The following is a 257,629-nucleotide window of genomic DNA, read 5'->3' as shown; positions in this document are numbered from 1 at the left end:
TGCGCCTTTTTACTGCAGCCTTTCACTCCGCTGAGAATGTGCTCTGCAGTGGTCGGGTGGTTTTCTGGCCGGGAGTGAGAAAGGGATTGTGGAGCGTGCAGGGGTCTCGTCTCCTGCAGGTGCCTGAGCGGGACAGTCTCTGGGGCCTCAGCAGCCTCCCGCCGTTCCCCGAACCGGCCTCGTGTCTCCCGTGCGTTCGCTCCTGCCCCGCCCCGGCACGGAATCCTCCGTGGAAAGCAGAGGATGCGTGTCCAGAGGGCGCAGGTGTTGAGGGGCTGCAGAGAAAACGCAGTGCCCGCCTCGGGAACCCATTACCGAACCAGGACGTCTGACACTGGATTCAGAGCAATCTCACTGGGTGCAGGAGAGACGAGTAGGGGTTAAGTGGCCGTGATTTGAGTCTTCTTTCAAATTGAAGATGGTTTGAATAAACAGGACGGGAGGATGCCAATGAAAACCAACTAAGACAAACACCATTAATGCCAGCTCTCTAATCACTGACAGTCAGTGATTAGAGACAGAGGGGGGGGGGCTCTCCCAAGTTCTCCTGCAGAGCGCACGCCCAGCTGGGCCTTACACCCCTCACAGCTTTTTGCTAGTAGGTTAAAGTGAAGAGTCACCAAACTCCACAAGTTGAAATGCTGGCCTCTGGGGGGAAGAGGCTGGCAAAATCAGTGCTTCTCTACTTGTTCTTGGCAAAGCACACCTGCAAATTCCTGAAATTGATGACCCCTGCCTGTTAAGAAGACAGGCAAAGGGCAGCTCAAAGATACTGGGGACAGGAAATCTTATTTTAGTCTTAGCCTGGCTGCCGGCTCACCAGGTAATAGTAAATAAACTTCTGGGCCTCTGTTTCTTCATCTGTAGAACAGGATGTATGGATTCAGTAGGTCCTTTCTAAAATCTCCCCCTCACTCCTCCCCAGATGTCTATGAAAAACACACAGAGAGAAACTTCTTCACAAGGTGAGGAGTGGGGAGGGGAAAATCGGGCGGGGGGGGGGGGGGGGGCGGAGAGGAGACTCCTGCATATATAAAGTGCCTGCACCCTGTATTTCTTCTTCCTTACAGTCAGTAAGCATTTATTTCATAGGCCTTCAAATGTTGGCAACTCTAATCCATCAAAAGTAGGGCAGATCCAGAGTTTTTAGTGGATTTATATTTGAAAAATCTTCATTTTTCAGTCATTTTTCTATTGAGATACAATTCACATAAATTTACTCTTATAAGGTATAACTCCATGATTTTCAATTATTCACAAAGTTACGCAACCATCACCACTTATCAGATAGAAGTAAGGATCTCTTACAACTCGATAATTCCAGAACACTGTCAGCACTCCAATATAAAGAAATCCATTACAGTCATTCCCCAGTCCCTCCACCCTCACCTTTAGTCCCAGATAACCAGTAATCTACTTTCTCTCTCTATGGATTTGCCTGTTCTCACATTTCATACAATAGACATCCTTTGGGTCTGGCTTCTTAAATTTAACACAATATTTGCCAGGTTCGCTCATGCTGTAGCATTGGTACTTCATTCCTTTTTATATCTGAATAATGTTCCCTTGTATGGACAATACCATTATTTACCCATGCATGCATTGATGGACATTTTAGATTGTCCCTACTTTTTGACTCTTAGGAATAATGCTGCTGTGAAATTTCATGTACAAGTTTTGTATAAACGTTTGTTTTCATTTCTCTTGAGTGTATATCTAGGAGTAGAATGTCTTGGCTAAATGGTAACTCTATAATTAACTTTTTGAGGAAGTAAAATTTTTTCAAAGTGGCTATACTATTTTACATTCTCATTATGAGGGTTTTAATTTCTCCAAATTCTTGACAGCAGTTGTTACAGTCATCATTTTGATTATTTATATCCTACTAGGTATGAAGTGGTATCTTCTGGTTTCGATTTGCATTTCCCTAATGACTAATGATGTTGAGCATCTTTTCATAATCTTACTGGCCATTTGTATATCTTTGGAAAAATGTCTATTCAATCCTTTACCCATTTTTATTTTATTTTATTTTTTATTTTTTTTCAAGTGCATATAATATTCAATCAACATTATGAGGGAAAAAGTGTCCCAGAAACATTTATTCCTAAGCTGCTTCAACACTGAACTGTTCCTTAGGCCCTGCTCTATCTTAAAGTACCTTTAAAATGGCTCCAGTAATGGGTGTTCCAGGTCAGCCCAGTTTGACATCCCAAGGCACAGAAGGGGTTGTTCCCTCCCCACCCCACCCATTAGCCCACCCACCTGCCCCAAAAGGGTGTTTTTCTAGAAAAGCACAACTAGATGAGCTGAATTCTTTACCCATTTTTAAATGTTTATTGTTGAGTTGTGAGAGGTCTTTACTTATATCTGATAAGTGATACTAGTCCTTTATCTGATATATGATTTGTAAATTTTTCTCCCATTCTGTGGATTGTCTTTTCAATTTCTTTATAGTATCCTTTGAAACACATATTTTTTATCTGATAGTCACTAACACTTATGTTATAAGTTAACACAATAGTTTTTCAGACCATAATAGTAATACATACCCATTATAAGAAAAAAAAACTTTGGAAAAAGATAAAACAGGATAAAGAAGAAATAACAATCACTTATGGCTCTATCACCTAGGTATAGCCACTGTTAAGATTATAGAAGATTTCCTTCAGCCCCTTCCCTTTTTTAAACTTTTATTGTTGACACTATTACAGATGTCCCCATTCCTCTCCCCCTTTGCCCACCTACACCCAGCCCTCGCCCCCCCCCCCCCATTCCCTCTAGCCACAGGCCCTTTTTTCACACACATTATTTATTTATTTGCTATCTCTCTATGCGTGGGGTCATAATGAGGACTGTCTTTTCTGGCAGCATCCCCCGTGTTCAGAACCTTCTCCTCTCCCTCTTTTCCCATCAAACCTAATTTGGCCAGTGTTCATTCCCTCTGGATTGAGTTAAGCTAATCTGGTACATTAAGAATACATCTAACCACAATTATACAAGATTTGCAGTTAAAGAGCATCTGCTCCAGTTCTTTGATATACACTGTCAGACTACTTGCATGGTGGACCTTCATATAAAGCACTTAGGTATCTGCTGCACACTAGGAATTGTGTGCAAATAGCAGTAGCCAGCTCCTTGTCTATGAAGTGGGAATAATACCACTGTGCCTGCTTAGCCAAATTGCAGTGAGGATCAAGCCTTGCAGAGAGAGTGGGCCCGGAATGGGCCTTGGGTATGTTGCAGATAGGAATCTAGACGCCCCCAGTGTCCTGTATACCAGGCCCCTAAGGTCCATGGCAGCCAGGAGATCAATCAGGAGAGAGTGAGGAAGACGCCCAGGCAAGAAGCCACCAAAGTCCTACCAGGCCTTCAGGGCAGGCTCTGAAAGTAACTTCTTTCCTCATACTCTTCATTTCTCCTTTTTTTTTTTTTAATAGTGGATTCCACAGTTATCATTGACATTTTTTAAAAGTTTTTGTCATCCTCAAATATGTTAGAGATGTAAGGGTAGGGGTTTTATCTGGCTTCATGAAAGAGAAACTGTGATAGCAAGAATATGAGTGTGTGTGTGTGTGTGTGTGTGTGTGTGCACGTGTGCTCCTACCGGAGCAAACCTGGGTCACAAGTGAGTCTCAAAGAAAAAGTAAACTGGGGAGCAGGGAGGACTGTGCAGTTGCCACAGCAGGACTCACCACCTGCGATCCTTTTCCGATGTCGACCTTGGGGTTCTAGATTTTACTATGGAAAGCTCTGTGTTCCCTCACTCTCGCCATAGTCTTACTGCCACTAAGGAGTCTTCTTTTTAAGAACATATATTAATATTACAAAATGCTAGTCGGTAACTCACAACCTGGAAGACTTGCCTCCTGCCAGTGGCTCTTGGTTTCCTCTTCCAAAACAGTGCTGTCACCTGCCTGGTTGGAGAAAGCTAGAATGGGAAGCAGAAGGGAAGGGCCCCTATGGCGGGCTCTGCTCCTATAGTTCTATATCCCAGAGCTCAGACCTCAGATTTCACTAGTTGGTTTTCCACTTTATAAGCATTATGAAGCTTAGGGAATGTCAAAGCCAGTTGCTGCCTGTATCAGAAAACACATAAGGTAATTCATCTAAATCTAGAAAGAAAAGAGGACCTAATTTATTTCAATCTATAACAGATAGCCGCACACTTGTGGTTCCTGGAAATAACCACTGGAAAGGTAAAGGACTGGTTGATTCATTTGCTTTCGGTATTTTGCAAGTAAGTTGCTGTTCAGTGTGCATTAAGCTAAAGCCCTGTTTGAGCACATTTTATATGCTGCTGAAGGACAGAACCCTAGTTCAGGAAATTTGAGCTAAGAATAGTCTTTATTCATAATTATAATCTTCATTATTTCATTGTTACTATTATAAAATATTTATAGAGGATTCAAAAGGTATATGACATTCTCCTAGGACACTGAGTGGAGGGATTATGTGTATTAGCCTGTCCCTGCAGAACCACTATCTTTAGAACATTTATTTATTTAACAAGTATTTATTGAGGGCCTACTGTGCCCAAAGCACTGAGTTCAGCTTGATAAAGGACACAAACAACCCCAAGAAACTACCTGTCTTAATGTCCCTTGATAAGTTAAGTGTAGCTCCCTTTGACCATGAATTATTTTTGAATGTTAAAGATGGCTTGCTTACCTGGCTGTCCTCAAAACCTTGTCAGGAAGGTGGGTAAAGTCAAAGATTGAGCACCAGGACTGACCAAGGTGGAGAAATGATGGCTCCCTACTTGGAGGTTCCGGTTACAGACAGAGCCGTTCACTGAACACTGTATTCAAAGGAGACCTGGTGCGTATAAGCTAGTGTTGAATTTCAACAAAGAAGGGCTTAGTCAACTTTTCTCTTCCGGGCACAATTGTACAACCTGACAAAGCACAGCCGGCTGTGGGGAGGATAATGCTGGAAGGGGAGGAGGCAGACACAGGGTCTGGGGACAATGGCTTTGGTTCAGGGGTAGAACCCTCTTTGAAATTCAGCTTTGAGACTTGGAGCCAAGACAGGTACTTATATGATTTTTCCAAGGTTTTATTTTCTACTGTCATTCCTAGGTAAGACAGGAAATATACAGAGTTCTAAAAAGCTGTTATCATTATTATTTTACTATTATTTTAACAAATAAGTTCACCCAGCTCCTTTGCAGTCACCTTAGGTTGGCCTAATGGGCAGTTCACTTATCTAACCAATGCGCATATTGTACGTATTCGCTACCCGTACCATCTGTGTACCTTAGGAGCGCGGTCCTCTCTCTGTTGTCCAACTTTTATGTATCTAAGAACTCTCAGTATGTTGCCTGGCTAATTGGAGCTATTTTTTTATTGTGCCGGTTATTATTTTGTTATATTTTGCAAACTGAAAATAACACAAATGTTCTACAATAGGGAATGTTTGGGATCATATGACATAGGGAAGAATGCTAGATAGCCAGTAAAAATGCTAAGAATGTTGAATCTGTTGGTACTTGCGAAGTAATTCTAAGGGGGAAAATCAAATACCAGGTAGAGTGTAAACACTGATAACAACTATGTCAAAAAATAAATGCTTGTGAACTACCAAGGATCAGCAGTGATCTTCAAAGATCAAAAGTGATTGAAATAGGTTAAGGTCTAATTAATTCTTTATCTTCAAAAGCTCATTAAAACATATATATCATTGTATTAGTTATTTTATTGCTGTATAAACCAATAACCCCAAGACTTAGAAGCTTGAGACCATAAACATTTATCATCTCACACAGTTGCTAAGGGTCAGATTCTGGGAGCTGCTTAGCTGAACGGCTCTGGCTCAGGGTCCCCCATGAAGTTGCAGTCAAAATGTCAGTGCGGGCTGCTGTCACCTGAAGGCTTGTCCACGGCTGTGGGTCCACTTCCAATAAGGCGCTGACTGTCCCTTATCATGGGAACCTCTCCTCTCCACAGAGGGCCTCTCCATAGGGCCGTTCATGACAGGCAGCTGCTCCTCCCAATGCAAGTGATGAGAGAGAGAGAGAGAGAGAGAGAGAGAGAGAGAGAGAGAGAGAGAGAGAATAGCCATGATAGCTGCAATATCTTTTGTAACCTAATCTCAAAAGTGACCTACCATCACTTCTGCCATATTGTATGGTCACATAGACCCACCCTGGGACGATGTGGCAGGAGACTAAACAAAGGACAGGGGTGAATACTCAGAGACAGAGATCACTGGGGATCATCTTGGAGGCTGGCTACCACAATTATTGATAACAACTAGAGGCCCAGCACATGAAATCATGCGCATGTGGGGTCCCTAGGCCTAGCCTGCAATCAGAGCCATGTCTGCCACTCTGCAAAGCTGCTCACCGCTGCCCCAGGATGCTCCACGACGCTGCCACCACCCTGCGACCCTCCGTGACGCTGCTCGCCACCGCCCTGGGACGCTCCTCCGCAATGCTTCTGCTGCCCCAGGACACTCTGTGACACTGCTGTCACCCTCGACCCTCTGCGATGCTGCTGCTGCCCCAGGACACTCTGTGACACTGCTGTCACCCTCGACCCTCCGCGATGCTGCTGCAGCCCCAGGACACTCTGTGACACTGCTGTCACCCTCGGCCCTCTGATGCTGCTGCTGCCCCAGGACACTCTGCAACACTGCTGTCACCCTCGACCCTCCGCGATGCTGCTGCTGCCCCAGGACACTCTGTGACACTGCTGTCACCCTCGACCCTCTGATGCTGCTGCTGCCCCAGGACACTCTGTGACACTGCTGTCACCCTCGACCCTCCGATGCTGCTACTGCCCCAGGACACTCTGCGACACTGCTGTCACCCTCGACCCTCTGATGCTGCTGCTGCCCCAGGACACTCTGTGACACTGCTGTCACCCTCGACCCTCCGCGATGCTGCTGCTGCCCCAGGACACTCTGTGACACTGCTGTCACCCTTGACCCTCCGAGATGCTGCTGCTGCCCCAGGACACTCTGCGACACTGCTGTCACCCTTGACCCTCCGATGCTGCTACTGCTCCAGGACACTCTGCAACACTGCTGTCACCCTCGACCCTCCGCGATGCTGCTACTGCCCCAGGACACTGTGACACTGCTGTCACCCTTGACCCTCCGAGATGCTGCTGCTGCCCCAGGACACTCTGCAACACTGCTGTCACCCTTGACCCTCTGATGCTGCTGCAGCCCCAGGACACTCTGTGACACTGCTGTCACCCTTGACCCTCCGAGATGCTGCTGCTGCCCCAGGACACTCTGCAACACTGCTGTCACCCTTGACCCTCTGATGCTGCTGCAGCCCCAGGACACTCTGTGACACTGCTGTCACCCTCGACCCTCCGCGATGCTGCTGCTGCCCCAGGACACTCTGTGACACTGCTGTCACCCTCGACCCTCCGCGATGCTGCTGCTGCCCCAGGACACTCTGTGACACTGCTGTCACCCTCGACCCTCTGATGCTGCTGCTGCCCCAGGACACTCTGTGACACTGCTGTCACCCTTGACCCTCTGATGCTGCTGCTGCCCCAGGACACTCTGTGACACTGCTGTCACCCTCGACCCTCTGATGCTGCTGCAGCCCCAGGACACTCTGTGACACTGCTGTCACCCTCGACCCTCCGCGATGCTGCTGCTGCCCCAGGACACTCTGTGACACTGCTGTCACCCTCGACCCTCTGATGCTGCTGCAGCCCCAGGACACTCTGTGACACTGCTGTCACCCTCGACCCTCCGCGATGCTGCTGCTGCCCCAGGACACTCTGTGACACTGCTGTCACCCTCGACCCTCCGCGATGCTGCTGCTGCCCCAGGACACTCTGTGACACTGCTGTCACCCTCGACCCTCTGATGCTGCTGCTGCCCCAGGACACTCTGTGACACTGCTGTCACCCTCGACCCTCTGATGCTGCTGCTGCCCCAGGACACTCTGTGACACTGCTGTCACCCTCGACCCTCTGATGCTGCTGCTGCCCCAGGACACTCTGTGACACTGCTGTCACCCTTGACCCTCCGCGATGCTGCTGCTGCCCCAGGACACTCTGTGACACTGCTGTCACCCTTTACCCTCGGCGATGCTGCTACTGCCCCAGGACACTCTGTGACACTGCTGTCACCCTCGACCCTCCGCGATGCTGCTGCTGCCCCAGGACACTCTGTGACACTGCTGTCACCCTCGACCCTCTGATGCTGCTGCTGCCCCAGGACACTCTGTGACACTGCTGTCACCCTTGACCCTCCGCGATGCTGCCGCTGCCCCAGGACACTCTGTGACACTGCTGTCACCCTTGACCCTCCGCGATGCTGCTACTGCCCCAGGACACTCTGTGACACTGCTGTCACCCTTGACCCTCCGCGATGCTGCCGCTGCCCCAGGACACTCTGTGACACTGCTGTCACCCTCGACCCTCCGCGATGCTGCTGCTGCCCCAGGACACTCTGTGACACTGCTGTCACCCTCGACCCTCCGCGATGCTGCTGCTGCCCCAGGACACTCTGTGACACTGCTGTCACCCTCGACCCTCTGATGCTGCTGCTGCCCCAGGACACTCTGTGACACTGCTGTCACCCTCGACCCTCTGATGCTGCTGCTGCCCCAGGACACTCTGTGACACTGCTGTCACCCTTGACCCTCCGCGATGCTGCCGCTGCCCCAGGACACTCTGTGACACTGCTGTCACCCTTGACCCTCCGCGATGCTGCTACTGCCCCAGGACAGTCTGTGACACTGCTGTCACCCTCGACCCTCCGCGATGCTGCTGCAGCCCCAGGACACTCTGTGACACTGCTGTCACCCTCGACCCTCCGCGATGCTGCTGCTGCCCCAGGACACTCTGTGACACTGCTGTCACCCTTGACCCTCCGAGATGCTGCTGCTGCCCCAGGACACTCTGCAACACTGCTGTCACCCTTGACCCTCCGATGCTGCTACTGCTCCAGGACACTCTGCAACACTGCTGTCACCCTCGACCCTCCGCGATGCTGCTACTGCCCCAGGACACTCTGTGACACTGCTGTCACCCTTGACCCTCCGAGATGCTGCTGCTGCCCCAGGACACTCTGCAACACTGCTGTCACCCTTGACCCTCTGATGCTGCTGCAGCCCCAGGACACTCTGTGACACTGCTGTCACCCTTGACCCTCCGAGATGCTGCTGCTGCCCCAGGACACTCTGCAACACTGCTGTCACCCTTGACCCTCTGATGCTGCTGCTGCCCCAGGACACTCTGTGACACTGCTGTCACCCTCGACCCTCCGCAATGCTGCTGCAGCCCCGCAAGTCCAGTCCCCCGTCCTGCTCCGCTGCCACCCAGCCGGTTCCTGTGGTTCCCCATTGGCCATCCAGTGATGGGAGCCTGCGGGCTGCGGGGAGGGACTGAGAAGTGGTCAATGCACCTTATAGCGACTGGTTGTTCTGGTCGTGATGCCATATAGATAATATGGCATTTTTGCTCAAAAGCATGTTTCTGTTATTAAATATACATTTCAGGTATACACTGGAATATTTTTTCAAAAATACCTAATTCTCCTAATTATATTTTTCAAAAAATAATCATAGTAGTTATTTAGTACTTTCTATGTGCCAAGCACTATGCTAAGCATTTTCCACGGACCCTCTCCTCCAACTCTCACAACTCCAGAGGAGGCACTGTTAGTTGCCCATTTCACAGAGATGGGACTTGAAGCACAGAGAGGTTCAGTAACTGGCTCAAGGGCACAGTAAGGAAATCAGAATATGAACTCTGATCAGTGAAAACACAGACAGCATCACTAAGCTACATGGATTCCCTCTAGTCATAGTTTTGTGAAAGAAATCCCTAACCTATCCATGCTTTACAGGCACACAACCATCATTCTAGGTAAGTGGTTCAGGATTTCCTTGCAGCTACAGAGTAAATAAATAAAGACTAAAAATTGGAGGTTAGGTTCATGAGGTCCTTTATCATGATTAAGACAATATGAGTTACCTGTCTTTTTTTTTTTTAATCTTGTAGGAAATACTCTGGTAAAATGCAACATATAGTTTTTAATATCATTTTATTGATCTCAGAGAGAGGAAGGGATAGGGAGAGATAGAAACATCAATGATGAAAATCATTGATTGGCTGCCTCCTGCACGCGCCCCATCAGGGATCCCGGGCATGTGCCCTGACTGGGAATCAAACCCCTGGTTCATAGGTCGATGCTCAACCACTGAGCTACACCAGCCGGACAATTTTTTTTTTTTAATGAACAGTCTACATTTGTTGCCATGTATGTTTATTTTTTAACCTTAGAAGATGTATTAGAAATTTCTAGAAACCACAAAAATGCTAAAAACAAAAGATGCTTTTATCCTAGAAGAGAAATAAGCGAGGTCAGGACTGAAGTATTTCCATTGCCCACGTAATAGCCTGTCGCTCTGTGAAGTGACCCTATAAAACTTGGACAAATATTTACCTTTAACATTAGAAAAGGACAGGGCAGCAAATGACATTTCATAAGGCATGAAATGAAAGAACTTCCTTCCTTTATTCCTTTAGTTGTATGTTTTTTTTTCCCCAGACACAGAGGTATTGTTTGATGAAAGGTCAGCATTCAATCTAACTTGCCCAGGTCTACCTAGAACTATTAACGGTACGCTTGGTCATTTCAGAAGGCCGGTTTACTAGTTGACAAGTGCATTCAATAAAGGTCTCATTGATATTGAGTTTTTTCCTTAAACCAACTAAATATATCAACTATAGTTATAACCACTAAGTTCTATTAGGTTAAGTGCTAACCACCATGACTATATTATCTCTGATACTTCCAGCAATTGTACAGGATAGATACTGCAGTTACAAAGCCCAACGAAGGTAAGCAATTTGTTAAGCACACACAAGCGGGGCAGAGACTCAAACCAAGATTATCTGTCTGATTCCCAAATCTGGGCCAGTTTCAAGGTGCCATCAGCCTAAGCAGTAGCCTTACCTACTTAGCTCCATATAAGTTGCAACAGCCAAATATCATGTGGTCCATATTTACACTAAAATGTACATTGTTTATCTGAAATTCAAATGTCTTGTGTTTTTATTTGCTAATTCTGGCCTCTCCATGTGGAAGGAAACTTGGGGCTTCTTGAATGTAGTGGCTTTCAGCCAGGGGTGCTTGGCAAAACGTACACAGGTTCTACCCCATATGCATGAAGCTTCTGAAGTGGATCCAGGCCTGTGAATTTTCAAAAATACATATGTAATGAGTACCTGCCCTGTATCAAGTGTTTTTCTATGCTTTGGAAACAGAGCGAGAAACAAAATAAAATTCTACTTTTGGGAATCTTCCACAGTGACTCCACAACGTCAACCCGGTTTAGAAACAATGGGTCCAGCACCCTCATTTTACAGATTGGGGGAACAGAGCCCCAGAATGGTGTCATGATGGCTCAGGATCACTGATAGAGGAGGGACTAGAGATCAAGTCTCCTAACTCCTAGACCAGTATTTAAAAAACAACAACATGCCCAAACGGTGTGGCTCAGTGGTTGAGCGTCGACCTATGAACCAGGAGATCACGGTTCAATTCCCTGTTAGGGCACATGCCCGGGTTGCGAGCTCAATCCCCAGTGTGGGGCATGCAGGAGGCAGCCAATCAGTGATTCTCTCTCATCATTGATGTTTCTACCTCTCCATCTCCTTTCCTCTCTGAAATCAATAAAAATATATATTTTAAAACAACAACAACAAAACCTCTCTGCCTTCAATTCTCCAGAATACATCCCTTTTAGTATTTGATTTTCTTTAAAATTACCATCTTTGGTTTGCAAAATATGGTGTCAGACGCTAGGTCATTCTTAAAATAATACACTTAATATTGCTTGAGGCTCTCATTTGTAACCATAGCACCAAGATTATAGTTGTCAATAGAAAACCGTAACAGAGAATCCTGACCCCAAAGCACAGTGGCAGTCATTATTGGCGCTCCATTCTTTACCCAGCAAGTAAGCAGCATTTTTCACATGCGTCAACTCATGCATTCTCCCTACAACCCTGTCTCCTATAAAGGAGACAGAAAAGATGGTATTATAACTGCCCTTTACAATTGAGGTAACTGAGATGAGCTCACACATCAAGTTCAATCAACTCATAAATGGCAGAAACAGGGCTCAAGTCCAGAATTTCTCTCTCCAAGTTGGAATAAAATAATCTAAGGGTGAATACCAGTTCTAGCTTCTTTCTTTTCTTCCTCCTTCATCAGGAAAGGACAGCAAAGGTGGGAGAAACCTGTTGCCAGTGCAGCTCTAACCTGCCCGCCTGCCGCAAAGCCTGTCCCTCCCCTGCAGCTCTGTCCTCTCCTCTCCAGCTTCACATCCCAGCCCATGGGGACGGTGTGAGGGCATACTACTGATGGCAGGAAAACCTCCATCCAAATGCACACAAGGCACCCAGGAACTGTGCCCACTCTGCCCCCATATTTAGGGATTGACAGAGCATATTAACTAGTTAGTACTTCATTTGTAGGAAGTTAGCGGGCACACTGGGACTGTTTTTGTTTTTTATTTTACGAGATGGATATGAAATCATGCAGGGCCACGGAAGAAGGAAACGGGAAATGAGAGCTGGGGAAAATGGGGCCTAGGTTTGCTGGGGAAGAGGCTGACTTCTTGTCCATTTTCCTGAATTCCCAATGCAGGCACACCCTTTCCACATGAATTTAAAAAATAAAACTGCCACAAAACCAAAAGCAAAACAAACAAAAAGAAGAATAAAAAATAAAACTGCCCAAGTCCGTGCCGCTACCTCTTTTGGGTACAGGCGCCTTCAGCAGTGAGGGGTTGCTGGGGAGAGTTTGGAAGCCAGACTCCAGCCCACCCCCATCATTTGAAGACTGAACAGACCTGCCCAGAATAATTTGCCCATCAGTTCCACCATCCTGTTCCTCCAATCCACACTCTAGCACACTCATCCCATTGATTTCCAGTTCACTCCCTTCTGCTTCAGGCTTTCAGTGTCCTGTTGAGGACCCATTCATTTTAACAATGGCTTAGAACTTGGAACAAAGTTCTGTTGCCCTCAGTATATAAGTCAGTCTCAAGTACTAGTGCAGAACTCAGTGTAGTTATTTATTTGTTTTTCAAAGTCTGTTAGCCCCGCTGGGCATGGCTCAATGGTTGAGCTTTGACCTATGAACCCGGAGGACACAGTTCTATTCCCAATCAGGGCACATGCCCTCAGGGCATGCAGGAGGCAGCAGATCAATGATTCTCTCTCATCACTGATGTTTCTATCTCTCCCTCTCCCTTCCTCTCTAGAAATCAATAAAAATATATCTTAAAAAATATTTTAAAATTGATTTTTAGAGAGGAAGGGAGAGAGCAAGAAACATCAATGTGAGTGAAACATGGATCAGCTGCCTCCAGCATGCCCCCTACCAGGGATGGAGCCTGCAACCCAGGCATGAGCCTTGACCTGGAATCAAACCAGCAACCTTTCAGTGCATGGGATGATGCCCAACTAACTAAGCCACACCAGTCAGGGCTCAACATATTTATAAACCACACATACCTGAGGTATTTGCAAGAGCAGCCTTCTAAATGGCTCTTATTTCCCCCAACCCTCTCCCCCAACAATCCTATAGACATCTATCCCCTGAATTTTCTAGATGACCAACTCACTCTCCTACATAAAAATAATTTCACTCCCCTTTTATATAAATGAAAGCCTTCCAGTCCTGCCGTTGAAAAACATCCGTGTTTATTCACCTGATAATCCCTGCCCAACCACACAGTTTAGGTAAGGATCAACGGAGACAATGTATGTGAAAATGCTGAAGACTATAGTGAGTGACGTTCACATGGCATTTCAGAGCTTCTGAAGCATTTACATCTCATTTCAAGATATGAGAGAAGCCAGATTTGAGTTACTTTCAATATGTGTATATTTTGTTTCTGTGAGTTGTTAAATTCCAGGTCTCACTTTTTTGTCAGTTGATTGATATGAAATGTAAACTTTCATATAAAATTATATTAAATATCACACACTATTTCATTATATATCAATTAAAATGAACAAGGCAGAGCACTCACGTAGTTTTTCATCACAAAGAAGGCATAAAAATAAGACGTTGGTCAGATTAGTCCTTATTTGCAATATGTATTGAGGAGGGCAAAATAAAGCTGTAAAAAGCATGAGCTTATGACTCCTTGAAACTAGCGAGATGAAAACTGTTTTATGTAATTGAAGAGCCTATAGAATATGGAAAATATTTGGGGTTCTTGCTTGCTTTCTATTTGTATCATGAATTAAAGTTCGGAAAAAAGTAGTGCCTCTGAATAAAAGACCAACGAAACTGTGATTAAAAACTGCTATTGGTTAATGAGATTTAGGAGAGGCGCTAAGAGGTGGCCTCTGCAGCTGGTGTGCCTGCATCCCAAATCCTGCCTCTGCTGCTCCTAGGCTGTACGACCTTAGACAAGTTACTTAATCTCTTTAGACCTCAGTTTCCTCATCTGGAAAAGGGGAATAATAATAGTACCCTATAGGGTGGTTGTAAAGATTAAGTGAGTTAATGTTTGCAAATTACTAGAATAGGTTTGTCTCATATTAAACACCTTATAAGAGGTAATGGCAATGATGATGATTATTACCGTAAAAAGGACTTGGCCCTGAGTGGGTCTGCCTAGGGCCAGCCGGTAGAGTGTGGGTTCTTGACTTAGTGCAGGGAAAGTTTCACAACAGGAGTCCAAGTGAGTTTTAGGGGATGTTTATTAAAGCTGGGGACATGAAACAAGGCAGGGCTGGGGAAATGAACCTAGGCTGGTCTGCTTTGGTTCGCTAAGAATTCAGAGAAAAGGGGCCTTGGGGAAAAATGCAGGGCGGGGCGGGGGGGGGGGGGGGGTGGGGCGGGCTTGCCTGGGATAAACTGACACTGCCCATTGCTGCCCTGATTGCAAGCCCCATGGGGTCCCTTAGAGTTTAGGAGATGCATGTCTGTGGGGAAAGGGGGTGAGGGAGGCCAGGGTGTGCTCTTGGGAGGGAGTGGTCCTGCCAGGAAGATTTGTTTTGAGGGGTTTTAAAGGATGGGCATTTAGGGAAGGTCTCAGGGGAGTGTCTCAATAGAATATTCAACAACTTTATGTTAATGTGCCAAAATGAGGGTTATTCTCTTAACTTCATCTGGCCTTGGGTGTGGTTGGCAAATGGCACTAATTGGATTTCTGTTACCTGTCATCCTGAGTAGGGTGATTTCAGCTATTTGCCTTCTGATTGGGGAAGAAGTGCAAACCATTTACTCTTAAATGTTCCTGGTTTAGAGAGGATGGGATTTACTAAGTGCCTGCAAATTGCTATTTAACTATCTATCTCAGTTTCCCTATTCTGCTTGTCCTAGCTCACTGGCCTGTCTGAATGATAATGATGATGATGATAATGATGATGGGGATGATGATTTGAGGGAGAAAAACAGTATCAAATTCTGGGTTACACAGAGCAGAGGACTTCTTCAGAGTCTGCTGTGTATCCTGGGAAAGCAGTTTACCTAGCAGGACTGAACCCTCATCTGTGAAATGGCTCTATGGTCATGTGTAAAACAATTCTATAATTACTACAGACCTGGAGATGGGCCCTCCTATCTGAATATCCAATTGATAAAGGTTTCAGCTAGTCATCAGAGTCACTAGAGTTTGAATTGATTCCTGTTGCAAGAGATGGAAAACGCCAGGTCAAACTGGCTTAAGGTAAAAGGGAACTTCTTGGCTCCTGTTACTGAAAATTCCAGGAGACAGCACTGGCTTCAGGTTGGGCTCGATCAGAGTCTCAACCAGTGACGTCAGGACGCAGTGTTTCTCCACCTCTTAGATCTTCCTTCTGAGGTTACTGCTTCATTCTCAGGTTCTACGTGAAGATCCCTAGTAGCTCCAGACGCTTGTCATCTTTACTGAAAACAGACCCGGTCAGAAGGCATGTGGGAATCTCTCCCAACTTCTCAGCTCAAGTCTCCTAGTCTCCACAAATGGGCATGAGAGATCTTTTAGGGATTGTGGAAATGTTCTAAAACCAGATTTTTGGGATGATTACTCTGTAAATATACTAAAAAAAAAAAAAGAAAGAAAGAAATCACTGAATTGTATACTTCAAAAGGGTGCTTTTATGGTATATAAGTTATACCCCAATAAAGCCATTAAAAACAGATTTTCCTTGTATCTCTTTGGCTGATAGGGTCACATGCCCATTTTTGAACCCCTCACTGGGTCAGAGAAATGTGCTGCTCAGATTGGCCAGGCCACGTGCACACCCTGGGCAAAGTCAGTTTCATCCAAAGCACCGGAACTGAGAGTGGGAGATGGTGGTTTGCTGGTTGAAAATTGGGTTAATGGATTTTGCTTCCTAAATACCCAAAGACCAAAGTTGATCCAGAACTAGTCCAGGCTTCCAGGGCCTCTCTGAGCTAAAACTCAGACCTGCCAGGGCCAAAACACTCACATACCTGCCTCGTGAGGCCTACCTTTTGTTTTTCTTGACTTCTCCATGGCAAATGCCAAGTAGAATGAATCACGTGCAGGATTCTGATTCTCGGAAACATTGCCAGTAGCCGTCTACAGATAAATCAGAGAGTCCTCTCCTGGCTCAACACTTATTATTTTCTGTGGTGTTGACTGGGCTTGGGCGCTGCCCAGGGCTCACCGGGGCCGCTATGGGATAGAGCGAGGGGAGGAGTCCTGTGTCACCTCTCGGTGCCCCGCTCAGCAAGCCAGCAGCCCCGTGGTCCCTGAGAACGAGCCAGAAACAAATCCTCCGCCTTTATTTTTTTGTCATTTTACACCCTTTATCTCACCTCTCACTATCTCTTGCAAACTTGATTCTCAATGCTTGTGACTGTGGGGCCAAAGGAGGGATGAGGTAATGGATTAGAATGAGCTGTAGAGCTCGCATTTTAACTGATTTTCCAGGGCACAGGGAGAGACAGTGCTGGAGGCTCCTCTTACTTGACTGAAGAATGGCAAAATCAAACAAAAGCGGACGCATCCGGAGTGCGGAGAGTAGAGGCACTGTGCTGAGCGCTCTATATCCTTTGTTCTTTCAGTCCTTACAGCAATCTCCAGGCGGGTCCTCTCACCCACATTTCCTATGTGAGCAAACTGGCTCAGGGTGTAAATGAAGGCAGCGCAGCTAGTCTGGGGTGCAGCTGGGCTTGGAGTGGGGGCTGTCTGTCCGTGAGGCGGACCTTTTCCCCGCTAGCTGCCCTTCTGCTTCTAACAAGTCTGGTGTGGTCTGCAGGCCCCTTCACTGTCAAGGCCCGGGTCCTGGGAACCCTTGGCTCCTCTCAGAGCTCACCTGGGGCAGAAGTGATGAGGAGCCACCGACCTGGTTCTGCGAGGCTGATGCTGTGGCTCCTGGGACCACAGACAGACCCCGGCCTGCAGCAGGTGGGCACAGATGGGTCTGCTTGGTCAGCACCATACTGTTAGGGGGAGCTGCTCTCATTTGTAATAAACTTGAGAGCCCTTCATGGGCATCTTCTCTCCACTTCACTCCTGATTCCCGCACTCCTTAGAGCATGTGCCCGGTTATTTCACACCGTCTGCTAGCTGTCTGACACTCAAAAGCGTGTGCCTTTCCATCTCTCAAAGAGCTAGCAAGTTCCCAGGAGGGCCTGCCCAGCCCCCTTTTCTGCCCCGTGGTGTCAGAAGGCCTGAGTGGAAAGCAGGAAGAATGCATGTTCTCCTGTAACCAATGGTGTATCTGCAGGAGAAACTATAAACTTCAGGCGCATTATGGATCAATGAGGCTGTTAGGGGCAGGACCACTCCCCCTCCCTCTACCCTAATCCTCATATCAGCCCTATAAAGCGCTCACGTCTGCGATTCCTATTTGACAGGTGAGAAAGCGGAGGCTCGCCCAGGTGCTGTAACTGGCCTCGACCGAAATCAGGGCCCAAGCCCTGGCTCTCCACCACTACTCACCGCCTGTGCTCTCCACCCTGCCCTGCCCGACAGGATCGCCTGGGGAGATGTTAGAGGGTACAGGGTCCGATTCAAATCCAAACCAAGTCCATCTGAGGCTCTAGTGGCTGGAGGCGAGGCATCCATGGTGGCTGAATATTTTTCAAGTGCCCAAGTGACTCTAGTGTCCTCAGAATGTGGCACTCTTTGAAGAGCAGGTGTTACAAATTTACATGCATATATATGGGTATTTTGGGGGAGGAGGTAGAGGATGCTTACATCCAGTGATAGGCCAGCAGACACCCTGAGCCCTGGAGGGTGTGTTTACACACTCACAGGAATGGTGCAGTAACAGGAGGTGGTATTGTGTCATGGTCAATGGTTGACGAAGTCTTGGGTTTGAATCTGTACCCCTCACTGATGTATGACTTTGGGCACCTCTGAGCCTCTGTTTATTCATCACTAAAGAGGGAATAATAATGGGCCCCACCTCAGAGGCTGTTGTGAGGAGGCAAGCGAGGGCATGCAAGTGCTGAGCTCAGTACAGAGTCTGGCACCTTGTGAGCCGTGAGTCACTGTTAGCTGCTGATGGCAATTACCACACCACTAAGTGCACGCTACAGACACCAGGTAGTTTCAAAGACAAGTTCAAATTCCGAAAATGGTTTCTGCCTCCTCACTTCTGCTCATCAAAATTTTAGAATGACTCTCTTCCCTTGAAAATGGAATCCATTTGCGTGGTGGTTTAGCATCAGGATAAATGTCCTGGAGGCGGCCGAGGTGCAGCCTGTTGATGAGCCTGCAAACAGGTAGTAGTGTTGGGTGTGGAGCAGGCAATGTAAGGGGAGCTCTAAGGCTCTGACTGCAGGGGTGGGGCCCAGCTCGGGGACCTGGGGCTCTGGGGAAAAGTAAGGGGAAGGCTGGAGGCTGAGGAGGAGCAGTACCCAGGTTCAGAACAGAACGGGGGATGGGAAGCCAGCGTTAGGGTCTGGGGGAAAGTTGGGAGGTCTTTCACAAGGATCCAAGGAGCTCCCCTCTTCCCACCTACCTTTTGGCCTTTTTTTTTTTTTTTTTTTTAACTGTTCTCACCACCTCATACCTCTACTCTCCATTTATCTTAATGTTGTTAATCCTTTTAAGCCTAAATCAATGTTAACTTTTCTGTGGCTCTTTGTGGACCAATCGAAATGTAAGTTCCAAGTGTTTCCTCAGGCCTTGATGGGATTTTGCCTAGAATTGTTCGTTGTAAGAGCATATCTTGTTTAAAAATACTTTTGAGTTCCTAGACTCTAGGATCTACCTAGAGGATAGAGATCACATTTTATACTTCTGGGCCAGCCCGCCTCTCCTACCACAAAGGTTAACACAAGTGTTTGGCTCTTCATAGATAAAACTGCATCATTTCCACATGCAAGTCAAAGAAATGGCAAACCGTCTTCCTGATCCACAGGCCACATCCTGCAGAGATGTTTTATTTGGCCAGGCCAGTCCTTTTCTTTTTCTTTTTCTTTTTCATATTAAGTTTGCATGCCTGCACACAGGTGGGGTGTGCCTGTGCAGTCCTCCGCCATTTAATCCATTTCATAATGCCTTAACATTTCACACAATTTATCTGCCTGACCTTAAAGGCATTTGAGTCTGTAAATCCTACTTTTTTAAAAATATGTATTTTTATTGATTTCAGATAGGAAGGGAGAGGGAGAGTGAGACAGAAATATCAATGATGAGAGAGAATCATTAATAAGCTGCCTCTTGCTTGCCCCCTACTGGGGATCGAGCCCACAACCCTGGGCATGTGCCCTTTACTGGAATCGAACCTGAGACCCTTCAGTCCGCAGGCTGAAGCTCTATCCACTGAGCCAAACCAGCTAGGGCTGTAAATCCTAATTTGATTCTTTTTTGTTTGTTTGTTTTTTGTTTATTTGTTAGTTAATCCTCACCCAAGGATATTTTTCCATTGGTTTCTAGAGAGAATGGAAGGGAGGGGGATAGACACAGAGAGAGAAACATCTATGTGAGAGAGACACCTCGATTGGTTGCCTCCTGCTCAAGCCCCAACCAAGGCCAGGGATTGAGCCTGCAACCGAGTACTGTGCCCTGGACTAGAATAGAACTCGGGACCCTTTAGTGTGAGGGCCAAAGCTCAATTCACTGAGCTAAACCAGCTAGGGCAGTGAGCCCTAATTTGAGTCCAGCTCCCCCAAGTTCTTGGATCTTCCCCACAACATCTCTAATACATGGCTCTCTTGCCTATGCTTCCAGAGGCAGGAATAAAGAATGAATGAAGAAATAAAACAGAGTCACTATAGTTAAGCTGCTAAATTACTAAACTTAGTTGGCTGAGGCATGAGGAAGTGATCCTATTCTTTCTTAAATAGCTTGGGAATATATGTATACACACATTCTATAGATAACCCTCTGATTACTCCCTGAAGGAGTCTTAGGAAAGAATGTTCATGTGTCCAGACCGCCTGACATCCATTAGCCAAGCCCCTGCACATCTGGAAGACTATCATCTGAGACCAATCCAGAGGCTACGCATGATCTGTCTCAAGAATGTACTTTTTACTCTGAGAACTCTTCGCTTTTCTCTCTGGTTTGGAACACTCTGGGTATTGCTTAGCTATGCTTATGATTTGCAAACCCCAACGCCCCTTAATAAATCTGTGCTATTTATTTCTAGCCAAAGCCTCCTGACTCTTTGTGTCAGTTGGTAGGAAGTTTGTTCCATTGGTGAAAAGTTTCGACTAAAAAGAGTTCTTCCTGAATGAAATCGTAACTGAGAGCCAGCAGCTGAAATTAACCTATTACAAATTAACTGCTTTAAATCTTTTTGGTAGCTCACTATTTCCTGCTGAGGACTTTTCCTATTCCCAAGCATTCCAACACGAGATGGATTCAGCCTATTGTGTACACTTTCCAACCTGTTCTTTAGGAAGAAGACAGGAAACTTAGAACCACATTTGACTTTGTCCTGCAACTTCGGTCATCTGAAAATGACCTTAGCAAAGATTCTTCACTCTTGTAGAATACTGCCTGCATTTATCTACCCAATCTTTTGTACTTAACACTGAACTTTCTCAGTCATCTTGGAATAATCTTATGTCTGTCTAGCTCATCGGATTCTGGGTGAGCTGAGAGTGCTAGGCTGCCAGGACCCCAGAAGGCTGCAATTTGAGGCTATGATAGATCTAAGTAGATGTTATCTTATATCGCCCCATTAAGCCTCGACATTTTCACAGGTTTATGCTGTACAGAAGTTAGCTTGTGCCTGAATGCACAGGAATGCAAGCCCAGCAATTATTTACCAGATGGAATGTGTTTTTTGTGTTCCTCTCTGTCTTAAGGGAACTCTTTCAAAGCTTTTGGTCCTAGTTTTGACAGAATGGATTGTAGACCTGTTATAACCTGATGGGGGGGGGGGGGTGTCCATATTTTTCTGTTTTCAGGAAAAATAATCTCTATGTGAAGAGCCATCTGGAGAACTGGGTGTATTATAAATCATTGTTAACACCAACTATACTCACTGGGAGCCCAGTTATTTTCTTGCAAGTGGAGACAGGAGGATACAGTATTGGCTTCTGAAAACAATGTTGTTGTGAACTTCCTTGTGGGAGAGCCAAAGGTCAGAAAGACCCCAGGCAGTTCCTTCTGAGAAGAAAGGAGCTGCTATTGCGGGGGGAAATGAAAAACTATTTGGGGTTTTCTCTCCTCCTTCATCTGAAGCCCCCACAAAAATCTAATGTTTTTATCCTATGCGGCTTTCCTTATATACTTTTAGAACTATTTGTAGTAATCTACTGATCTTAATGAAGATGCACATTTTCAAGTCAATGTCACTGAATCAGCTTAAGTGGCCCATCTAACTCCCTTAGCCTCGCCCGTCCCATCTTGGCAATATGGCTAATGGAAATGTACCTAATGTGACTAACCTGACACAGATGTAATCAATACACATAAATTCCCTCCTCTTGTAAGCAAGAAATCCCAAAGAAAGTAAGTCGACGTGCAAGTAATTTAAAATAGCATAATTTCAACTAGCAAAATAACCAGATACAATCTAAATGGTAAACAATAAGCTGTTTAAATCAGATATGTGTTGTAGATATTACCCTTCTTCTACTAACACATCCCTGTTTCCCCCTTCTCCCCACTAAATGAGTGGAAAATCAACTCAGAAAGAGCCACTGTATCTCTTCTTTGTCATCACAGTGATTGGTCCAGGATGGACACATGATCCAATCCAGGTCCAAGGCCTTTCCCTAGATTTTCTGTTTGAAAATCCATTGTCTTCCCTTTTTGGTGGAGAGTTGCATAATTGACCCCACATTTGCAGGTGGCACAGCCCCCGCTGTGTGGAGAAGTCTAGGAGAATGAGTAATGAAGAACTCTGGTGACATCAAGCCCCTGGCTCCCAATACTTAGGACCCCAGGGAAGCCTGGTTCTGATAGTTCAGTGAGCAATCCCAGCATTTTCCCATTAAATTCCTCTTTCCCTAAGGTAGTTGGAGTTGGCTTTATGTTAGTTGCAGCTGCAAGAGTTTAGACTGACAACTTATGCAGCCATTAACATTGATACTTAGGAAAATTACATAGCAGCAAGAAAAAGGGATTTTGATGAATTTTACAAATAGCATCATATAAAATTATGCAGCTATGCATATGCAAAACAAGTGGACAAGACATACCTTAAAGGTGTAATGGATATTTAGCATCGTAGAGTTACAGGTGATCCCCCCACCTTCATATAATGGGGTCAAAAACTTACCAAAGTACATTCACTGTGCAAGGTAAATATGGTTTATTTGTTTCCTGCAAATGACCCAATCCTCATTGGCTTCTACTGCATTGACCATTATTAACTGTATCTTACTCTCTTTTGTTAGAAAAGAGCTTTGGTTTAAAGAGTTGTTTTGGTTTTTGTTTTAAGGCAACTGGCTAGTCTTGCATTGCTTCCTGCCCTTTTTCCAAGATGATGCCTTGGTGTATTGTGGTGACAGGTGTGTGACCTTGTGGTAATAGGAGAGACTGAGTTTTAGATTTGCACATATGATCGGGGTTGGTGTCATAGACTGAATTTCTGTGTCCCCACAACTCACACGTTGAAGCCTGAACTCCCAATGTGATGGTGTTTTGAGATGGGGTCTTTGGGAGGTAATTAGGGTAGATGAGGTCATGAGGGTGGATTAATCCCACTAACAATGGGATTAGTGGCTTTATAAGAAGGTGTGCCATAGCAGGTTTGGTTCAGTGGATAGAGCATTGGTCCACAGACTGAAGTGTCCACGGGTTTCATCTGGTCAAGGACATACCTCAGTTGCAGGCTCGGTACCTGGCCCTGGTCAGGGGGCAGTGCGGGAAGCAACCAATCGATGTGTCTCGCTCATATTGATGTTTCTCTCTGTGTGTCTTTCCTTTTCCCTTCCACTTTCTCTAGAAATCAATGGAAAAACATCCTCAGGTGAGGATTAAAAGAAAAAAGAAGAAGAGAGGTGCTACTCTTTCTCTGCACGCACACACCCAGGAAAGGCCATGGGAGCACACAAGAAGTTGGCCATCTACAAGCCAGAAACAGAGCTCTCACCAGGAACTGCATCATCTGGTACCTTGATAGACTTCCCAGCCTCCAGAACTGTGAGAAAGTCATGTCTGTTGTGTAAGCCACCCAGTCTATGGCATTTTGTCCATCTCCTCTGTGCTGTGGAATGTCACTATTTTGCTTAAGGCTGACTTAGCATTTAACCTTGATCTCATGGCTGACCTGGTGTGATGAGTTCATGACCCACAGGCAGACAGACAGGCACCTTCCTACACACTCACTCACCCGTTGATGACACTCAAGAAGGCTCAGTAAAAAAAAATTCTAATATAAATAGAAAGTCTTTTTCTGTTAGATGCCCTCACATAGGGACAGCTGTTTCAGCTTCTTAATTAACTCCGGCTTACTCTGATGTTGAAATCAACTCTTGTTCCTTCTGGGGGCAAGATCATTGCCTGGACACATTCCCAGGTGACCACGGATGCCGGAGGTTTGTTGGAGGATTATACACATATAAATAAGTGGTGACTACCCCTCGCTAAACATGTCACATTTTCTTAATATTATCCCTGCCAGAAGACCAGAGAATGCCTCATTTTAGGGCACTTCTAGGTCACCCAGGATCACAGGAATGATGGGAGAGAATGACGGAACTGTGCTGAGATGGTCCCCCATCAGGGGTCTTTCCCGTGGTGATCACTGCCCTGTCTGACATTTCAGCTGTGGGATTTGTGAGGAAACTAGAGAAAAGATTGCATCAGATCCCCACCCAATGAGTGTGGGGTCCATGCCCCTTCCCTGGATCTTTCTCTGTCTCATTGTAGGGATATTATACGGGTCTTGGAATCAGTCAGACTCAAGTGTAAATTCTGCCTCTGCCTCTTACTATCTATCCGTGGAGCACTGGGGCCAGTCTCTTGCCCACAGAACTGCAGTGGCCTCTCCCGTAAGGGGAAACCACAGCCAGGTTGTGGTGAGGATCAGGTGAACTGGCACAGGCAGAGCACCAGCAGGGGTCTGGAGCACAGTGGGTGTTCAGCCTCTGAATTCTGTCCTCCTGCTCCAGTCAGCTATGGCTGGATACAACCTATTCTGAGTAAGTACCCTAAGGACTATTCCATTGGCCATGAGGGCCTTAGTGAGCTTTACCTGAGTAACAACCAGGTATTTGCTCACGGTTCTGCACCTGGGTAGGGCTCAGCTGAGTGGTGTTTCTGCTGGCCTCACCTGGACCCATTCCTGCACTCATGCCTCTCACGAGGGGGCTTAGTTGGGGTAAGAAATTCAGGATGCCTTTACTCCCATGCCAAGCACCTAGACCGGGATGGCTGGAAAGCAGAACCTGGCCTGGATCCCTCTCTTTCCACCAGGCACTCCATCAGGGTGGCCAGCAGGGCCAGCTTCACAGCTGTGCAACATGTGCAATCACACAGGGCCCTGCACTCAGAACAGCCCTACTTGGTTGAATATTCTGTGGCCACTGCCTTGAAATCCTTAATAAGTTTGAAACAAGGCATCCTGCATTTTCATTAAACACTGGGTCCTGCAAATTATAGAGCCAGTCCTTGTAGTCAGATCTCTTTCCACAATGGCTCAGAGCTCCAAGAAGGTGAAAAAAGAAGTTGGCAAGCTTCTTAAGACCTAGACAAGAACTCTCACAGTATCACTTCACTGCACTCTGTGGGCCAAAGCAACTCACAGGGCCATTCAGATCCAAGAAAAGTCTGTGTGGAGATCTACCTTGCTTCCATTCCCTGTTTTCTGCATTCCCACGAGCAATCAGGTCCCCGTGAGGTACTAAGAAGCAGAAACCCACCCAAGCTACCTCATAAAAAGAGGGGTCTATGGTAGATCCTCACAGAAAGGAAGGTAACCACACCTCAAGAAAGTGGAAATAAGAATGAGAAACGCAGGGCCTGAGGCTGTGCCTCTCACGATCACACTGGTTTCCTTGGTCAGTCAGCCCTGGGCCAGGGGGAGCAGCAGGAACTTAGTCACTCAGAACAGACAATTGTACCTTCCAGAAACTGTGGCCAGGACAGGCCCTCAACAAGGGGCTGTGGATAAAGACGACTATATAATCTGACAGAAAGGCCTGTCTTTATTTATGAAGTGCCAATAATTAAGTTCAAGACCAGGTCTGGACCTACAGGGATATAACTTGGCCCTAGCGGAGAAGGGCCCCTTCTTTTCAGTCACCTAAGGGCATTTCTTGCTACTCTGATTGAAGCAAAGGGGGAGGATATGGCCATCAGATTTCTTTTTATTGTTCCTTATGCCCAGTGAGTTAGTCCTGGTCCTTGCTGGCTGGCTCACAAGTCCTCATGTGGCAACACCCACCTACCATGGAGGTTTAGGAGAATGAATTGGAATGTCAATTAACCTCATAGAACAGTGGAGTGAAGAAGGAACAGAAATTGTGATTTCATATCACTTGATTCTGTCCCACTCCAGGGAAGGTGGCAGAGCTGGGCTCTAAGAAGGAAGGATTCTTACATGAATAGCCCCATCTCTTGCTCTCTCTCCACAGTCTCTCCTGTCCTACCCCTTACAGTTCCTTCCTTCACACCCTCAATCCAGTGCCCTTACCTCTCTCTTGGGAAACCTCGTCTCTTTGCCCCAGTACATAACATCCCTTCTTGATTCTTTCGTGGTGCCTTCTTGCAAACTCCAATGTTTACAGCCTCCATTGGTGCTGGGGTTTTCCCCGTGCCCAACTCTGTCAGCTCTGAAAGACAAAGTTCAGTGTAGGAGGCGAAGAACATGTTGGTGGAAAGTCTGTGTGGCCATCCCTCTCACCTCCATTATCGTAGAACAATAATCTTGGCATTGTGTAGGTGAAGGAGAATTTTAAATTTTCCATTGTCTAGTTTACACGACAAGAATCACCACGTGAGTTTTGTCAACGAGTGTCACCCCAGTACATTCAACAAAATAAAGAAAAAAATAATCACCACATGAACTACTAAAGGTTCTGTCTTACCTACCCAGGATGCTGGTGTCTACTGAGATAAATCTCTTCGATAAAAACAGGGATCGTTCCTGGCCTCAAGGAACTTCTAATCAAGTGAAGAGAGGACAGTCCTATACACAGATAGGACTGAGGAATAACAGGCCAGTGAGGGGTGGGTGGAAAAGAGAAGAAATTTTCAACTAAGCGTGGAGTGAGGGATTAGCCTGGGGCTGGGCTCCAAGTTGGAGCCCAGGGAGGAGAGGAGTCTTTCAAACCTCACAGCCCTGTGCACATATGTGGTCCGCCTGCTGTGGGGTGCTCTCTCGGGGCACAGACTGGCGCTTACTTCCTCATCTCTGCAGGAAGGGCATCCCGCTGCCCACTCAACGTGCTGGCTTGCGGGAAAGTGAGCCTTCAGGCAGGCGCAGGTGGAGGTTCCTCTCAGGGGACTTCACCACACCCCTCTCCCCGCTGCTTCTTCTCACCTTTTCATTCCAAGTGCACATTTAGCTGCGACCTCCGGGTTCATCCAGTTGGAGGGGCCCAGGAAGGAGATGTTAGGACTATGCCCATTTGCCATGATGTTACTCTACTTGATTCTCACTTCAATTCCTTTTTCTGCAGCTTTGCAACTCCTGAGGAAAAAGGCCCCGAGGCTCCGTGAAATCCTCAGCTGATGCCGCATAGCATCTCCCTTTCCCAATTTCCAGCCACTCGGGTGTCCCATAGGTGGACGTCTGCGCCCAAGCCGAAAACACTACGTGCGCATGCGCATTGAGCCCCACGCCCGGGTGGGGGTGGGGTGGGGAGTGGAGAGGCGGGTGGAGGGTGTGAGGCGTGGTTTCCTAAACTCCATCTAAACCAGTGGTTCTCAACCTTGGCTGCACATTAGAATCACCTGGGAATCTTGTTAAAATCCTGATTTCTGGGCCTCATCCTCCGGAAATTCTGTTTGTTACTAATGTTGAGGCCCAGAAATCAGGATTTTAACAAGATTCCCAGGCGATTCCAATGTGCAGCCAAGGTTGAGAACCGCTGATCTAAACCGCTGCACTTGCTGGAGCACCCTTCGCTCAATCATCGGTGGATTAGGGCCAATGAGTCTCTTAATGGTTGGGCTCTGCACAATCCTTTTTTAGAAACTTTTTGCTTAATAGGCACCTAGAGACATTCTCCTCCTGGCTGCAAAGTTGGAGCCAATGGAGTGGGGCCTGGGAGGCCCCAGACAAACTCCAGGCTTCCAAAGGAGCAATGTCAGCTTATTGTTGCAAATCCGTCATGGCTGTAAGTCCTTGCTTCCTTGTGCTGCGGGAAACTTGCAGCTCAGTGCTTTGTTTCAGGTGGAAGTCAGTCGGCTCTGATCTCCTCAGAGAGCACCAGCAGCCTGGGGACGCAGCGGGGCTGGTGGAACCAGTGTATTGACTTCCCAGAGGAATGCACTGGGAACGTGGGCCGGTGAGAAGGGAAGCCGGGTCGGATTGGGTTTCCAGGCGCCTTGCGTACCCAGTCAGTTCCACTGATAGCCTTTCTTCCTTCCTGAAGGCCCTTGCTGTTGGCCCTTGCCAGGCACACAGTGTATACACTGCCGCGGCAAGGTGAATAGACCAGGCTCTTGTTTTCTGGCACCTCAGGCCTCTGTCCTGCCTGCACCTTTGGCCTGCTTTTACTTAAACATTGCCCGCGGCGGCTGCAACTGTGTGGGGCCTCGCGAAACTTTCTGGAGGCATCCGTTGTACACAGTGCTGCCTGACATTTGGGACAGCACTTTTGATTTACAAAACACGTTCCCAGGAATTCACCATCTCACGGGATTTCCACAGCAGGTTGGAAGAAGACAGAGACACACTTATCCCTATTTCACAGGGAAAAGTCCTGAAGCTCAGACAGGTATAGGGAATTGGCCAGAGTTCTTGGTCCAGAGGCTTTTGGAAGTCACCATCTTTTTCTTATCTTTTCTTTTCTTTTTTTCATCTCACTAATAACCTGTTGGATGACAGAAAAATTTGCTCACCCATGCCTTGTTCTCTCGTTGCATAAAGGAACTGATAAGAGGCAGGGGAGCTGGTTTCTCACCTGTATCCTTTAGGGCTATACCACCTTGAAAATCACACCCTTATCCTTGCTACCGGTGATTTGCTGTCTTCCAATGTGTGGGGGGAAAAGTGAAGGTGGGAGCCATTCTGCTGTCAAGCTAATGTCACAAAGATCGTCATCAAACAGGAACTGGGTTGGCTTCAGTAGCATCATTCCAGGGACAGCCATGCTCCCCAGGATGTGTTCCAGCATCAAGGCCTTAGGGCTCAGGAATGTGATCATCCCACCTGAGGCTGTGCTGCATTCCCTCCAGTAATTCCAAGGCTGAAGACGTTAGTGACCGGCAGAGATTTGGCTTTTGAATCAGGCTCTGTGCAGTTGGGTTTAAGGTTATTAAGGATAAGGTCTAGGATGATTCAAGGGAAAGCACCAGAAAAAAGGGGCGGGGGGAATCCTCTTAATTCTTGTTCATGCATTGATAATAGGTAAAGTCAACAGGAACTGGAAGGCTATTCCTCTGTGGCCAGTTGACCATCCTCCTCCTCTTTAAAGAGCAGCTTTTAACCCAGAACTACAGAAAAGCAACAGCCTTGCTGAAATCATCCCTGAGGGCCACCTCCATTCAATACCTTGATCTTTTGCACGCATTCATTGCGTGTCCACTATGGGCCAGGTACTGGGGATACAATGAAGAGCAAAAGACAATTTTGATATTTGACTCTCCCCACTCAGATCTAATCTTATTCCATTCCCCTAGTCCCCTCATTTGCCTCCCAGTCCCCCCCTTTTCTCCCCCTCACCTCTATAGTTCTGATTCCTGAACCATTTGCACTGTTTTGGCAAAACACTCCAGAGTATGAATTACTGGTTTGGGAAAACACCCTGCTCCATCTCTCCCAGTCCACACTCTTCTTCAGGATATGATAAGCCCTAGGGTTCTCCTTCATATACTTCAGATCCCCTTTACTCCCCTTCCAGGGGATGGTCCTACCAGGCCGGAGTTTGTGAACATGATATGAAATGAACTGTAATCCTTATGTCCACACAAGCTCCTTCTTCTGGATGCGTTTTCTTTAAAGCAAAATGTCCTTCAGAGAGCTCTCGTGGTTTGTTTTCCATCCTTTAGCCCAGTGGTTCTCAACCTTCCCAATGCAGCGACCCTTTAATACAGTTCCTCATGTTGTGGTGACCCCCAACCATAAAGTTATTTTCGTTGCTACTTCATAACTGTAATTTTGCTACTGTTATGAATTGTAATGTAAATATCTGATATGCAGGATGTATTTTCATTGTTACAAATTGAACATAATTAAAGCATAGTGATTAATCACAAAAACAATATGTAATTATATATGTGTTTTCCGATGGTCTTAGGCGACCCCTGTGAAAGAGTCATTCGGCCCCCAAAGGGGTCACGACCCACAGGTTGAGAACCGCTGCTTTAGCCACTCTTCCTCATTCCCTGCGGAACTGCCAGTTCCTTAGCCCTGTGGATTGAGTTGTTATTGATCCCACTTCTAGTGCAAGGAGAGAAGCTTGCTTATCATGAACCACTCCAATTAGAGTGAACCCAAGGAATTTTACTGGGAATTCTGGAATACAGAACTTTTCCTCTTTGTGGAAGTTGGTGGTATGAGGTTGTGAGGCTCAGGACTGCATTTGTTATGATGAATGAGCCTGGAATTTCCAGGGACCTCTGCTGAAAGCCTGGGGATGAAGCCAACCAAGAGGAAGCAGAGATGAAATGGATCAGGAGTTGATGCGTGGGTCCCGAATCAAACTGGGTCTGAACCATTGCTACTTCTGGATTATTCAACTAAGTGAGCCAATGAACTCAACCACCCATTTAAAATACTGATTTAAGTTTGATTTTCTGTCTCTTATAAAAGATCACTGTCCTTAGGGTAGGGCTTGCCAAGGGTGTAGCAGTGGTCTGGGTTGTAGATGTTTCTTGAGGGTGATCACCCAGCCTTCTGGGAGGGACTCAGAGTAGCCAGAGCTCCAAGGCTGGTCATCTCTAGCGGCAAGTCGTTTTGTCCATTTATCCCAGTGAGACAACAAATGCAGAATTTTAATGTACACTATTATGGTGATTTTAAAATATGTTAAAGTTATTTAACAGTCCTCTGTTCAAAATTTAGAGCCTAATTCTCCTCCTCTGGGATGTGGACTGATCTTGGTGGTTTGCTTCTGGCAGACATGAGGGACTGTGATTTCTGAGGCTAGGCCATAAAAGATATTGCCACTTTTGTTTTGCTTCTCTTGAAGGACTCACCCTGAGGGAAGTAAGTGGTCATGTCATGAAGGCTCCCTGTCTTTGACTACTGACTTGCAATCATAAGGACCAATGCCAGCCCTAAAAGGTTTTTGTTAAAATAAATCTGTTGTCATGGATAGGACTGAATAGAATTATAGACTTTAAGACAATGTATGTCAGGAAAGTCCAATCAGGTCTATGCAGTATATTCATGTTTCATTTTTCCGAGATTCTTAAGAGATAGTGACAACTGCACCCTTTACCTTGCTGAAGGACAGGAGGCATGAAATTAAAGCTTTGAAAATTGGACTGTCCAGGATAGCAGCCACCTGCCACATGTGGCTCTTAAGCACTTGAAATGTGGCTAGCCTTAATTGATATTAAGCGTTAGATGTAAAATCTGTAAGTGTAAAATATATACATACATATTTCAAAGACTTGGTATGAAAGAATGTAAAATACTTCATCAATAATTTTTATATTGATTGCATTTTGAAATGACAATATTTTGCATAGATGAGATTAAATAGAACATAGTATTAACACTCATTTCACTTATTTCTTTTTATGATTATTTTTCATGTGGCTTGCACTATGTTTCATTGGACAGTGCTGTTCTAGAAGCAGGCCTCCTTACACTCACTTATTCACTTAGTCATTCAACCAATATTTATTGAGGATCTTCTGTGTGATGAGCACTGGGCCAGGGAACAGCAATGCAGCAGTGAACACAGTTCCTGCACTTGGGCAGCTTGTGGCACCAACTGTGTGAAAAAAGATACCAACAGGTATCTTAAAGCAGGGACATTTAGTCAGGAATATCCTAGGTTATTAGGATTATTAGGGCCTGCAGCATTAAAAGCCAGCCCCCTATAACTTAGCACCTAACCCTGTTGTTTGAGAGCAGAATAGAATAGGTGCTGATAATGATGGCCATCCCGAATCCCCCAGGAAACGTTATATTCCATAGGCCTGTTGTAGACTGCTGTGTGTTACGGCTATGCGCATACAGAGCCTCTTCCTCACTAAACGGAGACACTTTGGAGGGTAGTGACAATGGTATTTAACCTTCATCTCACTCAGCAGTTCCCACACAGAAGATACTAAACAACATATGTAATGATATGAAATATACATCATGTATACTCATTTAAGAAAGCAATTAAGTATATAATATAGTTTAAAAAGAGTTCTGCCCTGAATGCTTAAAAAACAAAGTTTGTCACTTAAACTTAAGCTTTAGTAATTAAAAACAAAAAAAAGTCCCTCTCCCGATATAAATTCATGCAGACCTGATGATATAAACAAAAAGTTCTGGCATATCCAAATTAAATTCTGTCTCAGGAGCACCAAGAATAAATATTGCAGAAGAGGTCCGACCCTGGACAGCACTGATTGGCCAAGGCCACAGTCACCCATGTTTCTTCTTCTCTGAAGTGCTGTGCAAAGCATTACGCGTTGTCAGTACAAAAAGCACAAGTTGCAAGGGGAAACTTTTTGTTTACAACTCTTAGTACATTTTTAATACCAGTCAAGGTAATCAGTCATATTAAAAATATATAATTTAATTCTCAAATAATAATTTTGTTCATCTTTCTCCTAAAGTACATTGTCACAAGAAGTCAAAGAAGACTGTATGTGATATGCATATGCTAGCGTACAGCACAGTGTGCTGATATGAAAGCAGAGATATTTCCCTTTTATAAAGATAAACTTGGTCCCACTGAGGAGGAGAAGAAAAAATGCAAAGCACCGGGAAAATGGTTTCAATTTAAGGGAATGCCGCTCAGAGTACCATGTATCTCCTAAATCAGTGCAAGTGTGTTCCTCTAGAAACACAGGTTAAATTAACTTACCAGTAACAATAAAGCAAAAACAACTGTATAACAATAGTTCACCGCTACCAAAAGGGTAACGAGGTCACAAATAATTAATCTGTCCCCAAGTTTCCAACCATCATGATTCTTAGATCCTTAAGGCCCTCACAGATTTGTTGAACATGGTTTGCACCCCTGCACGCTCACCCTCTTTTCCCATAAAGAGGGGATGCATGAGGTTCACTTTGAATAGGCTGGTGGGCAACTTTTCCATTTTCCCTTGGGAAATTTGGATTGATCCTCTAAATCCTAATACGGGCCAGAGGAAAGTCACCTTCCAGGTAGACAGTAACTGACCACTCAGCAGGAGACGTGTTTATGACTTGTTTTGTTCAACACTGTGGAAAACGATTCTTTAATAAATACACAGGCATTCTGATTAACCACCCTCAGCTACCCTCACCGCCCCCTCCCAAATGGAAAAAATACCCCATGGGGTCACTTGGACCCCAAATCTTCTAGATTGCTGTCTGGCCAGGGAACATGAGTCTGTCCTGCATGGCCAACGTCCAGTGGTTTCAGTACCGGTGAGTCCTTCTCTGGGGTCGCAGAGCCTCAGTCTCTGTGGGTGTAGACAGCCTTTCTTAGCTGCCTTGTGACAACTGGGTTTCACATTTCCTGAAACTCGATCTGTGGAAGGAGTCTCTGAAATTAAGGAGAGAGAGAGAGAGAAAGAAAACAGAGGTAAGAAAGATCAATTCGCTTTTGAAAGAGAGGGAAGGGGAAATCACCCACTAGAAAAGGACATCAATCACGGGGTACTCAGTAACTAATAAGAGAAGGTGTGAGATCCCTTCACACTGTGCCAGAAAATACACGGGCGGGCGGTAAGTCAGCCTGGGAAGATGGCTGGCCAATGGCCAGCAGGAGGGGTCCCAGTGAGGTTAGGAGAAGGGACAGGGGGCATCAGGATGGAAGCAGAACAGACTGAGCTCAGGCAGCTCCCCTGACTCTAGCCCATTCCCAGCCCTCCCTCTGAGCCCGTGTGCAGTGGAGCGTGCCCTGTTGCTGGGCCCCAGGCCCTTATCCTTTACCCCAGGAAGAGGCCTTCTCCGCCAGCTCTTACCTCTTTTGACTTTCAACTCTGAATATCGGCTTGTAGAGATCTGGAATTTTCCGCTCGATCATGGGCCTGAGGTTCTCTTTCAGCTTGTTGTAGTTCTTTTTGAGTTCCTGCTGATATTCCCTCTGGTCAGCTGTGATGAGACGCTTGTTTTTCTCCACGGCCTCACCACATCTGAGATACACATATCAGGGTGGGGAGAAAATGAGGTTTCATTTCATAGGTGTTTGAAGCATTTAGAAATAAGGGATGACGATATGATTAACTTTTTTGTTGTTGTCGCTGTTAATTCTCACCTGAGGATATTTTCCCACTGATCTTTAGAGAGAGTGGAAGGGAGAGAGACAGAGAGAGAAACATCGATGTAAGAGAGACACATCGATTCGTTGCCTCCCATACATGTCCTGACCAGGGCCAGGGATCCAGTCTGCAACCAAGGTATGTGCCCTTGACTGGAATCAAACCCAGGACTCTTCAGTCCGCAGGCCGATGCTCTATCCACTGAGCCAAACCTGCTAGGGCTCAATTAACATTTCTTGAGTAACCCTCGGAGTGTTTGCAAACTTGACAGCCTATCAGGATCATCTGGGTAGCTTTTAAAAATGCAGATTTCTGGCCCCACCTCAGACTTGATGAATCAGAATCTCTCAGGGGCAGCACCCAGGAATCTGTATTTTTGAAACGTTGCCCAGGTGATACTGATGCTCTGATTCACTATGTGCTAGGCGCTATTCAAGGAACTTCACATCCATTATCTGGTTAATTTTTTCAGCAAACCTGGGAAGTCTATGTTTATCTCTATGTTGTCCCTGAAGCTCAAAAATGTTAGGTTCTTGCCGAAGATAACACTGTGAGGAAGTGGTGGATTCAAGATTCAAACTCAGGTCACTGAAGAATGGAACCTCTTATGCTCACAAAAAGGTCCCCGTGATTTATGGTGACAGGGCAGACACAGCAGGTGCCATTCAGGCCCCCCCTGCTACCTACACATGGAAATGCTGAGAAAGCACAGCAAACATTTGTTGAAAGAGAAGGGGAAACCCCAGGTGCCAGAAAGGAAGAGAAAAAGCAAAATCAAAGAGACAGCAGAAGCTGGTACCATGGCAGACGCAAGGAGGACCGCCTGTTAGGATGCTAAAATTGCCTATAGGGCATGGAGGCTGGAGCAGGGGGTGGATTTCAGAGTCCACACAAGGTAAGTGAGGAAGCCTTGGCCAGGGCAAAGTGGGATTCTGCATATGCCGCATGCTTATAGTTCAGAGCCCTGAAAAGCTACCCCATCTGTGAAAAAGGGTCTAGAAAAAGGCTGCAAACTGTCCAGAGAGGTGGAATGAAAGTTTATTATCAGTTTGGGGCCATTAATAGGAAAGAAAGTCACCTAAAGAATCTGAAATTCTAGGCTTGCACCACATGTGGGTATGAGTTACTAATTTACATTCCTCTCTTGTGGGTGCTCCCATTAACTATAAAACCAGACCAAGATTATTAAAATACCTAAGGCTCAGATGGGAATAGATGTAAGGCTGCTTTGGAGGAACAGTTTCTCAATCAGGGCCCATGGGCTACCCTCGATAGAACAACCCTTACCAAAGATGAACTCGCAATAAAAAATTACAAACCACCCGAGGAAACCAACTACCATGAGGGAGAACCAACAGCTGCAACAAGGAGGAGAATTACCCCAATAAGAACCAGAGACAATGGAATAATGTAGAAAAACCAAAGTTAATATAGATGTCTAAGCAGAGGTATAAAATCCATGATTTAAAAAGTGGAAGATGCCGAAACCGGTTTGGCTCAGTGGATAGAGTGTTGGCCTGTGGACTGAAAGGTCCCAGGTTCGATTCCGGTCAAGGGCATGTACCTGGGTTGCGGGCACATCTCCAGTAGGAGATGTGCAGGAGACGGCTGATCGATGTTTCTCTCTCATCGATGTTTCTAACTCTCTATCTCTCTTCCTTCCTATCTGTAAAAAATCAATAAAATATATTTAAAAATAAAAAAATAAAAAGTGGACGAGTATGAAAAAAGAGACCAGGAAAATTTCAGAAAAGAACCAAATAGAACTTCTAGAAATAAAAATGTAGTCACTAAAATAAAGAGAAAAATCTCAATGGACAGGTTAAACAATAAACTAGACACAACTGGAGAACTCATGAACTATGTGACAGATCTAAGGAAACCATAAAAGAGATAAAAAAAAATTTTAAATGTGAAAAAAATGGTTGAAAAATCTGGAGATACCATGGAGATGCCCGATCCACATCTAAAAGAATGTTTAAAAGAATGCAAAACGAGTAAGAGGCAATATTCCAAGATAACAGCTGATAATTTTCCAGAATTAAAAAGAGACAGAAATTCTCTAATCAACAAAAGCAGACCGATACCTAGCCCCACCATGGTGAACCTGCAGAGCATTAAAGAAAAAATATTAAAAACTTGGGTTTATTGCCTGGCCAGTATGGCTCAGTGGATTGAGCATCAAACCCATTGCATCAAGAAGTCACCAGTTTGATTCCCAGTGAGGGCACATGCCCGAGTTGCCGGAGGTGTGTGCAGGAGGGGGTGTGCAGGAGGCAGCTGATCGATTTTTCTGTCTCATTGATGTTTCTAGCTCTCTCTCCTTCTCCCTCTCTCTCTAAAAAAAATCAATAAAACATAAAAAACACAAACTTGTGTTTATCGAACTTGTGGATAGTCAAGCCTAGTTTTTTCATGGTTCCCACAGTATGGTATATACCAAGGAAGAAACTCATATTATTTAAACATAATAAATCTTGCCCTTTATACTGTTCTACTCGAGGGAATTTACAAATCGACAAACCTTGAAGGGACAACATAATGGGTGAAATTTAGTCATCCTTCAGATGACTAGGATTCCGGTGATCAACGTGGTTTAAACTGTTTTCCTAACAGTGTTGCTAAATTTCACTTAAGTTATGGGGATACTCAGACCTGATTATCAAATTCTTCCTGTTACCACTGCACACATTTTCAGGATGACAGTGGGGCAGGGGAAAGCTACCTGGCTTAGGCAAAAATAAGTCTATGGCCGTAGCTTCATCACAGAATTAGCCTACTGTGGAACATGAAGTTGATTTAACTCAGCCAGGAGCTAAAAGAACTTCCTTAACTGGATTTTCATTCATCTTTTAAGTTTGACATTAATTGAAGCAAATTGTAGGATATCTAAGGTTATAGATCAAAGATTTCAAGGAAGGGGAAGGAAGGGCATATAGTCTTTGAATCCTGAGAAATCGACATCGCCCTTGTTATTTTTTATGGCTTCTTACCGGACAGTTAGGAGCTACTACATATGTAAAATACAGTCAGTTTCAGGGTGACTCTGAGGCCCAGGTTTGTAGCACAGGAGGACTACAAGAGGCCGGCGGGAGCTGACTGCTAACTTGAGGATATCTACTCTAACACAAAGGTAGAATTAACTAAATCCTCTGTAGTCTGTGTTACCAAAAGGAACAATAGCTAGCTAACATATACTATGTACTCTCTGCCCTAGCCTGGGCTAAATGCTTTACATGCCGTCAGAGATGGGGTTGAAACCCAGTCGCTACTCCTCAGCGCAATGACAGCCATTGGAATCCTGTTTTCTCATCTTTAAATGCTTAGTTTAAATCCTTAAACTAAGATATTGTATTTCCCAAAGTGCCAAAATCTCCTGTTTGATGAACTGTCTATAAATACATGGACAATAACTTCTCTCAGGCTGTTCACAGATCAAAAAAATTAATTTGTTATGGAAGAGCAAATCAAGGGAGGATTTAATGTGTGGAAAAATTAGCATTCACTTTAGGCTAAAGGTGAAATACATTAAATGCATCAGAAAGGGTACATTTTGAAACTTAAAATTTAGCTCTTAGTAATTATGGAAGTTTATTTACCATATCCTCTTTTTACTGTAGGTATTGAGGAACAGACTTTTAAAAAAATTCTTTATTGTTTAAAGTATTACATAAATCTCTTTTTCCCCCCATTGACCTTCCCCAGCCACTCCCACCCTCCAGCACATGCCCTCACCCCCCTACTGTCTGTGCCCATTGATTATGCTCATATGCATGCATACAAGTCCTTTGGTTGATCTCTTACCTCCCTCCCTGCCCCCCACCCCCACCCTGCCTTCCCTCTTAGATTGGACAGTCTGTTCGATGCTTCTATGACTCTGGCTCTATTTTTTTTCATCAATTTATTTTGTTCATTATATTCCACAAATGAGTGAGATCATGTGATATTTGTCTTTCTGCAACTGGCTTATTTCGCTTAGCATAATGCTCTCCAGGTCCATCCATACTGTTCCAAATGGTAAGAGTTCCTTCTTTTTTGCAGCAGCAGCATAGTATTCCATTGTGTAGATGTACCACAGTTTTCTAATCCACTCATCTGCTGATGGGCACTTAAACTGTTTCCAAATCTTAGCTATTGTAAATTGTGCTGCTATGAACATAGGGGTGCATATATCCTTTCTGATTGGTGTTTCTGATTTCTTGGGATATATTCCTAGAAGTGGGATTACTGGGTCAAATGGGAGTTCCATTTTTAATTTTTTGAGGAAACTCCATACTGTTCTCCACAGTGGCTGCACCAGTCTGCATTCCCACCAGCAGTGCAAGAGGGGTCCTTTTTCTTCACACCCTCACATTTTCAGAACTTTTCTTTTGGGTTTGAAAACTGCTAAAATCTAGTCAGGATGGTTAAGTAACATTGCCAGTCAATTGTATGCTGTAAATTACAAGCCTTAGGGATGGGATGTTCTTTTTTCTAACTGGAAAAGGAAATGATGTAGTACAACATGTTATTCTACTACTGAAAATCTTTAATGATTTGCTGGTTTCTAGAATAGTGTAAGTTTATATATATACTAGAGGCCCAATGCACAAAATTTGTACATGGGGTGGGGGGAGTCCCTCAGCCCAGCCTGCACCCTCTCGCAATCCGGGACCCCTTGGGGAATGTCCGACTGCCAGTTTAGGCCCGATCCCATGGGCAGTCGGAAATCCCTCTCGAAATCCGGGACCTGCTGGCTCCTAACTGCTTGCCTGCCTGCCTGCCTGATCACCCCTAGCTGCTTGCCTGCCTGCCTGATCACCCCTAACCACTCTGCCTGCCTGCCTGATCGCCCCTAACTGCTTGCCTGCCTGCCTGATCGCCCCTAACTGCCTCTGCCTCGGCCCTGCTGCCACAGCTTCATCTGGAAGGATGTCTGGAAGGTCGTTCGGCTGTCTGGACTAATTAGCATATTATGCTTTTATTATTATAGATGCGAGAAGAATAAGCCATGAGGGTGAGATCCACATGATGGATGAATGGCCTTAGGAGAAGAAATGCCAGAGAGCTTTTTCCCTCTTCCTGTCTCCACCACGTGAGGATGCAGGGAGAAGGTGGCCATTTATAAGACGGCAAGAGGGTCCCCACCAGGTACTGAATCTGCCGACACCTTCATCCTGGCCTCCCAGCCTCCAGCACTGTGAGAAATCAATGGCTATTGTTCAAGTCACTCGATCTATGGCATTTTGTCAGACCAGCCGGAGCTGACCAAGACAGAAATATAAGAAGAAAATTTAAACACAGATTGGCACCAATTGCAGTGTCTAAAAGGGTTCTGGTGCTTTGGGGAGCAGAAAGGGCGGAAACAGAATGTTGTATCTCTCCATCTTGGGTCCTGAAACCCTGAGGTGTTTTTTTCTTATCGTAGGAAAAGGTAGGAGGGAATCGAAGTCCCAACTTGGCAGCCATCTGAAGAGCTGCAGAGTGGGCTGCAGCAGTGGGCCTGCCAGCTTCTTTATGGCTGAGTCAGAAAGGCCAGGACCTGCTGCAGTGCGCCTGGCCCGAGTACATTTCCGCTATTAGTAGTCAGTGTCGGAAGGTGCACTTATATTCACCCTGCATATCTGGGCTCATCGACCTGCAGCCCAAGTCTGCGGAGAAGCTGGGGCTCACTCGAGGGAAAACCCGAGTGCTGTTCACTGCCCCAGACATTTTCCACTCCTGCTCACCTCTGCTGCCTGAAAGCAGGTGGGGGGGGGGGGGGGGGGGCGGAGAGAGAAATAACAAGATCCAAACCACTGGACAAAATCGTTACTCTATTCATTAAAAAGCTGTCACCCGCAGATTGGACCTGAGAAGCAATTAAGCAATGAGGGGAAAGGAAGGCTCCACACCTACCACTAGTATTGAGGTTGCAACTGACAGATCATAACATTTAACAATTGTAAATGTACATGTTGATGAGTTTTACTGAATTGGGTGAGTTTTACTGGAGATTCTGATTCAGTAGGTCTGACTGGTGCCTGAGAATTTGCCTTTGCTGCAAGTTCTCAGGTGCTGCTGACACTGCTGGCCGGGGGACCACGCTTTGGGAACCTCTGCTCTACTGAACTCCTGGCCATTTCCCTTCTTACCGCATGATGAATTCCTTAAAGCATAATCTCAACTTGTTGTGATGTCGATAGAGTTTTGGGTCAGCTGGAATTTCGGCCAAAAACACTTGGGCTACTTCCAGTGGTCCCTGAAGGAGAAAGTAGGAAAATAATACTCACATTGGAAATAAAACGACATTACTTGGAAGAAAATCTTGGCACGATTTCTTAATTTGAACATTTAATTTTGTAGTTGGTTTGATCAAAACAAATAAAAATATAAAGGGAGGTCTTAAACTCTTCAGGGATCTTTGATCCTCAAGGAGGAGTCTGGAGTTTTCAGAGAATACTCAGAAGCATAAATGTATTTTCTTAATCAAATGCTACTAATAATAGGTTTCTTTGAACATATAAAGATAACGATACTACATCGAAGGGTATGTGCTTTGAGTTGCTTTTATAAAAATGGAGATTGTCTTGCTCCTTCCATTCAGATTCATTTGCTCAGTTGCCCTAGAGGGGAATGTAGAATACATATGTAGTCCACGGTTGTGGGCTGATACAGTCTTCTATTTTCATCAAAGGATTGGGACTTACAAAAGCAAAAGCTTCCTAATATTTTCTGATCTTGGAAATATAATAGTCATTTCTCTTCTCTGCTAGTTTTGTTCCCTTGACGTTATGTGGACACAGAATTTTGCAGGGGAGTCCAATTGTGCTGAGTGAGGAAAGAGTCACAGTGCTCAAGAGTTTCTGAGTGTGGAGGTGTGGACAAGAGCGGATTTAGGTCTGAAATTAAACTGGTCCAGTGGACAGAGTACTAAGCTGGCATCTTCCTCCATCTGAGACTGGGTTAATTAATCCATGCTGAATTTGGGAGTCAGGATTCTAATGGGTCTGAGAAGATCCAGTCTGATCTAACGTGGCCCAAGAAGCCTGGTCCCAGGTCACTCCTGGTTAGCAAGGTTCCTGGCATGCTGGCTTCATCTGATGACTGACCCAGAAGTTGCATGTTCCAGACCCTTTCCTCATTCTCCTATAGGTTTCTTAGATTAGCCTCAAGCCCTGCAACAACTCTGGCTAAATTGGTCACGACTAAGCATTCTTCAATAGGACCCCAGGTCTCAATCATATTGCTGAGTCTGGTCCCAAGTCAGAAAATGCTACTCCTTAGATAAGCAGTTCTCAACCTGTGGGTCACGACCCCTTTGGGTGTTGAACGACCCTTTCACAGGGGTCACCTAAGATCATCGGAAAACACATATATAATTACATGTTGTTTTTGTGATTAATCACTATGCTTTAATTATGTTCAATTTGTAACAATGAAATTGGGGGTCACTACAACATGAGGAACTGTATTAAAGGGTCGCGGCATTAGGAAGGTTGAGATTAGGAAGGTTGAGAACCACTGCCTTAGATGGTCCACTCAATCTCCAGGATTTCTTTTCTACCTTGGATTGTTGCATAAGCAGAAGAGGTCACTCAAAGTGTTCTGAACCTCACAAGTCTTCAGCCCAAATTGAGGAACATTATTTGTGTGCTGATCAGACTCCCCATGAACCTCAAGGAAGGAAGGTGCAAACATATGAAAATCAAAATAATAAGAACCAGAGGAGCTGTCACTAGCTCATTTTGCTGACCTGATTCACGGTAGCTCCAACGGAGCCCTGCAGCACCATCTGAAGCATCTTGGCGTCAGGGGGCTCTTGGTGAATGGCAACTGCCAGCTGCAGGGTCTTCTTCTTCATATCTTCAATGGCAACTTCGATTGGTGTCAAAACAAACTGAACATAAGACAGAAATGTAGGAAAGTCACTTTCAGATCTTATAAGCCATGGAAAACCTGGAGCTATGACAGAGGGCACCTGGGTTTGAAGAGAAACTAAAGAGGCTTTCAGAGTAATTTAAAATAATCTGGAAAGGTTAAAAGGAAGGAAGGGCCTAACATTTTTTGAGTGCTTATTATGTTCCAAGAACTTTGCATACGCTTATTATTTACTCCTTTAAACAACCTCCTTATTTTCTCCATTTTATAGTCCAAGAGGGAGTTGTAAGGTGAAGACAGTGCCATAAAAATGACACAGGTAGTAAGTGAGAAGGCCAGAATCTGATCGTAATAATGTCTACATTTAAAATCCATGCTATTAAAAATAGAGCACTCAAGATTTTCTTTCCCACTATAACTCAAGATTTTGGCATCAGGTGTGCCTTCCCCAACTACCCTGAAGGTGCATTCCTAGTAAACAGAATTCTCTTAAGGGTCAATCTGCTGGCTGCTAAGCTCTGCTGGTTAAGGATATGATCCTTCCTGAATGTTATGAGTGAATTCATGTCCCCCTAAGTTCCTATATCAAAGTCTTAAGCCCTAGTACTTCAGAATGTGGCCTTATTTGAGATAAGGTCTTTACAGAGGTAACCAAGTTAAAGGTGGTCATTAAAAAGGGCCCTAATCCAGTATGACCTATGTCCCTATAAGAAGAGGACATCAGGACCCAGAGACATGCATAGAGGGAAGATAATATGAAGACACAGGGAGAAGGTGGCCATCTACAAGTCAAGGAGAGAGGCCTCAAACAGATCCTTCCCTCACAGCCCTCACAAGGAACCAACCCTGCCAATACTTTGAATTTTGACTTCTGGCCTTCAGAACTAGGAGGCAATAAATACAGCAGATGCCTTCTGTTATTTGAGCCACGCAATGTGGGACTTTGTTAAAACAGCCCTAACAAATGAATATATTAAAGTTCTCAGAGAACAACAGATGGCCAAGAAAAATTATAAAGGCTCCTCTTGGGACCATGGGTTTATTTTTGTGCTATGCCTTTATGTCCTAGTGTTCCAAAGTCCAAAACAATAAGAAATACAGCAGATGCCTTTGAACCCATCCTCCTCTTAACGGAGTCACTAGTTCAGGCTTTCCTTGCCCTTGTGAAACCCACTATCTGACGCGCTTGCTGAACACCTGAGCATGTGGGCCACTCTCCAGTGAGCTCAGTCACTTCTGCTTCTGCCCAGTGAGGTGTGTAGTCATCACAATTCACCTGTGTTTATTAACCAACTTGATTATGCCTGTTATACTTGTTATTTGAATGACCTAATCTAATAATGCTCAAACTATGGGTGTGGAAAGGGCAAGAGTTGTTTCTATGAAAACCAAGCTGATTGCTTGGGCAAAGCATTATGAAAAGTAGTTGCTATAAAAATTCCTGCCATATTAGGTGTGCACAAGACAACTATAAAAGGCTAGGGTTAAAAAAAAATTCATAAAAATCCAGGAGGATTCTGCCAGCAAGTATCTTTAAACTCTCACTCTGCTTTATGTAAATAAAAACTGAAAGTTATAGACAGTGCATTATGGGTGGGGTTTACATAAGACAATGCTGAATTGTGATAGCCCAACCCCAAATCACAGAGAAGGTTTGGCCCTGTATAAAATAAATGACAAATAAGTGTACATGGATGTGTTTCAAAGTAAAACTAAAATGTTTAAAATACGGTTAATTTTGAACAATCTGTGGCCTGAGATACTTTCTTGATCAGTCCCATGGATGAGACGTCTCCCGTACACAGAACCCCAGAAGAGAGAGGGGTCCTTCCTGTCAGTGTGCAGATGAGGAAACTGAATGAAGACAGGGGGCTGAGCAATGTCGCAGGAGGAAGCTGGGCCTGGGAGGCCGTGGGCCTCCTTATCCACTTTGCGTGGAGCCCTTCCTCCAGCTTCACCCCTTGGCCCTGGGGCTGCTTGCCTGCCGTTCCTGTCTCTAATAACTAACCACCCGACTGCGCCTAACTCACCTGTAAGCCTTTACAGATATAAAGACTTAACACAAAGTGTTTAAAATGTAAATATATACAGTTCATACAAATGTATCATTAAAATACATATTTAAATTATAATTCTGTAAACATTTATATTAAAGATAGAACTTTAAAATAGAAACTACTTAAATATAAAGTAGTGCTATGAAATACGTAGCTGCCTCAATGGAATTCCCTGGCACCACAAGAATGAGAACAGCCACTAAAATGGTATTTCCAGTGTGTCCCTTTTTAGACTTTACTCCAGTCTGCCATGAAGGAGGGTTGTGTTGCCCACTCATTCAGTGACAGCTTCAGTCCAGAGCCCATCCCCAGCGGGGACCATTACCTCCTCCTTCTGGATGACGCTGATGCGGGTCTTGATGTAGGGGAAGGCGTGCATGGTGGTCAGCACGGTATTCCGCCGGTACTGCTCATGCAGCTCTCCCCGCGGCCGCCCCTCCAGGGTGAAGGGGGTGGTGTACATGAACCTCCGCAGATTGAAATTCTTCTCAAAGTAGGTTACCCTGTCTTTCATCTCATACTCATCAAAGTAAGGCTCCACAAAAGTGATTTGTATGTAGGCCTGAGGGAGAAAAGGTAGGGGAAGGAGGAGATGAGCGATTCTGCAAACAGCCAGCCAGGACGCACTGGAGAGGCATGCTGGAACCAGCGCCGAGGCACCACCCTCTGAGTTCCCTACGGCCACAGAAGCTGAGTGCATCAGGGAAACTTCAGCAATCAGCCAGGCCTCCTCTCCACCCCAGGGAGAGAGAGCACAGCGAGAAGGAGAGGGCAGTGTGTCTCTGTAAAGTCACACCCACAAGCCACCCCTCGTGACTGATCCAACTGGAACTTGGTATGAGAGTTTGCAAACTGCTAGTCCAAAGAGACAAACTTTCCTTCCCAGAACAACCATGACTGCTGCACATTTGGTAGCATGGCCAAACGAAATGAAATTGACAACACCAAGTGCTGACAAAGATGGGGAGCAGCTGAAACTTTCATACACTGACAGTGGGTCTGCAGAACGGTACAGTCACTTTACCAAACAGTTAGATTACACTGACCACACGACCCAGCAATCCCACTGCACGTGCATCCCCAAGAGAAATGGAAACATATGTTCAAGTGAAAACCTGTACACAAATGTCTGCAGCAGCATTATTCAGAATAGACAAAACTAAAAACAACCCAAATGTTCCTCAAGTGGGGAATGGATAATCAAATGGTGGCACATCCAGGCAATGGGATACTACTCGGCAATACAAAGAATCAAACTACCACAGCATGGATGAGTCTCAAGTGCACTGTGCTAAGTGAAAGAAACCAGACTCAAAAGGCTATCGTGGGATTCCATGGATTTCCTGTAGAATGTCATTGACATGACGTTCTGGAAAAGGAACAACTGCAGAGACAGAATACAGATCAGTGACTGGCAGGGGCTTAAAGCAAAGGGAGGAAATGGCCACAGAGGTGCAGAGGGAAATACTTTGGGGTGATGCAACTTTTACATATCTTGATCATGGTGGTGGTTACATGTGTTTGTCAAAACTCATAGAACACCAAAAGAGCCAATTTTTATTGCATGTACCCCATTAAAACACACACACACACACACACACACACACACACACACACACACACGCAGAGTGAATGAGGGCACTTAACTAAGAAAGAAGGTCTCTTTAAAAAACTACAACAATGACGATGACCATAGCGTTTACAACATCCGCTCACTGAAATGGATGGGTGAGGTCACTGATCTCAGAGCATAAATCACTATTTAGTGTGATGAAATCTGGTCATAATTCTGGGTTCAGTTTCTTATTTAAACTCTCACAACCTACTCAGGGCATTTTAAAAGAGGGAAGAAGAGCACCTTGTGTCAGGGGTGTCACCAGTGACTCTCCAGAGCATGTGCTGTGCACAGATCATTGTGGGCACTTTCCCACTTTCAAAGACCTCAAACATTTCTGTCTGAAGCTTAGCTCAGGTCTGACCAGTTAATGCTTCAAACCTAGACTAGGGGGTGTGTCTAAAATGAGCAAGTCTTCTGAAATATGCAGAAAAACAAACTATTACATTTGGCCCATTCCTCCCTACTTGCATCATCTTCTTAATATCCTGGAGGACAGTGCTGGGAGAAGAGTATGGACTCTTCATCGTGTAGCCCTGCCAGATTGCAACTACTCCTCTGTCCCCAACCCTTAATAATTCCTTGGCCTTGCATTATTTCCAACAGTTTAGAACACTCTCTCATTAACATATGTCTATGGGCTGGGCAGAAGGCAACCTTCTGTGGTGTAACCTTATATAATAAAAGCCCAATATGCAAATTGACCGAATGGCAGAACGACCAGTGGATCAACCGGTTGTTGTGATGCTGACTGACCACCAGGGGGCAGACGCTTAATGCAGGAACTGCCCCCAGCCCACAGGCCCCAGGCCAGCCAAGGTGGGTGCCAGCCCCCTCCTCCCCAATTGTCCTGCTGGTCGCCCCACAGATCAGCCCTGATTGCCGGCCTGGCCTAGGGACCCTACCTGTGCATGAATTTTGTGCACCGGGCCTCTAGTAAAGAATATATCTGATCTTTGCATTTCTAGGCACAGTGTCAGTATACTGTGGGGCCTTGACTTACAAGTGTCCCAACTAACGAGTTTTTTGAGATACCAGTTGTCTCTTGGCCAAATTTTTTGCATTGAGTTGATAGAGTAATTTGAGTTAACGAGCTCCTTAAACTCGTAAGTCAAGGGCCCACTGTAGTACTTTTCAGAGTTTTGTGCCATTCTAGTGAATTATCTAATCTGAGGGGTGAACAGGAATGTCCAGGTTTGTACCCATCTAGATAGAAGTGAGGGTAGCTCAGGGGCCCTATTTGAGGCTGGTATCTCAAGTGAGAGCAGTCCTATGGAGGACTGAGCCTGTCACTGGTGGTGTGTGATGCGAACTCCTGTGGTGAGTGTCAGAGTGTACTGTAGTCCACCTAGTTAGGGGTGAGACAGGACACACCCTCACATGAGAAGTGAGGAAACTGAACGCCAAGCCCTTTGCATCATTCCCCAATAGCACATTCGCCTGCACTTGCCTGGAAGGACTACCTGCAGCCTGAAAAAGTTGTCAGTGAGAAGGTTGCATCATTTTTTAAAAATCCTTACCTGAGGACATGTTTATTGATTTTAGAGACGAGAAGGGAGAGAGAAGGGGGGGTGTAAGAGGGAGGAGAAAAGAAGGGAAGAAGAAAGGGAAGGAGGAAGGGAAGATAGAAAAGGGGTGAGGGAGAGAGGGAGGGACAGAGATAGAGAAACATCAATGTGAGAGAGAAATATTGATTGGTTGACTCCCGTACATGCCCAGACCAGAAATTGAACCTGCAACCCATGTATGTGACCTGACCGGGAATCCAACCTGCAACCTTTTGGTATCCAGGATGATGCTCAAACCAACTGAGCCACCCAGCCAGAATGGGTGCACCTTCTTAACATGTTTTAAATTGAGGGTTTTATTAATAGTACGGTTTTGAGAATGAAGGGCTCTAAGTTTGAGTACTGGCTTCGGCACTCGAGTGACCATGGAGAGTTGCTTAACCACTTCACACCTCAGTTCTCTTGCCTGTACAATAGGAATAACTACACCTACTTCAAAGGGTCATCGGAGAATGCAATGATGTATGTAAAGGGCCTAATGCAGTCCCAGGTACAGAGCTGGTGTTTAATGAGCAGTAGCTTTTATTGTGATTCCTACCTTTGAGTGTCGTTTCTCTTAAAATCTAAACAAATAGTAGTTGAACCCTAGACAGAAAGACTTGGCTGCACTGAAATGACTTGGAGAGCCCACCAGAGAAGGTCATTTTATGTTCTTGGGGTAGAGCAAAGGGAATCAGAGCCTGGTGGCTATATTTTGCAAACATCCCCATACCTTGTTAGGATCCAGCTTGGTTTTGTCTACAGGAGCAGAGTCTTTTATCACTTCCACAGATTCTGCACCAAAGCATTGACTATAAAATCCCTAGGTAAGAGAAACGGACAGATTAGAAAGGTTATTTTAATGTAATGCAAGTCTTCATCTCTCAGAAGTAGAATAAGGTTGGAACAAGTGTAAGGAACAACTTGCTTACTGATCACTGAAAGTCCCTCTGATCTAATGAGGCAAGTTCAGCCTTTCCTGAGACAAAAGTAAAAACACAAGGAAGTGCAGCATTGCAAACCGATACATGCTTCCGTACAGTATGCATGCTTCACCTCAAATGCAACCAGCGCCATCCTATTTCCTGAAGCGGCTCCAGGGGTATGGCACTATTCACTTCTTGCCTGTTGTGCCCTAGGAACTTGGAGGTCACTAGCCTTTCCATAATGTGACAAACTACAGCGCACAAGAAGACCAAATATATACCTCTAGCCCTAAGTTGGGGAAATATTAAGAAGCCAAGTATCCTGGGGTCAACTGCTAGTTCTCCTCATGAGCTCAATGACTGGGTAAGTCACCTGACTACTCTGGGCCGTTGCTTCTTTGAGCCACGTAAGGATTAAAGTCCCTTGCCTTAGTTGGCATGAATAGATAGAGTGAGAAGAAACTTGGCAACAAAGGTGTTTTAAGTTTTATAGTCATAGTGGGACCTAAATGCAAAGCAATAGCGAGGAGTGAATCTCTGGTTAATGGCTGTCAGCATTTCAGGGGACCCCAGTTATTCACCCTGAGAGAGTTTTGTTTTGGGGGGCACTCCTTGACTCTCCTCCTAAGTTCTTGGTGCTTGGCTCTTTCAATGTTTGCTTCCTTTTTCTCCCTCACTTTTCTTTATGCTGTTTCCCTTTTTCTTCAGCCTTTCCTCCAGGAACATGTTGCTCCCTTCTGCTACATGCTGGGTCATATGTAGTACCAGCTGGTTGAACTTGGGGCTGCCAGCCCATAGGTTGTGATACTGACTCTTATTTTCCTTGGATCAGCAGGAAGAGCTCGTTATGCCACAGTCCATGGTGTGGCTACTATGAGCATCTCTGTGTCAGAAGTGGGATGTGTTGTCCAGTGACACCAAAAGGATGGCCATAGCATTTTCAAAGGGTAATTTAGTCATTTGGCCGGATTACTTCAAAGTCAAGGTAATAATCTTCAATCTGAAAATCTCTTACTAAAATTTGGCAAGGGTTACAAGAAAGTACATGACTTTGAGTTTTGGGTAGTCTGGAAAATAAATATTCACCCTATAAATATACAAACATTGACAAGCATACACAGAATCTTAGGAGAAAAGTATCCAAATCTTGCTTTACCTCATGATCTCACCTAATACCTTCATATTATAAATGCAATGTGGGAAAATGTATATAGAGATCAAAGATAAATCCATGACTGTCTTTTTTCATAATGACCAACTCTAACTTTTTTGGTAAAGTATACAAGGCCATGCACACAGAGTCACTTTTCTTACCTCTAGTCTATGAGAGATCTCAGGAAGCTTGGTAATCGCAGGCTCTTTGTAAACAAATTCTTGCTCATCCAAATCCCCAAATTTGGATCCATAGAAACCAACTCGGAAGTAGGTTCCAAACATTCTCTTATGACCCTAATGAGCAAAATAAGAAAACCTCTCCTAAGTTATGTACTTCAAGAGGATTCATTGCATTGCAAAGGATGGGAGTCTTTCACTGTTGTGTTATAAAGCAGTTCATTCCTATGGAAAGTATAAACACAAATCATGCCTTAAAAATTTTAATGTTTATAAAATGAATTTTGGAAATAATAACAAAAGAAATCCCATGAAAAATTTCTAGGACTTCTTTTAAGTGAATCTAAAAGATTCTCACATTGCCGGCTTGTGAAGTAATTTGAGCAGCTTTCTTTCATACTTTGAATTGGGGTCAGTGCTCTTGTTTGTTCCCAGCCCTTTTCTGTTTGGAAGGTGAGAACTAGAGTCATGATGTGCTCAAGGTAGATCACTCCCTAGAGAGGAAGGAGGACTAAACATCTCTAGGTCAGGGTCACCTGCTGCTAGGGAACTGTGTTGGCCAGGATCCCCAGCTACCTTGCTAATGATGCTGTCAAAGGCCTTCTGCAGCTTGTCATGAGTGCAGGTCAGCTTCCGGAAGTCTCGATGCGCTTCCAGGATAGGGATGACCAGTTTGTACACCTCATTCACTGTTTCATACAATCCTCCCTTGGAAAGAGAAGAAAATCAAAGAGAGTTTAATCCTTGGAAACTTAAGAAGAGAAACCAGAATTCATTATGTACTGGAGAATTTTTTTCTTTGTTTTTCTTAATCCTCATCTGAAGATATTTTTTCCATTGATTTTTAGAGAAAGTAGAAGTGGGGGGGGGGGGGGGGGGAGAGAAACATTGATGTGAGAGAGACACATCGATTGGTTGCCTCCTGCATGTGCCCCTACTGGGACAGGGTTGGAGCCTGCAACTCAGGTACGTGCCCTTGACCCGGAATTGAACCCATGACCCTTTGGTGTGTGGGCCAATGCTCTAACCACTGAGTGACACCTGCCAGTGCTGAAGAATGGGTTTATTATGGGCACCAGGGTATTTTACAGAGCAGAAGTGATGTCTGAGCATCTTTGGCATGGCTATATAGCACTCAAACTGAACTAGACACATGCTAAATAGTTCTTTACGCTGATGTTAAGCAAGGAAAGGGGTTTTCACTGAAAAAAAGAACAGGAGATTTGGAGCAGAAAATAAGAGCAATTTAGGAAGGCAGATTTAGCATACTTAAATGTCATCAGGGGCCCCCTCATGACCAGATGTTCAATGTATGCCTGAAAGGAGTTAGTAGGAGTCTAATAGTTTATTTTCTTAAATTTCAGAAAAAATAGGAGTACATTGGACTTTTTTTCTGAATCCTGAAAAAGAAGTCAGGAAAAAAGAAATAAGAATATAGTTAAAACAATAATTAAAACACATAGAAGTTGTTGGTTGGAAACTTGGAATTGAAAAGTAGAAAAGAAAAAAACATAAGTATGAAATAAAAATTAATCACCTAGATATAGTGGAGTATTAAATATTTAAGGAAGAGGAAGATTATTACAATGAAAATGGGAAAGAGACTTTCTCCCCTGCCCTGAATCTCAGTGACTTAATCCCCTGAGACTTTCAACTGGTAGGACACAAGAATTTTTAAAACATGCAGTACATGACTATCTGGTCAGGGGCATTGACCTCTTTTTCCTTAGATTGTCAAAAAATAAAACCAAAACAACAACACAAAAAAACAGTCAACACAACAATAGCTGTCTGGTGTAAATGAATCAGAATTACATTTTTTGTCAGATCAGCAAAAAATATATTTTTTGGTGTGCTGCAGAACTTTAGTAATTAGTTTATGTGCCATGAGAGATGAAAAAGGTTGAAAATCGCTGACTTAATCTACATATATTTCCTTTGTTAGGAGTGTTTAGACCCAGATTAGGTCAATGAAGGGAGCCGTAGTGGTTTCCGCTCCCACATTCTGCGAGCTGGACCTGGCCGTGAAGATCCTGAGGGCGATCCTCAGTTATTAGGAAGGAAGACACTGCCTATTTATTCCTTCCCTCTCCCCCAATATTCTCCTCTCTGAGAGGGAAAATGAGGCAGGGAGAACATGCCTCATCATTTATTGTGTAGCCCTGGGCAAGCCATTCCACCTCTCTGTGGCTTCGCTTCCAGCCCTATTAAAAGGAAATAATGCTGTGAAACTGCTGCCCAGCCAATGAGCATGCGGTGAAAGCAGACTGTTGCAGTGGTGAAAGGCTTTCTCACCTCCCTGGAGAGCTGGTGCAATTTGCAGCCATCAAAGTTGTCCTGGCCATCCCTTGTCCTGCACACCCCTGCATATGTCCTCACAAAGTGGGACTGGCTTGGCCATTAAGGCCACATTCACAGCACCCGGAATTCAACACAGCGTGAGGCCAGGCTCCCGTGTGCACTCACCGTGCTGAACAGCTCGGCCGCCTGCTCCAGGAGGCCCACCAGGCCGCTCTCCGTGAAGTAGCGGCCTGAGCACACGCCATCCTCATCCGGCGACAGGGTATCTTCAGAGACTGCAGATTCCTCCAGCACATTGGAAGAAATATTCTGAAAGAAATGAAAGTATAAGCTTGGAGAACAGGGAAACCCTGCTAACAAAAGGCACCACGGGGACCCAAATGTCGCGATGAGAGCCACACTCAAAGATCTGCAGCAAGCCTGTAATTGTCCCGTCCAGGCCTGTGATTCCCCCGGGAAGAGGCCCTGGCGATTCATCATTCTGAGAGAACATATGAGCAACAGGCCTTCAAAACTCACAATTTTCTTTTTTTTTTAATAACCATTAGGAGCTATAGGAAGGATACCTACCTCAATATAACAACAGTTGAACAACATTTAGGGAAATAACCATAAGGGACATCCAGCTGGGGTCATGGTTTTTAAAAGGCAAAGGCCAAATAACAGGTGACCAGACTTCTCGTTTCACCAGCTGAATGAACCTCTTACTTTTTTGGGGTGTTTTTCTGAACATTGCTCCTCCTAACTTGACTTTCAGATGAAGAACCACAATATTATATGACAGTAGCAAATTAGAATGTCTTCTCCATGGAAAATTTTATGGTACTGTAGCAGTTATCCTTTTTACTCCAAACATTTTGTTACTTTCTACATGCCTTTCCTTTACTTAAACTGTAGAGTTTGAAGTCTCTGGCAAAGAATGCAGTGGCTGAGGCCAGGTTTAGGGTGAACCCCCGAGAAACACAGGGCGGCACTTACTCTCGGGGCTGTGGAAGTGCTAACCCTGAAATTGCTTGACCCTCAGAGTACTTCCTTAAATCTCTGCCTTACTGCCTCAAATGCCTCTTCCCAGCTCTGGACCTGAGAGGTCAAGAATCATTTTCTTCAACCTGTCTTCCAGCTGTGGAAGAAATGCATATGGAGCATGAAAGAAATGGGAAATCTTTCTAGCTTAAGGAATTGCAAACAGCATACATGCCCCTTCCTATTCCTGCACTCATGGCAGGCATAACTAATCAATCATAGCACTCTTTCCCCTGAAGCTTAGATATAGTCTCAAAAGTCTTCTCAGCATAGTACTCTATCAGCCACTTCCAATGGATCAGAGTTGGCTTTTGGAGTAATATAAGTCTGCCTCCTGGCTTGGCTAGCAGGATCAAGTGAATCTACCTTAGCAATCTAGGAAAAGAGAGTTGTTACGGTCCTATGTCTTCACCTCCAATATTGTAATGTGGTTTTAGGAATATAGGAGGCTTTCAGAATCTTTTGTAGCCAATCTTTCTTCCAAACCTGGTCTATTATGATGTTTCTGGATTGGAGATAACAGAAGGTCCAAAAGATTCATTTGAAAGAATCTAATAACCCCCAAAGCAAATACTATTAGAACTGTATGCAATTTCCTACATGCAGAGGAACAGATTTGAAGTTATATAGCTTTATTAACTGTAGTCATAGGAAAAAGATTCTGGGCAGACTTTCCTGGCTTCAGAATTAGGAGGTAACAGTAACAGCAGTATCTGAGACTGCATCCATATCTACATTTGTGGAGTAAATATTGTACTCTGGGGCATAGCATTTCAATGATCTCAGTTTTATAGAATTCAGTGGTGTCAAAGTTATTTCTCTTTCACAGATTTATTTATCTCTAGTTTACAATTCTTTTCCAAAAATTCAATTTTTTAAATTTTTTTTTATTGCCTAAAGTTTTACATGTGTCTTTTTTTCCCGATCGTCCCCCCTCAGCCATTCCCACCCCCGAGGGCAAGCACCCACCGCCCCAGTGTCTGTGTCCATTCGTTATGCTAATATGCATGCATACAAGTCCTTTGGTTGATCTCTAACTGCCCCCACCTCCCCCCAAATTCAATTTTATTGGAGCATAACAAGGTTGAAAACTAAAGCACAAAGCATCTAAGAACTCAACACTGAACATCTGTTGTTAATGCTGCCAGAATTCCTTCATCCTTCTACACAGTAAAGCCTCCTGGAGAACCATCCATAACTTCAGGTGTGGACCTCAACTCTGGCCCAGCCAATTCCACTTCTCATTCCATTCCTCTGGCCATTCTGATTGGTTCAGGCATGAGAACACGACCCCGTCAGAACCAATAAGATGCACTGAGGCTTTCTCAGCAACTGCTAGAAATGAGGCATCTGTCTATTCTCCTGGACTTGAACCTGGGAAGATGTAAGCCTAAGTGTTTCTCAATGAGTGTGGGAAGCCTGTGAAGAATGAAGATGACATAATAGAAAGCAGAGACAGGAAATGGTTTTGACACTGAGTTCTGATGACATTGTTTGGGTCCTTAGGTTCAGTTTGGCAGGTGCTACAGCCTCATGCTAGCTGATAAATTCCATTTTTTCCTTCTGTCACTGTGGGTTAGGTGTTCCATCCCCTGCAAGCATATATTTCCAAATGGATGTGGTATGTCTCATTTGAGAGAAAATTGGCTCAAAAGCATCAACATAATTTGGCTTCTCTTCTGTAGCTGAGAACACCTAATTCACCGTGTTCTGTGTATCACGAAGACCTCGCACTTCTCAGTTCCTTCTGCCCTCCCCTTTGCCTTCCTTGTTCTTCTGAGTTTTTCCTTTACCTCCAGGCTGGGTCACATTATAAACATTCATAGCAACTTTATTATTGCATTAACTATGATTATAAGTAAGTAAGGAATGAAATAGTTATATGATGTCACTTTCCCTGGTGAGAATGTAAAGTTCATGGGGACAAAACAGGTGCTTAATAAATATCATCTAAGTGAATGAATGGATAAAGAATATTAAAAAATACAGCTATATACACCCCTCAATGCAGGAACAATGTGAAGTTTTCTGTTGGTTCTAGAATAACTATTCTATCTCACCTTGGCCTGACTTATTATAAGCAAATCAACCAAATTCTTGGTGAAATTAAAATGGTAAGGATTACCAATTATTAAAGTGATAAACATAAAATAGAACAACTGAGAAAAAGTATAAAAGAATAATAGTTCAGCTAATGAAACAAGAAAAGAGGACAATACAATTCAAAACTAAGTGATAGATCTAAAGATTTCGGGGCACTGAAAGCCTATCACTGATAATTATTTACCCTTGATAATAACAAGTGGCCAAAATAAATTGGACGAAAGAAGTAGATACATCTAAAATGATTTTTATAACTTTCTTTACTTTTCTGTGATTCAAAAACCTAATGTGATTTTTTTATGGGATGAGAATTAAATGTTTGACTTTTATAAGAAGTATTTCTGAATTGAGAATGTAATTTACTTGCAGAGAATGAAAAAAATAGAATATTTCTGTTATTGAAGACCATAAGAAAAGAGGAGTTACTAATATGAGGCAATACCCAGCTTAGCAGGTGGACAGTATTCTGGGAAACAGAAACTCCTGGCTCCACCAGCAACAGACTCAGTGACTTATTTTCTCTGCCTGTGAAAGCTACTCTCAATTGCCCCCTCTTTCTGGTTCACATGGCATCACAAAATTACGTTGAAAAACAATAATGAGAACAAAGCCTTTTATAAAACCAATCATGTAAGTTCAAACAAGAATAATGCAAACACTTGTAAATGACTTTGTGAGTCTGGCTTGCAAAGGGCTCAATTACTGTACTCGTTATATTGTTCATGGTTTTAGGGTTGGTCAATCCTACAGATTATGTTTCTTAAAAGAAAAGTACTCATAACACTTTTGTTTCCTCTAAATACTGTGTTAAACCATTTAGCAAAAGCAGTCCCAGTGGCCTCTTAGCATCCTACCCTGAACCAATCTTCAGCCTGGCAGACAAGCTCCCTTTTCTGACTATGGGCAATATTCAGCCTATCATGAGAAAATATTAATTCAGCCCCCCTTTTCCCTTATCATGTCAGTTTGGTTCTTCCTTGATTTTTGGGTTAGGGAGTGGAATACTACAGAGTTGGGGAGTGTAATCCAAGGAATGGGCCATGAGGGAAATCGTTTCTACAATGTTTGGAAAATTCTCTCATGGTTGTCAGTATACCGTGCCAACTATGAGTCTCTGAGAAAGCGTTTAAATAACCTTAGAAAAAATGCTCTCTCAGTTTCTTTATCTGTCTGCCTGCTTCACTGGTTGGTGGGGAGGTCAAATGAAGTCACAGATGTGAAAGTGTTTGGTAATGTCTAAAGTGCCTCTGCACTTATTGTAATCAATAATTTAATAAACCAAACAAACCAAGATGGCACAGCAATGAGAAGAGGCAAATAGAATACACTAAAGAAGGTTTTTCAGCTTTGGCACTATTGATATTTGGAGCAAGATACTTCTTTGTCGGGGGAGCTATCCTAAGCATTGTAGCGTGTTTAGCAGCATCCCTCCCTAATACCTATTAGATGCTAGTAGCACCTTCCCTCCTCTCCCCAATGGTAATATCAAAAAGTGTCTCCAGACATTGTCAAATGCCTCTGGACTGGGGTGGGGCGGGTGAGAGGGGGGATTGCCCCCAGTTGAGAAGCACTACCCTGCAGGAAAAGCTGAACGTGCCCCACACCTGAAAGCTGACGCTGCCCACGGGGAGGTAGCTGTGGTCCTCTAGCATGCTCAGATATTCCGCCACCAAGGCAGCCGCGTGCACCAGGCACATGGCGGCCTCCGTGTAGCACTTCTTCTTGGAGTGTTTCTCTGCCATGTTCTGGAGCCAGGTCAGCCGCAGGTCGGGAGATGTCTGGTAACTCTTGGCAATTCTGAGGACAGAGTGAGAACGTTTCAAGGACAACTGGTTAATGACACTGTTTTTCTACTGTGTGTGGCCACTTTCTTTTTCTCCCCAAGAAATTCCCCTCCCAGAGTTTACCTACACATTCAGAATATGAGAGAAAAGGCCAACATTTAGCAGTCCAGCTGGTTTCACTCCATGTCTAAGATGTTTTGGACCCCAAGGAACAGCATTTAATTAAAGCTTTATGGGAAAAAAGAGACCTGATAAAATGATATTTATGTTAATGAATCTCTAGCAGTTTTCTTCCTTTTCTTTCCTTTCTCTCAAAAAAACAGAAGAGAAAAGTACTACCATTCTTTTTTAAAAAAATATATTTTATTGATTTTCTACAGAGAGAAAGGAAGAGGGCTAGAGAGCCAGAAACATCGATGAGAGAGAAACATCGATCAGCTGCCTCCTGCACACCCCTCACTGGGGATATGCCCGCAACGCAACCAAGGTACATGCCCTTGACCGGAATCGAACCCAGGACCCTTCAGTCCCCAGGCCGATGCTCTATCCACTGAGCCAAACAGGTCAGGGCAGTACTACCATTCTTATTTCATCATAGCAGAATGATTTTGTCTTTGTAAGTAGTTTCTCCCGAGGCAGTGCTGCGAAGCAAAATTTTAAGCTACAGAGTAAAATATGATTTTTTAAAATAAAACTGTACCTGTATGTCTGAATATAATAGTAAAAACACATAAGAAATAATTCATATAACAGTTGATCTAGTTCTTTTCTCTCACTCTATACTAAGTGGAAGATAGTGTTATAAAATGGGCATCTTACTTTAAATTAGGGAGATCTTCCTGATAACTTGTACATGAATCAATTCTCTCTGAATAATTAATTTCTACCAGTGTCTATAAACAGTTTTGGATGTATCATCCAAAACAGTGTGCCCACATGGCCTGTGATAATAACATTAATAAGAACTCCACCGTGACAAACCTTAGACCAGTGGTTCTCAACCTTCCTAATGCCGCGACCCTTTAATACAGTTCCTCATGTTGTGGTGACCCCCAACCATAAAATTATTTTCATTGCTACTTCAAAACTGTAATTTTGTTACTGTTATGAATCGTAATGTAAGTATCTGATATGCAGATGTATTTTCATTGTTACAAACTGAACATAATTAAAGCATAGTGATTAATCACAAAAACAATATGTAATTATATATGTGTTTTCCGATGGTCTTAGGCGACCCCTGTGAAAGGGTCATTCAACCCCAAAGGGGTCCCGACCCACAGGTTGAGAACCGCTGCCTTAGACCCTCAAGTGACACCCTTTTGATTTCATCAGAGAAGGTTACCTGTACATGAGATCCATAAGCATCTCAGGATCTTCCTGAAATTCCCTCATTTTCACTGTGTCATATAGGATGCTATTCAGATTGCAGAGAAGTTCCTCGACCTGCAAAAAAGTGTAGAAAAAGTAATCTTCGCTTTGTAGCCCAGGGTAATGAGTTAGAATTGCACTGAAAGTGCAAGGGTAGCAGGAGCAGGCTTCTCTAGGAGAGGAGAGGTTGCGAGTGGAGGGGAGTCTAGACTGGATCCTCTGTGGCCTTCAACTTTGTAGGTGAAAAAGAATTTAGTGTGAACTAGTTCCAGTTATTTGCAACCTGAAGAGTCCTAAAGTATAATCCAGAACATCAGGGCTGTTTATACCAAGTAGGAGACAGCTTAGGACATCAACTTAGGTTCTACATTATATATCTCTATATCTCTATATCTCTATATCTCTATCTATCTATCTATCTATCTATCTATAACATACAGCAACACTGTCATTAATCAGCATGCTTTATTCCAGAAACTTCCTTAGCAGAGGAAGACAGACTGGCAACTGTGATCCTTAATGTTCACTACCCACATAAATGAGACTGAGGCTACCTGAGCACTTCATATATATATACATACATATTCTATATAATAAAAGGCAAATTGTCCCCTCAAGCAGGAATTTGACCAGGAGTTCAACCTGGAGTTCGACCAGGGTGTTGGGCCAGCCCCTGCCCCCTGATCGGCATCCCCCAACCCCGATGGGGCGGGCTGGCCGAACCCCACCTGTGCACGAATTTGTGCACTGGGCCTCTAGTATATATATATATATATATATAGATATATATAGATATTATATAACATTTATATATTACATATATAAGTATATAATGTATAACTGTATACTTATATATAATATATTGCAGTGTATGTATATATGCATATACACACAGACATACACATATATATGAATTTATTATTATTGGCTGATCGCCAATTCATGTATGAGACAAGGCATGCTCTTCAGCCTACCTGGGTGGGGAAAAGAGTGGTCTGCATGGCTTTGTCCTCTTCTGCATAGGCCAAAATTGTCCTCAAGGATTTTCTCAGGTGCTCCTCGTTAAAGTCTTGTGCTTTGCCCACCAAAGATGCCAGAGACATGGTTACCTGCATCTTTACTCTTGCAAAGTTCTGCGTCAGTTAAAAGAAAAGATGGAACAGTAAGAGGCACTCAGCTAGTAGATCATTGAAGGCAGTAGAGCCAGGCACCAATAACTCTCATCATTGAAACTATCATCTCCTTTTCTCTCAATAAAATGTGAGGTGTACTCTGCACAAGATTCATATTATTGTTTAAATGGCTTAATAGGATTTCTCTGACATTAAATTTTCATGGAGGCCTGAGCAGCCTCCCTGTTGCCAGGCTGGCAGATTCCTGCAAAGTGGGTCACAGGATGTCTCCTTTCATGCCAAGATTCTTCTTGGAACTTTATTTAAACTGCACAGAAGAACACGATCTCCAGGGTCAGGATTTCTGAGATTCTGGACCCTGGGTAGGCCGCCACTTTCTGTTTCTCCTTCCCTTCTAGGCCCATGGGGGAAATATGACTATTCTAAGGGCCCCCGAGGAATGTTCTAATGGTTTTTTAATAGTTATGCCTAACATAGTCTGAGGATCCTGCCTTTCTTCCATGAGCCAATTTATCTTTTAATATCACTTGAGCATGCTCATGAACATGACCACAAATGTAAATTCCAAAAGAACATATCAATATCTAGACCAGCTAAAGCAAAAGTTGACTCTTTTGCAATAAAATAGCACCAAAGGCTGCTAAGCTTCAATGAAAACTCAGGTGTAGTTTCAAATTCTCTTCCACAGGTCATTATGGAACCAGTCAATCAGAATTTATAAATAAAACAACCTCTTCAGAATCTCTATTCTGCCTGTTGTATTTCCCCCAACCCCCACAGAGGACAGCTTTGAATCTACATCTATTCATTCATTTTTTATTGAAACACCCATGTAGAAAACACTGCATTCATCGGTCTTGATGTTCATTTTTGGATGCAAATTTAAACAAAGGCTGCTCTCCCTCTGCATAGTCAATTGTTTTCTTTGCATAGGAAGAAGTAAATTGCAATCCTGCAAACATTTCCTCAACCAATGTCTTGCACTGACTTTCTCTATTGATTCTGGGTCACCCAGCTGGTCTGAGCTCTTACACTGATGGCTCCAAAACTGAATCTCATGAGGAGGTAGAGGGTGGCACAGGCTTGGCTCCGGGTGACGTCCATGCTGCTGCTGCAGTGATGCAGCACTCGCTGACACAGGTCCGCACACTGCTCCACCTCCTCCTCAAACAGCAGGTCACCGAACTAGGAGAGACACAGGGGCTATTAGGCACTTTCATATACTTTCTGGACTGGATGCTTGTTGAAATATGCAAATATCTGCTTGGACAAGCAAAAAGCCCGGAAGAGTTCATGCATCGCTCCATAAAGATAATGAGCTACTTGAGTCAGAAGATGAAATGAAATGATGGAGTTGAGATTTAATTATGAACCGTACCACAAGGAATAGGGCTGCGTAATTAATTGCATTGCTAGCCAGGTTGCATTCACTGGCAAAGTCACAACTCTGAAGGGATGATCCTGACTTACTGGGTTCCCTAAAAATTACTGGTGACTAAGAAAGAGAAAATGACCCTGCTAGGGAGAGCAGAGTTTCACTTTCTAAATGGAAAAGATCCCATGTGGAAGGCACCAACTGAGACTCGCAGTAAAGCCGGAGAACGCCAACTGCCTTAGACCATCGTAAGGAACATCTATAGTCTTCAGGCTGCGAGAAAGAGAAATCTATTTCTAAACTTTCTGTTATTTTTTAAAATTATTGTTTAAAGTATTACATGTGTCTTCTTTTTCCCCCAGTGACCTCTCCCTGGATGAAACTTTCTCTTGTTTTATGGCATGACATTTTGAAAGGCTTACTGCTGGGTGTCATACACAGGACTTCAATCTCAGTCAGAGGCACTATTAAAGAAAAGGGGTGAAAGGCAACGTTGCTTAATGGACTTTTCCTCTGATGTCTCCAGTGAGTGGCCATTCCATATTTCTACAGTTCAGCCCACGTTTCAAGTTTGAGAGCCCATTCTTTTCCTCGCCATGGTGCATCTGCTCTCTTCCTGGGGAGACTTAAGACCTTGACTGCAGCGTCACTTAAGACAGGACGCTGTGGGGTTTGTGTACCTGAAGGGAGAAGTCTGACGCTAGACGAGAATCTTAACTCTTAATTAGGAGTAAGAAAACAAGCATTCTGCGTTTACCTTGGCAATGAGAGCACGGAGTGTTGCAAAGCAGTGAGTCAGGTAGGTGGTGCTCTGATCACAGCTCAGAGAATTCACCAGAACCCTTAGAACACCTCCCAGCAGGCTGTCTTTGCAGTCCAGAGCCGAGCTTGCCTGGGGGAACAGAACAGTATCACTGAATCCCTGAGTTGTGAACTGAGGGGTGAAGACACAAGTAGATGCTTCTGACAAGCAGCACGGGGACCCGAAGTTCCATTCCTCTTGATCTAAGAGCTTATGGGTTTGGTAAAGCACCACACATATCATCTAAATAACTATCCCCAAACTCCCCATTGATTTGGGGTTTATATCTGGGTTGTTAAACTAAGTTATAATCCCGGGCAATAGCTTTTGCAATGTTCTTGCTTTGTATACAAGGTACAGCCTTCCTTTGAGCTTCAAAACACAGTTGTGGGCTTCCCAGAACAATAGGGGCTGAAGGAACTTGTTTATCAGCTACAGTAAGATCAAAACCACCAAAGATAATGACAAGTTTCAGCTTTCTTTGAAAATTGCAAATACATTGTGAGGACTGGCGTTAAGTATATAGCACTCAAAGTTGTGTTATGTAAGGATATAATCAATGTGATGCCAAGCACTTAAGTTATCAAAGATGCCATATACTTTTTATTTTTGTACAATGATTGCCTTGATTTTAGACAACTTAAGAGTTGGATATTTAATGCCAAAACCGGTTTGGCTCAGTGGATAGAGCGTCGGCCTGTGGACTGAAAGGTCCCAGGTTCGATTCCGGTCAAGGGCATGTACCTGGGTTGCGGGCACATCCCCAGTAGGAGGTGTGCAGGAGGCAGCTGATCGATGTTTCTAACTCTCTATCTCTCTTCTTTCCTCTCTGTAAAAAATCAATAAAATATATTTTTTTAAAAAAGAGTTGGATATTTAAAGTGCCACTGTATTTCAACAAGTTTTCTTCTTCTGGCCTCCAAAAGGCAATACTAGTTCTACTCTAATGACTTCTCACTGGAAACATGTCAGGACTCATTTTTCAGGTTAACTAAAAACCCACTGTCACCTAGATGTCTTGGTAATTTGGGGAAACATTCACTTAGAAGATGAAGTGAGTGTGATGAATTATATTACTGTTCACAGTGATGCTACACTTTTCTACAGCAGAAACGGCAAGTTTATGGCACAAATAAATTACTTTCCAATTTGTATGCAAAACAGACACACTCTTTTTTACATCTAACCCAGTCATAATCTTAGCTTCTCTACCAGATATCAATAACTCAAGTGGATTTGACCCACCAAAAAACACCCCTAGCTACCATCCTTATTCTGGATACTGGATGATAAACCCAGCATTCACATTATAAATTTGATACATTCCGGCAGATTTAACTACAAGGGTCAGCTTATAAAGCATCTAACTCCTCCAGGTGAATAGCAAGTTCAAAGAAGCCTGAAGAATTTTCATTATCTCTGGAATTTGTAAGTCGGACACTATTGTAAACTGCCTAACTTCATTTTTTCAAAAAAGGCATTTAGGGATCATGTTTATTGCTCTTACAAGTTTCTATAAAGAATTCTTTATTAAATTTCAGTATGTTCATGCTGAATAGAGCAAGTGTTTGTTGTCCTCACCTGGATAATGTTTTCCTGCATGTCCAAGATGATTAAATTTGCTTCTGTCGCTAGATTGCCACTGATCAAAGCTTCTTGATCTAACTCTGCCTTTGTTCTAAGAAATAAAAAAGAGGTCAAATTCGAGCACATGTCAAACCTGGCTGTATCACAGCGATAGCAATCTATGCAACGAGTCGGATTGGAGTGAATACAGAGCAACGGCAACACGGGTAACGAAGGAGTGCAGGATGCCTTTTGTGGTTGGTGTCTGGTTAAAAAGGTTTTCTAGGTGGAGTCTCCAGGCCATCCTCATCCCCATTATTATAAGTAATGATGGCAATTACAGAAATAACAAGATGGGTAGAAAGGCAATTATTGGTTGCTACTAGCAATGAGGCTAGCCAATCAGACTGCTGCGTAAGGCCTTGGGGGCCATTCCTACATTTCACACAGAATAACCATCTCCAGATCTGAGCCAAGGGCAGCCTCTGCAAGGAATTGGAGGGAGGGAGGAGACTGGGTGTGATGTGAATCTGGCAATGATGCTGCTGGATTAGGAAAGGGGTCAGGGAAGAGGCTGTCTCTTGACCTCCCTGAGACTGCCTTGGGGTTGCATAGTCAAGTGCGGGCCTTTTGTCCTTTTCCAATGGGAAGCAGGATTGCATTCCTGTGGGGCGGGCCATCTAACATCCTCCCAGATGTTCGTTACTGGTTATTATCCATGAGGGGAGTGGTTCTCGACCTTGGCTGCACATTAGAATCACCTGGGAATCTTTTTAAAATCCTGATTTCTGGGCCTCATCTCGGAGGATTTTAAAAAGATTCCCAGGTGAGTCTAATGTACAGCCAAGGTTGAGAACCACTGCACTAGGGAATGGGAAATTGCCTAGTGCTCCTTCTCTACTAGGTTTCATTTAAAGGACTCTGAGCATTGTACGCATTAGTTCATCCATTTTCATAAAATCCAAGTGAAGCTGGGAAAGGAGATTTTGCCTCATCTAAATTTAATTGCCAGGAAAGGGAAGTGTAAAGAATGGATTTTCCCAAGGTGTCCCAGGGGCCAAAATGTTAGCACAGGGGTGGGGGGTGGGGAGGCGGGTCATGATGTGAACCCAAAAGTCTTGCCCTGGATCCACAGCTGCTCATGAGTCCCCATCACTCAATAGGGGCAGCGCCGTTGTTCACATGCCATCAGGCCTCAGAATAAATATTTTCCTTGTTTTTCACATTTAGGAGAGGCTCTTTGGTCCCAAGCTGCCCTACGTTGTTTTGTTTTTCTCATTCTCTGAGTGATAATATTTGTGTAAAATAAGTGAAATAGAAATACCACTTTTTACAAATTTACTCATAGGTTTAGATTTAGAGCAACGCTATCCAACAGAAACATAACGGGGACCACATATGTCATTTTCTACTTTGCAGTAGCCACACACACAAAAAAGCAAGGTGAAATTAATTATAATATATTTTGTTTAACTCAATATATCAAATAATATTGTCAATGTATAATCACTAGAAATATTACTGATGAGATAGTTTACATCTTTTTGTACTGTCTTCAAAATCTAATATCAAGTTTACTAATGAGATATTTTACATTATTTTACTTGTACCAAATCTTCAAAATCTGGTACTTTTCCCTTACACTACTACTGTGGCTACTATATTGGACCTGCAGGTCTAGAGTATCCTAGTCCTTCTTCCCCAATTTTTTATTGTGGTAAAATACACATAACATAAAATTTATCATCTTAACCATTTTTAAGTGTACTGTTTGGTGGTATTAAATACATTCATATTGCTATGCAACCATCACCACCACACATCTGTTTTTTTTAAGCCTATTAACTATTCCTTTAAAATGGTGTTTCTCAAATTTGACTGCACAAGGGAATCACCTGGGAGTTTTACCAAATACTTATTTCTGGGCCCCACCACTGTAGATTCCGAATTAATTGGCCGTGGGTACATCTGGGCACTGGAAGCTTTAAAAGCTCCCTGGTGGTTCCAACATACAGCCCTGGCTGAAAATCACTGCTCTAAAAGGAACAGAGCCAAATAACTGAAAAGTGATCTGAAAGAAAATGGTGCGAGACACCACTATTCATAATTACAAAAAGTTTTCCAAAAAAGTTTTCTATATCGAGCTGCTCAATTTTACTATGGTTTCTTAAAAGAAAAGAAAAAAAGATCCCACCCCAATCTGCAGAGGTGAATCGTTCGCTCTGACAGTGAGCAAGCAGCCCACCAGGGAGCTCAGGGCTGAGAACCGACCTAGAGAAAATTGGAGGGCCCTGCACGGGAAGGCTCCATATGGTGTTGTTTCTGCAAGCAAAAGGGGAAGTTGCCCAAAACATCGATTTACACAGCCCAAGCAAAACATGCCTCATTAAGCTCTTCTTTTAATTGCATACAGTAGATGCCTTAACCACCTGTGCAGTCTGTATTGCATGCATGTTTAAAAAACTATTTTTTGGTTTGTTCATTGCCTGAGCTAGAACTTATGGACTCTCAGAACCAAATATCTTATAAACCAGTTCAGGGGACACAGAGCAAGAATAAAAATCCTAGAACAAATAGATGTCATTAATAAGACCAAATAACTGGGCTTTCCAAGTAACATCTATAACAAAAATGTGTTCAATGTTTTAAAATAAATTAGGTCCCCAGAAGTCCTATAAGTGGACCAGAATGATGCATTCTTGTGGCAGCAATAAAGCTAGTAACTTATATTTGCTTACAAAATAACCTTGCTACTCAAGTCTGCCCCACCCTCCACTCCCTTATGTTGGGGGCTTCACACATCATGGGGTTACCCTTCCTAGGCCTTGTCAAGTGAGGGGTGTCTTTAGCTGTGCAATGTTTTGCTGAGTGAACCCTCATCAAACCCAGGGGTTCATTGGGCTACCTGCTGCTAAGAGGAATAGCAGACATGTGCTATATATTCAACATATTTACTTTAATGTCCTCATATATCCAGATTATTGCGCATATATATATATATATATATATTGCAATCTAAGCAGGATTTTTCTTCTTTCATTACTTTGTATTTTTTTTCGATAATATACACCATAATACATCCATTGTAGGAAATACAGCAAAGCATAAAGAAGAAAACATCAATTATTTCTAAAAGAAAATCACCTGAAGAAAATCACTGTTAATATTTTGATAAATTTCCCCCCCTCAGATGTGTCTCATGTGGTTGAATATTGACTCATGAACCAAGAGGTCACTGGTTTGATTCCTGGTCAGAGCACATGCCCAGGTTGCGGGCTCGATCCCCAGAAGGGGGCATGCAGGAGGCAGCCGATTGATGATGTTTCTCTCTCATCAATGTTTCTATCTCTCTATCCCTATCCTTTCCTCTCTCTCTAAAAATCAATAAAAACATATTTAAAAATATTTTGATAAATTTTTTTCCAATATTTCAAAAATGTATTTACAATATGTAATTAGAGATTTAAGATTCTACTCTAAAATCAAGTGTCTATCCTTCTTTTGTTTACTGAACTATATCATAAGCATTTCCTGTATCATTAAAATGATTTCAAAACATTTTAATGCCAACCTAATATTTCCCTATTCTTGAGCATTTAGAGTGTTTCTCATTAAAAAATAAATTTATGTAATGCTGATATAAATATCCCTGAATAGACATTTTTGTGCACATTTCTGGAGAGGAAATATAAATTGAAATTATGTGGTCTTGGTACCTTGTGCTATCCCCATCAGCAGCTGTTGTTAAGCTAAATAGTTGTTTTCTTTAAATGCTTATCAATGTGATAAATGTTTAAGACCTGGAAATCATAACTCCTTATACCTTTGATTATACCGAGTCCCTGGATGAACTGAATTTACACAGATCATAACGATTTATTTTCTTACCCTTCAAAGGATGTAGTAATACAAGTAGCCTGGGAAAAACAGTTTGGAACTTTAGGTAAAAGTAGCACAAAGTTGCTGAGTGACTCACTTATCTAGCTTCTCATTAGCTTGCCGCCAATTTGTCTGCTCCTTCTTCCATCTCAAATTTTCATTTAGGCATGAAAATCGGTCATTCCCTAGGAGTTAAATGCATGACAGGAATGTGATTAGCACGAAACCCTCCAAGATAACCAGAAGTTCTGTAACAAGGTCAACTAAGAGGACTCAGCGCCGCTTCTCGGTTAGAGTCTATGCTGAATACTGGTAAGAGACAAAGGCCATGTTCCTGTCTGGGCTGGCTTGCTCTTTGATTGACAAGCTAGAGCTATAGTAGAACCCCTGCCTTTCTGGAGTGTCGGTGAGCATGTTTCCAGGAACACAGGTTTCCAGTGAAACTCTAGGTCTTCTCACTAAGTTATTGAAAGGACAGGATGGGTGTCAAATGAAGGTAACCAATTACACATGTAAATGCTGAGCTCCCTTCAAGTTCCTGACCACTGTGTCCCGTCGTCGCATCGGATGAGCGGTTGCTCTGTTTTACTTTGAGCTCAGTAAAGCAGATGGAGGCTACCGGAGCACTTCGCTCTATTCTACAGCGATGAGCTCAGCCACTTTGAGATCATTCCTGGTATTGTGGGGTCTCTGGAGGACTAGGACACTCAGAGGCCCCTGAGAGGATTTGTTCCATTCTAACAGTGGCCTGAGTGACTTGGCCAGATGATCTTGAAACCAGAACTACCCCGTGTATTGACCACGCTCCGAGGAGACAAGTCAAGCATCCCGTGGAGAGGCTTCAGCCTTGAGAGAGACACCATTTGTCTCATACGATGACTCACATTCTTGAAGGTGATCTTTTACCACAGACACGTTTTAGGCTGAAGATGCCATTTGGGGACATTTCTGGGGTTCCTGTGATCGAAGGAAAGCAACATTCCCTCGAGAGACACAGGGCTGACATGACACACATCAGGCACAGAATCCCAGAACCTGCTTGTCTTTACTATCATAGTGTCTTACTAAAGTGATGGTGTCTACTCATGGAGGGAGGGCATTCCTCCCATAAAGGGTGCAGAAGTCTCTGAGAGAAAACAGGGAAGGGCGGATCCAACACACCTGGGACCCGGCGCCGCATCATCTCCCCTCTGGCCCCTTCTCCACGGAGCAAAGCCTCTTCCAGCCTTGCCTTGACATCCCTCGACTTCTGCAGGACTTGGGTACTGACTTTGTCAGAACTCGGCTTTCCCTGGACAGGACAGAGGAAGAAGGACGTTTTGTTTGGTGAGATCTCTGTCTACGGGGACACTCTTCACAACAGAACACTCCGAGGTGAGGTCGGCCAGTACAGACATGTGCTCTACAGCGACACTGTTCTGGGGGATCCCGTGGCTGAAAGCCTGTTAACAGGAATGGAGTTCTCTCTGCAGAAGGCAAGGGCCCTTTCCCTGAGGAATTACCATATCCAGATAGGTGTTGCATATGCAAATAGGTTATGGATTTTAATACAGAAATAAGAAAAAGTACTGATGCCTCCATTGCCCAAACAAAGGGGAACAGTGACAAGACAGGATGGACCTTGAGAGATGAGAACTAGTTTAAAACGGAGCCACCCCACACCTACCTTGTACTCAAAACATGAGACACAGATGAAAAGGAGATCCAAAATCCTGCTGAGCTGCATGGAGGGCAGGTCAGCAATCCACTTCCTGATGAGGCTCTGGTCTGCATTTTTCATGATCCAGAGGAAGCAGATCATGAGGTTTCGGGTAGTGTCGGCATTCAGCACGTTGTACTGCTTGTAGGGCTGGAAGCAGGCAGATGGGGAGACAAATGCAGAGGAAGAAGTTAAGCAGCAGAAACACTGAAAGTCTTAAGGGACATTAATCTCTTAGAACACAGTAACTGTACTTCTAACTTGGCTGGGGTCTGTCTCCAGGAACTCGGCCTTTCACCGCCAGGTTCATCGGCCAACGGGCTCACCTGGGGCTGTATCTGAGCCAGGCTTTTAGCCACATAACTTTGGGCACTCTCTGTCTCAGGAGCATTGTGGTCTGGTGGTCTGCCCTGGACCTTGACCACCCCTCCCCAATCTCAGTGATAACAAGGGACTCCCATGCTAAGATATCCAAGTATTTCTCCTTCAATCTGGACACTAGGCAACTTAAAGCAGTCTTATAGCAGAGAACTAAAGCATAATATGCTCAACCAATTAATCAAAGCCATAATTTAGTGGAGTCCTCTAATGTGACTTTAACCACAATTTATGTTTTTCTGGGTATGGGTGTGGGAACTCAGGCTACTTGCTTGAGTATACGGGCCATAAGAGTTCATTTTAGAGTGCTGAGCATACTTTCTGTTACTCATCAGATCAACAGAGAGAACAATATGTGGCTGCACCCTTGGTTCATGTGACGTAGCTAATATCCAATGGACTGTAGTGGTGAATTTGCAATGAGCTATTTGTAAGTACCAGAAGGAAATGTTGGTTTTGGATGGGAATGATAGGGCTTATGAAGTTACTTTAACTTTAGTTTTTCTGAGTACAGTGAAAAGAAGACATGAAGTCTTTAGATATAACCTCACAGGGAATATCTTCTAATAGATGAGCTTTGGGCATTTGAACTTTTGCCCTTAGATCAAATAACAATGTAAAAGGCATACACCACCTCATGCATCTCACTTTGCTAAATGGCTATTAGAAAGGTGGAGGAGGTCATAAAACACAATATTTATCAAACTGTAGGATGAGTAATGTCAACTCTCAAATGTCTATTCTCTTTCTTATCTCCGTCTTCCAAACCTCATGGAGGTTTACTGGGGATGGGGGTGGGGTTGGGGAGGGGAAATGTGAGATTAAAAATGCTGGAGGGATGAGAAGAAAGTCATCTAGCATGGATGAGTTAGGTCTCAATACTGCCTTTCCAGGAGAGAACCTAGTTGAGTCCTTTACAGATACACTCTACTCTGAAATGAAAGGCTCAGCTCCATTAGCAGGATGATATAGAGTCCACTTGACATAGGGATATTCAGAGCTCATCAAGAAACAGAGAGGGATCACACCTCCATGAGTCAGAGGTTTTATTCCAGGGAGAGCCCCTCTTTAAACCCAAGTCTGTGCATAGGGACTGAGCCAGATAACTCTGCTTAGGCTCTCCGGGGACCTTGAAAAGCTGAAGTCTTTTGCTTAATAAGCACTCTATCAAGTGACCTTCAATCTTTTTTCAGAGGCAGACACAGTATGAATAATAAATATACAGAATAAACATAGCTCAAGCCTCCCACTGAGAGAGCCTTGGTTTGATCCTCTGCAATAATCTCAGGTTTCCCAAGTTTCATCTCTTTCCTGGTTTTCTGAGTCTTGAACTTGAGATGGTCTGAACTGGACTTGGGATTCTCTTGCTGTTGCCAGCACCCCGTCTGACTGTGTGTAGCCTCATCTGCACCATTTCCCTCCACAGCTGCCAGCCTCACAGTGACTCGTTCCAGCATCGAGCAAAGAGGCAGAAATCTCACTGCCTACTCTAGGGAGGGTTCTGGTAGGTGAATATAAGAATGAACCCATCAGAAGATGGGAAAAGACTCAAAACAAAAAACAAACTAGAAAAATGTGCAACATACCAAGGAAGACAGCATGGGTCCATTTGTCTTCAAATTAAAGTGATTCCCAGCTATGGCCAGGGCCACATTCTGGTTAATTCCACTGGTCCCATCTTGTTCTTCATCCGAACCACTTGCACGGTTTTTTCCACTACGGGCATCTGCAGCTGCAAGTCAAACATTATTGGTCTTATCAATGCAATTGTGCTCCTGGGTATTTACCCAAAGGAGTTGAAAACATGTCCACATCAAAACCTGCATGTAGGTGTTTTAGCAGCTTCATTAATAATTACCCAAACCTGAAAGTAGCCAAGATGTCCTTCAGTAGGTGAATGGGTGAAAAAACTGGTACATCCATACAATGGAAAATTATTCAGTGCTAAAAAGAAATGAGCTAGCAAGCCATGAAAATATATGAAGGAACCTTAAATGCATATTGTTAAGGGAATGAAGCTGATTTTTTTTTTTTTTTTTTTTTAAATTAAATCTTTATTGTTCAGATTATTACATTTGTTCCTCTTTTTTCCCCCCATAACTCCCCTCCTTCCAGCTCCCACCCCACCCTCCACCCTCACTCCCCACCCACTGTGTTCATCCATAGGTGCATGATTTTTGTCCAGTCACTTCCCGCATCTCCCACACCCCTTTTTCCCCCAAGAATAGTCAGTCTATTCCCTTTCTATGTCCCTGATTCTATTATAATCACCAGTTCATTCTGTACATCAGGTTATTTATTCACTTGATTCTTAGATTCATTTGTTGATAGATGCATGTTTGTTGTTCATAATTTGTATCTTTACCTTTTTCTTCTTCTTCCTCTTCTTAAAGGATACCTTTCAGCATTTCATATAATACTGGTTTGGCGGTGATGAACTCCTTTAGCTTTTCCTTATCTGTGAAGCTCTTTATCTGACCTTCAATTCTGAATGATAGCTTTGCTGGATAAAGTAATCTTGGTTGTAGGTTCTTGGTATTCAGCACTTTGAATATTTCTTGCCATTCCCTTCTGGCCTGCAAAGTTTCTGTTGAGAAATCAGCTGACAGTCGTATGGGTATTCCCTTGTAGGTAATTGAGCCTCTTTCTCTTGCTGCTTTTAAGATTTTCTCTTTGTCTTTTGCTCTTGGCATTTTAATGATGATGTGTCTTGGTGTGGTCCTCTTTGGATTCCTTTTGTTTGGGGTTCTCTGCGCTTCTTGGACCTGTAAGTCCATTTCTTTCACCAGGTGGGGGAAGTTTTCTGCCATTATTTCTTGAAATAGGTTTTCAATATCTTGCTGTCTCTCATCTTCTGGCACTCCAATGACTCTGATATTAGACCGCTTAAAGCTGTCCCAGAGGCTCCTTACACTATCTTCACACTTTCGGATTCTTTTTTCATTTTGCTTTTCCAATTGGGTGTTTTTTGTCGAATCTTTGGTTTGATTATTGTACTCCTCTGGTCTGCTATTGGGTATAATATTCTTTATTTCAGTCCGTGTATGCTTACTTTCTAATTTCTTTATCGTAGCATCGAGGGTCTCATTAGTTTTCGTGAGGTTCTGCACAAATTTATGGCAAGCCCTCAAAATTGCGATTCTTAGCTCCATATCCTCCATTTCTGTCATGTTTTTTTGTCTCCGCATCTTTTATGCTTTCTTGGTGCACCCCCTTGTGGTCTCTGTGCGCAGTCTTGTTCTAGCCAAGCCTTAATTGTTGTAGTTAACACTAGAGGGATTTGACCCTCAGGCCGACTGGCTATAGGAATCAGCTGTGCGGAAAACGTCTGTCTTCTGGGGAGGCGCTAATCCAGCCTTTGCCTGAGGCGATCGGCAAATGGCTGTGCGCAGGCTTTGGGCGGGGCGGGATCAGCAGGGCGGGCGGAGGGAGCAGTTATGGCCACGCTCAGTCCCGTTCCCAGAGGCTCTGCTTCTCAGAACCCCGGCAGCCGCTGCAAACCTCGGAGAGAAAGCTGCCCTCAGGTTCCAACTGATGCCGGGTAATCCCGGGGAATGAAGCTGATTTATAAAGGCTACATACTATATGATTTTAACTACATGACATTCTGAAAAAGGCAAAACTACAGAGACAGTAAAAAGTTCAATGGTTGTCAGGGACTGGGAGAAGGGAGGGATGAACAGGTAGAGTACAGAGGAGTTTTAGGGCAGAGAAACTCCTTATAATACTACAGTAATGAATAAATATTACACATTTATCCAAACCCTTAGAATGTGCAACACCAAGAGGGAACCCCAATGTGAACTATGAACTTTAGGCGATAATGATGTGTTGATGTAGTTCACCAATTGTAAGATATGTACCATTCTAGTGGGGGATGCTGCTAATGGGGAGGCTATGTATGTGTTGGGGCAGAAGGTATATGGGAAATCTCTATACCCGTCTCTCAATTGTGCTGTAAACTGAAAACTGCTCTAATAATTTGTCTTAAAAAAATCTTTGGTACAATAGCTAGATTTGGAAACAGCCTAAGTGCCCATTAGTAGATGAGTGGATTAAAAACTGTGGTACATCTACACAATGGAATACTACACTGCTATAAAAAAAAGAAAGAACTTTTACCATTCGCAACAGCATAGATGGAACTGGAGAGCATTATGCTAAGCGAAATAAGCCAGTCAGAGAAAGATAAATATCACATAATCTCACTCATTTGTAGAATACAATGAACAACAGAAACTGATGAACAAAAATAGATCCAGAGACACAGAAGCATTGAACAGACTCTCAAACCTCAGAGGGAAGGCAGGGGAGGGTAAGAGGGGGGTTACTTGTATGCATCCATATAAGCATAACCAAAGGACACAGATAGTGGGGGGGGTGGGGGTGAGGGCATGTGCTGGGGGGTGGGAGTGGCCGGGGAGAGGTCAATGGGGGAAAAAGGAGGCGTATGTAATATTTTAAACAATAAAGGATTTAAATTTAAAAAAAACAACCCAAAACACTAATTTAAAAAATATCTTTGGTAATGTCAAGTCAAAGATGGTGATTTCTTATGTCCTAAACCCAATATCCAATGTGTACCTGATCCTTATCAGTCACTAAGGTCATCACAGTAATTTTAAACCTGATGTTTACATTATTTATCTGCTACTGTCTATAGGGGAAAGGGGGGAGGCTTATAATAAAAAAGACAGAACATCCAGTTCAAGATTATGCTAGAAATTATTTTTTCTAGTTGTTAAAATAAAAATTTTCAGAACTTTCATAACACTTTTCTATAACATTTAAAAATGTATTCATATATTTTAAATAATAACTAAATAGAAAGGAGCCTATAATTACAGAATTAATTAATACCTTATAGAATAACAAGCTATTACCACAAATTCAGCAATACTTTATTTTTAAATGTTTTGAAATGAATGTTAATTTATTGTATCTATGTAATATAGACATATCTATATTTATACATAGGTCTAGATATAGGCAAGTAAAAAAAGGTTGGTTTTTAAAAACACTACCAATCACACATAAAGTATTTAGAAAATTCTTAGAAAAGTGTATTAAAACACTTGCACCTGATTGATCCATTAAAAACTCATTTTATTAGACCAGTCAACATTATCAGTATTGGACCTTCAATTTTTTTTAAAGTACAGTGAGAACAGTATTTTCATCTGCTAACATTCTGAAAAAAGGATGCAGATTAAGAACTCAATTTTTAAAAATAATAATTCACTATTGTATTTTAAGGCAATTGGGTCTTTAAACAAATGGTAAAATGAATAGCACATGGAAATGATACAAGATCTGGTAATATAGGGATATTTGAGGATACATTCTTTCTCCCTCTAAATATGCACAGTTTCATAGTTATAAGACAAGGAAGGAAGGATCTAAACACTTGCTATACAAAATGTTCTCTCACTCCATCCGTGTTGTGGGCACCATTATAGTTTTTACATCTGAGAAAAGGTTGAGGATCTCATCAAAGATCACATATAGTAATAAATGGGCTGCAGCCTGAATTCAGCTGTATCTCTTTCTAAAGACTATATTCTTATTAGTTTATCAATTTAAAGATTACATATACAATAGATACTATACCATATTAATAATAGAATACTTTTTATTGTTTTCCCACTTGTCAGCTCATTATGACCATAAAGTTCAATGCATATGTAAAGAAATAGTCAAGACATAAAAGATTCAAAAGCGAATTGCTAAAAAGTTTTGATTCCAAATAACTAATTTGGAAAATTCTAATCAACAAGGAATCTCTGGAGAATGTGTGATAAAGTGGTTCCCTGCTTTGGAAACAAACCAATCATGGGTCTTCAAATGAAACTTTCTAGAAACTTTCACACAAAATTCTAGAAATGGTCTGCAAGACACCTGCCCTGCTCTGAGCCACATCTTCAAATTTTGAAGATGACTCTGTTCTCTATCTGCCCTCCAGTCAGGCACACCCAGAGGAAGCTCTACGTCCTCCTGCCGCCCACTCACCCTGTGTGCCAAGCTTGCTTCTGTAATTTCCTTGCCCGTTATTCTTTTGCTCATTTTCTGAGCTAAATAATTATCACCATAATGATCTTAGAAATAATTAAATCACACACGACACTTTGCATTTAGAGGAAGCAAGAACTTTGGTGGTTCTAAGATTCCAAGGATGATTGCCCACAAGAATGCCGGGCTGATTTAAGCATTCCTCAGACCCCAGGATCCTTCATCAGTCAAGAGAGCAGCATGGTCATTTCTAAGAACTTCCCTTGAATTTGGGGAAAAGCAAGCACCACTCTGAAGTGATCAGAAATATGTGTGTGTGTGTGTTGTGGGGAGGGTAGGCAATGGGATTGCTTTTCTCAGGTATAGGGTAGTTTTGTTCACCTACATTCCAAATCCACACTATAATATGCTCCAACCTTTGAGATAATTTATCCTTTCTCCCCTTCCTATGTGAGAGATACTGACTTTTGACCTCAGAATCAACTTCTTAGTGCCAAAGGCAAAATTCCTCCCCCATAGCAGACTTTCCTAATCCTGATAGACACCAGGATATTGTTTGCATGTAACAATTGTTTAGGTTCATTTGAGGCTGCTTCTTTGCTCAGAAGGTAAGGAACACCTTTATTTCAAGGCATTAAAGCAGGAATCTCCAAAGTTGGGTGATCTTGTTATTATCTCGTCCTTTGTGGTGTATGGTCTATAAAGGTTATTATACACCATCAGACCAATGAATGAAGGAATGAATGAACAAATAAATAATATTTAAATAAAAACATAGACAGGGTTATGTACCTTAAGAAAATAAAACTTATTGGGGCCTTAAGAAGGTCTGGAGAGCACGGTGTGGAGAGCATGGTGTGGAGACCTGTTCCCTTAAGCATATCCGCCCTGGAGCCAATGACAGAAACCTCATTCTAGTGGAGCACTGGGCAGGGTCCCCGTCAATCCAGAGGAGGAAACAGAAGGAATTGTTACCTGTAAAGTCGTAGAGCTGCGGCAAAGCATCCAAGATGATGCCAACCAAAGGCAAGTAAAGGGCAGCGACTTTGACCTTCACTTCCGGTTTGACACAGCGCGGGTCAAGGTCGTGAGAACTTAACAGGCTGTGAATGGCACTGACAGCTTTCCTTTGCACTTTGCTGATCCTGTTGGCACAACACAGAAGGCTAGAGGTTATGATGAAGGGAGATGGACCGAAATGCTCTTAAACAATAAGGAGTGACCAGCATGTTCCTAAACAATGGGGTGACAATGTGAAAATCAAGAAAAATTGGGTAGAAGTATTTATGGCTCAGACACAGACTACCTGTGTTCTAGTCCTGGGTCACTGTTAGCATGATATTTTAAAATTCATCATAGTGTAGCATCAAGTCTTTCATTCCTTTTTATTGTTGGATAATATTGTATGAGTATATCACACTTTATTTTATTTATTTTAAAATATATTTTTATTGATTTCAGAGAGGAAGGGAGAAGGAGAGAGATAAAAACACCAATGATGAGAGAGAATTATTGATTGGCTGCCTCTTGCATGGCCCACACTGGGGATTGAGCCCACAACTTGGGCATGTGCCCTGACCAAGAATTGAACTATGACCTATTGGTTCATAGATCGATGCTTACCTACTGAGCCATAATGGCCAGGATGAATATATTACATTTTATTCATCCAGTCATCAACTGGTGGACATTTGGACTCTTTCCACTTTTTGACTATTATAAATTGTGAATGCTGCTATGAATATTTCTGTTTATGTTTTTGTGTGGTATAAGTTTTACTTCTCTTGAGTATATACCACAGAGTAGAATTACTGGGTCATATGGTAACTCTATGTTTAACGTTTAGGGGAACTGCCAAACTGTTTTCAACAGTGGCTACACCACTTTACATTCCTAGCAGGAGAGCATGAAGTTTCCGTATTCCATTTGCCAACACTTGCTATTATCAGTCTTTTTTATTATTGCCATCCTAGTGGGTATAAAGGTGCTAGGGACTGAATGTTGAACTGCAAACAGTAGCAGGTAGCATTTTTGTGTGTGCTTCATATCCCATTATTAATGTCAGAAACATACCCTTCCCCTTCCGCATCCAGGGCAGCAGCCAGTTCCGTGAAGAGAAGGCCGGTGAGGAAGTGCTGCTGGCGGAACTCAGGAGTCAGGTCGAACATGTTGGCGATCTTCTGGTCCTGGAAACTGGAGCAGGAGCTCGAGTTCTACAGAAATGCAAGGAGCAGCTGTCTGAGTAACAAGAACTGGGACTAAGACCACAAGAGCTGGTATTTATTGAGCATGAGTATGGCCAAGCTTGGTAAGCACGACCCAGTGAGGCAGGATCATCACTACTCTCCCTATGGGACAGATGAGACTAGAGTAGTCCCTTAGCTTTCCCATCTCCACAGATGGAAAACTGCCCATGGGGAAAGATGAAAATAAAGCACTCAGGTTCTGTCACATTTCGTGGAACACTCCCTTCCTCACAAGCAATCAAAAGTTGAAGACGAAAATCCCAGGACAACACTTGGACAGGGAAATGGGAACGGGACCCAACGCTGTAGCTGTGAGCAGGCAATTCCTCTCTAACAAACTGCCCCCTTTATAGTGAACAGGGCTTGTATACTGAGCTGCACTTCTAAACATGGTTTACACACAGTGTCTGAATGTTGCTGGCCGGGAAACTAAAAGCGGTGTCAAGGCAGGGAAGTGTCAGATGGACCAGTCCCAGGTAATTCCTGTGCTCTTATCCTGCGGCACACTTTATATTTCACTAAGAGAATCTAAAATGGAATCCTTGATGTTTGGTGGGACTCGGCTGGCCCCTGGGTTTGCTGACTCCCTGGGGTAGTCAGAGGGAATGTGGGCAAGGACCTGGGGCAAAGTGAGCACATTTGGAATTGCAGCTTGTAAGACACCGTTCCCAGTTCTCACTCAGATGGTCGCATAGCCAATATCTAGATCATGTCTTTGGGCATGAATGGCCAAGATTATTACTTTTTAATTAATAAGACAGACCTTCACCTTTGTGCTACTATCAAGAAATATGCAACAAAAATAGAACCCAATATTGAGAAATCATACCTGCTTCTCTGAGCTACTGATTTGTTCCCTGTAAATGAAATGTGACTATAAAAATAGCATTTCCTTAAAGCTTTTCTAGAGGACACTAGCCCCTTGAGAAATCCATGGAGGAAAAACAAAAGTTTCTGGAGTCAGATCATTTTGGGAATCACTGCTCATCATACACCTCCTTCCCATTGCCTCCTCCGCCCCTGGGGCATTTACAATTTACACCAAGTCAGAGACTCTTAGTTGGCCTTCTGCAAAGAAACCTGCTAACACAGGGTTTCCAAACTGATTAGACCAGGGTACCTCAAACTTTTTAAACAAGGGGCCAGTTCACTGTCCCTCAGACCGTTGGAGGGCCGGACTATAGTTTAAAAAAAACTATGAACAAATTCCTATGCACGCTGCACATATCTTATTTTGAAGTAAAAAAACAAAACGGGAACAAATACAATATTTGTATTTGCATATGGCCCGCGGGCCGTAGTTTGAGAACCGCTGGATTAGACTTTGGAATCCTGTATTTGCATAATACCTCTCCACATCCTATAGAATCCGGGGCCCACTGAGCCTAACTTGAAAAATACTGTTCTACAAAAAATGATTGGTGGAACTCCCGTGTATAAATATTAATACAAGTTTTCCTCTTTCTAACTGATCATGAACAAAACTTGTTAGAAATATATTCCCTATACAACAGGCCATTTGCTTAGTTTATGGTGCCATCTTTTCAGTGTTTCATGAGCCAAATGATCTGGAATGTGATTCAAGGTGGACTCATCTTGTGCTGAATTCCATTCTATAACAGTACCAGCAAAAAGTTCTGAGAAAGATCAAGGATATAATATCCACATTAAAAACCACTATTAGAGGCAGCTGATTGATGATTCTCTCTCGTCATTGATGTTTCTCTCTCTCTCTCCCTCTCTGAAATCAATAAAAATATATTTAAAAAAACACTATTAGATCATTTTGGAATCAATATAAAGGAACCTGCAACTTCATAAATTTCATGGTGCTGGGTTTCAGAAAAGTGAAGTGAGTAGAGGAGACTGTCAAGCTGAAGTAGAAAGATGATTAATGTGAGACAAAAGAAGACGTGACTTTTCTACAAATTTCTGATTTTTCATAGTATATATGGGTTTCTTGTTCTAGAGCCTAGAGCAGCTGTGGGCAAACTACGGCCCGAGGGCCGGATCCGGCCCGTTTGAAATGAATAAAACTAAAAAAAAAAAAGACCGTACCCTTTTATGTAATGATGTTTACTTTGAATTTATATTAGTTCACACAAATACTCCATCCATGCTTTTGTTCCGGCCCTCCGGTCCAGTTTAAGAACCCATTGTGGCCCTCGAGTCAAAAAGTTTGCCCACCCCTGGCCTAGAGCCTAGAGAGAAATCAATCACTCAGTATGTAAATGATTAGTTAGGTGGTACAACTTTGGGAAGCATATTTATATGTATCTGAATCAATTGATCTGTTTCAATAGCTTGATTTTTCTTTCTTAAAATATATTTTTATTGATTTAAGAGAGGAAGGGAGAAGAAGAGAAAGATAGAAACATCAATGATGAGAGAGAATCATTGATCAGCTGTCTCCTGCACACCCCCTACTGGGGATCCAGCTCAAAACCCAGACATATGCCCTGACCAGAAATTGAACTGTGACCTCCTGGTTCAACTACTGAGCCACACCAACCAAGCTTGATTCTTTAAAAATTAATAATGCCAACCTTTAGAGAACAAATTACTAAATTAAGCTAATTAAATGAAATCGTGTGTATAACTCTTTCAGGTAACGGGTTACCTGGGAAGATATGGAGGGGCAGGGAGATGCTGGAGCAGTGTCCGCGCTCATAAAGAAGAGGTTCAGGTTGAGGTAATGTTCATGGCTGCAGAGGATTCTCAGGAACTCTAGCCTCATGGAGATGAGCGTCGCGAGGTTGTTCAGCTTGGCTGACAGCTGGGGAGAACAATGGGGAAAGGAAAGAAGCATTTATTAGAAGGTGAATGGAGTTGAGGTTGACAGACACAAAAATATCCTTTCACCCCAGATTAATAAAAATGAATGGGGCAGTACCACAGATGGCAAACTGTATTACAAGGAGGCCCAAAAGGTTTTCATCCACTACCTGTGTACTCTCATGATTCCTAGCCTAAAAACTGCCCAAAGCGAGGACTCTTGCCCCAAACCCCAGTCTTGTCAAATCTGTAATACCAAGGCAAGCCTCTGTTCATAATCTGGAAGTATGTCTTCAGTGTAACAGAATAAAATTAATTCTACAAAACCCTACTGTGTCCAAGAAACTAAATGAAAGGAGTTGCCCCCACATGGGGCCACACAAAACTAATGGAATATGACTGGGTGGCTTTAATGCCACAAGTGTTCTTTTGTAGTTTCTAATTAAAGACCCCAACGCGAAGTTCTCAAGCCAGTTCCCTGGATGAGAGCATCAAATTACTTTGAAAAAAAAAAAAAAGCCAAAGAGTTTGCTTCAAAGAGGGAGAAGAGAAAGAAACAGAAAACTGGAAGAGTTTTCAGAAAAAAAAATCTTCCCTTGAACAAACCAACCATGAAATTAGCAACGAAAAGCTGACACAGGTGACAGTCTGGAAGAGATCTCGTGCTTCTCTTGGGGAAAGTGACAACTGAAGGATCCAGACTCCATAGGCTGCCAATGAGAGGCAGCTTCTCTTAAGGCAAAGCACAGAAAGAAGGGTTTTGATGGACCTTTAAAGGCTCAATATATCATCATAAACACCCTCTCGCCTTGGCACAGGAAACCAATGTCTCATCCTTGCCAATGGACGTGCCTCCTCCTCATGCACTTTAATGAATTATCCTAATATGTGAAAAGAGACCTCATACTTTGAATTCTATGCCTGGTCAAAGATAAAATGCTACGGTCATGTAATTTCTGTTAAATGTAAATTGAAGAAAGCTGACCATATCCGTAACAAATTTCAGTTTCCTTAGATTAACCCTTCTGTATTGGGTTGGTAAATGCTTTAGGACTCCATGCAAACCAGTGTGTCTAGAGATATCTACGGCATAAGACTCCGAATGTACAAGAGCCAAGCTGTCTAACTTGGCAGTGGATAAGACAGCTCACCATGACAACGAGCATCATACAGACCAGAAGGAACCAGGGACAACACGGCTGTGTCCGAGGGAACACTCACCTGGTTGCAATAGTGTTTGATGAGGTTAAACACAAAGCTACGGTCCATAAGTGAGAGAAGGTCATACAAGAAGAAAGCCAGGCTGATGTTGATCTTCTCCGCCTGTTCGGTTTCCTTAAAAACAAACATATAAACACTCAAGTCACTTTGTGGTAAACCCTGGTCATGAACCCCCTGGTCCCTGGTGGGAAAGCTGGGAGAGGCAGGTCCTATTTTTATAATCAGTGTTCCTTCCTCTAGGAGACACTGGGCTAAGCAAGTAACCCTGCACAATTAGAGCAAATATAGTTTAAAACTTAACTGATGCCATGAGGTTGAATCAAGTAATTCTTTATCTACTGCTGATATTAAGGTACATTTCCTTCTTATTTTTCCCCCTATGTGTATATTTATATGTATATAAGTGAGCTTATTCTCTATATACAATGCTGGGTCTTGAATTTTTTCATTCAACATCCTATATAATAAAAACGTAATATGCAAATTGACCAAACAGAGGAAAAACCAGTCGCTATGATGCACACTGACCACCAAGGGACAGATGCTCAATGTAGGAGCTGCCCCCGGTGGTCAGTGCACTCCCACAGGGGGAGCACTGCTCAGCCAGAAGCTGGGCTCAAGGCTGGCAAGCGCAGTGGCAGTGGTGGGAGCCTCTCCTGCCTCCACTGCAGACAGGCGGTAAGGAGCAAGGGGTCCCAGACTGCGAGAGGGCTGTCTGACTGCCGGGAGGCAGACATCCCCTGAGGGGTCCTGGACTATGAGAAGGCACAGGCCAGGCTGAGGGACCCACCTTGCCCCCTTCCCTCCCCCTCCAGTGCACGAATCTTATGCACTGGGCCTCTAGTTATATAATAAACATTTTCCTACATCCTAGTCTCTCATATTTCTTCAGATGGCTTTATCATAATTTATTTGATTCTGGTAAGTACTGTTTTGGCAAAAGTAACTTGAAATGTATTCACTATCTTCAATGAGACAGATTCTTATAAGTATTGTTGCAGAAAATCAAATCAGGATAAAAGAATCCATTTTTACCTAAGGATTTTTTTCTCTCCAATCAGGCAGCAGGCCCACCCTAAAAGAATCCATAGTCACTCATGGTAGGGTGAATTATTGCATAAAGTGAGACCGGGGTTTTTTATTACTTCACAGGGCTCATGTGCATGAGGGGTTTTACAGGATTTCAGAGCAATCGAGATGCACTTGTGCATGGTCATGCCTTCTAGTCCCAGAATGATGAATCAGTTTTCTCTGACACTATTGAAAATATATCTTGAAAATATTTTCCTCTTGTTATGTTATGTTCCTCTTGTTATTCAGGCCAAGCTGACCAGCCACTGGCATGGATGTAGACCTGATAAAGAAGTTTCCACAATCTCACGGAGCACCAAGTCATCACACTCTCAGCATCCTTATGGGTCACCCCTGGGTAGTATACATATTCTGGCATGGAATTGTCAGTCCTGGTTTTGCTGCTAGCTGTGTGACTTTTAAAAATCTCAACCTCACTGTGCCTCATTTTTCATGCCTGCCAAAATGGAGATATCATTGCCATTCTCAGAAAGTTTGCCATGAGAAAAAGTGGTTATTTCTCCTGAGCACTTGGTGCTATACACGTTCTTTATAATGATAAAGGTATTAATAATGATCACTGCTGCTTCAAATTTTATAGTTGCCTTTAAAATTTTTGTTTCATTGCATTTTATATATTTAACTTTCTATTTTAAAGTAATTTTAAGCTTACTGAAAAGGTGCAAAAATAGTACAAAAACTCCTGTATACCCTTCAACCAGGTTCGTAAATATTTGACATTTTGCTACATTAATCGTTCTCTTTATACAATTTTTTTTTTCTGAACCATTAAAAAAGGAGGTCACAAATATCATGCCCATTTACCCCATAATACTTCAGGGTATTTTTCCTAAGAACAAGAATATTCTCTCTCATTTCTACATTGATATAATAATTCAAAACTATTGTAATTAGATGTTGCAATTTCTTTAGAGCAAACCTCCTGTCCCACTCTAAGGTCCAAATTCAGTATAAAAAAAACCCAGCATTTGCTTGTCAGGTATAGTTAGTTACATTCAAATTATTGCTTTAAGGTGATGCTTATTTTTCTCTGATTATGAAAATAACATGTTCAAGGTAAAAAATTTAGAACATAAAGAGTCACACGACACAGTTACCTTCTGAGGCTTTACTAAAAGGGCTGCAATCTCCGAGGTGACCACATTAACAATGGTAGTTATGTCATCTTTGAAACGGTCGGAAAAACGAGTCCTCCGAAAATTGTCCTGTTTGTCCATGTTGTGTACATACTGGGCCATGCTTTTCACCTATAGAGGGATGGGGGAAATGTCAACATGGAAACTGGTGACCTGCATGTACACTGTGGAAAAGGGGAAAAGGCTGGAAGAAAAGCTCATTAACAATAGACTTTCTAACACTTGATCTGTGCTGGTAGTTGCCCGAGCAGGCTGGGGACTAAAAATGCTCCTGATACACGGATGGTTACCATGGTGGCAGGAGGTGGGAGGGTGTCCTCTTTTTGACCCCAAGTCAGGGGGCTTCCTCCTTGCTGCTGACAAAGCCAGGGAGCTTAATTTTTAGCCACCGTGTCATGAGACTCCCCTTCACTCAACTGCCTGTGTCCAGGAAGGCAGAACCGTGCGGCTCCCAGAGCCACTTAGCCACCAGTCTTCCATAGCACACAGCACACCACCGGAAGGGGGACTGTTTATGAAACTGCTTGTGATGTGAACTGAAGTCCCTGCTATCCCTGAAACTACAGTAAGGAGAAATGGAAAGAAACGTTCCTCCTATTGGGATCTCAAGTTGAAATGAAGAGCACAGTTTTCCCCAGAAGCAGTTCTGTAGCAGGCTAGCTGGAATCTTGACCACTACTTTAAACATTGCTTCTAAGAGAAATTATGTTTTGAGTTCTATAAGAATGATCTCTTTTTATCTATATTTTAAATATTTAAACATATACTTAAATTAAAAATATATATACATATATGTATATATTCTATATAATAAAAGGCTAATATGCAAATCGACTGAATGGTGGAATGACCAGTCGCACACTGACCACCAGGGGGCAGATGTTCTCCCGCAGGAGGAGCACCACTCAGCCAGAAGCTGGCTCACAGCTGGTGAGCACAGTGGCGGTAGCAGGAACCTCTCTCGCCTCTGCCGCAGCACTAAGGACCCCTTGGGGATGTCTGACTGCTGGCTTAGGCCCAGGGGAGCGGGCCAAAGTTGGCAGTCGGACATCCCCCAAGGGGTCCCGGACTGCAAGAGGGTGCAGGCTGGGTTGAGGTACTCCCCCACCCCCAGTGTACCAATGTCATGCACCGGGCCTCTAGTATAAAAATAAAAACCTTTGTGTCAATTGGTGATTGTATTGTAACTATCCACCACCAGCTCAATGCCTACCACAATTTTAAATCTAGATCATCCTTATCTGGGGAACTTTTTCTTGGGGCCAGGAGATTTGTGGGTCCATACACCTCCCTTTGATACAGTCTGAGGTTGCACTTTGTCCTTGTTGGAAGTTGCTTGGAGCAATTAGGAATAGACTGATGGGGAAAGACTGGGGATTCTGGTGGTTGGGTGTCTATCCTCTGAGGTCATTTTCATGAATGTGTCCAGGCTAGTCAGAGAATTGTGGCAAAAATAAATGGCCCTGGAAGTTAGACTGCCGACATTTGCCTGAAGATGACTGCATAGGTCAGGGCTGGAAGAAGAGGAAATACAGTTGTATGGGGAAAATGACCCCTCCCCCCAAGAGCTATATGGGAGAACTGCTTTGCACTAAGGGCAATTTTCAGTGTCTAAGAATGCAGGATTGGCAATTTTCATCAGCACTGAGACAAACAGATAAAACAATAAGGAGAAGGTGAATTAAGAAGAGAAAAACAGCAGACAGGCTTTCTGTGTTTCATGTTTTATGATAATGCAATGGCCCTAGCCTGTTTGGCTCAGTGGGTAGAGCATTGGCCTGCAGACTGAAGGGTCCTGGGTTTGATTCCAGTCAAGGGCATGTACCTCGGTTGCAGGCTCAATCCCCGGCCCCAGTTGGGGCTTGTGCAGAAGGCAACCAATCAATGTGTCTCTCTCATATCAGTGTTTCTCTCTTTCTGTCTCTCCTGCTCCCTTCCACTCTCTCTCTAAAAAAATAAAAATAAATAAAAGAAAATCACCCTAACCAGTTTGGCTCAATGGATAGAGCGTCGACCTGCGGACTAAAGGATCCCAGGTTCAATTCCAGTCAAGGGCATGTACCTTGGTTGCGGGCACATACACAGTAGGAGGTGTGCAGGAGGCAGCTGATCGATGTTTCTCTCTCATCGATGTTTCTCTCTATCCATCTCCCTTCCTCTCTGTAAAAAAATCAATAAAATATATATTTTTAAAAAATCAATGGAAAAATATCCTCAGTTAAGGATTTACAAAAAAAAAAAAAAAAAGATAATGCCATGGCCAGCTTGGGGAAGACCTAAGAACACAGAATCTGAAAGCCCAGTGCAAGAACCATAGTTTTTCTTCACTGTCAAGTCCTTTGTGGTTCAGGGCCCACAGACAGATCTGCACCCCACAGAGTTTCACACTCTTGGTGAGAGGACCTGGAGGAGGGGTGGGAACTGGACCCCATTTTTGTCTGGCAGAGTGTCTCTCAATGTGCTAACCAAGGACCTGGGAACACAAGGCCTCTTTGTTCTGGGCTACCCTAGTCCTGATTCTCTGCTGGCTCCCTACCCCGCACCCGGCTTTTGGAGCTCATTGCGGTGTTAGGCTACTGCCTGCTGCGTCTGGCCATCCTACAACCAAATAAATAATTCTCACAATACCACACTTCCAGCTGATGGCCTCTTTCCAGGCGGTCAGCAACTTGCCAGCTACTGTGTCCTCTGTATGGCTAGAGAGGAGCACCCCGTAGAAATATTAGTGGGTGCTTGGCCCATTATTTGTGTGTCGGGTAAGGCAGGAAAATATTTTTCCTCCTATAGCCTTTGTGACCCATTCAGAACAAGTGTACCTCTAAAGAACGCCTTGGTGCAGACGTTCCTGTCCTGAGCAAACTAGGTCACCCATTTACCTCTGGGTCCCCAAAGTCTGGCTCAGCGGCTTACAGAGGCACGGGGATTTGTTCATCAGCAAGTGTGCAATTCCCAAAAGGAGGGTGTTCGGCAGCTCTCATGCCAAAGTGGTTGTTCATTACTGCTTGGGCATTAACACAACCGAAAGGTGTTAAATCTCCCAGGTTGTTGGCTAAGTTCAAGAAGGCTGCGCTTTCTTTCTCATCAAGCTTCTTGGGCAAAAAACTGTCTTGGCTTTGAAATAACTTCCTGGGCATCTTAAAAGCAAATGCACAAACAATGCACGGAGGACTGGGCACCCTGTCTGAGTCTGAGGCCAGTTTCCTTGCAAAGTTCTAGCTGGGGCTGATAGTTTCCATTTGTTTCCACCCAGCCCTGACTTAGATCCATCCCTTCCCCCTTTCTGTCTATCTCCGAACCTTGGGAAGCTGATCTCTGTGGACTACACCTCTCCTTGGCTTCTGGTTGGAAGTGGCCAAGGGAGGCACCAGCAAGGGACCAGTGGACGGGAGAATGGAGAGGTCCTGGTATTTATCCTCTCCATGCCCTCATTCCTGCCACAGCATGGTTCTGGCAGTGGCAACATTTCCCTAAGACTCCAGCTGCTGTCTGGAGACCTTCTCCTCTGCCTTAGTGTTCTCTAGGCACTGTTATAGTGCTCCCCACCCTGGTTTCTTTAGAGTGAAAATCTACCTCCAACACCTCCAGCATTTGCAGCTCCCTGGGTGCCTCACCAACCCTTATCTGCTTCTGTAACTTGGGTACACCCTGGGCAGAGTCCCTCCGATAAATGCTTTTCAGTTGACCCCTTTGAGTAATGCCAACGCTGTCCTGCTAGGACCTTGACAGACTTATTAGGTTATAACATGTAGAGCCCTGGGTAACCGTGTCTTGGATGACCTGCATGTTGACCAACCTCCTCCATGTGCTGGGATCACCAAGAGCTTTCTTTCCAGCATCTGTTTAGCATAAGGGATAGTCCTCCTTCCCTCCCTCCCAGCGCTTTAGTTTTTGCTTTCTCTCCTGGGCCCACCAAGTCCCAGTAAATAAATGGGCAAGATCAAAAGCAACTTGTACCTTTCCCATGGTTTTTAGCTCCCTGCAGTGAGGGACAGCAAAGAGGGACTGAGGAAGCCTTGGTGGACCTGGAGACTCCTCCTCGTGACTGCCACCCTCCCTGGACCCCACAGAAAACTCCCGTCTCAAGGCTGTTTGAGGATTAAATGAGATAGTGCTTAAAACTGTGCCCGGCACAAACATAGTAAGATGTACAACCCATTTTTAATGCTATTATTTTTCCTTTCTCAGGGGTGCCAGCCGTTAGTAGAATTACATGAAGGACAGAACCACTGTTATATGCAGAGAAGCCAACACGCCTGCAAAGAGAGCTCCAGGATGCCATGTGGAGCCACTCAGGAGATGAGTCGGTTAGAGATGGAGGCAAATAGAATTACGAGGGCTTTGGGGGCCATGACAAAGATGTGTGCTTTATTTCTGATACTCCGAAAATCATTGAAGGTTTTTAAAGAGGAGAATGATGTTATCTGTTTAATATTGGGGGGCCCTGTGCAGAATGGATGGGCTCAGGCAAAAATGAATGCAGGCAGCCAAAGAGGAAGTTATTGCAAGAGGCACCAGAGAGATGATGGTGGCTTGGCCTGGTGGTGGGTGGTGAAGATGGTGAGAACCAAGGTGTTGGAGGTAGATTTTCAAAACAGAAAAAAAACAAGATTTGGTGGAGGTTGGGTGGAGGGGTGAAGGAGAGTAAGATTTTAAGGAATGATCTCAGGTTTTCAGCGGGAGCAACTTGGTGCATAAAATGTCAGTTCCTGTTATGGGACACATCACTGCCTTTCTGTCATGTGCTTTTCATGCCCTACTGAGCACAGACAGAAACATGCGAGAATCTCACCAGGAGCTCGAAGAAGAACCAGGCGTACTTGAAGACTGTTTCTCTCACCATTCCAGTGCTGACCACCATCTGCAGGGCAAGCTCCTCATGGAAATGCTAGACGATAAACACCCAAAGAAACATTACATTCATGTAATGACTGTCTGTGAGGACAAATGCTTCGTATTCCAACACCTCTTTTCTTTCTTACCAATTGTAATAGCTTGTTAGTTACTGACACATGTGTCCTACATGTCCTAGACCAGCGGTCGCCAACCTTTCAGACCTCACGAACCAATCGTGGTCCGCGGACCACCGGTTGACAACCGCTGCTCCAAAGGTTTCCTTAAACCAGTGGCAGTAAAAGGCATAGTGGCATCAGCCTGAACTCACAACTTCTAAATTCTGACGTTCCAGGGTCAGATGCTTGAAAAGTCCTCAGCTCCACTTTATGTCCACACTTCCCTTCAAGTCACCTGACTGCTCGAGAGCAAATGGTAATTTTTATACCTTTTGTGCCTTTCCCATTCCCTCATTTATCTGGCTACTTGTTAATGCTTTTGACAAGTTTTGATGGAACGAAGTTCAAAAGTAAAGGTAGGTGACCAATTCACCTCAGTTTGCCTGAGCCTGTCACGGTCTTAAAATGAAAGTCCCAGGGACCCCCCTCAGTCCTGGGCAAACTGGGATGGTTGGTCAACCTAACTAATGACAAAAATAGGCATTTTCTATGGATTTCATTTATCTAATGACCATAAAACCTAGAAGAAAGGCAGATGAAGTTACTGTTTATCATTTTGTGGGTAAGAAAGATAAAATTTGAATACCCTAATACCACACCCTAGAGCACTGGCTTATGTCGAAGGTAAGTTTTAAGTTCAACACCTAAAGTAAAAAGCTGATTATAGCAAAGATCGCCCTTGACTAAGCCTTAAATTACCCACAAAGTACAGAATGCATGTAACCCAATTTATTAATTCTCATGGACACTGAAATCTGAGAGTTACTCAGCTATACTAAAAGGAGACAAATGGAAAATCCATGTGCAGATGTCTGGGGATTCTAACTATTTACATCCCTGGCTGGTTCTGGTGATGAATGGAGAATGCTGAATGAAGCTAGTCAGTGGGTTCCTCTCATTCTGCCAGGCGAGTCAAACCTTTACAATTTTAATACACGTTAATACATTTGTTTGCTGTTGGGAGTGTTAAGGGAAGCTTTCCCACCTGGAGAGGCATGAGGTGAGTGTTAGTCTGGCAGGTGGTCTAAGTGCGCACACGATGTAACGTGGTTACACACGATCTTCCCACTGTAGGAGAGAGAACACTCTACCGGCTTTAAAGGGAACCTCCAGAAAGTAGGTCAGCTTGACTGGCTGAGTCTTATGGCAAGAACATATTAAGAGGGATTACTGCTTCTTAAAGAACTGATGCTGCTCACCGGGCAACAGTATTGCAAGGACACCTTGCTCAAGAGGTTACAGGAAGTAGCCAAGCAGCTGGACCCTGTTTGCTCAGCTCCTAAGGAAACACACCGGCTAAACTTCCCTCGGAAATGAAATTATCTCATTGACCAGGAGCCAAGTTAAAACGAAGCAAGTACAAAACCAGATAATGACTGCGCCTGGGAGAAACCAGCCCTGCCTTGAGGTTGTCAGGCTGTAGGAAAATCATGGTTTCAAGGAGGAAAATGGTCCCTGTCACCAGTCACTGCAAAGCTCAAAGCTAAGTTTTAGAGTAAGTGAAAAGTTTATTTTCAGTACCTACCCATATCTCCTTTCACTTCTTTTACCATGAACTCTGGTACCTCTCCCCAGATTTATGGGGCCTGGGTTAGTGTCGCATGAGCCCTGCAGGGCTCCCGCTTGCTTCATATTTCCCTCACCTAGTCCCAAGTGAGTTACGCTGAGTTCATTTCCTCCTCGCCTGTTTAATAGACATTTCCCTGAGGTGTCAGCTGTTGCGAATGGCTTCCCTTTTACTAGAGGTCTTAACAAACACTCAAGACCTTAACGCAGCGGTTCGCAACCTGTGGGTCGCGACCCCTTTGGGGGTCGAACGACCCTTTCACAGGAGTCGCCTAAATACATCCTGCATATCAGATATTTACATTACGATTCATAACAGTAGCAACATTACAGTTATGAAGTAGCAACGAAAATAATTTTATGGTTGGGGGTCACCACAACATGAGGAACTGTATTAAAGGATCGCGGCATTAGGAAGGTTGAGAACCACTGCCTTAACATAAGTAGCTACTATAAACATGAGAATCCTGGGTGCATGGCAGAGGAGGAAAGCTGGGACAGACAGTTTTCCCCCTCCACCTCTGGGCCACAGTCAGGGACTACGATCAGAGAATTTGGTTAATATAAGGAGCTCTGGTGAGCAGTTTAACTGCTTGTAAAGTCTCTGAACTCACAGGAAAGGCTGATTAGAAAGAATTATGAGAAAGCATTTCATAGTTCCTTAATATAAGTACTGTTAAAATAACTGATGCCACATTATTGCCATGCACTTTGGTCAAGGATGAACTGTCCCCATTTCTCCTTCTCTTAAAAAAAATTAAAAAAGCTAATGCAGTGGTTCTCAAAGTGTGGTCCCTGGACCAGCATCAGCTAGGAGCTTATTAGAAATGCAAATTCTTGGGCCCCACTTCAGATCTACCCAATCAGAAGCTCTGGGGAGAGGGCCCAGCTATCAGTTTTAACAGGTCTCCCAGGCATATCTGATGCATGGTAAGTTGGAGAACCATTGAGTTAGTAGGTAATTACCTGGTCAAAAAATGGGGGATAGCGACAGGGCCCCAAACATCTGTGTGTGTGTGCGTGTGTGTGTGTGTGTGTGTGTGTGTGTGTGAAGGGTGGGAAATATTGTCCTCACACTGCCCTGCTCAGTACCTTTTTGCTGGTTGGCCTTGGGGCTCCAGTTGCACTCGGAACATCATTATTGCCAGAGCTATAGCAAGACATCCGGTTGCAGTTGCGATCAGCAATCTGAAATACACAAACCACCACTCAACAGGCAACCAACAGTGGTTCACTGGCAAGATGAGCCAGGGGCCGGGAAGTCACCACCTCCAAATTCCTTTTTAATGTATTTTCTACTTTTATCCTGGTTACAAAGGTAAAACGATTGTTTACATAAATAGAAAACAAAGCAAAAGAAGGTAAAGTTACACCTAGTTCAACTTGCGCCTGAGACAACCACTGACCACAGTTTGGTGTGTAGTTACTTACAGTGAAACCTAGTTAAGTACCAGGGGTGCTTACTAGTAACAGTCCCTTCAACAGTCTCAGTCTGTGACTTTGTTGGGAGAGCAGGAAAAAAAAATGTATGGGAACAGTGCCTCTCTGTGGGTTAGGATGGTACTGTAACTAACCTCCTCAGCACTGTAAGAAATTGTCAAAAACCACTTCGGACAAACTTTTCTCCCCTTACTACAAAAAATTAGAAAAGTCATAACCTACTCTACATAGAATTTAATATTTTCACTTTTATTACAGAAAACCGTTATGAGTAAGGCTGTCAGTGATAACTATAGATCACATCTCCAGTGGGCAATCAGAGGGACCTTAAATATGAGGTTGAACCATGGTGTGCTGGCAAATGTTTAGCCACCAGCTCTCAGGTGTGGAGAAGGGGGGCCTGAATTATAGTATTTGCCAATTTCTGTGCTGTAACTTCTTCCATTGTGGCTGATTTCAAGTTAACACAATGGCTTTGAGCATAACATTGAGAAGAGGTGTGCAGTAGCAAACCATTATATAGTATTTCCACCAAACAGATACAATAGTCATAACCTCAAGAACACAGATAATAGTAAAATGCAGTAGAATAATCAGGAAGGGATAAGGTTGAGTACTACATTTGTAAAGTGGAATAATTTTAGATTTATGGACAAGTTGCAAGCGTGGTACAGAGTTCTAGTACACCCTTCGCCAGGTTCCATTAATGTTAATATCTTACATAACTATGGTACGTTTGTCAAAACTAAGAAATTAACCTTGGCACATTACTATTAACTAACCCACAGATTTTATTTGGATTTCTTCAGCTTTTTTACTAATGTCCTGTTTCTATTCCAAGATACAATCCAGGATACCACACTGTATTTAGGTTACCTCTGTTTTTACTATAACTTATTTAATTGTTATTTTATATAATTTAATTTTTAAAAAAATATATTTTATTGATTTTTTACAGAGAGGAAGGGAGAGGGATAGAGAGTTAGAAACATGGATGAGAGAGAAACATCAATCAGTTGCCTCCTGCATACCCTCCACTGGGGATGTGCCCGCAACCAAGGTACATGCCCTTGACTGGAATCGAACCCGGGACCCTTGAGTCCACAGGCCAACGTTCTATCCACTGAGCCAAACCGGTCAGGGCTATAATTTAATTTTTAATAATGTCTGTGTTTAATAACACGTTTTAAAAAATCCTAAAAATTTGCCCTGACCGGTTTGGCTCAGTGGATAGAGCGTCAGCCTAGGGACTAAAGGGTCCCAGGTTCAATTCTGGTCAAGGGCATGTACCTTGGTTGTGGGCACATCCCCAGTGGGGGGTGTGCAGGAGGCAGCTGATCGATGTTTCTCTCTCATCCATGTTTCTAAATCTCTATCCCTCTCCCTTCCTCTCTGCAAAAAATCAATAAAATATATATTTTTTTAAATCCTAAAAATTTAACAATCAGCTCTTAAAAACTGGTATGAGCCAGCTTCAATACCTCTTTGGGGTTTTTTTGTAAGTAATAAAAGGGTAGAATATCATCTATGGTACACTTATATCTTATCAGAAACTCTGGGGGTGGATCCAGTGTTTTTTATTTTATTTTAAGATTTTTTTGAGAGAGAGAGGAAGGAAGAGGGACAGAGATAAACAACTATGAGAGAGCTGAACATCAATTGGCTTGGTTACTGCCAGCACACCTCTACCAAGGATCAAGCCCGAAACCTGGGCATGTGCCCTGACCAGTAATCGTACCAGCAAACTTTTGGTGCATGGGCGACGCCCAACCAACTGAGCCACACCAACCAGGGCGGATCCAGTGTTTTTAAAAGATGCATAGAGGATTCTTAAGTTCAGCCAGGGTTCAAAACCTCCACAGAGATGAGGACAATAAGGCCCAGGGCAGGCACTGACTTGCCTATCACCACAAGGCTAGCTGGTGTCAGAGTCGACCCAACCCTGGCGTCCAGATTCCCTTTATCAAAACATACTGTCTCAAATGGGTGGATTTTGTAAGGAAAATTGTGCCAAAACCTAGAGAGTTTGATTTATCGTCCTTAGGGGAAACGATCCTACTCTAAAAGCTTAGCCACTTTGAGGCCACAGATAACTGGAAATAAAATTCAGACTAAGAATTCATGCTTGCTTTGTGAAAACAAACAAATTAAAAAAACACACCCACTGAATTATATACTTTAAAAGCGTGAATTTTATGGTATGTAAATTATATCACAACTTTTAAAAATTTCAAATGAGAGACATTCTACAAAATACCTCAAGGAAAGCCTAAGAAACTGTCACAGCCAGTGGGAGCCTAAAGAGACACGAGTACAAAATATAATGTGGTGCCCTGGACGGGACCCTGGACAGAGAAAGGACATTAGGGAAAATCTGAGAAAATATGAACTTTAGTTACTAACAATAACATATCAATGTTGGTTCAGTAATTGTGACAAATGTACCATTATAATGTGCAGGGAAACTGGGTATGTGGTATACAAAAACTTTCTGTACTGTACTCACAATAATTCTATAAATCTAAAACTGTTCTGAAATAATAAAAAACGTTATCAAGAAAAAGCAACAGGGCAGGTCACCAAACCTCTCAGTTTTTATTTCTCTATAAAATGCGGCTTTGCTCTTTGGGATTAGAATATGGGATAATGAAGCTATAGATGTTAATGAATGCAAAAGGTAAATATAAAAGAACAAAACAAAATAAAAAACAACCTTACTAGGTATCAAAAATAGTTAGAGCTAATTTTTTTTCCCTTGAAAATAAGATTCATGATATTCTTGGCTCCTTGTGGCTAAACCAGCAATGCCCTAAAAACGTCCCGCCAGAGTGAACTGAGCAGATGCTCAAATGCCCCTGCACCTTTCTGAATGGCCGCAATCACTTCCAAAGAAAAGACAATTCCTACTCTGAGCAGGAAAGCATTTGACCAACACCATGGGCAGCTGTCGTGGCTGATGTTGTGTTGTTTCCCCAAGTGTTAGTTAAAAATAGAAAGCCCGCATCACTCTCCAGGGTTTGGCCTCTCCCCTACCTTTGAGGACATGATGTTCTTCACTTCCTCGTCAGCGGCAGAGTGTGTCCCGGTGAGGTCCGGGTTACTGCTGCTCATCACCCGGGCCTGCAGCAGCTTCGAGCTCACGGCAGCCGCAGAGGTGCGTCCATATGTGTGGTAGCGAGGGTCCGGGAGAGCAGTGGGGCCGCCTGCATCCCATCAGGTACAGACATGTCAATAGAAAGTGGGTCAGAGTCACTTCCTGGACTTGAGAAGGAACTGAAGAGGGATGGGGTAGATAGTGGAATGAAAACCTTCTAGACTAGGCCTTAGAATTAGGGTCTTATTATCAAATGCCTTAGGGAAGACAATGATTTGGGGGGAAGTAGATAGGATGTAAGGCAGTAGGGAGTGGTGAGAACTGTGGTAGACTGGAAACACGGGCCTCATCCCAAGGCAGGGGCTGCTACTCAGCTCCTGCCTGTTATTGTCACGGAGAGCCTGCCCTCTGGGTTGATGGAGCTTCTGATTTCTCAATATAAGCTGGAAACATGGATGTATGTATTTGTTTATTAATATTTAAACGATGACAACTTTGTAAGTAAAGTTTTCTGAGATTTCAGGATCCCAGGAATCATCTGAACCTTAGGAGGATAAGTGTATACTATATTTCGATGTTTTTCACCTGTCAGTATTTACTTGTCTTCAAAAGTGATTATGTGAGTCTATGACAGTGATGGAGAACCTATCATACCTCTGACACGCGAACTCATTTTTTTGGTTGATTTTTCTTTGTTAAATGGCATTTAAATATATAAAATAAATATTAAAAATGTAAGTCTTTGTTTTACTATGGTTGCAAATATCAAAAAAATTTCTATATGTGACACGGCACCAGAGTTAAGTTAGGGTTTTTCAAAATGCTGGCATGCCAAGCTCAAAAGGTTCGCCATCACTGGTCCATGACATAGACCAGTATTTAAAAAAACTCAATTGAAATGGCAGGTTTACTTGAAATAAGGCTGGGTGGACTAATGAGAAGGCGCAGTTTCTTTGCTGGGGCCTAGGACTCTGTGAACTTGTTGGTTATCATGCTGACCAGTAGGTCTGTTTGAGTATTACCTATGTAAATAATAAAGAATGGAGAAATGAAATATTATTATTTCAAAAGGCTAAAGAGAGAAATGAGAAAAGGGATTTAATTTTCCATAATGACAAATCTAGGAAACACTGCTTATCATGACTATCAAATATATATTATTCTCCTTATCATTAATTTTCTAGACTCCTAGGTGTCTGTTGTCATTTCTCCATATTTTACAAAAGAGATCCTAACTGAATCCAAAGTTACCCCCGGGTAAAGACCAGTGAGGGATTATCAAACAGGCAGAGAAAGTAATTGCTTAGAGTATATAAAGAAGGATGGAGGCAGGAAGAAAGCAAGAGGAAAATCTAGAAATAAACTCTTAATTTTAGTATTCATGTCATATTTGTGTCATTCTGTAAAATAAAATGTAATGGTCACGCTTTTTATTTTATTTGAATGACGTGGCAGTGGAGTGGGGGTGAGGGTCCCCGGCCACCAGACTCCACCCTCGACGCCATGCTACCTGACTTGGGCAGGTCCTTCTGCAGCTCGGGCAGGCGGAAGACGTAGTGCACGTAGGAGGCCAGCAGGCAGTTCCTCCCGTGCTGGTCTTTGCTCAGGTCCTTGCTGTTGTGCAGACTGTTGGCGATGGCCACCACGGACTCAAAGGCAAACTGGGAGAAGTTGGCTGAGGAACCAAGATAAAAATGGGAAGCCTCACAGTCGGTCCTTAATGAACCCAAAGTAAAGTGTTCTCCAGGGCAGTGACAGGGAGCCTGACCACCAGCCTAGAGAGCTAGGCGGTCAGGATGATGGCCTGCTGGCTCTGCATGCTGTCAACAGCGTCAGGCTTCCTCCCTCATTCTCGCCCTCCCACCAGCACTGCGCTTTTTCATGACAAAACCATGAGACTATCCAGACAACCTCCCTTTCTAAACCATGATGTGAACTGGGGCTACTCAGTGGGATCTGCACTGACATGGTTAGCGTCACCCAGGAGCCTGCTAGAAATGCAGAATCTCAGGCCCCGCCACAGACTAGCTAAGTCAGAATCTGCATTTTCACAGGATGCCCCGGGATTCTCATGCACCCTGTGGTCTGAGATGCACTGTTGCATCTTGGTGTACAGATTGCTCTAAAAATGTGTGTATTGAGGTGATTCCCTACAATGGACCTTTACAAAGGATTGATTTAGCACATCCACTATCTTGTTCTGGAGCTCCAGCCTCCACAGTTCGGCTCCACCTTACTTACCCAACTTTGGACCCTTTTCTGCTCAACCTCCACTTCTCTTAAAACGAGGCACTGCTTGTATTATCCCCATCACATGTCTGCTCTTTCTCATCTCTGCGACTTTGCTGATACTGTTGTCCTCACCTAGAAAGCCCTCTTCCCACTCACAAAATCACACCAACCTTTCAATGCTCAACACAATCCTATCTCTTCCACAAAGCCTTTGGTTCCACTCAGTACAGGGCTTAAGTGACACCAAGTCCCAACATGCGTTGGCTATTTCTGGTGGTAAGTCCTGTCCTTCTAAGCAGGCTGGAAGCCCTTCCAGGGCAAAGTGCATTTCTCATACTTTCTTGTCTCTCAAGTGCCTTTCATTGTGTCTGACAACAACAGGTCTGAATAAAGGCTTGTTGTCTAAACACCTCTACTTATTCTGCCTGTCCCAACACCCTGCTGTCCCCATGACAAGGCAGCAACTTGCTAAGGAGAAGACGTGTGAATGAATATTTTTGTCTAACACACAAGTCTATATTAAATAGCTGAAACATGGAAAGCAGTGTGCCACATAGGTGGGGGCATAGAAAGAAATCCAGGGAGGGGAGAGGTCACTGCTCTGCAGGAATCTTGCTGGAGAGGTGTCAGCTGCACGTCTGAAATGTAGCCTATAACACAGGATGTCTTATCTGTGGAACCACAAAAGACACACCACCAGGATACAGTGCAAACAAGGGGTTAAGAAAACATGCTCTTCCCTGGTCTACGAGTTAAGCAAGTATCCCCACTCCCCCCAATCAATTTACTCAGATTCCATAGCCCAACTGTGCTATTTCCTTCTTTCCTCGCACTCCCGTGCTTTTCTGAGTCTCTGCTTTTGCCACTCTCTTTCACTGTCTCCATTTGGGCTGCTTTCTCTCTCCACCTCCCTCAAGGTCATCGCAAACACCTTCTTCCTAGAGCCTCCAACATCCTCCCAGGTGGATGTTCTAGCGCCTCCTCTCCCCCCTGTATTTTTGGCTGTGTCCTTTCGAGGATTCTTGTTCTATGCTGCTGCTCTTCACTGTATTTATGGTAAATCCTCTCCAGTCAGCTATGCTTTCGATTATTGCGAAGCCTACAACTGCTAGCACTGATGATGCCTAAAAGACATCCGCTGGACTCGCTAGCATGGGATAACATAAGCCCAGCCAAAAACAGTGTCAGACAAAAATGCCCTACACCAGCCAATCTGCCCCAGCAGGAGTCAGGAGAACCACGGGACCCACGTCTTACATGACATTATTTCCAACGGAAGTTTTACACATTGTATTTAATGTTCACTTGTTAAAAGCAAACATTTAAAATACACTATCAGTCAGCCAATAGATGAGTGGTTGCCAGGGGCTAAGAGGATCAATATAAAACATGATCACATTGCATTTCAATTTAGAATTCCTTTCCCTCTACTTAATATGAATTGTCTTATTCTTTTGAGATATTTTATTTCCCTGTTGGTCCAGAAAACAAAAATATCTTAGTAGTACAAGAATTCTATCCACCACAAGGAATGGAGTTTGAAAGACTGCTTCTAATAGTTTTAAAACTTTATTTTAAAAACTATGATTTTAAGCACCCAATCTTAATTTCTTTTTTAACATCCAGGGAGAGTAAGAAATAGCAATGGACCTGGCCTGCCTTGGACTCACATCATCAACAGAAAAGAAGATCACACTTTCCCTGCTCCCAGGATTTCTGGAAAATCATGTCTCCTAACACAAGGCACTGCCTGCCTCTTCCCACCTCCTCCCAGCCTCCTACCTGTCTGGCCGGCGATGACCATGGGCTGCACGGACAGCTGGAAGAGCTTGTCCAGCACCAGGTGCAGGAAGAGCACGAGGGGCTCCAGGCGGGAGGAGTTGAGCCAGATGATGCTGAGTTTCAGCTCATGCTCCAGCGTCGTCTCACTGATCTTCTGGTCCAGCACGCGGATGGGGAAGGTCACCTGGCTCTCCAAGGAGTGGCAGAGAGTGAAGAACTTCTCCAGGTGGTTGTCCTGGGAAGGCAGACAGCAGGCCTCAGGGTCTTATCCCATCCAGGCTCACCAGTGAATTCATCAACACAATCAAATGGCTCCTCGTAGGCAGAGCCCTTTATCCCAGGTCTTAGACCACAAGTTCTAAGACATGGATGTTTCAGACCAAGGTTATGAACCGCTTTGTAGAGGGGTGTGCACAAAATAGATCCTCTCCATTAACTATTAACTGACGAAGAAAATAATTTGGACTCTGACATATTCTGTAAGCAGAGGCAAGCACACCAGGTGAGCATACACAGCCCAAAATGGGTCTACAGGGTGCAAAACTCTAACAGGCACGAAAAGGAGGGAATGTAGAAGTGGGAGAAAGGCTGGTGAAGTGGCAGAATCGCAGAGGGGAATGAGATAGAGACTTCAAATGAAGTCTCTCCACATAATTTCTCAGCCAACTGTGCAGGGACTGGGTTCCTTCATTTAGGTGCTCAACCTTTTGATAAGGTCTTTCTATTCAAATGAAAATTAAACCTGAACAGGCTTGGAAAGTCCCCATAAAGAATTAAAGGTTATTTTTGTTTTATTTGTGCACAATGATTTTCATTGGTCGGTTACTGGGCTGTCCTTAGAAGGTTCTCTGCTGCGCCCCATCGTCACTATTGGCCTCCTGGCTGAGGTGAAGCGGACATCACCTGATAAAGTGTTCCTTACCTGGGTGTGAACGGAGGAAACAGCTTGCACTTCAATATTAAATACTCCCTTATGTCCTTCAGCCCACTTAATAGGAGGATTCTGTAAAGGGACTTTCTGTGTTAAAGAAAAAAAAGAGATTAGCAATTCAATCCCTTTTTCTGAATACTAGCAAGCAGCACGAAGCAACTTGACTGTAAATGTCAGGGTTATCTATAATAATAAAACTGTAATTGCTAATTAGACCAGACAGCTGAACGACCTTCCGGATGTCATTCTGGACATCCTTCTGGATGAAGCTGTGGTAGCGGGGGCCGAGGCAGAGGCAGTTAGGGGTGATCAGGCAGGCAGGCAGGTGAATGGTTAGGGGTGATCAGGCAGGCAGGCAGGCAAGTGGTTAGGTGCCAACAGTCCCAGATTGCGGTGTTGGGCCTAAACTAGCAGTCGGACATCCCCTGAGGGGTCCCAGATTGTGAGAGGGTGCAGGCCGGGCTGAAGGGACCCCCCCCCCCCTGCACAAATTTTGTGCACCGGGCCTCTAGTTCAAATATAAAATTCCCCAGAAAACGAATAGAATTGGCCTTGGAGTTAGAAGCTCTGGGTTCAAGTTCTGTTCTGTCCCGAACTAGTTACTTTTACTTTGCCAACTCAATTAAACTCTTTGGGCCTTTGTTTTCTTTGCTGAAATGATGGGTTTGAACTGAGTGATCTGTCTTTAAGCTCCCACCCAGCATTGATAAATCCTTGATTCTAGGAATTGAAATAGAGTAATATGTTGGTGATTTCCCCATTAATCAGGAATATCAAGACAAAGCCTAGAGTATCTTTACACAACATAAAATTTTAATGCTTTTGAGCACCTACAATTACTTTCCCTTTTAACAAAACATTTCCAAGTAGTAGTCCTGCTAGGCTCCTGCTTTAATTACTTTAAGTGACTCTCTTATGTCATTTATGTATTAATAGCTCTGTAATCCTAAGAGGCAATTTTTTGCCTTAAATTCCCATGGAATTATCTTCCTCAGGAGACATCATACAGCATGGGGTGAGGAGGGCCTAGTCTGACACAGCCACATGTGTGTGGATTTTGCATCTCTTGCATTATTTTTTTTTGTTAATTCTCACCCGAGGATATTTTTTCCATTGATTTTTAGAGAGAATGGAAGGGAGGGAGGGAGGTAGAGAGACAGACAGAGAGACACAGAGAAAGAGAGAGACAGAGAGAGACACACAGAGAAAGAGAGAGAGACATACATAGATTGGTTGCCTCCTGCAACCCAGGTATGTGCCCTTGACCAGGAATCAAACCTTTGACCCTTAGGTGAGCAGGCCGACACTCTAACCACTGAGCAATGTGGCCAGGGCATCTCTTGCATTTTAACGGCAGGAATGCTGTATTTACAAGGGCAGATTGTGTGGATGGGGTGAGTACTTTTGGAAATATCTAAGATAGAGTCACAAACGGGTCAAAGCTGAACCCAGCCCACGGACAAATTCCGGTTGGCTCAGTGTTGGAAACTTTTTCGAATTTGTTGCCAACATTTAAAAGTCAGAAAATTTCACATGAAAGCCTATTTTTCTAACTTCTTTTGAGAACCAGAAGATATGAAGACACTGGGCGTGCGTCCCAGAATGCCACTGATCTGTGGGGCGGAGGAGCAGCTGTGACCTTCAGTGGGCAATCTCCAGAGGGAACAAGTCCACCAGGACCCGCACTCACTGTCAGTGAGTCCAACTCCTGGGGACACTGGAGTCTGCCTCCTACGACCTTAAGCAGCACTGTCCACTAAAAAATATATTGTGAGCCACATGTCACTTAAAATATTCTAGTAGCCATATTTAAAAAATTTAAAGGAACATATGATAGTAATTTTAATATAGATAGCTTAAATATATAGCCTAAATATAGCCTAAAGAGTATTGATTATTATATCTAATCATGTATTATTAAATATATAGCCTAAATATTGTTTCAATATGTAATCACTATAAAAATTATGAATGATATATTTTACATACTTTTTTTTCTACTAAGCCTTTGAAACTGGGTTTGTATTTTATACTTACATTACATTCCAGTTTAGACAAGCCCTATTTTTAAAAATGTATACATATTTATTGATTTCAGAGAGGAAGGGAGAGGGAGAGAGAGGTAAAAACATCAATGATGGGAGAGAATCATTGATCGGCTGCCTCCTACATGCCCCCCCACCGCCCCCACTGGGGATCAAGCCCGCAACCTGGGCCTGTGGCCTGACTAGGAATAGAACTGTCACCTCCTGATTCACAGGTTGATTCTGAACCACTGAGCCACACCAGCTGAGCTGGACAAGCCACATTTTAATAGCCACACATGACTAGTGGCAACTGTATTGGACAATATTAAGTCTTCAGGCTGAGGGTATATCTATAAAGATAGTTTGGGGCAAGAAGAAAAAAAATAATATTTACTTCAGCATAGAGTTTGTTTCTTGATATGCATTATTTCATTTAATGTTCACAGCAACCTTATGGACAGGTATGGGTGAGGTTTCATTGCTAAGACACAGAGAGGGTAAGCAATTCACCCATGTATGTTCACACGGCTAGGGAGTGGCAGAGTCTGGATTTTGGATCCAAATTTGTTTGTTCCTAAAACCCAGGTTTGCTCTGCAGCATTAAGAAGATAATTAAGGGTTCCAAGAAATTAGAATGTGCATGATGAAAAGGCGGCGGTGAGGGCATCAGAAGAGCCTGTGTATCCAAATCATAAGAGAAATCAGGGCATGTCTGTGAACACACTCAGGGTGATCTCAGGTGGTTCTGAGGAGAGCAGTTTTGGTCTAAAGCCGGGCACACGACTGTGGCCCAGGGCAAAGAAAGATTCTCTCTCCAGAGAAAAAGAGAAATAAGAGAAAAACGGAATAGCCTGAGAATGATAGATGGGTAGTCAGAGTAGGAAAGAAAGTTGACTATTAAGGTTGGAACTAAATTAAAATTCCTGGGAAATTCTTCAACCTGAAAATTATTATAATAAATAACCCAAGCCGAAACCGGTTTGGCTCAGTGGATAGAGCGTCGGCCTGCGGACTGAAAGGTCCCAGGTTCGATTCCGGTCAAGGGCATGTACGTGGGTTGCGGGCACATCCCCAGTGGGAGATGTGCAGGAGGCAGCTGATCGATGTTTCTCTCTCATCGATGTTTCTAACTCTCTATCTCTCTCCCTTCCACTCTGTGAAAAATCAATAAAATATATTAAAAAAATAAATAAATAAATAAATAACCCAAAAGAGATGAAGGGGGATCCGTAGATTAAGAGTCTTAAAGACAAGTCAACCAATAGTAATGTATGGACCTTATTTGGATCCTGATTCAAACAAACAACTGTAAATAAAAATATGGCATTAATGAGATCATTGAAAATTTGATTACTAACTGGATATTTGAAGATATTAAGGCATTATTAATTTTAAAATACAACAATGGTTAAAAAAAGAGCCCTTATCTTTGAAGATACATACTAGAATATGTATAAACTAGAGGACTGGTGCACAACATTTGTGCACTGTGGGGGTGGGGAGGGGCGTCCCTCAGCCCAGCCTGCGCCTTCTTGCAGTCTGGGACCCCTTGGGGGATGTCCAACTGCTGGCTTAGGCCTGCTCCCGTGAACATCCCCCGAGGGGTCCTTAGCACTGCCGCTGCTGCACTCACCAGTCATGATCCCAGCTTCTGGCTGAGCAGTGCTCCCCCTGTGGGAGCGCACTGACCACCGGGGGGCAGCTCCTGGAGTGTCTGGCCCCTGAGGGTCAGTGCATGTCATAGCGACCAGTCATTCTGCTGTTCGGTCGATTTGCATATTAGGGTTTTATTATATAGGATGAAATGCTATGATGTCTGGGATTTTCTTTAAAATACTACTATTGAAATAAACCTCCACCAACCAGACTGAGAATATGAGAGCAGTGCTGGTGTGGTCAGAATGGCGAGTCCACTGGGCTCCCTTCTAATGGGGCAAGAGGCAGTGCAGGAAACAGGAGGAGGGGAAGGCTACTGGCATTGGCAAAGGAATAAAAACCCCACTATCCATCTGGGGACAGTGACAATTGGCCCATAGGAGAAACTGATGGAATCTCGCCCAGGAACCTTTTATAAGGATCCCTGCTGAGAGCAGCTGTTATCCGAAGTGGGCTCCATTTGCCTCCCCTTTCACATTACATTATTTGTGAATCCCTTTTTGCAAGGCAATACTGCCTCTGGCGCAGGCTGCATTTACTAAACGTTCTGAATTGGTGATGTCTAAATGAATGTTTTTTCATGGCTAGTTGTTTTTCCCATCCTATCAGACCCATGTGTTCCCAGAAAACACTGTATGCTGACAGATGACTGTTCGCAACACATGCTGAACATCCTCAGTCCTGTTGAAGACACTGGGAAGTGGATCTGGGAAGGTGGTCTAAGATCATGGCTGGACAAGAAACAGCTGATGGCCAGCTTGCTGGTTACCTCTGCAGAATGCATGGAGTAGTTGGGTGGCAGCTTTTCCAAGGCAACTGGGAGACAGTAGGATCCAGTTTGAAGACGTTCATTTAAGAGAATTGGCAGCCACTGAAATAGATGATGTAGAGAATAAAGTGGAATTTATTACTACATATAACTCTGGCAATTTATCTAGCTCACAATAATCAAATGCAACTAAACGATGATTAGATATTGACCAGGACTCTTTTTGGCAGTAATTTCTGTCAAGTTCTTTGCATTTTAAATTCTGTGAGAGCTCCTGAGGTGGTAATATCAATGATTTACTGCTTTCAGAGCCAAAGTAGTAGCATTTTTCTTTAAAGGTAATGTTTGTGTGTCCCTGAACAACATCAATGCTTATGTTAACTTTTATATTTTTTAAAGAAACAACTTTTTTCTCCTTGGAGAAAAAAAGAGCTAGTTTTATACCAGGTGGAGCAAAAGTAGGTTTATAGTCGTGAGTGTGCGAACCAGAGTTTATTTTTGTATTATTACTTATTAATTATTGTATAATTTTCCATATGAACAACTGTAAGCCTATTTTTGCCCACCCTCCATATAAAGCATATATATAAAATTTAGAAATAATAGATATTGCAATGCTTTAAAATGTTTTTACTTACTATTGTTTATTCTAAACGCATGGTAAACAAGTATACAGTCATAATATATATATTATATATATACATATATATATTTCCCAATGATACATTTTGGTATTAAAATACCCTCTGTAATTTAAAAAATAATAATATCTTCAAATAATATATTTAGAGACATACAAAACTTGCAAATGGATACTAAAACTATAAATACAACAATACAACATACCCAGTACTTCAATGGCCAATTTTAACAGATTTTGAAATATCACTGAATTAATAGGTTTTATTTCTTTAACTTAAAATTTTTTAATATAAATTATTTTTTATTTTTCAATTACAGTTTGCATACAATATTATCTTAGATTCAGTGTACACCCCAGTGATTAGGTATTATATAACTTACTAAATGATCATCCTGATAAATCTCATACCCATCTGACATCATGCATAGTTATTAGAATATTATTGACTATATTCCATATGCTTTCCTTTACATCTCATGACTATTTTGTAACAACCAATTTGTGCTTCTTAATCCCTTCATTTTTTTCACCCATTTCCCTACCTACTTCCCATCTGTCAACTATCAAAATGTTCTCTGTATCTATGAGCCTGTTTCTGTTTTACTTCTTCTTTTATTTTGTTTTTAGATTCAATTGTTGATAGATATGTCTTTATGGCCATTTTTAATATTCATATTTTTATCTTTTTCTTCTTCTTAAAAAAAAACCCTTTCACATTTCATGTTATACTGGTTTGGTGATGATGAACTCCTTTAGCTTTTTCTTGTCTGAGAAGCTTTATCTGTCCTTTGATTCTAAATGATAGCTTTGCTGGGTAGAGTAATCTTGGCTGTAGGTCCTTGCTTTTCATCACTTTGACTATTTCTGGCCTGCAAAGTTTCTATTGAGAAATCAGCAGACAGTTTTATGGGAGCTCCCTTGTAGGTAACTAACTGCTTTTCTCTTGCTGCTTTTAAGATTCTTTCTTTGTCTTTAAACTTTTGCATTTTAATTATGCTGTGTCTTGGTGTGGGCCTCTGTGTCATCTTGTTTGGGACTCTCTGTGCTTCCTGGGCTTATATGTCTATTTATTTCACCAGGTTAGGGAAGTTTTCTGTCATTTTTTTCAAATAGGTTTTCAATTTCTTACTCTCTCTCTTCTCCTTCTAGCACCGCCATGATGTGAATGTCAGTACAACTGAAGTTGTCCTGGAGGCTCCTTACACTATCCTCAATTTTTAAAATCCTTTTTTCTTTTTGCTGTTCTGATTAGGTGTTATTTTGCTTCCTTATATTTCAAATTTCTGTTTTGATTTTCAGCTTCATATACTCTACTGTTGATTCTCTATGAATTATTCTTCATATCAGTTAGTGTATCTTTCATTTCTGACTGGTCCTTTTTTATGCAGTTGAGGTTCTCACTAAGTTCATTATGCATCCTTATAACCAGTGTTTTGAACTCTGCATCTAGTAGATTACTTATTTCCATTTTGTTTAGTTCTTTTTCTGGAGTTTTATTCTGTTCTTTCATTTGGGACGTGTTTCTTTGTCTTTTCATTTTGGCAATCTCCCTGTTTTTGTTTCTATGTATTAGGTAGAGCTGCTATGGCTCCCAGGCTTGATAGAGTGGCCTTATGTATTAGATGTCTGTTGGATCCAGTGGCACACCCTCCTCGATCACCCAAGCTGGGCATTTGAGGTACACCCCCAATGTATGGGCTGTGTACACCCTTCTGTTGTATTTGAACCTTGATTGCTATTGGCATGTCATTGAGAGGGATTTATGTCTAGGGCAGTCAGGAGGATCAGCTGTGTAAGGGCCCACCCTATAGAGGAGGACTTACTTCAGCAGGTCTCTGGTACCTGCTGACTTCTTTAGTGTGTAGCCTGTGGAAGTGGTTAGGGGATACTTCGATGTGGCCAGAAGCTGTCTACTAAGTTCGCTGGTTTTTTACAGAGAGGAAGGGAGAGGGATAGAGAGTTAGAAACATCGATGAGAGAGAAACATCAATAAGCTGCCTCCTGCACACCTCCCACTGAGGATGTGCCCGCAACCAAGGTACATGCCCTTGACCAGAATCGAACCCGGGACCTGGGAGTTGCAGACCAAGGTCAACTACCACCTGTGTTCTGCCCAGGACCATCTATCATGAGTCACAAAGTGATCTTCAGATGGCTGCTACTTGGACTAGGTTTGGAGGTGCCCAGTAAGGCCAAGCTGTGAACCAAGGCCAACTGCTGCTAATGCTGGGCCTGGGGCCAATTTACTAGAGATACAAGGCACACTTTGGCCAGATGATGCTTGTTTGAGAGATTTTGGGAAAATATAAAGCATGAGCCAAGACAGGCCATTTGTATGGAAAAGCAATTGGAAACAGCTTGGATGAATCCACAAGTTGGGTGGGTTGGGGTCTTCAGGGGAACCACTGGGGTGCAGTAAACAGTGATAGCAAGGTTGATATGGAGCCAGCCTGCTGGCTCTGTGTGGGGAGGGCTCAGAAAAGGAACAATGGCTTCTTCCAGCACTTCTGTCTTGGAGAGAGCTGCCCCTCCAGCTCTCACCCTGATGCCAGACAATTCAGTTCCTCCCTGGTGTTCCTGGTGCCTTTTGAGCTGCTTCCCAATTGCATGAGCTCAGAGGGACTAAGTCCAAGTAAGACATGCATGGGCCGCCCTAACCAGTTTGGCTCAGTGGATAGAGCGTCGGCCTGCGGACCGAAGGGTCCCGGGTTCGATTCCGGTCAAGGGCATGTACCTTGGTTGCGGGCACATCCTCAGTGGGAGGTGTGCAGGAGGCAGCTGATCGATGTTTCTCTCTCATCGATGTTTCTAACTCTCTATCCCTCTCCCTTCCTCTCTGTAAAAAATCAATAAAAAATATATATATATATTTAAAAAAAAAGACATGCATGGGCCGTTTAAGAGGAATGCCTAGGACCCTATGAGCCCTCAGTCTTACTCAGCCACAATCCTGTTGGCTTTTACAACCAGAAGTCATGGGAACTTCTCTTGCTGGCACTGGAACCCTGGGCTTGGAGGGGCCTCCTTTGGGGCTGGGACCTCTCACTCCTCAGGAGGGAACTTTCCCAGCCAAGATATTCCTCCTGATTTTTACCTGCCACATATGGGTGTGGGAACAGCCCATTTTGCATCTCCACCCACCCCCCCCCCCTTTTAATCTCAATGTGGCTTCTTCTTTAAATCCCTAGTTGTATTCATTCAGCTAGACTTTAGGCAATTCTGAATGATGACTGTTCTGTAGTTTAGTTGTAATTTTGATGTCGCAATGCTTTTTATTTTATTTTATTTTTTAGATAAATGTGTGTTCTTTCATATCTATCTCCCACTAGCTTTCCGTTCCTGAAATTTGTCATTTGCTAAGTCGAGTCATCTCTGCTCTTTACTATAATCTGTTTTGGTACATTCTGTTACTTGTGACAGGAAAAAAGCAATTGAATAGAATTTAGTTGTTTATCTCTGCAGGGACCTTGGATGCACCAAGGACTGCAGTGTGAATTGGCAAGTTGAAAACGACTCACTGAATATCCCAGGAGACTTTCTATGGAGGCTCCTTGCTTCTGCTGACAGCTGATATGATAGAAGGTGAACAGGAGGTGGTGATTTACTGTAAGCTTAGCAGGGAGCTTAATTTTCACTTCTTCATAGAAGTCTGGAGACCTGTTTCAAAAGCACATTATACACACATAACTTTTAGCAAGAATGACGACTTCTCTGACTATAAATTATAATGCAACAGACGCTTTACTTCTCAGAATTTGTCTGCTTGGTGTTTTGCTTTTCATTTTACAGCATTCTGCTCCTTGGCTGGAAGTCCTTGAGACCAAGCTTATGTCACTAGATACACTTCACTTACATAAGGGCACTTAGAAACTGAAGACTTCGGAGGTGGGGGATTTCCACACACAATGGAAAAATCCAACAACTTATTTTGAAAAGGGGATGAGGTTCAATGCCCTGTTGTGACCTCATTTTCTGTCTATACCCTAAGAACAGAGACAGGCACATCAAAGGATTTTGGAGAAATAAATGAATGAAGCAGGAGGAAAAGGAACCTGATTTTGCTGAATTACAATGTCCCAGATACTTTACCAAGAGCTTCGTGTACCTTACTCACTTACTCCTCATCCCAACCCAGCAATGAGGGTTTAGAGGAAGACTTAAATGGGTCAAGTCCGTTTGACCCTGTACAGATTTCCCTCTCCTACCTGTAAAATGGAATAATTTACACACTATTTTGGAACTCAATTTACCCAGATAATAATGAGTGCTCCATTTCCCCTTTCGTCAACTTAATTTTTCTTAAACTAGGTAGTGGAGTAGCTGTGGAGTGGTGTAGACAAGGAGACAAGAGCTTGATTTTGTTTCTGGCCTCCTCCAGTATTTCAAAGCAAGTTAAGAAATGTATTTATTTAACACCATGAAACTTCTCTGTATCATACAAGATAGAAGGCTCCAGAAAATCAAAACGCTATGAAGTTCTTGAGCATATGTTCTTCTCTCAATCTTAGTTAATGGCAAAAATTGTGTATCTGCAACACAGAACCATGTAACTAGCATGATTTCCTCTGTCCCTGAATTATAAGAACCATCGGAAGGAATCGCCTTGGGGATTCAGAAAAGCCACCAAATAATGAAACAATCTTGACGTATGTTTAGAACTCTGCAATACACTTACTTATTGTGGTATGTGACAGCTGTGTACACTTCCTGCAGAAATTCAGGCCCACTGGATTTTCCAAAGATGACCTATTGACCAATATAAAAAGGACCAAATTAACTGTGATATTTGGGTATATGAAACCAACCATCATCAGCCCAATAGGAAGTTCTGTTCTCATACAGCTATACTGTGTAAGTTAAGAGTGCCGAGTTCTAAGACCAGCCCAACCACACGGATGCAAAATAACTGGCTATGAAGGATAAAGTGAGGCCCCAAGGCCACAGGTTTGTGAGACTGGGAAACCAGTGCCCTGTCCACTCTGCCTGACTTGCCTAGAGGTCTACATTTTTGGGCAAAGTCACATCAGTTAAAGATCCCTGCTCTTTTCCCTCCAAAGACATGGGCCTGGTCACTGGGGTGATCAGGACCTTCCCTGTTCACATGTTTGGGCTATTTAGAAAGAGACACCTTTTGAGCTTCATTCAGCCTTAACGGTACATGATTTGTCAAGTGGATTCACTTCCGGACAAAGAAAAAAGGGCCCTTTTTATTAGATGCAATAATCCCTTGGTGATTAGAGAACAGGCTGGAGTTTGGCCCCCACTCATCTCTGGCTGGGCATTTGGTTCCATTCAGGATTTGCATAGCCATAACCAGCAGCTCTGGTGGACCTGCCATGAGCCAGAGCAGAGAGAATCAGGGGAGTCCTCCTCTAGGATTTCTCTCCTACCACCATTGCAAGAGAAGGCCTTGCATTGGGAAGGTAGGTGAGGCATTAGGAGGATGGTTAAAAAATAAAGAAGAAAATATTTGGAGAATGGAAGCCCTGAAAAAAATTATTTCAGTAGAAAGGTTTAGTAATTGAATTCTATGACTTATAGAAAATAGAAACATCTAACAGCACTCGCAGCAGATGATTAAAAAAATACAAATTCTGGCATTTTAGTTTTCTTAGAGAACACTGCATTATATATTTATTACTGGATTTATATTTTGCCTCAAAATGAAGATCCAGACCCAGAAGGTGTTGAGGTGGCATGTGTTTATTATTCGTAGGCATGCTTCACATCTCTCTCGAGGTGGATTGGATGTGCGCAGCTGCATGCTGCAGTGCACATCTGGAAGTGTAGCAAACACGGCACACACACTGGGCCCATCTGTCTACTTCTCATGCTGTGAGGGTAGCATGGACTTTATGGTATTTTTCAGTCCTCTAATATAATCTGCATGCCCAACTTTCATAGCTCCTTATGGAATAAGTTACGAAAGAGACTTGCAATGTAGACTGACCTTGTTTCCCCAACAGCGTGCTGGGACCAATAATGGACTAGCCACTAAGGCCTCTGCACATGCTGAGTAGCGCTGTCCTGAACAGACAGAGATACTCGGCATGTTCATGAGCCCTGGGTTCTGTCCGCGTGAATGGACAAGGGAAGTTCAGCACACCCTGGTTTGAGGCAAATGTTTACTTCTGTCTTTACCGGCATAGCGTTGCTCGGATCCTCTCCACACATGAACTGGATCTTGATTGTAATGTTCCGGGCAGATGTTAGCTTGTTAGTGAAGTTCAGCCTCTGTGGGTAGACATAGAGAAGGTTTCTGGAAAAAAGAAGACCGAGAACCAGTGAATAAGATCTAGAGCTTGTTTTAACCAATCAAGAGGAGACGTTTCTGAAGGAGGTTTTCCTTTCAGAAGTGAATTATTTTTGGAGGAGTGAGTGAGATACTGCTGCTTCTTCCTCCTCAGCTACAGTCATCTGCTAATAACCAACAGTGTTCTTCTTTGGTTACCTATAAAGATGTGTCTGCTGCAGCTGAGAGAGTCTTAAGGTCCTGGGTGTATTTCAGGTTTCTTCGGATATATTCCCAGAAGTGGAAACTCTGGGTCCTCAATCAGCTCTTTTTTGGGAAAGACCATCTCCATGTGGCAGGGAGAGCTGGTGTGTGGGTTAATCTGCCCTTGAGCTCTGAGTTCTGTGCCACATCCTGGGAGCTTTGTTCACTTGGATGTGCTCAATGACCAGAGAATTGACATCTAAACCCTGAAGTTCAGCACTACATTCTGCATTTTTAAGCATGCGAAGCAAAAATTCAGCACTCTTTCTGGGTCACTGACCCTGCATCCACCCCCACAGTTTGGACTGGGCACCCCTCCCCAACCCCAGCTCCACCATCGTAACAATGGAATGGCACACATTGCTTCTGTAAAGTGACAGCCTTCACATACTTGGTGGCTTTTCAGAGATGCGTACCCTTGATGGCCTGGGAAGTTTCATGAGTGTTCTTAAAATGAACACGAAGATCTGAATCGCCTGATTTGCATAATTTTGTGGGGTTTTCCAGGTCAAGTGAATAGAGAACCATTTTCAGAGATCACCTCAGGCCGCTTATGGGAAGAGCAAATACTCTTAATAAACCTGATTTTAATGGATACATGATATACCTTATTATGAATGTGCCATAACTTATATTAGTCTCCAAGAATAATCATTTAGATGATTTCCTTTTTTTAATATTATAAAGCGATGATAAACCCTTTATATATGTATGTATGTATGTATGTATGTATACATATATGTATTGCCCTTCTGCAATGTAGTGTACTTTGAGAAGAATCCCTTTTAGTTCTATATAGTTCTTCATCTTTGAATTAATTAGAGAGACACCGATCAACCTTTCTTTATGCTGTGCTTGAAGAAATAATGAGCCCAAGTTTGTAAAATGCTTTGAAGAAGCTAGATGAAAGGGTCTGTGTAAATCACAACAGTAATAACCCTGCCAGACTGGTTAAGCAAGTTAGCTGTCACTACACTCCTCTCCTACATTCCAATATAGGGCCACCACCCACCTGTCTCACACATCCCCCAACACTGGTCAACAATTTTGCACGTTGCTTTCAAAGGGGTTGCTGACCCCTATGTGTAAACAACATCACCATGGGCATTCAGTGTCCTGCCTGGTACTGAATACACTTCCCACAGAGTACAGAGCTAAGGGAAACTGAGAGAATTTAGTCCAACATCCCTTTCTGCAAGGCTAGACTCTCAGGGAGGTTAAATAACTTTGTCTAAACATTTTTTTAAGAAGATGCATTTTCCAACGTTCGTCCTATTTCTTAATGGCAAATATATCAAGTGACATGTTCTGTTAAATCTGCATGCTTTTAAAGAAATGAATATTAAAAAATAAATGTTTTCTATTGGGAAGGAAGATCTGCCTGCATGGTCAATAACCCACAGAGCCTAAACCAGATAAGAGTAATTATTAACAAACTGATAAACAGGTGCATATAATATATATGTGGTAAATTGTCTCAGATTACCTAGAGAAAATCCTGAGAATTATATAATGATTTTTGAGAGGATAGCCCATAACCAAAATAGGAATCACTTCGTATAGCAAAATTATCTTGAAAACTCCTTTAGTACCTATAGGCCCAGTGTAGGTGCAAGGCATTTAGTTTAATCTCATCGTTCCCCAAAAGGAATGGTTTTCTTCAGTCATATGCGTCACAACAAAGAACAGGACATTTGGTATTCCTCAAGGACGTTCTTCCAGAGCTCCTTCAGATGGCTTCTCTCGATTACAAACTGTTTTGGAAACTCCAAATTCTTTCCACTGATTCAGCATAGCCTCTTAACTAATTTATAAACCGCTGTGATTTAGCAGCTCCAGGAAGTTAGAGGATAATGTTGTGGAATTTGCTCATTCTTAGAGCAAACTCTTTCTGCTCTTTACTGTCTTGGGACCGTCTTCTACTTTCTTTGCTGAAAACAGGTTCCCCCAAGGGACCTTGAAATCTTTCAAAGCCACAATGCAAAAAACATCAGTGTGGCTTCTCCTCAGTTTAGCCTGTTCTTTATCCAGTGCAAGGAGACAAGGAGAAAGACACGCCCCTGTTCCCTATTTCCAAGATGACATCAATGTCCTCTCTCAGGGGCTTCTACAGCTTGGAGTGGAGCTCAAGATGCAAGTGAGCTACAGCAAAAATCACATTGGCCACCTGTTTAAACAACTGGACTCTCTGAATACTTCTTTAGTTGAGCTTCTAACTCAAGTCAGCCAGCAGGAGAGAAAGAAAGAGGACCTGGAGAGGAGAGCTGAGCAGCTCGACAAGAGGAATGAAGACCTCCATCAGCTGGTTGCTGAGCTCCAGCAGCAGATGGTTGCCGGGATAAAGGACAGAGAGAATTTCAATGAGAGGCTAAACTTGCTGGAGCAGAAGATGGAGGATGCTGTGTTCTTCAAGGCAGGTGGGCTTCCTCTGACAGAAGTGATGGACGACATTATGGTGAGTAGATCATTGTTGGTCATTTTAATTGACCATTATTTTACTGGAAATAAAATATGATTTTAACACTATTATTATTATTTTAAGTAGAAATATTATTCTATTGGAAAATAGACCCCCAAAGTAAGACTCATAAAGTTGGAATAATTTTGCTGTGAGAAAGCCTGGGTAAGAAGAATGATGGTGCAGATTAACTCTATTGATGTAAATGCTAATGTATCTGCCATTGCTGGCAATGGCAACCTAAACCATGTTTAGAATTAAAAAAAATATATATTTGTGTCACTTGCTCCCAAGGAGTGGGTGGTGGAACACTCAATCATGTAATAAAGCAAAAAGCTAGCTTCCTATTCTCTGAGAACATTTTATGTACACGGCCTTGGGATTCCCAGAGAGCCAAAGGAGTAACAGTAGTTGTTCAAAGTCACACAATCCTTGGTGCTTCTTATATATCTTTTTGAAAGTGAGACTGAAGTGAATCAAATGGCTTGTACTCAGAATGTTGAGTGAAAATTCAGGATATAAAATGTTATCTATGACAGGGCTGCAAATATTCAAAAATTAAATATGCATGAAAGGGTTAGAGCTAGAAGATGATATGGAGAAATGAAAAAAGTAAATATGATTTTTGAATGAAGTTGGTGTCAATTTTGGTTTTCTTTCTTTTATTTCAATACAAAAGCTGTAATAGGGTACTAATACCAAATATGTACTTTTTAAAAGACAAAACAAAAAATTGCTGATTCTGCAGCTTAGGGTATCTCTACAGTCCTTTGAATGACAGTAATGCCCGTAATTTAAGCTACTGTTATCCCAGGGAAGATGGGCTTATATGGAGACCTGTGATTAGCGGCCCTTACCAAATAAATTAATAAGTGGAACAGACCTTTAAAAAAATCACAAAATTCTCTACAAATGTGGTGGACAAATCAATTTCCTCACCTATAATAAAAAGATTGGAGTTAAGTTTCAATTCAATGATACCTGATAAGTGCTTTGCTGTAAACTGCAAAAATATGACACCCATGAAGATTATCTACTTATCAGGATTGTGTGAAACAGCTGAGTGAACTTCAAAATACAACTCTAAACAGTCTACAGGACTATGAGATCTCAATATATGTCACTTAGGGAACCCATCAGTCTCTCTGGGTTTCTCTCTCCATCTTTCAGGCTCTTTCTGTCTCTGTCTCTCTATGTCTGCCTGCCTTTAATCTGTGCGTGTGTGTGTCTCTCTCTTTCTGTCTCCCTCCAGTCTCTCTTTTTCTCTGATACACCCTCTCCCCCTCCTCACAGCCCCTCAGAAAAATGACAAAATGCTCTTTTTCACCAGTCTTTTTTGACTAGTTCCATCTAATCACTAAAATCCGTTTCCTTACAAGCGTGTGAGTGTTTGATGATTTCCTGCTGTGATCTGGGGCTGGGTTGTGAGCAGGGCCTTAGTTCTCTCAGGATGATAAGCACAGAGCCTAATATCTATGAACATTTTAGGGTTCCACAAAAATGTCTGTGCATTGAAAAGTAATCAGCTCCAAAATACAGAAAGTAAAAGCTCAAAACCAAAACTAATGCATTTTACATTAAATGCTTACCAGCTGCAACATTTTCTCACTTAGTCAACAACAACTCTACTGAATTTAACCTACAGGTGAAAATTACTTCCTCCTACTTTGCAGACTGCTATAAAGTTATATTAAAGTATACTGTATATAACAAATGAGAAGGTGGGTGCATCCTAATGTTTTAAATGATGTGGTCAGGTGCTTTTGCGGGGGGGGGTCTTAAAAAGGTTCTTGGGTATAGATATCAGGAAGGGAAAGGATAAAATACCAAGAAATCGGTTTTTATATTTTATTAGTTTTCTTCTAGTTTGATGGTTTTATAGCGACCACTAGCAATATGCACTGGGGTGAAGTAGACTAGCTAGGCAATTAGCACCTGGCTCTCTGCTGGAACTGCTGAAACAGCTTTATATAGAAAAAGCTCGCCAACCTCTTCTGGCAATTTCAAAGTAATTTCTTTTCCTTTCCTTGTGCTTTAAAACTCTCCCTCTCTAGCCCTTTTTGCAAAGACAGAGCCAAAGAATTGATGAGCTATTTGCGGAAGTGGAAATGCAGCAAAACCAACTGCACAAACGAGATACCCTCATTAAAAGGCTACGGGAAAAGGTTGGTACCTCTTTTTTCTTTTAAAATATATTTTATTGATTTTTTTACAGAGAGGAAGGGAGAGGGATAGAGAGTTAGAAACATCGATGAGAGAAACATCTATCAGCTGCCTCTTGCACACTCCCTACTGGGTATGTCCTGCAACCAAGGTACATGCCCTTGACGGGAATCGAACCTTCAGTCTGCAGGCTGACGCTCTATCCACTGAGCAAAACCGGTTAGGGCAGGTTGGTGCCTCTTACTCCCTTTAGTGATTTGTTAACAGCAGGCTTTGAGTCCAACCGGACAAAATTCAAATGCCTATTAATATCAACAATATCTTACCTTTATCTGGTGTCTTTTATTCAAGCATTCCAAAGAAAATTGCAGATCTCGATATATTATTTTATGGTACTTATGCAAGGTGAGCAACTGAGGAGGTGTTTTTTACTTATCATTCACACTCACTGCCAGGAAAATTTATTTTATTTCTTAAGGAAAATTTATTTTAAATGTAATAAAAATGGCTAAGGTTTTTTAATTCTTACTATGTGAAGACACTATTCTACTAGTAGCTAATAGTACCTTTGACAGGTACTACAATGAGCCTCATTAGGTAGATGATAAAACTGAAGCACAGAGAGGATGCATAACTCGCAGGAGGTAACACAGCTAGCACGATGCAATTCAGATCTGGTTGCTCTGAAGCTAATATTAGATCTGTTGCCCATAATCATTGCTATTTCTAAGAACAACCGTAAACAGTATCTTTGGTCAACAATCAGACTCACAAGAACATTATAATGTGGCCTTTTATTGTATTATTTACAAGGGCTAAAGAATGTTTCCTCAAACAAATATTTTTTTAAAAAAGGTTTAAATAACATAGTTAACTTAGAAGATGAGAATAACTACTGTCCCTTGGTGGTAGAGGTTTTGATATTTTCAATACATCAAGAGCAAGTGAAGTTAGAAATATTAGAGCTCAATATTTGGTACATTCTGGAATTACCTGGGAAACCTGCAAGCCAAACATGGCTATATGTATTAGGTGGGAGCAGGCGTTGTAAATGCACACTTACGCAGAGCTGAGACTTTGGTACTCTAAGAATGGCCCAGGGAGGAGCAGTGTCAGCATCAGAACCACCTGGGCCAGTTAGGACTCACCAGTGACTTGCTGAATCAGAACCTGCATTTTAACAACACCCCAGGTGATTTCAAATGCACAGTCAAGTTTGAGACCTGGTCTCTTCGATGGACACATGAATCTTGTCATTTATTGTGTTTCCTTTTGTTTGCTTGGCTGCTAGGAAGCTCAAAGGCAAATTTGCAACCGACTTCTTAAAAAATATATTTTTTATTAATTTCAGAGAGGAAGGGAAAGGGAGAGAGAAAGAGAAACATCAATGATGAGAGAGAATCATTGATTGGCTGCCTCTTGCATGCTCCCTACTGAGGATCGAGCCTGTAACCTGGACATGTGCTCTTGACCAGAATTGAACCTGGGACCCTTCAGTCTGCAGGCCGATGTTGTATCCACTGAGCCAAACCAGCTAGGGCACAACCACTTTTTAAGGAACTGTCAAGAGCAGGGGTCCTCAAACTACGGCCCGCGGGCCACATGCAAACACAAATATTGTATTTGTTCCTGTTTTGTTTTTTTACTTCAAAATAAGATATGTGCAGTGTGCATAGGAATTTGCTCATAGTTTTTTTAAAACTATAGTCTGGCCCTCCAACGGTCTGAGGGACAGTGAACTGGCCCCCTGTTTAAAAAGTTTGAGGACCCCTGGTCAAGAACCTTAAGATATATTCTGCGTATTAACCTTATCCAGGTTTAGATTGATTTCCCTCTCCTTATTTTCTTTTCACCCAGAAATCTTATGCCTTGTTTTACAATCTCCATAAGCTGCCTCAGATACCTTTTAGAATGGGAAAGTTTATAAATAAATGCACAAACATAAAACATTTGCCATATCCTGTCTTGTTATTCCATGGTCTAATGCCATGTCTTGTGTTTATTCCTATTTCTAATACTTTAGGTTAAATCGAAGCACAAACTCACAAAGGAAACAGTGAAAAATGGAAAGAAAACCCCTGATGTGTAGGGTGAAGAGAATGTTCCGTCTTCAGGAATCAGCAAGGAAAACGGAGCATGAATCCTGTTCTAGGGCACAAGTCAGAGTCCACACAAGGCCGCCTGCCCGGGGAAATGGCACAAGATTAGAAGGAGGCGCTGGGGTGTTGTCCCGAGCAGCAGCTTGCCCATTAGTAACCTCTGCTCTGTGGGCCAGGCTGCAATGTTTTGTGTAAATGCTGGCACTGTATTCTGAACATCGGGGACCTCTAACCCCGCCCCCGCAACAAGCAAATGCAGTTAAGTAGCTAGAGACAAAATGTTACCCAAATTGTTTAGAAACACTACAATAAATGACCCAATATTCTCTCTCTCTAGTCATGTTATGTTTTTAAAAATGCACTCTAAAACAGAAATCAAATGAGAGCAAGAGAAACAAATAGAAAGCCAGCAAACTCTTATACTTGTTATTACACCACTTTTTAAAGATTTTGAAGGGAAAAATAATCCATTCTTTCCCAATTGATGAACTACAATTTGAACATCGGATACGGTGTCTTGAACAACTATGGATATTGAACTATTATTACTAATAATAATTTGTCTTTGAACATGGACTACATGCTCACATATCCTATATTTTCAGAGTACCTCTTCTATTACCTCAATTCCCACCCCTTCTTCTTATGAGAAAGGTAACAATTCCTCCTAAGAAAGGGCTTGGAAAATCAGCATTCCTCCTGTTAACTAAAGCAGGACCTCAAGCTGGGGCAAAGAGAATGTTCCCTTTTAGAAACAGGTAAAAGTACCTGAACTCTCCTTAAAAATCCACTCACTTGTTTAAGAAAAGTCCAACTACTTTTCAATAGCAAAAGACCCAACAGGAAAGTTGGGATGTTTTTAGGTCTTATCTGGATCAGACTCACAGTGAAAAGAATCACAAATACATAAACATTTGAAACCTGCTGTGGAAAACTGACTACTTTAAGAAAAAGTAAATCTCTAGGCCCTGCCGGTGTAGCTCAGTTGGTTAGTGCATCGTCCAGATACACCAAGGTTGCAGGTTCAACCCCCAGTTAGGGCACATGCAAGAAACCAGTAAATGTATAAATAAGTGGAACAACAAGTTGATGTCGATCTGTCTGCCTCTCTCTCTAAAATCAATGAAATGACATTCTTTAAAAATCTAATTTTGCTTGAAATTTTTTAAAAACAATACTTTGTTGACCACTATGCTGTACACCTGGAACTAATACAAAATAATATTGAATGTAAACTGTAATTAAAAAAAGAAATTAAACCATACTTTGTGGAACTGACATTTTATGAAATAAGGTATCCATATTACTAAATATTCTTTTGAAACACTGCTTACCAGATTTAATGTATTAAGTGGTTTACATATCATTCCCTCCCATCTTTGTATGAATTAGTTTACTCAGTTCCTGTTCTTCTTACAAAGAGGATGGGTTATGGACTGCAGGTATGAGTGAAGAAAGGGTGATTATTAATCACGAAGCACTGATCCGGGGAAGATCTGGATGCTTAAGGTGACAAGGAGAGTGACAAAGCAAGGGCAGATGGGAAGGTACCAAAACCCAAAGTTTTTATTCCACAATTTTTTTTCTAAAGCTTTTAAAAACTTGGCATTGACAAAATAGTCAAAAGGCTCACTGGATAATTGCCTTTCTTCCAACTCTCAGCTCTCCCCATGGAACCCATGGTATGGGTTGTCTGGATATTCCTTGTGATTCCCACATGGGGAAGGCTCCGAATTTGTTAAACACGTCGAGCTTGGTTTATTAGAACCCTATTTTCAGTGTCCTTTTTTTAAAAAAATAAAAAATTACTTTATTTTTTAAAAACACGTTTTTCTTGATTTTTAGAGAAAGAGGAAAGGAGAGAGATAGAGAGATAGAAACATTGATGACAGAGAAACATCATCAATTGGCTGCTCCTACAGGCCCTCTAATCAGGATCGAGCCTGCAACCGAGGCATGTGCCCTGACTGGGAGTCGAACCAGTGATCTCTTGGTTCCTGGGCTGAAGTTCAACCACTGAACCAAGCTAGCTGGACTAAAACAACAAATTTTTAATGAAAATCTACTCCAAGTAAAAACAACACATACGTTTCAATATTTGGTTTTATAAAAAAGCAAAAATTCAAGTTTGGAGATATCATTTCAATGCCAAATCTAGATGGGGTTGCATATTTTAAAAGACCACCAGTCAGAATTGTCACGTGAATGACTAACATGAACCAACCTGCATGCTCTTTTAAGGGACGGAGGGAGCACATTTTTTCCAGGCTTTGCAAATAGTTTCCTAAAACAAATCTGCCAGCTAATGAAAGCACATACACATACCAGAAAATTTCCCATTTCTGCTGTTGCTGAAGCTGACCTTTGTTTTTCTTTTGGTTTGGGGCAGAGCCTTCATTGGTCCTCTATCCATTAAAAACAAACAACGAATAAATCAGTATTATTCATTAAAATGCTTGCCTGATCATTCCTGATGTTTTTAATATTGTTAGTTGCCTCAGTTTGGGTTGGAGGAGAAAGTATTGGAATTGGAGGAAACAGCTGCATTATTTGAATAAATAAGAATAAATTGTCCAGATGCCCCCACTACCTCCATCTAGAAACATATACTTGCTTTGGATACTGGGTGGGAGAGAAGGCTTGCTTGGGTTTTGCAGGTGGTTTCAAACTATTGTAGGGAGGGGGTTTGGGGATAATTGTTATCATTTTGCTTTTTTACAAAGTAAGGACAGACCACTAACTTGATGTTTGTTCTCTCCAAAAAAGGAAGCAGCCATTGATCAATCTCTTCATTCGGGTTGGGTGACCATTAGAGTGAAAGAAAACCTGCCCGAGGAAAATGAATCATCCCCCCTCTCTTCTCCTCTCCCCAGTAAGAATATCTCATTCATGGTATGAAAGAATCACGGTAGCCTCTAAATGTCCTGGATGGTGTGTTCATTGGTAGCATTTGGCTCGACATCTGTGACATAAAAAGTTTTTCAACCAGGAAACATAAAGGCCAATGATGCAAGAACTGGACAGAACCCTGAGCTTGAGATGAGTCTAGCCTGAGGAGCACAGGGAGCTTTCTGCAAAGATGCACTGAGGGATGCCAAGTTCTCACCTTGACAATCATGGGAGCGAAGGGAAGGACAAGCAAGCTCAGAAGATCTGTATCAGGGGGGAAAGGGATAGGATACAATTAACTGGAGAAGAATTCCCCTGTTCCTGCTCTGGGCGGCAAATTCACCCAATCCTCAGCTGGAAAATGAGTCAGAATTCTAAGGTGTCTAAGTGTGACTCCTTTCTTATTTTCTCAAAAGTGAGACATAGTCCATGGTGTATTTGTGTATGTCATCTTTGAGGACATCAACTGGTGCCTTGGCATTAACAGAAATGGAAATCTATTAATAAGATAAAGAAACTGGTCTGCTTCCTATCTGTGAACTCATGGAGGAAATTTTGACAGGAGAGAAAACACCGCCCATGTCACTCACCCCCATCAAGCAAGTGGATCGATACAAAAGCAACCACAGGCTTGGTTTTACTAGTAAAAACTATAAGTCTAGGAAATGCTGAGAAATGATATTCTTGTTGCTAAATGCATAATTTTTAGCTTAGGCATGGAGATCGGGTAAAAAAAATCATTAAAATTAGCCACTAAGTTGAGTTTCTCTACTTTTATCTTTATTAAAACCATAATATTTATATTCCCACCCTGTTGCATGGATCTCAGCTTACATTTTGAAGGTTGTCAAACAAAGAAGATAAAACAAATGAGTTGGCACCGCACAGTTTTGGAAGTTTTATTACCTTTCTGGGGTTTAGGCCAGTGGATAAATGAAATTCATTTTTAATGATAAAAAATTCATGACATACAACTGGTTAGCCATGGTGTCTAAAAAATGATCTTGTTACATTGTCAAAACTCAGTCCTTCCCTACTCATAGTTCTATTTTGCTTTGCGCTGCGGGGCTAGCCAGCATTGCCTCCACCCAAACCCACTCTTTCCCTGGGAAGCTGGTGGCGGTGACACAGCATGTAATATTTCACCCAGAGCATTCTGACTTCTGCTGAAAGGGGTCAAGGGCAAGCTTGTCTGAGGCCTTGAAACCACAGGACATCCATTAACAGAGAGCTGTTAAAATGCCTCTGCTTTAGAGATGGCCAAACACTTCTTGGGAGGAGTGGGTGGATGCTGATCTTTGGGCCACCAATAGAGTACACAGGAAAGACAAAACTAAGGATGAAAAAGCTAAAAAAGTAGAAAAGATATTTACCCTCCCCACCCCCAATAACGAAAGAAATAAGAGAGAACAATTCCCTGAAGGCTATCTCACCAGAAGACAAGCCACTTCAAAGAACTAATTTTAAAATAATAATTAAAAAACTAACAAAACCATAGAAATCAAAGAAAGAAGGCTTTTTTTGGACTTTAGGAGGCTCCTTATAATCTAGGCAAACTATGCCTCATCGCAATCAAATGCAAGCCCAGATTTGCCTTACGTTCATCACCATTTCTATTGCGTCTGCCCCCAACCTCATACTCCAAACACATGAAAAAAAAATAAGATGTTTCGTGAACCTTCATGCTGAATTCTCTGTAAAGGCTCTGTGAAGAACGTATTTGCCATCATTAAATAGACAGAGCAGGATTTTTTGTTAGGACAGTTGTTAATAGGCAGTAACACAAAAGCATGGTCGACTCAAAATGAATGAGTATAATGTGGAGTTGTGACTTGTGGAGTCAGTGACATTAATGTACATGGAACCTCCTTAACATGATTTCATTACTGCCTCAACCACATTCTTTTAGTTCTCTGTATGTGAGTTAGGATCGGTCAATGTGTAAATATGTATAGTGAACGACACCTCTCACAGATGAGGTTTCACTCTCTCTCTAACCACAGGATACAGATCTCAATGTGTATCCCTACTATATCTTCCAAAAATTTCCAGATTTCTAAGGTCATGACTTACTAATGAATGAAGGCAGAAGCTGACAGGTCAACATAAAATGCTTTGCAAAAAATGACAACAGCAATCTCTTGGAACACCGGAACACTTTCCCGTGATTTTGTTTGTTTGTTTGTTTTGTTTTGTTTTTGCTCCTACACTTCAAAGGCAAAAAGTAAAATGTGTGTTTTCCTTTAATAAAATCATAATAATTCCCTTTGTAATAGGAAAGATAGCAAATTGCAGCTGAATCTAGAAAGTGAGCGAATTGTGCCCTCAAGTGGCTGAAAAGATAGCTTTGCAAAACCTGCAATTGTTGCTAAGTAATTTTAGGTAACCGGCTTCTCCCGAATTTTTTCATTTTTTCAGGAAAAAAAAGGAGGTTGGCCAAGTTTTGGAGCGGACATTAGGTACGTGGGGATTGCGCTCCTGATTTATTGAGACAAGCTTGCCACAGCAAAGTTAAGTACAGGGACTTAATTATCTGGATAATTCAGGCAACAGGAATCACTTTGCCTTTGTCTCCACTACTTGGCTAATTCAAATGGTTGTATTTTGCCTGGGCTGCACTGCTGTTCTTAAATTAAGTGTTTGTTCACAATAAGCTTTGTGTCCCACAAGCATTTGCTTGCTAAGTTTAGTAAAACCAACGAGTGGGCTTCAGAGCAGTGTTTCCAGCAGCTGATGTCACTGTGGACCTTTGCGTGACTCCATAGACCAGGGGTCCTCAAACTACGGCCTGCGGGCCACATGCAAATACAAATATTGTATTTGTTCCCGTTTTGTTTTTTTTACTTCAAAATAAAATATGTGCAGTGTGCATAGGAATTTGTTCATAGTTTCTTTTTAAACTACAGTCCGGCCCTCCAACGGTCTGAGGGACAATGAACTGGCCCCCTGTTTAAAAAGTTTGAGGACCCCTGCCATAGACTGAAGAACTCATTGAGAGGAACTCCATAAAAGGGAGGGGGAACTTTGATTCTTAAAGGAGGCCCAAGGCCCCGCCCCAGACCTCCTGAATGGGAGTCTCCAGGCAGGTAAGATGGACAAGTGGACACTTGTGTTATTATAAAGCTCCACAATAGACTGAGGCACAACCACCTTCTCCCCACCCCGTCACCCACGGCAGGGAGAAGCTCCACTGGGCTCAGCTTGGGAATCCATTTCCTTGGACAAAATAAAATCCCTCTCAAGGACAGCTTCTATTCTCTATGCCCCAAGTCCTTCATAGCCACCTCATCCAGAATTATTTCTGGTTCATTCCTTTCCTTAGAAGTCCTATTCTCTCAATTACAACTTCCAGGCATGCATGCGAGATGGGCTTGCACAATTATCCCACGCCATTCCTTCTGGCCCTGTGGGGTACGAGGCTGGTAGTATTCCTCAAAACTCCACTGTGACATGGAGACACCTCCCTTTCAGACCAGTTATCAGGCAAGCTTTGGGAATGTAGGCTTCTGGTCGCAGAACATTCGGCTGAATAGGAGGAGGCCTGGAAACAGCTAATTACCCACCAAAGAAATCGTGTTCTAACTGATAGGCTTGTTCTCGGCCAGCACAGTCCTCCGCAGCAGCCTGATAATTGGATAAAATGACCTCAGAGGCTCTCGGGGGCCGGGATGAGAAATGAAAACGCACTTTATGTGACTTCCCTAATGTAATCACCAGTTAAAGGGATGGCAAGGAGCTTAACAAGCTCATTACAACTTCAGCGCCTGTGATCTCTGTACATGCCCCCGTGGCCACAGGATAAAATACCCTTCAAGGTCGCACTAGGCCTTGGCCCCAGCCCATGCTGTTTTCATTCCGCTCCCACCAGAAGGCAGCTGGCATCTCTATTACCAGCTGCTGGGCCACATGGAAAATAAGCCAGGAGTTGGTCCAAATGTGTTTCTGGGCTAAGAAGTAGTGTTTTCTTAATCTGGGCGTGAAGAAAGGAATGCTAAATTCAGATTTGGGTAATCCTATTTATCAACCTAATTTTTCCAGCTGTTCGCCACTTTCAGAATGGCTGTCCTCTGTGATTTTGCAAAAGATCTTGCCTGGGTCTGTTTCAGGGAACACTTGTTGGGCTCCATGCCTCTAACCCAGGGGTGGGCAAACTTTTTGACTCGAGGGCCACAATGGGTTCTTAAACTGGACCGGAGGGCCGGAACAAAAGCATGGATGGAGTGTTTGTGTGAACTAATATAAATTCAAAGTAAACATCATTACATAAAAGGGTATGGTCTTTTTTTTTAGTTTTATTCATTTCAAACGGGCCGGATCCGGCCTGCAGGCCGTAGTTTGCCCACGGCTGCTAACCCATAGAGGTGGCACACGGCACTGGTCTAGGAGACGCTGACTATTCCTGGGATCAGCACTCTGGCTCTAGAAGTTCACCTCTTTCCTTAGAGAAGGTGTTCATTTTATCAGTGGCCAACCCTGGCGGGCTCATGGGATGTTTCTGAGTCCAGCATAGTTCTCCTATGACTGCTCCTTTAAGCAATAAGAATAAGGTGGAGGCACCAGGGACAGCATCCACAGAGAATACGATATGAATGGTGCCCTCTGTGGTACAACACAGTGACCCTGACTGAGTGCATCAGAAGGGGGAGGGCAATCAGAGGAGGTACCTGAAGAGGTAGGAGAATGGGGAGACCGAGGGCCGGAAGGCAACTTCAGGCTATCCTAAGCCAGTTTTTTTTAAAATATATTTTTTATTGACTTTTTAAAGAGAGGAAGGGAGAGGGACAGAGAGTTAAAAACATCGATGAGAGAGAAACATTGATCAGCTGCCTCCTGCACACCCCCTACTGGGGATGTGCCCACAACCAAGTACATGCCCCTGACCGGAATCGACCCTTCAGTCCGCAGGCCGACGCTCTATCCACTGAGCCAAACCTGTTAGGCCTAAGCCAGTTTTATGTGAAGTTCCATGGCAGCTGCTCCTTTAAGAGAGATACGAGTAACCTGAGTTCTACTCAATTGGTGTTCAATGGAAACTACACCCATATTAGAATCCTGTAATGTGTGACTCTGGCCACCACTCACACTCAAGGCCAGACAACATCTGCCATTAGAGCCATGTAATAGTTCCCTCCACCCAAGGGAGTTCTGCCATTTATGTTAAAAGGACACAAATTTGAAATTTGAATCCTTCGCCCAATAGATATATTCTTTTTTTAAATAAATATATATTAAAAATATTTTTATTGATTTCAGAGAGGAAGGGAGAGAGAGATAGAAACATAATGATGAGAAAGAATCATTGATGGGCTGCCTACTGCACGCCCCCTACTGGGGATCAAGCCTGCAATCTGGGCATGTGCCCTGAGAGGAATTGAACCTATCCACTGAGCCAAATCTGGCTAGGGCACTAACAGACATATTCTTCATAAGTTCTGGATAGATCAAAATTTTTATGTCAGATCATATTTTATATTCATTAGGAGAATCCTCTATAAAGAATTATCCCTGAATTTATCTGCTCTGTAAATCTTAATTTTTGTTTCATTTTCTTAAAGGGACATAGCTGTAACCAGGATTAGTCATGGAAATAGCAATGTCAACATGGAAAGTTACCCTATTTAACAAATTCTTAGAAAGATATCCAGGATTCAACTAAGTCGAGGGAAAACATTTTTAACTGAAATAGGAACTGTTGTCTCTACTGAAAAAATAGTCTTGGGAGAGATAAGACATTGGGCCATACTTCTTACTGATACCATAATGTACATAAATTAGGAGACCTTTGCTTGAATACAGACTTTGATTTTCAGGCAGGAGGGGGTAGAAAAGCTATGAGGTTCTAAATTTTTTGAGGTACAGGGAGATGACAAGAAACAAAAAGAAGGGATAAATGACAGAAATGAGAAAATTAGGTCACCAACAGCAAAATTAGTCACCCCACCAATTTGACCTGGCATTCAGTCCTGACTTGAGTCTTCCATTCCATTTTGTGACATGGCAGTGGAAGTGAAGGGAAGGGGAGAATTAGTCCAGGACTGGTTACTGTCGAGACCAAACTAAACAAAACCACTATAAAGCATGTGAGGACTGGAGAAGAACTATTAACAATTTAACAGCAGCCCGGGAGATCAGACAAGATGATCTCTAAATTCCTTGATGTTTTCACGTAGTAAAATTCTTAAACAAGTTTATTACATCTCTTGTTTCTTAAACAAGCTAGAAACAGTGGTGGGCTAGGAGCCAAGAAAAGGCACTATGAGCAAAATGGAGGGAAGTGTTTTCTTCTATCATTCCCAAGGGTAGCGACCTGGTTTTAATGGCGTGGCCTTGCATTTCCAGAGTGTATAGAACAGCTTAAAGAATATTCACTTTGCACTCAAGGTCCGTTTCTCATGAAGCCAAGTTGGGTCCATAGTAGTCCTCCAGACTTGTTCTCCTTCGCACGCCTACATTTCTGAGTCATCAGCACACTAATGCATTCTGAGTCCCGCTGTGATGTAATTAAGGGTAATGTTTGCAGCAGGGAGTACAGAGAGTTGTAAGTGCTTCCCATGGGTAATTAAATGCTGAGGGGAAGTTGAATAACTATAGAATTCATTTGGTGCACGTTTATTTCAATTCCACAATCATTTTTTTCCAATCATAGGATAGGGTTTCTAAAGATACAAACACGGCATCCATAAGCAAACATTTTCATGCCTTCATTTCCCTAACAGAACGGAGAACTGAAACTACTTCATCTTAGGAATGCTCATTTATCTAGGAGGGGGACTTGGGTTGAGTTTATATGGAAGGAATGAAGTTAGAAAACAAAGAGCTGCTTCAGAAAGGATTAAATGGGGAAAGACGTGTGTACCACACCAACATTAAAAGGAAGAGGTCCATTTCTAATTGTGTGGATGGTTGCTTGATTTTTTCACTGTAGTTTTTGACTTCAGTGAACGGCTCATTTATCCTGTCTGGGTCTCACTTTTGTACATCTGGAAATGTGGGGTGGGTGTGTTTGGGTTAGGTGAGTTCTGAAGTTCTTGGCATTCAGTCCCACATATACATGTCATATTGGACAGTATAGGTGAGGGTCTGGGGGAATCAGAATTCTCTTACTCTATGGAAAGGATTGCAAACTGGTACAATTTTGGGGGGAAAAAGTGGCAGTATAGATAGAACTTAAAATGTATATCACTTGTGACCCAGTGATTTCACTTTTAGGCATATTCCTTAGGAAAACATTCACACATGTGCACAGAGAGACCAAGACAAACTTCTCATTGCACAGTATAAGAACCCCAAATTGGAAAAAAAAAACATAAATGTCTATTAATTAAAAAAAAAAGAAATGGAAAAATAATCCCTCTTTATACAAAGGAATACTATACAGCAGTTAAAAATGATGACAAAGTGCTATGTAAATCAATATTAATATTTCTAAAATACAAGCTGTCAAGTAATTCTCCTTCATTAAATTTGTGAAAATCTAATTAATTAAAATATCCTTTGAGTGTAACACACTGAATCAATAAAATCCACAGTAATAGTTAAACAAAAAAGAAAAAAATCATACTGTTGGATGAAAAGTACAGTATAATACATAGAGTGTGCAGCCACTTATGGACATTTAAAATGAATGTAAAAATACTACTACTTGTTGTTCACAGATACATACATACATATATATGTGTGTGCACACGCACACACATACACATGTGTGTGAAACAGGAGAGAATGGAAGAAAAGACACACATAAGTTCATCATTGATGCTTGGGCAGCAAGGCAGAAGTCTATGACTAGAGGAGACTTCAACTTAATCGGTATGATTTCACACACACACACACACACTCACAATGTCATTTCCAGATGGTGGAGAAAAGGTGCTTGTTACAGCATTCTTCTCCGCATTAAAAACATCTTCTCAAAATAAAAACTAAAAATGTGAGCAGCAATGGCTTTGGCAAATGTGTGTTGACAAGTTCCCGCCCAGTCCCGAGTCAAGCCTCCAAGAAACCGAGGCAGCCTAACCTTTAGGCCCTCACTGTCTAGCTCCATGCTGTTCAATATGGTGGCCACCAACCACTTACAGATACAAATTTAAATTCAAATTAATTAAAGTTAAATAAAATGAAAATTTCAGTTCATCCACTGCCCTAGCCACATTTCAAATGCTGAATAGCCACATGTGGTTAGTATCGATTGTACTGGGCAGCACACATGTAGAACATTTCTGTCATTGCTGTAAATTCCATGGGACAGAGCTGGTTTCAAGGTAAAAACCTGTCTAGTAAACACTGAGAACATTTTTTGGTCACACTGCTCTTTCCCTACTACATCCTTCTGCACATAGGAAAACCAAGGTAATGATGGTGAGGAATTTTTCATTTCTGGAAATACTATGCCGCTGAAACCGGTTTGGCTCAGTGGATAGAGCGTCGGCCTGCAGACTGAAAGGTCCCAGGTTCGATTCCGGTCAAGGGCATGTACCTGGGTTGCGGGCACATCCCCAGTGGGAGATGTGCAGGAGGCAGCTGGTCGATGTTTCTCTCTCATCGATGTTTCTAACTCTCTATCTCTCTCCCTTCCTCTCTGTAAAAAATCAATAAAATATATTAAAAAAAAGAATATGCCCACTACAATTATGACTGAAAAAATTAGATAATAATTTTTAGAACATAATCTAGCAATTATCTATAGTTTTGTAAACATATTTCATTTTTTCCAAAACTTAGTAACTAGGAAGGTAGATCAAAGGACGATGAAGGCATTGTCCAAACAAAACTGTAAATGTGGGCTCAATGGTTTACCAAGAGCCTTTGTTTCTCACCTGTACACAGTATGAGGGACATACACTTCCCGGATTGGAAATTCCAAAATCTCTTTGTGTGGACGTGTCCGGTTTTCAGAAAAGGGTTTCACTGGCAGTAGTTCAGGAGTCAGACAACAATTGATTATCTCTGGAGCCAGAGAAATCTCCAGTCTGAGCAAGCCTAAAGAAAGAAAACGAGTGTTTTAAGAAAGATACTGTCATGTTAAGAGGAATCGAGAAAAATTGTTGTAGCATATTTCTTTTATGAAAATAAGAAGTTGTGGGAGTGTGAGAGTTCTGAAATTCCCAGCTAATTTCCTGTAGCTGGAGAAAAAAGCATGTCATGACAACTCTTGAGATTCCATTTCTAGAAATTAAAAAGCAAGAAATTGTAGAATGAGTAGAAATAGATAGGAGGATTTTTAAAGTCCCTTCCAGAACTACCACACTATAATAGTATATATTTAAGTAAACACTGGTGGTTCTTGAACTGGGTTCTCTGGTACTTTAGGGTGCTGCAGAAGTGCCTCAGAAGCGATTAAGCTGAGGATAAGGAAGATGTTCTCGCCTTCTATCAAAGCATCTTACTTTCATTTTTCTTTGTATACTAAAAGTTCCAAATACTATTGTATATGATGAAAAAGACTCTTCTATTCCAACAATGATCTGATTGTCTAAGAAACCAGATCTAAAAGCATGTTTATTTAAAGAATCAATTATTTAATAGAATAGAAAATACTAATAGAGTTTCAAAAAAAGTAGACCAATTCAGACTCAACTCCTGGTGTAAAATCCCACACATCTCATTTGGTACACATAATTTTATAAATTGCCGCAGTAGACAAATAATGTGTCTAATCACAAATGGCTTTGGCACAGCTTAAGAGGATAAAGACAAGCCATCCACACCTGGAATGGACTTGACTCTTCTCTGTAAGGAAGAAGATCTTTTGTAGTCCGCTAAAAACTTGAATAAGTCTTCATCACTAAGGCGATCTCCCTCCTGCCAAGAGAGAAGTCAGGGTTAGTACAGATGCACCATTGACTCCTGGGGTAGGGACCGATGATTTATGGGAAGATTTTTATCTTTAAATTTTATTTAATTCTTAGAAATTAAGATTATAGGCAATGGTGAAGTCATTTCGTTCAGCCCCTTATCAAATACTAGTATTTCTTCTCTACTACTCTTGGACTTATTGTCATTCAGCCTCTCATTAACCCTTCTGGGGATGGGGCTTCTATGCATTCTAAGGAAGTCTATTTGACCATTAGAAATCTAGGCCAACAGCATCTCCACCCTATAACTTAAGGCCACTGATGCTTGTTTTACTCCTGGAATAATACAGAATAAGTGTACTTCCTTCTTCAAAGATTTGAAGATGGCGACAGCATCTTTCCATTTTTTCCCTGTCCTCACTTTTTTCATATTTGTCTTGACTAAGCAGGCTAAGCATCAATACGGTTCTCTATGTGCCTACATGGGACACGTACTTTACCAAGGGAGTCACAGGCAAGAGCTCTAATCCTTGCAAGGTAAGGTAGCCTGGTAAGGTAGGTAGGTGTAACTTATTCCCAAGTACAGACGAGAAAACTCAGACTTAGTTAAGTACTTTGCCCCCCAAGTTAATACAATTGGAAGTACATCTGGAATAGAAACCCCTTCAGCCCCATGCTATTATGGGTACAGTGCACAGACCCTTCAATATCCCTTCTGCATTTCAGATTATTAACATAACACCTTGAAATGCCCCCATGAAGATTGAGCTCTGGAAATTTTCTAAAACAAAGTCAAACCAAGCCTAAGGTTTTCTTTGTGTGGTAAAAATACACATAATATAACATTTGCCATCTTAGCCATTCTGAGTGTTCAGTTCCCTAGTGTTAAGTACATTTACATTGTTGTGCAACTGATCTCCAGGGCTCTTTCATATTGCAAAACTGAAACTCTGTGCCCTTTAAACAACTCTCTTCACCCTGGCAACCATCATTCTACTCTAGGAAATTTTTTGTTTTTTAAAGAAATGTTCACTGAGCCAACGCAGAGCGCCATGTGCAATGGTCACCTTCTCTGAGCAAGTAGGGCAGCCCTGCAGTGTGCACATGGAACAATGGTGAGAAGGACAACAGCCCGGTCAGGAAACCCCTAGACCAAGGGGGACAATGCTTCAGCCAGACAGCTCTCATAGCCTGCTAATGAACTGACCATGAGTGTTCCAACAGGACAGTTTGTATTGGGACAGTTAGCCCTCAATGGAAAGAGCTAACACTCAATGAGCACTTGCTCTATCCCAGGCACTCTGAGCACAGTTTTACCTGCCTCATGTCATCTAATCTCCCCAAAAGCCACATGAAGCAAGCACCATCATCCTTGTTCTGTGGATAATGAGATTTAGGCTTGGCAAGGTTAACTAACTTGTTCCCTTATTCATTACATATACTACCACTTTGGGCTCCAAAACCCATAACGTTATGAGACAAACCCAAACACACTAACATGGAGAGATACCTGCTTGAAGAAGCTATTAATGGTCATGCTGGTGGTCTTGAAGTTGGATCCGACCCCATTTTCCTCCAAGGAGAGGGCTCTTTCAGAAAGCCTTCTAGATTGGGATAAGGTTCTCCGCTCACCTACAGAGCTTCTTCCTTTATGGAAAACAATTGTCATTCTAAAGCTTGCCTTTCTGTTTGAAGACACAGCAGTTATTAACTTTACCGTATATAAGCTATGTGGAAAGTCACTGAACAAGAACACTGAATGTGGCCATTCTAGTCTTGAATAAAAATGTCCCTCCACTGACCCCTACCTTTCTTAGCCCCCCTCTTGGAGCCCCTAATCCTCCTCTGACCAGAGCTGAGAGGCCGTGAGCAGCTGCCCTCCCACGTGGAGGGTAGGCCAGATGCCACCCTGCGGAGTCCAGAACTGCAGCCAGAACGGGGTCTGCAGATAAGCTTTATTTAGCCAACAGTGTTTGTTTTTGTTTTATTTTTACATTTTCATTCCATTGGGAGAGGCATGTACTCAAATGCCCTTGAAGGCATTTGGGAATGTGACCCAAATATGCTAGGGTCAGCCTGAGTATATTCTGAATCCCATTTTTCTTGTGCTCTCTGCTGACCTGCCTAATGGGGATTAGAACCGAGTCACACCCTGCCCTGGGCTGGGACCCTAATACTCTGCTTTGTTGTTTCTTATCCCCGTTTGACATTTAGGTGAAAATTTTATTGCTTTTCTGCTGCAACACTCAGGGGTTCTGTCGTGAATAGTCAAATTGCTTAGAACTCTAAAATGGCCAACCCTGTCTTTGAAGATTCCCTTACCCTTAATTCTTGCCGTGATGCTGAATTGGAACTTCTTGCTACCACTGCCCATCTACACTTGCCACACTGCCTCTTCTGGTTGCTTCTCAAGAATCAGCCTCTGTGGTCAGGTTAATTTATCCTTGACCTAGAGACTATGAAAGCCTCGGCAAGCCCTATGCCCGAATTTATGGGTTCACCTCACTTAGGGTGTCCTCTAGGTTCTATGCATAACTCTTTCAAATAAGGCTGCCTAGGTCTACATAGAGGTTGGCATTTAAAAAAGAATTGTGGCCTCCCCAGTGTTGCTAAGTGGTTAGAGGGTCAGCCTGAATATTAAAGGGTCTTGGATTCGATTCCCAGTCAAAAGGCATGTACCTGGGTTGCAGGTTTGATCCCTGGCTTAGCATGTGGGAGGCAACCAATAAATGTGTCTCTCTCACATAAATGTTTCTCCCTCCCTCCCTCCCTTCCACTCTCTCTAAAAATCAATGAAAAAAAATATCCTCAGGTGAGGATTAACAAAAACAAAAACAAAAACATTGTGGTGTGAAGATCAAGATGCACTAAAGTGAGGTTTGTTACTGATAAATCAGAAATAATCCAGGAATTCTGACCAGAAATTATGCAACCATAACTCCAGAATAGCAGCAGTAATAACAAAGTACCCTTTCCTCCACTCCTCTGCTAAAGGCAACATTTCAGAAGTGGCAGAGCTAAGGAATGCAAGAGAAAAGTCACGAGAAATGTGACTCTAGACTTAAATATTTGCTGGATCCAAAGACATTTAGGAAAACAGAAACTCTGCCACAAGTAGGGGTGGGTCTACTTGAAAATTCTATAGCCTCTTGAACAGTTTCATATCCAACCTGCTTTAAAAATTAATGATTCAGACCAAGGGTGAGGCGATGAAAAAGAAACACGCTAAATAAATTGAACAGTAACTAGATATTCTATTGGCATCCACTTTTTCATTGCTCTTGGCAAAAGAAACTTTCAGGGGCTGGAAATTTTGCTGAGAAACCTGAGTTTTGCTTTTCAAAACCTCCATGACTTTACCCCTTGTGTTTTGGAACCAATCATGGTGCCTTTATTTTAACACGCTATAGATAGTTATTATATTTTCTTGTTATTTTCAATAATTTAAAGAGGAAGTAGCTTCTTAAAATTAAGTTTTTAATGTGTCAAACTGTCCAGAAAATTCTAACAAAAAATCTTACTATAAGAGTATATTTAAATTCCACAAACATTCATGATAATTTTGGGGAATCGTTCTCTATTATAATCATGCATTTGTAATCAAGCCATAAGAGTGTTTCAATCTATTAATCTCCTTCTTCTTTCCCATTTCCCACGCCTTACTGTACCCCAAGCCCCCACTAATAAGTAGTTGACCTCAGAGTTGGTGCACTGGGGAGCCCACCTCTTCCCACGGCAGCTGAAAATCTTACCAACCACGGACTCTGCATCGGTTACCTCCCTCTCCAGGGTGGAGACATTGAAGAAGCTTGCTAAGCTTATAGGAGCCCAGGCAAAGGGCATCCGGTATTTCCCCAAACGCTGGCAGAAAGATTCAGCTTGAAGTTTCAGTTTTTCAATCTTGTCTTTACTCTAGAGAAAAATGGAAAGAGACAAGCAGGGACAAACAATAGGGCACCAGCACCCAGTCAGCTGTCCTGCCATGGATAGGACAGGCATCTCCAAATCCCTACCCTACTGATTAAAACGAGTGAGTAGGCAAAAAAAGGGACGCACTCAACGAAGGCCAGAAGTCTAGGAAAATACAGATTAGAAAAGGAGAAGTTTACAAAAAGGCTACATTCAACTATTAAATACACCAGCTTAAAAAAAAAAAAAAAACGGTCCAAGTCTTCCTATACAAGCTAATCCACAAGTGTCAGTTTTAGGGGCTAGTAACTTGACTTGAATTCGCATGAGAGCATCTTGGGATAAAAAGTTTTATTCATCATCTACCAAGCTCTCAAGAGAGCCTGTTTCTTCAAAAGTTGCCTTAGAAAACTCCAGAAAGATCTATAAAGGTTCTTAATAATTTCCTTATTAGGTTGACAATACTTCCAAGGAGTTCTTTCTAAATTCAGAATAAAAGGTAGATTTTTTTAATGTCTTTTTAAAAAATATGTATTTTATTGATTTTTTACAGAGAGGAAGGGAGAGGGATAGAGAGTTAGAAACATCAATGAGAGAGAAACATCGATCAGCTGCCTCCTGCACACCCCCTACTGGGGATGTGCCCGCAACCAAGGTACATGCCCTTGACCGGAATCGAACCTGGGACCTTTCAGTCCGCAGGTCGACGCTCTATCCACTGAGCCAAACCGGTTACGGCTAAAAATGTCTTGAAGTGGAAAGATTTTTTTAAAAAGAGAAAAAAGGAGAGAGACATGGACATGGACAACAGTGTGATGATTGCAGGGGGTAAGGGTAGGTAGAGGTGGAAGAGGGCATAGGGGGGATAAATGGCGATGGGGAAAATAAAATAAAATAAATGTCTTGAGTTCAATACATCTTATTTGAAATTTTTAAGTGATGCTGATTAGGCAAGTGTTAGTCCAGAAAGGCCATGCTTTCAAAATCTTGCTGGGTGCTGAGGAAAGATGTCCTCTCCATGGGCTCAGTACCGGGGTTGTGCTAGTGAATTTATGATGTGCAGCAACCTCAGCCAATTTCCAAACATCCACGCCTGAAAGGCTGGCGCCCTTGCTGTGGAGATAAGCCAGGGCGCTCTAGCTCTGCTTGGTTCCATGGGGTCTGTGGCCCTCCCCCCACAGCTGGGTCAGAGCCTCAGAACCAAGGCAACAGGCCGCGGCTTTGCACTAGTTTCATTTTAGAATTAGACATTCATGTACATATCATCATTTGTTGAGTTTAATAGTTTACTTCTTTCAAAAGTTATCATCAATGACCAATTTCTCGTCCTTCTTTGGTTTATATATAATTTATTAGGATCTCATATGAAAACATATGAAGGACTAAACCCTATTAACTATATTGTGGAACACTTCTATAGAAATATTTCCTTATTCTAAGATGTTACCATTTAGCAGTATTCAAAATATCATACCTTTCCACCATCACTTTCTTTGATAACCATGTAGGGTTCCGCACAGTCTCCAATCTCTCCCTGCTGAAGGACTTTTTCAATCTACCAGCAAAAATAACAGGAAAACAAAGCACATAAATCACATCCACATAACGGAATCTATGCAACCATCAAAATTAGATTTTGTGACAATATTTAATGATATGGGAATATGTCTGGGATTATATTTTTTGATTTAAAAATGAGTGTCAAAAGTACTGTATAGTTTTTGTAAAAACATCATAAAGGCATATTAAAAAAATGATAGCAGATACACAGCAAATGGTAATAGTTATCTTTGTATGATGGGATTATGTGCTGTGTTGATTTTATTCCTATTGCTTACGTGTATTTGCTACTTTTAAACAATAAACATGTATTATGCCTACAATAAAAAAATGCAATAAAAGTTATTTTATAAAACAAAACCCATGAGACATATGTAGGAAGTGAAAAGCTCATTTTCTTTATTATTGCTTACAATGTAAAAAGGAGATATGACCTCTGTAAAAGTCAGGTTGGGGACTCAAACCTTCCACAAAATGAATAAATGAACAGAATAAATTATCTGTAATTGTCTCCCTTGTATTGCCTATTAGGGCTGCTTCTCTGGCTTTAACGGACTTGGACAGGAACCAAAAACAGCGAGATAGTGCAGCTTTCCACTTTGCTAACTGGTTGGTAATATGGGAATGCCGCCACTGGTAATATGGGAATGCCGCTACTGTCCAATATCTTCTTCAGTTTTGCTTCAGGTAAAGGATCTGGCTGACCATAAATTTGAGCAGAATATTTAGGAGACAGAAAAGGAGAAAACTATAACTTCCTAACCCTCTGTTCAGAGAAAATTTAATTTAACTCGGATGTTGAGAAGAAAAACAAATGATTTAGTCCCATTCGTCTGTATCATTAGTTGAGAGGATTCTTAAAGATATGCAGGTTAACATATTCCAATAGGCACACATTCTTAATAGGTATTATCAGTGAGGTGCAGAAATACCCTCGTTTAAACCAGAAAGACCCTAGTGATGGAGGGTGTTTGACGGAGTTCAAGGGAAGTGACATGGGACTGCTCAATGGACATCCATCTCAGGGACACTGCAAGCAAGAAGCCTGTCTTCTCACAAAAGAAGTCTCAAATCCCTCCCCATTGCCAGAGGATGAAGACAGGCTGATCCCCACGATACCCCAGGTTGAGAACACAGACACATAACACTCGAGCTGGAGGCTGGCATTCCTGTTAGTCAGCCAACATTCGCTTATTCATTAACTCTAAAAGCATTTGTTGGGTACCTTCCCTGTGGTGGCTGCTGGGGAGGTAAGGGGGTGAATACAATACATCTGGTCGCCAGGCTCCTGAAGCTCATGGGAGCTTGCAGAGAAAACTGGAAGGAAGCTAGTTTTTCCATGAAGTCAATGGATAAAAATAGACTTTGAACAGAAATAAAGAACTCTTTCATGAGGACTCTTGAGGTGAGGAATGGGATCCATGGGTTCACGCATTAGTACCGCGTGGAACCCACGGGAGAGGGAGCTCCAGAATCTGGACATGGAAACATTCAGATTCAACCAGACCAGCAGATACTACTCCCTTCACCGAGCTGGACAGGGCAACTCCAGCTACTTGGTAAGAAGATGCTGCAGGCTGATATGCGAGCCCACTATATGGTCCTTCGTGATTTATGGGTGAAAGAAATGAGTGAGTCCTCATAACTATGGTAGGTAGGGGAAAGGCACATACCAGCATTACCTGGGACATTTTTGAAGGTAAAAGGCTACCCTCTGCTCTACTCAGGAGGGGCTGGTGCAATGCCTTCCATGTGTATTTTAAAATTTTTATACCAGATTCACTCATCCTTACTCTCCAACCTCCAGTTGAGAAACAAAACCTTTAAGCCTGAAATAACCCCTTACAACAATATCCTATACAATACTAAACTAGGTAACTCTAAATACAGCTAATATCCTGTTAAAATACAGTTAATATCCTGATGCTCAGCCTGACAATAAAAGTAAGAAAAAAGGTTCTCTTTATTGAATGGCAACTGGGTGGATAGATGTGATCAATGTTACAACACCATTCACTATATATGTAGAGAGGAGGAAGCTACAGGATGGCATTCAGAAAAGAAAAACAGGTCAGAAGCAAACCAGGGACTATATGAATAGATTTAAGTTCTTTAACTAAATCCAGACATTTAAGAGAAAGTTTGTTATTGCCAAATGAATGCATTAATACATTTGAAGACTTTTGGATATATTTAGTAGTAGTAGTCCATAGGTAACTGCTGATATTTAGCACATGATTATGGATTAACCAAAATAAAGTCATCCTCTGAGAAGTGAAGTAAAATTTGGCTTTACAGAACTAGCGTTGGTTTCCCAGGCTGGGAGAGAATTCTGAATTTAACTACAGGGCTTCTAGAGTGAGCTGTAAGCTAATTTTCCTATGTGTCTAAGTATTACTGCAAGATAAAGGACACACACTAAAGTTTGACAACAAAAGATATGTCTTTGTAGTGACAGAATTTTAATTATAGTTTCCATGAACTTAAATAAGTTCCCTTCAAGCTATAGAAGCCTTCAGAGTCTGGTGAAATGGAGGAAAGAAAGCTAGAATGGAAAGACATATGCCACTTGTTAAGTGTCTTTCAAGCCACCTAAATTCTTTGAAATCTTTATCCTACTCCCATGGGATCATGGGGAACTCATGAGATTACAAACATCAAACTTGGACTTCTGGGTGTACATGAAATCAAATCATCTAATTCTTTTATTTTTTAATACAATTTTGCAGTAAAGAATCAATTAAATGAATTATTTTACTTAAGGTAGGTAAAATACTCAATGTTTGTTGCTAATTTCCAACCAGTCATTTGGGTGTGTAGAGAAAGTCTCTGGTTTTCTTATACCAGCAAAGAGTACAGCCTAGAATGAAAGGTTCTTTTACATATAATTGCCCCACCAGACATAGTACTTATGCTGTGAGATGGTGATAAAAAGAGAGAATTAAACTTGCAAAATATAGCCTATACCTCAAACTGTCAGAGCCTGCACTTGTGGTCATTTAACTACGGGCCTCTAGAAAAACATGAACATCATTAGGAAACTCTGAGATAGCGGCAGCCTCCCAGATGGAATAGCTGAGGGTGCTTTCCTTGATTAGGAGGAAAGGTGTCTTTAATGTGCCAGACTTTATTTTGTAATCACAACTACCCATTGAAAGTGGTGTTATTAGCCCCATTTTACAGATGAGCAAATTAAGTCTCAGAAAGGTTAGGCAATTGCCCCAAAAGTCATGTAATAACTAGGATGCAAAGCCAGGATTCAAAACGAGGACGGTATGACTCTCAAACCCATAGTTGTTCTAGCATTCAACACAGAATTTGCTTGTCAAGGAAAAGGGATCAGTTGAGAAGGAAACAAAGTGAATCTCACAGAAGACATAGAGATACGTTCTGACACCTCTCTTACCTGACACATGCACTGAGTCTAATGCAAAAATGGGAACATCAGAATGAGCAAATCAGATTGTGTTTAACTACCTTGACTACTAGGTAGATGTCTGAGGATGGATAGGTGACGGAGAACACTGCAGATCTCGCCTGACTCGATGGGGCAACAGAGGGCGTGTGGGCACGGAGAAATCCTTTGAACTGGTCAGAGTTCAGGTCACAGTGAAAATTTTCTGAGATCTGTAAATGAGTAGAAAAATGGAAAATAAGTTAGACTTGTTGCTCTCATGGTCTAAGCATGCTAAAAAGGAATGAAAAACCACAAAGAAATTTCTCCAGAGGAGTAAATATAATTATAGACATAGTTCATAACTAGTGGCTGTTGGGAAATCTGCTACATACAGGGTGTCCCCCAAAAATGTATACACACTTTAACAGCTGATAGCTCAATTTTTTAAATGAAATACATTTTATTTGTTTGTTTGTTTATGTATTTATTTTTAATCCTCACCCAAGGATATTTTTCCATTCATTTTTAGAGTGGAAGAGAGGGAAAGACAGAGAGAAATATCAATGTGAGAGAAACACGTCGATTGGTTGCCTCTTGCACGAGCCCTGATCAGGGGCCAGGTCGGGGAGGAGCCTGCAACTGAAGTACGTTCCCTTGACTAGAATCGAACCCGGGACCCTGCAGGCCGATGCTCTATCCACTGAGCCAAACCAGATAAGGCAAAAATGAAGTGTATTTTAATAAACACTGCCTTCATATTATTCAAAGCGTGTGTATACATTTTTGGGGGGATACCCTATATTTTGTCACAATCTCTAGGTATTTTGGAGTCGTTTGAGAGATGTTCCAGGAGACATTTAAATTTTTCTTAAACCACCAATAATTTCTGAATAGTAGTGATGTGATGTGCTCTGTACTGCCCTGAATAAGAGCAGGACACTGCCTCTGCCCTCAATTAGCTTAAATTAAAAAATGAGGGATAAGTTAAATATGTAACTAATACAGGAAGAGCAAAATATTAAGTGACCACGTTCAGACAAAGAGCACTGTTGGAGTTATAAGGGTGAGGGACCCCATTCACTGGGGTGAACAGGATGCTTCCATTAGAGTGAGACAGATGGGCCTTGGAAGAAGATCCTGCCAGCAGAGCTGGAGGGTGACCGAGTGCCAGGGGAGAGTACAGCACAGGAATCGCTCAGAGGCCAGAAAACCTGGAGTGAATTCACTTCACAGAGAGTAGTCCAGCTTGACTGCATAGGCAGGCTAAGAGGGGAAGAATAAATGAGAGCCATATGGAGAAAGCCAGGCATGGAAGCTAAAGAGTTTTATAATTTTTTAAAAATTATTTTTTATTTATTATCATTTTTTAATCCTCATCTGAAGACATGCTTAGAGAAAGAAAGAGAGCGAGCGAGAGAGAAACATTGATTGGCTGCCTACTGTAAGCTCCCTCCCTGATCAGGGATCAAACCCATAACCTTTCTGTTCACAGGACAACTCTTTTTTTAAAAAAAATATTTTATTGATTTTTTTACAGAGAGGAAGGGAAAGGGATAGAGAGTTAGAAACATCGATGAGGGATAAACATCGATCAGCTGCCTCCTGCACACCCCCGACTAGGGATGTGCCCACAACCAAGGTACATGCCCTTGACTGGAATCGAACCTGGGACCTTTCAGTCCATAGGCTGACGCTCTATCCACTGAGCCAAACTGGTTAGGGCTCACAGGACAACTCTTAATCAACTGTGCCACTCCGGCCAGCCTATAAAATTTGTTTTTTAATGTTACAGGTAGTGAGGATCCATTAAAGATTTTGAGCAAGAGCATGACTCCTTGGCTCACAGTGTAGTGTTACTTAGGACCACTGTGTGGCTGGGTCTCCCCTTCGTCACTAATAGAGTGATAGCTGAGAACTGGCTGCCCAGGCAAAGACTACATTTACCCTCTTCCATGGCAGTTAGTAGTGAATTGTGTGCACAAGTGATGCGTCAAACCTCCAGGCCACTTTCACCCATCTTTCCCCTTTTTCGGGAGGTGCAATGGCAGTGACAAAAATGACTTTGGGAGAACACATATTGAAGATGGAGGAGCCACAGACAGCTTAGGGTCGTGAATGGCTGAGGGGCTCAGACCACTGCTGACCCAGCACCCGCTACCCAGCCAGGCCTCCAGCCATCCTCTGGCCAACCTCCAGCAGGCTTTTCCTTAAATATTCTTCAAAGAATATAAATGACTAACATTCCCTGATCACCCCTTCACAAACTGCAAAGGCAACAGAACTGGGTGTATCAAAGGTCGTTTGCTTCCAAATCTGATGTGTGTTTGCTGAATAGAAGTGAGATTTAAACATGTGAGCCCAAAGACCCATCAACAGTATGTGTGCCCTCAGGGATGGGCTATTATTTTCAATTCCTTACCTTCTTCCTTTCTTTAACATCGTAGAGAGCAATGCTGGCAAACAGAGGCTCAATTTCTATCTCAAACCTGTGAGAGCAAGAGAGAAAATCTGTATGGATTTAACTTAGATAATTGCAAATTTTCTGAAAGTGCCTGAAGCTGAAAATCCAGATTTTTCTGCATAACTTTCTGACTTCTTAAGATTTTTCTCATTTCCTTTTTAAATGCCACACAATTCAAACAAAGCATGTCTGCAGTCTGGATTCATCATGTGGGCATCTATTTGCTGCATCTACTATAAAGCAACTGTCTCCAAGTTACTTCATTGTTTACTTTTATAGTAAAAAAATAAATCACTTATCCTCTATATATGTGTATTAATTTTGTACTTGCATATTAAAATATTAAATACATTATAAAACATACATAATCCAGACATTTTAAAGGCTGAACTAAATAATTCAAAATAAATCACAGTATTAGAGCATTTGCTTTCCGCACTCCAGTGGATTGTCTTGGGAGCCCCCTGGGGTGCTCGTGCACCTCTCTTTCCTCTTTGCAAGCTGCTACTTTAGAGAATTAGATCATCAATTTCTTCAAATCACAGACCCTTTTGAAAAAATGCTCTACCTAGGCAAAAGTACATGAGCATATTCTATTATATCCTATTAGGAGGGTCATCCATCTCTTAAAATCAGTTCATGGACCCCTTAAGCAGCACCAAGTTTGCAACTAGGGCATCTGGATACTGGATGCAAGGCTTTGTTTCAGCCTTGAGAACTTCTCTGGGACTTTGAAAATGAAGTTGTTAGACCAGATAGTCTTAAAGTTCCCACCTGTCACAAACTCCTAACTCTAATGCATAGTCTCCCAGTTCCCCTCCTTGAACCCAGTCAGCATGACTGCTCACCCTCTTGGGCATGTCTCCTTGATGTTGTAGCCCCCTCCCCACCCTAGCCAATTCCACCAGGGAAGGGGTCCAGAAAGGCACGCTCTAGCCCTGACAGGCGGACCGGAGGGGGGAGTCTCCTAGTCTTTCAGCGGGAGGACAGAGTGGAAGTAGCTGTTCCGTTCCCCTCTGCATCATCGTTCAGGAAGTCCGCCCTATTGTCTGAGGCTCTCGCCCACCCCCACAGGATGCCAGGATGCACTTCAGATGCAGTGACTTTGCCGTTTAGGACGGAAGGAATTCTCTCCTATGATGCTTATCACCAAGCCGCCTAGAACTTTCCAATAAACGACAGCTGTTCTCACAGGTGGGAAAACATGGCCACTAAGATAGACGTGCATTATTAAACAAACAAACAAACAAACAAAAACCAAACTGAGTCACTTGGATTTCTCTTGATGAAAACTGTGAAGTGTAGTTTCTAATGACTTTTCCCCCCAACTGTCAAAACAGAAATTAAGTTGCATTGAGCTGTTTGTTCAGTGCACTGAAACTGGGTTTTAGTTGCATTTATCATTGTGTTTCAACAGTGGTATGCTGGCAAATGTTTAAAAAACATGTCTCTGAAAAAAAAAAAGGTTTTAATTTGTAGCATTTCCTGGTTTTGATGTCAATATTTCCACCAAGGCCAATATCAAGCCATCAATGTGACTTCACTGAGTAAAGAGTTGGGAAGAGAAGAGCATGATCCACTGTCATGAGTCAGAGCTGAGCCCAGCACACCAGTGGCTCTCGCTGTTGTTTAATGTAGGCCATCTCACTCCATCTCCCTACGTGCCTAACCCTCGTGTGTGCCTTCCCCGTTGTAGAAGAAAGACTGGCAAAGGCTTGGTAGGAATAGAATTAAAATCCAGCTGACTTCAGACTCTGCTCTTTCCATGACCTCAGAGCTGCCCACTGTTATATATGTTGGGAGATGCTCCCTAATTCAAGCTCTGAGGTTAAAGACACAGTTTGCCTCTAAGAGGCAATATAAACCTCAGTGTAGTTACTCATTGCTCATACTTACTTTAGGGTCAGCAACTTGACCCATATTCTGTTGCCCAGATGTTCCTTAGGGCATTCTGGCACCGGACGTATTTCCACAGCATCCTCCTGTTATTAATCACATGGTAAAGAAATCTTTAGTGAATTTCCACCAGAGGAGTTCCAGCTGGAGTTAACCCAGGGAAGGGAAGGCTGCCATCCACTGCTCAATTCAACTTGCATTTGCTTTATTTCCAATAGCAAGCAGAATAACACTGACATTTACAAGAGTTTGTTATCCAACCCCTAAGCTTCTGAGTCAGCATTTACAGCAAATATCTTCTCCTTGCAGAAAGCCAAGCATTGAAGACAAAGAGACTGAGGGAGGAAGGAAGGAAATGTGAACATGGATATGACTTAGTAACATCCACCAGATGGCATTGCAAAATCTTGTGCCTATTGTTGGGTTTTTTGTTTTTTGTTTTTTGTTTTTGGCTGCTCTAAGTACACATTCAGAATATTTCTCCTGCCTAGGACTTTACTAGTAAATATGTGTGCTTCAGACTTGAGATCTGAGTCAGAATAGCTCACTGAAGGCTGAAAACCATACTATAATACAGCATCTTTCTCAGTTCATAACCAGATGATTGAGATTTGGGGATGAATTTATACATTCTACAAAAAAAGGTCCAGCTAAAAGTTGCTAAAGTTTTATGTACAGAAAGGCTTAGTGATGACAAATTAAGATACATACCTATATTTTACCACACTGGGACTCAAGACTTAGAGAGAGATATCAAATCCCTATTGCAACTTTTAGCGTTTAAATCCAAACTATTATAGTATCCTAATTACATTCATGTAGGCAACCATAAAGAGTGCAAATCCCTGAAAACTTTAATTTCTGCTCTTACGCTTGGCTATCCAAACCCTGGTCAGTGGTCTGCAGCTCACACGGGTCTAAGAATAGAGTCATATCTAATGGCATTTTGCTGGGCTATAAAGGATGGGCGCTCCCCACCAAATACCCAACAGCAACCATAGCATTCTTACAAATAGCAGAAAAGTCACCTTCTTGGCAAAGCTGTGCCTAGTTTGGTGGAATAGTCAAAGTCGTAAACTCACATCCACTCTAACCTTTGCTCTCCTTTAAAGCCCAATCCTGGGTTTACCAGTTGGCCGTCTTGTGGGGTGGAGCTGCTGAGTTTCTTTCAGAAAGATGCTGTTCTGATGTCTACACGGAGTGGAACTCCCTCAGAACAAGCTGGAACTTTTAGGGTGCTCAGAACAGACACATCCAAGAGGGAAGATCCCCCTTATTGGAAAACAACCTCAACATAAAGACACTCATGGGTTTCTAAGACTATATTTGGCCTGGATTCAATCTTTTTAAAAAAGCTTTTCATTTGGGAAATTATAAACATACTAGAGGCTCGGTGCACAAAAATTTGTGCACTCGGGGGCGGGAGGGTCCCTCAGCCCGGCCTGTGCCCTCTCACAGTCTGGGACCCCTCGGGGGATGACCACCTGCTGGCTTAGGCCCGCTCCCTGGGGGATTGGGCCTAAGCTGGCAATCAGACATACCTCTGGCAGCCTGGGAGCCCTTGGGGGATGTCTACTTGCCAGCGGGGAGCAGGCTTAAGCTGCAGTTGGACATCCTTAGTGCTGCTGAGGAGGCAGGAGAGGCTCCCGCCACCACCGCTGTACTGGCAGCCTTCAGCCTGGCTTGTGGCTGAGCAGAGCTCCCCTTGTGGGAGCACAATGACCACCAGGGGGCATTGAGCGTCTGCCCCCTGGTGGTCAGTGTGTGTCATAGTGACCAGTCATTCTCAGTCTTTCTGCTGTTAGGGCCAGTTTGCATATTACCCTTTTATTATATAGGATACAAGTAGAGAGTATAACATACTGAACCACTTTTACCCATCATCTAGCTTCAACAATTTCAACTCATGGGCAACTTGAGTTTAATGCCACTTACTACCTTCCCCTATTCAATATTGGATTACTTAGAAGAAAAGCTCCAAACATCATATCATCTCATCTGTAAATATTTCTGTACAACTCTTAAAAGGTAAGGACTTATAAAAGCACATAACTGTAATACCATTATGACTCTTAAAAATTTAACAAAAATTTCTTGTTGTCACTAAATATGTAATCAGTTACAAATTTTCCCAACCGTCTTAATTTTTTAATAGTTAGTTTTAAAAATTAGAATCCAAACAGGGTCTACATATTAATGTATTTCCTAAGTTTCTTCTAATCTGTATGAGTTTCTTGAGCCTTTATAGTTATCTGAAATCAGAATGAATTCCCAAAGAAGCAGAAGAGGAAATATAAAATTTTAGTGGATGAGAGAGAGAAAGAGAGAAAGAAAATAGAAAATGAGAGAGATTACATGCTTCCATCAGTTGACCCAATGGATCTTAAGGCCAACTCTACAACTGCCTACCTGTAATTTCATTATGTGAGCCAATAAATCCCATTTTTCTTAATTATTTTTTGTTGGGTTCTGTCACTTGCAACCAAAATGCAAATTCTTCACATATTTGGAGTACAGAGGCAACTTTCTCATGGATCAACACACAGAACACCTTTTATAGACTCAGTGAATCAGGGAAAGAACTCATCTTTGTCTATGTTGGTGGTTGAATTCTACTTTTACCTCTCCTATGGACTCAGTCATAATTTGAATGTAATGGTTCACCTCTTTTCTAACTGTCCTCACTAGGAAATAAATTAATGATAGTATAAAACAATTTCATTAATGTATTATCAAAAAAAACAGCATTTGTAATCATTTCATGGTAGGCCAAAAATTTACCTTTCTTCCACAGGGCTTTATTTAAAGCAAGTACAAATTACAAATATAAATGCAATTTCTGTGTGTCCACCTACAACACATTAAAGGGCTGGTGTAGGAGCACTCAAGCATTTTATACATACCAATTTACAAATAACTAGTACCCTAATTACAAAGCATTCCAATAAAGTGGGTCCCATTAGGACCTCTGCTAGATTATAACTTTCAATCTCAACTGAGTTTCAGCATTGTTCAAAGACCATAAAACAAAGTTCCTTTAAAATAGTCTATGATTCACTCTTTTAATCAGTTCATACGGGATATTCTCCATTGAGGGAAACTTTAATGAGTTGGTGTCTCACTGGAAGTATTCTCCTCATCCTTTAATTGTTTTCTCTCTTCTGGTGCCCACTCTGGGTCTCCTTATTACATACTGGCACCTCCATCATGTAACTGGGAGGAAGAAGAATGCAAGTGAAGGTCAAATCAGCCAAACTTAATGTTTCTTGGACAAATTTGGTACAAAATTTTAAAGTTGTAGATGGGAAATTAAAAAGTTATGAGATAAAATATGGTGCATCATCTTTGAATTTCAATTATGTGTGCCAATTTACCTGGTAGTCATATGTAAATAAATAAACAAGCAAACATAAAATTTAGAATTAATGGTTTAGGATCTCCATCCTATAATTTAATTTACCTGTAGAACCTTGAACAAGTTATTTAACCTCTCTGATTCTTACTTTGCAATGTGAAAGATGGAGATGATAACACTGTCCACATTATTCATATTTATTTTTAATCTGCCCCATTCAGAAAAGGATTTGAGTCCACTGACAAGTCTACAAATAGATGAGAAAACCAAGGTAGTTGGAAACTAAGAATAAGGAAAAAAAGGAAGTTGAAGTAAATTCAGACCACCAATAAATAAGCTGCTAGACTTAGTAGAGGTGAACTAAGTAAAGAATGTAGAAGAGGAGATTACAAGATATGCACAATCTCTAAGTATATAAGTTTTCTCAGTGGAAGCACAATTCTTCTTTGTCTGAGGGTTTGAGGGACAATTTCCCTGTGGATCCCTATTGAGGTGGGTGCTGGGTGAGATGTAGGTCAATGTCCTCTATCGTATTTGCATAGAGGACACAATATCACATCTCATGACTACTATTTCCCTTATTGTCCTTTTTTGCTGACCTGTGGTGAACTCATCGAAAGGCCAGTCAGCTAACACAATTCTCAGCGATGGGGGTGCCACAAGGTGCAAGAATCAGGCTCCCTGATGGTCTTGCTTGATCCAAAAATCAAATTGCAGATAGAGAGTAGATGGAAGACATATCTTTTATGCAAAATTGCCCCAAATCATATTCCTTGCAACTGAACTTTTTATATATATATGTATATTTTATTGATTTTTTACAGAGAGGAAGGGAGAGAGATAGTCAGAAACATCGATGAGAGAGAAACACCGATCAGCTGCCTCCTGCACATCCCCCACTGGAGATGTGCCCGCAACCCAGGTACATGCCCTTGACCTGAATCAAACCTGGGGCCTTTCAGTCCGCAGGCCGACGCTCTATCCACTGAGCCAAACCGGTTTCGGCGCAACTGAACTTTTAATAAAATATGGACAGCAGAGAGATTATGGTAAGCTGACCTGGCAAGACCCAGAGTGCAGGTATTCTAACATGCAGAAGGGAAGCTTGGGAGCCTAATATGAAGAATAAGGAGCTGAAACAGTCTTGAACAATGGTCACCCCTCGTCCCATCTGAAGTGCCCTGGGGAATGACCAAAGCCTAAATTATCAAATTGTTGTTGGCCTGGTCCAATATAGAGAGACGTGAACAAACAAGATCCTAACGGTCTATGCCTTGGGAGCATGGCTGTGACATTTCAGGCTTGAATGCTTTCAGAGATTTAAAAAGAAAAATCTGAACCAAGCACTAAGGAACATCAAGGTTTAAGTAATACATCTTGATGGATTAACTGCAAAACATACCCCCATGTAACTGAATGGTTTGACTGGCTGAGTGGGATTACTGCATGTGGATCCTCAAAATGTGGGTTTTTTTATAAATATATTTTTATCGATTTCAGAGAGTAAGGGAGAGGGAGAGAGATAGAAACATCAATGATGAGAGAGAACACCCCCCCCCCCCCCAATGGGGATTATGCCTACAACCTGGGCATGTGCTCTGACTGGGAATCAAACCATGACCTCCTGGTTCATAGGTGGACACTCAACCACTGAGCCATGCTGATCAGGCTCAGAATGTTTTGAAGACTAAATGAGATAATACCAGTGAAAATATTTTGTAGAGCGCTTATGAAAATCCTAGCTATTATTGGAATCTCATTTGTGTAATTGATCAATAATGGGTTCTGCTATTATACAAGCTTGCCTTAGTAAAATAAACAGCCCCAGCCAAGCTGGTGTGTATATGTATTATTATACACACACACAGACACACACACACACACACACACACATATATATATATACACTGAGTGGCCAGATTATTATGGCCACCGGACATTTGTAGGCAAATTAGCTATAATTTCGCACTGAAGTTGCTAGAGGGCCAGATCATTATAAATGTCTGAACAGCACAACATACCTAAGTATCGTTGCTGATCAAGTTCATTCTATCATGTTGATGGCGTATCCCAATGGAAATGGCTTCTTCCAAGACAATGTGCCATGCCACGGTGCTCGTATTGTGCAGGAGTGGTTTCAAGAACATGAGGGAGACTTTACCTTGCTTAGGTGGCCCCCACAATCACCAGATCTCAATCCAATTGAGCATTTGTGGGATGAAGTTAAAGGAGCCATCAGGCAGCTGGTTCCACAACCATCCAATCTCATAGAACTGGACAGTGCTATTCATCAGTCATAGTTGCAGATTCCTCGCATCACCTTTCAACATCTCGTAGAGTCAATGCCAAGAAGAATCGCCGCAGTATTGAAGGCAAAGGGTGGCCCAACGAAGTACTGATAGGGTGGTCATAATAATCTGTCCACTCAGTGTATATATATATATATATATATGCATACACATACATATATATATATTAATTGTTATATGTAACAATTAATATATATATATGTAATTTTTAAACTGGAAAATAAGATTATATCTATATAAAAAGCCCTTGAAATCATATGATTAAACATCCTGACGCTGCTACACAGTAATAATGAACAATAATATTATCCCGGAGCCTCCCTGTGTCTTCACTGAAATTCTCCCGCATGGGGATGGTCGCACCCACCTCGTCCACTGATGGGTAGAGGGCAAAGAGCTCAGCCTGCCGGTTGGTCCTCCGGGCCTCCTCGTTCTGCTTCTCAAAGTCCTCGGCACTCACGTGCTCCAGGAGGTTTTCCAGCCGCTGGTCAGGCTGCAGGCTGCGCAGGTTGAAGTCGAAAGCAGTGAGGGGGCCTTTCCCAGACACATCACACAGCACCTTTAAGGGGCGGGGGCCTGCCTGTGAGAAGAGACACATCCTTGTGAGAGAGACTGTGGATCTAAAATGAGAACGAAACCATCTGGGACGTCTCAGCACTGCTCCCAGGTGCGATTACAGCATCAGGCCTCAAGGAGTTTCTGAGCCAACTGGGGGCTTGACAAGAATCACATCTTCGCTTCCTACCCTGAGCATCCTAAAATGAAATCTCTCCTCCCCACCTGGAAATAGGTAATTACTCATTAGGTAGGTAAACCTGAACTTGCGGAAAGGTTTGAAAACAGCACGGTGTTCCTATCGGTTTTTGGTGTGTTCTTTTCTGGAGATTGGAAGCCCACGCCTCTTATGAACCATGCTCACGTCTCATGTTCAAGCAGAACAGACGGGAACAAGGTGTAACAGAAAGGAGACTGGCCTAGGGAAGAGAGAGACCTCATCCTAATCTCAACTCCAGAACCTGGCTTTTGAAACTGGCAAATAAGATGACCTGTGAAGAGCCTTCAACATTAAACCTTATCTAAACTCCAAAGCTGAATCTATGTTTCTGGAGACAGAGCTGTGGGCATGGGAACAGATTTTAGTAACAGTTACAGGAATAAGCACCAGAAAAAAAGAAAAAGTGTTTGCTATTCAAGTAGTATCCACGTTTAGCTGCAGTGTGTTTGAAAAAACTCTTAAATCAATCATGAAGTGAATGCTTTATTCCACTAGAAATGTCTTGGAAATTTGGAATGCATATCTAACCAAAGACTTGGCAAGGACTATATAACCATAATCAATAATATGTTGTAAGAATATAGATGGATCTGTTATAAACATCTATAAAATTGATGGTAAAATGTTATCCTAAAGTTCTACTAAATGGATTACACCCTTTACAATTTATCTATAAGGTACACTTTTTGTGACATCTATCTACCTCATAAAAAAAATGCTACTTTGCTAGATCTTAAATTTTACCTAAAATGAATGTGCTAGCAATAATCAATATTAACACTTTAATTATTAATATTTTTGTTTGTTTTAGAATTTATAAAAGCCTTGGGAAAATGAAGTGGATTTTCAATTTCTTCAAAAGGATATCAAGAGATATATATATCTCTCCAGAATTTAGCCTAAGAGTACCACTGGACAAGTAAGCAAAGATAAAAACACAAGAGCATATCTGAAACATCGTTTTTAATAACAAAATGACAGAAATAATCTAAATGCCCCCTAAAAGAGGAAGCATTAAGAAATTTTAGAACTTTTATATAATGAAATGTTGTGCAGCCAATAAAAAAGAAAGGACATATATTCATTATATTGTATTGTTAATATGAAAAAGAAAGTTATATAATATTATGAATAATATGACCCAATTTTATGAAATATCTGAGTACCATGAAGTCATATCACATAGGTATTTAACTTACATAAATTCAGGCATCTGGCCTCACCATTCTACTTAATAAGGTAAATAAGAATGAGAATGAAAGGGAAGATGTTGCTGGTCATTTCATGGTGTATCACTCCATAATGAGTATTAGTCCAACACTTAAAAACATAGTTAGTTAATAACTTGCCTCTGAAACCCAGCCAATGACTTCATTGAACATTCTGTTAGCCTGCTGGAGGAATGAGTGTGCTTTATGGGGGTGCTGGTCATTCACCTACTGTCTCTCAGTTCCAAATTCACCCTTTTATACAATCTGTGATGCTAGGTCTGCATTCGGTAAATCACATTTCTGCTTTACCTGCTGCTCCTTTTAAGTTATGCCAATAGGGGGCGCTACAAGGGGCTGGGAGAAGAGACTGGCCCCTTCCGCTTTGCTTACAGTTCTTGCCATGGTAGTGGCAGTTATTCTAGCCTTGGCTTCTTTTGGCGCTTCCAGAACCATCCTCATCTTACCTCCTTGGAGGTACCAGAACCAGCTGAGCAATTCCGCCTCCTAGGAAATCTGAATCCAGACTTCTGGCCTCTATAAGGTCTTTCTTCTGAGATCCTGAGGTACCAGCACTGGCTAGACCACACCCCCTCCTCAGAGATTTGAATCCTAGCTCTGCGGCCCCTCTTCTGAGCTCCTAGGTTCCGATCTCCAGGCTCTTCCCATTCGACCCATGGTTCCTGAGACCAGCAGCATCAGCATCTCCTGGGAAATGCTAATTAGGAATGAAAATTCTCAAGCCCCGCTCCAGACTTAGTGAGTCAGAAACTCTGGAATGGGGCCCAGCAATCTGTATTTGAACAGGCCCTTCAGGCCATTCTGAGGAAGCTAAAGTTTGGGAGGCGCTGCCCTAGACCCCAGTCCCAGGTGGTGTGCTGTGGTTTGCAGTAATGACTCCCACATAACTTCAATGTTCCCTTTTGGCGCTCTCAGCCATCCAAAATCTCTTTAACCAATTCCCTACGTTAAATTTCTTCTGTGGAAATACCTAGTGTGGCTGCCATCTGACTGATACAAGGAATGATTCACTTTGTCATCGTGTATGGTAAAAACTGAATTTAGTCAAAATTACCAATGAAAAAGTCCCTTCAATCTCCCACAGAGTACAGCACACAGATGTTCTAGGCCTCAGGAAGCCCACCACATTCAGCACTAGAATTGATGGCTGATTCCTCTGCAGAGCTCAGAGTAGGTAGCTGGCAGGACTGGAGAGACTGTGTTGTTAGAAAAATGGGCACTATTTAAAAACCCTCCAGTACTATTCAGCAGGGTGAGATGCTTGGGCTAGGACAGCACCTGAAAGCTAAAAATTATACTGGTTGAAGAAGAAGTCCTATGCAAGCTTGGACAAATCCCTTCCTATTTGTTTTATTTTTCTTAATTATAAAATGAGCATGTTGGACTAGAGCACTGGTTCAAAGTTTATTTTTAATTGTGGTAAAATATACATGACAAAATTTAGTGTTCAGTCAGTAGTGCTAAGTATAGTCACACTGTTGTGCAACCAATCTCCAGAACTCTTTTCATCTTGCAAAACTCAAGCACTTTACCCATGAAACAGTAACTGCCCATTACCCCTTCTCCCAGTCCCTGGCAACCACCATTCTACTTTTGTCTCTATGGATTTGACTACTCCAGGTACCTCGTATAAGTGAAAGTATAGTGTCGGTAGTTTTGTGACTGGCTTATTTCACTTATAATGGCTTCGAGGTTTATACATGTTGTGGTGTTTGTCAGAATTCCCCTCCTTTTTAAGATTGAACAATTCGTTGTATGTGTATGCCACATTTGTTCATCCATTTATCTGACCATGGATACATGGCTGTTCCCACCTCTGGGCTAGTGTGAATACTGCTGTTATATAAACATAGATGTACAGAGCTGACTTTTAAACTGTAACTACTCTGTAATAATAATAATAGTAACAACAATAATAACAGTAGCCAATATTTATTGGGACTAAGTGTCAGAAGAGACATGGTTCTAAATGCTTTACATATATTAACTCATTTAATACTCAAACAACTTCATGAGTTAGTTACTATTACCACTCTTGTTTTCCAGGGAAGGAAACGGAAGCCCAGAGAGTTTAGTTATCCTATCTGAGGTTGCAGAGTTAGATGTGGTAGAATCACAGGGGACCCAGGCAGTGTGCTTCAGTGTGGAGCTTTTAATCCAGTGGTTCTCAATCTTCTGGCCCTTTAAATACAGTTCCTCATGTTGTGACCCAACCATAAAATTATTTTCGTTGCTACTTCCTAACTGTAATGTTGCTACTGTTATGAATCGTAATATAAATATCTGATATGCAGGATGGTCTTAGGCGACCCCTGTGAAAGGGTCGTTTGACCGCCAAAGGGGTCGCCACCCACAGGTTGAGAACCGCTGTTTTAATCAGTCTGCAGCCTGCCTTAGGGGCACCTCTAGTCTCCACAGGAATGTTATAGGCATAGGGCCCAGTGGCCTCCCCCAGCAAGTAGAGCCCCCCGCCACTTTCATCTATTTTAATTACTGAGCATCTGGGTTTTCATTTGCACACTAATGTCTGTGGCTACAAACAAGTCTGGAAAAAAATCACTGACTCAGATGGTAGAGTTCCTCCTATTCTAACATTCTACGAATTTCGCCTTTTTAGTTGTTACTAAAACCCCACAGCCTGCCGTGGGCAGAGCAGCCAGTAACCTGGTAACCGTGTTTGTTGATAGGAAATACCTGAACTCTGGGTTCACTGCACTCCAAGATTTCTGACTCAAACGTCTGTTTCTGAAGCGTCTTGTGAAAATCTTTTCGGGATCCAATCTTTTTAAAACGGCAAATCTCCGAATTTCCTTGGTGTCTTTATTGTTGTTATTATGGGGGGCGAGAGGAGATAGAGGGAGAGAGAGAGAGAGAGAGAGGCAAAATCATTAGATTAAAAATAAAAGTAATGGATTAAGCATAGACTTGGTGCTGAAAGGTCTTGCAAAGAGAGGACCAATTGTAATTCCTCACGTCTAATTATGCGCCAGGCCTAAAACAAGGCTCTCTTGTAATGAGACACAAACTTGCCTCCTGGCTGGCTCCTTATTAAAGGCAGGGTTGGCCTGGGAAAATGCCACCTTGGAGGTGCGGTCATTTCAGCTGTGGGGCATTTGGCTCCAAGTTGAAGCTAAACTATGACTCTAGTGTAAGCAGCTGGAATAAATCTAGCAAAGTGCAGAAGCAGCAAATAAAGGTCATTTGAAGATAAAAATAGAGGAAAACATTTAATCTCCATATCAATGTTCTTAAGAATTAAAAAGGCAGGGCATGATTTTGAAAAAATAGAAATAAATGACTTATATACTGAAAATCTTTGCTAGCATTCTCAATCTCCATTAAAATGGTGTCTTAAGAAATGTGTATCCGTGGACAGGGCTTAAAATATAATGTCTAGGACAGTGATGGCGAACCTTTTGAGCTCGGCGTGTCAGCATTTTGAAAAACCCTAACTTAACTCTGGTGCCGTGTCACATATAGAAATTTTTTGATATTTGCAACCATAGTAAAACAAAGACTTACATTTTTGATATTTATTTTATATATTTAAATGCCATTTAACAAAGAAAAATCAACCAAAAAAATGAATTCGCGTGTCACCTCTGACACGCGTGCCATAGGTTCGCCATCACTGGTCTAGGACTATCCCTGGGGAAAGAAATCAGACCATAATTTCATAACAAGAAAATCAACAGGTATAAATTGTCAAATAATAACCATAGAAACCAATGTGTATATTCCCCAGTTTTATGACTCAAAGACTTCCTGGAAAACATGCTGCCAAGTCAACAGCGCGAGCACGCACCCATGTTGTTTGATTTCCCACACTATTAGAAAAACCACCGAGTAAGTTGGCAGAGGAGCACGAACTGAGTTAGTGGCAGATCAAATGGCAGGCAGATAAAGCAGGGGGTGTAGGAGGGCTACTAGCAATGACCCAAATACAGAGTTTATAACTCTTTGGGAGGGGCGAAGTGTTGGGTTATGCGCAGTGGCATACACAGAACAAGTATTCCGTGCATTCTAGTTGAGTTAATTAAAGAAAAATGAGACGTCCCAGTGTCATCTGCAGGGAGAATGGAGAATATGACTCTCATTGGATTGTATTATGCTCTAAAGATGAGCTATTTGTTTTGAGTAAAAGGAGATAAGAAATAGCCTAAAAGAGAGCCATGATGAGCTTGGTGACTAGTTCAGGTCATGGTTTACTGTAAACGGCCACCCATTGTCAGTGTCTACTGGCCACTTACATCGCCGTGACCCAACCTGCACCGACCGGGCTGGGTGAACAACAGGCCAAAATGGGGAACCGAAGACAAACAAACAAGGAAATGAAAAAGGTGTACTCTGAAAAAGGAAATGAGGCTAAATATTTAGAAAGGATTTTAAGAGAAATAGCCAGCATAACTTTTGGTTTGAGATCCCTAAACACCAACACAATAAAGAAACTTTAAAATGTTAATCATATTGCTCATAATCATCAATTAACAAACAGCTTTTTGAAGATCCTGTGCAAACAACTCCTCAGAAGTAGTAACTAATTGAAATATTTAAGAAAATGATTTTGGTTCCAGTTGCTCTAGGTAGTAGAAGGTAGTAGTAAAAAAGGAGTAGATACAATTGGGACCAAGCTCTATTTTATACTATAATATTGATCTTCTATTTTCTAACACAGATCCTTTGAAAAGAGAGAGTTTCCCAGGGAATTTCATAAACACGCTAGCTTCTCAAAAGTTATTCTCGCCAATATAAATTTTGGCAGCAATATGTACGTGGGTGCTGGATGGCTGGGCTTTTCTAGTACAGAAAATGAATTTTTGGGACTTTCCCTAAGGGTGAAAAGAAATAGTATCATATGACCTAATGTCCTGAGGGCAAAAGCCACCCAACTCAGAGAGTGACAAATACAGGAAAGTTTCAAGTTGTATCCTGCTTATACTACCCCAAGTGACAACATGCTGAACCAGTGGAAAAGCCAATTTTAAGTGAAAACCTTCCCCAAAGAACTAACTAATATTAATTCATTCTAAGATGGAAGCAAACTGAATTAAATTCAAATGTCTCACTGTAGTACCTGCCGTTTGCCTTTCTCAGGACTTGTACACTGCAAAGGGAATTGATGTCAGAGCTCAGTCACATGCCTCTTCCAGGGAAACCTGTGTGGGCCACCAAAACGAAAGCCAGGAAGCAGCCTCGTTTAAGACCGTAGGTTAAGCCTTGGTAACCAGAACAATATCTGTTTTAGCTTTGTCTCTTGTCTCCAAGAGTGTTTACTTACATGTGTGCAACACACACAGACACACACAGACGCAGACTCACACAATTACAGACTGTGCCTCCATCCATCATCCTCAAGTCGCCTCTCTGTTGCTTCATAAGGTGAGGCATGGGCATAACATGAATTCTAGGATATTTCTCCCAGCTTGAAGATTTTGTGACAGTTCCTACACTATAACTAAAAAATTCAAATCCAATTTTCTTCTCAAAGTATGCTCAAGTCTGGGGAAAATGAAATTGATTTGCCAATTGTTCTTTTGCTCTTTTATGCAAATAGAGGCTTTCTTTTTGTCCTTGGTTTTGATAGAATGTTTTCTGGAGTTCTTTGCATGGACCCCAAAGACACCAACAAATGAGCATTTAAGACAACAAGTTACAGAATAGTGCTAGACGTTCATTTCACAATATATACACTCTAATCCTATGTCTATGCCAGCCCTCAGGATTTGGGTATGAAGAGCATTAAGGCTAGTGCATTCTGTAGCTGTGTGTGCGGAACCAGAGCAAACTTTTTCCCTTCCTCATTCTGGATTTAGCATTTATTTCCCCATTTAAAATTTCAGAAAGTTGCGAAGCTCCCTTGTGGCAGTAAGGGCGAGGCCAGCTGGGGAGGAGAGGATTAGGGTTGGCAAGCATGTAAAGATGACTCATTTCAGAAGTGCCCACCACAGAAGGCAGACACCACCACTGGGTAGGTAGTGAGACTTCTGGCCGAGTGCCACTGGCAACCAGAGTCCCAGCCTCATGGCTCCACCCAGACAACAAAGCCAAATAAAGCCATGTTCCTGTTGAGTCTAACTGTAGTTGAGACAGGGAAGTAGGCCAAGTGGTGGCAAGATTGTCTTCATGCAATGAACACAACCTATTGCTTCTCAAGAGAACTGCATCCCTTTTCTTCAAACACCATGTTACACATTTGAGGACCATCCAAAGACCAAACACATTTTGAGAGCATTCTCTTTAGAGCCAGTGTGGTGGGATAGACGGAACCTGAGGACCTTGTTCAGATGCTGGCTCCTTACCTACTACTGGCTCTGAGACCTTGGGCAAGTGGCTTCATCTCTCAGAACTATAGTCCCCTCAAGTGTAAACTAGGGGGAAACACTGCTTTTTGGAAGGCTTACTGTGAGGACTGGAAAATAATTATGTGCCTCTTCATCTTTCTCTCTTCCCTTTCCCATACCTTTTCCCTTTCTCTTCCCTCCCTTCTTGTACAATGTGGCACTAAAAGCCATCAGAACAAGGTAGCCATCCATACTGGGGGTGCTGAGGAAGCACAGAGTGGGAAGCTGAAGACTATACATTTAAAAGATTTAAAAGGGCTGCCTGGCATGGAGAATCAGAACCCATATGGTGTGGGGAGGGCATCCAAACCTGGGGCAGCCTGGCACAGGATAATAGAGCCTGAGTGGAATGAGGAGGGCATGTACCTGGAGGAGAGACCTGCCACAGGTGTCAGGGCCAAGGCAAGGTGCCAAGGGTGTCCCTGTAGAGGAATGGCCTGGCACTCAGTGTCAGGAAAGGCTGAAGAGGGCAAGCCTGGGGTAGGGGTGTCAGATTATGAGGAAGAGGGCAACTGTATGGGGATGGAGGGGTGTTGGCAATGGTTACAGATTGGAAAATTAATCAAGTAAGTAAAGATCTATATATACCTATATATATAAAAAGCCAGCCACCAGAACACCATAACGACCATAATGACTGGGTGCTATGACACCCACTGTGGTCAGCAAACCGGCCAGATCGGGGGGTGGGCCCCCACCACCCTGATCGGCCTGCAGCCCCTCCCCTGGCTGGACCCACCCCTGATCACCCCCACAACCCCAAGAGGGGATGGGGCCATTTGGCCAACCTCCCACGGCCCCTCCCCCAGCCGCTGACCCCCAATCATTCCCCCATTTGGGGGCGGGGCCAACCAGCCCACTGCCCACAGCCCCTCCCCATGCCGCCCCCACCCCCAATCAGCCTCCCCATCCCAATCAGGGGCAGGGCCCACTAGCCAATTGCCCATGGCCTCTCCCCACAGCTGGCCCAGCCCTGATTGGGCTGGATCAGGGCGGGCCAGCTGGCCAACATCACGCTGTCTCCTCCTCCGACAGGCCTGGCCCTGATCTGCCGACTGGGGCTGGGCTGGCCAGACCCTACCTGTGCACAAATTCGTGCACTGGGCCTCTAGTATAAGGATAATCAGAGTCAGACTGTTCACTGTCTGAGAAGCAAGTTAAAACTATAGAGTAAAAGAAAACCAGAATGAATGAATATTGTGATGTTGGATTGGGGTAGCACATATTGACATGAACTCATAGCTTTCAGCTCACACAGCTCTATCCACTAAGAAGACATAGAAAGAGCAACACCTTAATAGCAATGAGCACAGCCAACATCTACATCTTGCCTTCTAAGTACCCTTTCCCACTAAAAGGAATAAGAGCTTTTGGAGAAATGATCCGGGGTGAGGAAAAGGAAAGCGTGAGATCAGCCTGGAATATCTTGTGGCAGAAAGCAAGAATGTGATCAGCGACTGCGGGGACATGGAGAAAGGACCTAAGAACCAGCTGAAGAGATTCACACAGGTCACTTTGAGGACAATTCGAGCACGAAAAGAAATAATAGAAATTGATTAAAACATAGGAAACTATAACTCCATTTTGATACAAATAAAATGAAAGCTAGTTAAGGAATGGGGCATTTATAATAAACCCCAAAATGGAAGGACTTTCTAAAAAATAACTGGCATGTCATGTCAAGATCATGGAAAGTCAAGGAACTACTGAGAAACTATCTGTCCCTGAGTAAACAGGACTAAAGACGTGCAAAACCTAATGCAATTCATGACTTTAAACTGGATCCTTTTGCTCTAATGGGCCTTCGATTGTAATAATGTATCAATACTGATTTTTTTGAATGTGATGGTTTTATAGTAATTATGAAGGAAAATGTCCTTGTTTGTAAGAATTACACACTGAAGTATTCAGGGGTAATGAATGGAGAATTAGGTCAGCAATTTACTCTCCAGTGGTTTGGGGGAAGAGAGGCGAAGGTCTTTGTACTATACTTGCAAGTTTTCTGTAAATTTGAGATCATCTCAAAATAAAAGGAAAACAATATATGCTAGGTGTCAGGCATTGAAATGAAAACTGGTAGTCGGTCCTATTTACCAACCATGCGTTGATTGTGCAGCTCCTATGAGTGTAGGAGAGACCTCTGAACAATCCACTCTACCGCCCAGTCCCCTAATCTCATCTTTGGCTTGGTTGGTGGCTTCCAATGCCCGACTGGTTTAGGGTACAACAGCCCCACCCCTTGACTCAGAGTGGGACAGTTGGGCAACTTTGGTGTGTGATCCTTCCAGAGCACCCTGTGGATCAGGCTGAGAATTTACTGCACTACCATCTTAGTTGGTACTTCTCTATCTTGCTTCCCCCACTCCCTTACAGGCTTCTTCTAAGGAGCATGCTCTTGAAAATCACATGCACCCGAAACCCTGTCTCTGGCTTAGCGTCTCAGAAATCTCACCAGCTCAATAAATGAGATTATTTTTAAAATAAAAATCAATACAATCACATGCGATACCACTGCATGTATTATAGGTCTAAAGACTCACATTTTATGGATATCCTGAATTTAAAGCCTTCTAACACCTTATTGCTGCTGGACTGTATTATTTTTATACTAGAGGCCCAGTGCACAATATTCGTGCACTGGTAGAGTCCCTAGCGGCTGCTGGCCTTGCCACGGGTGGGGGGGGGGGGGTGAGGGGGGTGCAGGCTGTTGGCCAGCCCCACCCCCTCGTTGAATTCCCAGACAAACTCCCGGTCGAGGGGACACTTTGCATACTATGCTTTTATATAGGATGGGATATTTAATTTCATATCAAAAAACAAAAGTAGAACTCTGAAAAGTGCTCATTTTAAGACTCCACTTGTAGACTTCTCTGCGCTCCCCACCCCCCAAACAACACCACCACCAGAATGAAACTATTGTCCTGATTAAACCTATTCCATTCCACCCCTTCCAGGGAGTCTTTGTGGATTAATGTACTGCTAAAACCACAGATTTTGGGATTCCAATTTTCTGACGTCTTAGTAGCAATGGTTCCCAATGAGGGTAAATAGTATTTCTTTCCCCTTTTGATTGTCGCAATGACTGGGTTGTGTTACTATATTTCATATTCTGCATGCATGGGGCATCATACGTTATGAAGGATCACTCCAAATTCAGCATCCAACACATCTATCAAATGTCCTGTTGGACATTTATGGAGGTGGGAAAACCAGTCTGTAAATATCTGAGCCAAGGCCCTCTAGCATCTTGCAAATAAATATAAAGTATTTTTGTACTTTGTTTTCCAGGAAAACCACTACCATGTAAATGAAGGGGAGATTAAACTTTGTGTTGATTCGAGTTCTGCCACGAGTTTTCCCCCATTTTAGAAAACCACATTTCTGACAGCAGCAATGCTGTTTGTGGTAGTTGAATCACCCATACAACACACTTGCTGCAGTCTGTTTTTGTAGGTGTTATTTTTTACAATGATTCTTCCTGCAAGTGCCAACAGCTATGTTATTTGTGTTCTCTGGTGCAGTTGTGCCCAAGCATCTATGTATTTGCATGCATGCTATTTTAGATATTATGTTCCTTTTATCTGCCCTCTATATAACAGTTGGGACATTTTATTGACCTCTGAAAACAAGAAAGCTTGTGGGTTACAAAGGTAGTATTATAAAATACTTGTTACAGAAAGATGGTGTTAGGTCTGATAGATCTGAGAACACTTGCCTTAGAGCACCACAATATGGATACTTGGTTGTTAAAGTTTCATTCATTCTTCCATTCAACAAATGTTTATTAAAGTATCTCCTGAGAATAAGGCACCAAAGAGGATGCAGAGAGGAAGACACAAGAAGACCTGCTCTAAAGGAGTCCCTGTGCTCAGTGAAGTGATAGTTTGGTGAGAAAGATCACATATTTAGCAGGGGAGATAAAATTTTAGTCAAGTAACTAGAATGTAATGCTGAGTATGACAAAAGCTTCTAAGACAGCGATTCTCAACCTGTGGGTCTCGACCTCTTTGGGGGTTGAACGACCCTTTCACCGGGGTCGCCTAAGACCATCAGAAAACACATATATAATTACATATTGTTTTTGTGATTAATCACTATGCTTTAATTATGTTCAATTTGTAACAATGAAAATACATCCTGCATATCAGATATTTACATTACGATTCATAACAGTAGCAAAATTATAGTTATGAAGTAGCAACGAAAATAATTTTATGGTTGGGGGGTCACCACAACATGAGGAACTGTATTAAAGGGTCGCAGCATTAGGAAGGTTGAGAACCACTGTTCCAAGAGAAATACAAGCAACATGCTTTGAAATTGCAGAGAAGGGAAGGCTTTGTGAAAGCCATGGCCTTTGAAGTGGGCTTTAGCGGGTGTAGCTTTGAGGGTCAAGGTGTCTGCACATACTAGTAACGGGTCAAGAGAGTGGCTCCGTGATACCTGCACCTGGACTGCTCTTTGTAACTGCATGGGCTGACAAGCCTGGCTTGCTTTCCACACATTTAGAAAGCTAATAGCTAAACACCTTGACAGCCAGCACAACAAATGCATGTCATAATAAGCAATTGTTGATCGGGGAGACATTCTGATGGTGTTTGGGGAGTAACTGAATTATATGCACTGATGTGTTTGAATTTTAATTGTTTACCAGTTCACTGGGAGTAAAATATGGCATAATAAAACAGATGATACCCCATTCCTTGATATCCCAACTCTCCTTGAGTATGACCTTCCTCCCAAACAACCTTAATCACCTAAGATGAAAGGCAAAGTATAAGGACTTTTATGATGCTGCTCATAGCACTCATGCAATGTTTCACTGTCGCTATGGATAATACACCAAGAATAAACAGCATGCGAATAAGTTTAATTACTTAAGAGTTTGACTCTCCTCCATCAAACACATTCTTCAGTTAATCACTTTAGCTCATTTAGAGAAAATGGCACAGGATATAATGCTTAAAGTGTTTAATGTCACCCAAAGGATGCCAGCAAACATTAATCCATACAAAATTATCAAAATATCTGAAAGTAAGATGGGATAAACAAGTAACCAGGGCACCGTTCTAATCATTCGATCAACGATCATTTTCAAAAATCCTAAAGAGAAAAACTTTTTTTTTTGAGCAAGGACACCAAACTTGCTCTATCCATGAAAGATAGAGTGGAATTCATTCAAGGCATCTTCCAGTGTAAGAAACACAAACATTTCAAGTAGAAAAATATATTTACCCCACCCCCAAGAGATTATGTATTTGATGTTTCCGTATAGTTTAATCTTTCTCTATTAAGTTAAAAAGAAAATCTGAAATGTCCTCTACCCTTCATGGGCAGTACTATTTGTCTGATTTAAGGGTCTCAATTATAGAACTTGAGTGGCAAACGCTCTATAGAATTATGAGAGTGGGAGGGAACAGAAGTGGCCATAACTCCACTCCTTTGCCCCCTAAGTGGGATTCAAAGCCATTATCACAGACAGCAAGAACATAAAAGACTAACCCCAGATATCACAGAGAAATGTAATATCAGCAAGGAGATAATTGGGGAATAAAGGCGCTAACTAAACCAGTGTTTGACTGCATGGTAATGGATGACAAAGATATATCGATAGAAGGCGAACCGGCTTCATTAAGCATGGCTCTTTAGAGGAAGGGAGTTTCTCCCTCTGTGGTGCATTAAAATACATGGGATAGAGTTTTGGGTTCATTCCTTTGAAATGCTAATATAAGTGCTTTTTCTGAAGTCTTCAGAAAATCTTATTTTACTTGAGAGGAATATTTTAGATGAGTTGAATTGGAACTAGGTAAGCTCTAAAGTATAAACCTTATGATATTCCGAATCTTATCTTTATTCCATTTTATTACATCCTATATAATAAAAGGTTAATACGCAAATTGTCCCCTCGACCCAGAGTTTGTCCAGGAGTTTGACCAGGGGGCATGGTTGGCCAACCGCCCGAGGCTCCTCCCCCTAGCCAGGTCTGCCCCCAATTGATCAGGGGCAGGCTGGCCGGCCAACCTCCTGCATCCCCTCCCCCAGGCCAGCCCAGCCGGCCCTGATCGGGGCAGGCTGGCATGAATTCTTGCACTGGACCTCTAGTGAATATTTAAACTATAGTGCCTATGATGTGACATCTACCTTGGATCACTGAATTAAGCTTTAACAACATTGAGTTGTCCCTTGTTTTTTCCTTTTCATATAACATCTTACTAATTGGTCTAATATACATAATTTGTCAATTGGGCAAAAACAAATAAATCTTATTCTGTAAGGCTCTTTAGTAAGTATCATAAATAGTAACTAATATTTATGGAATAATTGCCATATGCCAAAAATCTTCTAAGTGCTTTACATGTTACTTTATTTTTTGCATACAACAAAAGTTTATGAGGCAGGTACTATTCTAATGTCTATTTCCTAATGAGAAGATTGAGGTACAAAGAAATAATTTGTCTTAGTCACTCAGCTAGCAAGAGGTGGAACCATGACTTGAGTTCATTTACTCTTGCTCCAGAGAAGCCACCATTCTAACAAATCATATTATAATTTGATTTAATTTTTATAGACGATTATCTGTCTATAGTGAAATTGAGTGATTTCTGTTTTCTCCTTTTATTTCCTTGTGCAGCAATCTCTAAAATTTCTACAATGAGCACTCTAAAGAGTCATTTTTTCTTTTAAGTTTGTACAAGATAGAGAAAAGAAATATTCCAATGGGAATTACCATGAAATTCAACTTCATGAATAAAATGAGCAGGAATGAAAAAGTGCAATGTCCTAAACAGCAAATAAAACCCAAATGAAGTGAAATGGACTTTTCCATTTATCATTTCTTAGATTTTTTTTCAGGACCTTAATATTGGAAAGTATCTCTGATTATAACATAAAAACTTGAGAACAACTTGTCCTGAAATCTTTTATTTATTACCAGCAAAGCATAATCTTATTTTATTGCCTGGCAAACTTGGTTTTCAATTCGCATTAGAACAGATGATGGATTAACATCTAACTTTCTCTTAATTACTTTATAGAAGCAAAGCTTTCTCTTTTTCAGCTATTAAAAATACTATGCATACTGACATGACTTCAAAAAAACACCAGCACAAATTCAATGGCACACTTCCAGGAACTAGATAAAACCCAACCCCCAAAGTCTTTCATCATTTATCCCATAGAGCAGTAATTCTTACTGAAGTATAGGCAATGGAGGGTATCAGAACTTAAAGTTAGTCATCCCCCCTTATCCGAGGGGCATACTTTCTAAGAACCCCAATGGATGCCTGAAACCTCAGACAGTACCAAACCCTATATATACTATGTTCTTTCCTATACATACATACTTATGATACAGTTTAATTTATAAATTAAATTAACGATAACGAATAATAAAATAGAACAATTATAACAATATACTACAATAAAAGTTCTGTGAGTGTGCTGCCTCTCTCTCCTAACATTGTACTATACTCACCCTTCTTGTGATGATGTGAGATGACATAATGCCTGCATGATGAGATGAAGGGGGGTGAATGATGTAGGCATTGTGACGGAGCATTAGGCTACTCGGAGGGTATCACAAGCATTTCCATGAGTTGATCTGATAACCAAGATGGTGGCTACTAAGTGACTAACGTATGGGGAGCGTATACAGCGTGGAGATGCTGGACAAAGGATGGTTCACATCCAGGCCTGGAGCAGGGCATTGCAAAGTGGTGAGCCACTTAAAACTTATGAATTACTTCTGCAATTTGTCACTTAATATTTGTGGACAAGTGGTTCACTGCTGGTGACTGAAACTGCAGAAAGCACAAGTGCAGAAGGCAAAACTGCAGGTGAAAAAGGACTGTTGCCACAGGTTCTCTGATGTTTCTCTAGTAGGGCACCCCCCACCCCCCCCAATCTGCAGAATGCTGTCCAGGTCGGTGGCATGGAGACATAAAGCTCAGGACAATGTCACAAAATACTTGCTTAACCCAGGAGAGAGCTTAGCCTTTCTGACTAAAAGGCTAGCAACAGTTTATTTCTTGGTCACTGTTTAAATGTTATCTCTGAATCTCAGGCCAAGTTTCAGTTCATTTATTTACCCCCCTCCCCCACCCCAGGAATTCATCAGAATGGAAACAAAACAGAGAGACTCTATTCTCCTTCAGTAGGTGAATAGAAAAGCTGTTGTAAATCCACGTAGTGCAATATTAGTCAGCAAAAAAAGAAATTGGCTATCAAGCCGCAAAAAAAGATGGAGAAACAAGGCCAGACTATGGAGACAATAAAAAGATAAGTGGTTGCTAGGGAGGGCTGACTAAGTGGAGCACAGGGGATTTTTAGACTATTCTGTACGAGTCTATAATGGCAGATACATGTCATTATTCACTTGTCAACACCATAAAATATACAACACACACACAAAAATGAGCCCTTATGTAAACTATGGACTTTAGTTATTATTCATTTATCAATATTGGCTCATCAATTGCACGAAATGTACCACACTTAAGATCCATCCAAGAAAGGATAAATCTATCAGAGATAGCTACAAAAAGTAAAAGAGATTTTATCTGACCTTTAATCCTTAGGAAGGATCTAGTACAGTGGTTCTCAACCTTCCTAATGCCGAGACCCTTTAATACGGTTCCTCATATTGTGGTGACCCCCAATTTCATTGTTACAAATTGAACAGAATTAAAGCATAGTGATTAATCACAAAAATAATATGTAATTATATATGTGTTTTCCGATGGTCTTAGGCGACCCCTGTGAAAGGGTCATTTGACCCCCAAAGGGGTCGTGACCCACAGGTTGAGAACCGCTGATCTAGTAGGCAGGTGAGGGGAGGGAGGGCATGCCCAGAGGGGAAACAAGAGCAAGGGGGTAGAGGTGGACTAGTGAGGAAGAGAGACAGGCCCAGAGAAAGGAAATGACCCCAGGACTTAAGGAAAGTGAGTTTTAATAGACAGAATGAGACTAGGTTATCAAAGCCCCTGAGAAGCAAGCAGATGAAGTTTATATCTGACTTAGTAGGCAGTAGGGAGCCTTAGCAGGTGTCTGAGCAGGGGAGTAATACAAGATACAGTCATCCTCATTACTCATGAATTTTGTATTTGCAAATTTGCATATTCATTAAAATGTATTGAAACCCCCAAATCAATATTCATGATCATTTTAGGACATGTGCAAAAAATTTTATTTATTTATTTTTTTTTTTAATTTTTTTTTTTTTAAATATATTTTATTGATTTTTTACAGAGAGGAAGGGAGAGAGATAGAGAGCCAGAAACATCGATGAGAGAGAAACATCGATCAGCCGCCTCCTGCACATCTCCTACTGGGGATGTGCCCGCAACCCAGGTACATGCCCTTGACCAGAATCAAACCTGGGACCTTTCAGTCCGCAGGCCGATGCTCTATCCACTGAGCCAAACCGGTTTCGGCGGTGTGCAAAAAATTTTAAAAAATAAAATGTAAACCCAAGATGCTAATAATAGGAGAAACTATTGGGAGATCGGGGCCAGGGGATACATGAGAACTGTCAGTACTTTCTACCCAATTTTTCTGTAAACCTAAAAGTGCTCTTGAAAGAAATCTATGAGTTTAAAAAACAATTAAAAAGCTAAAAATAGAAAACAAATAAATATGTAAAGAGAGAGAGAGAGAGAAAAAAAGAACTTACTTCTGGTTTAAAATTAGCCACTCCCGAACATAGGTCTGAACACAGTCCTTGACATGAGGGTCCAGTTCAACCCTAATGAGATGGGTAATGAAATAAAAACATGTTGTTACTGTGCAAAAACAACAAAGCAAGGCCTTATCATAACTACGGAGAGAGCAGCACGGTTTCAAATCCATGTCAAATGAGAATGCTTGGGGCAGTCCTTACCCAGTCATTCCAAGTGAATTCCTCAAGCTATAACATTTTTACTTTGATGAAAGATATGTTGGCATTTTATGCTTTGTGGGTTTTCTTTGTTACAGAGAATTGTGTTCAACCATACTTATCCCTAAAGGCATTCTGACACAAGACAGGTAGAACTAGCTGTGATCACATACAAAACAGGAAAAATAAGTATAAGTACCATTTTTTCAGAGGGCATAGTTTTTGCTCACGTGTAACCTTGTTAGAACATGCATGTCTTTCTTTTTGAAAGCCATGGAGAACAGTGTTCTTACGCTTTGAGAAGTTGACAGGAAAAAGGAGACATATATACTATGTACTATTTGTAATACTTTAAACAATAAAATAAAATTTAAAAATAAAAAGTGAAAAAAGAAGTTGACAGACACTGGCTTTGGTTGGTGATCATTGATTGGGGTGGGTCTTGCACGTCACGAGAGAGACTCTTCAAATGCTCCAGAGTCTTGAAATCAGAAATAATCGATTTCCCACAGCAACAAAGTTGTTTTGCTATTTCCCCCAATGTTTTGGTATTAGAGATAAGTAAGTCCAAGTACTGCAAGTTTTAATTTTCTTGTTTGTAAAAAGGAGATAGAAACAGTACTTACTGTGTAGGCTTGCTGTTAGTATCAGATGAAGTATTCTAAATATTAGCCACGTGGTACCTGGGTTCTGCGTGTCTATATCTAAGCCCCACCCCTTATCAGCTATGTGACCTTGGGCCAGTCACTCAACCCTTCTGTGCCTCAGTTTCTTCACCTTAAATTGGTGCTATTAATAGTGGAGCGTGTCCTTTAGAGAGCTGTGATGAAGTTTAAATAAGTTGGCATGTGAAGTGCTTAGAAGAGTGTCTAGCACATAAGACCTACAGATGATAGTTCATACTTAAGTACCATTTACTATGCATTAGGCACTGATGTAATCACCGTAAAGGTAGTAATTCAGTTAATTTTCTATCAGCCCCCACAGGACAGGTGCTATCATTATTCTCATTTTGCAAAAAAATGAGGTGAGAAGGATCTGGCTTAAAGTCACCCAGGAGGTGGTAGAGCAGGGGCCAGAACCCAGACAGCTCACCTTTGGAGTGCAGGCTTATAATGACCACCGATCACTGCTCAGCACAAAGTTTCTGGGCTAGGCACAGGGGGCTCAACAGGATCAGCTGTTGACTCTGATGATGACCATGGTACCTTGTTGGGCTTTAATGACACAGAAGTCTTTGGGGCAAAGATTGAAATAGTACCGGTTGTTTTCAAGTCATCAGACAGACAGTGTTAGCTATAAATTTCAGTAACAAGGTAGTATTACACTAAAAAATAAGGCTAAGAAAAATATTACCTCCTCTATCAAATCTCAAGAAATAAAAATCCTCCTACCCCTAAAATATTTTAAACAGGTTCTTCCAAGATCCTAACTCACTTGAAGATAATTAACCATAAATTTTACACAAAGAAATCAAATTAAATGATTCTCCTAAGAGTAAAAATAATAGACACTACCTACGTTAAAGTCAAACCTGAATAGATGGACTGATCCTTAGGGGAAAATGTTTCCAAAGGATCACGGAGTTTTTATTTTGTGGGAAGTATTTTCAAAACATTAAGAACTGAGCATGTGGTCAGCTCTATGCGAATGAGAACTAGCTAAACAACAGAGCAAAGGGTAAAAAATACCATGTCACTGTTCACTGTCATCCAACTTCCTTAAACTGTAATAAAATGAAATCCAAACTAGAATCAGAATAGCCCAGAGTAATGAGGGCAGGGGCCATGTTTCATGATCTTTTTTCTGGGACTTTTTGGGGAAGAGGAGGAGGTTGAAAATGTCCAGGAGGATGTGAATGTTAACTTTGTTTTGAAAATGAATGCAAATCAAAGTTCATCCAAAATCTCCAAAGAGACATTGCTTTTTACACTACAGAAGTAACGAGTTTCATTTAGATATAATTCCATTGTTTGATAACAAGAGCTAACGCCCATACCTATAAACACATAGACTAACCCACTGTGGAAACGCAAGCCCTAAACAGCTATTCACATATTCACTCAACAGAGCTTTCTCCATTGCTTTTCCACTTGGCAAAAGTTTCTTCAAGGGAAGGGAAATTTGCCTTATTCATCTTTTTATCCCACTGCCCAACACATAGTAGATGCTCAACAAATGTGGGTCCAACTTATGTTTATAACTTGATTCAGTGATTAACCAATTAAAATGCTTCTTAATGGAAGTTGAAAAAAATTTATGAAAAATCTTGACATATTTACAAATGGAGAAACTGAGGCTTCCTGAGCTCACATGACCCGCCCAAGGTCACTGAGCTGACACCCAGGCAGTCTGACTCCAGATCCTGCACTCTTCACCTCTGATGGAGCATTCTGTTTTGTCCCATGCACCACTTTAACTGGCTTAGCTCTTACATGACTTTTCAAAGCCTCTGTTCAAACCAACTCAAAACCTGTCTACATGTAGGTCTTTGGGTTATCGTAGTCATCCTGCACATCTCAACAGAGCTGAGTAATTTAGTTTATTTTTAAAAGAAGTCCAAAATTAGAGCACCTTTCCCCTTACCAAGAACAGGCCAGACAGTCACAATCCCATGTACAGTTTAAGAAAACGATTTACCCTTCCTCCGGCAAAGAGGGCTGCAAAGTCCGACATTCCTTTGGCGTGAACACCACGTCCAAGTTGTCTTCCGTGAAGTCTCCCAGCTCCTGGGCCAGCTCCACATCCAGGTTGTTCAGGTGTGTCATCAGAAGTCCTTCGAAGTCCACCGGCTCCACTGGGTCATAAAACTGAGGCTGCAGAGGCAGGAAAAAGGAAAAGGAGGTTCCCTCTCGGTTTTCAGATAGAAGCACTAAGGCGACAGTAGGTGTTGGTCCCCCTACCCCTTTCCACTCAGTACAAGTGCTTTACTCTTAGCTCAGAGGAGCTGTCACACACAGAGGCAGCGATATGGAAAAGAAACGCAGCTCGGAAAGTCGAGTCAGAACACGGTGAGTAATTAAAATCATACCCCAAGGCAGAATTTTTCTCTGCTTAATTGCACCTTGATGAGAAATCCTGAGGAGATCCAAAATGAGATCATAAGGCTTTGCTGCATTTTTACAATTTCTCCTGCAAACACTCTCTGAGGCCATACAGTGAAGTAGAAAAGAGGCAATTTTCCAGAAATGCAGGCAAACTCAACAACATTCCTTTGACTATTTCAGCATTGGTGTTTCCTTTGGCCTGGGTTATCCTCTACATGGGTCCTTGAAACTCTGCACTCGCAATCACAGCCCATAGGGAACCAGACTTGGGGGCTGAAACATCCCCAAGGCAGTGACTTCCAGACGCTGCTGGGCTGACTGTGCTGGTCGGCGAGACATTTTCACTGCCTGCTGTTGAATGAGCAAAACTACGGGCAATGGGCTGAGGTTTCATATAGCTACTGTACTTGCTTTAAAATGATGGCGTTTTTGCTCTTCACTCATGTCTTTCCACAGGGGAGAGGATAAAAGAAGTGATAGAAGTGGTGGTAATAAAAAAAATAACTTTCTTTAGTTGATAAAATAAAAAGTTGGCAATTCAACAAATATATATTCTTGTCTGTGAAGTCCAAAGACTTAGGAACCACTGCCTTAAGGGAGTAAAAGAATCACTTAGATCAGTAGATTTGTGTAATAATAATAATAATAATAATAATACAATAGCAGCTCTATGGTGTTCATTTATGGCAGACTATCTGGAGTCATCTGCCCAAGGAAGTACTGTTCTCTACCTCTGACCCCCTCTCTGTAGATGAACAAAACAAACATCCCAGATTCTTGACTTGTACTACCTCGATATGAAACAGGGACAGATCCAAAGGAAGTGCTAATAAAACCGGTTTTTCATCGCCCTGAAACTGTCCATCAGACTAGATGTATGGGTTCCAAGCTGGAGAGGAGGAACAGAGTGTTATTGAAGAGGCAAAAAGAAACAAGGTCAGAGAAAGTAAATGGGCCTTGCCCTGTCCCTCCCCACCCCTGTTGTCCCTGCTGGTGGGGGAGACATGGATGACATGCTGGGGAGTGAGGACAAAGCTGAAAATTGAGCAGCTTTTTTGCCCTCCTTTTTGTCTGAGATGCTTCAAGGTGGAGGACTTACACAATGCCAGAAGGGGCAGAAGGGGCAGCAGAGAAGGCAACAGACATCCTTCAATAGAACACAGAGCGAAGACTCTCTCCCTAGCTCCCCCTGGCTCTCACGTGGTGTGAGAGAGGACAAGGAAGTTTCTCTTGCTTCTAATTGGAAGGGACTTTGGAGGTCAGCGAAGGAGACAACCATAGTCCTTATAGGCTGCCTCTCAAAATGAAGCGACAGGGACCAGCAGGGCGCAGGGAGCCAATCATCAGCCTATGCAGGAGCCAGGTGGGGACAGTGTTTGCAGAAAAACATTGTTGACCTCAGCCAGAGGGAACCACAGGCATCATCTATGCACGCAACAAAAAAGCCTACTGCAAACCTGCGTAAGACCAACCTCAATAGGGAAAGTGAACTTTCCCACTCCTCACCACAACCAGCAGACTTATATTTGAAGTGAAGAAAACTGCATTTATTGCACACCCAACCTTATTAGTGTAAAGTTTATACCTATTCAACTAACAATTATTGAGTGCTAACTATGTGTCGAAAAATAGGGCTAGGTCATTATTTACATTATCCCATTTAATTCTCATTAGAACTCTATAAGGTACACACTTTTATTATTCCCATTTTACAGATGAGGACAGTAAAGGCTAGAGATATAATAATTTGCACACAGCTGGGAAGTAGCCCATCTGCAATTCAAACCTAGGCAGGTTCATGTTCTTAACCACTATTATTTTATTTTCTCTTGTGGGCTTTTCAGGAAATGTGTATTTCCAGAAATAATTAAAACACAAGACAAGAGTAAGTGTGTTTGGGAGTAAAAAATATACATTTACTACTACCCACAAGTCCATTCAGAGTTTCTCATGAGATTGGCTGCTTAAAATGAACAACAGTAAGTTAATTAATTAAAGAAGTAATAAATGTAAATTTAATATAAAGAATATCAATTACTCAAGCAGAGGCACTGTAAATATATACTTGGAATTATAGTGAGGCACAATTAGAAGCAATGTGATTCTAGCACTAATACCTAGTAAGCAGAAGCTTCCATAGAGAATGGCATTTGTGTGCAATCATCAAAGAGAAAAAAATTCAGTGTCATATCCCTGAAATTCAAAGCCACATCTGATGAAAACCTGGCTGAGAGCAGCTCCTATTATCTCTAAGAACCAAGGAGAAAGGGTGGCTGAGTCCCTTATTCAGCAATTATCTGCTGAGCATCTACTGAACACAAGCCACTGGGTTGGGCATCAGGGACACAGAAGAAGAGTACAGGGAGATCCTCTCATGCATGTTTCCATCACTCTTTAGTCAACAACCATGAGGTGGTACCGTTTGTCACATTTGCACGTATAAATCACTATCTTTGAAGGGAAAAGCTATGATAAAAAGAAAAGTATCACCATTGAGCACTACTTGTGTGACAATGTGCCCAGTGCTATATGCACAACTGATCATAAAGTCATAACCTCCTGAGGTCTGAATAGGTTTCACGACTAAATAGACTGTGAACACAAACCACAATGTTAGCACTATTGAGTATGGTTCCAGTACTGCATACAAGCTGGTATTTAAGTCTCCTCTACCCTTTCCATACTAAAACTAACAAGGAAGGAAGTTGTTCATTGTAAATGTGATGTAAACTAGTCTTGCCATTGGCAAGTGGGTGGAGAGCCCGATTAAGGTTAACAAGGCCTCCATGCAAGTTGTTCCTCTTGCAAATTCAAATAATAACTGGGAACCAAAATAGATTTTTCTTTCTAAACTATTTGAGATCTTAATCTCAATAGTAGGATTTATTGTGAGGCAATCAACACATACGTACAAATACATACAGTATGCCTATTTAGCGGTAAGCAAAGGGAGAAAATAAATACTGGAGAGTGTTACAACGGTACTGCATTTTATTGGGGGCTGAAGTTTGGGGATGGGGTGGGGAGTTGATCTAAGGTCAATCCCTAGGGCAGGACTTGGGCTCTTGGGGGCTTAAAAGCCAAACATGAAAACTGCCATATTTTTCCATGTATAAGACACCCCCCATGTTCAAGATGGGCTCCCCCCTCCCACTTTTCCAGCCCAAAATTAAGAAATCAATATTCTAAACATTTTGCTGGTTTTCCTCTTAAGGCCTTCTTCTTTTTTGGCATCTTAAGGAGTTGTTCTTCCTGTTTTCTCCACTGTCTGATCATACACTCAGTGGGAGGAGGTCCAAACTATCTCTCTGCACCTCTATTTCCATGCTCTTTTTCATAGCTGATTACATTCAGTTTGAACTTTTCAGAGTAAGACAATCACTTACCAGTATTTATATTTTTATTTTTTGACATCTTTATGGGCTCAGAATGCTCTGTTCCCTCTCTACTTCCACTTCCAATTGTGGCATCAGCTGACGTCAGTAACAATAAGGCTAGTGGTTAGAGGAAGCCTGATTGACAAGGTATGGGCAGCTACGCACCCATGCAGCTCCCTCCTTGGCTGACCTCTGTATTTAATAAGATGCCCCTCGATTTCCAGTCTAACAATGTCAGAAAAAAATAGCATCTTATACACGGAAAAATGTGATAACTATTTTGTTTTTTCTGCTTATTGAGCTATGTATGGCCTCCTAAGTCAGTGGACACCCAAGACTAGTTTAAATGTTAGAATCCAAAGTAATTTCAAAGTCATCTTATACCATGCATGATCATATTGTGTCTATCACTTGTTAAAATGATATAAGAAAAAAACCCAAATAATCATAATAAAAACAAAACACCCTCTAAAAATGAAAATAATTAAGAATACAAATGATCCTAAATCAGGCTTTATCTATAGCGATGGCTTTCTGCTGTGTCAACTTGGCTAGGCTGAACTACATTCCCCAAATTCCCTTCCTAGTATGTTGCCAGACAGGGTGAGCTACAAGAGTTTCCTCTTGCCAGGGATGGAGGACGGAAGGGAGGCTGCAGCTATTTGTAGCATACACATACCTTCTACTGATACAATCAACCTGTGCTGCTGTGAAAGAATATTACCAAAGTAATTACAGTCCCTAATCAGTTGACCCTAAGTTAATCAAAATGGAGATTATCCTGGGTGGTCTAAATACATTGGATACTTTTTCAATGTGCGTGGGGGCCCTCTCAAAGTTCGGCTCATGCCCTGCAGTTTCAGCTTTCTGGTGATCTTGCCTTCCTGACAATCCTGGGAAATTAGCCAGTCACCACCAGTGTAACCAATTCCCCATAATCAATTCTTTAATATACATACATATGCAACTCCTACTGGGTCCGCTGCTCTGGCCAAACCTGGATTAATATACCTACTTCCATTCCTTCAACAAATACTCACTGGGATCCTACAGCAGTCCTGCACTAGCCTGAGAGGACAAAGTCACTGCCCTGAAGCAATTTTCAATACTTCTCTTGTGCCGACTTTCTTTCTAGCTACTTTTTTCAGAGGCCTGGTCATCAGAATACAAGATATACACAGAAAGATTTTAAATACCTTAAAAGTTTAAATTATTCACAGCTATTTAAGGAAGTTTGAGCTTTTCCTTGCCCCCTAATGCACATCAAAGGCTAGCTGGCCTTCTTTATGTCCTCTTTTGAAAAGTATCTTTTTAGATCCATTGCCCATTTTTTGATTGGGTTGTTTATCTTCCTTTTGTTAAGTTGTATGCGTTCCCTGTAAATGTTGGAGATTTAACCCTTATTGGTGATAACATTCGCAAATATGTTCTCCCATGCAGTGGGCTTTCTTGTTGTTTTGCTGATGGTTTCTTTTGCTGTGCAGAAGCCTTTTATTTTGCTGTAGTCCCATTTGTTTATTTTCTCTTTAATTTCCATTGGCAAACTGCGGCTCGCGAGCCACATGTGGCTTTTTGGCCCCTTGAGTGTGGCTTTTCCTAAGCCTTAGGAGGACCCTAATTAAGTTAATAACAATGTACCTACCTATATAGTTTAAGTTTAAAAAATTTGGCTCTCAAAAGAAATTTCAATCGTTGTACTGTTGATACTTGGCTCTGCTGACTAATGAGTTTGCCGACCACTGCCCTAGGAGCTATATCAGTGAAGATATTGCTTTGGCATATGTCTGAGATTTTGCTGTCTGTGGATTCCTCTAATATTTTTATGGTTTCCCATCTTATGTTTAAGTCCTTTATCCATTTTGAGTTTATTTTTGTGTATGGTATAAACTGGTGGTCTAGTTTCATTGTTTTGCATGTATCTGTCCAATTTTCCCAACACCATTTATTGAAGAGACTGTCTTGACTCCATTGTATGTTCTTGCCTCCTTTGTCAAATGTTATTTGAGCATAGTGGTTTGGGTCGATTTCTGGGTTCTCTATTCTATTCCATTGGTCTATATGTCTGTTCTTGTGCCAGTACCAGGCAGTTTTGAGAACAGTGGCTTTGTAATACAGCCTGTATTTGGTTTTGAGATCCCTCTTACTTTGTTCTTCTTTCTCAGGATTGCTGCAGCTATTCGGAGTCTTTTTATTTTTATTTTATCAAAACGACAATGTGGTACCATCTCACACCTCTCAGAATGGCTATCATCAACAAATCAACAAATGACAAGTGCTGGCAAGGATGTGGAGAAAAAGGAACCCTCGTGCACTGCTGGTGGGAATGCAGACTGGTACAGCCACTGTGGAGAACAGTATGGAGTTTCCTCAAAAAACTAAAAATGGAAATCCCATTTGACCCAGTAATCCCACTTCTAGGAATATATCCCAAGAAACCAGAAACACCAATCAGAAAGGATATATGCATCCCTATGTTCATAGCAGCACAATTCACCATAGCTAAGATTTGGAAACAGCCTAAGTGCTCATCAGCAGATGAGTGGATTAAAAAACAGTGGTACATCTACACAATGGAATTCTACGCTTTGGTAAACAAGATGGAATTCTTACCATTTGCAACAGCTTGGATGGAACTGGAGAGCATCATGCTAAGCGAAATAAGCCAGGCAGAGAAAGATAAATATCACATGATCTCACTCATTTGTGGAATATAATGAACAACATAAACTGATGAACAAAAACAAATATATAGACAGAGAAGCATCAATCAGACCGTCAAACCTCAGAGGGAAGGCAGGGGAGGGTGGGGGTAAGAGGGAGAGATGAACCAAAGGATTTGCATGCATGTATATAAGCCTAACCAATGGATACAGACACCAGGCAGGGTGAGGGCATGAGTTGGGGGGTGGGGGGCAATGGGGGGATAAGGACACATATGTAATACCTTAATCAATAAAGAGAGAAACAAAAAGAAAGAAAAACAGAGGCTAAATGGCTTGACTCAAATCACAGGAGTAATCACAGAGGACCTGGCTGGGTCCCTTGTTTTAGCACTGGGGAGGCTTCTGGTGCTCTGTGTGGGCTGGAGGAGAAATGATGTCTTCAGGTACACTGGTGTCATACCCTCATGAATGTTTATCTTCATGGAGGGTGTTCTCAAATCAGGCTATTCATGAGAGACAAGTTGTGTCCGTTACCTGAGCCCTAGCCCGTTTGACTAAGTGGATAAAGTGTTGGCTCATGTGCTGAAGGGTCACAGGTTTGATTCCGGTCAAGGGCATGTATCTTGGTTGCAGGCTTGATCCTCAACCTTCTCTCTTTCTCTGTCTCTCCCCATCCCTTCCACTATCTCTAAAAATCAATGGAAAAATACCTTCGGGTGAGGATTAACAATAACAAAAAGTCACTGGAGACCTCCATATTGCCAAATTTAAAGATCCTGGTTTAGCTACACTACTGGATACAGTTAATCAGTCCCTCTTTCTTGAAATACTTGTCCTAGTGTGTCTCAGCTTCTAAAAGTCCATATACCAAGAAACCACTTGGTCCCAAGCAAATTGAGACAATTAGTCACTCTCCCTTTGAGACACTTTTTCTAGGTTCTCCTCCCCATACACAGGTTCAGTTCTAAAAACATCTTCTCTTCTCAATCTTTATTCATGCCCAGATGATCTCATCTAATCCCATGGCTCTAAATACCTTTTTTGGTTTTTATATTACAAATCTATATCTGCAGCTTCAACCTTTGGCTTGAAATCCAGGTTGACTTTTCTGATTATATCTCAACATCACCACTTGGTGATCTAATAGGCCTATCAAACATAACAAATTTAAAACAAACTTTTAATTTCCCTGCCAGTCTGCTTTCCTATATCTTCCAAGTCTTCTCATCTCAGCAAATGGCAATTCCATTCCATGGGCTGTTGAGGGCAAAAGCTTTGGAGTCAATGTTGATTTTTCTCTTTCTCTTACAACTTATGTATTATCCATCAGAAAATCCTGTCCACTTTACTTCTGATATATATATCTAGGATCCAACCACTTCTCACCTTCTCTACTCCCACCACCCTATTCCAAAGCACCACCATTACTTTCCTGAGTTATTGTAACAATTTCACCCAGCCCAGTCTATTCTCCCTGTGACAGCCAGAATGATCCTCATATAAAGAACCCTATAAGCAATCTTTATAAAAATTATGATTGTGCCTGGCTGATGCTCAATGCTTTCAGCGACTTCATTTTTTTAAAATTTATCTTTACTGTTGACAATATTACAGATGTCCTCTTCCCCCCCCCCCCCCGCCATTGACTCCCACCACCCCCTCCCCAAGCCTTCCCTTCACTGTTATCTGTCCATGGGCTATGAATATATGCATATAAATTCATTGGTTAATCTCTTCCCACTTGCCCCTTCCCTCTGAAATACATCAGTCTGTTGCATGCTTCACTGTCTCTGGATCTATTTTGTTCATCAGTTTACTTTGTTCATTAGATTTCACATATAAGTGAGATCATGTGATACTTGTCTTTCTTTGATTGGCTTATTTTGCTTAGCTTAATACTCTCCAGGTCCCTCCACGCTGTCTCAAACAGTGACTTCATCTTAACCAAGGGAAGAACCCAAGTTCTTCCATGGTCTCTGAGGCCTATGGCCCAGCCCTGCTTTCTTTATGATCTCATCTCCTACTGCCTACTCTGTTCATCTCGCTCTCTGCTTCCTTGCTGTTTCTGGAGTAGGCCACATACTCTTGCCTCGGGGACTTTGCTCTTGCTGTTCCTTCTGACTAGAAGACTTTTCCTCCAGATATCTGTCAAGTTCATTCAGAATCCTTCCCAAGTGTCTCCTTTCTAGACAGAGGCCTTCACAGACCACCAAATAGGCTCTCTTCTGTGTCACTCTCTATTCCCTTTTCCTGTTTCATTCTTCAAATCATTAAAACCCCCTTGATTTGGTCTACATTCATTTTTTTTTTGTCTATGTCTCCCATTCTAGAATGTAAGTTCCAAGAGGCTAGACCTTTTGCTATATTCACCAGTGTATCCCCAGCTCCTAGACCAGCTCCTGCCACAGAGTGAGAGTGAAAACATATTTCTTAAATGAATGAATGAATGAATGAGTGAATGCTTAAGACAATCCTTTCAGCTCTCTACCATATTTAAGTAAATAGATCTGAAGACAGGTTCTTTTGGCTTCAGTAATTTCAAAGTACAACGTCTTAAACTAACTACTTCCCTGCTTCCACCAATGACAATCTTCCCCTGATGCCACCAAGTGGAAGGTGCTGACATGCCATGGTAGGCAACCATCTATTTTTACCAAGGTGGATTTGATTCCCCTGCTTTAAACAGTGACAGTAATGAAACTCTTGCTCTGCATGCAGGGCCTCACTCTTTCATTCCATCTTCCATGTGAATTTGCATGAACACTATACACCATACTGAGATCTTCATTTTCTATCATGTCCCCTCCGTGAAATCAATGAAACCCAAGAACAGCCCAACTGCTTGAAAAATGAAGCACACATGAGCAATGGCACAAGAAAAATAATAAAGGGCCATATTTATTAAGCGTTCAGCCTTAGTAGTAAAAGAAAAAGGTTGCTTTATTGTTCAGAAGCTTAAACACATAATAAAAATGAATGCTTTTTCAGGTATGAGACTTTTTTTCCCTACATAAGTGTTATACAGGTGTTGGCAAAAGTAGGTTTATAGTTGTATTAGAAACAGAGTTAATAAAGCTACTGCAATAATAACCTGCATGTCTTTTTTTATATGAACAACTTTACGCCAACTTTTGCCCACCCCTGTGTACAAACATGTCACGTAACCATGGTGTTTGGTACATATCCAGGATGTGGCTTTTTACATACTTTTCTTCACCCAAGGACATTATGGTTCAGCTGGTTCATTCCATTTCACTTCAAAATTTTCTCTTCTCATTTTTTAAAAATAGGATTTTCTCTCTATAAAAATGTAGGTGAAGATCATTAACACCATGATAGTGTCTCTCATCCTTCTTTATACCTTAGGGCATAGATCCAACCTTTTCCTCTCTTGCATATTTTACTCCCCTTTCTACTTTGAATAACTAAAAAATAATTTTGGTATTTTACAGTTTCAATTTAATAAATATATCAAATATAGAGTTGTTGACATCAGAGAGTGTCTGGCCAACCTGTTCACATGGCTGTGGCAATGCAGAATGCCACGGCCAATGAGCGATGCTACACTAAGTGGCACAAAGGACTCTGACAGGAGTGTCAGATAGGCCCAGAACAACTCTATCATCATGTCTAAGAAACCAACTCCAACTGGTGGTTCCTCTTCATATTCAAATATAAAATTTTTAAAAATATTTTATTGACTTTGAAATTCTTGTATTCAAAATTATCACAGCTAACACCGACAATTAGAGTTTAAAAAACACAAACCTGACTAAACAGAAAAAGAAATCAAACACACCCTTCCTCTCACTTGACTTATCAGATTTATGACAGAAGCCACTATCTTTTTTTTCTTTCTAGATTTTTTTTTCGGCGAGACCGCGCCATCTTGAGTAGCTGTTACCGGCATCCAGAGATCGGCTACTAACCCAGAGGCAACGGCTCTCAAGCAGCACGACTACATGAACTCAAACAAGCCCTGCTTCCCCCCACGGAAAGCAGATCCAAGCAACAGCGGCCTCCTGATCACCACACGCTCTGTCTGGGGAACAGTTACTGTGTGTGAAGCCTCCCTCCACCAGCTAGGAGAACCACCACAGCTGTGAACAGCACCCACCAGAGGACCTGCAACCAACGGAGGAACAGCTGCTACCACAACCGCCCAAGAAGCAACCACAGCCCGAGGAGCCACTGCCACCCAGGGAGCAGCCATTGCCACCCAGGGAGCAGCCACTGAACGACTCAACAACTAGATATGTCAGTGAGATCAAACATGGGTAGGCAAAGAAACCCCCAAAGGAAAGAAAAGGAGGACTTGCCAGAAAAGCAGCTAAGTGAGACAGAGGCATGCAACATGACAGAAAAAGAATTCAGAATAAGGGTCCTAGAGTGCATACACCAGACGGAGGAAAAAATCAATACCATATGCAAGAAGCTAGAAGAAACAGATGAAAAAATCAACAACTTAAGTAAGACCCAAGAAGAAATGAAGAGCGACATAGCTGCAATAAAAAACACCATTGAAAGCATCAACAGTAGACTAGGAGAAGCGGAGGACCGAATTAGTGAATTAGAAGACAAGGAAGCAAAACACACCCAAACTGTACTGCAATTGGACAAAAAAATTAAAAGACAGGAGGAGAGCCTAAGGGAGGTTTGGGACAACATGAAACGAAACAACATACGAATAATAGGGGTGCCAGAACAACAGAAAGATGAACAAGGATTAGAAAACCTATTCGAAGAAATAATATCAGAAAACTTCCCTGAGGTGGGGAAGAAAAAAGTCACACAAGCCCAGAGAGTCCCAAACAAGGTGAACCTGAAAAGACCCACATCAAGACACATCATAATTACCATGGCAAATGTTCAGGACAAAGAGAGAATCTTACAGGCTGCAAGAGAGAGACAGAAAGTTACATACAAGGGATCTCCCATTAGATTATCAAATGATTTCTCAACAGAAACACATCAGGCCAGAAAAGAATGGACGGAAATTTACAGTGATGCAAAGCAAAGGACTGAATCCAAGAATACTCTATCCAGCAAGGCAATCATTCAAAATTGAAGGGGAAATAAGAAGCTTCACAGACAAAAAAAGGCTAAGGGAGTTTATCACCACCAAGCCAGCCATGCAAGAAATGCTAAAGGGACTGGTGTAGATTTTTTTTTCATTGATCCTCAGACAGAGAGAAAGCGAGAGGGAGAGAGAGAAACTTTGATGCTGGAGCGAAACATCAATCAGCTGACTCCTGCCTCCCAACTCCCACCAGGGATAAAGCCAGGCATGTGCTCCGACAGAGAATTGAACAGCAAACCCTCATGGCAAGGGACGACACTCAACCAACTATCTTTATATAAGGATATATCCATAGGGATAGTATGTGTTCTTGCTGACCATACTCTCTGAAACTCAGAACTAGGGCAACAAAAGAAACTTCACTTTCTTTATGTTCTTCCTCCTGTTTGGAATACTCCCACTATGTAGTTCTTTAAACTAGACCACATGTTAAAGTCCCAGGGAACTTTAAAATACCTAGGCCCATCCCTTGGATTTTTATTTACTCATTCTATGGTGGGCCTGGCCACAGGTGTTTCTAAAGGTCCCTGGGATTCTGATGGGCAGCCAGGGCTGAGAACCTTCCTCTAAATCTCCTCACCTTCCCCATCAAGCCTTTACCTCCCTATTATGTCATGGATTTGTCTCTCTTCTGAGCACCTACCACACTCAAAGCCAGTATGGATTTCCTATATTATCTCAAATAGATCATAAGGCCCTTTAGAGGCAAAACAATCTCCTATTGATCTTCTTCTTTTAATCTCCTAGTGTCTCCACAGTGCCAAACACATTGACAGTAATAGCCACTATTTACACAGCATCTATTATGTCATTTATGTTAACCCTAATGGGGTAGCATTATTATGCCAATATTGCAAATGAGGAAACTGAAGCCTTCACAGAGGTTCACTTACCTCAAATTATATACCAATTACATGACAGTTATACTTCACCCCAGATCCATGCGACTCCAAGTTATTTCCTCTTGCAAAACAACAAACTAATAATTGATTGAGTTTTAAATAACCTTGTCCAGTTAAATACTTTAAAAACTTAAACAACCATTTGTTTTGGCACGCGGAGTTGTTGAAATGGTGGTTTATATAAACAAAGGTAAGAGAAACAAAGGTCAGAATGCACTCATTCTTACTTTTCAATTGTCTAAAATTATACAATGGACAGTCTATGGCTTCTCGCTTAGGAGCAGCTTGTTAAAGCTACTTCCGGTTGAGAGTCTGTAGATGACAAACTACTTCTCTGCCTCCCCAGAAATGAATCTTGCTGAAATGTCCCAGTATCTTGCCGTGAAATGAAATCATTCTTGAAGGGAAAGGGAAATCACCGTGTGTGCTGACTTCTGTTGGAGGAACCTTCATTTGGGAAGATGACTCAAGGGGAAGAACAGTCACCTCATTCTGACATTACAACGGGACAAGCAGGTAAACATCAGGGTGCTTTCCTAAGCAGGCCATGCTTTTTATTTTTTTAATGGATATCAAATTGGGGCCGGTGGCTCCCTCATACCTCCTGCTTTGCTGTCAGTTAACAGGAGGCGCAGGGGTAACAGACTGTGCAGAAGCAGAAGCAGGAGCAGAGATCTGGGAAAAGATCATTAGAAAACTAAACTGGAGTAACCCGAACTAGTGTATTTTAAAGGCTATTCATTTGCAAATGGAAAAAGGAATAAATTGAGGCACACATGATTCTTGTATAGTTAAAGATGTGTGCTACTTCTTTGGTATCTTCTCTTAGGAAATGGATCGTTAAGCCACGTGTTAGCTCGGCTGCCCAGCTAATGAAGTAATTCATCAGCATTTACTTCCATAAAACCAAAAAGCACCTGCAGTCATGAAGCAATTGTTTCCTTTGAGACTTTATATTTATAAACGACTTCTCCTGAAGAAATGTGAGTCAAAGCTGGCCTGCAGAGAAAGGGTTAAAGCCCGCTGGCTAAACTTCCTCAAAGCCTCTTCGCAGTGATGTCCACATTTTCTCAAGACAGCCGCTGCAGAGCGCTGAGGTCTTAATTTACAAAGAAGCAAAGCACCCAACCCCACCTCCGCACCTAGTTTAAAATAGAAAAGTGTATCCAGTCACTTTTTAACCAAATGTTTAATATTTTGGAGTAAGATTTTAATCAGAAATTGCATAATAATTTTCAGGGGTTTTCAATAAAATATATATTAGCACCAAATTAATTTGTCTTGGTTCACAGTTCACCTGATATATCTGAAAGCATGACCATTATGCACCCGACGTGCTTTTATTATAATCCGCGATTTTGAAACAGATAGGAAAAGTACAAATAAAAACAGCAGTCTCGCAAGACACCCAAGTCCTAAGTAGTTTTTTGGAAGACATGCCCTCACAAATGACCTTTTGCAGTCTATTTTTCAGTAGGACTATTTCATCAGTGACACAACACACAAGTTACCCCTCTGAAATAACCACCAATCACTCCAGTAAACATACCTTTAAGGACACACAGTGAGTCGCGTGTAAATTGTTACAGGAGACAAGATGGCAGCCACAGGAAACTGAGTGGAAGGTTACAAAATTTCTAAGAGCAGAAGTGGTTTTGAAGTAATAAGTGAGAAACAAAAAATAAACCTAACCTCCGCAGGCTAACCACCAGAAGCAAAGAAGTGCAGCGCGCTGTGCCGCAACGCGCCTGAGGAAGTGAGGCCAGGGGAGGCTGCCGCTCTCACAGAGGAAGTGAAGGCTCCTTCGGGTTTGACAAACCATCTCACTTAAGCCAGATGCATCCTACTTAGCACACGTCTGCCATTTAGTCCTCAAATAAGAGAACACACATAGGCACGCTCAACCCTTGGTGTGAAACATGCAGGCAACCTTCAACTTAGAAGGGGGAGTGTTTGGTTTTTTAAAAAATATATTTTTTAGGTGTTTTCCAATTACAGTTAACTTTCAATTTATGTTGCATTGGTTTCAGGTGTATAGCATAGTGGTTAGACAATCATATACTTTTTCAAAGTGTCCCCCCTGAGATTTCTAGTACCCACCAGGCACCATATGTAGGGAGAGTGTGTGTGTTTAAAATGGGGGTTTGAATTGATTCCAATTATATGAAGTTCCAGATAAAGCAACATTATGAAGACGGAAGTGGATCAGTGATGGCCTAAGGGCTAGGACTGAGGTCTGGGGGAGGTGACAGACCAAAAAGGGGCCATGATGGGGACTCTTGATTGAGTAGAGGTTAAATAACAATAAATTGGCCAAATTCATCAAGCTGTACATTAAAAATGAGTGGATTCTATTGTATGTAAATTACACTTCCAAGAAAACGATTTTAAAAAACTAAGGTTTGTAACTTGGCTTTTCAGGTTTTGGAATACATTTTCCCCCAATAAAAGCATGTAACGAACAGCAAGCTTCCAAGGCTAATCCTCTGCCTCCCTACAATATGAATTATAATGCGGGTGAAATCACATAGCCTGGAAGGCCACTAAGTCCAGGGATGTCAGAACCACAACCCATTTTGCACCCTAAGCCCTATTTGAGGGAGGAAGAGAGGGAAATTGTCAGATGTTAAAAATTAGGGCCAGGCCAGGCACTGGTGGCTGGAAGTGGAAGGTAGCAGTGGGGAGACCTAAGGAGAGAGGCAGAAAGCCTTCGCTGGGCGCTTCTGCGCGAGACTGTTCTCTAAGCAAAGCTGTAGCTCATACTTACTAGTTGAAGAGAAGGGAAGCCAGCGGAGGTGCTTATGCTTTGTCGATGGTACTGGCCAAGGTTTGGTGGGAGAGTAAACTGTTTCCTTATTTCCGCTGAAGAATACCTTGGGTTAAAATAGAAAAATCTAAATGAAGTGATTATTTTTTTAAAAATCATCACAGTTATAGATACAATCTTTGATGGCATGCTATAAAATTTCTGCGTTGGCAGGGCAACCGGCAGGACTGACTACAATGTCCACAGTGGCCCGTGGGTGGACTTCTGTGTGACAATATATACCCTTGAGAAGTTCACCGAGGCCAGGATGCCCACCATCGTGGCTTCTGCCCAGGACTGGAAGGATGACAGCAGGAGGAGGAAGATGAGCTTGAAGCCCGAGGAAAGGGTCCAGGGCACGCGGCTGCTTCCCAGGCCATTTGGAGGCATCGACTCCCTGTGAGGACATCTGTCTCTGACCAGAGTCCCTTAAACTCCCAGCTGTCGTTTTGATCCAGTCATTCTCCTTTATAGCAGTGAAACCCTTCTGGTCGCCTTCTGTTGTAGCAGAAAACGAAAGAGAACTGTGATATGAACATTTCTACCTCCCGAGGCACCTGAGGTGGTAGCTAAAATCCCAAGGCCTGCCTATTTTCCACACTGTACCTAGTGCAAGATCCTTCCAGTCACCCATCCTGACATTGCTGAGCACTCAGTCAGCATCCCTGGTGGCCGGATGGAGCACATGAGAATTGTTCTCTATTGTCCACGCAACCTGCTGGCATGAGCCTGCCGAGCAGTGAGATGCTGGCTTAGGGGCAGGTGGACATTTGAGCATTGGTTCGTCATTTGTTTGGAGCTCAGAACACATGTTCTCAGGAAATCAGTTGGTGGTGGTTGGATTCTGAGGCTCGTTCACAAGCATGTACTTAAACCACGAGGCCACCACAGACTATAACTAGAAACTAACAGACTATTGAGGATCGATGAGATCATGTATTTGAAAATGCTGTGTTTCAAATAGGAATATGTACATTTAAAATGGTATCATTTTGAAATATTATGAATAAAGCTTAGTATATGTTCTTCACTATGATATGTGGTAGGGCATAGCACAGGTTTCTGACATCATTAGTGAGGTTTCTGACAAGGTCTCTGTGGCTCCCAACCTTGGCAATGCAGTTCACCCAGAGAAATAGGAAACGTGTTCTGGTCCCACCCGTGGCACCCAGTCTCCCACCTCAAAAGCACTTCAATTTCCTTTCAGGATTTGCACACTCCTGGTGTACATTGTCTAGTCCTAGTCATAACTACAAACCCAAGGGGTGGGCACATTACCCAACACAGGACATTACCCAACATAGGACAATGGTCTCTGCTTCCCCATGCTCTGAATGATGAATGGATACAAGAAGGAAGAGAATGGCTGGAGCACACTCATGTTGGTGGAGGTCCCTTCCATTCTGATGGGATGATGTGTGAAACCCAAGAGGAAGTTATTGCTGCTCGTATTCCTTGCCCTTTTTAATTTCTTGAAGCATATCATTTATTTTTATAAAAGAATAAGAAGAATACTAAGATAAGGAGTAAGTATTCTATTAGCCATCAAGGACGTGCAAGTCAAAACCACAAGGAGATGCCACTTCACAACCACTAGGATGGCTATGACAAAAGGGATGGGCAAGAACAAGTGTTGGTGAGGATATGGAGAAACTGAAGCCCTCGTACATGTGGGCGAGGATGTAAAATGGGGAAGCTGCTTTGGAAACCAGTTGGGCAGTTGCTCAAAAAGTTAAACAGTTCTCCTACATCTCAGCACTCCTAGGCATATATCCAAGAAACCTGAAAACATTCTTCCACACGGAAACATATACATGTTTTATTATTCATTCATAGTAGCCCAAAGTGGAAACAACCCATCATCTTATGAATGGACAAACAAAATGTGGTCTATCAGACAATGAAGTATTATTCAGCAATAAAAAACGGGGGGAAACCTGATATATACGACAACACGGATGAACCCCGAAAAAATTATGTGAAGTGAAAGAAGCTAAACCAAAAGATCACATATTATATGATTCTTTATATGAAATGTCCAGAATAAGCCCTAGTTGCCTAGGGCTGGGAGGGTTGGAGGCAAAAAGAGATTGGCTTCTAACGGAACTGAGGTTTCTTTGGGGGGGGGGGGGGGGGGTATAGAATGTTCTAAAATTGACTGTGGTTATGGATGCCAACTCTGTGAATATAATAAAATCCACTGAATTATACATGTTAAATGGGTGAATTGTGTGGTGTGTGAATTATTTCCAAATAAAGCAGAAAGATAGGTAGGCACAGATTGATAAAGATAGAGACATACATGTGTCTGTGTGTGTAAGCATTCTATGGAGACAAGAGTGAAAGCAAAGAAGTGCCAATTTAGCATGACAGCCGGGAATGGAGGAAAAGGACAGGTTTTGATCCCAAGTGCTCAAGAGGTTGACTTTCATTACAAGTTGGACAGTCACCAATTTCTAAAAAGATCAACAGATTAGACCACTGTCCAAAACAAAAGGCCCGTCTTACATAAATAACATTGTATCTTGTGTTTGGCACCACAGGAACCCACACCGGCATAGCAAGCATTTATTTGCTTACACAGAAGATGACCACAGTCACAGAATGTGAGACAATGGGCAAAGGCACTATTTTATATCTGAGCTGACTTTCCACAGACGGGACTGACTGCTCCTGCGACTTGTCTCCAAGTCCTCCCCACAAGACCTCTCAAATAGCCCAGGTGAGTGTCCTGGCCATTCTAAAGTCCTCCCTGTCATAGACCAGGGGGTCTCCTTGAAATGTTCAGGAAAGGAAGTGGCATTGTGTGAGGATATCATAGAATGGCAGGAGGGATAGGTTTTTGCATTCATTTTGAAGTGAAATCTGTTATCCTATGCCAAAGCCCCAGTGCTTTTTTCATCATGAAATTATAATGTTCCTGCTCTCCAATCTTCCTTGCCAGAGTGAGCTGGCACTTCTTCGGCAGCCCTTCAGATACGTTTTCTAATTCAGGTCTATACAATTGCTCCTCCCTAACAGACGGAGCCTGGCCAGCACCTAAGGGTCCTATTTCTACAGAATCAATTCTACAAAAGGTTGTTACGCCGGTCCCTCCAAAACTGTCAATAGGAGGTGAATTGTTTGTCCTTAAAATGAAAACAGTTAATTATCCCCCATGGAAAAGAATTGCCTCGCATCACTTAAAGAACTTCAAAATAAAATATTTCTGGAGAGGCCCTATGCTCACATTAAACTAGCAAAAATAGGCTGGAATGATGAAATTACAGATTGGTCAGGCTGTGGGAAAAGCAGCATGGCCCACACGCCTGTGGGTTGTATATGGGTTCAGTGTCTCCAGAAAGCAATACTATAATATGCAATAAGAACTATAAAACTGTCATTACTCTTCCTTCTAATTCTTTCACTTTGGAGAATATGCACAATGGAATTCATACAAACAAAAACATAATTTGAGCAGAAATGAGCATAAGAACTCTCTATATGATAGCAAATCTTTGAAAATAACCAAAACAGCCAACCCTTGGCAGAACACTAAGTAAATAATAGAATAAAATAGATGAGATATTATTTTACCATTTAAAATAACAAAAAATATGAATTAGGTTGACCCGTGGACATGTGCATACAAAATAAATTACAAGTAAAAAGTAATATGTGGAACTGCATAGATATACTTTTTAATATATGTGTAAATATTCCACAAGGATGAGAAATCCTTTTGGATAGTTATATAAAGGCAGTTTAATAACTACCCATTCAGTTCTTTTTCCTGCAAAGTTGCTTAAGTTCATAATTTTAAAAAATGCATACATATAGTTAGGTGCAGGCACACATGTACCAGTTGAGATTTTTAAAAATATGTAAACATCAGCCATTAAGTTTACTAATATGGAGCTTCATTCTCAAAAGAGCACCTAGCACCTCAGTGTCTAAAGCAACCCTCTTCTCTAGGCCAGCCCCGGTGAAGGGGAAAGCCTGCCTACACAAACAAGAGAACCCAGCCAGGGCAAGTGCTCATGCAGGCTGTCCACGCAGGCATTGCATGTGGGTTTTATTTCCTTTGCATTTAAGTCTCAAACCGAATCCAACATATCTAATGTAATTTTCATGATGCTAGATTATATTATGATAATATTTCCCTGATGAACTAAGATACTCTTCTTCTAATTACTCAAAATGCTGTACACATATTATCTTTATTTTTACAAATTTAATTGGGAAGATGCCTTGGAGTTTGTTTAAAATGTTGACACAGTAAAACCTCGATATAATGGACTAATTCAGGTGAGGGGGTGTCTGTTAAAGCCAAAAATCCGTTACATAATAAAGTAGGTTTTCCAAATGCATTTGTTAAAAAATTGACAAATTAGTTTACCTGTTTTTACTTATGTAGACACATTTGTGTATTAAAATTGAGTATGTATGAAAAGTTTAATTTCACAGAAAAGTCTTCTATATGTATTACTGTGACTTGAAATTTATACTGAATAGGTCTGGTAAATGCGTGCATTCACCAGTCATTTAGAGTAAACAAATACACATGGCTGGGGCGTGGCTTAGCGCACGTGGGAACATCCCAGGCAGGCATTACAATGGCTACAGAAACCAATTACCACACAATGCGGTGTGATCAGCATTCCCCGAACACTGTTTATGAACAGTGACTCTTGGCTTTAAATATGTCGACTATACTTGTAGACATGTGATATTTATGTCAGTGAAATTACTACAGTGTTTTTTTCCCAACATATGGCCCATTCACTAAAATTTATTAAAAATAACAGTGAGTGCAAAACAAAACAAAAAAAACCTGTTAATTTAATTATAAGCAAATCTTGGTTAAAAGCATTTTAAAATTAACAGAGTGTTATTGTTCACATATGAAATATGGACTGGAAATTCTGTCTGCTAAATCTGAAGTTCGTTAAATCGACGTCTGCAAAATTGAGGGTTTACTGTACCTCTATTCAGGAGTCAAAATGGTGGAAGGGGGTGGATAGTGAAGCTCTATGGGTTTATTTAGATGACAGATAATCGGGATATATAAGTACCAGCGGAACTAATGAGAGAGCAGAGCTTGTCAAGTGTGGCCTATGGACCATTTGCATCAAAGTCATCAGCTTCTTAATAAAAATGCAGATTCTTAACATTACCCCAATCCTGAATCAGCATCTCTGTGGTGTGGTCTGGAAACTCTGGGTGACTTGTATGTCCAATAAAGTATAACATTCACTGATAGTGCAAGACTATGAGAGTGTGGTTGGTTCATTCATTCATTCATAAAACATGGAGGGCACACAAAACGCCGGCTCTTTGCCAAGTGCTAGGGATTGAAGTTCAAGAAGATACTATTGCTGCTCCTGGAAGCTCAGTCCAGTGGATGAGAAGGAGGAAGACAGATGGTGAATTGAATACAGTTATAACACAATATAATAAGTATTATAATGTAGGGATGTGCAGTGCCTTTTAAGTTATGAGGAGGAAGTTACTAATTCAGCCTAGGAATGCTTAGGAGGCTTCTGGGATAAGAAGACTTTTGAACCATATTTTGAAGGGAAAAAAAATGAGAAGGAGCCAACCTGATGGAAAAGAAGACAATGCATTTCAAGCATTAAAAAAACAAAAAACATTTCTTAACATCTAGACATTAGGTTTCCATACTCCTTCTTTAAGTATTTTAACCACCTGGCTGCCCCAATTCTTTACAACAGAGATAGGGGAAAGAGCAAAGAAAAAGGAGAATTAGTCCGGAGCTCTGACAGTTGCCAGCTATTTGAGTCCAGTACATTCGTTAACCAGGCTGCATCTTAGTTTCATTACATGTAACTGGGCTACATGACCTCCTGGATGGGCACCCTTCCAGCTCTAACTGGCAAAGATGCTCAAGAATCTCCAGGCGGAACTATCAGCAGCATGATCTACACCAGCAGCTGTGCTAGGAAACCAAGCACCGGAAGGCTTCGCTATGGCTTTCATCTCTGAGAGAAAATTCTCTCACTATGCTGGTATGGTCAGCAGCCAGTGTGGCTGGAAGGATTATAAAGCTGATTGAAGCGCCGAGACCGGTTTGGCTCAGTGGATAGAGCGTCGGCCTGCGGACTGAGGGGTCCCAGGTTCGATTCCGGTCGGGGGCATGTACCTGGCTTGCGGGCACATCCCCAGTGGGGGGTGTGCAGGAGGCAGCTGATCGATGTTTCTCTCCCATCGATGTTTCTGACTATCTATCTCTCTCCCTTCCTCTCTGTGAAAAATCAATAAAATATATATTAAAAAAAAAAAAACAGCTATCTTTGGGTAGATTGGACACAATTTAAAAAAAAAAAAAAAGCTGATTGAAGAGAAAACCTTTGTCTATAAGTATTTAAACAAGTTTAGGGTTTTCCTGAATCTGACATATATTAAATAACAGTGAAAGGGGTAGAATAAAGAAAAGCAAACATATAATTTACTCTTAGTAACTAATGCCTGACTGTAAAACACTCAACAAATACGAAGTATAAAGTACATAGCTAGTAATAAATAATAATTATGGACATTTGTGGGTGGCATATGTAGCCACAAACACATGGTATAATTGAACCTTACAAAATAGCCATTGTTCAAGACTAGAAATGATTCAGACCAAGTAAGCAGTGAAAGAATATTACCCCCAAACTTCCTGAATTATAGTTAGGGCAGTGTAGTATTAAAAAAAATAATAATGATTTTAAAATTTGTTGTATGTAGCTCTGAATGATGTAAATAGCACTGGGTTGGGTCACAGTGTATGGCATGTATAAGGTCCAGAAACACAGGTGAGTAGTTCCTGGAGATGACCACACAGAAAGGATCTAAGGCTTTGTCTGAGGTGTATCCTCAGATACTTATAGTAAAGTACACCTTTACATTTAAAAGGCTATGAAATGAATTTCCAAAGCAAATTTTATATATGTATTATATCTACACTAATAAAAGAGAAACATGGTAATTAGCATACGACCGCTACCCTTCCCATTGGCTAATCAGCATATCCTTATGCAAATTAACTGTCAGCCAAGATGGCGGCCAGCAGCCATGCACTGAAGCAAACAGGGAGGCTTGCTTGCTCCAGTGATGGCGAACTCCAACGTTCCCCGCCTGACCTGCCGGCCTCTCAGCTACAACTCTAAGCAACTATGTTGCAAATATAGAAGCTAAACAAAACCCCAGAAACCGGCTTTCAGTCAGCCGGGCTTCAGCCAGCCGGACCGCAACATTGTATCAAATACAGAAGGCAAAGGCCAGAAACCTGCTTTCAGCAGCGAGGCCTCAGAGCTAAAGCTGGCCCAGAATAGAAAAAAAAGAAAAGAAAAAAAGGAGCAGTTGGGAGCTTCAGTCACCTGCCAGCCTGAAAACGGCCCTCAGCCCCTCAGGCAGACTGGCCAGGCACCCCAGTGAGGACCCCCACCCTGATCCAGGACACCCTTCAGGGCAAACCAGCCGGCCCCCACCTGTGCACTAGGCCTCTATTTCATATAATAAAAGGGCAATATGCCTCCCAGCACCAGGATCAGCGGAGCAGCGAGGCTCCCGGCACCAGGATCAGCGTGACAGGGGGCAGCGCCCAAACCCCCTGATCTCCCTGTGGCTCTGTGTGTGACAGGAGGCGGGGCCACAACCTCCCTATCCGCCCTGCTCTGTTCGTGACAGGGGAAGGTGCCCCAAACCCCTGATCAGCCCTGCTCTGTGCTTGATACGGGGGAGCTCCCGAATTCCCTGATCGCCCTACAGCTCTGTGTGTGTCAGGGGGAGCTCCCCAACCCCCTGATCGCCCTGTGGCTCTGTGTGTGACAGGGGGTGGGGCCACAACCTCCCTATCCACCCTGCTCTGTTCGTGACAGGGGAAGGCACCCCAACCCCCTGATCAGCCCTGCTCTATGCCTGATAGGGGGGAGCTCCCCAATCCCCTGATCGCCCTGCGGCTCTGTGAGTGACAGGGGGCGGGGCCACAACCTCCCTATCTGCCCTGTTCTGTTCGTGACAGGGGAAGGCGCCCCAACCCCCTGATCAGCCCTGCTCTGTGCCTGATAGGGGGGAGCTCCACAATCCCCTGATCGCCCTGCGGCTCTGTGTGTGACAGGGTGCGGTGCCCCAACCCCCTCCCCACCACAGGCCCTGCTCTGTGTGTGACAGTGGCGGCGCCCCAACCCCCTGATCGGCCCTGCTCTGTGGGTGATAGAGGGTGATGCCCCAACCCCCCCTCCACAAGCCTTGCTCTGTGTGTGACAGGGTAGAGCCATAACCTCCCCATTGGCCCTGCCCTGAGTGTGACAGGGTGCAGCGCCCCAACCCCCTGATCCGCCCTGCTCTGTGTGTGACAGGGGGCGGTGCCCCAACTCCCCTATCGGCCCTACTCTGTGAGTGACAGGGGGGAGCTCCTCAACCCCCTGATGGGCCCTGCTCTGCGCATGACAGGGGGGATCTCCCCAACCCCCTGATGGGCCCTGCTCTGTGCGTGTAAGGGGGGAGCTCCCCAACCCCTGATCGACCCTGCCTTGAGTGTGTTAGGGGGGAGCGCCCCAACTCTCCAATCGGCCCTGCTCTGAGCCTGACCAGGGGCTGCACCTAGGGATTGGGCGTGCCCTCTGCCACCCGGGAGTAGGCCTAAGCCAGCAGGTCGTTATCGCCCGAGGGGTCCCAGACTGCAAGAGGGCACAGGCCGGGCTGGGGGACCCCCCCCCGCCCCCCGAGTGCACAAATTTTTGTGCACCGGGCCTCTAGTATCTATATAAAACTCTAATATGCAAATTGACTGAACAGTGGAACGACTGGAGGAATGACCTGTCACTGTGATGTGCAATGACCACCAGGGGGCATACGCTCAATGCAGGAGCTGCCCCCAGCCCACAGGCCCCGAACAGCGGTGGTGGGAGGGTGGGGCTGGCCAGCAGGTGGCACCAGGCCAGCCAAGGCGGGTGTGAGTGGGGGCCCCGATCACCCCTCTGGTAGCCCTACAGATAAGCCCTGATCGCCGGCCAGGCCTAGGGACCCTATCTGTGCACGAATTTTGTGCACCAGGCCCCTAGTATATAATATTATATGATGCATATTATATCTATTCACATATATATCTCTATCCTTGCATATACATACATGCATACATGTTTTGAGCAATGAGGTCTCTCTTTTAAATCCTCACCTGAAGACATGCTGAGAGAGAGAGAGAGAGAGAGAGGGAGGGAGGGAGGAGGGAGAGAGAGAAACACTTATGTGAGAGAAACATCAATCAATTGCCTTCAATGCCCCAACCGGGCACTGAACCAGAAATCCAGGTACATACACTGATCGGGAATCCAACCTGCAGCCTTTCTGTGCATGGGAAGACACTCCAACCAACTAAGCCACTCCAATAAGGGGAGCAATGAAGTTTTGAATGAATTCCTCAGAAGTTTGCCAGCCTGAGGCTTCATAATAGATATTTCAGGTTGAGATTGTCTTATATTTTCCATCCCTTCTCGTAAAGAGACATGCCATACATGTACAACTTCTATAAAGATCATTTGACAGGTGGAAACATGATTACAAAGAGACATGTGCTCCTTATAAACAAGCTGGAGAATTTACGTTTCTTCCTCATGTGGGAGGAATCCTAAATCTCTTTCACTTGGAAAATTCCTCTGAACACAGAAGCGTGTTTATTAGATGACTTAAGTGTTGGCGGTTCCCACAGCAAGCCTAGAGGAGGATTACTCAATGTCTTCATGCCTCTGTAAGGCACCCCCTCTTCCTGGTCCTTACTTATCGTGATGTAAGTTAGTTTCTTTCCTGACATCATCACCATCCACTGATGTGGCAGCATAATCACTTAAAACAGTGGTTCTCAACCTTGGCTGCACATTAGAATCACCTGGGAATCTTTTTAAAGTCCTGATTTCTGGGTCTCATCCTCTGGAAATTCTGTTTCTTTATTACTAATGTTGTGGCCCCACCCCATAACAAAGAAACAGAATTTCCGGAGGTTGAGGCCCAGAAATCAGGATTTTAAAAAGATTCCCAGGTGATTCAAATGTGCAGTCAAGGTTGAGAACCACTGACCTAAAAGAACACCTGTAAATGTTAAGGGCTTTTTGTTTTAACTGTTTAAAGAAAAAAGGGTTTATTCAGAAAAGTGTGTTGAGAATAAAGAAATGGCACTAACATATGTAAACTGAAGTCCCAAACGAGAAGAGACAAAACAGGAACAGAAGGAATACTTAAAGAAATATTGTTGACAAAAAAATACCAAAGATGCAGATTCATAAAGCTCTACAAATGCCCTTCAGAATCAATATAGAAAATCAACCTAGACACATCACAGTAAAACGGAAAGAGAAAATTTAAATGTTCTTAAAAATATCTGCGGGAAAGACATATTACCTTCAAAGACATATTAAAGATATATTACTTCAAAGTGTAGTAATAAGACTAATAAGTGATTTCACATTTAAAAAGGTGAAATCCAAAAACCAATACAATGAGATCTTTAAACTGCTGAAAGAAAACTACCAATCTAGACTTTTCCACCCAGAAATTCCCTTCATTAGTAAAGGATAAATGCTTCATCAGATAAACAAAGGTGAGAGAATTTATTACAAGCAGAGCCATACTAAAAGAATAGTAAAGAGACTTTTTCAGGCAGGAGACAATGATCCCAGAAGGAAGCACAGAGTGCTGAAAACAATGAAATATGCCAACAGGGTAAATACATAAGTAAATCTCAGTGACAGTGACTATACAAAGTAATAATAATAATGCAGAGTTTAAAATATACATAGAATTAAAATATACATCAACAACACAAAAGGTGAGAGGGGTAAACAGAGTTCAGATGTTCTAAATTTCTTACACTGTTTTGGAAATGGTAAAAGTACCAATTAATATTACAACTCTAATAAGTTGATTATGTATTGTTGTAATCTCTATAGAAACAATAGACAGATTGAAAAAAAACATGGTAAGATTATATGTTTAAATTGAAATTTAACAGTGATTATATTAAAGTGCACTAGGCCCCTAGTATTAAATATAAACACATAAGTTCTCCAATAAGGGAAAAATCACCAAATTACATTAAAAAATTTTGCTATTTACAGGAGACATACTTTACTTAATAACAGATTGTCCATGTTTTTGGCTATTACAAATAAAGCTGCTATAAAACAATCCTGTGCAAGTCTTTATATGGACATATTCTCTCATTTCTCTTGGATAAATGCCTAGATAAACTGTTTACGAAGTGGTGAAAAAAGTTATGCAAAAACGACCAAAAGAAAGATGGTGAGCTCTAGTAACACCAGGCAAAAAGAACTTTGTGACATTGAAGGTTGGTTAGACATACTGAGTTTGTGGGCCCAACGAGTACTCTGAGGGGAGGTCAAGTTGGCACTGGGTAAACAGATCTGGAGCAGCAATGAGAGTTTCAGGCTGCAGATGTAAATGTGGCCAGGCTTGAGCTTGAGGCTGTTTTTCTAGTAGGGGTGAGAGATCGCCACTTCTTCTCCACCTGTGGTTTCTCACCCATCTCCCTAGCAACCCACCATGTAGATGGCTGCACAATGGTGCGGTTAGAACCTGTGGTCTTGGAGCAAAACCACACAACCTAGCTAAAGAGCAAATAAACCAGCCTCTCACAACAAATGATCATCCACATGTTTTGGCTTTGACTCCTCTTTGACGAGTTCAATCTCCGAGGAAAACGCGGGTCATAAGAGCTCTCAACATGCTGGCCAACGATCTTGAAAGCAGCATCTGAACCACAGAAGAATTTGTGGAATGAAACTTACCAAACTCATGAAATGAAAATAGGTGTGCCTCCAGATGTCGAGGAAAACCTTCCCAATGATTAGGATTGTGGAAGATTCGAATAGCGTTTCAGTGGGAACAGAAAACCATGCTAGTATTCACTGAGAGGTTACACTGCTCCGGCCCCGTGCTGAGCATCTGATGTGCACCATCTCACTGAATCCTCACAGCATCACGATGGACCAAGTCTATCTTCCCCATTCGACAAAGGCAAAACTCAGGGCTAGAAGTGTCCGGAGTCAGGATTTGAACCCAAGCTATCTGACTCCAAAGACCATGTTCTTAGTCACTATGATCATATAAACTTAAAAAATTGTATTTAAATCTAAGCACACTATTAAAAATCTATAGAAGGGAAACCACTAGAACAGTGGCTCTCAACCTTCCTAATGCCGCGACCCTATAATACAGTTCATCATGTTGTGGTGACCCCCAATTTCATTGTTACAAATTGAACATAATTAAAGCATAGTGATTAATCACAAAAACAATATGTAATTATATATGTGTTTTCCGATGGTCTTAGGCAACCCCTGTGAAAGGGTCGTTCGACCTCCAAAGGGGTTGCGACCCACAAGTTGAGAACCACTGCACTAGAAGGAAATACTATTCACAGTTATGTTAGAGAGGCAGGATAAGTGTGTGTGTGTGTGTGTGTGTGTGTGTGTGTGTGTGTTTCCTATTCTCTTTTCTTTCTCCAAATGGTGCTGTTGTTGCCATAATTTTATGACAGAAATCATGTACACACACACACACACACACACACACACACACACATTTTAACCTACAATGCTGTCCGCTTTCTGAGTAATGTAAATTCTTCTGTTGAGACACAGGAATGAGCTTGAACATCCTAAGAGTCACTTGAGGACTCCTTTCAACATTACTATTTTGTTTCCAAGTCTCTTCCTGGGATTTCTAAATAAAATTGTGTTCTCAGCATACTTTGAGCTCTTATACCCACTTCCTGATCTACCTGGGCTCAATTAAACTCAACAAACATTGCTGGGTGCTACTGATGAAGAGCACCTTGTTTCTCTACTCTGGTTTGTGATTTATCTGAGTTTTTTGTCCTGGGCATGGCCAGCTCCTTGGCCACTTAGAGGCCACAAGCTATATTTTCATTGAGGGCCACAGAATGGGACTACTTGTTTTCAGATGCGCTGACCATAGCAGCGAGTCAGCAGCATTTACGTGTCTTGGTGAGGTGGCTTCAGTAAGACTCCGACAGCCTTCTGCTCCCCAAGGTGACTGCAGCTCTGGATTAAAAATGCCTTTTACTCTTAGGTAAAATGGGGAGAATATAAAACTCCCTCCCTTTTTGTGAGTGTCCTCTGTCAAACTGTGGAACTTACTGAGGCGACTGAGAGAGGTTTCTTGCCCTTGAACCTGTCTCGGACAACTGAAACTATGTTGAGGACTGTAAGGTTGGCTGTATCTTTGTGAGCGCCCTTTACAGCCATGGTTCTCAAAGTGTGGGTCCCCAGACCAACATCAACGTCCCTGTTAGAAATGCAATTTCTTGGGCCTCACCCCAGACCTCTTGAATCTTACACTTTGGGTGTGGGGCCCAGCAATTTGTGTTTTAACAAGCCCTTCAGGGAATTCTGATACATTCTCGTCTGAGAGCTACTGCTCTGTTTTGACCAAACAAATTCCAGCTCTACTGGCCAGCCTTCCCTTTTTCTCATCCTTGCTCAGAGACTTCGGACCCTTCCTCAGCTTGGCTAACCCTGCCCAGCTAGTTAATTGGAAAAATCAAGATTCTAACAGACATTCTTTCAGTGACGCTTATATTTCCTACTTAGTGTGCCACTTTATACAAATAGTTATTTCACCTAGAAGTAACCACTTCCCCCATTCCCTTCTCCCCCAGTCCCAAACCATTTCCATCTTTTAACATTTATTTTAGATTGAAGAGTGAAAACAATGCTTCTTAAACCAGAGAAACGGCACTGTTCCTACATTATTAAGCGATAAATGGTTAACTATTATTTCCTTTTAAAAAAGCTCTAAAGTGAGGGGGAGTAGAGACTAGAAGGGGGAATGTTTTGGGGAAAAGAGCAAGGTTAGGAATGCTGGAGAATGAAGAGAATCTCTTAGTTAAGAAGAATAGGAAGGAAAGATGAGACATAAACCTAGAAGTCTGACATTGATTTATTCTTTCAACAAATATGTATTGAGCATCACCCATTCGATTTACAGTGAGGAAAGCAAACAAAGTCCTGAGCTTAAGAAGCTTATATTTGAACTAGAGGCCCGTTGCACAAAATTCGTGCAAGGGGCTTGGCCCTCACAGCCCTGGCTTCATCCAGAAGGTCATCCGGACAGTCGTCCAGACGGTCGTTCTGCTGTTCAGTCTAATTAGCATATTAGCTCTTTATTATATAGGGCATGCTTTGATGCCTAAGCTTCTGCCATCATTATTTTGTATCAAGCATTTGTATCTGCAAATAACTTTTCCTGCTGGCATCAGATAGAAAGAGGTTTATTTTGTGTTCTACTTACCACTTGCCAGAAAAATTCTAATGCTGCATCCTTAATACAATTTCTATCTAGTTACAATAATAAGATCCTTTACTCATCACGTACTGTTGGTCATATTAGTATGATATACGCAGAAGTAAAAAAAAAATATCTTAAATCACTTCCTAATATAAATGGGAGTACACTCCGGTTACTAAACAGTTATTCAAGTTGACAGTTTTTAGCGTAGTATTTGCTTTGGTGAAATTGTGAGGCCTGAGTTATGAACCAAGGAGGTATTTTAAGTCAAGAATACTGGCTAAAAACATCAGCTCATCTAATTGGAAGGAAAGAGATTTTTTTATGCAGTACTTTTTTCATAACATTACAATGACAGTATTAGATAACACTATACTTATTGTATAAAAATATTATAACACTATACTTATTGAAAAATTTATACTAGTGGGTATAAATTATTCTTTTTTAAAAAATAATTTTATTAACTTCAGAGAGGAAGGTAGAGGGAGGGAGAGAAAGCTAGAAACATCAATTATGAAAGAGAATCATTGAGCAGCTGCCTCCTGCACACCCCCACTAGAGACTGGGCCACAACCTGGGCATGTGCCCTGACCAGGAATCAAACCATGACCTCCTTGTTCATAGGTCGATGCTCAACCACTGAGCCATGAGGGCTGGGTGGTATAAATTATTCTTAATACTGAGAAATTATAAGAGATAGAGGGCATGAATGATAAAGTTATAGGAACTTTTTCAAAGATATATGGCAAGTGTGAAGATTGTATATAAAGAAATTAATTTTTCTCTATTAATTGATGATTTCTCCCTTATTATTCATCTTAAAATCAAAACTGTCAAGAGCCTCAAAATAATTATAAGGATGACCTAAAGACATTGTCTTTAGCCTCCTAGAAAATTATGCAAAATACCTATAATTGGGAACATATATGACAATCTTTCCTTTTATGTACTGAGGCTGTTTCTTTTTTAAAATCTTTCTTTTAAAGAAAACTTTAATATGAAACATCTAGATTTTCAAGTGAATACATAATAACAAGGCTAGCTAACTCAGCCAAACTTTGAACACCACCTTTGCCATCCTTGTCCTGGAATCCTTTTCCTTCTGGCCGTGAGCCTCAGACTTGAGCATCCATAAGATTAGCTAGGGAACTGGTCAGTGATGTAGATTCTGGGCCCCATCTCCAGAAATTCTGATTCATGAGACTGAGCACGGCCAGCATCTGTATTTTTAACAACCCCAGGGGGTTCAGGTGTAGCCCTCCTAAGCACATCTTGAGAACAGGCAACAACTGCCTTATGAACTCAAAGCCATTGAAAAATCTGACTAAGAAACCTAGCTCACTGCTAAGCCAACCTGGAAATCTCAGGTAATAATACATACTTGGGGCTCACTCAGGTGGAACCTGGAAAAACTGTGTCTGTGTGGTTCTGTCTGTGCTTTCCCACTTCCTCAGCAGAGGGATGACTTATTCATAAGGCAGTATGGTCAAGGTTCCTAGAATAACCTCAGTAAACATTTTCCTCCTCACCACTATGTAAACAAGATAAAGGCACTTTAGATTACAGAAGTTAAGAAAGAAGAAAGAGAAAGGAGGAAAGAAGGAAGAGAGTGAATTTTTTCAGGGAAAAAAATAAAAGAAAGGTAGTATTTGCTCACGTAAGTAGGGTGAACTGCACAGTAAATTTGGAATAACTACCGGGTCTGCTTCAGAAGGCATGTCCTCAGCTAAGCCAGCAAACTGGCCAGTAACCAAATAGTAAGAGTTGGGAATTATTCCTTTTCTGGCCTCATATTTTCTACAGAGTCCATGAAGGTTTAGTAGGATGGTCTCATTCACAAACCTTAATCTGTAACAAATTGTGGAATGGAACGGCAACCCTCAGTGAGATCTTGCTGACCAAATCTTCTTTAGTAGCCACCCACACACCACAGAGGATATGCAAATCCTGCCATAAGACTGGCTATTACATTAAGAATGTGTCTGACTGTTGATATCATGGTTCCTACTGAAATGCTCTCCTATGCAGTTTCCAGTATTAAACTCACAAGGAAAAACACTTCCCTAAAATATAGCTTTCATTTGACCTTCAACAGGAGAATAACAACTTTAACTTCCTATAGTTTTAGAATACTTTGTGCTTTAAAAGCCTCTTGCATTTGAACACAATTCAAAATCTCGGCCTCACCTTCTTCCCTCAATGCATGAATGTATAGTTATAATCCTGAGGGTGATCAAGTGCCTGTGCATCAAATGATTGCGCTAAACACTCTAAGGCAACGGTTCTCAGCCTGTGGGTCGCGACCCCATTGGGGGTCGAACGACCCTTTCACAGGGGTCGCCTAAGACCATCGGAAAACACATATATAATTACATATTGTTTTTGTGATTAATCACTATGCTTTAATTATGTTCAATTTGTAACAATGAAATGGGGGTCACCACAACATGAGGAACTGTATTAAAGGGTGGTGGCATTAGGAAGGTTGAGAACCACTGCTCTAAGGTGAAGTTAATACATGGAAATCAACATGAATGAGATTGTAGAAATGAAAGGCCTAAAACTGGTTTCTGAAATGAAATGGTGGAGAGGATATGTGGTGGGCACAAAGCCAACATCCACACAGTTCTTCCTGTGGCATCCCTTTTGGTCAAGAACAAGGTGTGCCCCACAAGAAGGCAGCTGAACATAGCTCCAGCTTTGCTAGTCTCTTATTTTAGCATAACTTCCAGAGCCTTACAAAGGCTCCCCTCCCCCACCCAGAGCCTCACTGCTATGAAGTAGACAAGCCAACTATTACTTGCCATGCTTGTAATTCCCACCACTCTAAAGCTTATAGGAAGTGTTTCATTGGATTGAATGACTAGTGACTTTAGAGAATCCTACGTAATAAAAGCCTAATATGCTAAGTGTCCAGTCGTCTGTTCGTCTGTTCAACCAACCAAAGCGTAATATGCTAATGATATGCTAAGGCTGCTCAACCAGTCACTATGATGTGCACTGACCATCAGGGGGCAGATGCTCCGACTGGTAGGTTAACTTGCTGCTAGGGTCTGGCCAAGATTGGGACTGAGCAAGACAAGCCAGACACGCTCTGGAGCCCTCCTGCGGTTCCTCTCTGGCTGGCCAACCTCCTGCATCCCTCCCCGGCCCCGCTTGTGCACAGGTGGGGTCCCTCGGCCTGGCTTGCACCCTCTCACAATCCAGGACCCCTTGAGATATGTCGGAGAGCTGGTTTCGGCCCAATCCCGCAGGCCAGGCCAAGGGACCCCACTAGTGCACAAATTCATGCACCGGGCCTCTAATAATATATAAACTAAACCTACTATGGTGTCAGACCATTATATCAGCTTAATCTACTATTATTTCCACTAATCTTATGCAGGAACATTAAGGAAATGAAGTCCAGACCATCACATGGTGGTATAGGGGGCTGAAGAAGATAATGAGTCCCCAAAGCAATTGTGGGAATGGGGATCCAGTCTTTTCTCAGGAGGAATGGAGAGTAAAGAAGGTAAAATCAGGCTTTCAAGGCTAATCTCTGACAAATGCATTTTGAATCAAACCCTTGTTCCAAGGACAGAACAATGCACTCTGTGCCTTAGGACATCCTAGGGCCAACTTTGCTCATTTCCCAGTTTTCCTTAGATTAGAAAATTAGTTTAAATGCATGTTGGCTATAAATAAAAGTTAACAATAAAAGCCTGCCCTAACAGATGCAAGGAAGTCTTCACAGGAAATTTTTTACAATAAGCAAATCTATTAAGATATACAAATTCCAGTTATAAAACAGTCATAGGGATATAAAGTACAGCATAAGGAATATAGTCAGTAATCTATACTAATAAAAGGGTAATATGCAAATTGGTCAGGATACCCTCACAGTAACACCCAAACAGCAAGCTGCGTGGGGCGACCAGGCCAGCAGGGGGGTTAGTGAGGGACGACCAAACGACTAAACAGCAGGCTGTGTGGGGCAACCAGGCCAGCAGGGGGTTAGTGAGGGGTGATCAGGCTGACAGAGGGGGGCAGTGAGGGGTGACCAGACCAGCGGGGGGGCGGAAGTTGGGGGCAACCAGGCTGGCAGGCAGAGGTGGTTAAGGGTGATTAGGCTGGCGGGGGGGGGGGGGGGGGGCAGTTAGGGGCAATCAGGCAGGCAAGCAGGTGAGTAGTTAGGAGCCAGTGGTCCCGGATTGTGAGAGGGAAGTCCGACTGCCGGTTTAGGCCCGATCCCAAGGGGTCCCGGATTGGAGAGGGTGCAGGCTGGGCTGGGGGGACCCCCACCACCCCCTCTGTGCACAAATTTCATGCACTAGGCCTCTAGTATTGCAATAATTATGCATGATGTCAAATGGGTACTAGATTTATCTGGGTGATCACTTTATAAGTTATATAAATGTCTAACCACTATGCTAATATAATATTGTATATCAACTGTAATTAAAAGTAAATTTTTTTTAAAATAAGCAAATCTAACAAGAAATTATCTTTAATATCCTCATGCTAACTTATATAATCATTTTCCAAGAATGATAACCTTAGTTCAAATCCTGCTTCATCCCATACTAACTGTCTGATCTTAGGCAAATTAGTTGATCCTGTTAAACATGATGGGGTGGGCCCAAGCATGGAGACACACAGAGAGGAGGCTATAAGCAGATGTTGTAAAGCAATAGAAGTCACGAGTGAGCAGAAGCCATAAGGGGAAGATGTCAACAGGACTAGCAGAGGAGGCAGAGGAGCAGGTAGAGAAAAGAGGGAAAAAGGAAGACTTGGACTCTCAGGCCTGTCAAGCTATATAAGAGTTGCCTTTGCCAGACTGTAGGAATTCAGTCCACATTTGACCTCATAGCTAGGTGTCTTATGCAGTGAGCAACCTACACAGCCTTACATGGAAGGCCTGGGCCCATGCCTAGCAGCAGAGATTGGCACTAACGTAGGCATAGCTAAGATCACAGACCCATTTGGAAATGTGAGGGACTACTCAACTCCAGACCATCATTGCCATGTAGGAGTACACGCCTCATGTTACTGGAAATCTGGATTTGCATGTGAAATCAGCAGTTTGCAAATGTTGGCAGGGGAGAAAGAAAAAAAGGAAGAAAGAATTACTCTTGGATCTGCAGACCCAATTCTGGCTAAGTAGCTTCTTGTTCTCCTTACTTTGTGTTGTCTCCTTACAATAATTAACCATTAATTGAGTTAACCTAAGAGTATCTATAATCATTATAGCCTAGAAAAGCTTACTACCATGTATAGCTACTGTTACTACAATTAACAATGCCAGGTCACACAATGAGTGCTTCCTCTCTGACAGGAACTGTCTTAATTAGCCCATTTAATCCTCGCAACAATCCTTTGAGGTAGGCATTATTATCTCCACTTTACAAATTAGGAAACGTAGGCCAGGAAAGGCCAACTAACCTGCCAAAAAAATGTTCCAGTAGGAGTTAAACTTCTGACATGTTCCTTTTCCAGCAGCTTAGCAACGGAAAGCTTACTGTGTAAAAGCTTTCCCAAGAAGGCATATTAAACTTTACCTTGACTACTGAGAACAGGTTTTGGCTTGTCGCTGAGACTCTAAACCCAGCTCCAATATCATTAATCCTTCCATGGGTGAGTAGTCTTAGAATATGTTCCAAGTGAAATTCAAATACCCATATTAGCAGTGGGAAAAAGATTTAAGAGCAATTATTGAAGGTTGCTTTTTCATCAACCTCAACTCTCTTTTTGTGTGTGTATCATCAAAAACCAAATCTCAAGCTCAATAAAAGCAAAGTCCTTTGAAGTCCCAAATCTGTTAATGCCCCAAGTATTTTTCCGGGATATGGGATGGAGAAGGCAGAGGAAGTACCTGGAACAGTGCATGAGGGTTCCTTTTTCTCCACATCCTCACTAACACTTATTGTTTGATTTACTGATGATAGCCATTTCTGACAGGTGTGAGGTGATATCTCATTGTGTTTTTAATTTGCCTCTCTCTGATGATTAGTGACATTGAACATACTTTCATGTATCTATTGGCCATCTATCTGTATGTCCTCTTTGGAGAAGTGTCTATTCAGGTCCTTTGCCCATTTTTAAATGAGATTGTGTGTCTTCCTGGTGTTGAGTTGTATAAGTTCTTTATATATTTTGAAAATTAAGCCCTTAGCAGATGTATCATTGGCTAATATATTCTCCCATACAGTGAGTTCCCTTTTCATTTTGTTGATGGTTTCCTCTGCTGTGCAGAAGCTGTTTAGTGTGACGTAGTTCCATTTGTTTATTTATTTTTTTTATCATTTGCTTCCCTCACCCTAGGAGACATATGGACAAGAATATTGCTTTGAGAGAGGACTGAGATTTTACTGCCCATGTTTTCCATAAAAATCCTAGAATAAAAGGGGTAAAAGGAGGGAAAATGGGAGATATCTGTAATACTATCAATAATAAAAATATATTAAAAACAGAAGCATTAAAATAAAACATAAGCAGTAAAACCATATACTATCTTGAATAGCTCTCTCCATCCCCAGGCTCCTCGCTTCTTCCTAGAAACTGGGTCAACTCAGTTTCATCAGCAAAGAAAACCTTCATCCTCCAGCTTCCTATCTCTCCCCTTTCCCTGCCAGCCGGCCTCCACTTCCTCCACTCCCTCACACTCCCTAATCCAGTGTTTTCGGCTTCCATCCTCCACAAAAACTGTCCTTGACACAGCCAAGGATGACCTCTTTCCAGTCCTGTTTTAAATGCACCTTTCTGTTGCGTCAGACCCTGATACAACTCCATCCTCCATACAACCCCACTCCGGGATTATACACATACTATCAACTCTACTAGTCAACTGTCCTCAGTTTCTTGAATTGTTCTTCCTCCCATTATGCCCCTTAGATGTTGTTCATTGCTAAATGATAGCACTTGGATGCATTTGGGATTGCACCAGCAGCTGCACCAGGTAAGCAAATCTTGTTCCTAAAACATGGGAAGCATTAAAGAAAAAAAATGGGAGATTCTCAGCAATGAAAAACCCAGTATATTACATCAGTGTTTTTAGGAGTCTACTGTGAGTATCTTCTGTAGAGTAGATAGGTTATTATAAATAGCCTTTTCTCACAGGAAATCAGTTGCTTTAATGGTTTCCTTCCTTTGGGGGACAATGTCAAAGCTATTGAGCCCCAAACTGCCCATTTTGATCATTTAGCTCATATGGAAAAATTCTCCCTCAAGAATGCAGAAAGGAATTTCTACAAAGCAATTAATTTATCCTCTTTTGCCCAACTGAAAGCAGTAGTGCCTGAGCCTTGGCTGTTTCCTGTCAGTTTAATAACAAACAACCCAACCCTTCTTGCCCTCACATCTTGAACCCTATGTGCTCTGAGAGATCTGGTAAATGCTTGTGCCAGGACCTAATGACAACCTAAAGGATCCTTAGTTGGGGGGATACGGTCAACAAGTTCAGAGGGTCACAAGACATGTCTCCTCCTTACAAAGTCTGTCTTCTAAAATAAGAGAGGGCCTTTGGGCCAATAGCAACTTTATAGAGTTTTCTGGATGTTATGAATTTTCTTGATGCTATAATTAAAAGTAATAGGATAATCTTTGAAAGGCCAAAAGTGGCATGGCAGATGAGATACACTTTAACCAACCAGGAATAGAGAAAAAAGGTTTGATATATTCAAGGTCAAAGGCAAATTTATTGAGGCTGTCAGATTGGTACTGGAAGTAAATGGAATGTCACTGCCCTTTTTCATTTACCTTTGTGGAGGAACAGGCTGCAGTCTGAGCTGACTGAGCCTTGGGTGGTGACTAGTCTTTGCACTGTTTACAGAGTCTGCTCTCAGAGATGACTCTGGGGTGATGCGAATACTAGGGTGAAGGCAGTTCTCTCCCCAGAAGTCATGCCATAGGACCATCTCTGGTCTTGAAAGCTTGCCATTTTGGCCCAAGATCCAGGGCAACTTCCCAGCAGTCCTTTGCCTCCATCTTTACCCCATCCTGTGAGGTGCCAAGTAAAGGAAGGATTTACAGCAACGATGATGGTTACAAAGACAAGTGGGGTCAAGGAGAGAAATGAGGAGGTGCATTGGGTTCAACTTGGGAGAGTGTGTTCTCCCTGCTCTAGTACAATCCTCCTTCCATTCAATTTTGCACTCACCTCACTCAGTCTCCTAGAATGAAGTAACAACAGCAGGCCACAAGTGCCCATCCATGAGATTATTATGGTTCTGGGAAGTCCCCCTTTTCCAGAGTCAGGTTTGTTTCCTTACGCAGCAATCCTACATTTGGTAACAGCATTGTCTCAGTAAAAATGCAAGTAACTGTGTGAGCAATAATCCACTAAATGCTTAACAGCCACAAACCAATTCATGCCGAAAGGTGGATCAGCTGAAGGCTGGGTTTGAAGGTGGCTTGGGGAAAAAGAAGACAGACAGGTACAGATAGAGCCCTTGGAGACCATGTGTGGATGAGAACCTCAGAACACACTGAAGTGGGTGGAGCTATTCAGGCAGGGAAGGGACTAGGAAGGTGGAGAATCTACAGGCAACATCACTTATGTCCCAATTTTAATCAGGCTCTGATAGTGGAATTGGGGGCGGGGGGGGGGGGGGGAGAAAAGAGCACTTGACATAGATAAATGGTGTTTGTTTGAAAAGAAAAAAACGTAAAATGGACCAAATAAATCTAGGCATGAATCAGGCCATATGATGATAGATAATTCAGAGCTGGAGGCTAAGAACAGGACAATGTTAATCTGTTTTTATCAAAAAGGCACAGGCCAAGGAGAGTATAGTGGAAAATTGCCAAAGCAAGAGAACTGAGGGGTCCTTCTGGAGTTTGAGGGACACACCCAGGGTGAAGAGTGAGCGAGGCGGTATGTAATACCTCCGTGTTGTTGCTCCACCGAAAAGTCACCTCAAATGAGGCCCTCCACCCCACCAGCTTACTGGAATCTGTATTGTACAAAATATAAGATTCTTTTCCTTGAAGGTATTAAAGTTTCAACACAAAGTTTGCATAGCTTGTTTAATCTTCTGTTTCTTCTTCTTTTCCTTTAATTTACAGAGGATCATAAAAGAACTTTTAAACACAACTTACATGGAGACAATGGAATTGGAAATATTTTAGCTTATTTATAAATGATAATATTATCAACAGAACTTAAACTGGAAATATTCATTTTTCCAGAGGCTGTCAAGCTTTTGAAACAAAGATTTCTTTGCCATAAAACTAGCCCTTCCATCATCTCCCTTGGAGGGAGGCACCTGTCCCCAAGAACTTGGTCAACAGCAACCAGCCTTCTTCAAAATGCACTGGCCCACCTGTCATGATCGACCAACAGGTGGATGAGGAAGAAAACATCAGTGGAGCTAAACTTCAGGGGCTATGATGGGGGAGCACCTGCAGTAATTTTGAGCTTCAAATCTCCACAGCTGCGGAGCACACATTAGACTTAAGAAGTGTGGTGGAATTCCAGGGAGGAACCATGCAGACCTGGGGAAGTCTGTCCACATTAATTAATTAATAAATTATCTAATAAATATTTATTAAACATCTACTATATGCGAGGTGTATGCTAGGCTCTAAAGATTTGAAGGGGAACAAAACTTACCCTCCTGAAGCTTCCAGTCTACGAGGGGTAGGTGGGGAGACACTAAATAAACAATCGCATAAATTTAGTTTTTCAAAATGTGATAAGTGCAAATAAGGAGGAATAGAGAGTGCTCTGTGTGCATAAAAGGGGAGTATAACTTATTAGAATTTGATCTAAGATCAATTTAGTGGGTTGTGACCAGCATTTAAAAAAATACAATGGAACCGAAAAGAATAGAAAACGTCAATGTGCACTGGAAACAGTACAAGTGGAATATCGTTTCTTGAAATTTTCATTTCTGTGTGTGTGCGCCCATATGCACTAGAAAGAGAGAGAGAGAGGGAGAGAGAGAGAGAACTAAATTATAACATAAAGTGTATTGCCTTCGTAGATTGTGGCAAAGAAACTTTGAAAGCTAATATTGAAGACCCAGTTAAGATTGTGAGTAGCAGGTACCACAGACTGTCTTTAAGGGTGGATGACAGAGCTGCGGAGTGAAAGGGCGATTGTGGGCCCAAGGGTCCCTTTCATTGACATATTCTTCCAGAGGGTGGGGTGGGAAACACATTTGATGTCAGAGTCATCTAGATTTGGGCAATGAGATATACAGAACAACCCCACCTCACCCCCACCCACTCCATTTCATCTGGAGCCACCTGAGGCCTCAGGGGAAAGTGTAGGGAAGAAGGACACAGCGCTTGCCCAAATTGGGGAACCCTGGGAATCTTAACATGAAAAAAAAAGTGCCAACCAATAAATATTAAACTGCCAGGGGGCCAATCAGATCTTTCTTGTTTGTTTCTGAAACTCTAATTTCATTGGTAGTAGAGACTAGAACCCAAGTCTAATCACCAGGCGGAGCCTCTTTCTTTACACTGTGATGTCTTCCCACAGTGACTTTCCATCGTGGGTTTGCAGTGTGGTTCATAACGTCAGTAGCACTCAGGGGTGGAAAGGTACAGTGGTTTGAAGGGGCCAGATGTGAATGGAAATGTATGTTACACCGAAGCATAGAGAGATCACCTCCCAACATCCCAAACATTCTCTCCTCCATCGGAAAATCAAGTTTCATGCATTTTACCATTGAGTTACTTAAGCCCCTGAAAGCTGGGCAGTGTTTTTAGCGGATTGTTTCTAGTTTTGACAATGTGGTGGGGGAATAAAAGTTACAATTGTTAGTTTGAAAATGCATCTTTGTTCCTAGCTAATTTCAGAGAAAAATCAAGTCAGTTTTGGCCCACTCTCATGAAAAGATAGAAAAAAACACACCCATAAAATCATATTTGAGCTGTGAAGAGATACCACCACAGGATTTTCAGGTGCTGTAAGGCTACCTCTGGTTGTGTTTAAAATGGACACGGGCCATCTCTCTTGAAAATGAATCCTCTGACTTGTCTGAGGCAAAACTAAACATATTACGGCATATGGAAAAAACAAGCTCAACAAATTCCATGGCAAGGCCATGATAAAAACTTATTTCAGCAAGAGAGTTGGCATACAGGCAGCTATAGTTGGCAATAACAGGTGGTTAAGAGCTTGAGTTGGTCTCTGCTAGACCTGGTTTCCACCACAGCTCTACCATTCACACATCTTTGGGTAAACTGCATAGCCTCGGTCAGCGTCGGTTTCCAAACCCACACCCTTGGGATAATAAGACCACCCTCAATCTTTTAGGCTGTTATGAGACTTATACGAAATAATGCATCTGAAGGACATAGTAAGTGCTCAATAAATGCAAGAATTAATTTTTAAAAATAATTATTAGTGATCACATTGTGGTCACTTTTCTCCTGACATGACAAGAAATATACCACTGGTTTTTCAGTTTCTCCTTATTTGTATTAGTCTTCCCTTGTCAATGAAGACAAGTTATACAGTTGATCTTTCCACTTCTCAATAAAACAGAATTTTGAAAAAGGTCATAGTCAACTTGCTGTCATTTTGATAGGCTGAGGTCCCAAATTGCTTGTCAAGGATAGTCTGGCGCCTGGCAGTCATCCCTTTGAGTGGCTCTAGTAGGCGAAGGATTTAGAAAAGGACAGACCAAGTGATGTTAGCAAATAAGCCTGTTTCAAAGAAACTGAGACCCAGAGAGATGAAATGTATGATTCTTCTAAGGTTCTCCAGGTTGTATGTGGCAACCCAAGATAGCTGTGTTTGAGGAGAGGCAAAGGAAAACCTGAATCATCACAACTACTTGATGGGAAGGCTCAAGCTGTGCTTCTCTGAGAGCAGCAGCTGCTATTCAACAAAATAAAACACTTTTTTAAAAATTTACCTACTCCTTCCTTTACTGCGGAATAAAAATTTACTAATTTCTTAATCTCAAATGAAAATTAAGTGAGTTATCGGCTGTTAAAGTGTGTATACTTTTGGGGGGAACATCCTGATTAACTTTAGGTCAAAGAACCAAAAATAATTTTTATTTAAAAATTTTTTGCTATGTGCACTTCTGACTTTCTGTAATTCCCTATATAGCTTTTGTAATAAGAAGTCATTTTTTATTTTAGGAAATACATCTGTAGGTCTTCAATCTATAACTCTAGTTGCTATTCTTTAGGATGAATTGCTTATTTTCCTCAATGGTTCCACTTCTTCAACATTTCATTTCATTTCCTTCCCATCTCTCATATAAACATTGCCGAGATCACCTGGCATGCATTACCTAAGTGGCTTTACCAAGTTTCCTCTGTAGTCTTTCAGAACTGCCAGAAGTTTCCATAAAAGTTATTTTTTGGAAAAGGTAATGGTGTGTCTGTCATCTCTTTCAGTAAAAGAAAATGTGAGGTCATGGGGAAATTTAAAGTCCAAAAATCCCTTTTCCTTTACATCTCCTTCCTTACAAGTTTACCATTAAGTGTGTGCAGTGTGCATGTGTGTGTGGGTGCATGTATATGTGTGCTGTATGGAGACTGGCTTTGCAAATGAGTTACAACCTTATTTTATGTTGTTGTGGTGGCTGTTTTTTTTAAAAAAAATTTTAAATATTTTTATTGATTTCAGAGAGGAAGGGAGAGGGAGAGAGAGAGAGACTGAAACATCAATGATGAGAGAATATTATTGATTGGCTGCCCCCTGCACACCCCTTACTGGATCGAGTTTGCAACCTGTGCATGTGCCTTTGACCAGAATCAAACCTAAGACCCTTCAGTCTGCAGGTGGACGCTCTGTCCACTGAGCCAAACCGGTTAGGGCTGTTTGTTGTTGTTTTAACATTTCTTCATCTCTAATTTCAGGTGGATTCATCTTGCCCTTTTTTAGTTTTACTTTTCTGAGCATCTACCAAGAGTGAGACCCTGTGCCAGGTGTATGACATGTCACCTCATTGACTAATTGCACATTAAATATGGCACTAATTTCCATTTTATAGTCGTTTCCTTAATATGTGTGTGATGCTCTTTGGTTTATGTAGCATTTTCAGAGATAATATTTAATATGACCCTGTGATGTTGGTATTATTATTTCTGGTTTACAGATGAGAAAGGGAAATTAAAGAATTTGCGTAAGATGCTCCCACTGAGAATCAGTGAGTGGAGTTGGGACAGGAGTCTGACTTGTTTGCCTCCTCAAACTCCAACTGGAATGTCTACACGGTTTCCTCTCTGCAGGGAGGGCTTTGTGAGTTGTTATTATCACTGCACCTGTTAACATGAATAAGGCTGACTGATTTCACAGATTATTAAAATGATTAAAAGGCAAATAAAACAGGAGGATTCAACAGACCCAAAGTGAAGCAGTCGCAAAAAGGAAAGTGACTCAACTGCTCATCAAAACTGTCCTGTCATGGAGAGGAGGTTGGGCTGGACACCATTACTCCGCAAGTGGGAGTTTTAGAATGCTTCTTTCTTTTACACCAGAAATATCTTATTTCCTGCCAAATAAAATATGAATTCTAAGTTAATCATTCAAACTCAGTTTAAAAATATCTTAATCTTGTGGTTTTTCCTGAAATATTTTAAAGCTGATTGATCTAAAAAAAAATAAAAAATAAATGGCTGAGCACTCTGGCTCCGTATCCATCTATCGGATTTCTAGAAAGTGTTCAGTTGCACATGACACTTCTGGTATCCTTGACTGTGATTTTAAATTGTTTTTCTACTATAAGCCATCTGCCTTACAGGTTAATTATTCTCACTGTCTCCTCCTCAAATCTCAGGTGCTTTAGCCATATGATTTGGGATTTGCTTCCTTTGTAGCCTCCACACCCATCTCCCTGGGACTTAGACCACAGGGTTGTTATCTGTCTGCCAAGAGCACAGCAGACCAGGCCGACACATATGTTTATTGGCTCCTCCTGTGGGACTGGGATCCTGTGGCACTGATGGCTCGCTGACTCCCAAAGGTTCACGCTCCCCTTTCACAGTGAGGAGTTGTCGATGTAAAGTGGCTGCCAGACTAGAACTATATTCCCCAGCCCTCCTTGTGTGTTACTAGACCTTGTAAGTGATCCTCGTCGATGGAATGTGACTGGAAGTGATGTGTACCAATTTTGAGTTGAAGTGTTTAAAAACTGGATGCACAATCTTTAACTCTCCTTTCTTCGTGGTCACTAGCTGAATGATGCCAGAATAACCTGAAACTCACAAGATGGCACAGCCATAAGGTGGAAGCAACCTGGGTCCCTTAGTCACTGCTTGAGGGAGAGCTACCTGACATGCATCAGACTGTAACATGACTATGAAATAAATTTTATGGGGGGGGGGGGGGGAATGTTAATCCACTGAGATTTGAGTATTGCTTGTTATAGTAGATAGTTTACTTGATGAATATTGGACCTATAAGCCCAGATATCCATCCTCATTAGGCCAGGGTCCTGGAATTAGATGAGCTTGAATCTGCTATAATTATTAATGGGGTGGAGGTGCCATGATGCCACAATGGAAGTTCTGTCACTAATTCACATCCACAGTAATTGTCGGGAATCACAGCAGAGACCATTAGTTGCCTATCAATAACCATTATCTCCTTCCTTCTAACTCAACCCTTGTTTTGTTGGGGATAGCAATGTGCTGGTCTACTAAAACTGCACTTGCCAACCTCCCTTGTAGGTAGAGTTAACACAGATATGACCAATGAGATCTCTCTAGCAAATGCCATGTGTGAGTTTCTAGAAAATTTCCTAAAGGGGAGCCAAGTTGGCTGTCATACCTCTTTTGCCTTCCCTCTTCCTTCTGTCTTCAATGTTCTTGCAATGCATAGAGGTTCAGTAGCCCTCTTGTGACCATGAGGATGAGAGCCACATGCGAAGGATGGTAGAATACAAAGACACAAGGTATCTGGGTCTCCAGTAGTATCTTGGGCTATCATACCAAGCCTGGATGGCCAACCACTAGAATTCTTGTTATCTAAGAAAATAAATAAGCCCTACTTTGTTTATTTATGCCACTGTTTACAAAGTGGTCTGTTCCTCACAGCAGCTAAAGGCCATCCTGACAGATCCAAAGGTGATCCTTCTAAGACAGCCCAGAGTACATATCTTCCTGATGGGTTGGTGTTTCTGCCTCTCTCTTCCTCTCTCTTCTACTCACTCTAATTCTTCCCAACCCAAACTTAAACTGGACCACAGCAGTCACTGAATTTCTAAGCCTGTTTGGTAATTCTTGAGGATAAAAAGCTCACTGGCTTTTTTTCCTAGTCATTGAATTTAGCCTCAAATCCTGCTCCTGTGAGTGACAGACACAGCAATTTTCAAGCACTTTCTCTCGCTGGTCTTCTCAAACTGCTGCTTCGCCTCTGGACTAGACGGCTCTGCAATCTGGGCTCCATCAAGGTAATTATGGGATTTAAGAGAAACCCAAGGAGTTATTAAGATCATTCACCTGCCTCCAGGCAGGACTGTGTTTAGCTCTTCCAGACAGATAGCTGTCTTCCATGGGCCAAAAAGAGTCTCTCACAAAGTATGACTCACTGGTAACTTTGAAGATGTCAATTTAATCTGTTCTCAGTTTCTCTGCCAATAAAATGGGTATTTTGTCTTTAGCTAGGAATGACAAGACCTTCTGCTTAAACATGGGAGGTTTGAAATGGGATATGATTACTTTCTCTGTTGGGTATTGTAACCGATTAAAATGGCCCGATATTTTGCAGCTCCTCCCATCAAGAGTCTGAGGCTATCTCCCTACCCTGTGAAGCTAGGCTGCCTTGTGACTTGCTTTGACTAATGAATGTGGCAGCAGTTATGTTGTATGAGTTCTAGACTCGGCCTCATGCAGCCCTGCAGCGTCCACCTTCATTCTCTTAGAATGTTGCCTCCACCATGTAAGGAATACCGAGCTACACTACTGAGGGACAAGAGACCACGTGAAGAGGGACAGCCAACACCAAGGCTGGGACATGTGAGTGAGGCCATCTGAGCCTCTCCAGCTTTAGTCGAGCCACCAGGTAATTGCAGCTACACGAATGACCACACACAGCAAGACCAGTAAAAATACCTCAGTGAGCCCAACCCTAATTGCCACAGAATCAGGAGGAATAATTAATAAGTTACTGTTGTTTTAAGTCACTAAACTGTGTCAGCAGGGCCTTGCTTCCTCCGAAGCCCCTAGCGAAAAATCTTTCCTTGCCTCTTCTACCTTCTGGTGGTTCTTGGTAGGCTGTGGTGTTCCCTGGCTTGTGGTGGTACAACATCAACCATGGCCTCCATCTTCACTGGCCTCTCCTCTGAGTGTCTCTGTGCCTCTTCTTATTTGGACATCAGAGATTGCCTTAAGGGCCCACCCTCATCCAGTACGATCTCATTTTACTGTAATTACATCAGCAGAACCCTATCTCCAAGATAAGATGACATTCACAGGTACCAGGGCTTAGGAATCTCTTGGAGGGACACAAATCGACCCACAACAGGTAGTTTGTTAAAGAGCAAAATGTTGGTACTCTTTCCTATAATTTTTTGTACTTCAAACTTAAGGAGATAGATATACAGATAATAAAATAGAAAGGGTTATCATGTTCTTAAAGATAACAATGCAAGAGAGAGTCCAAATATCCTAGGAAGAAAAGATCTAAATAGGATATTTTACTTATTGTTAGGAGTCTTAATGCTAATGCAAAGCAAAAGGTGTTATACATTAAACAGTATTGGTCATTCTGATGATCTTTATCCACATGTAAGATTTATTTTATGAGAATAATGAATAGGTTTTTCTCTAAGATCAGAGCATACTGTGTCCAGCACTGCATATTATATCTGTGTAAAAAGTCAAAGTCTGTCAGAACCTCCTGGTTACCGCTGTCCCACTTCTTTTCTGCCTCATCCAAACTTTTTAAAGGAGTGGCCTCTACCAGCTTCCTCCGTTTCCTCCAAATTGACTCCCTCTGTAACCCTGTGAAATCTGACTTCCTTCCCCACAACTTCACAAAACTGCTGTTTCAGAGGTTCACACCGACCACCGTCAAGGCAAATCCAATGGCTCTTTATTTGTCCTCATAATTTGGCATCTGACCTTTTTAACTGCTTTGTTAGCTTCCTTTTATAATACTACCTCAGTCAGCCATCTCTTGGCCAAAATCTTCTTGTTTTTGTAGCTCTTTCTTCTTGTACCCACTGGCGATGACCCTTCACCTACGTCCAATCCTTTTTTCTTCCACTATACTTTCCCACTTAGGAAATGTGTTCATTCTTCATTCTCACTCCCAACTCCCTGATGACTCCCTAATTAATATATATTTTCCATTTTGATTTTATCATTCAACCCCTAAGCCTATAGCTCAAGCTGCCCAATGAAAATGTTGCATATTTTATGCTCATCTATATTAGTTAGGGTAGACTAGACTCAGTGACGCTGTGTTAACAAATAGTCCCAAAGTCTTAGTGACTTGTGAAAACGAGCCACTCCAGAAGGCAGGCTGACAGGTTAGCCTCTGTCTGGAGTACTGCTGGTTGTGTAGAATAGGGAAAAGGTGACATGACAAAGGTCAGGCTAGATCTTAAAGCTTCACCTTGAAGTGACCACATCACTTTCAACAAGGTAAAAGAAATATCCACTCTCAAAGAGGGACAACAAATATATGTAAATGTGCAGTCTACTATATTCTCTTAAATAAAAACTCTACAAGAGAAATACAAAATTATCCTCCCAAAACTAACTCTAATTCCTAATTTTTCACAATTTCTCATTGGCACCATCTTTATCCAATTTCCTCAGAATGGCAATTTTGGTGTTATCTCTTTTATAAATATTAGTTTGTTACAAAAACAGTCTTTGAAGAAAATCTGGAAAACTACACACATACTAGTACATATACTTAGTACTTCAAATATACTTAGAAATAGAAATCTAAATCAATACTATTATCCAGGTATAACACTTATAAACATGTGGGCATATGTCCTTATGGTTCCCTCCCAATTATATGTATTATCTCTATAGTGAGATGTATGCATATTCATTTTTTAATTAAAATATCATACTACACATATAGCTGTGGCTGTTTAAAAAAATCAAGATAAGTTTTTCAATATTTTCTTTACCTTCCTTATTTAAATGTATCAGATGATAATGACTTGCAAATTTAAATAGTCAGCTATGACCTCTCCGCTGAGTCTCAAATTCCTAAACAAAACTACATAGTAGATAATCCCATTTGAATTTCTAACATGCATCTTAGACTTAATATGTCCCCAATTATATTCTTGGTTCACCCAAAAAGCCTGCTCATCCTCCAGTCTTTTCCATCTCTGTTAAAAGCATCAGATCCACCCATCACTCCATCATTGAAGACATCTTGATTTCTCTTTTTCTCTCACTCTTACCCCACACCCAATCCATCAGTCCAATCTCTAAAATACACTTAGGGCTGACTGCTTCTCTGTTCTCAGCTGGTGTCCTGCCACCATAACCTTTCCCCAGGACACTGCACCACCTCCCAACTTCGCTCCTTACTTCTACTCTTTGTTTCTCTACATAGTAACCAGAGAGATCTTTCAAGCACAAAAGTCAATCACACCATGCCTCTGCTCCAAAACCTTCCCAGGGCACTTAGAAGAACATTTCAACTTTCCCCATGATTTACACAGCCTTTCCATGGTTTGGTTTCTGCCTATTTTTCTCCTCATCTCTACTGCTCTCTCCCTCATTCACTCTACTTCAGACATACTCATTGGCTCTTTCTTTTCTCCCAACACACCAGACTTTTCCCAGCAGCCCCAGCACTTACTAATTCCCCTGCCTGTCTTGGCCAGAGTTCTCTTCTCAGGAATGTGTTCCTTGACCATTCTCTCTAAGGTATCCACACAGCCCCTTGAGGCCCTTTTACATTCTCTGCATAGCACTTATTGTATCTGATATTTCCTTGTTTATTTCTTTATTGTGTTCCCACTGGAAAATTACTTCCTTTAGAAAAATAACTTTGTCTGCCTTACAGCTCTATCCTCTGCACTTAGAACACTGCCCTCGATATTCACGAAATGAGCACATGAATAAATATTTAGTTGCTTTTCCGGCCCAGCAGATTCCCTTGGAAGCGCCTGTAGGTGCAGTCTCCTTTCTTTCCATTCTCCTTACCCCAGCCTAATCCCAGACCTCATCATCTCATATCGGAATGACTGAAGCTCCCTCCTTATCCCTCTTATTCAACCCCCTCCAATCCATCTGCATACTAATAGTTATTCTCCCCATTAGTTCAGTGTCTGTCACTCACCTCCTTGCCCTTCAGGACCTGGCTGAAGTCTCACCTCCTCACCCTCCAGGGCTGCTGCAATGTCTCTTCCCCTCTGAGTTCTGTCAACATTCCTGTTATTAACCCTTACCCAGCCAGAAAACACCATCTCCTGTGTTCTACATCTTTTGCATTTATGTTAACTTGCTTACTCCAGGGCATATACTGAGGGCATATACTGGTTTGTTTATGGTTTTGTTTGCCTCTCATAATGCCTAGAGAAAGCCATAGGCAATCAAAAAAGCTACTGCTGAGTTGAATGAAATCATTGGATAGGCAACAAAATACAATAGGTAAACTGGCTACTCCTTCTAAAGGGATACCATCAAAATAGATGGTGAGTCGGAATGAAGAGTAAAATACTAGGGAGGTGAAGCAAACCAGCCAGACTGTCCTCAGGGAGGTGACAATCTTTTTTTGGGGGGGGGGGGGGGGGGCGGGGGCGGAGTTAATCCTCCCTAGAGGATATTTTTTCTACTGATTTTAGTGGAGGGGAGGAGGGAAGAGGAGAGAGGAGACAGGAAGAGAAACATCGATGTGAGAAAACCACCTCAACTGGTTGATTCCCCCACGTGCCCCAACTGGCGTGGGGAACATGCAACCCAGGTATATGCCGTTGACCGGAATGGAACCCGCTACACGCCGTCCAGGATGGGAGGTGACAATCTTGTTCCCATAGAGAAGAGGTGTTCACTATTGCCTTGAAACAACATTTAGTTTAAATAGTAGAATAAAGTGCATTTTAGTGGACTTTGAACCTGACTTTTTCTACTAACATAAAGGAGAGTGGACTGTCATTGTAGTGTAAATTACTGCATGAGGACTAGCACCCCTTAAGCAACTCTAGTTTGCCTCCTTAATGAACCCTGAGCCCCAGGTAGGTAACTTTGATGAGAACACAATTTCTCCTGAGTGTTCTCAGTCCACAGCAGAAAGCTGAGTACAGAGAACCTAGTAGTACCACCAAAGAACATGTTGGCTGTGTGCTGGGTGTTGCCCTGTGTGGCAGCCAGGGGAAGCAGAAACTGGGGGAAAGCATTTCTCGCTATGGGCATTCCCCCAGTTTGCCTAATTTGAGGTATGGTGCAGCAGAGGCACCATATCTCCATGAACAGAGGAAAATCAAGCCTGCCCATTCAGTCATGCTAAGCCAAAATAACAACATAAAGACTTTTGAACAAATACCACACTCTCTTTTGCTAATCACATATTTTCCTCATTCAAATGTTCTGGCAATACGACAAAATCTTTATCTTTTTATTTATTTTAAATAAACTTAAAACCATATTACCTAAAAATAAACATGTTATCAACTCAAAAGCTTATCTCAGGCCAAATGAAAATCATGGACACATTTATCTGATGGAGAAAATAATGTTTTTTAAGAATTTCCTGGCCATTCCAGGAAGTGAGTAATGTGACTATAATGCAAAGAGTGAATGAAAAACATTCCCAGAATGTACACATCTAAATAACTGTTGTTCCTATAATTCCACACAAGAAGTGCCAGTTTATTCTGATAGAGCTGCCTTCCTGAAGTCACTTTTGGAACACTTCTTTCTTTCCAATTGATTGCAGAGCTACTTAAAGAGACATGTAAAATATAACTTCATTATTTTATAGTCCCATCTTATCTTTAACTCAAACTGATATTACCTAATTTAACTGGCTTGCTTGAATACTAGTCACTATGGCTTATTCCAGAAACCATACAATATTGTTTATAGATAGGTACACACACACACACACACACACACACACACACACACACACTAAAAGTGCAACTTGGAGGTAGCACTGGCCTCTGAAGATGAAAAGAGAGAATAGGAGTAGTGGGAAAAACAAAGGGTGAATTCAAATTTATCTGTGTTAAAACAAACAAACAAACAAAAACAGCCAAAATGGAGTCACTTTTGCTAAGCCACATCACCAAACCAAAAGTTAATAACCAACCTAACTGCAGTTTCAGCCTCTTCCAGGACTGGAATTTTAAACCAACCAGCCTGAAATCTGCTGAGCAATAATAGTGAGGTATTTCACTGATAAGACTCTGTGCCTTCCCCTATGAAAAAATGTCCTTGCCTGAAATAATACACTCTTTAACATCTTAGTCCCACCCTCTTTCCGCCTATAAAAACCTTCCATTTTGTTTATTTTTTAAAATATATATTTATTGATTTCAGAGAGGAAGGGAGAGGGAGAAAGAGATAGAAACATCAATGATGAGACAGAATCATCAATCAGCTGCCTCCTGCACGCCTAGGGACCCAGCCTGCAACCCAGGCATGTGCCCATGACCAGAATCGAACCTGGGACCCTACAGTTCGCAGGCTGATGCTCCATCCACTGAACCAAACTAGTCAGGGCAAACCTTCCATTTTGTACAGCCCCTAAGAGTGCCCTTCTGTTGCTAGATGGAATGCTGCCTGACTCATAAATCGCATAAGAAAGCCAATTATATTTTCAAATTAACTCGCTTGAATTTTGGTTTTGAACATCTGTAGTGTTCTCTTTATAAATAAGAATATCTAAATCAAAAGTGACCAAATGTTAACATTTGTTAACTCTGGTCACTAGGCCCTCAGCTACTTGCCACATCATTCTCTATATTTTTTACACTTTTCAAGACAAAAAAATTCTCCCCCAAAGGAAAAATATTTTATACCATAAAATTTATTTTTAAAGTAACTGTACTCTAGTGGAAGGAGACTTGACCTGAGGTGGTGAACACAGAATACAATATACAGATGATGCATTATAGAACTGTACATCTGAAACCTACATAATTTTATTAACCAACGTCACCCTAATAAACTCAATAAAAAGGAATAAAATAAAATAAGTGTACTCCAGTCTCTGAAAGCAATTCTAAATAGGTTTCCAAAATTGTAATATTTTTTGGATAATGCCTTAGAATAAGTGGTAGGACCCCTCAAGATGAGAATTTTGAAGGCACAACATCCAGTAAAGAGGGCTAGGAAGCAAGGGAAGGTTCTCTCCTTTTTCAGTTAGGTTTGCAGACAAGGCTATGACTTTTTAAAATTTATTTCCTGGGCCTACCACAGTACTTAGAATATAGTAACCCTCACTAGCTGGAGTGAATGAATGAATGAATGAACGAACGGACTATCAAACTAACCAGACTAGGATTTACAAGCCTACTAACTCATCCATGTGCCAGAAAGTCAAGAGATGGGAGAAAGCAGAAGGGTCAGTTATTTTACAGTTCTGCATTTCTTAATCTATTTCAGTTTAGCCTAAATATCATTAGGTAATCTGTCTGCTATTTTCATGTTTGGACTTTCAAAGGGAAGAACAATGAATTTTATCCATTGTATGATGGAAATGATAGGAAAACTTCATGAAGCCTTTGAGATTCCTGAATAGACTTGATACTAACATGTTGTGTTAACCCCAAAGCCAATCCCAAAGGAAGAGGAACCCAAAGAAATGTGAAAAAAGTCCATCTCTCTATACTCTGATTCAAGGGAAAACACAAACAGTGAGTATGCCATCTGGAATCTTATTTTGTAATAGGTATTCTGATTTTCTATTTGTCATTTCATTTAAAAGGGCTAAAGTTTATGCAAAGAAGGGTAGACTGGACTATACTGTAAAGTACAAAGCAAGAGAAAGTGTGACAACTAGAGTTTAAGACAGAATTAAAAAAGAACTAAGTTGCTAGAACAATCTACCGTTATCATCAACCCACCTATTCAATGAACAGAGACAGAAAGTGAGAGGCAGGGGTTACCACCATCTTTAGCGGTATATAAGGCAAAGGAAAAGGGAGAAATGCATGACTATTTTAATCCCCAAAGAATGACTTCAGAGGTCATGCAGGGACCTGGAAGAGAAGTTAAACAGGAAGAAGTCAGACACATTTAAGAGAGGGGATTTAAAAGAATGATAAAACCCAGCAGGGTGTGAATGTAAGGAAATTATCACACTGAAGGCTACTGATGGGCGTGTAAATAGAGATAACTTCTGGGAGACACTTTGGCCATGTGTAGCAAAAGCTTGAAAAATGTTTCTCTCTCTTGATCAAGCAATTGCACTCCTAGACATTTTTAAGGAAGTATTTTCACTAACACATAAAGATGTATGTATAAGACTGTTCCATTAAGCGCCATACATTATTATGAAAAATTGGAAACTATCTTAAGGCCCAATAATAGAGAGTTAAATTCAATAAATCATTGTATATCCAATAAAGGCAATTTTATACAACCTGTGTAAATTATAATTAGATCTACTGGATTGACATGGAGAGTTATTCATATTTTAAAATAAAAAACAAATCCTAGGGCAACATAAACAATACCATCTTGTAAAAATGGAAGGATACGCATCCAAATGTCAACAGCTGTGGTAGAAATGTTTGCTTACTGTACTCTTCTATTTCTAATGATGAACATGAATGAAAAGAATAAAGGACAGGAGCAGCTCTGGCTCTGCCACTACCATTTCTGTTTTTCTGATCCTGCACTTGAGCTGAACGCAGTGGGACACAATGTGATGGTCTTATACCATAAGCTAACTTAACCATTTGTTTGATTTCACCCACCCTCTGCATAGGGATGCCTTCATATATACTTGCAGAGATTTCAACCTGTTTTTATTCTGTGTGCCCCCAAACTGTCAATACACAAAACTGTACCACTACTGTGCAAACTCCAGAAGCACAGAGACCACACTTACCCACACTGTAAAAACTCTGTTGTGTTTTCCTAGAGCCTAGAGAACCTTAATGGCTGCTGACTGGTAATAAATTAGATGGAACATTTTTGGGATAGAGATAGCACATTCCTCTTGCTTTAACCCTTTATTATTGACCAAGATGTGAAGAAGCCCCCAGTTGTGCACCACCACAATGAACTAAGAGCTCCTGTCTCTTAGCCTTCTCCAGCAAGCAGTCTGAGTACTGTCACATGCCTGCCTTCTCAAGGTCCCTATTAAAAACGGTGGAAACATGACCCCATTCCATCACTAGCTCTGTGTGGGGATTGACACAGGAGACCTAGTCCCCTGAGCACTACCACATTATGTAATTTTATCTTCTTTTCCATGTAGAAGTAAACATTAGCTTCACACCTACATGTGAATTGTCAGAGCTCAAAATTTCACCCTGGGAAGTTTTTTGTTTTTTTTTCAATTGCACAAGATGCCTAGAGTTCGAGTGGCTTTCCCAAGAATCTGAGAGAAAATGATTCTGAATGTGAAAGGCCAAATTCTGAGTTCAGTTGCCTAAAGCCTCTACTATTGGTCTTTGGTCTAGAACAGATCAGACAAATGAAGTAATTCCTGAAAGCACCAACAACCCCCTCTGCCATCACTACTAAAGAACAGCGCTGTGCCCAGCCAGCGTGGCTCAGTGGTTGAGTATCGACCTATGAACCAGGAGGTCACGGTTCAATTCCTGGTCAGTCAGGGCACATGCCCAAATTGTGGGCTCAATCTCCAGTGTGGGGAATGCAGGAGGCAGCTAATCAATAATTCTCTCACATCATTGATGATTCTATCTCTCTCTCCCTCTTCTTTTCTCTCTGAAATCAATAAAAATATATTTTTAAAAAAGAATAGCACTGTTACACTGCAGACATACATATATACATATGAGTACATATATATTGCTATGCTTGCATCATCTTTGCAGACAAAAGTAGCAAATACTTCTCAGGAAGATCTCTAGACCTTCAACTTGTTCTGGTTCTTATGCTCAAAATTACTGAGGCTGTTTTTTAATGCAATCTGTCTTCTTAGCTCCTTGTATTGATCTTCCATAAATCACTCACTAATATTACGCTTAATATTTTGTTCCTTTTTCACATCGATGAAATAAAGGTATATAAAGTTCTTGGCACATAGTAAATACTCAATAAATGTCAATTATTTTTTTAAAATTTTTTTTAGATAAAATGAGATGGCATCATGGTATAGTGGTTAAGGGGGAGGATTCTAGAGCAAGGCTGCCTGCATTTGAATCACAGCTCTGCTTGTAATTAGCTATTTGTGACTTTGGAAAACTTTCATAACTTCCCTGTGCTCAGTTTCTTCACCTGTAAAATGGAAATAGTACTGTTCCTACTTTATAAGGGGCAAATGAGTTATAATATGTTAAGACTTAGACCAGTACCTGCCATAAAGTAACCATTACATAAGCATAAGCCATTATCATTTATTCTTTCATTCCTGAATGTCCAAATGGTCATTAATGTTTTTTCTGCATTTTGCACTTTTGCTCTCTTTATCCAAGTTCCTTATTTTGTTTTTAATATTTGATCAAGTTCTACATCTATTCTGTGCTTGAAAGAAACAAAAGACTTTGTTTAATGAATTTTCAGAATATTAGTAATATTTTTTATAATCTACGAAAGCACTAAATGCCAGTAATAAAAAAAGGTATTGATAAGTCTTGGTGCTCAGACAAAAACTGTATTATGACATTTAATGCAGCAGTGCCTGAAATCCCAAATGCAAACATTATTATGAATGGCCTAATTCAGATCTAGTCTTTGGGCACAGGAAGTCAGTATCAATTAAACTGAAATAAGGACAAGTACATACCATTTATAAAAAATTAAATTTTGTTCTTCCAGCTCAGAAAAAGTCAATGGTGGATTTTTTTCTCTTATATCTCCCTGAGCTGTGGGTTCTAGAGAAATGGTTAAATATAACAAGTCATACAATTACTTAGTGCTTAAAACAAAACAAAAGTCTTATATGATGATTTTCAACACATGAAAATTTAGGCTTCATAAGAGCATGAGAGAGCCAGGGCAATCGTGGGGGAATGGGCATTGATGGGCGTTCCCAGGTTCCTCCTTCACTTTGGCCCTGCCCCTATACTGGGCAATGCTGCTTGCAAGAAGCCACAAAATTTGAGAACTGTGGGGACATTCTTTTCCTACTCTGAGGTAAGTCTGCTCACTCTTTCTTGAGGTTCTTTACAAATAAAAATTTTAATACATGAGATTTCAACATTTCCTCAATAGAAAGCATATTAATTTTACTCCATAAACATTTTTAGGGGATAGTTTGTATTATTCTGAGTAGAAAGGTGAGAAAACATGAACCCATGTTGAGTGTATTGATGGCCATATTTCAACACTGTCTTACTTTTGTAAGTTGATCTGTTTAAAAAATAATATGTAGGCATGCAAGGGAAAACATTTTCTTTTTCAGCTGTAAAATTGCAAAATATCAGTTAGTTTGTTTAGATATTAAACACTGACCAGAATACAGAACAATTTGCCAATGTTGCTACTGAAATGATTTTTTTTTAAAAAAAATTAACTCCCTCTTGCTTTTAAAGGAAATTCTTAAGATACATGGATCAAAATAGCTCATGGCCAATTAAGAGCACAGTTTTGGGGGCAGTTTGTAATCCTAGCTCTGCCACTTCTGCTTGTGTGGCCTTGCAAAAACTGCATGGCCTTATGCAACTACATCTCCAAGCTTCATTTTCCTATTCTATCTGAGGCTTCATGTGAATCTTACAAGATTTTTGTAAGGATTTAGTGATACAACCCATTAAAAGTGTAATGCAGTGTCTGGGGCATGGTAAGTGATCAATAAATGGTGAATTTTAATATTACTTAAATACTAGGAATATCCTTATTAATCCACTCCTTTAAACAATAAGTTATGCCAACCTCCTTAGCACAGCTCTTCAACCCCATACACAAAATGTTTCAAAAGGGAAAAAGAACCCCCAAAATAGGATCACTCAGTCTTTATTCTTGCCTGAGAATTAGGGATAGTTTTATATTTTATTTAACTTGAGCGGGGCTCTTCTTGGTCAGATGGCATCACACATTCTGTGCCACTGGGTGTGTTTGATATTCTCAGCACAGAGATAGACAGTATATGAGGGAGAACATCCGCCCCAAGGCAGCTCCAACCAGACACGGGCATCACCATACCCAACCCAAACTGGTCTCTGTATGGAAAGTTCTCCAATGTCAGCTTTTCTTCCTACCTTTCTTTCTTAGGATATCAAAGAAGTGATAATAGAGATGATGATGACAATGATGAAGTTGATAGTAATGCTGATGAGGATAACTAACATTTATTCTGAACCAGGCACTACAAGCACATGCTATTTCATTTAATCTTCCCGACAGTAATAAAAGATAGGTACTATGATCATTTGAAATATAAAGAAACCCAAGTTTAGAGAGGTTAAATAACATATCCATTGTCACGTAGTTAGCTTGTAAGAGAGAGCTCATCTGCAAGCAGGTCTGATTCCAGCCAGGCCACACCAATCTCACTGCTGTTTTCAAGAATGCCTACAGGATTAGTTCAGGTCCTGCTGCTCTCTCTAGATTAACTTCATCCAACCCACAGTCTTTTTCTGCCTGAGTCACACTTCCTGACCTCAAATTCACAAGGATGGAGGAACAGCAGCTATGACAAGTGGTACATCCATCAGTAACTTCAGTTTGACCCCCATAATCCCCAAATGAATAGCCCCTCCTGTGAAACATAATGCAGAAAAAAAAAATCCCCATAGGGAGATCGCTGATGTACCTTATACCTTTTGACCTCCAACATCAATATACAGTACACATTAATAATTAAAATCATTTTAAAGATGAAGAAATAGGTAAGAGAAATGGTTTGCTCACAGCTACACTGCAGGTAGAAATAAAATTACCTATAAAGCTCAATATGCCCTCTGAAGTCCTTACTGCCTCTTTTATTCTGGACTTCTAGTTCCTTCTTTCAAACCTCTTCACACACTAGCAGCCCATAAATTTCCTATGAAACCAGCCTTTCAAAGGCTCAGCTAAAAGACTAACAAATCCTAGAGCAGTGAGGGCAGTAGAATAATAAGTTGATCCTTCAGGACGAGTTTCATATTATCTTTTAACCAGACAGTCTAGATTTCTCAAGACAAGACAAAAATGTCTCCAAACACTTGTCAGCAGTTTTCAGTGGTGGAAAAACTGCAGTTAAAGCACCTCTGGTGAGAACTTGGAGCCGCAAATGTGCTCGAATTTAGTTGGTACAACAGTGACTATGAATGGGATGGCGAGTATTGGATCCATGTCCTCAGCGCTTTGCTGGAGCGCTATAAATGTAAAAATGCCAACCACAGGCCATTCCTTTTGTTTATTTAAATGGAGAATTTTAAAAATTACTTTTTCCACTTCATGGCTCCTTTGGACCAGGGAATAAAAATAGCCATGTCAGCAGGAGCCAAACTTTTTCTGGAAATGTAAAATGAGAGGGGCAAGAGTCCTACTCAGGACAAGTGAAGTCTTGAAGCCGCTGCCTCAGAGCAAACCTCTCATTTCAGTTACTTCTTCACTCGCCCCTTCGCAGAGCGGCGCCTAAGTAAGGCGCAGTTGGTGGGAAAAGCTGGGGCAGGTTACCCCTGCGCCCTTCACACTCCCAGGCCCGCCACCTGTCAGAACCCTACGAGGGCGGCGCAGGCGGGCGGGGTGGGAGGCGCCCTTGGGCTGCTCTGAGCAGGGACACAGGTGGCCCAGGACCAGCGCCAGGGGTGGGATTCTCGGAGAGGAGCTGGCTGAGCCCGCCGCGCGGGCCAGTGCGCGCTCAGGTGCCCACCGCAGCGGCCAGGGGGACCGGCGCTCCGCGGTGTCCGGCGCGCCCCGCCGCGGACGCCCAGGGACTCGGGGGCTGCGGCCCCAGGAGCTGCCCTGGCGCCACCGCGCTCCGCCGGCGGGGCGGGTGCGGCCGCGAGTCGCAGGGCGCATCTTACCTGTTGATCTTGAGCACGAACGCGCGGCGCTCTGCGCTCGGCAGCGTGGCCATGGCGCGCCCGCGGGTCGGCCTCTAGGGTCGAGGGGTGCAGACGGCGGGGACGCGGGGCGCCGCACAGCCCTTGCCGCGCATGCCGAGCGAGTCGCCGGCCTCATCTGTCAGTGGAGGCTGGAAACTTCCGCATTTCCACCTTCGGCGCAGAAATAACCCGGGGGAGGGCCCAACCTCCGAGCGGCGGCGGCGAGCCCAGCCACCGGTGCGCAGCCAGGCGGGCGGCGAGCGCGGAGGGTGTGGACACGCCGCGGACGGCCCTCCGGATGCGGCGACCGACGGCGCGCTCTTCCCGAGCCCTGACCTCAGGCCCGAGGGAGCGCGGGCGGATGACCCGGCGACCACGGAGCGAGGCCGGAAGCTCCACGCGCCCGAAGCTGCGAAGTTGCCGGGGCGCGTGGGCAAGAGCGGGAACCCGCACTTTCCGCCCGTCCGCCCCCCGGAGTTGGCGAAGTCCGGAATTCTTCAGGCGAGGCTTTATTAAGGGGTCACCCCGAGCCCGGGAGAAGGCAGATTATAAGTAAACAAAAAACAACAACACAATGAGTCAGTGGACGCTTCTGAACACAAAACAGCTTTTGTAATGATATGCCCATCATGCTTCCTGGGGCTCCTTAAATAAATATTAATAACCCATCCAAGGAATAAACGTTATAGATTACACACACCGTGGGTTTCCATGCTTTTCTCGGGGAAACACTGCACGCCGTTTTCCTGTGATTCAAGAAGATGCTGCAGCCCCGTTTACTTCAGTTTCCGATTGAGAAGTGTAGGAGGAAGCCCAGCCCCAAACTCAAGCAAAGTCAGAAAGTCCCAATGCTCAGTGGAGAGGAAAGTCCGTGTTTCTTTCAAGTTGCTGGCTGGTGTAAGGTTTGCTGGACTAGAGTATGCTCTAAACAATGCCTCTAATTGTCAACTTGCCCTTAAATAAAACACTAGGCAGTGGTTCTCAACCTTCCTAATGCCGAGACCCTTTAAGTACAGTTCCTCATGTTGTGGTGACCCCCAATTTCATTGTTACAAATTGAACATAATTAAGGCATAGTGATTAATCACAAAAACAATATGTAATTATATATGTGTTTTCCGATGGTCTTAGGCGACCCCTGTGAAAGGGTCGTTCGACCCCCAAAGGGGTCGCGACCCACAGGTTGCGAACCGCTGCACTAGAGCAAGATATTTTGGGCTCGAAGCTACACTACGGTTCAGCGTGGGAGCTACTAACCACATGTGGTTATTGACCAAAGTGGTGGTTAGTCTGAATTGAGATGTGTTGAATGTGAAAACATACACCGAGTTTTGAAGACAGTGTTGAAAAATTAATGCAAAATATCCTTGGTAATGATTTTCATGTTGGTCACATGTTAAAATGGCACTTTTCATATATTAGGTAGATAAAATATATTACTAAAATTAATTTCACCTGTTTGTTTTCTCCTCTTTAAAATGTGGCTTGCATTAAAGAAAATTTAAAATTACATCTGTCTGTAGCTCACATATGGGGTCACAGTATATTCCTATTGGACAGTGCTGGTTTGCAGTTTACAACCTAATGCTAAAACGCCTGAGCACTGAATTCTCTCTGTCATCCCCCCCCCCCCACCCCCCCCATTCCTGTCTCTGGTTTTGGCTGCCTCAGGTAGTTTAGCCACACTACAGAGCTGGTTAGGTAACTTTTGCTCCCAAATATCAATGCCTTTAAGAATATAAGACAAAGTTTAGTCTAACATTACATGGACATGAAAAGAGGTCCAAAGAAAAGAAAGCCTTTTTTTCTTTCAGTTCACTGTGCAGTAAGTCAGCCTTTCAGATGGGCTTCTTTGAATTTCTGAGTGTTTGTGATATACACTTCGATACACAGTGAAAATATACAGATTTTCATACAAACACACAAAGATTTAGAACTTTCTAAATTCCCCTAAGTATTTTTTACTGCACTGAGATTTATAGGTGTAGGGGAGGAAAAATGATTTCCCTTCTCCCCTTTTAAGTTCTGGCTGGACCAATAATCAAATCAATGTGAGACAGATTAATAGGAGAAAAAATAACCAAATTCATTACATATGTACATATGGGGTTTCCGCAAGAATATGGGACTGGAGGAGAGATGGGGCAGTTAAGGCTCATATGACATATTCCATCTTGAGCTAAGGAGAAGGGGGTTGTGGTTTGGAATTTCAAAGGTCAGAAAGGCAATTTATATGGAGCTGGAAAAGCAAATGTTTGGTAAATAAATGTTTGCTGGGCCATCTTTAACAATGGGACCCAGAGAGGACTTTGGTCAAGGACTTGCTAGGTTCCTCCCTGTCACATGAGTTCATATTAAACTGTAGTTACCTATGATGATATCTCCCTTTGGGGGACAGTTCTCCATCTAAATTCTTTTAAGCAGTTGGAGGAAGGTCAAAGGTTTTTCCTGAGTCTTTTCTTTCCAAAAAAATAACCAGCTTAAAATAATCAATATCCCACAAGGCATATTTTGGGGTGGCAAATTCTGCCCCCTCCCCCATAAGCAAACATTTAGGTAGAAAAACACTAATACAATTCTATGAGTACTTCTTCAAACTGGTTACAAATAGATGATTCAGAGGAAAAATTTTAAACCCGAGTTTTTAGTTCACTGTGTAGTAAGTCAGCCTTTTAGATGGGCTTTACTAAATTTCTGAATGTTTGTGATATACACTTCCATACACAGTGAAAATATACAGATTTCCATACAAACACACAAAAATATAATGAGAGCACCACAAAATTTGAGAATTTTCAATCAAGGAAATAAACATAGAGAGAAGGAGAGAAGGGGGGAATCATAAAATCTCCCATCTTATGTCAGCTCATGCTTTATTCTACCTAGTATTTGGTACTCAACTATGAAGTTTAGGCCAGGATTACTATCCTCCATGTCATCTTTTCTCTGGTGGTTAAAAATGGCTCCAATCTCTCCTCATTGCCCTTCTGTCCAAAGCATATTTCAAAGGCCTCCTTCTTTCCACTTGTGACCTCTCTTGGCCTCCTCTTTCTGTGTATCTTTGTGTCATTTGATTTTGTTTTCACCTTCACAAGATTCCTCCCCTTAACGTCTATGACAGACATTCTATCAATCATCTCAAATTTTCCTCTAGTTTCCCCCGCATCTTCTTTTTCTTACCTCTCTGGAAAGCCAACCTTCTTTACAGTGTATCTTACCTATTTTGTTTAACAAATAATTAAATAACACTTACCTTGCCCTGGATGGCATTGCCCAAGGGTCAAGGGTTTGATTCTGGTCAAGGGCACTTACCTGGGTTGCAGGTTCTATCCCTGGTGTCTCTCTCACCATGTATGTTTGTTTCTCTCTCTCTCTCTTTCTCTCTCTCTCTCTCTCTCTCTCTCTCTCTCTCCTCTTTCCCCTCCCTTCCACTCTCTCTAAAAATCAATGGAAAGAATAATACCTTGAGTGAGGATTAGCAAAAAAAAACAAACAAACAAATACAAACACCTTGTACCAGAGCCTATTCCAAGCTCTTTACCAGCATTAATTAATTAATTAATTAATTACAGCCATTAAGTAACGAACATTATCCCTACTTTGCAACTGGGAAAACTGAGGCTCAGGGAGGTTGGCTTGCCCAAGGTCACAACCTGGTAAGAGACAGATTCATTTCCAATCCTGAAGTTTTGCCTATCTCTCAGGTATTTCCACTTGAATATATTTAAATTCCACATATATAAAACTAAAACTCTCCACCTCCTCTACCCAATTGTATGCTTGCTATCCCTTCATATTCACCCATTTCTGTTGGCAGGACTATTTCCCTGTTTGCCAGGTTTAAAACTGTGGAGTCATCTAGTGGGGGGAAAGCAGGAAATCTGGTTCTGGCTTCAGCTTTTCACTACTGTGTGATCCTGAGCGAGTCACACCCTGTTTGGATCAGAGTGCTTGGTCTTAAAATGACACCATCCGTTCACCTCTCTGAACTTTATGATTGTGTCAGCTCTAGCTTCTTCCTCTTCTTTACCCCTCAAATCTAATCATCTACCAAGGCCAGTCATGAATTCTTTATTTTTACAAACATCACTCCTTTATAAATATCACTGTTCTTACCCCTTCCATTCTAGTCAGGCCCTTGTAAGTTAATATCTGAATAACAGAAATAAGATTGAAAATGGCCTCCTCGCCTATACTTTCTCCTTATTTCAATTGAACCTGAATCTACCACTGTATTAATTTCACTAAAATATTTGTTTTTTTCATGTTTCTTCTCTACTCAGTTAACTTTAGTGGCTTTCGATAGTCTCTACGACCAAGTGTGACCTTCTCCCACCGGCTTATAGTGGCTTCTCCACTTCACGTAACTAGCTCTATCCTGTACCTCCCAAAGGGAAGATCTCACACTTGTCCCTAGAGAAGGAGTGTTTTTCTTTACTTGGGGCCTCCTCTGCTTATGTCATTCTTTCTGCCATCTTTACCCGACATCCTTCAAGGAATATCTGTCCCTACCCTTCAGAGTTTGACTCAAGTTGGTAAATTCCACCTCTACCTAAAAGGGTATCTCTTTCAGTCTGACAGCACCCTTTAATTATGAAAAAGTATAGGTGGTCATCAATAAACAAAGCCTAATGGGATGCAAGGTCTATAGGACTATAGAGAAAACTATGTCCATGTGTACATCTTCCTTATTCCCCAAACCTTTCAAGACCTCCATCAGATTTTATTCAAATTCACCTTCTGTGACCATCACTTAATATTGCAATACCCCCTTCCCAGGTCCAGGCATTTCCCAACTCCCTTTTCAACTTTGTGTTTTTTTTTAAGCAATTATCACTCTCTGATATAATGTATGGTTTTTTTTAATATAATTTATTGATTTTTTACAGAGAGGAAGGAAGAGGGATAGAGAGTTAGAAACATTGATGAGAGAGAAACATTGATCAGCTGCTTCCTACACACCTCCTATTGGGGATGTGCCCGCAACCAAGGTACATGCTTTGACCGGAATCGAACCTGGGACCTTTCAGTCCGCAGGCCGACGCTCTATCCACTGAGCAAACCGGTTAGGGCTGTATGTTTTATTTGTTTGTGTGTTTGGTGTCTTTCATGCTTCTAGAATATAAGTTCCATGGGTGCAGGGATTTTTTTTGTATTACTTATTCATTGCTCTATCTCTATTGCCTCAAAAAATACCCATCCCATAGTAGGTTGAATAAATGAATAACTAACTCTCCCAGTATTGGACACAACAGAAACTCAATAAGTTCTTATTAAAGTGAACTTGAATGACTGGCCAAGTTTCATGTGTCTTTCAGGAGGAAGTAAGAATCTGTTTTATCTTCTCGAGTATTTCAATTGTGCTGTTCTATGAGTGCCTTCCAGCTTTGCTTTGTATTTATCTCTTGCATTGAGAAATTAAACCAGCTCTAGCAAACAGATATCTTTATTGTTGTCTTCTAACCGAGGAAACATACAGAAAGTTCTCTGTGCTGGTATTTAAAGCCAGTTATAGCTCAGACATTAGAATTTGGAGTTCTTAATTTTCTCCACTTCATTTTTTTGTATTATCAGAAGTCTGTAAATATGAAAAGAATAAAGAATAAGAAACTTTCCCTTAAAATTATCACAGTGATATGTACATATACATGCACATATTATACGGTTTTATATGTACACTTTACTATACATTTTAGTATTTTAAATTTAGAATTTAGATCGTATTCTAATGTACAATGTTATTTCATATTCAATAGGAATATCTATACCATAGAATTTTATAACTAGAAAGACCTTAAAGTAAGTCACAAATAAATTAATTCTCTCATCATGTTTGTGCCTTCTATTTATTCCCCAAACATTTACTAGGGGTTTACCTTATGTCAAGCTTCTGTACTAAATGACCCTAGTGGCAAACAATTAACAATATTTCCTCCGACTTCCTAGAACTCATGGTTTAGGAATGAGCCACACATTATGAAGGATGAAAGAGGTTTGAGTTCCGTGTGTCCATGCAGGAGGTCATTGCCACACAAATTCTGTGAGTGTGAGGAAGCAGAGAGAGGAAATGATTTATTCTTGTGGAGAGGGTGTTGGCAGAAAGACTGACGCTGAGGAAAGAATGACTTGCCAACGAAGTGACATGGGAACTGGGTCTTAAGTAGGCATTGGAGTGTGTTCAAGATGTTTCAGGCAGAAGGAACACTATATGCAAAGGCAGAGAGCCTGGAGACACCACTGCCTATCGCAGGAATTAAAATGGAGATGGAGCTCAGGGGCACAGAGTGAAGTGGCAAGAAATGAAGCTTTGAAAGTGGGTAGGGCCTGAGTGTAAGGGTCCTATCAAAGAATTTGGACTTTATCCCACAGGCTATGAAAATGACCAAACGGTGATAGCTGATTCTGTATCTTGGTCATTGTCTCTTGAAATCTACTTCTTGCCACCAGGCAGTCCACAATAAGGACTGTCCAGTAGGGTACGGGCACAAGGTGGAAAGAGTTATGCCTCCCAAATCTGGCACTACCATCCTTCTCTTCCTCAGCCAACGCACTGGATACAAATGAAGAAATAAAAAGTTCTTTACAGGAGGATTTAGGCAATTTCCCCAAAGTCATATCTCATGGAGAGAGGGGGGTGTTTATGGAGGAGACAGTCAGGTGCTGGTCGTCTAGTCTGGTTCCCTCTGCCCTGGCTGAGATGCCCCACGTGGACATGGTCATTGCCTCATTCCTGCCTCCCAACTCCCTTCCTGGCTTCCCTCAGGCCGTCTATTTGCCCACTTCCCCATCAGTCTACTTCCTTCTTCATAAAGAAAGAATCAGTTCCCCATGCCTCTGTGTGTTCTTATATCTGGGCAATTTTCCAGGCATCTGATAAATGTTGTACTTTCTCCTCTCCCCAGCTTCTGCTGTCCCTGCAGAGGGAAAAGTTGGGCTCTGATCCATGCTTGTTGGGATTTGGTGGTGGGCTTCTATTCTGGGCTACAGTTGACATTCATCATATAGAAAGTGTGGCTAATAGTGGTACCTCTTTCCAGGATTGTTGTAAAGATTAAGTAATGTAACACTCTTATAGTGACATGTAATTTATTCCTGTTGTTATCATTATCTGCGATATCTATTGCAGCACATTTCTAAAACTCCAAATAAAAATGGCTTTATCTATTAGTTTATTACCCAAGAAAGCCAGAGGAAGGCAGTCCAGGACTAGGTCAGCAACTCAACAATGCTATCAAGCATCCCGGTTCTTTCCATCTCTCCACTCTGCCATCCTTAGTACGTAGGCCTTTGGTTTTCACTCTTATAACTTCATGATCCCAAGCAGACACAACACACACCAATACCCCAAGTAGGAAAAAAGAAGTACGTCTAGGCTTTCTCCAGGTGAGGACTGCCTTGCCCAGCAGTCTTCCAGGAAAACATGCCTTTAGAACTCACTGACCAGAAACAGTGCCATGCCTCCCCTCAGCTGCAAGGGAGGCTGGGAAAGAGCATCTGGAGACGGGAGTGGGTAATCATGTTTGGCTTAGAACTACTGATTCAGTCTCTGGAGCTGCCAAAACACAAGAAGGACGAAGGGGAGGATAGTTGTTGGGTGAGCAGTGAACAGAGGTTGCCATACCACTTTCATTGAGAAGATTCAGTAAGATAGTGTACATAAAGCACAGAGCACACTGTTGGATATCAAGTATGATCTTAGAACATGTAGTCTGTGATTATATTATTACTTGACACTGCGTTGCTTTAAAGCTGTATAAATTGATAGAAAGGAGGAGAGACACAGAGAAACATCCAACTATCTCACACCGATAGTATCCCAAGTGCACCGAGATGCAACCACAGAAAAATATGGCTCAGGAGACTAACCAGACCCCAGGGCCCATGCTGTGTAGTACAGGATGTGGCTTTTATGGGAATCCTAGGACAAATGGAATGTGTTCTGTTTGCTACAAAGAGCATCTTCAGAGGCAGCAGAATAGTGGCAGAATGAGCCCAATGGGGACAGCTAGTGGTTCCAACAGTCCTACCTCAGATTCTGCATCTGTGCAAAGAGCAGACACTAGTTTAAACAACTGTGAAGGTGCTGCTGGCAGCACATCTGAAAAATCAAGAAATGTGCCTGTGGCTGCCTTGCCTGTAACTCAGCAAATGACAGAAATGAGCATTTCAAGAGAGGACAAAATAACTACCCCAAACACAGAGGTGTCAGAGCCAGTTGTTACTCAGCCCAGTTCATCAGTTACTCAACCCAGTACTTCTCAAAGTGAAGAAAAAGCTCCTGAGTTACCCAAACCAAAGAAGAATAGCTGTTTCATGTGCAGAAAGAAAGTTGGCCTTACAGGGTTTGACTGCCGATGTGGAAATTTGTTTTGTGGACTTCACCGTTACTCTGACAAGCACAACTTGTCCATATGATTGCAAAGCAGAAGCTGCAGCAAAAATCAGAAAAGAGAATCCAGTTGTTGTGGCTGAAAAAATCCAGAGAATATAAATTACTACTTGTGAAGAGACTGGGAAAAATATTTATATTTATTTTAATATATCGTAGGAAAGCATTAAAGAGCAGATGCGTGGCCATTTTCCTTTTAAAAAAAATAAAGCTGTATAAATTGCTGTGTGTTTTTTACATGTTTACTATTATTGCCTTATAATGGATTCCCCAAAATGGAATTTATTAGGTCAAAAGTTATAAACTCCTGCCAAAAAAAAATAAGCCTGATTCTAATCATGAGGAAATAACAGACTAATTTAAATTGAGAAACATTTTACTTAACAACTGTTAATCTTTAAAAACTGTCATTACCCAAAAAGAAAAAGAAAGGCTGAAGAACTGGTATAGATTAAAAGAGAGTAAAAGGGACAGGGCAAGTAAAAGCAATGAAGGATGCTGGAGTGGATTTTGATCAGGAAAAAAATATATTTCAAAGAATATTATTGAGGCAACTGGGAAAAATCTGCATCTTGACTGTGTATTTAATAACATCAAATAACATTAGTATTACATCAAAGTTACACCTCCCAATTTTAATATTTACATCATGGTTACATAAGAGAATATCCTTATTCTTAGGAAACACACACTGAAGTATTTAGGCAAAAGAACAGAATGATATAATGTCTGAAACTTACTCTCAGAGAATCATAAATGGTGCTGATAATGATGGTAATGATAATATTAATAACATCAAAATAAAATTGTAAATAATAATACATTAATAAAATAATTGGTAAATCTAGATGAGCAGTTGCAGAAATTCCTGCTCTGTAACTAAAAAAATTTAAAAGTTAAAGATAAAAAAATTAAAATTGCACACATAATTGTGGCTTTTGTTAGTTCATGCAAATTTATAAACCAGGTCGAAGGCACTTTTTTGTTGCATCCCTTGTTAACAAGGAGCATTTTTTTCATTTTTGCAAGTTTACTAGGCTAAAATTAAAATTTTTAAGTTTATTCGTTAGATGAGTTGAATATTTTCTCATGACAACTCATTATATAGTTGCATTTTTCTTTTGTGTCTATTTATATCTCGTGCTACTGTCTGTTAAAGCCTTGGAGTTTTTCTTATTGATTTGTATTCACCCTTCAAGTAATTTGTTGCCAGTTTGGGGTATCTCTCTTTAAATAAGGAATATACCTAAATACCTTGAGCCATTTGGAGAAGGACAGAAGCTAGACAGGTTTGTAGAGTCTTTAGAAATTTTGTGCACAATCCATGGGGATAATTCTTGCCAGTCCTGTATGGAACCATGCACAGGTGCCACTGCTTTTCTCTTAGTCTTCGATAACAGCCCTTAGTTGCAAACATAGTTTTAAGTCTGTGACCAGAATGTCTAACCCAAAAATATTAATTACCTTATCTTTATTGTTTTATTTATTAAATTTATTGGGGTGACATTTGTCAACATGAACATATAGGTTTCAGGTGTGGGTTTCTATGTCACCAGATCTGCATATTACACTGTGTGCCCACCACCCAAAGTCAAATCTTCTCCTGTCACCATATTTTAGGACCCCCTTCTTCCCTATCCCCTTCCATCTGGCAGTCACCACATTGCTGCTTGTGTTCACAAGTTTCAGTTTTATATCCCACATATGAGTGAAATGATATAGTTCTTAGCTTTTTCTGACCACTTTCCTTATCTTTAATAGCAGATCTTCCCTTAGCTGGGGTGTGCTTCAGACTGGTAGCCTGCAACGGCCAAGAAAGGAAAGGAGGCATGGTTGGTTTCCCCTCTCCACTGTGTGCCACTTCTCTTTTTTTTCCCACCCAGCTGGTTAGCCAGTTTCTGCCTCTTGGGTTGGAGGAATGGTAAGATATGAGGAAGCTCTCACAGAACTGGCACTGCTGTAAGCTGGCTTTGCACTTTCTGGGTCCTTTGGAAGGCTGTTTCCTGGAGACTTCCTATCGGTCATTTCACCTGGTTCATACCTCTCTATTCCTATTGTTCACTTGTGTTCATTTGCAGCCCCTCTCCAGTGTCCCGCTGTGAGGGTTCTCCACTCTCTAAGGGACCCTACTGGACAGGATTTCTCCCATGTGGTACACATATGATCCATTAAAAAATATCCAGAAATGCCTTGGCCTGACAACCCTGGCTGATCCCAACACAACCTCTACCTTGGTGCCCTCGGCTGCTTTAACATCCTTGGTCAAGAGTCATCCTTGTGTCTTCCAGCTGCAGGAAAATTGTCTGTGAAGGTGTCTTAGGAGCCTTGGAAGGAAGTGGCAGCCCGCCCTCATTTACTCCCACTGCTGCCACAACCACAGGCAGAAATGGGAACTCTCTTTGGCAAAATCCTTTCCAACAAGATCTCCTAAAAAATTCTGTGGGATCCAAGAATTATGGAAGTGGTTCTCCGTGTTTCCTTGGTAAATTTTGCATATGGTGATCTGGTTTTAGAATATATTTGTTGCATTTGGTGATCCCAGTGAAACTTATATTTCAATATACTGTTTCCTTAGTTTTCATACCTGCCATTTTAGCCATATTTTGGGAAGCCATAGATCAGGGCATTCTTTTCCCTAGATTAGAAGCTCTGGAGACAGGAGTAAATTACTAGATGCTTATTTTATTGGTAATTTTTCAATGTATAACATATATAGAGATAAGTACACAATGACAAATGTAGCTTGATGAACTTACCAAAGTAAATACACCAAAGTACAAATGCCCAGATTAAGAAAGAGAACATTACCAGCTTCCAGAAGCCCCCATCATATTCTTTCCCAGTTGAGTTCTTTCCAGGGTAACTAATATCCTGACTATTAACACCATAGATCAGTTCTATCTGCTTTTAAAGTCTATATAAGTAGAATCATTTCTGTCTGGCCAACATGATGTTTGTGAGATTCATCCATATTGTTGCCTTAAATTGGAGACCATTCATTCTCACTACAGTGTGGCCATGGTGTCAGTATACCTGGACAGTTAATATTTGACCAGTGAATCTCTTCCCTCAAGGGTAGTTCAAAGTTTGACTGTGGCTTCCCCAGACCTTCTTTGATTCCAACTTGAATTCCAAGAGGAGGACTCTCAAGTCCCTCTGATGACCTGCATTGGATATCAGGACAAAGCAGTTGAACTCTTTGTGATTAAAAAACCCACAACTATGTAAAAAGTTAGGCTCTTTCAGGGAAAGTTTGTTATACCTCCCCATTCTTTACATTTTATCCCATCAATCTGCTCTTTTAATTTGGCTGACTTACAGTCATAAAATGTAAACACACACACACACACACACACACACATCTTCTGAGAAACATTTTGCATAAATTCTGGCAACAGCTTGCATCTCGGCCACCGACATGCCATCCAGACTGAGGAAGATCTGAAAACTTCGGAACCATGTAAGCCATGGCCACGGCTGCGTCAGCAAGCACTTGAAGCACCTGGGGCTGAGGTAATGCTGGCGGCCTGCATCATCACAGGATCAACTTTGACAAACATCACCCAGGTTATTTTGGGAAAGCTGGTGTGAGGCATTACCACTTAAAGAGAAACCAGAGCTCCTGCCCAACTGTCAACCTTGATAAACAGTGTACCCTGGTCAGTGAGCAGAAGTAAATGCTGCCAAAAACAAGACTGGAGCTGCTCCTTCCATTGATGTGGTGTAATCGAGCTACTACAAAGTTCTGGGGAAGGGAAAGCAGCCTGCCATTGTGAAAGCCAAGTTCTTCAGCAGAAGAGTTGAGGAGAAGATTAAGGGTGTTGTAGGGAATCTGTGTCCTAGTAGCTTGAAGCTACATGGAGGGAAGTTCATTAAAATGTCCACAAGTAAAAAATTCTGGTAACAGTTGTATGATTTTCTATCTCCTCAGAAATTATAATAAGTTTTATCACATAAGCCGGAAGAAAAATTGCAACAGACCCATTTACAGTAACAACTGAAGATCAAAAATACTTTTCAGAATACATCTTACATTGTAGTTTATAATTATATAATTAAAATGAAAGACTTCTAAGCATAAAAGATTTTTATCTGAGGCTTTAGATGACCTTTTAACTTATATTTACATAAAAATTCACATTTTAAAATTCCACAGTGAAATTAATAAGTGTTTTGAAAACTTGTCAGAGTTTACTTCATAGATTGATATCCACACTACAGTTTAAAGTGTTGGAGTTAAAATATTATCTATGTTCCTAATAATAAATGAAAAGCACCAAAGACTTGTCTTTTATGAAATCCTGCTTGAAAAAACATTAAAATATCAATAGAACATTATTTTAAATGATAAAATCTTTTCATTCAGATAGAGGTATATGTCTAACTTTATTCATTCATTCAAAAAATATTTATTGAGCCCCTGCTATGTGCCAGGCTATAGATATGTCACATGAATAAGGTAAACATTGCTGCTGCCTCAGGAGCTTATAGTTTACTGTAGTTGAGAGATGGATGAATAAAAAGATAATCTCTAGAAGGCTAATCCCTGCTTCTGCATGTGCTATAGGATTCTGTATCTGCTATAGAATTCTCTATGTGCTCTAAGAGCACATAAAAGGCACCAAATCAACTTTTGGAAGGTTGTGAAATCCTTTCCCCAAGGAAGTTATGCCTAAGGTGGATGAGAAGGTAGCCAGGTAGAGGGCAGAAGGGAACGTGGTTTAGACATTTGCAAAGGCTGAAGCAACTGGATGCCATTCACTGACATAGGGCATATAGTACTGGAATTGGATTGGAAGGGAACTAGTTACTAGTACCTGAGCTGGGCACATGAAAATGAACACTCAAGAAACCCAGAGAGAAATCATCACTAAGACAGCAAAGTGGAGTGGAAAGGGCTTGAGAGTCATGTCTACTTGAATGCAAACCCTAGCTTCACCATCTAATCGAACAAAGTTGAACAAATTCTTTAACTTTTCAGAGCCTCAAGTTTCCCATTTTACAAAATAAGGATAATAACATGGACATTATAGGGTGTAGGGAGGGCTAAATGGGATAATGCATGTAATGGTGCCTAGTCCAATGCCTAGCACATACTAAGCATTCAAAAATAGGGACTTTGTTATTTCAGAAGGAAATAAAAGATGGGGGAGGATTAGTGTTCAAAGACGAAAGCCAGTTACAAGATCCCTATGGCTGTAGTTAAAGCTACTAGCAATAGAGTTTCCTTTTCAATTGACAAGTGAACCATAAAAGTGAATGAACTTGTAGTTGTTCAGATAAAAGAAGAGTCAGAGTTGTAATTTCTGTTCCATGGATACAACTGTTGAGCAGATACACTGAGTGGGGGAATGGCCAGTGGCAAAATTGTAAAGCAGGCCTGTTTGTCTTCAAACACTCCTGAACCAGCTTTTATTTCCCTTGTAAAAATGCAAAATTGACTTCTGAGGAAGGGTAATCAACTGAACATACAGTGTAGGGCAAAAGCAGATCTATAGTCATGAGTACTCGAAACAGTTTATTCTTGTATTATTAATTATTACTCATTGTATTACTTTCCATACACACAACTGTAAATATACCTTTGCCCTACTCTGTATGCATTTACTTTGGCTTTCTCCTGAAACCTAATAAAATGACAGTAAATGAATTGTTCTTTAAGGTAGAAGTACACAATAAAAATGAGATTAGGAGGAAAGGCAAGAACATGTTGGAGTTTAAAAGCCATATAGACAAGAGGTATCTTAATTAGCAAACCTGAGAAAGGTGATCCCTGATTGCATCACAGGCCTCCCAAAAAGCTTGGATTAAAAACGGGAGGACTGATTTGTAAGTCTGTTTAAGGAGTGGTTAGAATCCTAGCTCCCTATCCAACCCTGTATAGCCAGATAGCTGTCCCTCTCCCAGCTTGGCAGAGGGTGGATTAGGAAAAATATAGAAAATCACTTTTGGGGGAACACTTGACACATTTGGGGATGGGATTCAATAACAGAAAGGGGTGGTTTCAGTGAACATTTATGGAACCATTTACACCCCAATAAAATCCCAAGTCTTTTACCTCCATTATAATTCCATTACACTGAAGATTGGAATGTTCTGACCTCCTGGAGAGGAAAGACATAAAAGATACTGACATCAAAAGTGTCCCAGCTAAACTACCCAGCTCGGTGACCCAAGACCACAGCCAGCAGTCAACAAGGCTCACCGTGGGATCAGAACTTCCAATAGGCTTTTTCTGTACCTCACTCCTAAATGTGAGTAGATGACCAAAGATGAACAGACGTCCATGGAAAACCATCAACATGAAAGGAAGAGACCAACACAAACCAACAAAGCAATTTGGAAGAAACCAAGGCTACGGTAGAATCAGAAGACTATTGATATCCACAGAGGGATAAGAAATGATGTTTCACCCATGAAACTAGAGTGGGGGAGGGAAACAGAGCGCTGGACAGGAGGGCAACAGTGAGACACAGCGACCTTAGCGCTGGCTGCCTGCAGGGTCTTCCGTCACGTTATGCAGAGAAGAATGCCCTTGCCAGGGCTCTGTTCCAGGCTGCGCACTATCCCCACCGTGCACCCGGGCCAATCCGATGGGGCAGGAGAGGCCAGTTCAGGGGCTGCTCCTGCCAGTGGTGGGATTGCAGGGTGAGAGATCTCCATTGCAGGCACACCAGGAGCACCCGAGGGCCTGACCCTGCTTTGTCTGGAATGCTGTGGTAGGTCATCTGAAGCCATATCGCCTTTTAAAATGTGTTTTACCACCCTATGGACTTCATTTTTTTAAAAAAATTAAATCTTCATTGTTGAAAGTATTACATATGTCCCCTTTTCCCTGCCATTGACTCCCTCCAGCCTGCCCCTGTCCACTGTCCCAGGCCTTCACCACCCCATGGTCTGTGTCCATGAGTTATGCATATATGCATACAAGTTCTTTGGCTGATCTCTTCCCACCCACCCTTGCCTTCTCTCTGATTCGACAATCTGTTCCATGCTTCTGTGTCTCTGGATCTATTTTGTTCATCAGTTTATTTTGTTCATTTGGTTCCACATATGAGTGAGGTCATATGATACTTGTCTTTCTCTAAATGGCTTCTTCCACTTAGCATAATGCTCTCCAGGTCCCTCCATGCACCCTGTGGATTTTAGATATCTTCCCTGATAAGGTGCATTGTCTCCTGTCCTGATAACCCTGATGTCATCTGAATGTTAGCATGGCAGCCCCGGGCCTGGAGAGCCAGTTGCACAATGCACCGAAGAACCAGTTGTTCCTGCAGCAAGAGCCGCCAGCACGCTCAAAGGCCGGCCCCTGAGCTCAGGTGACTGCAGCAATACTGGACAGATATAAGCTGACACTCAAAAGCTCAGAACAGACAGGAGACGGATCTTCTACAGGCAGGAGGACCTTTTTACTGCTAAGGGCCATTTGGATATTTATAACATTATTCTCAGGCCATACAAAATTATCAACTTAAAAATTAGCCTGCTGTATTTGGTCAAACAAATGGGATAGACCAACTTATACGCCCCCCTCCCCCCCCCCCGCCCCCTAAGCAGCAAACTAAAAAGTTGTAAAGAACTGGAAGCTCAACAGAAAGTCCAGGAGAAGGAAAACAATGATCTGTTGAAAGAGCTGGAGCAGAAGAACATGTTGGTTGTGGTGCTGGAGAACACCAGCAAGAGTGAGACAAGTACCTGGAGGTGAAGAGCAGTGAGCTGAGTATTCTGTCCAGTGAGCTTGAGCAGCACCCTGGCACCATGGCCTACCTGACCCCCCAGCCGCATGCCACCAACAGGAAGCTCATCGGAAGTGTGCAGAGATAGAAATAGTGGTGTGTGTTGGGTGAGAGGTGACAAACTGTCAAGTTTTCCTATGTTCAAATCTATGGTTATGTAAAAAAAAAAAAATCAACCTGTAAGATTAGTGAGCTTTTTTCTGTTTGCTATGGCTCAATTTAAAAACACACACACACAAACCAACAGTTGTTGATCAGGTTTCAACTTAAATAAGCAAACTCAAATGCCCAGGGAGCCAGGCAAGGAGCTTCAATGAGTGAGTGGCAAACTGAACAACATATACTCTGTTCTTCAAGTGGGCTGCCACGACCTAGCTCCAACTGTGGAAACATGGGCCCTGTATCACTAGATTTAAGGTTTTTAAGAAAAGCCAGATATATCAATTTTTACAGATTAAAATGCCTTGATTTTTAAGATATTGACAAAACCATACCTGTGGGCTACCTTTGACCTATATGCTGCCAGTTGCAGCTCTAAAATGATGACGCTTTTTCATGCTCACTTGAAGGATAGAGGATAGACATAATATACTCAAAATTATATTGCCTTGGGTGAGTAAAATTGGCTCTGAATGAAAATAATTTTAAACAGCAAATCTAGGAGTACAGATCTATAAAACTAACATGCCAAAGCAAAGCAAGACAAAGAAACAAAACCTCTGGACCTTAACACTTTTCCAAGGCAGGTTGACATGACAAATCAGAATTACTTGGTGCATAAAAGACATCAAAGATTATGCCTTTGACTTTACATATCCAGAGAGAGAATTTAATAGGGATGACTGTTACAAATTGATTGAAGATCTAAAGCACATGGATTGTGCAGGCCCTGTTAATATTTAGAATATCGAAAGTTTATTTTTAATTGATATCTATGAATTACTTATCATTTCTGCTGAGTTCCAGGATGGTCAGTGTCCTGTGTCAAATACCAAGCAATGTTCTATATTTAAGTCTTCTCATTACTAAACTATCTATGTCTGCTCATGTACAGATGAGCAAGGGTAAAAAGTCAATCAAATAAGTAATGAGAGAAAAAAATCAGTGTATTGTATAAACAAAGACACAGACTAGTTCAGTGATTGCCCGGGCTGGAGGTAGAGAGGAAATTGACTGTAAACAGACACAAAGGACCCTTTGGGATGATGGCAGTGCTCCAAAACTAGATTGTGGTGACTGTTTCGTGACCGTACAAATATATTACAACTCTTGAATTGTTCACTTAGCATTGGTGAACTTCATGCTAGGTAAATAATACCTTAATAAAGCCAGATTTTTAAAAAGAATAACAGATGATCATTTTAGTGGGCTAAGTATGATGAGGAACAAAATATTTACACAGTCTCAAAGTATCTCCCCTCTAGCTACTTGTTAACTACAACAGGAAAATAGTGACATTATGGTGGAGAAAACTGGCAGACACCACTTTAACCAAGGGATCAAAATTAACATCACCAGTAAAGGGACTTGTGGATGTCATGTACTCTCTGAAATGATGCAGAGAGAAGGGTAATAACATCAATTTGTGGTATTTCCTGCCAAAAATGTATAATCTGAAAATAATCCTGAGAAAGCATAAGACAAACCCAAGTTGAGGGACATTCTACAAAGTAATTGGCCAGTCGTACCCTTCAAAAGTGTCCAAGCCATGACGGACAGATGGAGCAATGGCCCTGATTAAAGTAGATTAAGGAGATGTGACAACTAAGTGCAGTGAGAGGCCCTCTACTGGGTCCTGGTCCAGAAAACGACATTAATGGGGCAAGTAGCAAAATTTGAATAAGGTCTATACATTAGTTAATAGTATTGTATCCATGTTAATTTCCTGCTTTTGATAATTGTGCTGTGATTGTGTGAGATATTAAAATTAGGGGAAACAGGATGAAGGGTATGTGGGAATTTCTATACTATTTTTGTAACTTTTGTAAGTTATTTTGAAATAGTTTCAAAATGAAAAGCTAAAAGGAAGTTTTATCTTTCAGCTGGGAAAATGGCAATGGATTGATAAGAAATTAATGGTGAAGTGATGACCAAAATTCTATCCATTGTTCAGAAAGCAATAGGTAAGAAAGTTGATAAACATTTTAAATGAAGAACTAACAATAAATATTATTATATTAACCATTCTCTTTTCCTTTTTTCCCCTCCCAAATGGAATCACACTACATATACCATTCTACACTTTTCTTTTTCTAACATTGTCTTTTTAGTGACTCTTGCTTTAGTGAAATAAAACCTAAAATGTTTGATTCTGCTTTGCTTAATATTAAAAGAGACGTATGGGTCACAACATTTGATGCAAACCTTGTAAAGATAATCTCATTGACCCAAGAGCTTTCAGAATCAAAGTACTGTTCTTGTTATTTTTTCTGCTCAGTAAAGATAATAAAGTGAATGTTTATATTCTGGTAACTACAGAATATTAAACCAAATGGAAACCCAGGTAGGGCAAAGGTCTATGTATGCTCTGTCTTTGTATAATTAAATTTTCTCTTCAATGTTTACTGAAAAAGAGCAAGTAGCCATTGAAGGGGATCAATTGTTAGCTTTGAAGTTACCTAATCTCCTGGAATGCAACCTTTAACTTATAGCAATGATCAGAAAGCTTATAAACATAAGCTTAAATGTATATGCACACTTTGAATAATTATAAAGGCAATATTTATTAAAATACATCTCATTTTCTTTTTTTTTTTTTGAATATATTTTATTGATTTTTTACAGAGAGGAAGGGAGAGAGATAGAGAGTTAGAAACATCGATGAGAGAGAAACATCGATCAGCTGCCTCCTGCACATCTCCCACTGGGGATGTGCCTGCAACCCAGGCACATGCCCCCGACCAGAATCGAACCCGGGACCCTTCAGTCCGCAGGCCAACGCTCTATCCACTGAGCCAAACCGGTTTCGGCTACATCTCATTTTCAAAATTGAGCTATCAGCTGTTGAAGTGTGTATACATTTTTTTGGGACACCCTGTATATAGGATATATTTCTATCAGTAGAATTTCTAGGTTAAAACACATATGCAATTATTATTTTGATAGATATTTTAAAATTTGCCTCCCATAAAAGGTTGCTGATATATATCAATCTTATTCACTCAAAAGTGTTTATTTCTCATGTTTAAAAAATTGTGATGCTTTTGTAACCAATAATATATGAAGATTTTTGAAATCAATATACATTGATTTCAGAGAAGAAGGGAGAAGGAGAGAGAGAAATAGAAATATCATTGTTGAAAGAGAATCATTCATTGGCTGCCTCCTGCATGCCTCCTACTGGGGATCAAGACTGAAACCCAGGCTTGTGCTCTGACTAGGAACTGTGGCCTCCTGGTTCATGGGTCGATGCTCAATCATTGAGCCACACCGGCCAGGCAATACAAAGATTTTTAAAAAATAAATAAAAGGTAACTATTTCTCTTCCCCCATTGTCCTTCTCATCTATCCTACCTCCCTGCTGTAGCCCATGCTATTACAATGAGGTGTGTCCTTCCAAACATATTGCTCCCACATACATATACTACCATTACACACATATACATATATACATAGTCATACATACGTGTTTATAATTAGGCAATCTTTTTGTTTAAACTTTCACTGAAATGGAATAATACTACATGTATTACACACAAATTATTTTTTCACCTCATATTTATGTTAAATAAGTACTCATATACATTACTGTTTCTATTATAATTTTCTGCACACATATATATGCATATATATATATTCCAATAGATACAATTTTATCGAAATAAGATTATATCATAAACACATTTTTTGCTATTTCATACATGCTATTTTTAAAGGCTTTTTTTTATGGGTGGGAAGGCTTGTGGAGTAGAGCCCACCTCTTTCCATCTGCCACCCATATCACCTTTTCTATTTCCTCTCCCTAAAAGGCAAACCTTGTTAACAACTGATTATGCTCTTATAATTATACATATTTATATAAATACCATTGCTACACATACTTTGTATTTATTAGTGCATAAAAAAGTGTGCTTAACTTTCTGTTGCCATCATCATAACTAGCTTCTGTGATGCTGAATTCACGGCATTTCAGAAACAAAAATGTATGAAGTAAAAAGAACAGTTATGATGTAAAAGTATATAGATAAATATTCTGTCTACTAATAGTTTCTAGTAGTGTTACTCAGCGCTTGGAAGTGCTAAGCTATAACTTAAAACTATGATCAAAATGTAGTATGTAAGCTCATTTTTCTTCAAGCAGCAACTCAGAAATGAATTTTAATCTGTGCATTGTACACCGCTGTTAAAAACATGTTAACTGCAATTGAATTGTAAAAGTCCATATGTAAATTTATGCACAGTCAACACACAATCAAAAACACAACCTTGTAATACAATATAGTACATGCATAGAATTACATTCATTATAAGTAACTCAGAATTGTTGACAACAAATTAATATGACAATTAACTAAATTTAAAACTTAATATTTCACAACTGAGCTAAGCTAATATAGGAGAAGCTAACAACTCTAAAATATCAAGCTGAAGTAGGAATAAATTTTATTATCAAAGACTCAAGCTTTAACTTATCATCAGACTGTTTTCTTAGGTTTCTTGAGAACCTGTTGAATTTACCCTTTGAACATATTCAATCTACATGTCTTTTACACAGATATGATGAAATAGCTGTAATATATCTCTATCAAGGAATACCAGGAAGTGATGAAAAGTGGATGATTAGTTATAAATCTGGTGAGAAGGAAATATGAGCAGCACATGATGGAAGGGAAGAAAGCAAGTTCCAGAACAAAGTGTGCTCCTCCAGAACAAAAGCTACATATGTACACAAGTGCATAGAAAAATGTCTGAATCCCATGATGGTGGCAGAGCTTGGTTGGGCAAAAAGAACTTCTGATTAATGTAAATAAATTATTCACAATCATTATACAATATCAGTGAAGGGGAGTAAGATTGAGGGGAATGAAAAAGATCTTTACTTTTTACCCTAAATACTTTTGTACTGTTTGAATTTTTTCTGATTAGAATACATTCAGATGTTAGTTATATTATTTTAAAGATGATTAAAGAAATAAAACTATTGATTAGGTTTAGTTTCAGTGGCATAAATAGAAACTTAAGCAATGTAAACGTTTCTTTTCCTCTCCTACAGCTCTACTCCACCTAGCCCCCAGCATGCAGGCTGCTCCAAGGTTCCTTATTCCCCCACCTCTGCATGTGTCTCCCATTCTCAGTAATCAATAAGCGCCCCAGCCATCACCTCTCCATCTCAGGCGGCAAGATGAAGGAAGAAACGAAGGAAGCAAGGTTCCAGGAAACTGGCATACAACACTTCTGCATGCATTCCACTAGCCAGATCATCTACACTAATAAAAGAGAAACATGGTAATTGGCGTACGACCGCTACCCTTTTCATTGGCTAATCAGTGAGTATATGCAAATTAACTGTCAGCCAAGATGGCGGCCGGCAGCCAGGCACTGAAGCGAGCATGAGGCTTGCTTGCTGCGGACTCCAACGTTCCCTGCCTCACTTGCCGGCCTCTCAACTGCAACTCTAAGCAACTATGTACTATGTTGCAAATAAGAAGGTAAACAAAACACCAGAAACCGGCCGGACTGAAAGCCAGGCGGACCAAAACATTGTATCCATGTTTTCAGCAACCAGGCCTCAGAGCTAAACCTGGCCCAGAATAAAAAAAAGAAAACAAGGACAGGTTGGGAGCTTCAGTCACTCGCTTCAGGAAAATAGCCCTCAGCCCCTCACCCAGACTGGCCAGGCACCCCAGTGGGGACCCCCACCCGGATCCAGGACACCCTTCAGGGCAAACCAGCCGGCCCCCACCCATGCACCAGGCCTCTATCCTATATAGTAAAAGGGTAATATGCCTCCTGGCACCGGGATCAGAGGAGCAGCGAGGCTCCTGGCACCGGGATCAGTGTGACAGGGGCCAGCGCCCAAACCCCCTGATCGCCCTGTGGCTGTGTGTGTGACTGGGGGGGGGGGGGGGGGGGGGGGAGGGGCCACAACCTCCCTATCCGCCCTGCTCTGTTCATGACAGGGGAAGGCACCCCAACCCCCTGATCAGCCCTGCTCTGTGCCTGATAGGGGGGAGCTCCCCAATCCCCTGATTGCCCTGCAGCTCTGTGTTTGACAGGGTGCAGCACACCAACCCCCTGATCGGCCTTGCTCTGTGTGTGACAGGGTGCGGCGCCCAAACCCCTCCCCCCCATGGACCCTGCTCTGTGCCTGATACGGGGGAGTTCCCCAATCCCCTGATTGCCCTGCAGCTCTATGTTTGACAGGGTGCAGCACACCAATCCCCTGATCAGCCCTGCTCTGTGTGTGACAGGGTGCGTTGCCCCAACCCCCTTCCCCCCATGGGCCCTGCTCTGTGTGTGACAGGGTAGAGCCATAACCTCTCCATAGGCCCTGCCCCGAGTGTGACAGTGGTGGCGCCCCAACCCCCTGATCGGCCCTGCTCTGTGGGTGATAGAGGGTGGCGCCCCAACCCCCCTCCACGGGCCTTGCTCTGTGTGTGACAGGGTAGAGCCATAACCTCCCCATTGGCCCTGCCCTGAGTGTGACAGGGTGCAGTGCCCCAACCCCCTGATCCACCCTGCTCTGTGTGTGACAGGGGGCGGTGCCCCAACTCCCTTATCGGCCCTACTCTGTGAGTGACAGCGGGGAGCTCCCCAACCCGCTGATGGGCCCTGCTCTGTGAGTGACAGGGGGTGGTGCCGCAACCCCCCAATCGGCCCTACCCTGAGCGTGACTGAGGGTGGCAACACAACCTCCCAATCCGCCCTGCTCTGTGAATGACAGGGGGCGGCGCCCCAACTCCCCAATCGGCCCTGCTCTGAGCCTGACCAGGGGCTGCACCTAGGGATTGGGCCTGCCCTCTGCCACCCAGGAGCAGGCCTAAGCCAGCAGGTCGTTATCTCCCAAGGGGTCCCAGACTGCGAGAGGGCACAGGCCAGGCTGGGGGACCCCCCTACCCTGCTCTGAGTGCACAAATTTTTGTGCACCGGGCCTCTAGTCCTACATAATAAAAGAGAAACATGCAAACTAACCATCCTCGGCTACGCTCAAGCCACGCCCACCAGCCAATCAGGAGCGAGTATGCAAATTAACCCAACTAAGATGGCAGCGGCCACAGAGTTGGAGCTAGCAGGAGGCTTGGGTTGCCCCCGGCGATGGAGGAAGCCAAGCTTCCCGCCTGCCCTGGCCAGCCCTCAGCTCTGTTCAAGGCTACAAAGTTTCAATTATAGAAGATAAATAAATCCCAGAAAATAAAAGAAAGGAGAGGCTGGGAACTTGGGTCACCGGGGGGCGTGGCCAGCCTGAAAATGGCCATCAGCCCCTCACCCAGGCTAGCCAGGCATCCCAGTGGGAATCTCCACCCTGAAGGGGGTGTGGCCAGCCTGAAAATGGCCCTCATCTCTTCACCCAGGCTGGTCAGGCACCCCAGCAGGACCCCACCCTGATCCGGGACACCCTTCAGGGCAAACCAGTCGGCCCCCACCCGTGCACCAGGCCTCTATCCTATATAATAAAAGGGTAATATGCAAATTGACCCTAACAGCAGAACGACTGGAAATGACTGGTCACTATGACACACACTGACCACCAGGGGGCAGACGTTCAATGCAGGATCTGCCCCCTGGTGGTCAGTGCGCTCCCACAAGGGGAGCTCTGCTCAGCCACAAGCCAGGCTGAAGGCTGCCAGTACAGCGGTGGTGGCGGGAGCCTCTCCTGCCTCCTCAGCAGCGCTAAGGATGTCTGGCTGCAGCTTAGGCCTGCTCCCTACTGGCAAGTGGACATCCCCCGAGGGCTGCCGGGCTGCCAGAGGGATGTCTGACTGCCAGCTTAGGCCCAATCCCCCGGGGAGCGGGCCTAAGCCAGCAGGTGGACATCCCCTGAGGGGTCCCAGACTGTGAGAGGGCACAGGCCGGGCTGAGGGACCCTCTCGAGTGCACAAATTTTTGTGCACTGGGCCTCTAGTTTATATATATATATATATATATATATATATATATATATACACACACACATACATACATACACACTAGAGGCCCAGTGCACGAAATTCATGCAATGGCGGGGGTGGGGGGAGGTCCCTCTTATGCATGAATTTTGTGCACCGGGCTTCTAGTTGTTATATAAAAAGGGGGGAAGATAGGTAATATAGTACCCGATTCAGGAAATTTAAAGTTACTCTACACAAAAGTTGGAAAGGATTGTTAAAATAAAGTAAAGGTAGTTTGTAGAAGGAGTGGGTGTGCTGAAGGATATTGATGTGAAGGAAGTTCCCTAAGGAAAGATTGTGTCATTGAGGTGGAGATCCAGAAGAGGCTGGGTGACTTCCACATATCTGCTGGAGCAGCCTACACTGAGATGCCAGGGCAGAAAGGACACTTTAAAATAATGAGAGGAAAGAAAGCAAATCAATCTAAAGAAAGTTTGAATCTTTCTCCATAAGTGAACTGTGGTGTCTAATTGAGAGACAGAGCTATGGACCTCAAAGACATGAGTCTTGAAACCAGGAAGACCTGGCTTTGCTGATAGCACATTTCAGTTAAATGCAACTAAACACTCTTTGAGGGGATTTGGAGGAATAGTAAGAGGAAGGAAAAATGGAAATATTTCATTTTTGTTTCTGGGTCTTTTATTTACACTGAAGAAATCATGAGCAGATGCCTGTGGACTTGACCTTACACTTCTCGAAAACTATAAAAATTAGAAAGTGAAACTTAAATAAAGCCACAAATGTCACTTTTAAATTTCTATTGACAAGAGGATATTATTTAAACTGTCTCCTAAACTATTACAACATAAATCATTACACAACTGTTGTTTTTTAGTTTTGCTCAATGCCCACTCCTTGCCTGATAGTATACTTTAGAGTGAATAGTATGCCACTTATTTTGTTTGTCCATTCATTGTGAGATGGACAATTTGGGTGCCTTTAATTTTTGACCACTGCAAAACACTTTTTTAAAAAAAAAATTTATTTATAAGTGACTGGATTGTGAGTTAAGCCTTATTAATAGCATGGCTTAACAGCTTAAACTGACAAATTGAAATAATATTACTGGCAACCTTTGAAATGAAAGTCACACTTTCTCAAAGCACTGAAATGTATGTATCACACCTGTCAGCCTCCTTCACTATTCTTGGGAAAAATATTATTTCATGTTTTTACACTGGCTTTATATCTTAGCAGAGGACTCTATGATACTTGAATATTGATATATTAGCATAACTAAAGCAGTCACAAAAAGCATTGGCCTCTGGCCTTTCATAGCTGTTCCCATTAATGGGACCATGTAATGAAAAACAGCAAATTAATCTATCAGTGTTAAGCGTCTGATAAATATTTTATTTGTTTATTTATTTATCACGTATAGCTACATAAGAGGAACTGAGTTAATTTTGAAACCCTCAGTTTCCTTTTCTCTAAAGCAATAGCTGTTGCTGGCCACTAGTGTGTTCTTTCGTTTGCAGAAAGTTGCAAAATTGAGAGAGAAAAAACAAAACCAAGTTGGTGTTATTTTTAGCTCTCCTCTGATTTACATATAGCGACAGTCCTCACTTTTTCTCATGGCAACTGTCATAGCTAATCAAAGGAAGAAAACGAGGCAAAGGGGAGGAACAGGGAATTGTGCCAAAGGACAATGGCAGTGTTACTGGCAGGAAGCTGAGCTGAAGGAATCCAGATAGCTTGAGGGCTTCTTGGCTCTGCTCTGCTCCAGTGCAGGAGGGGCTCCTACCGCAGCACAGAAACTCCAGTGCTGCCTAAATCAGGTCTCTCCAAGGCCAGGCATCAGTGCCCTTGGAGAAATAGTATACTAGTAAGCTTTCAGCTTCAAACTTTCCTCCAAATTACTAATATGATGGTGACTCTGGTACCCAACCCTTTAAGGGCAGGGGGTTGCTGCAATGGTGAATGATTTAACCAATTAAGTTTAAAATAGCAAGGATGACTTATTTTGCAAAATTTCATTTTACTCAGCTTCACGAGGCAGTGTCTATTAGCTTAGATCAGTAGTTGGCATACTACTGCCTCTTTTCGCACACTCTGCAAGCTAACAATGATTTTTACCTTTTTTATTTTTACGTTTTTAATAGGTTGGAAAAAAATTAAAAGAATGATCTTTCATTACAAATGAAAATTATAGTCAATTCAAATTTCAAAGTTTGTGGAAATTTGTTTTCTCTCTTATTGTATAAGTGCCTACATAATACCCTCGAATTTATCTATTGATGTGTAAAGCCTAAAATATTTACTACTTGACCCTTTATGGAAAAAGTTTGCAGATCCCTGGTTTAGAAGAGCATGGAATTTAGTGTCTGGAAGGCCTGGATTGATCTCCAAAGCTGCCATTACTGATTGTATGACCTTGAGCAAAGTCTTTGTTGCAGTGGTAAGGATTTAGGCCTCAGTTTCCTTGTCTTTAAAATGGGCATACAAACAATGTTCAAGTTGCAGAGTTAAATATGATAATGCATTTATTTGCTTAATACAATGCCTATCAGATGGTAAGCGATCCACACCTTATTATTATTGTTGTTGTTTTATCATAAAGCAACTGAGAGTAAGCAAAATTGCAAAACTAAGGGAATTTTAAAGTTATATTAGAAACTGTAATAGATTCTACACTATTATACTTAGGAAATTTTAAAACTTATTTTAAAAGGCATTTTGGATTAAATAACAACAACAAAGGCTCATGCAAAATAAAATGGATAAAATTAGTAAGTCCCGTGTTAACAAAGAAGTAAAAACAGTCATACCCAGGGTGAAGAGAAAGCTGAGATTGCAAGCCATGTATCTGAATAAATCCTAACCCTCGCTTCCTCAGTCACATGCTTGCTAAATTCTGTCCAATTACTAGAGTCAGCAAAGAAAATGACAGAATTCCACAAAATTCATAAATAACTTGATGAGGAGCATTATGGAACAGATGAAAGGAAAGATTGTATTAAGCTGTAATCTTTATACTCGTACTTAGGTATGGTTCAACTGGCTATTGTTCAACTGGGCAGTCACCACAAATAGATTCTAAATCAACTCTGCTCAGAAGGCCAGGACTTACAACTTCTGAGGGCAGGACCTGACGCAGTGCCTCTCTGCAAATTTACACAGACACCACCACAATTTGATGCACAGACAGACCTTTAACTTTTTTTTAAATAGCAGATTTATTCAGATAAAATTCATAGACCATCTTATACACCTACTTAAGGTAGACAATTCACTGGTTTTTAGTATATTCAGAGTTGTGTTACCATCATCACAATCAATTTTAGAGCGTATTCAGTACCCCCAAAATGTACCCATTAGCAGTCACCTTCCTCAGTCCCCCAGTTCCTGGTAATAATGAATCTATTTTTTATTTCTATAGATTTGCCTATTCTGCACATTTCATATAAATGGAATCATACAATAGGTGGTGTGTGAACGCTTTCTTTCACTCAACATAATGCTTTTGAGTTTCACTCACCTTGTAGCAGATATTAGTACTTTATGAATGTTTATTGTGAGATAATCTTCCATTGTATGTATGTATCACATTTTGTTTATCCATTCATCGTGGGATGACAATTGGGGTGCCTTTAATGTGTGACCACTGGGTAAAACTTTTTGCTCTGACTGAGGCTATATACTGTTACAGCAATATTTGCCTGTCACCTTGACTGAGCCGGCCTTATGGGGCACGGGTTCCTCTTGTTGAGAGATAAGAGATGTTAATAGGACATTCAGCTGGAGCCATGAAAGGGCATCTGCAAGAATGTGCCTGAGAAATATCTAAGAGAAGGTGGTTAGCTTCTGTTCAGGGAGTCACACAGTGCTGAAGGATCACTGAATGCTGTCCATGGAGCAAAACCTGGAAACAGTTGACAGGAAATGGATAAACTGTTCACTCTGCACAAGAGGTCACAGGGAAAGCTTGGGGTCCACTTCAACCAGCTCTGTGTCTTGACAGCAGTACTCTTAGAGCCAGCCCCACGTCCCTCTGCCATGCCTGGAATGACTTTAATAACCGAGACTTTTTCTTTTGCGTTTGTAGCTGCTCATCACTTTCCTTTCCACCCACCCATTTAACAGACCTTACAAACTTAACAAAAAATAAAAATAAATTGCTGTATAGTTATAATAGTGTAGAATATAATATAATGTTGAAGCTGAAAAATATAGCTAACCCCAGGAGTTTATATTTTGTATGACACTCTTTTCACAAAGTTCAAAGACAAAATTAAACTATATATATATATATATACTCAGAAAATATGTTAATTTTGTCTTAACACAAAATGTATATTTTAAATATATATTATAAAACTAAATACATATGGTAAATACATATGTGATAAAACTAAATATATTTGATATATATGATAAAACTAAAAAGAAAAGAGGAAATAACGAATCACCCATAATCAATTCATGATTGTGTTTACTACCTTAAGGGGGAGGCCAAAGGTTGGAATAGGAGAGGGGCATATAGGTCAGTGTAACTTATTGGTAATGTTCTTGGTTTAGGGGTGAGGGCAAAGGAGTTCATTATAAATATAGGGTGTCCCCAAAAATGTACACACACACTTTGAATAATTATAGAGGCCGTGCTTATTAAAATACATTTCATTTTCAAAATAGAGCTATCGGCTGTTAAAGTGTGCATACATTTTGGGGGGACACTCTGTATGTATTAATATAAAGGAGGGCTATCCATGGATTAATGCTGAGAGAGTGTCATGAACCAAAGAATATAGAAAATGAACTCAGGTTACCTAAGATTCAAACAAATAGTGACAAAGAACAATGAAAGTAATGTGCGTACATTGTAAAAATTTGGATATACATATAATATATGTAATTATAAAAGAGAAAAAGGTTTCACTGGTTATTTCGTCAGGTATAAATATTATAATTAACATTGTATTGTTATAACTTTCCATTTCTTTCCTTATGAATCAAAAAAATTTTTTAAATTATACTAAAAAA

At 42.0% G+C, this 257,629-nt stretch overlaps 2 protein-coding genes and 1 pseudogene across 3 annotated transcripts; 2 read left to right on the top strand and 1 right to left on the bottom strand.

Moving 5' to 3' along the window:
• Positions 1-32,879: 32,879 nt before the first annotated feature.
• On the bottom strand, positions 32,880-228,626 carry DOCK8 (dedicator of cytokinesis 8). Of its 2 annotated transcripts, XM_070431550.1 has the most exons (48): positions 228,417-228,626; positions 185,104-185,209; positions 169,908-170,083; positions 167,064-167,135; positions 153,747-153,870; positions 149,416-149,628; positions 143,385-143,470; positions 141,447-141,513; positions 139,108-139,257; positions 135,545-135,625; positions 133,914-134,073; positions 131,672-131,808; positions 130,075-130,168; positions 129,184-129,346; positions 110,404-110,521; positions 108,938-109,008; positions 107,781-107,919; positions 103,620-103,721; positions 99,159-99,254; positions 98,237-98,471; positions 95,733-95,897; positions 94,162-94,331; positions 90,781-90,876; positions 87,903-87,998; positions 83,075-83,224; positions 80,886-80,999; positions 79,510-79,665; positions 76,717-76,856; positions 75,619-75,788; positions 70,221-70,366; positions 68,224-68,406; positions 67,719-67,848; positions 66,655-66,742; positions 62,694-62,790; positions 61,068-61,202; positions 59,968-60,120; positions 58,777-58,935; positions 57,777-57,877; positions 56,252-56,444; positions 51,687-51,830; positions 49,797-49,928; positions 49,203-49,337; positions 47,696-47,785; positions 44,126-44,362; positions 41,619-41,762; positions 40,018-40,124; positions 33,608-33,778; positions 32,880-33,186 (listed from the first exon to the last, which is right to left on the bottom strand). In XM_070431550.1, exons 1-48 carry the CDS (start codon positions 228,467-228,469, stop codon positions 33,126-33,128), a joined length of 6,306 nt encoding a protein of 2,101 aa, XP_070287651.1. In that variant the 5' UTR covers positions 228,470-228,626; the 3' UTR covers positions 32,880-33,125. The 2 variants fall into 2 exon arrangements, with proteins under 2 accessions (XP_070287651.1, XP_070287652.1); XM_070431551.1 differs by lacking the exons at positions 185,104-185,209; positions 228,417-228,626 and adding an exon at positions 183,886-183,960.
• Positions 112,550-117,814, top strand: LOC139021215 (angiopoietin-related protein 3-like). The gene is made up of 3 exons (XM_070431549.1): positions 112,550-113,213; positions 115,271-115,381; positions 117,403-117,814. Exons 1-3 carry the CDS (start codon positions 112,737-112,739, stop codon positions 117,466-117,468), a joined length of 654 nt encoding a protein of 217 aa, XP_070287650.1. The 5' UTR covers positions 112,550-112,736; the 3' UTR covers positions 117,469-117,814.
• A 7,656-nt stretch (positions 228,627-236,282) lies between the features above and the next one.
• On the top strand, positions 236,283-236,944 carry LOC139020526 (AN1-type zinc finger protein 5 pseudogene; annotated as a pseudogene).
• Positions 236,945-257,629: the final 20,685 nt, after the last annotated feature.

This window comes from Myotis yumanensis, unplaced genomic scaffold, assembly GCF_028538775.1.
Source record: "Myotis yumanensis isolate MYYU_CA2020_CCGP unplaced genomic scaffold, mMyoYum1.0.hap1 SCAF_12, whole genome shotgun sequence".
Classification (NCBI taxonomy): domain Eukaryota; kingdom Metazoa; phylum Chordata; class Mammalia; order Chiroptera; family Vespertilionidae; genus Myotis; species Myotis yumanensis.
The sequence above is the reverse complement of the archived record's forward strand: the minus strand, read 5'-3'. Positions and strand labels throughout refer to the sequence as shown.

Coding starts and splice junctions, on each gene's coding strand:
- LOC139021215 (XM_070431549.1), top strand. CDS start 112,737: ATGCAAAAAACATCAGTGTGGCTTCTCCTCAGTTTAGCCTGTTCTTTA. Junction 113,214..115,270: donor AAGTGATGGACGACATTATG/GTGAGTAGATCA, acceptor CTCCCTCTCTAG/CCCTTTTTGCAAAGACAGAG. Junction 115,382..117,402: donor TTAAAAGGCTACGGGAAAAG/GTTGGTACCTCT, acceptor CTAATACTTTAG/GTTAAATCGAAGCACAAACT.
- DOCK8 (XM_070431550.1), bottom strand. CDS start 228,469: ATGGCCACGCTGCCGAGCGCAGAGCGCCGCGCGTTCGTGCTCAAGATC. Junction 149,629..153,746: donor GCAGTGAACCCAGAGTTCAG/GTATTTCCTATC, acceptor CTCTTCTCACAG/GCAGGCCCCCGCCCCTTAAA. Junction 134,074..135,544: donor AAGAAAGTGATGGTGGAAAG/GTATGATATTTT, acceptor ATTTTTCTCTAG/AGTAAAGACAAGATTGAAAA.